A 288,358-nucleotide genomic window follows, 5' to 3' on the forward strand; every position below is an offset into this window, starting at 1 on the left:
TGTGCAGAAGATTTTTATTTTGATGAGGTCCCAGTAGTTCATTTTTGCTTTTGTTTCCCTTGCCTCCGGAGACGTGTTGAGTAAGAAGTTGCTGCGGCCAAGATCAAAGAGCTTTTTGCCTGCTTTCTCCTCGAGGATTTTGATGGCTTCCTGTCTTTCATCCATTTTGAGCTTATTTTTGTGTATGGTGTAAGAAAGTTTTCCAGGTTCATTCTTCTGCATGTCACTGTCCAGTTTTCCCAGCACCACTTGCTGAAGAGACTGTCTTTATTCCATTGGATATTCTTTCCTGCTGTGTCAAAGATTAGTTGGCCATCTGTTTGTGGGTCCATTTCTGGGCTCTCTATTCTGTTCCATTGATCTGAGTGTCTGTTCCTGTGCCAGTACCATACTGTCTTGATGATTACAGCTTTGTAGCATAGGTTGAAGTCCAGGATTGTGATGCCTCCTGCTTTGGTTTTCTTTTTCAAGATTGCATTGGCTATTCAGGGTCTTTTCTGGTTCCATACAAATTTTAGGGTTATTTGTTCAGTTCTGTGAAGAATGCTCGTGTTATTTTGATAGGGATTGCATTGAATATGTAGATTGGTTTGGGTAGTATTGGCATTTTAACAATATTTGTTCTTCCTATCCAGGAGCATGGAATCTTTTTCCATTTTTTTGGTGTCTTCTTCAATTTCTTTCACAAGCTTTCTAGAGTTTTCAATGTATAGATTTTTCACTTCGTTGTTTAGACTTATTCCTAGGTATTTTATGGATTTTGGTGCAATTGTAAATGAGATCAATTCCTTGATTTCTCTTTCTGTTGCTTCATTGTTGGTGAATAGGAATGCAACCGATTTCTGTGCGTTTGTTTTATATCCTGCAACTTTGCTGAATTCATGAATCAGTTCTAGCAGTTTTTTGGTGGAAACTTTGGGTTTTCCATATAGAGTATCATGTCATCTGTGAAGAGTGAAAGTTTGACCTCTTCCTGGCCGATTTGGATGCCTTTTAGTTCTTTGTGTTGTCTGATTGCAGAGGCTAAGACTTCCAATACTATGTTGAATGACAGTGGTGAGAGTGGACATCCCTGTCTTGTTCCTGACCTTAGGGAGAAATCTCTCAGTTTTTCCCCATTGAGGATAATATCAGTGTTGGGTCATTCATAAATGGCTTTTATGATCTTGAGGTATGATCCTTCTATTCCTAGTTTCTTGAGGGTTTTTATCAAGAAACAATGCTGTATTTTGTCAAATTCTTTCTCTGCATCTATTGACAGGGTCACATGGTTCTTGCCCTTTCTTTTATTGATGATATGAATCACGTTAATTTTTTTCCAGATATAGAACCAGCCCTGCATCCCAGGTAGAAATCCCTCTTGGTTGTGGTGAATAATTTTTTAAATGTATTGTTGGATCCGGTTAGCTAATATCTTGTTGAGGATTTTTGCATCCATGTTCGTCAGGGAAATTGGTCTATAGTTCTCCTTTTTAGTGGGGTCTCTGTCTGGTTTTGGAATCAAGGTAATGCTGGCTTCATAGAAAGAGTTTGGAAGTTTTCCTTCCATTTCTATTTTTTTGGAAGAGCTTTAAAAGAATAGGTGTTAACTCTTCTTTAAATGTTTGCTAGAATTCTCCTGGAAAGCCATCTGGCCCTGGACTCTTGTTTTTTGGCAGATTTTTGATTACTAATTCAATTTCTTTACTGGTTATGGGTCTGTTCAAATTTTCTATTTCATCCTGTTTCAGTTTTGGTAGTGTATATGTTTCTAGGAATTTATCCATTTCTTCCAGATTACCCATTTTAATGACATATAATTGCTCATAATATTCTCTTATTATTGTTTTTATTTCTGCTACCTTTGTTGTGATCTCTCCTCTTTCACTCTTGATTTTACTTATTTGGTTCCTTTACTTTTTCTTTTTGATATAACTGGCTAGTGGTTTATCAATTTTGTTAATTCTTTCAAAGAACCAGCTTCTGGTTTCATTGATCTGTTCAACAGTTTTTTTAGTTTTGATGGCATTGATTTCTGCTCTAATCTTTATTATTTCCTGTCTTCTGCTGGTTTTGGGTTGTATTTCCTATTCTTTTTCCAGCTGTTTAAGGTATAAGGGTAAGTTTTGTATCTGAGACCTTTCTTCCTTCTTTAGGAAGGCCTGGATTGCCATATATTTTCATCTTATGACAACCTTTGTTGCATCCCAGAGGTTTTGGGTTGTGGTGTTATCATTTTCATTGGCTTCATATACTTCTTAATTTCCTCTTCAACCTCTTTTTTGGCCCATTCATCCTTTACTAGGATGTTCTTTCGTCTCCAAGTATTTGTTACCTTTCCAAATTTTTTCTTTTGGTTGACATTGAATTTCATAGCATTGTGGTCTGAAAATATGCATAGTATGATCTCGATCTTTTTGTACTTGCTGAGGGCTGATTTGTGTCCCAGTATGTGGTCTATTCTGGAAAATGTTCCATGTGTACTGGAGAAGAATGTATATTTTGGTGCTTTAGGTTGAAATGTTCTGAATATATCTGTTAAGTCCATCTGGTCCAGTGTGCCATTCAAAGCCATTGTTTCCTTGTTGATTTTTTGATTAGATGATCTGTCCATTGTTGTGAGTGGGGTGTTGAAGTGTCCTACTATTATGGTGTTACTATCAATGAGTTTCTTTATGTTTGTGATTAATTGATTTATATATTTGGGTTCTTCCACATTTGGCACATAAATGTTTACAATTATTAGGTCTTCTTGGTAGATAAAGCCCTTAATTATGATATAATGCCCTTCTGCATCTCTTGATAGAGTCTTTATTTTAAGTCTAGATTGTCTGATATAAGTATGGCTACTCTGGCTTTCTTTTGTTGACCGTTAGCATGATAGATGGTTCTCCATCTCCTTACTTCCAGTCTGAAGGTGTTTTTAGGTCTAAAGTCAGTCTCTTGTAAACAGCATATAGATGGATCTTGTTTTCTTATCCATTCTGTTACCCTATGTTTTTTGATTAGAGCATTGAGTCCATTGACATTTAGAGTGAGTCCTGAAAGATGAATTTTTTGCCATTATGTTGCTTGTAGAGTTGGTGTTTCTGGTAGTGTTCTCTGGTCCTTTCTAATCTTTGTTGCTTTGGCCTTTATTTATTTATGTAATTATTTTTTAACCTCCCCCCCCCCCCAGAGAGTCCCCCTTAAAATTTCTTGCAGGGCTGGTTTAGTGGTCACAAACTCCTTTAATTTTTGTTTGGGAAACTTTTTCTCTCTCCTTCTATTTTGAATGACAGCCTTGCTGGATAAAGAATTCTTGGTTTGTCATATTTTTCTGATTCAGCATATTAAATATATCCTGCTACTCCTTTCTGGCCTGCCAAGTTTCTGTGGATAGGTCTGCTGCAAACCTGATCTGTCTTCCCTTGTAGGTTAGGGACTTGTTTTCCCTTGCTGCTTTCATGATTCTCCCCTTGCCTGAGTATTTTGTGAATTTGACTATGATATGCCTTGTTGATGGTCGGTTTTTGTTGAATCTAATGGGAGTCCTCTGTGCTTCCTGGATTTTGATGTCTGTGTCTTTCCCCAGGTTAGGAAAGTTTTCTGCCATGATTTGCTCATATAACCCTTTTACCCCTATTTCTCTCTCTTCCTCTTCTGGGACCCCTATGATTCTGATGTTCTTCCTTTTTAATGAGTCACTGATTTCTCTAATTGTTAAATTGTGCTCTTTGGCCTTTATCTCCCTCTTTTTTTCTGCTTCATTATTCTCCATAAGTTTGTCCTCTATATCGCTGATTCTGTGTTCTGCCTCATCCATCCTTGCTGCCGTGGCAACCATTCAAGATTTCAGCTCAGTTGTAGCATTTATTATTTCATCTTGACTAGCTGTTACTTCTTTTATCTCTGCAGAAAGGGATTCTAATATTTTTTTGACTCCAGCTAGTATTCTTATTATCGTGATTTTAAATTCTGGTTCAGACATCTTGCTTGTATATATGTCGGTTACATCCCTGGCTGTCATTTCTTCTTGCTCTTTCTTTTGGGGTGAATTCCTTCATTTCATCATTTTGAAGGGAGAAAAGGAACTAATGAGGTAGAAAAAATTAAAACAAAAAATTAAAATGAAAAAATATTAAAATTAAAAAATTAAAAACAAACACACTCATAAAAATAATTGAGTAAATGATTCTAGATCCTAGGTGTGTTTGGTCTGGGTGTTGAAAGTGGCTTAATAGATTAGAGAAAAAAGGGAGTTGGAAAAGGAAATGATTTGAGAATTTGAAAAAAAAATACACTCAAATAGGCTAAAATGAAATGACGAAGTAAAATAGAATTTGAAAAAATTTACACAAAAGTAAAAAATATAGTAAAAAAATTAAAGAAAAATATTTTTAATAGAAATGTATTTTTTCTCTTTCTGTATTCAAGAGAAAGAAATGAAAAGGAGACAAAAAAAAAAGGGAAAGAAAGAAAATTGAGTAGATGGACTGGCCAACAGACTGAAACATGACTGAAATTACTTTCCCCTTCCCCAGAAGTCAAACCATGAATTGCTCCATAGTCCACAAACTAAGCAGGTGGTGAGACCTACATTCTTGATGAGCGAGGCTGGCCCAGCTGGCTAGGGCCCAGTGCAATGGGGAAATACCCTTCCTACAGTGGAACCACTTCTCCCCATGTAGCCCGAGAACCTCCCAGACCCCACTCTGCTCCTGGGGACTCACCCTTCCCACCAGAGCACCACCAGGCATCAAGATGCAGAGACTCAGACTCCCTTGTTTACAGTCTTAATGGAATTTAAACCTTCTCCTTTCTCCTCTCTCCCTTTTTAGCTCAGTCCTTATGGCTGTTTCCAGTTTTCCACTTTCTCTCCAGCTGCTTTTGTGCAGAGGTGATCCTCCCACACTCTCCCCCCATCTGTCCTCTCTCTGCACGCAAAAGTGGCTCCCCACTCTCTGCAGCCTCCCCCTCCCCAAGTTCACCTCTCCATGCCACGCACCCACTGAATTCTGTAGTTCAGGTTGTGCAGACTGTGTTAATCCTCAAATCAGTCCTCTAGGTATGCAGGATGGCCTACTGTTGGTCTGACTGTACTCCATGGACTAGAGACACTGAAAAAACCTCCATGCCATTCCACCATCTTGGCTCCTCCCCAATTATACCTTATTTTTAATTGTCCTTAGACAATTCCCTGTCTATAGCAAAAATGGTAGCAATGTATCTTGTTAATAGCATATGTAAAAGTAAAAAATATGACAATAGTACATGGATGGCAGGGTAGATTGGGAATATAATTTTGTGATGCCCTTATGTATCATGTAAAGAAATTAATAATACTGGAAAGTAGACTCTTATTAATTAAAGATGTATATTGTAAACTTGAGTGTATACAAAACGTGGCATAAATAATAAGTTGATAGAATATATATCTGAATCAATTAAATCCAGAGAAGAGCAACCAAGAAAAAAATAAATAACAGAGAGAAATTAGAATACAGCTATCAAAATAATAGATTTAATCCTAATATGTCAATAATCATTTAAATATAAATGATTCAATCACATTAGATAGATAATAGATAGATGATAGATAGAGAATATAGAGAATATAGATACATATACACTTGCAAACATGAATTATTACAGAGACACATTGTTGTGTATGGATGCGTATGGATTAGTAAACATACATATATGCCAGCTTTGTTCACTGAGAGGGGGTTGGAATCAATAATACTCCAGTAGCTGCCAACACATCTAGCACCCAGATCTTGGTTCCCAAATACTATTCTATAATAAAAAAGTCCTTGATTCTCACCCTGGGTCCCAGAAAGTACATCTTGTAGTATCAGAACATAAGGACTTGCACAACTTGGAACATCTTGTAGTATCAGAACATAAGGACATGCACAAAAAGGATGGGAGAATGTGGAAAAGTCACAGAATTTATCCAAGAAGAGCTCCTATTAGCTAAAACTGGAATAATTTCAATGACAAAATAAACAGTAGTATTGGATTCAAATTCATAAAATAAAACCATAGTGATATAAATTTTGAATAAGTAAATTATAAAAGGCAATTCATCCTCACAGAAAAATTCCAGTTGTTAAATTTAGAATATATGAAGTCTAAGAAACTATCATTAGAAAACCATTATATTAACTATTGCAAGCAGGATCCATTTATGAATTGTAAAATTAGTGAGTGGAAATTTGAAGAGAAGTAAGATACCTACAGAATCTCAAAGTATCTCCCCCCATTTTGTTATTAGTTCCAAAGGGAAAACCAGTAGCTCTACAGTAGAGAAACCCAGACATTATCTTAACCAACTGACCAAAGTTAATGTCACCAGTATTATGACATATTACCATCATGTATCCCTGACAAAATACACTGAGAATGATAAGAGATTTCTGTGGTATTCAAGTAAAAAATGCAAAACCTCAATCCAATTATGAGAACACATCGGCCAAATCCACGCAGAGGGACATTCTACAAAATAATTGGTCAGTACTCTTTAGAAGCATGAAAAGCCAGGAAAGACGAGGAACTATCACAGACTGAAGGAAACTTAGGAGACATGACAACAAAAGATTCTGGAACAGAAAACGGACATTGGAGGAAAGGCTGGTGAAATATAAAAAAAAAAAAATGTCTGTAGCTTAGTGTTATTGTGCCAATGTCAATTTTTTGTCAAAAAAAAAAAATATGTTCCCGCGGTCATATAGGATGTTAATGTTGGGGGAAGCTGCGTGGAGGGTGTATGGTAGCCCTGTGTCAAATCTTTGCAATTGTCCTGTAAATCTAAAATTATTTCAATAAAACATTTTTACTGGACCTTAAGAGGGACTTGAAGCCTTTCTTCTAGAAAACAAGGACTTGATTGTCAGGATATATTAGGTTCCGAACCTTAATGCCATGTATTTTTACTTGTTAAGAATGGTTTCGGTGAAAAGCCTATTAGTAATATGAACTTCTGGTCTAGTTGGAAGATTTTTCCATTTGAAAAATGTGCTGTTTGCATGGAACTGTTTGAATCTTTGTTCAGCTTCCCTTCTACCAAATAGAATTAAGGCTATAATTTTCCTTTCTGATAAAGGAATAAAACGTGAACATGTTGTTTATAAAGTTAGGTTTATTAACCAGAGATAAACGTGAACTACTAGAATACATTTTAAGTCTAATCCTAGGTAGTCTTATGAAAGTGTATTTTTTAACTATCTTTTTGAAAATATATTCACGTTGGTTTTCAAAACATTTTGTTATATTTTTCCTCCTTTCTGAGCTCCTTCTTTGGGGCTACTTTTTTTATTGAGGTGTAATTTACAAGGGGTACTTTTTTTTGATAAGGCTTCTTATAACTATGGCTGGACTTCTTGACCTAGTATTCCAAGAAGGGCCATTTTATTTTTTAGAGTCACTTCTAAAGTCATGTGGTCTTGAACTTGGAAGATTATGTGGCATATGAGTGCTAATGCAAATTTAAACCCAAGCAGGTCTCAGTGTGCGTCACCCCGTGAATGTTGGCAACAGAAGGAATACCTTGAGAATAGTATAATAGCAATTCTGATGTGAAAAGCTGGGGAAGTTTTTCAGGTTTCTTTTTTACAAAAATCAGAAAGGCAGCTAATGTGCAGTGCTCTTGTTGACTTCAGCAAATGAACTGAATTGATAGTGTTAATTCAGATTCGAGAAATTATCTGAATCTCAGTTTGTATAGATTTGTGATCTAGACACAGTGTTAACTGAATGGATAGCTTTTACATTTTCACACGTGTACGTAGGCTCTCTCCACCCTTTTCAGCATTCATTGGTTATTGAACTTTGTAAACTGGCATTGACACATTACAACAATGTTGTGTTGGACCAATTTTAGAAATTTTACAGGGGAATATATGTTATTTTTCTGGGGCAAACCAAAGGCTAATTTCTCAAGGTTCTTATTGCCTGCTTTGGTGGCATTTGATGGAGGATCCTTTACATACATTTATAGTAGATGAAACATAAACCAGATTGCAAATTCTTTTTATTTTAATGTTTTTGGTTCAAATTGTATAGGATAAGTTAAAATGAAATTGTGTTCTGTGAACCAATATGAGTGTATTTCTGTAAGCGTAGTTATGTTGAAATAAGGTTTTAAAAAGCAAAAAAAAAAAAAGAAATAAAAGAAATACTTCAATGGGAAACGTTTAAACAAATGACTAAAAAGAAAGTTTATGAAAACTTCCATCGATGCTGAAACGGGTAAGAATATAACATTTAATAAAACAATTCAAATTGAGAATGTAGAAAGCTTCTGAGACTGATCTTCAGAGAATGGAGAATGGACAAAGTTAAACTATCTGTAACACAAGCCTTGTCACCAATATTAACCTTCAATTACTATTGAAGACCACACAGAGTCCAGAACAATCTCAGACCCAGTGAAATATCTCATAATAGGCATGAACTTGGCCGGGAACAATATATTCACCTTCACAAACACCATCTGTCCTTTAAGGTCTCCAAAATCATATCTCATTATTCTCTGCTTGCCATCTCACAATCTTGACTTGCTGTTATTGCTATTTTATGCACACTATCTTTTTCATCTGAGAGTTTTATGCTTCAATTCCCACTCAAAACACATAAGCATTGACTTCAATTTGGTTTCTCACCCCACTTCTCTTCCTCTGCCACAGGTCACCACACAATAAGGGAAACTCGAACTGACAACGGAGCATAGGAATTCCTACCACTACAAGTCAGAGCTCTCACCGTAGTCTATGGAAATTTGGGAAGATTAGAGGAATTGAGATAAACTTCATGTAATAAGCAGGGTTCAGGCAGAAGATAGTTCAGGCTAAGAGAAGAAGAGCAAAAGTTAAATTAAAAAGGAAACAAAATGTGCAGAAAATAAGAATTGAAAACAGCCTCAGAGAATGTCTGATGGAGTCTTCTCATTTTCAAAGGAGTATTTAATGGACTAGAGTTCTACCCCCGCCATGTTTATTTGTTTTGTTTCTTAAATTCCACATACACATGAAAAAAAAAAAAGAGAGAGAAGCAAACCAAGAAATAGACTCTTAACTACAGAGAACAAACTGAGGGTTGAGGTTTGGGGATGGGCTAAATGGGTGATGGGCATTAAGGAGGGCACTAGTGATGAGCACTGGGTGTTGTATGTAAGTGATGAATCACTAAATTCTACACTTGAAACTAATATTACACTGGTATGTTAACTAGCTGGAATTTAAAACTTGGGGGGGGGGGCAGGGTGGGAAAAGAATTGTCCAAGGTCACATGAGAACTAGACTAATTAGTATTCTTATCACCATCTCATACCAGCTCAGTGTGGTGGAGAGACTAATCATAGTGTGAAATATCAAGAAGAAAACTATCAGGGCACCTGGGTGGCTCAGTTGGTTGAGCACCTGACTCTTGATCTTGGCTCAGGTTATGATCTCAGAGTTCATGACTTGGAGCCCCGTATCAGGCTCTGTGCTGGAAGCACGGAACCTGCTTGGGATTCTCTCTCTCCACCTGTCTCTGTGCCCTTCCCCAGCTCTTTCTCTCTAAATAAATAAATATTTTTTTAAAAAAAGAAGAAAACTATCAATAGCTGTAATTCAAAAGGCAAATGCTAAAAGGATTTGAATGTTGGATCAAAGAATTAGAACTTTATATCGAAGGTTAATTATGTGCTGCTTCGTTCATTTTGATCATAGTTTTCAATATTCAAGAGTCCCAAATATACTTCCTTCTGGGTCCCAGATTTCTATTCTGTTAAGTGACAATAGCAATAGCCAGGTTCATTTTATTGTATATACAGTAAATGTATATAAATTGTTAATAGTCAATAAGTGATATTATTATTGTTGTTATTTTATAATTTCTGTAACTTTTTAATGTACCAATACAAAAGTACACTTCAGTTGTTTCCTCCATTCTCTTTTTCAGAGAATGTGGTTTTTGTTTGTTTAGTAAAACATAGGGATAGAAAGTCAAGTTTATGAGGGGCACCTGGGTGGCTCAGTCGGTTAGGCATCCAACTCTTGATTTCAGCTCAGGTCTTGATCTCACTGCAGATCCCACTTGGGATTCTCTCTCCCTCCTTCTCCCTGACCCTCTCCCCTCAAAATAAATAATTAAAACATTTAAAAAAAACTTTCTGAGATTAGAGAAATTGTTTTATTCACAACCCACCATATAGCAGAGTTATAATAAGTTTTCAACAAGTAATTAAAAAATGATAAAACCTCTGTGAAAATATACAAGATAAATGAAATTCAGATTTAAGCCTTTCACTTGAATACTCCAATATATCATGAAAGAAGATGGTACACTCAAGTTGATGTTAAAATAGCACACTCTAACTTACAGATTTTTTTTAAGTCCTTCAGAGGATTTATGCTTGGTACCTCCTTGGCAATTTTGTCACACCTGTTCTAGTCAATAATTTAACCAGAACTTACTGAATGGCTACGATTTGTCAAAACTGGGTTAGATCTGCAGGTTGGAAAGAATAATAAGAAATTGTTTCTTAAACTCAGGAAATTTAACCTGATATAAGTTGTGAGGATAAACAAGATGGATATGCCGCAGCTAAATTAGTATTTGTAAATAGGCCGTTTGTCTTATCTGTCTGTACCTGTAAGTTCAAAGAGGATATTAAAATTTATTTGTAAAGAGATATTGAGCTGCACAGCCATCATCGTGGTAAAGTTTGAAGTCCAAGCAATTTTGCAGATGGAATTACATATCAATCAGGAAAAAGAGGTGACAATAAAAATGAGCTAAAATGCCTTTGTGACTAAATTTAAAATGAATTGCTGATGTGGTCATGATAAACTTCATAATCATTAGTTGACTAATTTCATCCTTCAGTCATTAGCACACCAACATCTTCAAAGTACAAATAGGGAAATACGTGGTAAAATTGTTGATTTAAAGTGTAGCTACAAATCTTTCAATTTATTATGTTTGAATGTCAAAATCTGTGTTTATTAACCCAAGTAGTGACTAAGAGTGGATTCACTTTCAAGTAAATTGTTTTTCAATGAACAGAAAAATCAATCCTTAACAATAGTCATGAATCTTTACTTCCTCATTTATAAATATACTGACAGGAAAAATTGTCTTATCATCAAAGAATTACTAAATTAACAGAAAGTAATTCTAGAAAATCTCAGATAAAAACAAACACACTTGAGAGATTCAGCAAAAGGACAACTATGTCTGTTCATTAACACCAATTTCATTTAAAGAAAATGAAATTCTTCCTATGAGAAAATCAATGCACACAGTCTTTAATCAAGAGAAAAATAATTGATTACTTCATTTTTTTTCTTTGAGATTCATTAAATGGGAAGACTTCCAGATTGAAACTCATTTATATATTAACTCTTTAAACTCTCCAGCAATCAATAAATATTTGTTAGTACACCTTAGAAATTACTTTCCTACAAGGTATTGCACTTAAGCATTTCATTAGAATGAGTTTGTAAGAATAGCTAACTGCAGGCCCATATCTGAGTCAATAACACTCCCAATGGCTTCAAATTTATTAAAGGAGAACAAAGAGTCTATTATGCATGCAGAATAAAACCCTCACATTTGACTCCCTGCTAGCATCTTCTTCTGTTTGATCCTGTCCTTACAAGCCTGTAATCATCAAGTTTCAGGCAGCCAGTTCTTTAATGTGAAAATTGAAATAGGCTGAAAAGATTATTTCCAAAACCAGGTAACACAGGATTGTGCCCTGCAGTGCTGTATGATACAATTCAGAGAGAGTTGTATTGCCACTTAAATTGTGGACATATGGAATGGGATCAAAACAGGCCAGCAGGCGTTGTGGGACGGCTGCCAAAAAGGTCTTACAGAAAAGTGTTTCATTGTCACCTTCACTTCATGGAGATAAAAGCTTAACAAGGAGCAAGTGATTCGTTCTGGTGATGATTACAGAAAGTAAGATGAGCTTCTGGAGGGAAGCTATAAAAAGAGTAGGCTAGAAGTTTTAAGTGACGCATTGCTAATTTGGAGACTTTCATCTCTCCTAAATTTCATTAGTGATGACACCACTGTGAGAAATGTGTTTGTGCAAGAAGTTGTAGGTGGCTGAATACAGAACAGTAGGCATTCAATTACCCTCTGTGTTAATACGGGCTGATCAGCTCATGGCCTTCAACAGGGGTATGCCAGCCCTGGTCATTTTTAGTAACACTTGGATATCAGTTCACAGTCATGAAGACAGTGGAGGGACATATACTGTTAGCAGCAACAAAGTATTTTCAGCAGCAATTATCTGTAAAACAATAGTTTAGATATAAATGTCAGTACCTACACCAGATCTCTGATTTCTTTTGAACAGACTATTCAGTCCTTTGAAAACTCTTTTAAATATGGATGTATGGGACACCTGGGTGGCTCAGTCGGTTAAGCATCCAACTCTTGATATCTGCTCAGGTCATGATCTCACGGTTCATGAGATCAAGCCCCACGTCCAGCTCTGTGCTGACAGTATGAAACCTGCTTGGGATCTCTCTCTCTCTCTCTCTCTCTCTCTCTCTCTGTTCTCTGCTCATGCTCTCTTTCAAAATAAATAAACTTTAAAACTAAATAAATAAATATGGATGTAAGGATTAACTTTTTTTGAGGTGAGGTTATGGATATTAAGTCTGAATACGAAAGACAATTAAAAATGTTAAATGAGTGTATGACATACAAACCGAGAAAAAAACATAAAGTTGGCACTTCTAGGTAACATGACAGAGTGAAGATGGATCATAGAACTTCCCTTCCCCAATGCCAAAAACAAAATGCAAGAAAGAAATAAGAATTTTAAAATAGACAAAGGGTTCATCAACAACAAGCTAGGAATGATGAACAATCTCAAAACAAAGTGTGATATGGCTTCGCCTGACCTCTAATCCTTCCCCCATCTCTCAGAAGCAGAATTGTAGTAGATATTAATCCCACGTTATCTCCTATGCATCATTTGGAGAGACACAAATTGCAGATCGAGTAGTAATAATTATAATATTGGTGATTATTGGGACCTCCTTGAAAACATAATGGTCCTGAGTCTTAGCTTTAACCTTCTGGAATGTAAATTAATCTCTCCAGGGTTTATATAAAGCCAAGCTCTGGTTTTACAGTACAGAGATATTTCTAACTTCATGGAACTCATCATCTTTGGAAATGTAGTCACACACCTCCAGAGTTAACTAAGGAGTCTATCTCTTAAGTAACCATTCATCTGTCAAGAATATAATAAGGTAAAATTTCATTTTGATTTTGCAGTCTTTTGCAGGCTACCTACACACATGTACATTAATGAGTTTATTCAGTAATAAGTCAATTTTCTTTCTTTTTAAAATTTTTTTAAAGTTTATTTATTTTTTGAGAAATAGAACACAAGCAGGGGAGGGGCAGAGAGAGAGAGGGAGAGAGAGAGAATCTCAAGCAGGCTCTGCACTGTCACCACAGAGCCTCATGCAGGGCTCAGTCTCACAAACCATGAGATCATGACCTAAGCTGAAATCAAGAGTCAGACACTTAACTGACCGAGCCACTCAGGTGCCCCAGAGGTCTTTCTTTCTAAATTGTGGAGAGGCTATTGACAGAACTTTTATTTCTCCAAATGAAGAAATAAAAATCCCTCAGTACTTACTATATTGGTACATTCAATTTTATTATGAACAATGAGTAAATACTATTATTATTCCAATTTTACCGATGACAAAACTGAGTTAGGGAAAGGTTAAAACAATTGCCTTCAAATTATACAGCTAAAGAATGTTGGAATAGGAATTAAAAACAAATATACTGACTTCCACTACCATTGCATTTCAGAAGATTTTTAAAAAGAAGAAGAAAGAAAAGAAAAGAAAAGAAAGGAAAGGAAAGGAAAAGAAAAGAAAAAAACCTCATCAACAAGCCACATATCTGACCATACTTCAAAACTACTTCTCCATGGGGAAGGCAGCATGAAACCTGAAGAGGGTATCCCAGAGTAGATTAGCTAACCAAGAAAGTGGAGTGATTTTTTTAAAAACCCTAAAAGAATAGATTTTCCAGCAAAGAATTCTAAAGACTGCTGAGATTTCTCCATCTACTATTTCTGCTATCAGGCTACCAAAATGGAGAGGGAACAAAATATCTCATCCTCAAACCTTAGCTTGGATAGGAAGACAAATAAGGCTCAAAAAAAAAGCAGGAAGAATGACACTGAGACTCCATCATCATTAAATCAGACAAATGGATGGGTGAATGTTTCTCACAAAGTATGAGCAAGATGCAAAGAGATAGCACACACACACAAAAAAATACAAGGAAACTATGTGGACCAAAACAATTTGGAAAGGGAATATAGCATGCAAAAGACTGATCAAGAAGCCAGTCGAGACCTATCCAGAACCTCCCAGAGGGTCCTCCCCTCCTTATTTATTTATTCATTTATTTATTTAGGGGTGTTATGGTCTGAGTATTTGTGACCCTTTCCCAAAATTCATATATTGAAATCCTAATCCCAAAGGTGATGGTAGTAAGAGGTGGGGACTTTGGGAGGTAATTAAGTCATGGAAGTGCAATGCCCTCATGAGACTCCCAAGGACTCCCTTGCCCTTTCTACTATGTGAGGACACAGGGAGAAGAGGGCCATCTGCAAGCTGGAAGAGGGCCTTCACCACAGCCCCACCATGCTGGCATCCTGATCTTCCACATCAATCTCCAGAACTGTGAGAAATAAATTTCTATTGTTTACAAGTTACACAGTCTCTGGTTTTATTATAGCAGCCTGAATGAACTAAGACATGTGGCAGAATACTTAACATAAGATTCAACCTCTCAGAAATTTTTAAGTACATGGGCACCAACCCCTTGCACAGTTGAAAATACACATACAACTTTTGACTCCCCTAAAACTTAACTACCAGTAACCTATTGTTGACCAGAAGCTTTACTAATAAACAGTTGATTAATACATACTTTTTAGGTTGTATGTATTATATACTATATTATTACAATAGGATAAGCTAGAGAAAAGAAAATGCTATTAAGAAAATCATAAGGAGGAAAAAACATTTAGAGTCCTGTACTGTATACTTATTGAAAATATCTTTGTATAAGTGGACTCACACAGTTCAGACCCATGTGGTCCAAGAAGCAACCGTATACTATACAGTATTGTTAGCTACAGGCACTATTCAGTGGTAATGGTCTCACAAATGTATACTTATTCCCAAACTCATTAAGTTATATACATTAAATACATACAGCTTTTTACATGTCAAAGACATGGCATGTCTTTTTTATGTGATAGAAATAAAAAAATAGAAACTGCTGAACTTACTGGTACATTTCTACAAAAATTATAAGTAAATTTGAATTGACAACACATACTGATTATAGACAAAATCAAGTAGAGAATTTCCGGAAGAAAAAACATGAGATAATTAAAATGGATAAAGAAAAAAGAAGTAAAAATGATCCAACATAAGGATATGGTCTCTCTCACTTAGAGAACACAAAAAACAGATAATAAAAAAAATCTAGAATCTCATTTAGATGATGAAATTTTCTCTAAAAAAAGGGGAAGAATTAAAGAAATAAATCAAAAAGGCCCACTACTAATAAAGTGCTAACTGCTAATACAGTTAGCTAATGTTAGCTGCTATAATGCTAATATAGAAATAAAAACCAAGACAGGACCCCAACAAATTACTGAATTTCACTGATTTAAAAACAAACAAACAAACAAAAATCTTCTTCATATATTAAGACAGGAAAAAACAAGTTACATAGAAGATAGAAATTATCAGAGTGGCTTAAGTCTTTGCTATACCAAAATTTAGTAACAAAAGGTGTTAAAACTATATCTACAAAATTCAGACAGAAAACAACTATACTTCAAGTTTTTTTTTTAACCCAAAGTATGGTACCTTGTATACAGACCCACAATTCCTTTTTTAAGACCTTTGGGAACAGATTTGTTTTGCAATTCAGAATTTGTTGGATTTTGGAAAGATTACATATGATTCTTATACTACTTTGTAGGTTAAGACCATCTTATAATCACAAATCACATGCATCAATATTTCTTCAGAAAAACTTATCAATATTTACCCTCAGAAAATATAGATTACATAATCTTTTATTATTCATATCAGAATCTTCTGCCAAATAATATTTGTTTAAAATCACACAAACACGTACACATACTCCTTTTCATTGTCTAAGCTTTTGAATTTCAGAATTGTGGATAAAGGCAACAGATACATCTCTCAACCTGATAATGAAAGTCCCTATAAATTGCTGTTTAAAAAAAAATTATTGATGGCAAAATACAACTAACCAAAGATGAATTAAAGTTAAAAAGTTTATCAAAAAGATAAACACAGCTTGGGTAAAAGAAATGAACATGAAGTATATTTGAATCTAGGACCACAATTATATAAATGAGAACAGTAGCCACAGGAAAAATGATAAATTCCACAAACCTTAATAATATAAAAGTAAGAATTATGTGACTATATAATTATTAACTAGGGAAAACTCTGAGGAGAAAGAAAGAAAGGAGGAAAGAAAGAAAGAAAGAAAGAAAGAAAGAAAGAAAGAAAAGAAAGAAAGAAAAAGAAAGAAAGAGAAAGGGAGGGAGGAACGGAGAAAGGAAGGGAAGAATGGAAACTGGCTTAGTCTATTTGGGCTGCTATATCAGAATACCATAAATAGACTGGATACCTGGGAAGTTCAAGATGAAGGCATTGGTAGATTTGGAGTCTGGTGAGGACTGAGTTGTTAGTTCTTAGTTGATTGTCTTTTTTGCTATGTCTTCCTTTGGTGGAATGGGTGAAAGAACTCTCTGCCTCTTTTATGAGCACACTAACCCATTCATGAAGGCTCCACCCTCATGACCTAATCACCTCCCAGACGTCCCACCTCCAAATACCATGAGTTATGAGATTACTATGAAGGTGCACACACGAGTGGTATCTTTCCACAATACCAGCTTTATTCAGCCTTAAAGCAAGGTTAACGTAATTATAAAGCAGATTCAGAATTCCAACCTCAATGACATTTCACCACGTGATTAACTTGGCTTCTTACAGGGCACACAAAGCAGAACACAAGACAAGTACACAGCAAACAAGGTACACAGGGCATAGAAAGTGAAGGAACCAAACACGAAGTCAGTTTGTGGCACACAGTTGAGATAAGACTTCTGTCCTGTCCGGTTAGTTCTCAGCACTTACCGTTTATTATGTTAATGCAGTGAAAGATCTCGATTCTGTTCAGAGATCAATTAGGCAGAGCCTTGGGTAGCAGCTGCCTTTTCTAAGTGCTCAGACACAGAAAGGTCAGTGTCCGAAGAGTCTGATAGTTTGCTGCAAAAACCCATCCTTTTTAAATGGCTTTAATCAGGCTTGGGACCCTGCAGACCTCCTCTGCTTCTGCTTGTTCTCAGCTCTGGAGTGTCATCAACTGGTGCTCGTCTGGGCAATATCTGGTAGCTGTGGTACCTCTTACTGCTTGTGCTATTGCCTGACAGGCCCCTGCTTGACACAGGCCTTTTCTTGACATGAGTGACTCCATTTTGCTCTCTACACCATGACACTGGGTGCTAGGTTACAACACATGAATTTTGTGGGAATACAAATATGCAGTCTACAGCAGAAACCAAAAGACACCATGGTAAAATAAAATAAAATTATAGAAATAAGTGCAAATGTATTTGCAATCAAAATAATGTGAATAAGCTTATGTACACATGTGAAGTTTTACTATGCAAGAGAAAGATTCTCGTATTGTTTGGAAAAATATCCAGCTATGTGCTCTTCACAAGACAAGATATCTAACAACACCTAACAGCTAACTACATGAGTAGAATACATCAATAGAGCAAGACTAACCACATGGGATTAAAAAATATACCCCAGGCCTCAAAAATTTAAAGCAAAAACTGAAAGAAACAAGAGGAGACATTTTATTTGTTTTTTTGTTTGTCTATTTACTTTTTTAAATGTATTTATTTATTTTGAGAGAGAAAGAAAGAGAGAGTGAGCAGAGGAGGGGCAGACAGAGAGGAGAGAGAGCATCCCAAGCAGGCTCTGCACTGTCAGCACAGGGCTCAATCCTGCCAGTCACGAGATCATGACCTGAGCCGAAATCAAGAGTGGGACCGCTTAACCGACTGAGCCACTGAGTCATCCCTCGAGGAGACATTTTAAAATTGAAAATGATAGTGGAAAATTTTTAAATATTGTTTTAAAAAATCAATAGATTATGAGATAAAAAATAAGTTACAGCACATGTACAGAAATAGACTCAGAGGAATCGGAGATACACAGATACCTATTTCTATATACCATATACCTATATTTCATGAAAGTTAAGCACATATTCCTTTCAAACAGGCATGAAGTGTTCACTAAAAGTAGCCACTTGGTAAGCCTCAAGAAGATTTCTATAAATTTCTAAAATGCAAAACTCACAGAAGTCACTTTCCACAAGTAATAAAATGAGAAACACAATAAGAGGAAATTAAAATGAAAAAACCTCATCATTTGAAAAGTTAAAAACTGTCTTCTAAATAACTTTGGCATTGACTAAATAAAAATGGAAGTTAAAATATTTGAAATAAGTTTTATAACTGCTCAACATGTCAAAACCAATAGACACAGGGGAAAAAAAGGTCCTCAGTAGGAAAGGTAAAGCATCAATACATATGTGAGAATACGAGAAAGATTTAAAATAATTGAACAATTTCTCACTCAATAAACTAGAAGAATATTGATAAAATTAACATAAAGAGAGTAAAGTAAAAGCAGCAGTAAAGAAAAACGAAGGCAGAAATTAATAAAAAAGAATAATTTATTAGAGTTAATGATATACCTGAAAACTGGTCTTAATACGTATAAGTAAATTACCTTGCAACACTGATCAAAAAAACAGAGCAAACACACATATACATCATTAAGAATAAGAAGAACATAAATGATTATAGAGAGAGGATTGTTTTGATTTATTTTTCATTATGACAGCTATGATATGGAACTTTATGTCAGTAAATTTGAGAGTCTAAATGAAAAGGATAATCTCATTAAATTATCCATAAAAATTGACTTGAGAAAAAGTGAAAACCCTGAACAATAACATAGAAGTGAAAATGTTGTTGCTACATTACTTTAAAATAGAAGCATCAGCCTCCAGTGTTTAACAATGAGGGCTATCAATCAACACTGTATATGTAGAAACCTCTTCAGAACAAGAGATGGTGGGAGAGTCCCCAGTTCATTGTTTAAGGGCAGCATAGCTGTAGTTCCAAGACTGACACAAAATCACAAGCTAATGGCTGATCTTACTTGGGAACACAGAATATTATAATTGAAATGTGATAAAATATCAGATATTGGATCTAGTTGTACAATGTATATTTAAGGAAGAATATGCCTTGATCTATGGATTTTGTCCCAGAAAAGCAACAATTGTTGAACATCAAGTGTGTTAATGTAACTAATGACTTACCAATAAGAGGAGAAAACACTTCAAAATTAAATTTAAAATTAAACTTATATTAAAAAAATAAAAACATTCACTAAGCACAAGTTAAGGAAAATTCTCTAACTTGATGAGTGGTATATAACAGAAAACTCAGCAGACATTAAAATTAATGGTAAAACTATAGAAACTTTATCACTGCATCTAGAAACACTTTCATTTTTTATTGTTTAAATTTTATGATGAAGGCATATTAGTTGTGTAATTAAAAATAATTTTTAAAAATTTGATTAAAAATTATTACAGAGTGATAAGAAGATATTTCTTTTTTTTTTTTTGATCTCACTTGCCGCGTTTGCTTTTTATTTTATTTTATTTTATTTTATTTTTTTATTTTTTAATATATGAAATTTACTGTCAAATTGGTTTCCATACAACACCCAGTGCTCATCCCAAAAGGTGCCCTCCTCAATACCCATCACCCACCCTGCCCTCCCTCCGACCCCCCATCAACCCTCAGTTTGTTCTCAGTTTTTAACAGTCTCTTATGCTTTGGCTCTCTCCCACTCTAACCTCTTTTTTTTTTTTTCCCCTTCCCCTCCCCCATGGGTTTCTGTTACGTTTCTCAGGATCCACATAAGAGTGAAACCATATGGTATCTGTCTTTCTCTGTATGGCTTATTTCACTTAGCATCACACTCTCCAGTTCCATCCACGTTGCTACAAAAGGCCATATTTCATTTTTTCTCATTGCCACGTAGTATTCCATTGTGTATATAAACCACAATTTCTTTATCCATTCATCAGTTGATGGACATTTAGGCTCTTTCCATAATTTGGCTATTGTTGAGAGTGCTGCTATAAACATTGGGGTACAAGTGCCCCTATGCATCAGTACTCCTGTATCCCTTGGATAAATTCCTAGCAGTGCTATTGCTGGGTCATAGGGTAGGTCTATTTTTAATTTTCTGAGGAACCTCCACACTGCTTTCCAGAGCGGCTGCACCAATTTGCATTCCCACCAACAGTGCAAGAGGGTTCCCGTCTCTCCACATCTTCTCCAGCATCTATAGTCTCCTGATTTCTTCATTTTGGCCACTCTGACTGGCGTGAGGTGGTATCTGAGTGTGGTTTTGATTTGTATTTCCCTGATGAGGAGCGACGTTGAACATCTTTTCATGTGCCTGTTGGCCATCCGGATGTCTTCTTTAGAGAAGTGTCTATTCATGTTTTCTGCCCATTTCTTCACTGGGTTATTTGTTTATCGGGTGTGGAGTTTGATGAGCTCTTTATAGATTTTGGATACTAGCCCTTTGTCCGATGTGTCATTTGCAAATATCTTTTCCCATTCCGTTGGTTGCCTTTTAGTTTTGTTGGTTGTTTCCTTTGCTGTGCAGAAGCTTTTTATCTTCATAAGGTCCCAGTAATTCACTTTTGCTTTTAATTCCCTTGCCTTTGGGGATGTGCCGAGTAAGAGATTGCTACGGCTGAGGTCAGAGAGGTCTTTTCCTGCTTCTCCTCTAAGGTTTTGATGGTTTCCTGTCTCACATTCAGGTCCTTTATCCATTTTGAGTTTATTTTTGTGAATGGTGTGAGAAAGTGGTCTAGTTTCAACCTTCTGCATGTTGCTGTCCAGTTCTCCCAGCACCACTTGTTAAAGAGACTGTCTTTTTTCCATTGGATGTTCTTTCCTGCTTTGTCAAAAATGAGTTGGCCATACGTTTGTGGGTCTAGTTCTGGGGTTTCTATTCGATTCCATTGGTCTATGTGTCTGTTTTTATGCCAATACCATGCTGTCTTGATGATGACAGCTTTGTAGTAGAGGCTAAAGTCTGGGATTGTGATGCCTCCTGCTTTGGTCTTCTTCTTCAAAATTACTTTGGCTATTCGGGGCCTTTTGTGGTTCCATATGAATTTTAGGATTGCTTGTTCTAGTTTCAAGAAGAATGCTGGTGCAATTTTGATTGGGATTGCATTGAATGTGTAGATAGCTTTGGGTAGTATTGACATTTTGACAATATTTATTCTTCCAATCCATGAGCAGGGAATGTCTTTCCATTTCTTTATATCTTCTTCAATTACCTGCATAAGCTTTCTATAGTTTTCAGCATACAGATCTTTTACATCTTTGGTTAGATTTATTCCTAGGTATTTTATGCTTCTTGGTGCAATTGTGAATGGGATCAGTTTCTTTATTTGTCTTTCTGTTGCTTCATTGTTAGTGTATAAGAATGCAACTGATTTCTGTACATTGATTTTGTATCCTGCAACTTTGCTGAATTCATGTATCAGTTCTAGCAGACTTTTGGTGGAGTCTATCGGATTTTCCATGTATAATATCATGTCATCTGCAAAAAGCGAAAGCTTGACTTCATCTTTGCCAATTTGGATGCCTTTGATTTCCTTTTGTTGTCTGATTGCTGATGCTAGAACTTCCAGCACTATATTAAACAACAGCGGTGAGAGTGGGCATCCCTGTCGTGTTCCTGATCTCAGGGAAAAAGCTCTCAGTTTTTCCCCATTGAGGATGATGTGAGCTGTGGGCTTTTCATAAATGGCTTTGATGATCTTTAAGTATGTTCCTTCTATCCCGACTTTCTCAAGGGTTTTTATTAAGAAAGGGTGCTGGATTTTGTCAAAGGCCTTTTCTGCATCGATTGACAGGATCATATGGTTCTTCTCTTTTTTTTTGTTAATGTGATGTATCACGTTGATCGATTTGCAAATGTTGAACCAGCCCTGCATCCCAGGAATGAATCCCACTTGATCATGGTGAATAATTCTTTTTATATGCTGTTGAATTCGATTTGCTAGTATCTTATTGAGAATTTTTGCATCCATATTCATCAGGGATATTGGCCTGTAGTTCTCTTTTTTTACTGGGTCTCTGTCTGGTTTAGGAATCAAAGTAATACTGGCTTCATAGAATGAGTCTGGAAGTTTTCCTTCCCTTTCTATTTCTTGGAATAGCTTGAGAAGGATAGGTATTATCTCTGCTTTAAACATCTGGTAGAACTCCCCTGGGAAGCCATCTGGTCCTGGACTCTTATTTGTTGGGAGATTTTTGATAACCGATTCAATTTCTTCGCTGGTTATGGGTCTGTTCAAGCTTTCTATTTCCTCCTGATTGAGTTTTGGAAGAGTGTGGGTGTTTAGGAATTTGTCCATTTCTTCCAGGTTGTCCAATTTGTTGGCATATAATTTTTCATAGTATTCCCCGATAATTGTTTGTATCTCTGAGGGATTGGTTGCAATAATTCCATTTTCATTCATGATTTTATCTCTTTGGGTCATCTCCCTTTTCTTTTTGAGAAGCCTGGCTAGAGGTTTGTCAATTTTGTTTATTTTTTCAAAAAACCAACTCTTGGTTTCGTTGATCTGCTCTACAGTTTTTTTAGATTCTATATTGTTTATTTCTGCTCTGATCTTTATGATTTCTCTTCTTCTGCTGGGTTTAGGCTGCCTTTGCTGTTCTGCTTCTATTTCCTTTAGGTGTGCTGTTAGATTTTGTATTTGGGATTTTTCTTGTTTCTTGAGATAGGCCTGGATTGCAATGTATTTTCCTCTCAGGACTGCCTTCGCTGCGTCCCAAAGCGTTTGGATTGTTGTATTTTCATTTTCGTTTGTTTCCATATATTTTTTAATTTCTTCTCTAATTGCCTGGTTGACCCACTCATTCGTTAGTAGGGTGTTCTTTAACCTCCATGCTTTTGGAGGTTTTCCAGACTTTTTCCTGTGGTTGATTTCAAGCTTCATAGCATTGTGGTCTGAAAGTATGCATGGTATAATTTCAATTCTTGTAAACTTATGAAGGGCTGTTTTGTGACCCAGTATATGATCTATCTTGGAGAATGTTCCATGTGCACTCAAGAAGAAAGTATATTCTGTTGCTTTGGGATGCAGAGTTCTAAATATATCTGTCAAGTCCATCTGATCCAATGTATCATTCAGGGCCCTTGTTTCTTTATTGACTGTGTGTCTAGATGATCTATCCATTTCTGTAAGTGGGGTGTTAAAGTCCCCTGCAATGATCACATTCTTATCAATAAGGTTGCTTATGTTTATGAGTAACTGTTTTATATATCTGGGGGCTCCGGTATTTGGCGCATAGACATTTATAATTGTTAGCTCTTCCTGATGGATAGACCCTGTAATTATTATATAATGCCCTTCTTCATCTCTTGTTACAGCCTTTAATTTAAAGTCTAGTTTGTCTGATATAAGTATGGCTACTCCAGCTTTCTTTTGGCTTCCAGTAGCATGATAAATAGTTCTCCATCCCCTCACTCTCAATCTAAAGGTGTCCTCAGATCTCAAATGAGTCTCTTGTGGACAGCAAATAGATGGGTCTTGTTTTTTTATCCATTCTGATACCCTATGTCTTTTGGTTGGCGCATTTAATCCATTTACATTCAGTGTTATTATAGAAAGATACGGGTTTAGAGTCATTGTGATGTCTGTATGTTTTATGCTTGTAGTGATGTCTCTGGTACTTTGTCTCACAGGATCCCCCTTAGGATCTCTTGTAGGGCTGGTTTCGTGGTGACAAATTCCTTCAGTTTTTGTTTGTTTGGGAAGACCTTTATCTCTCCTTCTATTCTAAATGACAGACTTGCTGGATAAAGGATTCTCGGCTGCATATTTTTTCTGTTTAGCACACTGAAGATATCGTGCCAAGCCTTTCTGGCCTGCCAAGTTTCAAAGGAGAGATCAGTCACGAGTCTTATAGGTCTCCCTTTATATGTGAGGGCACGTTTATCCCTTGCTGCTTTCAGAATTTTCTCTTTATCCTTGTATTTTGCCAGTTTCACTATGATATGTCGTGCAGAAGATCGATTCAAGTTACGTCTGAAGGGAGTTCTCTGTGCCTCTTGGATTTCAGTGCCTTTTTCCTTCCCCATTTCAGGGAAGTTCTCAGCTATAATTTCTTCAAGTACCCCTTCAGCACCTTTCCCTCTCTCTTCCTCCTCTGGGATACCAATTATGCGTATATTATTTGTTTTTAGTGTATCACTTAGTTCTCTAATTTTCCCCTCATACTCCTGGATTTTTTTATCTCTCTTTCTTTCAGCTTCCTCTTTCTCCATAACTTTATCTTCTAGTTCACCTATTCTCTCCTCTGCCTCTTCAATCCGAGCCGTCGTGGTTTCCATTTTGTTTTGCATTTCGTTTAAAGCGCTTTTCAGCTCCTCGTGACTGTCCCTTAGTCCCTTGATCTCTGTAGCAAGAGATTCTCTGCTGTCCTGTATACTGTTTTCAAGCCCAGCGATTAATTTTATGACTATTATTCTAAATTCACTTTCTGTTATATTATTTAAATCCTTTTTGATCAGTTCATTAGCTGTTGTTATTTCCTGGAGATTCTTCTGAGGGGAATTCTTCCGTTTGGTCATTTTGGATAGTCCCTGGAGTGGTGAGGACCTGCAGGGCACTTCCCCCGTGCTGTGGTGTATAACTGGAGTTGGTGGGCGGGGCCGCAGTCCGACCTGATGTCTGCCCCCAGCCCACCGCTGGGGCCACAGTCAGACTGGTGTGTGCCTTCTCTTCCCCTCTCCTAGGGGCGGGATTCACTGTGGGGTGGTGTGGCCCGTCTGGTCTACTTGCACACTGCCAGGCTTGTGGTGCTGGGGAGCTGGCGTATTAGCTGGGGTGGGTAGGCAAGGTGCACGGGGGCGGGAGGGGCAGGCTTAGCTCGCTTCTCCTTAGGTGATCCACTTCAGGAGGGGCCCTGTGGCAGCGGGAGGGAGTCAGATCCACTGCCGGAGGTTTGGCTCCGCAGAAGCACAGAGTTGGGTGTTTGCGCGGAGCGAGCAAGTTCCCTGGGAGGAACTGGTTCTCTTTGGGATTTTGGCTGGGGGATGGGCGGGGGAGATGGCGCTGGCGAGCGCCTTTGTTCCCCGCCAAGCTGAGCTCTGCCGTCCGTCCGGGGGCTCAGCAGCTCTCCCTCCCTTTGTCCTCCAGCCTTCCCGCTTTCTGAGCAGAGCTGTTAACTTATGACCTCCCAGACACTAAGTCGCGCTTGCTGTCGGAACACAGTCCGTCCGGCCCCTCCGCTTTTGCCAGCCCGACTCGGGGGCTCTGCTTGGCCGGCGAGCCGCCCCTCCGCCCCGGCTCCCTCCCGCCAGTCCGTGGAGCGCGCACCGCCTCGCCGCCCTTCCTACCCTCTTCCGTGGGCCTCTTGTCTGCGCTTGGCTCTGGAGACTCTGTTCTGCTAATCCTCTGGCGGTTTTCTGGGTTCTTTAGGCAGGTGTAGGTGGAATCTAAGTGATCAGTAGGACGCGCGGTGGGCCCAGCGTCCTCCTACGCCGCCATCCTCACATCACCGATATTTCATGCAAATGGAAACCAAAAGAAAACTGGAGTAGCTATACTCATATCAAACAAAACAGACTTTAAAGCAAAGACTAATAAGAGACAATGATGGGCATTATGTATTGATAAAGAAATCAAACCAACAAAAGAATGTGATAGACTAGAAATAATAGAAATATACTGACATTAATATTGGTTTGTTTTCTTTGTGTTTACATAGCTAGACTCATCTAATTATTCTCTTGCTTATTATAAATGGCTCTAATAACTGTAAGAAGGTACTTTTCACTATTTAAAACAAACAATATCAAATAATTATAAGATGGCCATACTAAATTTCATATTCTAGAAAAGTATTTATTTTGGAAATAAATGGGTCAAATTGTTCAATTAATAATAGATGTTTTCTGTACCCTTATGTAATAATCTCTGAAAGAAAAAAGAAATCAAGAATAAAAATGCAGATTAAAAAAATTGGACATAGATTACAGAGCATGCGTGAAGACACATAGCTAACAAATGCCAACACTACTGTTGGACCCAAAGCTCATGCATTTACAAGGTCTCAAGAATCTTGTGCTTGTTGGGGTGCTTGAGTGGCTCAGTTGGTTAAGTGTCCAACTTCGGTTCAGGTCCTGATCTTCCAGTTCATGAGTTCTAGCCCCGTGTTGGGCTCTGTGCTGACACCTTGGAGACTGGAGCCTGCTTTGGATTCTGTGTCTCCCTCTCTCTCTGCCCCTCCCCTGCTCACACTCTGTTTCTCTGTGTCTCTCAAAAATGAATAAATGTTTAAAAAAATTTTTTTAAAAAAGGTATCTTGTGCTTGTTATCAGTTACTTGTGTCCTTAATGAAGTCATTTAAATATTCCAGGCTAAATTTCATAAATTATGAAAAAAATGTTTAGATTTATGGTAGCTAATTCCTCTAGATACTTTTAAAAGTTAAATTGAAAAAGTTAATTGCACCAGAGAAGACACTCTTACTGGTAGTTCTGTTTCAAATACCGAGGGATAAATGGATTTTTCCCCAACTAAAATGGTAGTTAATTTTTTAGTCCTAGAAGCAGGCCTGAAATGGACATGCACTCACACACACACACACACACACACACACACACAGCCATTTTAGTGATTGTGTGCTCTTGTTGCAAAAGGTATGTGCTAACAAATAGGTATTTTTGTATTTTTCTTTTTAATATCAAGATGACGACGTTCATTTATTTTCTAAATACTAAAAATATCCTTCAACCAAAGAGTGAATTTCTTATACTTTCAGGGAGTTTATATTACTTTTTTCCTTATCCAGTTTGTTTTATCTTGGCTGGTGATTTTCAGTAGTGAAAACCATCATTACTAACATGCAACTTCCTTCTTCTTAGTCTGAAGTAATTTTAGTTTTTATAAAATATTTATCCTGAAGTTTGAAGGTTTCCATTTTCTAGTCTAGAGAATATAACTTTTTAATAAGAACATAGAAACATAATGAGTCTTAGTCTCCTGGGCTCCATGCCTACTCTGAAAACACAATGTTATAATTTAATGTCCCTGCAAACCTTTCATTGTGTGAGTGAGGATTTCTCTTTTCCCTATGTGAGAACCAAAACACTGGGTGAGTGTTCTAGGCCTTAGGAACCCTGGGGAGGAGGGAGAGTGATAGGAATCTTCTAACCGAGAAACACTTGGCTGTGCTGGAGAATGTCCTCTCATCCAAATCACACTAAGAAATTGAGGACATAAGCCAGCTTTAGTCAATGTCCAGGAAGCTGGAGGCTGTGTCCCACCATGTCCATAGCCACGACCTGATTTCACTGACATAAAACAAGCTGGTTGGGGAAAATCAAAACAAATCCCTTTAAAGTGAAGGCTGACTTTCTCCGTTTCTCTGTTCATGGTTTCACTGTCATCAATAATCTGATAGCCTTTGATACAATTGTTACAGAATGTAGTCAACTTCTCTTCACCGGGTGTAGGGACTAAATTGCTGAAATGCTGATGGTTTGGAAACTTCACTACTTTATTACCATTTCTGCTTGAGAACTAACAATAGTTAAAATTCATAATCCACAATTGATGTTTTCTTTCAGACATAATGTTGTTCTGAATGGTTCTAAACAGTTAAAAAGTAATTCCAACCCATTCTTTATTGTTTCTTCCTATCATTATTATGATTTATCAGCCAGGCAAGGCAATTAAAAGCCAGAATGGTTTACAAGCACAGGTTTGCTCTATATCTTCTTTCTATTCCACAAGCAAAAAGAAATTATTTATAATTTTCCATGCAAGAATGGAGAAATCAAGCTACTTTCCTAATTACTCTGTTCTTATGGTCAGAAGAACTTATATATTCTCTTTTCCTCCATTATGGACTGCTATAATAAGAAGACAATGCCCCTAAGATTTCAAATCTGAAATCAGCACTGCTGCTAAGGCACACATTGCATTTGGAGCTTCATCTATTTTTAATTCCCACAAGGGTATTTCCGCATCTCACAGAACACTTTTGAGCTGCCTTTGTACACCATCCAGCATGAAATGTAATTCAGCCTTAATTGGCTTAAGTGAAATATGACTGAGTAGGTCAATCTAGAATATTACATAATTCATTCAAAATTCTTCAAACACTCAGGACCTCTGCATTGTCTATCAAATTCAATGTTTTGTTTAGGATTCAGATGCATGACACAGAAACCTTTTAATCTCACATTGATTTAATGAGAGGAATCAGGGGCTTACAATATGGTCGAACAGCTCAGAGGCAGGGCCTTGAGAGATGACCTCCACAGCAACATTGGCAAACTGAGTTACTAGGGGAGTCTGCCCAGTCAGGATGATGGAAAATGGAGAGCCATCCGTGGAACACACCTCTCTAGCAATGACAGCTGCTACTATCCTTTGCTTGGCAAACCGTCTGCTGCTTGGCATCCATGAAGCCAGAGACTGGAAAGTTGGACGTTGCTGCAGAAAAATTCTGCGGTTCCAAATTTCACACAAACGCATCAAATTGGTAGAACCTAAGCCTCAGTCCGAATCCTAGCTACATGGTAGAACACGAATCATGACATTTAAATTTCTACCCTCTACTGTACAGGAAGGAGGGCACAACAGAAAGAGGTTATTGCAGACGCTAATAGCCAATTCGCCGACTGTACGATACAATCCAAATGCCTCCAAGTCTGGTCTTCCAGGCCTTCTGTGAACTTTTCTTAAGCCACCTTTCCAAATGTATCTGCTGCCCATTATATCTTTATATAACATACGTGTCAAGCAAACTGAATTCCTTTGAAAAGATTTCCTGAATACGCTGCAAAATTTCCTATTTCTGTGCCTTCATCATTTTTCCCTTTCATGTGTCCCAAAGCTACCCTTTCTTTTCTTCCTAATCACTATGCTAAAGTCTTACTTCCCTTAGATCATTAGTCTTTCTGATAATCTTAGTCTTCCTCACTATAATTTTAGCAGAGTATCACGAACACAAGACTCAGCAAACATCTGAAAAAAACCAGTAAAAGCAATTTTATAATTTTATGCCACTATTTTCACTTATACATACTTTATGGATTGAACTTCACAATTAATAAACAAATGCAAATCCTAGGGAATTAATTTTCAAAGTTTCTTCAAAATTCAGAACATTTTATTCAAACCAAAATTTACCCAAATGACTACTAGGCTTAAAGGATTTTCTGACTTGAATCAGGTGAGGTCCATATTATTTCTGTGTACCTATGGCCCCCACCTCAAACACACACACACACACACACACACACACACACACAGCACCTGATGGAGTTCTCCTAGGCCCACTCAAAGTATGGTTTGAAAATTGCTTTGTTAGGTGCACTCTTCTCTTCTCTTCTCCTCTTGTGTGTGTGTGTGTGTCTGTGAGAGAGAGAGAGAGTGTGTGTTCATGTATAAAAATTCTTGAAGGCACACTGAAAACCAGGATCATTTGCGAAATTATTACTGAATTGGATTCTTAAGATGTTAAACAAAAAAATTAAGACTTGGATCTAGTTATTTCACTTTCCTATTTTCTTACCTAAATTGTCACAAAACTTTAGTTGATGGTGGTAAAAAATGAATAATTAGAAATATAAATAGACAAGACAGAGTGAAGAAGGAAAAAATAAATGGATGTGGGGATTACGGAATGAAAGGATGATAAGGATGATACTTTCTACATATAAAAAAGAAAAAAAAAAGAAAGGAAATATGCCAGAACATCATCACCACATCAAGAAGTTTTCAGTCTTCCCAGTGCAATTCCCCTGGGCTGGGTTAATTACTTCTCTTTATTTCTCTGGCAGTGTTTTGAATATTTGTATAATTTAAAACCATTAAATAGTTCATGGAAACTAAATAATTTAATTTTCTTTTATGTATGTGTAAAGAGAGCATTCTGTACTAAGGGTAAACCATTATTTCTATCTCACCGTCATACCCAAAAGGCAGGCTGTTTCAAGTTTGACATCTCTCTTTTCTCATCTGCAACATCAGGTCTTTTAGACTATACTGAAATATTGTATATAACAAAACCCTACTACAGGTAGATGTTTTTGGGATTTAGAAAACGAGATAAAATATAGTGGTTATTGCCTAAAACACTAGACTTCATAGATTCTTTTATCAGGAAAAATTCTGTTAATTTTATGCCCTAGTTATGATAGTCACATTTTATTTTTGATATTTCTATTCCATCCACATAATACATTATGGTTCCATATGGTCACAGTATTCTTCCCAAACTGTCCTAACTTGTGATATATCAGACATTTTGTCATGTATCTTTTTTTCCCTAAGAAACAGATATCTCACCAAATTAAAATTGCTCCTTTCTGAAATTTTATATAGGTTATGATTTGCAGAAAGCCGACTTCAGGATAATCCTTTCTGCAGGGTCTCACAGAAATATAATTGGTATTTATTATTACTTTATTTGGTTGCAAAATGTAGAAAGCCAATAATTGTGGTACTGTTTTCTTTCCAAGGATAGTTGGGTTATCAGGTGTTTACAGTAAAAGACTTACAAATCAAAAGTGTCTTCTTTTCCATTTCCTGACCAACTACTAATTCATCCTTTAACTTTGGAAAATCAATTGGCCTCCTCATATCTAAGTTCAGCGGGTGAATTAGAATTTTTCTGATAGCTACAAATTGTATCTCATCTGAGCTGACTATATGGAAATTACACATAGTCTTCTTTCTTTTGCTATGCAAAAACTTGACAATGACTAAAAAATATTTGTTTCACCCACGTATCCATTGTCTTATTATTAAAACATTGCTCACAACTAAATTAAAAAACAAACCTTTGAATAACTATTGTATTAAATTTAAATAATGAGTGACTATGTTAAACTGGAATATTTATTGTTAACACAAATATGAGTGCATTAAAATAATATTTATGTCAAATATATCTTTACTTATATATACCATATATATATATATACATATATACATTATGAATAGTTGTAAAATAAGTTTGTATATATGCACACATAGAAGAGATGACTGAGCTGCAAATTTTTCTAAGGCTCTAATCTTTGATTCATCTCTGTATTGCTTGAACCTAGCTCATCACCTGTGACCTAGCAGGTACTTAATAAATGTTTGTTGGGTGAATGAAAGGACAAAATGTCTTGACTTATTACATCTGCAATTATGTAAATGATGTCAGACTTGAATATGAAAAAGAAAGCATGTAACAAAAAAGCCTTCGGTCTGTCTTCCTACTGGAGGAGAATAGAAGAATGATACCTGGAGGAGAAAGCAGTGGAGGAAGAGAAAATAGCAACAACTGTTATTATGTCAACATCGTAATCATGAACCCCAATACAACTTCCACTTCTGTCTCAAAACCCCACATATGCCTCCTCTTAAATGTGCTCTTCACTATTTACTTAAAGAATTAACAATGAGTTTTGGGGCGCCTGGGTGGCTTAGTTGGTTGAGCGCCCAACCTGGGCTCAGGTCATGATCTCACAGTTGGTGAGTTCCATCCCCACTTTGGGCTCTGTGCTGACAGCTTGGAGCCTGGAGCCTGCTTTGGATTCTGTGTCTCCCTTTCTCTGCCTTTCCCCTGCTCATGCTCTGTCTCTCTCTGACTCAAAAATAAATAAACATTAAAAAGATTAAAAAAAAAAGAATTAACAATGAGTTTTGTTTAAAATTACTGTAAGGACTAGAGTTCATATTAATGTTTATGGATGGTTCAAGCCAATCAGGTTATGGCGTAATAACTGTGTTTCACTCTTTATGTGAGATGCAGAGTACAAACTTAACAAATTTAGGGAATGACCAAGCATCTTATATAGAATTTATATTTCCCTGAAATCAAACAAGGACTTTCAAAGACAGATAATTAAATATGCACTGAATTAGTTATTAGTGCATGTCAAAATAACTGAAAATATTGATCCATTCACTTGGATACAGTGAGGAAAACAATTCATTCTCACCATTTATTTTACTGAACATTTTAGAAAAATGTGTTCATTCATGTACACACAAACAACACATCATTTTCAAAATATTCTTGAGCATATTAAAGCTGGATCTCAGTGTAAAAATTCCTAGTGCTGAGCTGGAGATATAAAATACTTTTTCCTTACTTCTCCATATTAAGCAACATCTACTAGAGTAACACTACTAGTCTCTTTACTCACTCCTTTATTTATCCTTAGCCCATATGGGAAAAATATTAGCTGTTTGATTATTGATGACATCCATTGAACCATACTTTTTATTTGGGTGGGAGGGCAATCTAGTCAAACTCTACAGAAACAATTTTTTTTTTTTGGCTGCCCACCTCCCCCTTCCCAAGCCTCTGTGAGGCAACAATTCAGGATACATGTGTTTGGTCTGCAAACTCATCTTTAATCTCAGATGTATTATGCCAATAAATAACATAAGAAGGGTAAAGGGATGAATGTGTTGTTGTAGGCTGGACACAATAGAAAGCCAGTTTGACAGTAGATCAAAGCTTTTTTCCCTTAAGTAGATGTATCAATAATAAAGCTCAATCAGTTCCAAACTTAGGAAGTTTAGACAGAGGTATGTCACTTATTAACCTCCTCTCACCTTAACACTGGTCATGTGTAGATACATCTACATGGCAGAATAAAAGGAAAAACCTGAAACAAATTGTAGCTAGTTTATGATATTTGGTAAGACAGTCTGTTCAAAATTTATGAAATTCTTTTTTTAAAAACTCAAGTCAGCACATTCTATTGTACCCATGGATTATAAAAAAGACAATCTAATTCATTTTCCATCAATGGTACCTATAAAATCAAATACTGTTTTTTAAAAAAATGTTAATGTTTATTTATTTTTGAGAAAGAGAGACAGAGTGTAAGTGGAAGAGAGGCAGAGAGAGGGGAGACACAGAACCTGAAGCAGGCTCCAGGCTCTGAGCTGTCAACACAGAGCCCGATGTGGGGCTTAAGCACACGAACCACAAAATCATTACCTGAAGTCGGAGGCTTAACCAACTGAGTCACCCAGGCCCCTAAAATCAAACACTTTTAAAAAAGGAAGTTACTGTAAAGTTTATCTAGTTAAAAGTAAGTAAAGTAAAAAGTATTTATATATTATATTATATTATATTATTATATGGATTGAAGTACCAATCCTAGAATTCAGGTTTAATGCATCTCAGTTGTGTTTTTTGCATTGCTTTAAAAAAACTTCCTATGTTCCAGACAAACAAATAATATAGAAGAGAAATTCAAGATGTACAAGTATTACTGTCCTATTCAGCTTGGGCTGCTATAACAAAATACCATAAATTAAACAATAGACATTTATTTCTCACAGTTAGGGAGGCTGGAGAGTCCAAGATCAAGGGGCTGGCAGAGTGGGTTTATGGTAAAAATCTTCCTCCTCTCTTGCATTGTAGACAGCCACCTTCTAGTTGGCCCTTTTTCAGTGTGAACATGTGGAGATAGACATTTCTTACTTTCTCTCCTTATAAAGGCACTAATTCCATCATGAGGGGGTTCTACTTCGATGACCTCTTCTAAACCTAATTACCTCCTAAAGGCCCCACCTCCTAACAACATTACATCGAGGATTACATTTTCAACATATGAATTTGGGAGAGACAGAAACATTCAGTCTATAACAATTATCCAATTTTATATATTTATATTAAAACACACACACACACGAAATTCCTTTCAAATGCCTTTATTGTTGATGTGTTATGACTAAGGTTCTTATAGACATTGGAGAGTAAACAATAAAAAAAAAATTGCTATGTGTAGAGGTTGGGCAGATAAAAGATTAAATCCTAAACAACTATCTCCTACCCGATCCTTAAATTTTTCTCCCCGTTTTGCTTTTACACCTAACCCTTAGAACTGACCACTTAAATAGGTATTTTCACTCTGCCTTCTGGGCATCACACTTAAATTGGTCAATAAAATGACTTGTATATGAAGACTGCATTGGAATCATGTTCCAAAAATGCTTTTGTCGTTTCTATTTTATTAGTCCTCATACAGCAGCACAACGAAAGATGCTAGTTTACTTTCCTCATGTCTTCTGAAATACTGGCTCTTTTTGCAGTTGTTAAATCTCTCAATCCATATAGTAATTTTACTATAGTTGTGCTGTCTGTTTCAAAGTCTAAATTTCCTCCAAACTTGAATTGCTCGTATTTATATTTCAATACACACTCAGGATTCTTTTTCTATTTAAAAATATGTTTAATCATATATGCTCTGCTCATATTTTAAATTCTAAATTATATCTTACCTGTCAGAAAGATCAAGTGATTGCCTAGGTAAGCTGAGGGAGGTGCAGCATTATTTCCCCTAAGTGGTGCTAATGCATTTCCAGTTGAAATGAATTATTTAGTAGTAACTCACATAGGTGTGATCAGTTCAACAGTTCAACTGTTTTGACCAAAACAAGAACCCATTCCTTTACTTGTCAATCAAATGGTAATGGTAATCAAAGTGCTCATTGAGATGGTCAGACTTTTCAGCCTCTAGGTGCCCATTAATTCCATTAATTAAGACTCATTTAGATCTTATATGTAAACTGAATGTATCAGTCAGTTTTTCTGTAAGAGAGCAAGAGTACAGCTTCTTGAATGTAGGGGAGCTGACCAAATTAATTTAAATCTTTGGCATTCAGTTTGGATGCTCTTTTAAGAAATAGTCAAAAAAATTAAGTTAGGGTATCTTGCTGAGAAGCATCTTTCTTTCTACATGGAAAAGTCTTTTTTTCCCCCAAATTTCTAGTTAATTATACAACCTTCAATACCTCAATTTATTTAATACAAATAGATTTAAATGAAAAAAATGTTTATAAGTAAAACAAGTGATTGTTGTATGATTATTTTAAATATACAGCAAGTAAGGGTGTCTGGGTGGGTCAGTCAGTTGGGCATCCAACTTGGCTCAGGTCATGATCTCATGGTTCATGAGTTCGACTCATGTGGAGCTCTGTGCTGACATCTCAGAGCCTGGAGCCTGTTTTGGATTCTCTCTCTCTCTCTCTCTCTCTGCCCCTCCCTCACTAAAGCTCTGTCTCTCTCCATCTCTCAAAAATGAATAAACGTTAAAAAAAATTTTTTAATATACAGCAAGTAAATAATACACAAAATGTTACTTATATTTGAAACAGGGTGCTGTTGGAAAAAAAACAAAACAACAACAACAACAAAAAAAAAAAACACACACCAGATGCCTAATAGAAGCAAGCAAGATTTTATTCACGGCCAGGCCAAACCTGATCTCCTGATCTTAAGGAGAAAAGTGCAGAGAATGGCCCCGAACAAAGGTAGCAGTGAGCTTATATGGATTTTAGCAAGTCAGAGTATGTCATTGTTTAGTTAACCAATTACAATTTACAAGCATTTCATGGTAGCCAATCATATTATGACGCACAGATGTTAGTCTTGGCAGGAGCCTATCAATTTAAAGTTCTTTGTCCTAAGAGGGTTTAAAATGACCAATCATAGATACCTAAGATACCGTGGGGCAGTGAGTTCCTGACTTTTTACATGTTGGTCTTGCCTAGGCTAGATCTTGGTAGAAGGGGCGGGGAGCGTTTTGCAACCTAAGTTATCTATTTAGCAAGCAGGCGAAGTTACAGAAACGAGATAGGGCGGTTAGTAATTTCTGATAACCCTAATAGGGAACTACATAAGCTTTTATCTCAATTATTCATGAAAGGTGAGTTTAAGCCGAACTTTTATACAATAAGCTTTCTGATATCTTATAAGTTGACCTATTACAATATTGTTCCCAAGACAGGACTAGATAAAGGCATTTCTTCTATTCCACCTTCTTCTTTCTGAATTCTGTAAATGTTGATTTGAATAGTATAGAAGGTGGGGGTCAGCCACAAGGCAGAATGATAATACATTTGGTAGTATTTAAGGAGGGCATGCTCTAAAATACTTCTGTTTCCTTTGTTCAAATTTCTATATAATGTTCTAACATCAACAATTTAAAAATGAGAATGGAAACGATGAAATTCTTTTAAAAGAACAGAGATTGAAGGTAAGCATATTTTTTCCTACTTAAAGTGATCCTGTTGAATGAATCATAAAGTATTTTAAAAATCCCTGTTCTTTCTTCCCAAAGTGAATTATGTGGTTTTTAGATGCATCACCTTCTGAATTGTTCACTTCTTTCCATCACATTCCATGTCTCTTGATGGTAGATTCATTCTTATAAACAATCCATACACTGCTCCACTGTTATAAACTTGATATTTATTACTAACCATTTAGAAGCTGCTGAAAATTAAAAATATTTATCTTAAAGTCTAAAAGTATATTTTTCGTTGTATTTGTAACACACTCAAGATGGAAATCTCTAGACAGTGAAACTAAATGGCAAATTTTTTTAACCTTCTTTATCATAAAATTGATTTTACACTAAGAACAGATCATCACATGACTTTTGCAGGCTTCCTAAAAGTAACGTGCTATTTTACAAGTGAAAAAGCTTTTCTGTTGAAATGTGAGACGTAAACTAGAACTTGAATAGTATTTTAAAGATAGAAAAATCAGTTCCCATGAGAAAGGTCTCAATCTGGGCTACCTTATATTTGAAGGTGATCATAAGGACCCAAGAAAATAATGTTTTTAAATTTGTAGTTGTCTTCAGCATTCCTTTATCTTGCTGTTCTCCCTCTTCCTCTTTACATTTCCTTTTTCCTTCTTGATGTGTACTTACTTATGGCATGTGCCTTTCCCCAATGTATTTACTCTGCCTTACAAGTCCAAGATCGAATTTTCCGAGGTTAATTTTGAATTAACATTCCTCTGTGCTCTAACTTAACTAGGCTGAAGACAATTGCATGAACTTACCATTTAAACTAGCTTTTAAAGTTACACTAAGTCATAATGTTACGGAAACTGATCTGGATCACCTGGCAGAAGAATTAAGCGACACTTGGAGATCTTGGAAGGAAGGAGGTTCATTTTACACCGGTGGGCCCAGAGGAGATCATTCTCCAGAGATCTGAGCCCAGAGCATCAACAGAGGGGACAATGTATAGTCTGTTACTTCCACATCCCTCATTAGTAGTAATTTGGCACCTGTGGTAAGCAGAGTGGGAAGGAAATCCCAGAATTTCCTTATCAGTCCTGTCGGCCATCTTATAACAGATTTTTCCTAACAATATATGCTTCAAAAAAAAACTTTGTAAATGAATGTATTTGGTAGCTCTTGGTCACTTTTGTTATTTAACAATCTCTTTCATCCAATCTTTACATTTCTAGGTTAATATTAGAATTCATTATCCAAATGGAGTCTGCTTGTGTGGTATCTTCGATATATGATTCCTTCTTTGAGGAAAGATGACCAGCAGGTTTGTTACATAAATTTGCTGTCATTGTTACAGCAAATACTCAGCGCTCAGGAAGGACAAGCCACACACACTCAGGGAATCAGAAAAGACTGTTTATTGCACGTGGGTGCCACCCCAGCAGAGTCACCTCCAAAGGCTGAGCCTGAAACCTTGGTATCTGCCTCCTGTTATGGCTGGGATGGTAGAGAGCTGAGAGACAAAAGAAAAAGGGAGGGGGCACTTATCAGTGGTGCTATCCAGGCTGTTGGTGGACGCAGGAGGCAAGCAAGATTACAGAAGCCAAAAGTATGCAAGGGGAGTATCCAGCCTTGGACATTTGGCTGGCCCCTTTTATCTTGTTTTTACTAGTTTTTCTTCTCATCATAAATGATTAGTACTCGTCATTTGCTTTCAAAACTGGTTTTGCTATCTTGTCTTGTTTTACTTCATTCATCTTTCCTCCAATATACCAAATATATGATATTTAACTTTATTTTTTCAGTTCATTTTCTTTCCCCTTAGTGATGCAGGAGCATAAGGCAAGCTGACAGGCTGCAAACACCACCACTCCCACCCCCAGATGGGGTAAGTATGATAGCACTCCTGGCTGCCCAAGAACAAAGGAAAGGGGGAAAACAAATGGTTAACTGATGGGATCCTAATCCTCCTGGATGGAAGTCTCCATCACCCCTCCTTAGTGATGTGGGAAACAAAGCAGAAGGAAATGGCAAATAGAGCTAAATTTCCTTATAGCCTGCAGCCCATTGACAAATACTTGAGGAAGGCAGAGTAAAACATTCCTCTAGGAACTCCTTTTACTGTCTTAATGCTAATGCTTTGGTAGAGGGAAATGCAACCTTAGCTTGACAATAACTAGGCCTCCAGTATCCTGGGAGTCTTCTTTAGCGTGTGAAAATCTCCCTAGAAACTTCCCCTGGATTTTACCTTCCCCAACTCCCTTAGTATATAACTAGTCTCTCCTCATGATCCCTGGGCAGCTCTTCATGCTGGCACTCCTGTCCCCATGCTTCAATAAATCACCTTTTTGCACCAAAGATGTCTTCAAGAATTCTCTCTTGGCCATCGGCTCCGGATCCCACGAACCCCACTATCACCCCCAAAAACCCCATCACTTACCTCATCACTCTTCCTAGGTCTTCTCCAACCGACCAAGAATGCTTTTATTGATTGATATCAGAATGTATTTGACACATCCAAATAGTAGCCACAATATAAAGAGCTTAGTAGCCCAAGTAACAAAATATTATAAGTATTCAGGACACCTTCAGGTTAATTTTCATATTTCCACTTAGTAGCCATTTTTATTTTTCCTTCCTATGATGCTTTATTTAGTCTTATAGTTCTAGGATTAACAACAAAAAAAATACAAATATATCTAATATAAGTTCTGCATGACATGGAAGCCTTCATAAGGAAAGGAAGATCTGAAGAAATAGACCTGAGTATTTTATACTAGGTTTAAGGAAGAGTGGGCAGTCCTATAGACATGATAGGTTAAGGAGTCTGAGGTAATTGTAGTAAACTATGGAAAATTTAGCAAGGCCTATTTAGATTCTTCTTGGCATCCTTGTATCTTTGGAGATAGGTTGTCCCTTTTCTCCAGGTATAAGAAGGGCACCTCTCATATGAGGGAGAGGAGTCAGAGTGACCTTTTTGCTTCTGCCATTTTCTCAACTCCTTCAGCTTAAAATATTCAATATGCCAAGATGCTATATTTTGGGACAGCATGTCCTGAAACCCATCATTGGCACCAGTCCAGAAGTAGAAAGAAACTCCTTTGACCTTCACGGATCCCTTTTTAAAACCTGGGCATCAGGGGTGGCTCAGTCAGTTAAGCATCCGACTTCAGCTCAGATCATGATCTCACAGTTTGTGAGTTTAAGCCCTGTGTTGGGCTCCATGCTGACAGCTCAGAGCCTGGAGTCTGCTTTGAATTCTGAGTCTCCCTCTCTCTCTGCCCCTCCCCTGCTCACAGTCTGTCTCTCTCTGTCTCTGTCTCTGTCTCTGTCTCTCTCAAAAATAAATAAGCATTGAAAAAAAATGTTTTTAACCTGGCATCCTTCCCAGAAGTCCACCCACAGACTTCCCTTCAGGTCTCATGGCCATAGGTGGCTGACATGCCCATTCTTTAGTCACTGGCAGAAAAATGGCATTAACATAATGGGCTATAATAAGTATTCAGCATTCTTGTGATTTGGAAGGAGTGTAGCACAAAGCTGTCCAATGGCTAAAAAAAAAAAGGAAGACTATGACTATTTGCAAAGAATATGAGGACATCGGTATGTGGATAGGCAACAAATGAATCACTTCCGCCATAGACTATAAGCTCCATGAAAGCAAATCTCAGGCATTCCTTATTCATTGCAGTACCTCAAAGGCTTAATGCAGTGCCTGTTATACAGTAGGAGTTTATCAATTATTTGGGAAATGGATTCATGAATAATACAAATACTAATATTGATGAATATACTAATGTATAGTCCCCGAACAGCAAAATAGGAGACAAGTAGCCCAATCTCAAGGTGACTAGAAAAATAGGACACACAGTCTTTGTCACAATGGTATGTGATACCTGGATATTTTGAAACTTTATTTTAAAGTCACCAATGACCTTTAGGTTTTTGAAGGTAATTGTCAGTTCCCAGTTACAGTTACTTGACACTGAGATCATTTCCTCCTCTTTGAATACCTTCTTTTGACTTTCAGGGTATCAAATTCTCTTTGTTTTCCTCCCTTGCTGGCTGTTCATTTCCAAAGTACTTTAACTGTTCTTTCTTTCACTTCTTAATATTGGAGTGTCTCAAGGCTCAGTCCCCATTTCTCTTCTCTTGTCTATTTACTTTCATTCCCTTGATGATCTTTCCTTTCTCTCAACTTTATATATTATTCAGATGCTGAAGAAAACCAAAATACAAAAATTTGCTGATATGTTTCCATAATTTTTCTTTGTTTAATTATTTTTTTCTCCTTTCTACTTCCTATTTTATTTTTTATGGACCAAGGTAGAAACAAACCAGAAAATGAAATAAAGTTGCTGCTGTGATTGAAGAATTACTCACAGCTATCTTTGAAGAAACATGCCCATTGGGAGAAATGACACAATTCACTTCAACAAATATCTGTGTTGCACCTATTATGTGAATGACACAGTGCTAAGAAGCCGAATGGGAATCAGTCCCACTCTCAAGATGCTTATAACACTGCACAGAGAATGTCAGCACACAAATAACTATAACTATAAAAGAAGGCAGAATAGTCCCTAGCTCCTTCTCCATTGCTATAAACTTGTTTCCTGTCTTCTCTGTCCTAAGAAAAAGCAAAACAAAACAAAAACAAACCACAAGAGCAATTTTTTTTTTCTCAGAACTGCATCCATCCTTGCTTTCTAATGCCAAATTCTTGAAGGAATTTCTCATACTTACTCTATTCATTCCTTAATCTCCTAATATCTGTATTATATCACTTCATTTGTACTGAAGTTATCATCTCAAGCTTGAGTGCACTGACCTCCCTGGGTCAAACCTCCTCTGCAGGCCTCATCTTCCTCAGTCTCCTGCTGCATTACACGCTGTGAGCCACTCTTCTTTCTTAAACTCTATCACCTTGTTCTTTGTTCTCTCTTCTTTGTTCGCTTCTCATCTCAACTACAAAATGGAGAATCTGGGCTTACCATAAATTTATGTGAAAGAATTTTATTTGACAAAAAGCATGCTCAGAATCAGCAATATGAAATATTCATGAAAAACCCAATGCAAGTTTATATTGCACAAGTACAAGCACCAAAAAGGGGAAATAATCATTTCTTTGAAATCTGAAGCCATACTCTGCCTAAACCAAGGCATTCAGTTATGTTCCATGTTAAAGAGACATCAACCCATTGAAATATGCTCCAAGGAAGGCAACTAAGTAAGACACCTGAAGAGATATGTAAAGCAAGTCACATGATGGATAGTTTATGATACAGGATTTATTTAGTATGTACAAGAGACATAGAAGAGAACATAATTATTGACTTTAAATATTTAAAGCATATGTATAAAAAAGTGGGATTAGGACAAGCAAGCAGACATTTTAGGAGAGATCTTAAAGAATTCCTAACAATTTGAGATATCCATTATTAGAAAGGCTTGTCTTGTGAGGCAGTTAGTTCAAGCAGAAGCTACATGGCAATATGTATGACATATTCTGGAAAAGACTCTGGCTTTGGACAGGAGCTTGGACTAGATTAAAGCCTCTTCCAATGTGGAGATACTATGATTAATGAAATCATTAGGAGTATATCATTAGTTTAAGCTTACTGTTTCTGACCTGGACATGTTTCAATTTACATTTCTACACCAGTATCTTGATTTGGGGAGGAAGGGATGAAAGCTAGCTATGCTATGAATGATTCATGTGTTCTGAGTCTGATAGAAGTTTTGTATAAGAAATGTTAGCACTCAACATGGAAAATGTTAGAGTTACACAACGAAACTATTTTGGAGAAAATTTAGCAAGAGAGAAAGTACTATGATCATATGAATATCTTTTCTGTATATTTTGGGTTAAAAAACCGTTTCTATGAAATTTCTAATTAAAGCATTTCATTCATGTTTTCAGTAAAGAAATTAAAAATATAAAACTTTGAAGACTCTATGAGCAGTTAACAGTTATGTTGTTATAACCTTGGCATGATACTTCCTTTTAAAATATAGTACACTAAAAATTAAAAAAAACTCCTAGTTTTTACTTTAGAATAAAAACTTTTTCAGTACCTTGAACTGTTGAACATATAGACACATATATGTACAGTGCCTAATACATTACTTAGAGTACGAATATATATATATGCATACACATGTATACATATGTGCTTTGTATGTCTACTCATCATATATAAATTCATATCTGTGTGAACATATATGACATAAATGCTGCATCTCTCCAGTGAAAGAGTAAATTACAACTGGTAATAATTTCTTTTGACACTTTCCTACACTTAGACCCTCCTACTGGATATAGTCCCGAGTTCAAGGCCAATTTTCAATAATAGCTTATTGAGCTTAATTGATTTTTGTTCGAAGAATCTTATAGCATGAAAAATATGATACATGAATTTTGCTTTTAGAATACTTTTAAATCTTTATTGCATTCAGTAAGAAGGAAAGTTGGGGCACTAAGGATAGAAACTGCATTCAAAGCTGTTAATAGAGCAGTCTCCAAGAATCAGATAGAGCATGTAACTCATGAAATAATAGATTATCATGAAATAAATATGAGTCAACTACTAATTAAAAAGTGAGTAACAACAATTTAGGGAAACCTAATTTCATAGTAACAATGATTCCTGCCAGGAAGCCTTCTCATCTCTAAGGAAACAAATGATTGTCATTAACTTAGTGTAGGTGTCTATTAAACGTTGTTACTATCAAATGATGTATTTTAGGAATAGGAAGTTCTCTTCCATATACAGATCCTTGGGTTTATATTCAGATAATGTTCAACTTTGAAAAGACAAATTATCAATATTGTGCAAGCCCTTCAAGGTCATGGTTCAATTTAAACATTCATTAAGTCTTGTTTATTTTTCCAACATATATGTCAATGTTCACTTCCAAGCTGTGGATTAATAAGAACAATTGATGGCTGGTGCTAGACACACACCATTAAAATCAGAATTGGGCTGAGTCATTTTAAGCCAAATAAAGTGCAGCCAGTGGAACTAAGATAAGATTCTAATAATGTAAACAGATAGTAGAATTCACACAGCCGTTCCTGGACTCCAGTTATTATCCCTTGCTGCCCCAGGGCTGAATGCTGGATTACAAGTTTCCTGAAGGCAGAAGTGGAATGATTTGAATATTTAAATTTGACCCAGTGCCTAATACATTACTTACAACAGATCAGAGCACAGAGGAATGTCTAATCTGATTTCCAAAGGTTTAAGTGGAATATGTTTTATATTTTTCCTTGTATTAAAATATTTCCCTTTTTTAGTCGAAAATGTGTGAAAATATGTAAAAATTGACCAAGAAAAATGAAGAAAAAGGTTTTTGTTATTAGCACAGTCTTCCATGAACTTCTTGGGGTTCCATTAAATCCTACAAGGAGATCATGGAACCCTCTTCATTTAAAGAACATCTTCCTCCAGCATTCTCACTCTCTCCAAGCCACTGGAGAGCAGCCCATGGAACTGCAGTGAAATGGGTTAAAATTCATGGTGTCTTTCTTCCCACATTTCACCTAATAATCAAATATTTCAAATTAATGAAACCATTATCAAAAGACTTTTAACTCAGAAAGAGTTTCCCTAAAAATTTTAATGTAATCAGTATCGTGTGTTTTGGGAATAATAACAGATTTCACTTATTATGTCTAAAAGCTGTGAATTTTGCCTTAAAATGAGTTTTTTTTAATTGGATAAATCCTTCCATTATACTTGGTTATTCACTGTTAGTAATAAGTTTCTTGTGAGGATTGAACAAGTTAATGTTTATAAAGTAAATAGCATAGTTCCTGACCCATAATAAGCATTCATGTAGCTATAATGATAGTGAAAATGATGATAATCATCTAGGTCATTATTTTCAGCTTGCCTTTTCCATTCCTATCTGATCCCAACCAAGTCAGTAAAGGGTGAGTCAGTCAGTCATGTTTACAGTACAAACTGATGCACTCCCTTCTTCATTTATCTCTTCCATAAACTGTCCTTTCTCATCTACTTTTGACAAGTGTTTATTTTTAATTGAATGATGCAATAGATTGCATGCCTTAGACTGATATCTTAAATGCAACTGATGTCCTAAAACAGCATTTGACAATCATATATATATATATATTTTTTTTTTCTTTCTTTAGTATGGATATAATTATCTTTGTTGAAAATGCATTGTGTATTTGTTAAACATTCTCAAAGGAAGGGGTTGACATGCTTGGTGTTCTCTCTGTCCAGGAGAATTTCCAGCTTGAGCCCCATTCTTGTCTTTCCTGCCTCATTCTTTGAGAATCAATGCAGTAAGAGAAGTTAGGGATGGAAATGTGTTTGGAAATAATTGATAGTATTCTTCTAAAAATAAGATGTGAAACAATGTTCTAGGCCAAAGTAGAGTAATATGCAAGTTTATGCATAAATACTGGTATTGACACTTCTGGTATGTTATCGTGCTACTTTTACATAATGTGACTCAATTAATGTGACTCAGTTTCATAATAATAATGTGGAAATGACACCTATCTCATAGGAATTTTGTGAGGATTAAATAAGCGAATTGTGTAAAACATCTGTGTAATGCCCAGCATGTAATAGCCTGGTGAATGAATGCTATTTCCCTTTTGTATCCTGATTCCGCCCCAACTTTCCTCCAACAGTTTCCCCTCTAACCTGAGTTTCCTTGCACCACTCAGGTTCTTCCTAACAGTTTCAGAGACCTGTCTATTTGCTTTGTTATAAATATATATGTACCCAGAAACTTTTTTATTTCCTACCTTTCTTGCTTTCTAGTACTCCAATTAAATATTCAGTGCCTTTTGGGGTACCTGGGTGGCTCAGTTGGTTGAGCGTCCAACTCTTGATTTTGGTTCAGGTTATAATCTCGTGGTTCATGGGTTCTAGCCCCACATTGGGCTTTAGGAGCTGACAACATGGAGCCTGCTACCAATTCTCTCTCTCCCTCTCCTTCCGTCCTTCCCTTGCTTAAACGCTCTCTCTCTCAAAATAAACTTTAAATAAATAAATAAATAAATAAATAAATATTTGATGCCTTTTGATTTCTCTACTTGGAATTGTTTCCACTTCTAGAATTGCAACAACAAGCAGAGATGGAGAAGGATGTAAAGACTTGAGATGGAAGAAAGTTTTCAATGATATCTACCAAATTTCATAGTCAAACAGACACAGTTTTTTTGAACTTTTAACTTGTTAAATGAAGTTGGGTCATATCTTTTCATCAACAGCATCCTATAGTTGAAAATGCTTTACTCTCAGGGCACTGGGTGGCTTACTCGGTTTAAAGTCTGACTCCGACTCAGGTCTTGAACTCGCGGATCTTGAGTTCGAGCCCGCATCAGGCTCTGTGCTGACAGCTCAGAGCCTGGAGCCTGCTTAGGATCTGTGTCTCCCTCTCTCTCTGTTGCTCCCCCCCTCCCTTGCTCTCTCTCTCTCTCTCTCAAAAATAAAGATTTAAAAAATTAAAAAAAAAAAAAAAAGAAAATGTTTTACCATCAGTAACAAAAAGGCAAAAATTTCATCAATTTTTCATTATTAATGCATGTTCAAATGTCAGGTAATCCAGAATCAAATCTTGTCTGTTGGGTTTCAATTTATAAAAATATCCAAGGAGGGGCGCCTGGGTGGCTCAGTCGGTTAAGTGTCCGACTTCGGCTCAGGTCACGATCTTACTGTCCGTGAGTTCGAGCCCCACGTCGGGCTCTGTGCTGACTGCTCAGAGCCTGGAGCCTGTTTCGGATTCTGTGTCTCCCTCTCTCTCTGACCCTCCCCCGTTCATGCTCTGTCTCTCTCTGTCTCAAAAATAAATAAACGTTAAAAAAAATTTTAAAAAAAATATCCAAGGAATGATAGTGATGTAATCTATTGACCCTTAGGAGTCAAACTGTGGTGAGGAAGGGATAAGAAATGTGGTGATCAGGGGTGTTTATTAATATGATGTAAGAGGAGTCAAAAGCAGGCTAGCTGTACATAATTACAAATTTTGCTTAGAAACACGCTACTAATAATTTAATTGGCTTATGGAATTTTAAAGGAACTGCTGTGTCACCAATGCATCTGATGACAAATCAGATCAAATGGTGAGAAAAATCATAAACATTGCTGATGACTTGGAAAATGCTTTAGACTCTGGATGTCAGAAATTTAGTCATACTTTAAGCTATTTATTTGCTCATTTTTTTATGGATGAACAAAAGCAGATAGTAAAATTTATGTTAAATTAAGATGAAAAGATCTCTTTCAATAAGTATAAAATTTCTAAATGAAAAGACAGCATGTTTCATAGTTTAACTAAAGGGTGTTTCTTCTTTTAAAATATGATGTTTCTTACAATCTAAGTCTGCACTGAAGTTTAAAATGTACGATATTCAATTTGCTTTTCTCAATATAAATGCAAGTTTTGTTATGGTCTATTAGTTTCCATCACTACCTTTTTTTTAGTACCCTGTATTACATAGTTTTAGCAAGTTCTAAGTCAATTAATGAGCAAATTTACTGGAGTACATTCCAAATAGCTATTCTTAGGTGGGTCTGTTGTCTCTCTCCTAAAATATTAAAAAATGTAGTCAGAGAACAAACTAATGCTTGCCAGAGGGGAGGTGGGTGGTGGGAAATAGAAAAGAAATAGAAAAAAGAGATTAAGAGATACAAACTTCCAGTTATAAGATAAATAATTCATGGAGATGAAAAGTACAGCACAGGGAATAGAGTCAACAATATTATAATAACATTGTATGGTGACAGATGGTGAGTGCACTTATCGTGGCAAACATGGAGTGATGTACAGAATTGTCAAATCAATATGTGGTACACCTGAAACTAATATAACATTGTATGTTAATTATATTTCGATAAAAATAATAATAAAACAGTAGTGAGAGCTAAACAACAACAACGACAAAAATGTAGTTCCAGAGACAGCCCAAGCTTTTTTTTGATTACTCTCATGGCTCCCTTGCAAAAGAACACAGTGTCTATTCTACTCTGTGTCATATTTTATCTCCATTTTTCTCCTCCCAACAACTGGTTCCTATTTTAATAATTAATCTCAATGGAAGTGACTTACTATGAAATGCAATTCAAAAGTACAGAAAAGTTTCAAAGATCAAATATAGATATTTGAGAATTTCTCATGCTGGAAAATTAAAATTCAGGAAATATCACTCTGGTCAATGTCTTAGCTTGCTCAGATTGACATACAAAATACCACAAACTGGGTACATTAAACAACAGAAATTTATTTTCTCACAGTTTTGGAGGCTGAGAAGTCCAAGATCAAGGTGCCAGGGAATTTGGTTCCTGATGAGAGTCCTCTTTTTAGGATGCAAATGGCCAGCTTCTTGCTATGTTTCACATGGCCCTTCTTCAGTGCAAGCACTTGGGGAAGAGGGAGAGAGACATATATTCAAATTTGAGGGGGTAGCAAACATTAAGTTCAGAATTGTCAGGAAAGAATGTTTATGTAATATTTGAAAACATCAGGAATACTCAGTACTTTTTTGCACTTTTTGAGGAGTGTAGTAAAATGATAAAAATGATATTTTAGAAGATTATTTTTAAAATACAATGATTAATAAATCAGTAATCAGACCTGAAAAAATAGATACATTTAGAAAAATACTTTCATAATCTAGGCCAAAGGTAATAAGGAATCCACACGAGGATAACTGATGTCTACAACCCAACAATACCAGGTATCATGTACTGAAGATTTCACTCTGTGCCAGGTACTTTTAATTTTTTTTTTCAACGTTTTTTTATTTATTTTTTGGGACAGAGAGAGACAGAGCATGAACGGGGGAGGGGCAGAGAGAGAGGGAGACACAGAATAGGAAACAGGCTCCAGGCTCTGAGCCATCAGCCCAGAGCCTGACGCGGGGCTCGAACTCACGGACCGCGAGATCGTGACCTGGCTGAAGTCGGACGCTTAACCGACTGCGCCACCCAGGCGCCCTGTGCCAGGTACTTTTAAAAGTGTTATAAGTGCAGTATTTCATTTGATTTTCAAGAATCTTAGGAGGCAGGTACTACTATTCTTTCTATTTTATAAATGAGGAAACAGACTCAGAAAGATTAGTAATATTCTGCTTCTCCATGGAAGGGGAAAGATAAAGAGTAATGCAAAGGTCAATCTGTCCTAATTAAAAATACATGCTTGGGGTAGGCACAAATTATCAGGAGATGCTAAATTATAAACTACTTGCTTATAAATTAAAGTTGAATTTGTGAGTTTATTTAAAAGAATGAAAACAAAAAAGAAAGCTTTGGGGAAGGAATGGGGGAAGAAGTGTCAGGAAAATACCAGTTAGGAAAAAAGAATGGGATTGAAAGCCTTTCAAATTAGGGAGGAATGAACAAGCAATGTGTTATATACTGGAAATTTGTAAATAAGGAGAGTTTTAAGATAGTAGATGTAATTCTCTATATAATAAAGATATCAAGGAAGATAAAAATAAGGAAGATAGTTCAGAAAGGAGCTATCCATAATATAAATGTTTTCTTCTTTTTATTGATAGGTATATTTCAGTTAAGGAAAGTTGCCTTCAGGGTGACTGGACTCTTTTTGTAGAGTTGTTCTAAGTCAAGCCAAAGACATAAAAGAAGAAAAATAGAAATTAAAGGAGAGAAGAGAATGAGGGAATAAGGCAAAGTGATGGAAAGAATGAAGATATTTCCAAAAGCATGGAGGGAAGGAGGGGAAGAAGAGAGGAAAGGTGGAGGGAAGAAGGAAGATTATATAGGAAACAGGGAAGGAGGGAAAGAGGAAGAAAGGATTATTCATTTTTCTGTTTTATATACTTTTTTTAATATTTGTTTATTTTAAAGGAGAGAGAGAGAGAGAGAGGCAGAGAGGGAGAGAAAGAATCCCAAGCAGGCTCCATGCTGCTAGCTCCCAAAGCCTGACCCTGGGCTCAAACCCATGAACCGTGAGATCATGATCTGAGCCTCAATCAAGAGTTGGACGCTTAACCAACCTAGCTACCCAGGTGCCCTACTATATACATTACTGGTGGCTAAAGGATAATACATATTTTATGTATAGAAATAGCATCAAAAGATTAATATCAGCATCACATAATACTTGAACCAACTGACAGTATAATATAATAAAATTATGAGTGACTCTATTCAAGAGAGAAGCTGGCTTAATAATGTTTTATTTCAGCAACAGTTTCATTTTTCTTATTAACCATATCCTTTAATGGAAAAGAGAGAGAACTTAAATATGTAATAGGTCTGTCTTTCTTGCTAAAGTGAATGAAGTAGAGTTGAATTTACATTTTCTTAAACTAAAGCCAAATAGATACCAAGATCAGAATGCTGGTCTAGTAAGTTTTACTCTGGACTGAGCATAAATCTTGTTAGTTGCTCTCAACTGAACACAGCTCAGTAAGCACCGGCATTTAACTACAAAACCTGATTTTGTAAAGAAAATAACCCACAATGTTCAATTAAGAAAAATAGACTAGAAAAAGTATTACAAAAAAGTATGAAGGTTATTTTCGGGTATTCAGACAAGTAAAATTTAAAAAATAATCTCTAAAATGTTTATATAAATACAAAATCAGAAACAAATTATGAAGGAGGACTAAAAATTCTGGTCTATTTTATCATTGCTTAGTTTAATTTTAAGTTAAATTAAAAATTATTTTATCATTACTTATTTTAGGTGTGATAAAATACACACAATGTAAAATCTTCCATCTTAACCATTGCTAAGTGTGCAATAGCATTAAGTACATTCACATTGTTGTAGCACAACCATCACACATCACACAGCTCTTTTTAACCCGCAAAACAGAAATATCGAACAATAACTCCCCATTTTCCCTTCTCCAATCCCTGCAACCACCACTCGACTCTCTGCCTCCTTTACTATGAATTTTCTCATTATTTTTTTTTACTCATTATCTTATGTTTTGTTCTTTTTTTAATTTTTTTTAAAGTTTATTTATTTTTGAGACAGAGAGAGACAGAGCATGAATGGGGGAGGGGCAGAGAGAGAGGGAGACACAGAATCCGAAGCAGGCTCCAGGCTCCGAGCCATCAGCCCAGAGCCCCACGGGGAGCTCGAACTCACGGACCTCGAGATGGTGACCTGAGTCAAAGTCGGATGCTTAACTGACTGAGCCACCCAGGCACCCCTAAAATGTGATTTTTGGAGTACTCCTTTAATAAAGCAGACATTTAAGAGATTGATAGCTTATAATAAATAAAGACAAGAAAGTAAAATTTTGTGCAAGTATACAGGTATCATAGTCTTTTATTTTGCGGGAAGCAAAACTCACAGTGATTAGGATTTGAGCAGCAGGTGTGACTAAAGAAACTGTTTTGTAAACCAACAAGACTTTCCACTTCATACTCTTAGGAAATACTCAGAGCGGAAGATATCCTTGTCGTTGTCTCTAGAGCTTTTGATTCACGCCATGCCACACAACCCTGTCCCCACTGCCTGCCTTCCCAAGGTAGTTCATGCTTGTTTGTTTGTTTTGATGTTTATTTATTTTTGAAAGAAAGAGTGAGAGAGGTAGAGTGAGAGTGGGGGAGAGTGGCAGAGAAAAAGAGAGGGATACACAGAATCCGAAGCAGGCTCCAGGCTCTGAGCTGCCAGTATAGAGTCTGACATGGGGCTGAACTCACAGACCTCGAGATCATGACTTGAGCTAAAGTCTGATGCCCAACCGACTGAGCCACCTAGGCATCTCTTCAAGGTAGTTCATATTTTTTGATGTGCTGTAAGCTATTTTTAAATTCTTCGTCTTTTTTTGTTGTTATCTTGCTGTAGATTCCCACAGAACCAAAAAGCTACATGCATATCTCTTTGCCATAAGTTATGTGCCCCCAACATAACTTCTATGCTTTTGAAAATTTCTGAATGTTCTTCTCAGTGTCCTTCTACTCTGCCACATGTCTGTAAAGTCCTTATTCAAACCAGTGACCCATGTCTGACAGAGATACTTGCATGTTATGAAAATGACCTTATCTTGACCTTGAGAAAGAGAAAGTTGATAGCACTAGATTTGTCATGATTAGGATGTAGAACATGAGGTAGGTATTAAATCCCCCAGATAATGAATATATTCAATGGGACTTCTCCAGTTCCTTTCAAGTGCCAATCTTTACGATAGTCAATGTTTGTTTTTGAAAAAGATGACTGATTTGGACACATTTACGATATTGTGTCCGAGAAATAACTATGCTGGACGTCCTCGAATGCCTATGTGTTGACTTAGCTATTTTGCAAAGCAGTCTATATACTATTTCAATACATTTAAAATTTTTAAGTTTCTCTCTTAGTGGAAGCCTAACTGTCTCTATTGAATGTCCTATTTCTCTATGTATGGAGCAAAATTGAACATTATCTGACAACCATTTAAACATTTTTAAACAGCTCTATTTCCTTGGATTTTCTTTCCTATAGACTAACTTCTTCCATACCTCTCCTTACCTCCTTAAAGCATCCTCTCTATCACTTCCTCATTATCTTTACCATCCTCACCCTCCCTTTCTAGATCAGTGTTTCTCAACCTTGGCTGTACATTACCAGGAAGCCTTTATAAATATCCCAGGCCCCACCCTAAATCAGTTAAATCAAAATCTCCAGGGATGGAATCAAGTCATGAGCCTTTTATTTTATTTTTTTAATGTTCTTTTATTTTTGAGAGAGAGAGAAAGAGAGACAGAGTGTAAGCAGGAGAGGGTCAGAGAGAGATAGGCAGAGAGAGAGGGAGACACAGAATCTGAAGCAGATTCCAGGCTCCGAGCTATCAGCACAGAACCCGATATGGGGCTTGAGCTCAAGACCCATATCATGACCTGAGCTGAAGTCAGATGCTTAACCGAGTGAGCCACCCAGGCACCCCAAGTCATGAGGCTTTTGAAATCTCACATATAATTACAAGGTTGGCAATTGAAAACCACTATCTTTGATGTGCTCTAGTTTACAAATTTAGCTTTAAAATATGGAATTCTAAATTCGTATAACAACGTAAAACCTATATTCCTATATTCCTATAACCTAAATTCCTATAACAACAATAAAAACCTTAATCTGAACTGAAAAATAAAAATTGCATTAATAGAATTTAAATGAAAAAAAAAAGTTTGATATAAGGGAATCCTTCTGAAACCTTGCTTCTTAAATTGTAGCCTTCCTCAAGATTCAGGATTCATCCTTTTCTTCCTTCTATATCCACTTTCCCTGGGAGATGTCATCTGCTCTCATGAATTCAGGTGCCTGCTACCAGGAAACTTCTGAGATCCAAACTCTCCTATCCAATCTAAGTATGTATCAAGTTAAAAGACAATTTTCAAAAATGAGGCAAAACTGTGACTGTCATACAGATAGAAAATGAATCTGTGTTAAAAATTTTATTTCATTCATGAGGATACCAGAGCTGGCAAGCATATATATTATACCAGCTCACAAAAGTTTTAACAAATTATAGAGAGCATAAAGATATGTTGAAATAAATGTACAAACAGAGGCGAAAATGGTTTTGCCGTGGGGATGAGGGTAAGGAAGAATTTGGAAGTACGAAGTCATTTGGACCTCCACCAGATGGGACGTAATCTACATGTCAACTAGTCACCTCCAATTTAGAGTCACAAAATTGCTCAAGACAATGCACAGGGTAGAATCATGTGGCCTGCAGGCTATGCTCGATGTAGACAATGCATAGCATTCCACTGAAACACACATTTATTGTTTGGAATATCCACTTTCAAAGAAGGGAAGTCATCATAGACTCTCCCCTTGAATCTTTTGCTAACACTCTGCTGAGAGACCGGCACATACTGTCTTATTTTCCGTATCTTCAGTGCACGGCATAGTACTTGTCACACAATGAGCTTTCAAAAATGTGGAACATATGAGTAAATAGAAAATGTACTCTGAAACCACTAACCTACACTTACAGTAATTTGTAACCATGTTCCACCTTCTTTCTCCTTCCCTGTTCTTGTCCATGTAAAATATATGAAAAAACATATGTTTATACCCCTTTAAAATAAATTATAACTGCTTGTTTGAATGAACAAGAGAGTTTTTGTATGTGTGTTTTTTTTACATTGTTTAAAAGGAAAGTTGATATTTGATACAAAACAATAATGAGAGAGTAGGGTCTGACTGGGAGGAGTTTAACGTTCAAATTCTATCATAGTGGAATTATCTGGGTGTCTTTCAGATGCTCAATAAGCCGTTGTTTTTTGATTGATTAAGTTTTGAAACTTGTAAGGCCATGTTAATCTTATACCTACAGTTACAGCAGTGTTACCAAGATTAAGAAATCAAAAGGGTTATCAGCCTAGTGATTTACAGAGGACCCTATAACTGATTTGTCATTTAAGTGATAGAGGCTTTTAAGTGTTTAAGAGATTAACACTGTGAGCAATGCTTTCTCTTGATCTAAGCTGTAGACTTCTGCTTTCTTACTTATTATCTTAAGATGGATCTTTCAAGCAATGTAATTATCTGCACTTTAGACAGTGATATCTGCTGTTATTTGTTACTTTTGTAGTGTACCTTGATAATCTTTCAATAAAATTACAAAAATAGCAACCTTTCTTTCCAATTACACTTATAAATAAACTAATGTTTCAGATGCATTGTTTCATGAAAATGTATTTACACATTTTTTCTTATAGGTATAAAAATAGAAAACCAAATGCAACCTGAAAATCAACTCTTTTAAATGTAGGGAATACTTTTAATTATAGGAGCTATAGATACTAACACTATGTATCTTAGGGTAAGAAAGCATTTAATTCCTGTAATCATACAAATAACTTACAATAATATATACCAGAATTTTGACATACTAATGGAACTAACAGAGTGTAAGGCCTCATGAATAGACTACAAAAAATACAGGGTTTTTTTCACATATATTCTATCTCAATAAAATCCCTAAATTCTTTTGATCCATTTGAATTAGGATTTATGGTTTTTACTTTAACAATTACTTAATCCACTAATTTCAATTAAGGAAAATATTTTCTTTGCTATTCAAAGGATAATTAATTAAATCCTTTTGTCACAAGAGTATGAATTTTAGTTGTTGATTAAATAAAGTGAAGCAGTCTAAATGCTGATATCATAAAGGGCATTTTTAAATCAAATGGCCTGCCTAAATTTTAGAGGTAAATATGCTGGAATAAAACACTGTATTTTTGTTCAAAACCTTAACTTTTAGGGGCCCCTGTGTGACTCACCGGTTAAGCGTGGGACTTTAGCTCGTGATCTCAAGGTTCATGAATTCAAGCTCCACATCCGGGTCCTGCTGTCAGGGCAGAGCCCGCTTCGGATCCTCTGTCCACCTCTCTCTCTCTGCCTCTCCTCTGCTCTCTCTCTTTCTCTCTTTCTAAAAAATAAACATTTTTTTTTTAAAAAGGTTAACTTTTAGACTAACAAATTATTATTTGTAGATAAATATTTGTCAGATTGGCACATTTACAACTTAGAAAGGGCTAGTGCCCCCTGGTGGAAATATGCCAAAATAAAAACTTCAATAGTTCATGGTACATAGATTTTTTTAAATCTAAAATCGCAGACTGACGGTTTTGAGTTGAGCATTATTCAAATAATAAACGCTATCTTAATTATTCAAAATAAGTAATTAGTATTTGATATAGGTTTTACAAAGTTTTCCCTAAAATGGTTATGCAAAAGCAACCCACCAGTTTGAATTCATTTGCGTTGTTTTATACACTTTATAATTAAATTTGTAAAATAGCTATCTAATTATTTAACCACCCCTGATCACATCCCAATTCTTTGGACATCCTGTATATTTCAGCATTGTGAAGACAGAGATTTCGAATGCTAAGCCCACTGTTGTACACTCAATGTCTAGCAATGAGTTTGATATATGGCAAGAGCACAGTAGACATTTTTTGTGGTTCATTTCACAGATTTTATCAAAGTATTTGAAGTAGGACTTAATACACTTTGCATGAAGAATCTGCCTTGCAAACTGAAATCTGTTTTTAAATATCACATAAATATTTCTGGAGATTAATGAACTCACTAATGCTGGGTTATTTGTTATTTTCCCCTGTTGAACATAATAGTAGTGAACATTTTGTAGTCTTCAGCAACCTCCAAAAATATTCAATATTCACATGGAGTATATAGAAACTTGCACTATAAGACCTTGTCAAAATCTGAATAAATGGCATGAAACTCAATTTAAAGGATTAAATGTAAAATATTTGACCTTCTGGTTCAAGGGAGTTAAATTATTCTGAAGCTATATCACTATTATTCCTATAACAGGATATTTCATTACTTCAAAGGCTTATTTATACTTGTCAATGACTATGAAAGGCATGCGTGACCAAACACCAAAAATTAAAAATATGTCCTAAAAGTTTGAAATGTCACCACACTGAAGGCGAGAATGAGAATTCATGATTATTAATGTTAATTTACAATTACTGTTTTTGCTTTTAAGTTGTTCAACAACTGAAAACCTTCAGAAGTTAACTGTTTCTCCTTATCTACTATCCCTCCCTTGTATAGAACACTCGATAAAAATTTCTGTTATGGAATATCAGGATTGTTCATTGTTTTTTATAGTGTTGTCTGCTATTCCCCATGGTATACTTGCATCAAAATTTTGAAATATTGTTGGAACAGTTATAGCCATAAACATTTTTGCACATTAAAAAAAAGGCATGTTCTAAGTAAGATCTTGGGACTTTTGACTATAAAATATTTAAGACAGAGGGGCGCCTGGGTGGCGCAGTCGGTTAAGCGTCCGACTTCAGCCAGGTCACGATCTCGCAGTCCGTGAGTTCGAGCCCCGCGTCAGGCTCTGGGCTGATGGCTCGGAGCCTGGAGCCTGTTTCCGATTCTGTGTCTCCCTCTCTCTCTGCCCCTCCCCCGTTCATGCTCTGTCTCTCTCTGTCCCAAAAATAAATAAAAAACGTTGAAAAAAAAATTAAAAAAAAAAATATTTAAGACAGAAACGAATTTTCAGAAGATGTGAAGTATCTATTGTGAAGAATTATTATATGATAGTATCAATTACAGATTATATTCAATAGGAAGTATTTGATAAGTACATTTTTGCTTTTTCATAGGCAAATGTTTGAATATGTATATATAAGAAAATGTTTATACAGTGTGAATTTACCACCTTTATTTTAGTCTTCTATTCTGATTATTCTTATAAACACTTGAAAGTCAATGATAAATTCAGCTACTGTAAGCATTTTCAAGCATTTAATTTCATATTCTGTTTAAACAACCATAAAAATAATACAGTGATTTGAGGGCTAAATTCCCTGGAGTAAGTCAAGAGGCATGGAAAAATGAATATCACATCAAAGTGAATATTCAAAACTGAAGTAAAAATTAAACATGCTCACAAGCCCTCAAATCTTTAAGGCATATTTTAGAATGCATCATTTTCCAAACTGAGGAATAACCTCTTTATAATATTGTAAAAAAGTGTCTCTGTGATGATGAAAAATAGTAGTAGAGAATATTATTATCCATAATATATAGAGAGCTCTTTCTCTCTCAGCAGAATCTTTTAGTGAATTCTTTCTAATAAGGGCAAAATAATTTAATGAAAGATTCTTCTAACATAGAAAGAAATATCTGATATTACCAAACCTCACTCCTAAAATAGTTCCCTTTGAAAGGAATTAAACTATTGTAACATTATGATGATGACACATTTTTGTTTCCATGAGGTCAAATAAAGTTAGAATATATTAAAGATTATTAAAGAAAAGAAAGCTATATATACTTTTACTTTTAAAATGACCTGAAAATTGTTTTGACTGCGTGGATTTTTTTTTTTTTTTGAGAATGATCCGTTTGAAATGGATAGGACTTTAGCAAAACTCAATTTGCTGTCACGAAAGAGCCAAGTTTTGAAGTACTCTAAATGTTTACTTTTCTGCACTGCCAAGCAAAAGAAGTCATGCACAATTGGACTTCTTGGTAAAAACCATGTGCCCTGGACATGTTCTTGCTAAGTTGTGGCTTAAGGCAAAAAAAGTACAATGTAACAATTCCTTTTCGAAATAACATTTACTCTGGGTTCAACAATAACGTTTTCTCATCTTTTGAAGCAAGTTGGTTGGCAACAATAGCACCTTTTTTGGCATGTGAGATGATAAAAATTCTAACTTTCCCAATATAGCCAGCTCCTGGTTTTCATTCATCCTGAGAATTTTTATTCCATTAGGGAAAAATTCTTATTTGACAACATCCTTTTATAACTGTAATGTTGATCAAAAAGTTGAAATTTGACAGGCAAAATTTAGATTAGAAAAAAATATCAGTGCCCGATGCACAGATAAGTGGGACTATGCCTGGAAACACAAGTGATTTTGTTGACTTGATTTGGAAAAAAGCTATACCTAATAGTTTCCCCACTGTATTTGTATCAGGCTCTACTAATAATCTACATGTAGCCTTGGCCATCACCCCCAAAATCATGGAAAACATCAGATCCGGCAATTTGACTTTCTAGTTTTTACATGATTTTCAAAAATTGGCAAATAAATATAATACGGCTTCCACAAGCACAGATATTTTTCTTTTCCTTTTCCTTTTTCTTTTCTTCTAGCTAGTAAAACTGAAAGCTCTTGATCACTATTTGAGCAGAGATTTCACATTTTTGAAAGGCAAAGCAAATCCAACTCCCAAAATGGTACATAAAGAGAAGTTATTCATAACATGCTTGAATTTGTGAGTGCTTTTGGTCATAAACTGAGGAATGGCTTTTGATTTAAGTTTAAGAAATCATTATTATGGTTGATACCAAAAATATTTAAGCTGCCACTCTGGATGACAAAATTGGAAATTATCAGCTGTGACATCATTCCAAATCTGAAAGAAGTACATCTGCAGAGTGGAGAAGAAAAAAAAAAGTAAGTATAACTTACCATTTTATCCCCAAACAGATATTTCAGAGGTATCCAGAAATCTCAAAGAAGTCTGCTGTAAAAAAAAAAAAAAAAAAAAAGCTGAACTAATTCAGACAACTATGAATGTAGAGAAATATAACACACACCACAGATTTACCACCAACCATAGGAAATAAGGCATTATGAGGACAGATAAAAACACCTTAGTGTTTCAACAAGTTTGTTTCTTCTCCCTTCTAAGAGTTCAACCACTGTCTTGAAGTTGAGTTTCTCAATTTCTAGTATTTTATTATGTTTTATTAATAAGTATTTAGCATTACTAAACAATATAGAATACCATCTCTCAAGTTGTTAATCTTTTTTTTTCAACGTTTTTTTTTGTTTTTTTTGTTTTTTTTTTTTTTATTTTTGGGACAGAGAGAGACAGAGCATGAACGGGGGAGGGGCAGAGAGAGAGGGACACACAGAATCGGAAGCAGGCTCCAGGCTCTGAGCCATCAGCCCAGAGCCTGACGCGGGGCTCGAACTCACGGACCGCGAGATCGTGACCTGGCTGAAGTCGGACGCTTAACCGACTGCGCCACCCAGGCGCCCCTCAAGTTGTTAATCTTTAACAACTATATATGTGGATGTGACAATCATCCTCTATATATTCTATTGCAATTGCTTATAATTATTTTGGAGAGATTTGTTCATGTTTGGATGTATAATTCTAGCTTACTAATCTTTCGTAGCTTTGTAATAGCTCACCGTATTAGTGTTCTACAGTTTCTTTCTTTCTTTTTTTTTAAATGTATATCCATTTTTCAGAGACAGAGACAGAGCAAGCAGGGGAGGGTCGGGAGAGAGAAGGAGACACAGAATCTGGAGCAGGCTGCAGGCTCCAGGCTCTGAGCTGTCAGCACAGAGCTGGACGTGGGGCTCTTGAACCCATGAACTGTGAGATTGACCTGACCAAAGTCCAGATGCTCAACCGACTGAGCCACCCAGAACCCCCCATGATTTCTTTATTAATTCTTCTATTGATTATATCTGAGTTGTATGTCAGTTAGGAGAGTGAAGTTCAGGCTGCAATAAGAAGCACCCCAAAAATATCAGAAAAAATTTACTCCTTGCTCACGCAGGCTGCTGTAATTTAAGATGTTCAGCTCTATGGAATTGTCAGGGTTCCAGGTGACAATGGCTTTCATCTAGAAAATGACAGTCATCCAGATGTGGGGAAAGAAACAGAATTATCGTACAATTCACTTTCCTTCCAAATTTGTTGTCCAGAACCAGTCATGTGGCTCAGCTCAGGACAGTAGTTTCCATAAACCTCAAAAGGAAAAGAGAATCAGCCAGAGTCCAGCTCCAACAGGTCCAGGGGTTCCCGAAGGAAGGACAGCGTCGGTGAAAAAGTGAAAATAAAACAAAACTAAAATAAAACAACTCAAATAAAAAGCTAAAACAAAAAATAAAAATGGGCACAGGCAACAGCAGTGTGTTGAACTGGCCTATTTATTGTAGCAAACGTGGCATTATGTTTGCTAGTGATTTCCTTGTAGCATACGTCATCTATGTTTTGCTAACATTGCCTAATTTTGAAAATGTTCCTATGTATAATCAACCTTTAAGAAATAACATGGTGATTTTCTCATAATGTTCCCTCCTGCCCTTTGCTTATTGATTAATTTCATACATTATTTTATTATGCATCTGCCTTTATCTATAATCTATAAAGCATTTGCTTTGCTGTTCACATGAAAGGCCTTCCATCTCTCAACATCTCAAGTGGAACAGTTACAGGGACATGACCTCTTAGTTGTTTCCCTGAACCACTTGAAGCCAGAGGAACAATGTGTTTGCCTCCGTCCAAGGTGCCAGGAAGGGACCGAAACAGCCTTAGAAACCCATGCCTCATACATTCTTAGAGAGACAATGCACCTAGGAACCAATGAACCATTCTGTACCTTAACCAACTAGGTTCAGTCATCATCTGGAATGCCTAGGGGTTGAAGTCACCTGTGCCCAGAGATACACTCCTTAGTTGCCGGAGTGGGGCTTTCAAATCCATATGTCTCTCCTTTGTCAGCCTCCTTTGCTGGCAAATGTATGAGGCTATCTTTCCTGTAAGTAGAGGAGTCTCCATAGGGGATGGCAAGGGCTAAATGTTAGGCCGTACAATTTCTTGCGGAACCTTTTCTTTCCTAATGGTTCTTTTCCCAGGGGGGCCTGTCGAGGGCAATTCCCCAACAGACAATACCCAAGGTACTTTTATTAAGGCCAAATTACCTAAAAGCGGAGTACAAGAAGCTTCACTGTTGATGGGCCGCCTTGCAGTCACCAATCCGTCCACAGCCTGTGCCTTGCCATCAGGCTGGGATAGCTCGGCTTCGAGCAGATCACCGTTTGTTTCTAGTTCTTACTATTGCAAACCCTACTGATGTCCTCTTGTATTCACATGAGAGAAAACTTGGGAGTGAAATTACTTGGCCTAGGGAATACCACCTTTTTGACTTTCTTAAGTAAGAATCAAATCGCATTTTCAGAGTTCTACTACACTCCCACCACAAGAGAATGAGGGTTTCTGTTTCTCATAGTGCTTGCTAATTCTAGGTACAAAAGTTCTCTTGTGATTGGTAAGCATATCATTTTATTGTGATTTTAATTCACATCTGCCTGATTGCTGGTAAGGTTGACTATCCTTTTATTTTATTTTTTGGCCCACCCAGTTTGTCTTCTATGAATTAAATATTCATATCCTTTGCCCACTTCTCTATTGAGTTGCCTTTTTGTATTAATTTGTAGAAGCTCTTTATGTATAATGATTTTATGCATGACAAATATAGTCTCCAAATGTGTGGATTATCTTTGTAATTGTTATCACAATTTTAGATAACACAAATTTTTTTCTGTAATTCTAATGCAAATTAACTCCTTTCCTTTATCATTGGTACTTTTTAAAAACAGTCCTTACCCAAGTATCATAAAGACATTCATTTCTTTTCTAAAAACTGTAAATTTTGCTTTTCAAATTTAGTTCAATTACATGTAATTCTTTCTTATGTGGTTCCTGAAAGAGTGAACTGATTTTTAAAAAATAGACTACCAATTGTTTCATGATTATTTACTGACTAGTACATTCTTTTCTTCTGATCTAAATGTCACTCTTGCCATTTATGAAGTCTTCATGTATAGAAATACTTCTCTTGATTCACTAAGTAGTTGATTAATATGTCTATCCATAGGGTTAATATATGACTGTCTATAGCTTTAGAGTAAATTTCGATATCTAATGGGACAGTTAACCTCACTTTGTTCTTTTAATATAACAAATTTTGGTAGTTTTTAGTCCTTTACTTTTCTATACCAGAGTCAGAGTCATGTCAGAGTCAATGTCAGAGTCATCCTAAAAATGTCAATGAAAACTCTGTTAGCATTTTCAATAGAGTTGCATTAAATATTTAAACATGGAAAAAAATTCATCATTGATATTGAGTCAAAATGATAATTTATTTATGTGTTCATTTATTAAGAATTTTATAAATAACTAGTAACTAATAACATAAAATTCTCCATTAAAGTAATACACATATTTTGTTAGATTTATTTATAGATAGCTTTCATTCTTTGCTTTTGTTGCTTTAATAAATGATACATTTTTAAATTACATTTTTAGTAATTTTGTGGTTGTGTAAGAATGCAATTGGTTGCTATATATTGACATATAAAATTACTTCCAAATGTATGTTTGTATTTTCTCTTATTTTTCTTATATAAAATTATATTACCTGTAAATAATGATACCTTTGCTTCTTTCTTACATATTTTATTAACTTTTATCAACTTATTAATAATATTTAATGTTATCAAGAATAGCAAACATCCTTATCTATTTTCATATTTTAAATAGAATGCTTTCAATATTTTACCATTAATTATAATTTATTTCATAAATGTTTAGTAGCTAGCCTTCAACTGACTTAATAATCTTCCGTATGTTGAAGGTGTTTCTTTTGCTTTTATTTTTTTTTATTTTTTATTTAAAAAAAGGTTTTTTTTACATTTATTTATTTTTGACAGAGACAGAGCACAAGTGGGGGAGGGGCAGAGAAAGCAGGAGACACAGAATCTGAAGCAGACTCCAGGCTGCCAGCTGTCAGCACAGAGCCCGACGCGGGGCTTGAACTCACAAACCACGAGATATGACCTAAGCCAAAGTCAGACGCTTAACCGATTGAGCCACCCAGGTGCCCCTCTTTTGCTTTTATTTTTAAGTAGAAATAGTTTTACCATGAAGAGTTATTGATTTTATCAAATGGTATTTTTTTGTTTCCATTTATGTGACCAGATGGTTTTTCTTTTTATTCTTCTTTTATCTCACTTAATCCTTTTATTTCTAGGATTATCTCCACAATTATTATGCCATTACTCTTATTAGAGCTTTTGCATCTATATTTATAAGTGAAACTAGTCTGTAATTTTTATTCTTCTCTTGTCTTTGTCTGGCTTAGGTTCAATGGTTTTTCCAGCTACATAAAAATAGTTGGGGAATTTTATCTCCTTTTCTATTCTCTGATAGAGATTCTATATGATTGAAATTATCTATACTTTAAATGTTTAAAGAGCACACTTCTAAAATCTAGGCTTTTATTATCTGGCAATTTATTTAACCACTACTTTGTCTACAAAAGCAGGCATTACACTTTTTACAGATGATACCAATATGGCCAAATTGAATCTAATACAGCTCTAAAAACAGTCTTGCAGATTTTTTAATCCTTATATATCTTGACATGATAAATAACATTTTGCAAATATGGCAAAGACATTTTCTAAATAAATAAAAAGATGAAGATGTCTGCTAACATGAGCAAGTAATTCAGAAAATAAATACAAATGAATAAAAGGACATATAACCAAAACCTCTCCAAATTGAGAGTTCTCTCTCTCTCTTAGAAAAGGTTAAATAATGGTAATAGTGCTGATGAATGTTCATTCAATGTCCACTTTTCTATACAACTGGAGGCAATATAAATTGGTACCATCCTATTTATAATAGTTATTGATAAGTTTTGTATATCTAAGCTCTTAGAAGAACAGTGATTATCACTAGAATGAAGATAGAGTGTTTGTATCAGTAAATTGTCTTTGTTATACTCATAATACCTACTCTAGTGTTTTGGAATGGAATAGGATCTCAGATTTGTTATACCCTAATAAGTAAACAATTGTATCTGAATCCCTAAAGTATATTAGTATTTCACATATTTATACTCCAGTGGTTCTAAATAAGACATAAATATTTAGCATCTTAAGTTATTTCACTTAGCATATAATGTAAACCAAAAATTGACTCATGACAATCTCCATGAGTGCTAAGTTATAACATTAACTGTATTCAAATGTGGATTTTATGGATAATTAGTCATTTGTCCAATAATCTATGATAACCTCTATATCTTTCCCTTTTCCTATACAGTTAAAGTCAAAATGACCTGTAGTCCACTAAAATATCTTTCTGGAGAGTTAACATTGTGAATATTCCCCAGCTTGGTAAAAATAGTAATTTTACCCTGCTTCAGGAAGCATGGCACCTGCTCTAAATATCTTGTTATTAAGTATAGAACTTAATGGTTGATTAGCTTAGCTCAATGCAAAATACAGATTTATTTGGAGAAGTTTCAATAAGAAAATTTGAAAAAAAGCTTACCATCAAAATTTTTTCACTTGACCTGATGAGACAAATCAAGCCCATGATAGTGATTTAATGTTGCAATCAGCAGTGTGTCAAACCTGATTGATGTGTCCCTTCAGATTCTGGCAGGCAACTTGATCACCAAAGTCTCAGACAAATTCTCCCCCAAATCTCTCTGACTAACCAGACCCAAAGAGATTCTTTTAGACAATTGTCTTTTGTTTTGTCCTTGAAGCACAATGATTTTTTTTGCTGTTCAGCCCCTCTGCTTTGAATTGAATAGTACACGGTGACCTCAAGATGTTATTTACGATAGAGAGCTACACCTACCTTTCAAAATGTCAAATGTGTAGTCAGGTGGCAAAAAGTGATTTCTCTGTGGAGACTTAAGTAAGAAAGTAATAAATGTAATTTTCACAAAACACCAGTTTTAATAGCTATCAGTGTGTTATAAACACAATGAAATTTACAATTGGTACTGAGTCAGCACTCAACTGTCTTCTTAACTCTCACCTCCATGGGTGTAGACCTGTTGCTGAGAAGGCAGAGCATACATCACCAGTCCACACATCAGCTGAAATCTCACTGCAATTCAGAGGTGAACCAAATGATAGTCTCAAAAATAATGTGTTTTTTTTTCCTATCATCTGTACACTTTGGAAAGTTTTACTAAAAGTTTTATGAAGTTCAAGGACATTTGTGTAATTTATCATTCACTTCCTGTTCTGCCTTTGTAGGAAAGGCCTTCCTACATGGAAGAGTGGCAGAGAGGGAATCTAGATTATGGTGACTGAGAAGTTACAGGAAATGATGTGTGGTTCATCTAATGTCTTGATACTCAAAGTACGGTCTGTGGATCAGCAGCCTGAGCATCACATGGGAGCTTGTTACAAATGCAGATTCTTATGCCCACCTCAAAACCACTCATTCACAATCTTCTTTTAATAAGATTCCCCAAATGAATTGTATGAGCATTTGGATAAACAATAATTTAAAAGATTACTGCATTTGAATATGGGATACAGATGGCTCCATACAGCCAGCGCCATTCCCTTAACTTCTCTGAGCCTTAGGCTCCATATCAATTCAATAATTAATAATAATCTGTGCTGACACTCAAATGGAGTTATTATGAACATTGAGCTATGACATGCAGCAAAGTATCTGACAATCTTAGATTATCAATCACTGTTACTATTAACTTTTCTAATAGGGAGCCCTTATTTCACCAGTTCAGATATATTGACATTTTCCATTACCTTCTAAGTAAGATATGTCTTTTCTATGATACTACAATATTTTTTTTCTTTTTTTTTTTAATTTTTTTTTTTAACGTTTATTTATTTTTGAGACAGAAAGAGACAGAGCATGAACGGGGGAGGAGCAGAGAGAGAGGGAGACACAGAATCGGAAGCAGGCTCCAGGCTCTGGGCCATCAACCCAGAGCCTGACGCGGGGCTCGAACCCACGGACCATGAGATCGTGACCTGAGCTGAAGTCGGACGCTTAACCGACTGAGCCACCCAGGCGCCCCAATATTTTTTTTTTCTAATGCTCTTCCATATCTACTTCTTCTTTGTGGCCAGGCACATGTAGGGATTTTACTTCACTGCTCCTAATCCCTTGTGTTGGGCAGGGCCACATGACCAATCTGGTCAGTGGTCCAGGACTAAAGTGCCACTTTCCAGTAGGAACATTTATTTGCCAAAGTAAGACTTTTCAGTGGTCTCTTCTCTCTTTTGCCTGGTTCTTCTAGATGGTGGAATATCCATCAATCTGAGTCCCTGAGTATAAGTGAGATTCCTTGCTGGCAGGTGGTCAATATATATCATAAATAAAAAATAAACATTTCTTTCATTAAGCCCCTGAGATTTTAGAGTGGGTTGTTAATATAAGCAAGTCTACTGTGACTGATAGGCACATCTCCTTTTCAGTACCAATCTTCAAGATTGCAGGTTGGCTTTAGATACTTCAGTGATGTAAGTCTTCTGGGCATAACTTCACAAAATACATACACTATATATATATATATATATATATATATATATACACACACACACACACACACACATATATATATTTGTAGTGAAGAATCTGCATGATTTTTTGAACACCCCTGATTCAGCTTTGCTTCTTCAATCTGCCCTACAGAGCTTAACCAAACTGATCTTCTTTAAAGACTCTGAAATCTGAGATTCCTCTAGTCCTTATTTTTGACCACATATTCTAGCTCAGTATTGCAGATACAGCTCATGTGTTCTTTCATATTTCAACACTGACATTGGTAATTGATGACCGTAAGTTTTCCTGAGGAGACAAGATATACCCTTATAATCATTTTTAACTCAGAAAATTTGAAAGCCTCTAATAATCCATCAAAGTAGACCTGAAAGATGAAATAAATTTTGTAGCATTGGTCTAATTTTTTAAGCTTAATGTCCTAAATAGATTCCTTAAAATCTGGTCTTGCTTTTTTAATTCCAATTTTCATTTCCTACAACTTCTCAAAAAAATAACCTTTTCTCAAACCAAAACACTCTGCCACACTTTTTCCAACAAGTAAAATGCAATACTGTGAAGTATGATTGAGACCTTTTCTTTTCCTGGAGTTTAAGTAGATTACAGTGCAGATGGTGACCTGTTGAAAACTAATTGACAAAACTGCCCAGCCTTTGTCGTGAGACAAGTGTGTTCCCAGGTATGAGAAACCTCACTGATTTATCCATCTTGACCAATGAGAAATATGAAACAGCATAAAAATAAACAAACACCTTAGTTTCTCAGGGATCGCTAAACTTATCAGGGAACTTAAAATACAAGATCAGCATGACTCTGAGGGTGTGAAATTGTGTTACATTAGTTACATCAAAGACTAAAAGAAACAAATAACATTAATAATAAAGATGGAAATAGTAACTATTATATATTGAGTACTTACTATGTGACAAGAACTGTGAGAAAGTGTTCTCCTTGTGTTTATTTTTCTCACTTCTTTTTTAGATTTCATCATTATTACTATTTTATGCATAGAGAAATCCAAACTCAGAGAGTTTTCCTGAGGTGACATAGGTAATAGATTTTGAAAATAAGACTATCTTCAGAGTTTACACGCCTTACCCCTTTTTCAAGACTGCTTAATGTAATGAGACAGTGGTGGTCACCTCCTTTGGAGTAATAGACATGGGGGAGAAGTGTTATGCCTCAGCTGTAGCTCCAACTCGAGTTTCAAAGGTCTATTTGACCTTGGACAGGACCACGAAAGGATTTCTACAGCCAAGATCTTGTGACTGTTGTATGGTTCACCATTTTTTACAAAACAGATGTTTTTCTGAATAGCAACTTATGAACTGAATTTCTGGGCCTGTAATCATTTTATATGTTTAAAAAATTTGTCATTGACTGAATCTTTGCACACATATATTTTCTAGAACACAGAATTCTTTTTCATGGAAGCATTAACTTGTTATATATTTTATTTATTTTCCATTTATATATATATTAATATTTCTCAATACCCAGACTTTAAAAGAACTGGATTTCTCCAGTGAAGAAATGGACAAAAGACATGAATGGATGCTTTTCCAAAGAAGACATCCAGATGGCTAACAGACACATGAAAAGAAAAAATGCTCAACACCACTCATCATCAGGGAAATATAAATCAAAACCACAATGAAATGCCACATCGCACCTGTCAGAATGACTAAAATTAACAACTCAGGTAACAACAGATGTTGGCAAGGATGTAGAGAAAGAGGGACACTTTTACACTGCTGGTGGGGATGCAAACTGGTGTAGCCATTCTGGAAAACAGTATGGAGTTTCCCCAAAAAACTAAAAATAAAACTACCCTATGACCCAACAATTGCACTACTAGGTATTTATCCAAAGAATACAGGAGTGCTGATTTGAAGGGGCACATGCAACTCAATATTTATAGCAGCTCTATCAATGATAGCCGAAGTATTTAAAGAGCCCAAATGTCCACCAACTGATGAATGGATTAAGAAGATGTGGTGTATATGTACAATGGAATATTACTTGGCGATCAACTAGAGTGAAATCTTTCCATTTGCGAAAACATGGATGGAACTAGAGTGCATTATGCTAAGCCAGTCATAGAAATAAGTATTAAATAAATCAGTCAGAAAGACAAACATAAGATGATTTCACTCATATGGGGAATTTAAGATACAAAACAGATGAACATAAGGGAAGGAAAGCAAAAACAATATAAAAGCAGAGAGGGAGACAAGCTGTAAGAGACTCCTAAATACAGAGAACAAACTGAGGGTTGCTGGCGAGGTGTTGGGTGGGCAGAAGAGCTAAAGGGGCGATAGGCATTGTTGATATGAACACTGGCTGTTACATGTAAGGGATGAATCACTAAATTCTACTCCTGAAATTATTGTTACACTATCTGTTAAATAACTTGGGTTTAAATTTAAAAAAAATAAATAAAAGATCTGTATTTCTCATTTCTCTCCATTGGTCATGTAAAAATCATTTCCAAGTAGTTCGTCAGTTATTCAATATCAAGCTCCAATTACTTACAAAATTTTCCAAGGTCTGACTTTCAATATTTATGCATCTATGAAGCTGAGAACCCTGAAGAAGATACTTAAAATTTTAAAAGTGACACAAAGATTAGAACCAAGAAATTCTGAGCCATTGTTTACTGAAGACATTAGGAGTATATTTTATGTTTGTGAGTGGAAAGAATCTGTTTATTATCATAATGTTTCTTGGTATATTTTCTGGTATGACAACATAAATGCAATAGTAAGTACCACACTGAGAAAGCATTGATTTGATTTATCAAAAGGTTCTAGCTACAATTTACATTTATCAGTATATATGACTTTGAGTTGTTCCTTTAACTTCTCTGAGGTATCTTTTACTCATCTATAAAACTGCCTTGACAAGTGTATGAGATTATAAGGACACAGTGAGATCAGGCATATGAAATAGCTTTATGCACCATAAATTGTTATAAAAAACAACTGGTTTTCTTTTTGAAGAACGGTTGTTTAATCTGAAAAGATTAAAAATGTGTGTAGTAGTTGTTCTATCAATAAACAATAACTAGATTAAGGCCTGTTCATTACTTGCCTATTTTGCCTTTATGAACACATATTTACTGACCTTCTTTTGCCCGTCTCCGCATTTTATTTCAGTCTATGAGATTTTCTAAGATTCAAGAAAGAAACAGGGAGTGTGTACATGTGTATGAGCATGTGTGTGTGTGTGTGTGTGTGTGTGTGTGTATGTGTGTGAAGCGATTAGGAATAAGAAGAGGTGATAAGATTGCTAACTTTTTAAATCTCTGATGTAAATCTCAGTGTTTGCTAGTATGCATTTATCCAAATGGAGCTCATCATTAGAATCAAATGTATAATTATAATTATATTTTTCTATGATAAATGGTTGGTAAACTAACTGTTGTGAAGCTGGCTCAATTCAAAAGTCCTGAGTAATCCTTTGATCCCTTCTTTCTTAGTATGTGGTAATTTTAAGAACTACAGTATCTTGTTGAGAAATGGCTACATGCCTGATAAGGTAGCAATATTTTGAAGTCTCATGATTTGATATACTTGGATCTTCAGCACTCAAACTATGAGACATGGTCCAAAACAGAGAAGTGCTATCACTAATTTAATTCTATAGAGGCAACTTCAATACTTTTGCATTTGTTTTGTCCACAAACTTCCAACCAGAGAGCTATTTCAGAAGGTAATTATTTAAAATGCATTTACATTAATATGGATTTCATTACTGAGAGTATGTGGAAAAGACTAGATAAGAGAAGACTTTTTTCAGGTAATTCATAGTTATAATTAACAATATATGAAGTTGGGGCTGCTAATTTTAAAAAGTGATAGAGTTTTCTAGAAAAATTTATTCAACTTTATTAAAGTGTACTCCATAAGATTCCCAAACCAAAATCAACTCTAGCAGTCTATTTCTGTAATAACATTTACAATTTTAATTATAAAGTTAATTTTCCAGGATAGCAGGCTGAAACTAAATATTATAATATTTATGTTGACTTTTTTTTTTTACTGGATCACTCATCTAAATAATTAACCTTTTTGTCATTTTGTAAGTCCAAATAACATATTATAAATATTCTACCAGCAAAGCAGAGTCCTAGAGGGGTGATTTCTAAAGGCTCTTTTCTAAAATTGCTGTATATTATTAGATTGTCTCATTGTTTTCGAATAACTAAATCACAGTTTAGCATTTGAAAGTTATTTAAAGTTTTTCATTGAATTATAACATAGCTACAGAAGAGTAAACTAACCACAAGTGAACAGTTCAACCAGTTGTCACAAAGTAAAAGCAACAATGTAAGAGACTCACAGATGAAGAAATAGGACATTATGAGTCACTGTATCAGGTTTTGTGTTCCCTCTCAATTCAAATTTAATTTATCTTCAAATTTCCAATACTATAGAAAGGTTTTACTGTTTTTAAACTTTGTAATACTTATGCAATATTACTTTTTTGTTAAACTTCTTTCACTCAGCATAATTTTCATGAGGTTAATCTATGTGGTTACATGTAGCAGTTAATTCTTTTTCATTGTTTTGTATAACATACCATCATTCAAATCATCTCTACTTCATCCATGTACTTTATTTGTGTATTTATCGTATGTATATTGTGATTTTTATAAATAATGCTGCTATTGGAATTCTAGTTCATGTCTTTCAGTTTTGTATACCTAGCAGTTGAGTTACACAAATATATTCAATTATATGGGATGCTGCCTAACGGCTCCCTAAAGGGATTGAACATAATTTATACTCCCAAAAACATCTAGTAAATTCTTCATTATTACAATATTTCCAATATTTGGTATTAACAGAATAGTCCTTGTCATCTTATGTTTTGTGGAAGGTACATAATGATGGCTCATTATGATGTTATTAGCCTTTCTCTAATGATCATTGAAGCTGAAAATCTTTTCATGTTTTTATTGGCTTTCTAATATGTTCACCTTTGAAGTGCCTGTTCAAGATTCTTGCCCATTTTGCTATTGAATTGTCTCTATTTTTCTAGTTATTTGAAAGATTTCTTAATATATTCTGGATAGATGTTTCATTTTCAGGTTTAAATGTTCTAAACATCTCCAACTCTGTGCTTTGCCTTCTTCTGTCCTCTGCAATGATACCTTCTTCATAAATCAAGTGTCCAAATTATTATGGGTCAGCTTACAAATTCTATTCTACATTATATCATATAACTCTACTTTCATGAAAAACATTGACCTATATTTCTTTTTTTCTTTTCATTTTTTTCTTTTTGGATATGTGTAGTATTCTTGTTGAGGTTTGTTATCAAGATTTCTGCTGGCTCATAATATCAACAAAAGTGTTTTGTGTGTGTGTGTATGTGTGTTGTGTTATTTTTGTACTAAAATGCATGGAAGAATTCAACAGACAACTAGAGCAAGAATGTTCTTCATGGAAAGGCTTTAAGTTATAGATTTAATTTCTTCATTAAATATACAAAAGTTATTTAGGTGTTCCATTTGTCTTCTTAATAATTGTATTTTTTAGATATTTCCCTCTAGGATATCTTTATTGCATCTACTATCTCCTATTGCCATAAAATTATTCACTGGTATTAAAAAGTTTGTCAAAACTTATAAACAATGCAACATTTGTAGGATCTGAGCTGAAACCATTTTTTCCTCATTCCTGATATTAATTAATTGTGCTTTCTCATCTTTTAGGAGTTTTGATATGCTGTTTGCATATTATTATGATGTTAAAATATTTTTTATTTCCATTGCATTTCTTCTTCACCCCTTGGGTTTTCAGAAGTATATTACTTAATTTCTATATTTATGAATATTTTCTAGTTACACTCTATCCTCACTATTCATGGATTCTGTATTTGAGAATTTGATGAGTCACTAAAATTTTTTTGCAACCCCAAAATCAGTACTCCTATCACTTTGCTGGGCATTGGTGGACTTGAATAGTGTGGCAAAAAAGTGAGTAACTGATGCATATGTTCCCAGCTAAGTTTGGAGAAGGCAACACACAACCTTCTTGTTTCAGCTTTTATATAGAAATGGATGGGCATGATAAAGGATAGCAGTGTATAGTATGAGAAGTTCTGGTTCTGGTGCCAGCTGGATGGGATTTGAACTCCAACTCCGGCACCTGTTAGTGGGGCAGCTCCAGGAAAGTCACTTAACATTCCTGAACGTTGTTTTTTCTTTTGCCAAAGAAAGAAAATAAAATCCACCAGAATAAGTATTTCTATTATTTAAGAATATAATTTATGTGAGATCTGTAAATATATGTATGTATTTCCCCTAAGAGCAGTGCTGTTCAGTATTAATTTATTCAGAGTTCACTTTATAGAATATAACTAATGGAAATAATGAGAATTGATCTGTTTCTTTTCTTAAAGGAATTGCTAGTTTAATTGACTTCTGATCCCAATTCTTTTGACTTTGTTGAAGCTAGATTTACGACCTAGTATGTGTCAATCTTGGTAGAAATTTCCAGTGCACAGTTGTTGGGTCAGTGATGTGTGCTATGGGTTGAATTATATTCCCTCAACTTCATATGTTGAAGTCCTGTGTATCTTTATTCCCTTGGAAGGTCTCTGATGGTTTCACAATGATTTTGTAATGTTAGTCAGTTTTTCTATTATTCTCAGTAACAAAGTTGATCTTAGATTAGTCCACTATTGCTGAAAGTAGAATTCTCTTTTTCATTTGATTTTCTTATTACTTCATCTAATTGGTCTGCACTGTTATATTTCTGTGTAATTTTGTAAAACAAAACAATGTAATTGTATTTACTTCTGCTTATGATTAAACTGAGTTTATATGGTGAAACTGATTGGACTTAGCTATTATTTTTTTCTTCCAAACTTATTTAAATTCTAGTTCGTTAACATACAGTGCAATATTGGTTTCAGGAGTAGAATTCAGTAATTCATCAATTATGTACAATACCCAATGCTCACCTTAACAAGTGCCCTCCTTATTACCCATCACCCATCTAGCCCATCTCCCACCTACCTCTCTCCATCATTCCTCAGTTTTTTCTCTATCTTTAAGAGTCTGAACTTAGCTATTAATAAGTCCAGAACATGAAAAGAGCTTTTTCCCCCGCTTTTGGTCACTGCATCAGCCAGGATAGACAAAGTTGGTTATACTGTGGAAATAAACAAAATCCAAACTTAGTGACTTAAAACAAACTTTTTTTCCCATTTTTGTTTAATACTCACACTTCATGTGTCTTGGGGTAATAAGGGCTCTGCTTTTGCTTAATCTCATCAAAGATCTGGAGAGATCTGGAACATCTCTAGCCATAGTGGAAGATAGAAAAAGACACTGAACATAAAGTTACGACTCTTAAAATGTTCCACCTTCATATAACACATCTCTTTTGCTCACATTCTGTTAGTCAAGTCAAGTGAAATGGCTAGGCCTTACTTCAAGGACACAGAGACATTAAATCTTACTATGTGTCTAGGAAGAGAGACAGAATATCTCTGAACAGCACTAATGGCTAACACAACCAGTTTTCTAAGTGGCCAATGACCACTATTATCTAGTAACTGAAAATTTGTAATGTTCTCAAAGGTGGAGAATATGTTCTGTTTGTGGTTGATAAATAATCTCTAATAGAGTTGTATTGGTTTTGTGTTGCTGACATAACAAATTTCCACAAACTTTATAGCTTAAGACAGCACAGATAGATAGATTGATTGATTTTTTACTGATTCATAAGGAAGAAATCTGACACAGTTTTCACTGAGCTAAAATCAAAGTGTTACCAGGTTGTGTTCCTTTCTGAAAGCACTGGGAGGGAGGGCAGGAATCCCTTTAGTTTGAGTTGTTGGAAAACTAAGTTCTCTGAAGATATAAGACCTAGGTCTCTGACTTCTTGTTGGCTCTAAACTGAGGGCCACCCACAGCTCCTAGAGACTATTACATTCCTTGGCTCCTGAGCCTCTTATTTTCATGTTCAAGGCCAGCAAAGGTAGGGATTTTCAATCTCTTTCTCTCTTTCTCTCTCTCTGTCTCTACACACACACATACATTAGTATTTATGTCTATTATATATTATATATTATTATATAATACTATATTATAATGTAGTATATAATTATATACATAAATTATTTTAATTTAAAAATACTGAAAGAGAATTTTAAAAATTATATATGTGCTTGATCAATGTCCATCAACTAAGTGAGGACCATGTGGTCCTACATATGGAGAAATACAAGCATAGACAAGGACTTAATTTCTTTTCTTTGTTACTAATTAATCTTGATCCTTTAAGGAATAAATGAAATTAATATCTTATGAAGCATCAAAAAGAATGGCCTATGTTGGTGAATGCAAGAAAGAGCTTCAACAATCTGCTTTTCTACATGATTCAAGGGGTTTTGCTGAATAATCAACTTAAATATTTAGGAATGAGTTCTATATACAGTGAAGATAGTAGCATATACTTCTAATACATAATGTAATTTTCAAATAAGTATCCTCCATATTATTGCATCATATCTTCACAATTGCTCTGTGATATAGGCAGGGCAGGAATAATTAATCCAATTTTACAAATAGTCTGACACTTCTCTCAAAGATTCAGTGTGGTTCAGTCTTTTCTTTCAGAGAATCACCCATCTGTACAGAAACAACAGAAAATTCCTTACACAATTATTTCCCCTACCTCATATGCCAGAGTGGGAGTAGGCTGGTATGTTGGTTGATTGGCTTTTGACCAACAAAAATCTCAGAATCCACGCTGGAGAGGGGTATTATACTTTGCCACATGTTAGCTGTATAATTGTTGGCAAAAATAATCACTCTGAAAAATACATGCTTTGATATCTTATGTGATTTATAGTTTTATAGCTTTTAAAATATCTATGCGGAAGTGACTTTCTACAACCAGAAATAAAATGCAGCACGAAGCCCTTGAATATGCCATTGCTGAAGGTGTTTTGCATTCTCTTTCTGTTAATAAAACTAAATTCTTGATGTGAGGATAAATCATAGACTATATGATATCATCATGGTGGATAACTTTACCATCACTCTGTCAGTTCTAGATATTTCACATTTGATATGGTTGGTTATATTAAGAGATTGAACAAAATACTTGTTTGATTGGAGGAAGTTCTGCATTGTGATGACATACTACATCCTATGGGTCATCAAAACATATTGCCATCTCAGAAAACCTTGCCAACTGTGGAAGAGACTTAAATATTTGTTCTCTTTCTCTATGGTATAGGAGATATGTTTAAATCCAGTCATCACTCTTTGTAGCACGTGTGTATCAGACTCTTTATACTTAGCTTAGTCTTTTAGCATACATTATCTCCCTCTAATCCAACCATCTGCTATGTAGGTTTTGAAGTTTTACTTCTCATGTTATAAACTAGATACTATGAAACTATCATCATTCATTCACGTTGTCAGAATTCAAGATACAAGCAACCATTTTCTTCTCTTGTTTCTGTTTAATTCATCTCCTTTTATTTTTTTTTAGAGTAACTGTAAAATGGAGAAGTCATTCTCATTAAGATCAAGTCACTTTTTTAAACTAGTATTCTCATGCCCAACTATAACTTTTAAAAAATCATCCTTTAAGGTTTCATCTTAATACTTCTCCCTGAATTTTACCACTCACAATTTCTGTTACCTGTACTTTTGCAAGGATATTATTCCCTCCCCCCCACCTTTTTAAATAGGAAACTCTGAGATATAAATAGTCCAAAGTATGATATTAACCCATAAATTCTGCTGATAAGAAAACTGTGCTGATAAACATATAAAATGACATTAGTTTATATTTAGACTTAATATTAATTTATTATTTTGTGTATTCAAAAGCAAATATTGAATGTTTGTTTAGATATGAGCTCTCCTCTTAAGTAAGTCATTGCTCATGGAGGAAAAATAGGTAAAATCAAACTTCAATATGATATGATTTAGTATTCATAAAGATAGGTAGGAAACACTCTGAGAAGACATGAGAAGGCACTAACCAATGGTAGTAAATAAGAAAATGATTCATGGAGGACATGATATTTAGGTTGGTTCTTAAAGGACTATTTTAGTGGGATATAGAACTGAGTAGAGAGCAGAGTGTAAGCATATTGCAGGCAAAGATAATGGCATGATTTATTAGTTATATAATGCTACATTACAAATACTATTGTATTTGTTTGTTTGAAACAACACACATTTATTATCTTATAGCTTCCATGTGTCATCTTAGCTAAAGCATGCTTATCTGAGTTATCTGCTTAGGGTCTCACATGGCTGTGATCAAGGTGTCCTGGTTTGCATTCTCATCTGGATACTCCATTAAGGAAGAATTGGCTTCTAAGCTCTTTAAGGTTGTTGGTAGCATTAATTTCCCTGTGGCTGTATGGCTGATATCCTGACTTGCTACCATCTGAAGGTGGGTAGCTGACATTAGGTTGAGACCATACCCAGGTCCCTTCAATATGGGCGATTCAAACATGGATATTTGTCTCTCTAAGGCCAGCAAGGTAATTTCTCCCTTTTACGGGCTTTCAGCTGTTTAAGTCAGGCCCACCTAAGAGCATCTCTCTTTTCATTAATACAAAATATGAGACCTTAATTACTTTTGAAAAATCCCTTTACTTTTGCTATAGAATGTACATTTATCACAAGACTGATATTCCATCATTTTTGCCATATTCTATTGATTAGAAGCAAATCACAGTTATCACCCACACTTAGGGAAAAGGATTATTCAAAGGTGTGGCCACCAGAGGCTGGGAATGGTTGGGAGTTACTCTAGGGTCTGACTGCCATAATGGGCAAAGACAAGTACTCATGAAATAATACAGTATTGCAAAACCGCAAGTACTGTAATTCCATACAGTAGCAAGATAGAATGTAACATGGGTAGAGGTAAATAAAGATCAGAACCTATTAACTTTGAGTATCGTTTGAAAAAGTTTGGATCCCATGTTCCATCCAGTCAGAAGCTATTGAAGAATATTCAGAGTAGAACTTGGGTACAATCAGTCTGGAACCAGTGAGAAAGATGGATACAATAGACTGATTTGGAAATAGGGGAATTGGTTCGCACACTCTTTCAATAAACCAGAGAAAGGAGGATGGGAATTTTAGCAAGAATTAGGAGGGGGGAAAAAGGGAGAAAAAAAAGGAGAAATAAGATATAAAAATATATTTAAGAAAAATTATTACCATGAACATTGAAGATGAGAAAGAGGGAGAGATGTGAGATGACTTATTTTTGTCTAAACTGGCTATATAATCTCTGGTTCAGGAGCTTCCCAACCTGAGGTTGAATATAAGTTTCTACCACTGTATTAAAAAATATCACTTGAGGGGCGCCTGGGTGGCTCAGTCGGTTGGGCGTCCTACTTCGGCTCAGGTCACGATCTCGCGGTCCGTGAGTTCGAGCCCCGTGTCGGGCTCTGGGCTGATGGCTCAGAGCCTGGAGCTTGCTTCCGATTCTGTGTCTCCCTCTCTCTCTGCCCCTCCCCCGTTCATGCTCTGTCTCTCTCTGTCTCAAAAATAAATAAAACGTTAAAAAAAATTTAATAAAAAAAAATATATCACTTGAGCATCTATTTTATGCTAAGCACTCTGTTAGGCATTACATGGAATTCATATATTTACTCAATTTATTATCTGCCTCAAAGAGTGCCTAAGACACAATCTAAATGACTAGATATGTAAGGTGGTGTATAAAATAATATGTGATGGAATGTAATGATAAGGTATCTAGAGAAGTAATATTATGCAGGATTATAAATCAAATCAAGATTTAGAAATGGATATGGGGCTAATATAGTTTTTTGAGTGAAAGTTAAAGAACTTGAACTTTGCTCTATAATAGGCATGAGACAAATCAATGAAGGTTTTGAAGCCTGAGAGTGATATTATGAAAACAGTGTTTTCTGAAAATTAATTTGCAAATTGATGAGCATGATAGGTTTGGTGGAGAGAGTCTGGTGATGGAGACTATTTTAGAGTAAATATATGTACCCTAGGGTTGAAGAAATATGGATTTGGGCCAGTGAAATTGGAAAATGATACAAGGTGGGAATGATTGTCAAGAACTTTCACCAAAACTGCAATAGGTTTGTGGTTGCAGAAAATTGCCACAATGGGCACTTGCTTATTTGATATTTTTACCTCCAGATTAGCATTTAAAAACCCTCCTTTCCTACATATCAAAGTCACTATTAGTGCACATGCCTTTGGCATGACCCGTGACCATAAGCATAACAATCAATCATTGTCTTGTTAGAAATATGTACTTCTTTTCCACCTAAAGGCTAGAGATTCCTACTCTGATGGATAATTATTTTATTAATAACACTATTGCAAAATGCTATTGAATGTGTATTGAACATAGATAATATTCTGAAAACGCAACAAGATTTATCCCTTAGAATAAACCCTTTGGTTATAAATCCAATGACAGGTAAAGAAGCTGAAGTGAAATAACTTGCTCAGATTCATAACTAGTCAACAGCAGAGTCAGAATCCTAATCAAAAATATGGACATAAGTCTGTGGCATACTCCTCACCATTAAGCAATGCTCCCAGATTTAACACTGTGTAAAGCAAATATGCAAGCAAACGAACACCATTAACACTTTGTAATATTGCAAACTGGTTCTCCAGCGATTTTCTTCTTTTTGGATTCCTTTCCTACTAAACTATTTCTGCTTATGAATGATATGGTTTTTCCACCTTATGTTATTACCCCCAAATGAAGAAAAATTAAATGTTAATGAAGATGGCTCAGTATTTTTTACATAATAAATTGGAAAGGGAAAAGAAGGAATCTGTCATCTGAAAAGAAATCTATTCAAAAATATATTTCTGTGTTGACAAGTTTTGATACATAATAATCTAGTTTTAAGTATTATAGTCGTCACGGGCAAAACTAATGTACAGCCTCTTCAGTTAAATGCTCCCAATGGTATAATCTAAAGTCACTATGAAGTCTTGTGTTCAATAAACTTCTCCATTGTTTGGGGAGCCTTTGTGGAGACTGAATCACTCTTATTTACTTACTCATTTATTCAACCATGTGTTCTTTCAACAGTGGTAGACATGATAAGGATATTGGCAATGCAGAAATGAAGACGAGATTGTCACTTTTTTGTCTTTCTGTGGGCAGCCTTTGAATCACCTTTGGAATTGGAAGAGGAGTATAGAGACAGAAGTGACTCCAATCTCTGGGCAGATTCCTTATCTCATTTTGTCAAAGGAGCTATCAAGAAAGATAGCTAATTTCAGGGGCTGTGGCAGGAAATAAATTTCATGGTAAGGATTCACAAAGTGCAAGGACTCATTAGGAAGTATAAGGCAGAGGATGAGAAGGAAGTGTGAAAGCCCTCCTAAAAGCAGAAGAATTTTGAATATATTGATAATTTTCTGCTGACTCTTCTGTTCATTCAGTGAAGAGTATTCCCTTATCTGAAGCTAGAACAAACTTGTTATGAAAATCAAAACAAGAAATTTAGGCAATAGAAAAATAGGATGAAAAAGATATCTGTGGCCCATATTGACAAAAGTTAATTTATGTAATTAACCAGAGTATTTTGACAAGACTATGCCAAAATAGCTTCATTGAAATGAACTGTTTGACCTGCTTGTAGCTCACAAAGGATCTTTTTAAGGTAGATCAGGTTATAGTACTCTCAACTTTATAAACAGGGAACATGAGTTTATTATCTCACTTTCATGAAGGGATAGTAATGCTTAACTTTCAGTCAGTGATCCATTTAACCTCTCTTGTTTTAAGGAGATAGCTTTATCACTTGCCTAAATAATAAAACTCTTTTTTTTTTAATGTAATATGTAGTCTGAAAGAATGGGGATACAAAAAAATACAAAGAGATTGGCAAATTAATTTTTCAAATACAACTAGTAGTTTTATGGGGTACCTGGGAGGCTCTGTTGGTTGAGTGTCCGACTTCAGCTTAGTTCATGATCTCACAGTCTGTGTGTTCGAGCCCTGCATCGGATTCTGTGCTGACAGCTCAGAGCCTGGAGCCTGCTTTGGATTCTGTGTCTCCCTTTCTCTCTGCTCCTCCCCCGCTAGCACTCTGTTTCTCAAAAATAAAGATTTTTTTAAAATTAAAAAAAAAGAATTACCCATTAAAATGCATTAATTTATTAGAACATATTTATTGAGCTGCCAGACACTTCTAGGCTCAGGGAATAAACAATACATTTGAAGGAAATAAGCAGACTTTGCACACAAAAGTATATGTGATTGTTTGAAGAGGAATTATGAGGTGATTGATAGAATATAAAAGAAAATTTAGGCAGAATAAGAGGATGAGTGGGATTCTTTGTTGTATTGGTGGTCAGGGAAGGGAGGAGAAACACGGAGTAATAACAGGGTAAACCCTGTGGATATCCAGTGACACAGCGTCTGAGGCCAAAGAAACAGCACAGGCAGAAACATTAAGGCTTGGCAGGTTCAAAAAATTGTCAGGAGGGTAATGTGCTTGGAATGAGCCTTCAGCTGTAGGACATAGGATCAATTTAAGATATTAAAGCACAAAATTAGTTGGCTGGGACAGACTAGACCCAATAAACAGAAATGAGTAAGTATCTGCACATAAAAATGTTATTAAAACTCTTGAACTATGTGTAGTCTACTTACACCACTTAATACTACATGAAGCATCTGTAAAGAGCCATTCTTTTCCTTGAATCTATGTTACTATCCTAAACCCTAATGTCTTTTCCTACCATTCAGTGCATTTCTGTTTCCTCTTGTTGATTTTGCAAGAATTTCAGTCCAAACAGCATTTTTCTGATTCCTTTTTACCTCAATCTACTATCTATCATTATCGGAAGACAGACTGATATTTAATTTCATTTGATTCACATCCACTATTTTGTGGTAACAATGCTGTTTTTAACACTAAGTTTAATATTAGGGAGGCTTTCTTGTATGTTATTTAAATGAGTTTACTTAATAAAGTGTTGAAACATTTTTTTTGATGTAAAATGAACAATTAATTCCTTCTCTGTAAACCATATCTCAATGCAAAAGGTTAATAGTCCCAAATGTGGACTTTAACTCCAAACATTAAGATTTGACATCTTGTGTGCTTATATTATTGGAACATTCATCATAATATGCTGCAAACAAGTGAAAGATAGTTTGCTAGTTGTGTGAAAATAAATAAATAAATAAAAGGGATAAAAATAGGAACAACAGAGCGGTCACCTTTTCTCTTTTCAATCTCCTTGGCAGGAACATTAACATCTACAAAACTGGCCTTTAGATGGATACAGTGTATTTATTTAAAATTTAAAAAAAACATTTTAGTCCTTCTAATATTTAAAGAGATGTGAGGGGTGCCTGGGTGGCTCAGTCGGTTAAGCGTCCGACTTCAGCTCAGGTCACGATCTCACAGTTGGTGGGTTAGAGCCCCACATCGGGCTCTGTGCTGACAGCTCGGAGCCTGGACCCTGCTTCTGATTCTGTCTCTCCCTCTCTCTGTCCCTCCCCTGCTCATGCTGTCTCTCTCTGTCTCTCAAACATAAATAAATGTAAAAAAAAAATTAAAAAAAAAATAAAAATAAAGAGATGTGAGTGTTTTATTTTTCCATCTGGGGAAATGTTGCAAGTCAGGTTTTATGCAACCAACCCAAAGTGAGCACAGTGTGTTAAACAACTGAGAGTTTCAACGGTTTTGGTGACTCTGGCTCTGAGGAAGGATTGTGACATTATATTTCAGGCCATTTTCTCTAATAGCAATTTTATTTTCATTACTTTATGCAGCCAACTCAGCACTGGAGCTTGGCTACAGAGTAAAGGGCATTGTGTGTTTGAAACTATTATTGCCATTTTTAGACATCTTTGGTGGCATTTCATCCCCATGCACTAAGCAAGGTTTTTGTTTTGGTTTTTCCTTGCATCCCACACTTAAATAAAGATGATTCTAACTTTTTTCCGGGTCTTGTAGTTGCCTCGATGGCACGGCTCTGCAGTTTAGGGAGATGCTTTGAAAAATAAAGCACTGTAATCATTAAAGATCCACTGACCATCACTACCTTCTGTAGATACGCTATAATACCTCACAGAAACTGAAGTTTCTTACTGACTGTGAGCATTTCTTGTAAAAATTCAGAGTCCCTTTCATGTTTGTATGGAGACTGTTTTCTCAGATTCTGGATATAATTTTCAAGGTAGAATATTATGACCCACTTTCTGTAGCTTCCAACCAACAATTTACTATATGATGTACGGTACATGTCTGAGGACGCACGCACGGTGGGAGGTGATGGTAATGGAAGGCACTCAGGAAGCGGATCCTTAACTGCATTACTTATTACTCTGTGTATCCTGAACTCCAAGAGTAAAAGACCTTTCTTTCCAGCTCCTCATAATGTTCAGATATTCTCTTCTTCACTAAACGCCTCATTAGCTTTATCTTAAGTGGGCTTTGTTTACCCAGAAATTTGTGTTCATTGTTAAATAAGACTATTTTTCAAAGTGACAAAAACACTGTTTTGCCATTGTGTTACTTTGAAATCTGCTGGGAAAAGTGTTCTGCTTAACAATCAAAACACAAATTGTATGCTTACTTCTAAATGCTCTCGGATTAAAATCTTCCCGAGACCTCTCCATGTGACAGCCTACTAGTTCACCTCTGTTTGGATTAGGTCCAAATTCATGTCTATCACACAGTGATTGATGCTCTGCTCACTGGTGCACAGCATGTGCTCATGACCCAGATATCAATGTTTATCTGACCTTATGTGCCTATTCTGTGACAGTCCTCACTTTGGGAGTGTCTGCTATCTAATTCATATGCTAGGTGTTAACCAGATATGCAGTAATAGGAAAGAGGATGGCTGAAATTTTACCTAGAGGTTATATGCCTGTGGTGGCCATTTTTCTAAACCCAAAACTGAGACAAATTGGTTGACAAACATGAATACACTCATGGGCACAGAGGGAGATAATATTTTTAAATAGAACCATCTTGGGAAAATTCACAAGTTTAGATACAAACAAGCCCAAGTACACAGACACACACAGACACACATATCCTTGGTTAAAAGCAGAGCCACCCTATTCCCCTTAACAGAAATTACCAATGGTGACTGGTAATGTTCCAGGTTTATTCAGTATAGAGATATGTATGCATTGTGAGCATCTTCCATTTCAGTCAGTTTAATTTACATAGGTTTTGAGATTCATGTCAAGAATGTTTTTAATAACCCAGTGAATCCAAATTTAATTTTGTGTTTAGATATAGCAGTTTATGAATTTATAGTAAATAAAAATTCAAAGTCCTTAACCATTGGGAATTCACATTATTTTTTGATTTCCAAATTTTCAAACTATGTGTACAGCTCATAGTATTATATTTCGTTCAATAAGAGAACAGAAAATTATTGCTTTGAACATGTAAATGATGTACCTCACACCACTCTAAATATTAAAGCAATAGTCACTCCCTGGCATCATTCTGACATTATATTTTCTGTAAAGACACAAACACACACACATTAAGCACATAGATATGCTTATTTATTTATATTTAAAATTGTAGATCAACTTTTTGAGAGTTTTTAAGCTTCTTTTAAGAAATAAATCTTTCTAAGTGGCCTAAAAAGCAAATGTTACAATCAAGCCAAGGATCTCACAATATAATTGCCAATAAAAAAGTATTTCAAAAAGTTCATGTTCAGCTTAAGGGTCCATGAGAACAGCCACAAGTCATCTTGGAGAATCTACAATGAAGGTAACTCTTATGAGACGTCCTCTCTTCCATATGAAAAAAAAAAAACATAGCTTTGACATTGATGTATGCAATATATTTTTAAGATGACATTTACACAGTACTATTCTTGCTAGGAAAAAGTAACAATTCAAAGAAGAAAGCTTTTTTTATAATATGGTGCAATGTGACTGAAAAGGCCTAATGTTCCAGTTTCTACACCTTTTCCTACTCATTCTTTGAACAAGTCAATACTATCCTAATGGAAATATTTTTTTAAATTATCCAATATGCATAGGGATCTCATTACATATATCATGAAAATATTCACCTAAGGAAATTTAGGTGATCAACAGATGTAATTTTTCAAAAGCCAAAAGGTAAATATCATACAAATGCTTTCAGTTTTGTTCAGTGTAAGAAATGAACACATCTGTGTGTATTTGTATCATATGTCTGAATGATAGAATAAGAGCTATGCTTAAACTGGTTGGCAACAACAAATGGGGTATGGCAGCATGGACTTTAGATAATAAGATGAAATAAAAAAGTACCTGTAAAAGTCAGTGAGGAAAAAATGAAGAGGATTAAGTTCAAGGGCAGGGTGAGTCAACTCCACGAATATAATACAGAAAATAATTAATGAGCATGAAACACATAAAACTCGGTTCACAGATTCAGTTGTTAAAGAAATATAATTTCATCTTCTGAAACTTAATTTTGGATTCTAAGCCTCTGTTCTGTTGGGTAGGTAAAAAAAAATAAATTAAGATCTGTTCCTTATGGGCATAGCCTCTGCCCCAGCCATTGACTTCTGTACCATGATTCTGAAATCTTACAGCATGCTCTGCTGAGGCTGTGTTCCCAGGTTACCTCCACATCGCCCAGTACTGACTTCAACAGCCAGCTTGGCCATTGAAGCAGACAGTCCCTTTGAGACATGAGACTTTGAGTCTTTGAGTCTTTGAGACATGAGGTTCTTTCTATCAACTTAGATTCTTGATATAGGCATTTTTCTCTGGATCATGTTACATTACTGGTGAGCTGCCCTGACTATAAGCATAGAACCCATCAATTCCCTTCTTCTTCTCCTCTCTCCCTCTCATCTCTTCCCCTCCCTGGTAAAATACCTTTTTAATCTCATATGGACAAGACTACTAAGTAAAAATTTCAAGTAGGCCTGATGATGTATGTAGTCAGAAAAGGAACTTGAAATTTATAGCTGCGGCCAAGTAAGAATCCCCTCACATGATAAATTGTGTGGAGACGAGTACCACCATGGCCACTATCATCCTGGACTTGGAATAGAATGGAGGGAGGGAGCCCACAGTTCTGAGTTCCTCTCATCTGGTAGATTCCTCATTTCATGCAGGTTTGTAAGACCCCTGAATTCACAAAACACCTTTATGTAGACACAGGCCCCTGAGTATAGCGATATCCACTCACTCATATCCTAATCTTGTGTTTGTCTTTTGCAATTGGCTTGGTAGTAAGCAAACTGAAAGCAACCTTGCACAGGTCTAAGTCATTCTCCCAGACTTGGAGCCACGCCAGCCTTGGTTGTCGAATCTACCTCACTTTACTGCTTCTGTCTATCATCTCCCACCCTGAGGCTATGGGTTTGGGAAACAGTAGGCAGAAAATCTGCTGTCCTGAGCAGAAAGGGAAATATGATGAGTGCAAGTAAGAAAATGAAACTTAACATCTTCAACCATTACCAAAGTATAAGTCCAAGTATAAGTGAACAAGAAAAACACCTCTATGTCACAGAATATGAGCATAAATAATCAAGAATTTTTATTCTTTAGATTTTATATTTATAAGAAATAGAGGCATACTGTATAGAATTGTGAAAGAATGATATTATATTTAGCAAGAAAAAAAGATGCAAGGGTTCATTTTTTCAAACCACCTCAATTCACCAGTGAATTTCTCTTGTTTCTGAGTGACTTTGTTTTGGTGGTTCACATGCTGCCAATGATTTGGAACACATCTAGTCTGGACCTGGTAGAAATTGTGCAGTAGGTATATTTCTTTTATGAACCTGTGCCATTCCTCTTCTTGTAAGAGTGATTTACCTGATTTCCTTGTGTTCTCTTTCCTTCTTTCTTCTTAAAACCTACTTGGGAAAGGGTGTGACACAACATTCATAGCATACTTAGAAAACAACTCAGTAAGCAGGGAAGTTCTATTTGGAAGTGAACAAATACTTCTAGAATATCAAGACTTTAGGGATCAATGTCCCACTTCTGTGTCCCTTTTCTAGGGACATAAACATACGTCCAATTTGAGACCAGTAATTATTTTAGTTACAAATTGTCTGATAGATTTTTCTCCGTCCACATATTAAATATTTAAGAGTTGTAATTCAGTCCCTCACCTATATATTTTACTTGACATTAAGTGGAGAATTGTACAAGATTAATTTAGTACTTTGCTTCGAGAAAAAATTTCAAGCAAGTAGGGACAGGTGCTTGCAGAGACAGCAACACATGATACAAATATTGGGGCCTCTGGAAATCAGTGCACAATTAGATTCTCTTCTCTCTCCCATTCTTCACTATCTTGCCCATAAATAAAACTTGACTGTAAGTTTATTTTCATGCCATGACTACAAAGATACAGGAAAATATATTTAAGTTAGGTTCTCAGTGAATTTTGAATAATAACACAAATCCATGAAATTCAAGGATCGGAGGGAGAAGAAACCTTCTTTTCTTAAAATATAAAATTGATGAGAGTACTTTTTAACTTAAAGATTATTTTCAACATTTTACTTAAATGGTAATAACTTCATATCTGGATAGAAATATAGTTTTATAGAAAATACAGTGAATTACATATGATCATCTCAACTTTCTATGGTGGTGCTCCTCTATTTGTCCAAGTAAGGCTCAGAAGAAATCCTCTTCATTTAAAAAAAAAAAAAATTAAGATGGGGTGGGGTGCCTGGGTGACTCAATCGATTAAACCTCAGACTCCAGCTCAGGTCATGATCTCACAGTTCCATGGGTTTGAGCCCCACACTGGGCTCTGTGCTGACAGCTCAGAGCCTGGAGCCTGCTTTGGATTCTGTGTCTCCCTCTCTCTCCTCCCTTCCCCCGCACACACTATGTTTTGCCCTCTCAAGAATAAACATTAAAAAAATAAATTAAAAAGGAAGAAGAAGAAATCCTACTGAATCACATGCAAAGTAAGTTTCAGTCATTGAGTTACATAACCCATTGGGGTCATCATTGTTTTGAGAACGTATGTTCTTATTAAGCTTTCACACAATTTTTGTATCAAATGTGCATTTGGAAAGCTCTAACATTTAGAAGACATGGGACCCTAAGCAGTTTGATTTGAAGTGATGATCATGGTTTGCATTCAGCTGAATTGGGACAGAAATTTTATTATGATTACAGTAATTGGCATATTTTTATGGACTCATTTTCTAATTTGGCACCCATTCAACTTCACAGCTCGAGCTACAGTGGTGGCATGATGGATTACTGTGGGTTCTTTTCATTATTATTAAATTTAATTAATTTTTGCTCAGGTACCCAGATGTGAACAGCATCAGGCTTCTAATCTAATAGTACAGACTGTTTGGAAAATATGTGCTGTCAATTAGAGACATTTTGTAATGGAAACAATAAAAAGAATCATTAATGAAAAGTAGTTTGCCTCCCAATGTAGTTGGTGCTAGTTAATCGAAGGTACTTTGAAATTGAAGTCATTAATAAACTTTTCTTGCTTTTATACCAATAAAGTGCTCTGGGATTTATTTTTGAAATTAGAAAGGTATTTTGAAAAAAAATGAATTAATGTATTTTGCTTTTTACAAAAAATGTTTTCTTCACCACCAACATATGGTAAAAATAATAAGAAAAACAACTAAGAAAATAAAGGTTTGAATTTTCAGCTAAAAAAAATTCCCTGTAGGGACCCCTGGATGGCTGAGTTAGTTAAGCTTCTGACTCTTGACTTCGGCTTTCATGATCACACAGTCATGAGATTGAGCCCCATGTCCAGCTCTGCACCAGATGTGAAGCCAGCTTAAGATTCTCTCTCTCTCCCTCTCCCTCTGCCTCTCCCCCACCTATGCACATGTTCACAGGAGCGTGCATGCTCTCTCTCTCTCTCTCTCAATAAATAAATAAATAAATAAATAATAATTTTAAAAAAATGAATTCCCTGTACATGTAATTAGTACTTTTGCAGAGATGGAGGTGATGAACATTTTTTACTTACTCTGCTAGTCAGTCTCCTCATTGCTCCCACATCAATTGTTTTTAAAATGTAGGAAATATTACATGGAGTCCCTTCCCTTCTAACCTGGAGTGATTTGGGACAACAAGAAGCAACAGCAAGAGACTGAAGGCAGGGAGAAATTGGAGTATTTCTTTTTGCTTTCTTCCCTTTGTCGGCACTCTAACTCTGACAGCCACTGCATCTCTTTCTTTGCAGCTCTTCATTGGGCTCCAGTAAAATATTCACCCCTCTCTAGATGTTGTAATCATTTCCTAGTGTTGTTAGTCTCTGAATGCTACCACATCCCTTATTCACTCCTGCCTTTATATCCATACATATACCTCAACTAAAGGCTCTTCATTTAAGTCATCTCAATAGCTTCTGTCTTCTGCTCAGACATAACTCATATGCAGTCACTACATCTAACTAGCTTGTGTTTGGAATAATGGACTAGGATTTCTGTACTATTTTCATATATCATTTCATAAGGATAAGTACAAATATAAGGGTACAATTCAGCATGTGAAGATTTCTATGTGCTATGAAGTTTTTCTTGAGGTAAAATCTATTCTATGTGCCCTTAAGGAAAACATCCTTTCTTCACTAGATGTGTCTCATGACTTGGAAGCAATATTGCATAAGAATTTAAAAACATATTAGTCTCTATTTCATTTTGACGTAATATGACATTAAGAAAATGCCACCCCTGAATCTTTCAATAAGTAAGGTCAATCTTATTACTTATGTACATTATAATCATGAAACTCTTGGTAATTTGCCTCAATGTGTTGGAATGTTCATAATTTCAGAAATAATTATCAGCTATCTAAAAACCCACAAGAGTTCATTGAACTTATTTCAGTGTTCCTATTTTAATATACACTCAAATTTGCATTACTTAGAATGATTTTAATGTTAATACAATATTCCATGTTGATTCTGAAGTTGATTGAAAATCTCTTATCATCTCCCTTTTGAGAGTAACCATTGTCATTAAAGAAATACCTTTTGCTAATGTTTATCATAAATGAAATGAGTCAGTACCACTGAGTACAATAATATTTTCTGATAGATTCATGGGCACCTATCAGGACATCACTCCAAACATGAATATTTAATCGAAGTCCAGAACTATATAATATGTTTCTAATATGCAAAACTACAAGCACTTATTTTAGATATCTAGTATTTATGTAAGTTCAAGAAGAGCAGTGTTTATGTCTGACAAACGCCCATTTCTGACTGATTTGTAGCCTAAAGTTTTCATGTAGTCCCTAGAATGTAGGAGATGCTAATTAAATGCTTAATTGAATGAATGAATTTATGGTTTGAAATATTTTTAAAGAATTGCTTAATCTAGAATAATTAAAAATTATCATTTGTTAAAAAGCAAATCTTTTGGACAATGTTTTAGTGAAATGATTCCATTTTCATTTGATGTATTCTGTTTTTTGTTTTAGCATCCATTAACTCTTCACAAATCTCAATTTAAGTGATTAGCTGTTGCATTACTAGAGTTTATTTACAGGGGTTTTAATATGGTTATGGGAAAAATACTTTGACTTCAAGCTTTTAGAATGTGTTTTCTCTGAAATAGTTTTCTTTGCATGATAAATTTGTTTATTCAGTTTAAATGTTATGATGTCCTCTCATGTAATTACATAGAATAACTTCAGAATCATGAAGCACCAGTGGAAAACACAATGCAATGTTTACAGCTTCATGTTTCATTTCACTTTTATGTCTTTGAGTTATTTGAGGGTATATGCCGAACACTGTGCCTTTGCACTCCGGAAGAATTCTTTGCCCTTCTCCACCTTCCATAGCCCCCAGGAAACTGAATTTTATAGACTGGATCTCCCAGCCTCCTTTGCCCTATGGCTTCTGAGGTGTGCTTGGACACTGTGAGGCCGAGGGAGTGGTTCTAAAGGGGGAGAATAAGGTGGGACACTGATTGCCCCAGTTCCCTGTCTGCAGGGCTGCGTAACTTTATGGAAGACCCTACCTCCTTTGGGTGATTCTCCCCTGGAAGTACAGACCTCTCCATAACCGCTCTCTTCCTTGCTTCTTCAGCCTAGAAACAGACACAACTCCCTGTTGTGCTGGCTTTGAATACACACCAACCCTTATTCATATCCCACGTCCTATCTATGGCTCTGTAAATAGTCCCCACATTAAATTCTCTAGAATTAACTCACTTAAGTGTGCCATTATTCCCCTTCAAAGACCCTGACTGATGCAAGACAGTTTCTTCAATAGGTGCATTTTTAAGCTGTTTTTACTTCTTCCAAATGATTCACTTGGAAATGTGATTTATTTACTCTGTCTTCCAAAAAGATTTATTCCTACTAACATAGATTTGTTAATTGAAAAGTAAACAGTTGGCATGAAGAATTTAATATTATCAAACATCTTAATTCAATAAACTTTTTTTGATTACATTTCTAAGTAGTTGTGGAGAGAGAAGTTCCAAATATATTCAAGAAGATTGCATCATTACTTAAAAATATAAATAAAGTATTTTTATACATAAAGATAAGATGATAATCTACTTCTTCTCAGATTAATTTGCAAACATATATATGGGAAGTAATGTGATATCCCTGATATTCTACAGCATAAAACACGTTAACGTTTATAAAGGTAGTCATTAATCGTAGTTGCCATGACACTATGATCCAGTCATACCATCATTTTTCAGACTTTGCCTATTATTAAAATGCCATGTTGACTTAGATTAAGTCAGTATATAACATTACCAACCTAGCTGATTTTGATAAGTCAAAGCTAAAAGACAGAGCAAGACAGACATGTCTTTTCCAAATAACCTCTTTAAGATTTATTATTATTATTTTTAATATTTATTTCTTTTTTGAGAAAGACACACAGAGCATGAGTGGGGGAGAGAGAGAGAGAGAGAGAGACACAGAATCTGAAGCAGGCTCCAGGCTCTGAGCTGTCAGCACAGAGCCTGATGTGGGGCTTGAACCCACAAGCTGATGAGGTCATGACCTGAGCCAAAGTCAGACGCCCAACTGACTGAGCCACCCAGGCACCCCAAGATTTATTATTTTTAACAGTACTTCCTACATATAAGCAATTGTTTCTATAACACCACATTATTTTTAAAAAGTAAATTTGCAAATAGTTTACAATTATATTTATTATTAAGTGATTCAACAAATATTTATGGAGTACCTACTATTCTGGTTTTGTTGATGTCAGGTGTCACCAGGAATACAATAAATCACTTTCATGGAGCTTACATTCAACAAGTGCTAGAGACAGAGTATATATATAAGCAAGCAACCAATACACATGGATAGGTGCTCGAAAATTCTATGAAGAAAAAATAAGGATGGGAAAGGCATAAGGTGTCTGGGTGAAGCTATCAGAATGCAAGGTGTAGGAACAATTTAACTTTTTTGTTCCACCTCCTGTCTTTTGGGTTATTGTTATCATGTTTTTCATTTTATGTATACAATAAAATCTAGAAAAGACTGTTATTGCTTTTTTGTGCAGTTAATATTTATTTATATATTTTCAGATAATTATAATTTTACTGGTTTTTATTCCCTTCTGCTTCATTGGACTTCCATTTGGGATTTGTTTCTTTCCATTAGAAATCTATCTTTTATTTCCTTTATTTTATTTAGAGTGATAAATTCAGGATTTTTGTTGTTGCTGTTAAAAAATTGTCTTTATCTTTAATCTTATAAGAAAATCCCTTAAGTTTAGTACTCTCACTGGCAGTTATTTAATTTTAGCATTTTAACATCCCACTCCTCTAGCTTCCATCGATTTTGTTGCAGAGTCATATCTCAATTAATTCTCTCTTCAACTGTGTCCAATCTGCTGTTAAACCCAGCCATTGATTTCTCAATTTTAAATATTGTACTTTTTTTTCAGTTGTAGATCTTGCATTTGGTTTTTATAGCTTTCAATTCTCTACTAAAATCTCCAAGCTCATCTGTTATCTTTTTCAACATATTAGCCATAATTATTTTAAAGTCTATGTCTCATAAATCTTTTATCAGGAGCTCCATGGGTTATGTTTCTAATGCCCATTGCCTTTCCTTTATTTTTGTCCTTGTGGTCTTAACTACTTGTATGCCTGTTATTTTTTTTTTTTAATTTTTTTTTTCAACGTTTTTTATTTATTTTTGGGACAGAGAGAGACAGAGCATGAGCGGGGGAGGGGCAGAGAGAGAGGGAGACACAGAATCGGAAACAGGCTCCAGGCTCCGAGCCATCAGCCCAGAGCCCGACGCGGGGCTCGAACTCACAGACCGCAAGATCGTGACCTGGCTGAAGTCGGACGCTTAACCGACTGCGCCACCCAGGCGCCCCATGCCTGTTATTTTTGAGTGAGTATTCAGCATTGCAAATCTGAAGTTGTGGAAATAATATGAGGCTTCAGATGATGATGATATAATTCTCAGAAGAGAATTTACATTTACCTCTGATAGACTGGGAGCATTCTGGAAGCATCTTCATCCAATGTTAAGGCTTAAAATGATTTAAAGCTGGGCTCCAACCTGTATACAAAAGTAACCTATTTTGATTGCACCCTTACTTATCTTAACCAAATACGAGAGATTTAAGGTGCCCTCTCTTGGAGTGCCTAGACTGGAATTTTTGTTCCTCCAGCTTCATAACATTTCAAAGGTCCTTTCAGTTTCCCAGCCACTCAATTACCTCACCTGAAATCAATAGAAACTCTTGAGGCAAAAGCAGCCCCAAATATTGGGTGTACCTCTCTTTCCCCAGACCTTAGCTTTCTCATTCTCCATTGCCTTATTGGTTTTTCATGCCTTCAAGTAAATAGTCCTTAACTTTTCTCATTTTTCTTAGCAAGAGAATTTCTCAATTTGCCATGACTGAAAGCATAAATCTGCCCATAAATTTATTACTGAAGTCATAAGAAAACAAGTTCTAATCAGTAGATCCATAGGGATCAGAGAAACAAAAACATTGGGTAGATAGATGTTTGCCAGTTTCAGAAACTCAGCCTTAAAATTTTACATGAAGATTCTGAACCAAAAAGAGTAGATTCTAATGAAAAAAATTGTTATTGAGTAGACTTGAACTGCTTCATTTTCATCTTATATATACCCTCAAATTGTATATATAAGACAGATTTAAAAAGAAAATGCTGTAAAATTAAGTTTATGCAAAAGCTTTATAACTCAGTGACATAAAAATTAGAGACAAAGGGATTAGTGTAAATTAGAAGGATTTTTTTTTAAGATCTCATACTCAGGTATAAAATTTAATTTTCTTGGGGCACGTGAGTGGCTCAGTTAGTTGAGCATTCGACTTCGTCTCAGGTCATGATCTCACAGAGCCCCACATTAGGCTCTCTGTTGTCATCACAGAGCCTGCTTCAGATCCTCTGTCTCCCTCTCTCTGCCTCTCCCCCACTCACACTCTCTCCCTCAAAAATGAATAAACTAAACATTTAGGATATAAAAATAAAAAATAAAATTTAATTTTTTTGCAGTAAAAATAATTTTACAGATATGTCTTTTTTACTTGATTTAAACTTCATGTCACTTTTAGGTATCAGTCTTTGCTTTCCCCTGTTATCCTAAAAAGTTAAAAAGGTAATATTACCATAACAATGAGTAAAACTTGGATGAAATTAATGTATAATACCACCATTCTACCAAATTACTCATGTTTAATTTTTATCTTCTAAGATTTATCCACAAATATGTTTATTTTTTATATAGTTGCAATCATAGACATAATAATTCAAGTCCTTTTTTTAAGAAAACAATATAATAAAATATCTCACCATTTAATTCATTAAATATTTAAATGTTTGCATTAAAATCCCAATGCTTCATTGGCTCCTAATTATTTTGTTTTTTTAAACCCTATTCCAGGGAAATCAATAATCCACTGTTTTTTAACATTTAACAGCATTAATTTGGAGATAGATTTCGATTTGAACAAGGACTCTTCCACTTCTCACATCATTTATTTCCCTGAGTCTGAGTTCCTGCATCTGTAAAATAGGATAATAAGAAAACACATAAAAAGTGACTGTGAGGATTAGTGCTAATTCAAATAAAGCCCTAATCATGGTCTGGCATGTAGTAAGTATGCAATAAATAAATATCATTTTAGCAATCTCATGTAATCTTAAATAATCAGAACTTTGAACTAAAATATTGCATACATACTAACCAAGAAACAAAAAACGCTAACTTTGATATTAGAATGATGGCTTTAAATCCTGATCCCATCACTGGCTGACTGGCCACTTAGGAAGTTACATAACTTTCCAAATCCTTAGTTGTCCTTTCTCGATTTTAGAAAGAGAAAAGCTGATATATAAAATCTGCGAAAATCACTAACACAGTGCTTAAGACGTTAAATTCAGTATTAAATTCCTTTTCTTTTAGCTTTCTCCTATGAAATTCATAAAGCATGATTTGTCTCCATGAACATTATCCTCTCTCTAATCCTTCTCCAGTGACTCAGCAAACAGGTTAGAATCTGTCTCTTGGCAACTGTAGTTTTTAAAAATAACAATGGTTTTCATGTGCTTTTTGACTTTTCTTGGGTGCAAGAAGTCTCCAGGAAGAAAGGGCTATATATTAATTTCAATAATATTTACGATTCTGTGATGGTCAGAACCTGACATAATAAAAGTCAATTATTCCTTTCCTGAAGCATTGCATTTTTTAAGGAAAAGAGCAGGGGATTTTGTTACAGATAGATTCTTTTTTAAATTTGGAACCCTGACAATTATTACTTCCATAAGTTTAAGAAGGTTATTTAACTGGTCTGAGTACCAGTTTATCTATCTATAAAAGCTGACTGATAATATCCACTCTTAGAATCAGGTAAGTGCTACAATGAAATAATGTACATAAGATAGCCACTCATCTCATAACTGTGAAACAAAGAGTAATCTTGTCTTATTTTAATAATTTATCAGGTACAGCTATCCAGAGAACCAAAATATCTGTGTATGTTGTATGTTTGTTCTTTTTGTTTTTGCATGTATTTTAATTTATTTTTTTTAAATTTACATCCAAGTTAGTTATCATATAGTGCAACAATGATTTCAGGAGTAGATTCCTTAATGCCCCTTACCCCTTTAGCCCATCCCCTCCCATAATCCATCTAGTAACCCTCTGTTTGTTCTCCATATTTAAGAGTCTCTTATGTTTTGTCCCCCTCCATGTTTTTATATTATTTTTGCTTCCCTTCCCTTATGTTCATCTGTTTTGTAACTTTCACAAATAAGAAAGCTGTAACTGGAGACACAGTTTTTGTTTTTTTTAATGTCGCTTTACTCAGTAAGGACTATGGTTAAAGCTGGAAGCACTTACCTGAGAGGCTCTTCGCACCAACATTAACTCCATCTTCAGCAGTTCCATATTATTCGACTCCTCCTCACCTACCAGCACCAATAATCGAACCAAAGTCTAACCCTGTAAGGGTGAGATGTTTGCTTTATTATATGATATTTATTATATCATTTGCACTTAGAAATGCAATGTTGCAATACACAGGAAAAATCTTTTCAATTGACTTCTTTACATGTTCTCCCCACCAACAAAATCTAATATATACATTTGACCTTTCAATCATTATCTCAATAATAAAATGCTCCATAAAAATAAATGAACTGTTCTTTAGTTGCAGTGATATCAAAGGCATTTTAATCATTGGATAAGGAAAAAGGATATTTTTCTTGCAATTAAGTAGGATAATAAAATGGCACCATTACATAGTAAATTGTCATCTTTCAGAAAATTGTGTTTTTTCTCCCTTTGTTCATTTCGGTCATAATCTAGGGATTATCAGTTCCTAAGGATAAAGAAAACATATTTTTTATTATATAGTGAGGAAAATAAGGTATGTATATTTATTCTATATTTTTTTATCTCTTTATGCCTTACTATTTTAAAAGATGGAGCTTATTTTTACAGAATTTTAACCTAAACCTCCTTACTTATAAGTAGGAAATAACCCTCAGCATCTTTGTCATCTCCATGCTACTTCTTAACAATGTCAGTGAAGGGCTTGGAGCTCAAGTGTTTAAAAAAAAATCAAGATTCAGGAGCACCTGGGTGGCTCAGTTGGTTGAGCATCTGACTCTTGATTTCAGCTCAGATACCCTGCAACAGGCTGGGCCCTGGGCATGGATACCACTTGAGATTCTCTCTCTGTCCCCCTCTGCCCCTCTCCCTAGCTTGTGCATGAATGCTCTTGCGCCCTCTCTCTAAAATTAAAAATAAATAAATAAATGATAAAAATTCAGAATGAGAGGAGGCAGTAAGAGAGACAGATAAAAGGAATGGGAAAAGGGAAAAGAAGAATAAGGAAAGACATAACTGGGAGAATTTTCCCAAGAGTGTGGGTTTCTTAGAATGTCTTAATCTATTGAGGCTGCTTTACCAAAATACCATAGTCTAGATGGCTTATAAACAAAAAGAATTTATTACTCGTAGTTCCAGAGTCTTTGATCTGTTTCTAGTAAGGACCTTCTTCAAGGTTGGAGACTGCCAACTTTTCATGGCAGAAGGGGCAAGGTATATCTCTGGGGCCTGTTTAATAAGGTCACTGATCTCGTTCATAAGGGCTCCATCTTCATGACCTAATCAATCACCTTCCAAAGGCTCCATCTTCTTTTTTTTATTGTAATTCTTTTTTTTTTATATGAAATTTATTGTCAAATTGGTTTCCATACAACACCCAGTGCTCATCCCAACAGGTGCTCTCTTCAATGCCCATCACCCACTTTCCCCTCCCTCCCACCCCCCATCAACCAATCTTCAGCTTATTCCCAGTCTTTAAGAGTCTCTTATGATTTGCCTCCCTCCCTCTCTAACTTTTTTTTTCCTTTCCCTCCCCCATGGTCTTCTGTTAAGTTTCTCAGGATCCACATAAGAGTGAAAACATATGGTATCTGTCTTTCTCTGTATGACTTATTTCACTTAGCATAACACTCTCCAGTTCCACCCACGTTGCTACAAAGGGCCATATTTCATTCTTTCTCATTGCCAAGTTGTATTCCATTGTGTATATAAACCACAATTTCTTTATCCATTCATCAGCTGATTGAAATTTAGGCTCTTTCCATAATTTGGCTATGGTTGAAAGTGCTGCTATAAACATTGGGGTACAAGTGCCCCTATGCATCAGCACTCCTGTATCCCTTGGGTAAATTCCTAGCAGTGCTATTGCTGGGTCATAGGGTAGATCTATTTTTAATTTTTTGAGGAACCTCCACACTGGTTTTCAGAGCAGCTGCACCAATTTGCATTCCCACCAACAGTGCAAGAGGGTTCCCGTTTCTCCACATCCTCGCCAGCATCTATAGTCTCCTGATTTGTTCATTTTAGCCACTCCAACCAGTGTGAGGTGGTATCTCAGTGTGGTTTTGATTTGTATTTCCCTGATGAGGAGTGATGTTGAGCATCTTCTCATGTGCCTGTTGGCCATCCAGATGTCTTCTTTAGAGAAGTGTCTATTCATGTTTTCTGCCCATTTCTTCACTGGATTATTTGCTTTCTGGGTGTGGAGTTTGGTGAGCTCTTTATAGATTTTGGATACTAGCCCTTTGTTCACTTTGTCATTTGCAAATATCTTTTCCCATTCCGTTGGTTGCCTTTTAGTTTTGTTGGTTGTTTCCTTTGCTGTGCAGAAGCTTTTTATCTTCATAAGGTCCCAGTAATTCATTTTTGCTTTTAATTCCCTTGCCTTTGGGGATGTGTCAAATAAGAAATTGCTGCGGCTGAGGTCAGAGAAGTCTTTTCCTGCTTTCTCCTCTAGAGTTTTGATGGTTGCAAAGGCTCCACCTTCTAACACCATTACCTTGGGGGTTAGTTTCAATATATGAATTTGAGGGGATACATTCAGACAATAACAAGGAAGAAAACAAAATATATGTGAGTAAGTATGTCTTGACTCCTATAAAAGTGTATTTTTTATTCAATTCACTCATTTAAAGTTAATTTAGTCTTTAATAAAAACTTACATTCAAGAAAATCTTGACCAGTTAGAGCAATGGTCAAAAATGACCAAGATAAAATGTAATAGGGCTTCATAAAACATCCTACACTTAGATTTAAAATAACATGTGAAATTATGAAAGGACAGAATCTTAGATTTTTTTGTATTTATAAGGTTAATGTTGATGTCATAAATATCTATGTTGCAATATTGGGTTAAATTAGTAGAGTTACGATTTCCTTTATAGGTTACATGTGGGTCAGGCCACATTAGCACATTAATGCTACCATCAAAAAACTGAAGTGCATTCTGTTATGGGCATTCAAAATATTGAAATGATCTGCAGTTTAAGTTCACTTTATGTGAGAAAATTATAAAATAACCAAGCTGTTTAGCATTTTAGTTTAAATGGAGAAGTTTAGTCTAAGGGAGAAGACTTAGCATGCTCCAAGTCAGACAGCAGATCAAGAGAAAAGATGCAAGTTAAAGATAAGTGAGATTTTGTTCAAACTAAGGTAAATGTTCTTGTAATTGGAGCTATCAAAAAAGAAAAAGGGAAAGCTTCCTTTGAGAGTTTGTGAATTGGTCATTACTAACATTTTCACAAAAACATGTGAATGACTACTTATCACTTTTTCATCACTTCAGATGTAGTTTGTTTACACTCAGTATAATCCCCATCCTTCAACAATCTCCTTTCAAGCCAGTTTCTGATTAGAGGATGGCACTAGGAATTGTTCATGCTGGATTTGGAAAGCAGAAGAGGAGAATTGATTAGTCTCTGGCAACAGCTGTAAATGAACATGGAATTCTGCCTATGTTTTCATTGCAGGTAGCTGAGATCACTAGTGGACCCCTTCCTGCTGTTACCAGGTTGATCTAGATGTCCTCTAGAGAATCTCTCACTTCTCTGCTACAGATTGCTTCCAGTTATATTTCCTGTATTAAGCCTCTAATACCCTGCATTGAGCTTCTTCCTACTTAAAATGCCTGGAGTAGTCTCCACTTTCCTGACTGATCCATGATTGAATGGGAGTTAGATTACATGAGTTCTCAGGGAGCAGTATATTATATATATATAATATAACATAAATATTAGAAAGAACTAGTTGAAAAAGACATGAATTAATTTTTCTTTACATATTTATTTGACTCAAGAACAAATATGTCATCATACACTGTTTTCCAAAAATTTTACCTTTTGAAATATGTAATAATCTCATGTAACTAATACACTGGTTCACAGAAGCAAATTTTATGTATAATTGCTGATTGTTCTTGAAAAATAAAACACTGATTTCTTTGGAATGCTTAATAACATTAGTAAAGTCATCTGTCACTAGTTTTCTACATTCTTAATTGAAAAATTAAAGCTGTCAGATTATATTCAAAGTACTGTTTTCTCTTAGAAGTTTTATTTCATTTATGAGATTTGCTTTCACTCTGAATTAAGAAAGATGGGTAAGCCAAGTATATAATGGAGATGGTCTTCAAGTTAAATAATCATGGGAGTGGCCTATTCAAATTGTAAGCTATGGGAGGAAGTCACTTTTTTTTTTTTATTAATTTCACCAGGTCATTTGCAGGAAGTTGAACTTAGAATGATCACTGCATCTAAGAAAAAAATTTGTCAATCACAGAGCAGTGTTCCTGGAAAAGCTCCAAAGATCGGAGTTGTGAAGTGAGTGCAGAGAATCTGTGATTGTTGGACTTCAGTCCTACAAAGGGATTGGGCTAGAATATGTAGACAAGCAAGAGAAATGGTTCAGAAACTTGGAGAGGTGAGGAGAATGTAAAGCTAGGTTGTGACTCATGGAAAGATGAAAATCACTGAACATTTTTCTTACAACACAGAAAGACCAGGGACAAAATAAAAGGTGAAGAAGACAACTTTGGGCAAAAGTAGTTAAGATCAATTAGATAAAGTTGCAGCTCAAGGCTGGGAATAAACATCAAAATTTTCCCAACGCCCTGCCTTCCCATCACACACACACACACACACACACACACACACACACTCCGCATGCACGCAAGCAAGCACACACCATACAATAATGTGTTACTGTGTCAAATAGTATAATGTCAAATATAATGTTAAATGATAATACTGCCAAATAAATGTACAGGCTCAGTTTTTAGTACTCAGTCTCTGAATTTCAATAATGCTTTAATTGTTTCCCTTGTATAATCTTAATCAACTCCATCTCTTTACAGGTATTATCCCCTTTTTGGATGATGGGACCCACTCTCTTCCAAACCTAGGAAATTGTTTAAAGAAACACAATCCTTTATTTCTTTCCTCCTCCCTTCATAACGACTAAAACAACTTGCCCTTCACTAATTCTTCATCGGACTAGTTCTTTGAAAAAAAGTTTATTTGTAAGAGATAGAGACAGAGCACAAGTAGGGGAGAGGCAGAGAGAGAGAGAGAGAGAGAGAGAGAGAGAAACAGAATCCAAAGCAGCCTCCAGGCTCTGAGCTGTCAGCACAGAGCTCGATGTGGGGCTCAAACTCATGAATCATGAGACAATGACCTAAGCCGAAGTCGGATACTTAACCGAGTCCCCAGGTGCCCCGAATCCTACTAGTTCCTTCGATTTAATTCACAATATCTGTAAAAGTATTTTCTGTAAAAGTCTTTTTTTTTCCTTGCCCTCATCACACTGAATATTGACAGATTTACTTAACAGTACTTGTGAGGGTTTGTTGTTGTTGTTGTTGTTGTTTGTTTTGTTTTTTTGAGGTGGGGGGGAAGAGAGAGTGAGAAAGCCAGTGGGAGAGAGAGAGTGAGGGACAGAAAATCCAAGTGGCCTCTCTGCTGACAGCATACAGCCCCATGTGGAGCTCGAACCCATAAATGATGAGATCATGACATGAGCCAAAGTCGGATGCTTAACCAACTGAGCCATGCAGATGCCCCTGTGAGGTTTTTTGTTTTTTAAGTATGAAAGGGGTTTTTAAAAAATTTTTTTAATGTTTATTTATTTTTGAGAGAGAGGAGAGACAGAGAGTGAGCAGGGGAGAGGCAAAGAGAGAGGGAGACACAGAATCTGAAGCTCTAAGCTGTCAGCACAGAGCCCAGCCCCAGGCTCAAAACCACAAGCTGTGAGATCATGACCTGAGCAGAAGTCAAACATGCAACCAAATAAGCCACCCTGGCACCCTGGTGTGAAAGTTTTTAATGGATTATAGTAAAAAGCAGAATCTCAGTAGGCTTTGATGCTAAAAAATACATTTAATTTCCAGCTCCACTACTTAACGATTCATGGTACTAAAACTGTTAGGATAATGTCCACTCCTAAGAAGGTTTGGGTAAGATTAATTGAGACATCATGTGTAAAGCTCTTAGCACAATGACTTAACTCCTGCTCAATTAATGTTAATCCTTTCCTCTTTCCCTTGAGACAAGTTTTTAAATTCCTCAGAATACCGAATCTCGAATTCCTCTCACCTGCGTTCACATGTATACAGTTCATGGTTTCCTCAATGTATTGAGAAATCACCTGCATCCGAATGACTATACTAGTACAAAATAGAGATCTATAGATCTATAGATAGATGGATGATAGATTCATGAGCTCCAACTATGGAGTGTATCTTTGAGAATAAGGGATATAAATATGCATTTTAACAAGCTTCCACATGTCATGTATGCCCCTGATATTTTAAAGCAATTAAACTAGACTTTCCATAACAGTTGACTACTGAAATAGTCCATTTCAAATTTTATCTAGGGGCGCTTCGGTGGTTCAGTCAGTTGAGCGTCCAACTTTGGTTCAGGTCATGATCGCACAGTTCAACGTGTTCCAGCCCCGTATAGGGCTCTGCTGACAGCTCAGAGCCTGGAACCTCCTTTGGATTCTATATCCCCCTCTTGCTGCCCCTCCCCCGCTCACACTCTGTCTCTGTCTCTGTCTCTCTCTCTCTCTCAAAAATAAATAAACATTAAAAAGAATCAAATTCTATCTAAAAGAAAAGTAAAAATTTGAAACTAAAATTTAAAAAAAGTTTTAAACATGAACATGAAGATTGATTGTAGAAAATAACACTGGTTTGACAAATAGAGCATGCCAAGTGATAGGGAGGTGAAGCATGAGATCTGAAAAATCATGGGATTTGAGGAAGATGCTAAAATATGTTCTTTAAATTGCATATTAAATAGAAAGGTTTAATGGTTTCTGCACAACTTGAGCAAAGCAAAATCTGAGTTGTATACAGTGAGGTGTCCATTTTCTTTTTCATCATTTTAACAGCATAAGACTGCAGCTATCAGAGCATATTTAATTTCCAGCCTCAATGTTTTCAGTGTCTTTTGTCCCCAAGTGTCCACTTTAAAATGCACCAAACTGCAGAGGTATAGGAAAAGAGAATTTTTATTCTTTTTATTCAAGTTTCCAATTTACAGCCTCTTTCCAGCAAGATTCAGATCTTTCCATAAATGATTCTAAGTGAGAACAATGTCAAGTTTAGCAAATCGGTATATTTTAAGTCCTCTGGGGTGCAAACAGAAAGAATTTGTAGTCTTCATGTAAGTTAGTAGGCATGTTTTTAGATTCTTAAAAATTTTGATAGGATGCATCAACAAAAATACTTTAGGGGGTGCCTTGGTGACTTAGTCATTTGAGCTGCTGACTCTTGATCAGCAGCAGTTCAGGTCTTGATCTCAGGGTCATGAATTAAAGTCCTGCACTGGGCTGTCTCTCTGCTGGGCATGAAACCTACTTAAAAAATAATACTCTAAATTTATTTTTTAATCCACTATATCACCTGTGCCTTCCTACAAGTTTGATAATTAGCTTCCCTACTTTCTCTTCTCTAAATTAATTATTTACTATTTCATTATAATTTTTCAAGAACCAGTTGTATCATAGGGATTTGGCCCCAAGTTTTCTCTTCTCCTCAAATCATCCCCCAAAATGATGATCATTCTCTTTATTCTTCTGGGACACATTAAAATGTCATATTTTCCTGGGGTGTCTGGGTAGCTCAGATGGTTAAGCATCTGACTTTGACTCAGGTCATGATCTCACTGTCTGTGAGTTTGAGCCCCCTGTCAGGCTTGTGCTGACAGAGCCTGGAGCCTGCTTTGCATTCTGTGTCTCTATCTCTCTCTGCCCCTCACCTGCTCATGCTTCTCTCTCTCTCTCTCTCTTTCTTTCTCAAAAATAAACATTTAAAAAAATTAAAAAAATAAAATGTCATAGTTTGCTAATAATAAATTATTACTTTGTTCTCTGAAAGCTATAGTTGCTATATGAGGTACAATTTGGTAAATGTCTGCTTCAAATGTCTAAATTAATTCATAATGGACTAGGCCCATCAGTAAAATATACTGATTAATAATATTCCTTCCACTTAAAAGCATGTTATAAATACATTATTTCATTTATTTTTGCAATGTTGCAAGGCAGACAAAATAATTGTCCCTGTTTTACTACATACTAAAGTTGAAAGGTAAAGAATGGATTAACCCAATGTCACATGACTACTGAGTGGTAGACCCAGAAACTAAGACTCAGGGCTTCTCACTTGGAGTCTACTAGCCTCCCTCATGTACCAGCCTCTGGTTGGTCCGCTACATCATCTCTAGGTGATAAGTGGGAACAGTATGGTCCAATCTGTTTAACTTGTGATCACAATTTTAGTGAACATATCAAGATATGAAGTACATAATACATGGCAGACATATTTGCACTATTCTGGGGGGCAATCAGATATTTGACCCAAAAAGTAAAGTTAATCTGAATTGTCTGAAGCTTTTAGTCAGCTGCTGGTCTTGAACTCTATCTTTTCCCCCCTGATCCAATATTTTATTGGTATAGAAACATAGACCCAGAAGTTTATCTAAATCAATTGTGCATCTAGTCTTGTGATCTAACACAGGTACCTGGATCCTAACCACGGGATGACTTCCCTGAACATGTTGTACTATTAGACCTTGAATAAATCCAGCTTATCATGATTGTCTAACAGTCTATTTAGAATGTAAACTCAGTCAACATTTCTTTTATCTTAGAGATTTAAAATAATACTGCATTGTAAAGAGAATACAGAGTTTGAATACAGATAGTCCAAAACCCTGCTCAGTCACTTTCCATCTGGGTAACCTTGAGCAACTTAAATGTCACCAAGACTCAGATTCCTCAGCGTTACAATGGAGATGACAATAACAAGTTTGTACGCGGGTTTTTAAATAATTATTTAATAAATATAAGATTTGTCATATTTACCATTTTTGAGTATTTATGTTAATCAAATCTTTAATTCTTTATATACATAAACAATACTGCTATAGTATGTGAAGACAAAATTTCTACCCTGGCTTTGTTATGAACTAGCCATTTAACCTTAAATGAGTCACTTGTGCTCTCTGGGTCTCATTATTAATTTTTTTTCTAACTATGCAACTACTCTTATTTAATTATTTACTTTTAAGTTGCTAGAATTGAGTTCCATAATCTTTTATCCCCCTCACATAAAGGTCTTCAAACACTGGCTCTCAGTGTATTCATAAATAAATGCTCTATAAGATTAGATGTATTCCTAGGTACGGGCCCTACATAGATTTTTCCATTTGAATAGCATAATCTCTTATATCAATTCAGCTGGCTACTGACTACACTATATATGGGCTTAACCTATGTGAAAAATCATTTAATCTAAGAATCATTGTACAGAAGAATAGGATATCCTTTCTGTTCACCAGAGTTGCTGCTACCGATCTTTTCTTAAAAGATTCTGTCACAACTGTTATGAATAAGACTTATTAGAAGTGAATGATTATTTCGTTGCATATAGCTCAAAACATCCAAATGAGGATATTTTAACAAAAGACAAAGCTACTATATTATCTGGTAAATGTAAAGTTAATACTGTTTTAAGGGAAATATCTGTTGATCAGAATAGATTACAACTTGGCTTATTTTTTCCCTTCATTTTTGTCCAATAGAAGATCTTCATGAGCTCCCTTGAAATAACAAATAGGATCAGTGCCCACTGCTGTTCAGGAAATTGTCTGGGGGGAGCGGTATGGAACAAGCAAGTTCTGTCCAGGGATGGCCATGTGAATGGGGCAGTGAAAAAGAAAACAGAGCACTTGTGGAAGGGTAGTTGAAGGATAAACAACAATGGAACCTCCTAGAATTGCATTTGGCCCACAGAGGAGTTCGGTAGAATACAGGCAGTTTGGATGCAGGCTCTGGTGCCAGCACTGCTCAAACAATCCCTGCATCCCCCATCTTTGTTTTTGTTTTTGTTTTCGTTTTTTGGGTTTTTTTTTTTCCTGCGCACCTGTGAGTTTTCATCTAGTAATATCAATATTTGGTGAAACCATTAGGTATAATAATGTCATATTTTTTTTAATGTATTTATTTTTGGGAGAGTGCAAGCACAGGAGGAGCAGAGAGAGGGGACAGAGGATCCGAAGTGGGCTCTGCGTGGACAGGCTGACAGCAGGGAGCCTGAAGTGGGGCTGGAACTCAAGAACCCGTGAGATCATGACCTGACCTGAAGTTGGATGCTTAACTGACTGAGCCAGCTAGGTACCCCAATAATGTAATCTTTATTTGTCATATATATTGATGGGAGAGAAAGAAACAAAGGCCAGACTTTGCTGAAGCTCATAGTCTTCAGGCAAGATTCCTGAGGTATACAGATTGTAACACTCCTACAGCTCCCTCAAGGATTTCCTTTAATATTTTACCACTATAGCTTTGTTCTTGTTAGTGTTACTTCCCTCTGATAACTGTAAACACTGCTCCCCCCCACCCCCACCGCAAGATATATGTTAGCAATCATCTTTCAGAGATACAGCCCACTGATATATATCTGAAGGGGCTCATGACTAATGTTTTACAAGACAGTGGTAAATAACTTTATCTTAACAGCAACTAGCCCCTCCAAGGTCCTGGAGACCTTGTTTTTAACATGAACAGATTCTTTAGAGATTTACACTATCCCTAATCCCTACTAACTAAACATATATCATCAGTCACTCCTCACAATCTTAATACGGCTCTTTCTGCCCAAGGGTCCTGACCCTGTGCTTTAATAAGAGTACCTTTTTGCACTGAAAACACCTCAATAATTCTTTCTTGACCATCTGCTTTGTGGTCCCACATCATGTGTCACTTGTGTTTCATATGAATTAAATATTTCCCATAATCTTATTATGTAGGAATCCTAGCAAGAGATTAGACTTTCCATAAAGCAAGGATTGCAAGAAATTCTGGGAAAAGAAAATGTTCTAGAACATGTGCCACTCTTAAACTGATGGTTTAAAATTCATCTCATTAGGAACCCAGGGTCTCTCAGAGTTTCTTTGGAGTCCAGAGGACCTTGGAGAAGCCTGCTTCAACAAGAGCAAATGCCTTTTTATTATTTTACATTTTGGAGTAACATATAAGAGTTCTTTTATGTAAAACATCTAAAAAATACTCACTCCTGGAACCATAGTGTCCAAATCAACTGTATTCCTATACAAAAAGCTACATATTGTTTTGAAATACTATCATTTCAAATATACTGTTTGCTTTTTATTAAGGTTTTAATATCACAGAAAATACCAAACAAGATATTTTATTGTTGTTCCTGAAGGAAACAGGAACTGTTTAAAATGTCATGTTAAGGAAAGAAAGATGAATTTTTATGATAAAAAAAAGAGGAAAAAGAAAAAAAAAATGTTGTAATAAATAGATTAGAAAAAACAAGTTGGAAATCCCTTTTAAAGGGAAATGTTTAAATGTCTGACACATTTGTTCAAATTCAAAGCATGTAAATCAAAAGTTTTCCCGTTAATTTTCAATAAAAATAGGTGAATGACAGGCTCTTGCTATTGTCTTAATTGTAATTTTTCATGAGGGGAGAATCACTGTCAGGGGCATTTCTATGATGGATTTCAATATATCTATAAACAATAAGTTAATCTAATATGCATTACCTTGCAGATCATTCATTAACTGACAGTCATTAATTAACTATAAGCTTTTAATGGAGTCATCTGGCAAACACTGTCCAAGTAATCATTTAGTGGTATGATACAGCTATATTTTTAAGAACTTTATTTTAAAGGTGGGATAAAGCGCCAAGCACTGGAAATGCTTGTTTGCCAAGAACAGAAATAAGTCATTTTATGTCCACCACAAGCACACCTTGCTATATTACTCACAAGTTTCACATTCAGCCAAGGTCAAAGCATACATTCCCATGTCACCTTTGGAAACCTTGTAGCAAGGCTTGGTATAAATTTACCTTTATTTTATGAACAGGTAATTTGTCATTCCTCTTAGAAAAAAAGAAAATGGCTTTTGGAGGTTGATTCTGTGCTATGATACATTTTTAACCTTTCCTGGGACCTTACCAAGCACAGTGTCATTTGTGAAGAAGTAAATGTTCCTGTAGTTTGCACAGCACAAGCATCATCACTGGGCATTAAATTATCAGACCCAACATCTATTTCCACTTATTAAAGGAAGCGTAGAACCTGAAGACAAGGGAGGGAAGGAAGGAATTATAAACAGAACCTAAAATTATAGATTAGGAGATTAAAATTACCTGGTTGTTATGGGACGAATTGTGCACCCCCCACACACACACACACATAATTCATGTATTGATGTTCTAACCCCTAGTACCTTTGAATATAATTTTCTTTGGAGTAGAGTCTTAAAAATAAAGAAGGAATTAAGTTAAATTAAGATCATAAAGGAGGCCCTAGTCCAGCATAATCTGTCTTTATAAAGGAAGAGATTAGACACAGATAGAGGATTAGACACAGGAGAAGGAAGCCTATGCACAAACAAATGGAAAAGACAACAATACACAAGTCAAAATGAAAGACCTCAGAAGACACCAACATTGCCAACACTTGATCTCAGACTTCTAGTATCAAGAATTGTGAGAAAATAAGTTTTTGCAATTTAAACCATGCCTAGTCTGTTACATTGTTATGGCAGCCCCACCAAGCTAATACACTGGGCAATGGAAAGAATACTTAGTATCAATGTAATAGATGTGTTTAATTATAAGACTTCTTAAATGGAAAGCTTTCATTAAATTTATTGGGTGTCCATAATTAGATGAAATGAAAGGGCAAATAATTGGTGTTTCTGGTCGACATTTTAAGTGGACTGCTAGCTGATTATAATAAATTACACTAAAATATTCATCATAATTTTTCATTAATGAAGTGTTAATATCAACTTAGACAAAAAAAACCAGAAAACAAAAAACCAACAACCCATCATTCAAAATCAGCCAATAAAGTGGTATTACTGAACAAATTTATGGATAATATTATCACTCCTAATACCATCCTTAAAGACAGGAAAGCCTGACTTGAGTGGGCTTGATCATAATGAAAAACTGAATGAGGTATTCTCAGTTCCTACTTGCATCTAACGTGAAGGTCTTTTACACTTTGTCTATTTCTAAAACGTAACGAAAAATAACAAAATTAGTAAAATGAAAGGAAATTTTACACAACAGTGAATTAAACTTTTCATGAGATTGAATTCAATGTTTTAAATATTGAGCTCTACCAGAAAATTGCTTTAAATTCATGCATATTTGTGGGTTTATATCATTGAAAAGTCCAAGAAAGGAACTTCAGTGTGGTTTGATCCTGAGGTTTACTGAGTCACAAGATTTCCATCTTGAGCTACAGTAACTCCCTGCCTTGTTTTCCTTCCTGTGCCAAGTATGTCCTCTTTGTAGAGTTCCATCTTGTAACAAGAGTTAGTGCCACTGTTCCAGGCTTTACATTCAGATAACTACTCTAAGTGTAGGCCATGGACGAGCATCATCAGGATCCCCTAGGGGATTGTGAAAAGTTTAAATTCTAGGTAATATGTCAGGTGGTTAGAACAAGCCATTTGTCAATAGGTCAAATCTCTAAATAAGAATTTCCAAGATGGGGCCCCCAGATCTGTCTTAACAAGCCCTCCACATGATTTTTATAAACACTAAATTTTCTAGAAACACTGTTCTAGAGCAGTGTTTTCAAACCTAGGTGTTTATAAGTATCACCTGAGGGAGATTTAAAAATAGTATCATGGCCTGAGTCTCATCTCAGAGATTCTAGTTTTATTGGTCTGAGATAAGGACCAGGCAGTGCTACTGAAGGCAGTCCTTGCTTTGTATGCAGATTTCACAGTTTCATTAACTAACACCAGTCCCCATTAATGCGGTTGAAATTTCAGTTGTAATGTCATATTAACTGCTAGTAGTTGCATAAAGTGTAGACTTCACTGCTACTCCTTCAGTCCACAAGTCTCTACTTAAATAACAAAAAGGCCTTAGATTCAGTGACCAATAACATTTCTTTCTTTAAAGCATGTCTCTGATTGGTCCCTGCATATTTGTTATTCAGTTCACAAAGTGTGTTCCTCAGTAATAAACAGCAAAGTGTGTTACTCAGTCATAAACCCATGTGATGTGTTACAAAAATGGATCATCAAAAAAGGAAATTGGCCAACAAAGACAAAAGGGTAGTAAAGAAAGAAAAAGTGAAAATAGTGGAAGTGAAGTGCAAATCAAATGTAATGGAATTATGAAAAAAATAGCCAACCATAGGAATTTTGACACTAATGCTGTTCAATAGATTCTAAATATGAAGCCAGAGGAACTCAGTAAAGGCAAATCTACCAACATAAACGAGGAAACCTGTTATGAAAAAAAGAATGAAGATGTCACTGAGGAAGTGACATTGACAAAAAAATTCACGTTAAAAAAACTCTCAGAGATAATCTCACAACATGGAAAGGCCAAAGTATACAATGTTGGAAGCGAATCTAAACTCAGAATAGGGTATGAAAATTTGCCAAAGCATAGAGAAATGCACACTTGCTATCATGTTATACAAGAAGGCAAGCGCTGTTCAGATTATATTTAGTAAATTTTCTACAAAAAAAAGAGAAAACATTATTCTCAATATTTATAACATTTTAAATTACCAAGTCATAAATAAATATTAGTTTCACTTTAAAATTTTTACTCGACACAAAAAAGACAGTAAGAGGGCTTTTTCATATTTTGTCAAAACTATTTAAAGATAAAGGAGCAACTATAATTTTCCTAATGATTGTTAAGATCGTTGTCAGGTTGCATGGTCATTTCTACAATCCTGTACTCTCATGCAAAGTGGGCACTTCCTGTATTCATAAACTCTCAGATATCTCCAAAGTGCTGACAGAGTTATGAACTGATCAGAGCTGATCAGAGCAGCAGCTCTCAAAATGTCATACACCAATATCAATAGCTTATAGTTTATTAGAAATGTAATACATTGGGTTCTCCCAAGCTAGGAGAGAGGCCTAGTAATTTGTAGCTTATTTAACAAGCTTTCCAGAGGATTGTGTTTCTAATGCATGCTGAAGAGTAAGAAGCACTGATCTGGAGAATAGAGAACTTGCCTTACTGAGATTTCCATGTGTGAAAACAAGTCTCTCCCGACTCTGGCAGCCATCTTGTGTGGTCTAAACCTCAACTGAGGCACTCAACAGCCACTGTGTTCATTGCCCTGTTGTCATTAAGAAAGTGAAGAGGAAAGTGGCTGTCAGGAAAAATCCAAAATGTCTACTACACCTCTTTTTTAAAATCTTCACAAAACATTAAAAGGGAAAGGTCAAATTTTAAAATTAAAAGGGAAGAAAAATCTAGGAAAGTATGGCTTCTAAGTGGGAATACAAGTTATTGAGATTCTGTTGTAGGATTTTTTACCTCAATACCTGGGGTTCGTTGTCTCGCTGCTTCAAAGAATGAAGAGGTGGACACAAAACAGCAGGCAAAAGTTTATTACAGTATAAGATTAGAAAGTAAGAATAGTATGAAAGCTCTCTTTGAAGAGAGGGGACATTCAAAAATGAATGCCTGTGACTATAGACAAAGGTCTTTGTTTTATACCATTCTGGTTAGCCTTCCTTGCCTTCCCCCTTGGTCCTTCTCCTGTCCTAACCTTATTGACTTGATAGCTATAGGTGCTGGGTTGCCCATTCCTGATTGGCTCGTTTCCATTGTATAAGTGGTGGTCTATGGCCCTATCATTCTTTGGGTGGCATATGTTTCATGGTCTGCTACTTATTTTTAGTTAGGTCTTGTGTCAAATTCCTGAGGGAAACCTGAGGAGGGAGTAGGTGATGTCTATTACATTCTTAACAGGAAGTTTATGCCTGAGGGGGTTTGCTGTAGTCAGAGGCTCCCAGCATTGTTCCAAAACAATGTGTTTTCCCCACCCAGGACCTCAGTCCTAATCTTTCCCTTTCTGCCTACTGAATCCTATCTTTTCCTATCAATTCAACAACTATATTTCATAAAAAAAAATGTCTCCTGATACATTTGAACTAAAAGGTTTATTGTACATACTGTTAAAAGAAAAATTTCCACAGACTATTTACTGATCTAGTAGGCTTGTAGTCAATGATTCATGTATCAAGTAGTATCCAATCTAATTGATAGAAAGGTGCTTTGAAGAGTTGTACAAGGCAAGAAACTTTCAAAGACCAACTTGAACAGGATAAAGGAAATTCTACTGGGTATTTGCAAGATGACTTTTCTTATATGGAGCAAAGGGAAGGCTTGGACTTGGATTAGGAGCTTGGTTGAGCAGGTAAGCACTGATTGGTTCACATAAGCCTTCCTACTTTGGAAAAGCTAAACATAGTTAAATTTTGATTTGCTGACATAGTTGCTTGAGCAACTCCATCTTGGGCCTAATCTAGTTTCTTTAAAAATATACACAAAAGTACACATTTCCTTCTTTTCATAATTTAATTAATTCACATTTGCTATTGATATAATTAGATTTATATCTACCATTTTATGTTTTGTTTTCTATATGTCTCAAGTCAATTTTTGTTCCTCTGTTTATCCTTTACTGTGTCTTTTCTCAAAATTATATAAAGTAAGAATTATAACAATATATTGATGGATTTGTAACATATATAGATAGATATAATAGATATAACAATAATAGCAGAAAAAGGCATAAGAAAGAATAGAATTATACAGGAGTAACATTTCTATATCTCACTGGAATTATGTCAGTATAAATCTGAAGTAGAGTTGGTAAGTTAAAATGTATGTGATAAGCCCTGGAAAAACACACATTTCAAACTAGTGAAATGTAATATTGAAATTTGCTTTCTTAAGCACAAATAAAAGATGTTTCATTGTGATCAAGACACTAATATATAAAAAAAAATTCAAAAGGGTCTGTGTAGGATTCATATTATACTCACTGAAAACAGTGTAATTATAACTATAGCTTTGACCAGAATTTATAAATAGAATTTCATTTAAGAACATCAGTTCAGGCTTTTCAAGGTTGTTCCTTAAGCCACAGTCATAAAATTTGTATAAGCTTAAAGACTGTGTTTGAATATTCAAGTAGGCAATTGCTTATGCAAAGTGAGGAATTTTCCTCTCATGTACACTGACCCTTCAGTTTTTACCATCCCTTATCCCATCTGGATTGTTTAGAAATAATAGAGCACTTTCTAGAGTATCTGGTCCTCTATAATAAGTTGTCCATGTCAAGACCAAGAAGAACTAAAGAATGAGTAATTTACAAGCTAATAACCATCTTTTTCATTGGGAAAACTACTTAAATTATATTAAACTATTCTTAACTCTATTATAGTCACAAAAAAATTGTACCCGGTCAGTATATTTTTCTGCTTTGAAATGAAAGTTTTCTAAAGCCTAAATAGTTTTATTTCCCAATTGTTATGATGCAGGTACAAAGGTTACTTGAATATTGGCACAGAATACTGCTCATTAGCTTCAGTTTTTAAAAACTAGCATAACAAATAGAAGCATTCATTCCATTTAAAGACACAGTGCAGTTATCTTCTTATTCAATATAAACATATAATGAACATTATATGGACTAACACATAAAGACTTAGCCTCCCGTCCAAGATGGAATAACAAGACAGGAGCTATCCCTGATTCCAAAAAACTGAAAAACAGGGCATGATGTAACAAAATGATGGTTTCCTGTTTTGTACATCTAGCAAAAGTACAATGTTCCCTAAGAGTGGGAAAACAAAGTTAGACCTATGGTTACATTTCCCAGGTCACTGCTTGCAGAGGGTTTCCAAGGTACAGCGCATGCACAAGAACTCAGGTGGAATTCAGCAGTCTCAATACTTTGAGAAGGTTAAGCTGGGAGTCCAGGGAATCAAATACAGCTAGAGTTCACAGAACAGAGTATCAGAAAAGAGAGAGCTAGGCATACAAAATGCTAGTGTTGGACACCTGCAGCCCCCCCTCCCCCCCAAGTCATCAGCTTTATCCTGATGAATCAGCACAGGCATGTGGGGAAACTACCCAAACCTGGGAAAAGAGCCACTGAAAAGCTTTCCTGGAAGCTTACACAAGGAAGGGAATAGTTCATGTTCCTACAAGCAAGAGTAGCAAACTTCACAAATCTGGGGCATCAGTTGGAGAGCTCAGAAAGGTATTGTTTCACTTCTGGAGGAAAATTAGCTCTAAGGGCTGTTCTGGTCCCTTCTGAGAAAACTTTAAGAACTAAATGCAGTCAAACTATTTCCAAGCACTTTAACTGTGTCTCAGAACAGAGCTCAAGAATACAATTTTTTTTTCTTCTTCTCCGTCCCCAATATACTTACTATAAATAATTCACCTCTTGAAGTTATCTCATAGTTCACTGCTTACCTTTTGATTATTTATCTGGTCTTTTCTTCCTCTCTGTTTCTTTAGATAGTTTATATTGCTACATATGTCTTCAGGTAAATAAATTTACCTGTGTAAATTTTTCTGCTCTAATATGCTATTTTAAAATTTTTTTAATGTTTATTTTACTTTTGAGAGAGAGAAACAGAGCATGAGCAGGGGAGGGGCAGAGAGAGAGGGAGACACAGAACCTGAATCAGGCTCCAGGCTCTGAGCTGTCAGCACAGAGCCCGACGAGGAGCCGGAACCGATGAACTGTGAGATCATGACCTGAGCCAAAGTCAGAGGCTTAACTGACAGCCACCCAGGCACCCCGGTGTCTAATATGCTATTAATGATATCCTGTATATTTTTAAGAGAATTATACTTTTCATCACAAAAATTCAATTTGGGTTTTTTTAATCTCTTTCATATCTTACCTTAAATTTTTCAGTCTTTTATTACCTTTTAGAACATATATGATTTAATTATAACTCTGGCATATCTTTGACTAGTAATTCTATCATCTATATTATTTCAGAATTCATTTCTATTGATTGGTGTTTTCTCATTTTATGGAAAAATTTGCCTAGTTCTCTGTATGACTGGTAGATTTTAATTAGATGCCAGACACTGTGACAATTATATTGTTATTTGCTGGATATTTTTGAATTCCTGTAAATAAGAAATAGTGGCCAATTTTTTCAAATTTGATGAAAATTATAAGCCCTCAAATCCAAGAAGCTCAATAAATCCCAGCACAAGAAACATGAAGAAAACTACACCAGGGCACATCATAATAAAATTGCTTAAAATCAAAGATAAAGATCTTAAAAGCATCTAAAGAAAAGGGAAATATTACATATAGAGGAACAAGGATCAGAAAGCAGGCTTCTCATATAAAACTCTGCAGACGTTTATTACAAGAAATAGTAAAGGAATAAGTCAGTCAGAGAAAGACAAATCCCATATGATTTTACTTATATGTGGAATTTAAGAAACAAAACAAATGAGAAAGAGGCAAACCAAGAAACAGACTCCTAACTATAGAGAACAGACTGATGGTTACCAAGGGGGAGGCAGTTAGGGGATGTGTTAAATAAGTGATGGGGATTAAGGAGGGCACTTGTAGTGATGATCACTGGGTGATGTATGGAAGTGCTGAGTCACTATATGTACACTTGAAACTAATATTACACTGTATGTGAACTAACTGGAATTTAAATACAAACTTGAAGGAAAAAATAAAAGAAATGGTAAAGGAAGTCTTTTAAGCAGAAGGGAAATGATACCAGATGAAAATCTGCATCTGAATAAAGAAACGAAGAAAACCAGAAATAATAAAAAGGGTAAATTAAAAGATTTCATTTTTATTTTTAATATCCCTTTGTAATAGAAATGATTGTTTAAGGTAGAAGTATTGACAATGCATTATAGTAACAGTTATGTTAGTAAACTAGACGTCAAAATAGTACAAAGGCAGGAAGAAAAGATATCTAAGTATACTGTTGTAGATTTTATATGTAAAATGTTAATAATATTATTTGAAAGTATACTGGCATAAGGTAAAGATTTGTATTATAAACCTTAATGCAACCACTAAGTCACACAGCAAAGATTAATGGCTCATGGCCAACAAAGAAGATAGAGTCTTCAAAAATACTTATTAAAGGGTGGCTTGGGTGGCTCAGTTTGTTAGGTGTCTGTCTCTTGATTTCAGTTCAAGTCATAATCTCGCGGTTCCTGAGATCAAGCTCCTGCAGCGACCTCTGCGCTGACAGTGTGAAACCTGCTTGGGATTCTCTCTCTCTGCCCTTCCCTTGCTTGTCAAAATAAGTAAATATCTCTCTCTCAAAATAAATAAATATTTTAAAAATACTTTATTAATGTAAAATAAAACAGAGAAAGAGGAAAAGGGTAATGAAGAACAAGATGAAACAAATATAAGTATAAAAATGATAGCAGTTTAACCACAACCAAATCAATAACCAAAGTTAATTTAAGTAATTTGCATACCCACATTTAAAAAAAAATAGATATTGGGTAAGAACTATATGCTGCCTATAAGCAAGCCATTTTGAGTATCAAGATATAAATAGCTTAAAACTATGGATAAAAAAGATACTAACTGCAATCAAAATACAGCTGGTGTAGCTATGTTACCATCAATGTCAATTGCAGAGGAACAGATATTTCCATGGATAAAGAGAATCATTACATACTGATAAAGTCAATTATCAAAAGACTAAACAATCTTAAACAATTCTACACTTAATAACAGAACTTCAGAACATGGGAAGGAAAAATTGACAGAATGGGAAGAAGAAATACACAAACCCACAAATTTAGTCAGAAATTTCAACATCTCTCTCTCAGTAATTGATAGAATAATCGATGTTCAATAAGAATATAAAAAACTTGAAAACACTCTAACCCAAATGACCTAACTGACATTTATACAACACTTCACACAATGGCAGAATACATATTGTTTTCAAATGTACATGGAACATTCACCAACATTGGCCATATACTGGGCTACAGTATAGGCAATAATACATTTAACAGGATTAAACTAATAAATGTTATTTTCACTTACCACAGTGGCATTAAATTAGAAAGAAATCAATAAGAGAATATCTGAAAGATCCAAAATATTTGGAAACTAACCTATGTTTCAAAGAAAATGGCTAAAGAAAAATAAGGAACTACATTGAACAGAATAAAACACAACATAGCAAATTTGGCAGGATGAGCTAAAGTGGTATTTAGAAGGAAAGTGTTCTACGAGCCTATTTTAGACAAGAAAATATCTCAATTCAGAAGGCTCAGCTTCCAACATAGGGAACTAGAAAATGAAGAGCAAATCAAACCCAAATAAGCAGAAGAGGGTACATAATAAATATAGGGGCAAGTATCAATGAAATAGAAAGCCAGACAATAATATAATATGTCAATGAAATAAAAAGCTATGTTTCCAAGAAAATCAATAAAAATGATAGTCACTAGGCAAACTGCCCAAGAAAAAGAGAAGAAACAAATTACTAATATTAGAAATGAGAACAGTAACATTACTTCAGATTCTACACATATTAAAAGAGTAGTAAGAAACATCAATAACTCTGTGATAATAACTTCAACAACTTAGATAAAATGGATAAAGGTCTTAAAAGAGACAAACTAAAAAAAAAACCTCCTAAAAATAGATTGTCTGAATAAATCTCTATGTATTAAAGAAAGGGAATTTGAAATTTACCAAAAAGAAAACTTCAGGCACAAATGGCCTCAGTGGCAAAATTTACCAAAAATTTGTGGAAGAAACTATATCAAATCACACCACACCTCTTCACAAACTCTTCCAGAAAAATTGAAGAGGATAGTATACTCCATAGTTCATTTTGTGAGGCCAGTATTAAAACAATACCAACACCACCCTAAAACATCACAAAAAAGAAAATGAAAACTATAGACTAGTATCCTTCATAAACATATACAAAACAATTTTAACAAAATTTTATCAAATCAATCCAACAAATATAAAAGGGTGATACATCATGACCACGTGCGGGATTATCCAAGGAATTCAACATTGGTTCAACATTTGAAAACTTAATCAGGCTTAATGTTAATAGACTAAACAACAACAACAACAACAACAACAACTGAGTATCTTAATAAAGGCAGAAAAAGGATTTGACAAATTTAACAACCATTCCTAATAAACACTCTTAGCAAACTAAGAATAGAACAGAGTATTCTCAAGTTTGTAAAGGACATCTTGAAAAACCTACATTTAATACCTTATTTATTTATTTATTTAATCTTTTAAAGTTTTATTTAAATTCTAGTTAGCTAACCTATAGTGCAATATTGGTTTCAGGACAGAATTTAGTGATTCGTCACTTATATATAACATCCAGTGGTCGACACAAGTGTCCTCCTTAATACCCATAATCCATTTAGCCCATCCCTTGCCAACCTCCGTCCATCAACCCTGTTTGTTCTCTATAGTTAAGAGTCTCTTATGGTTTTTTTTTTTTTTTTTTTTTTTATTTATTTTTGGGACAGAGAGAGACAGAGCATGAACGGGGGAGGGGCAGAGAGAGAGGGAGACACAGAATCGGAAACAGGCTCCAGGCTCCGAGCCATCAGCCCAGAGCCTGACGCGGGGCTCGAACTCACGGACCGCGAGATCGTGACCTGGCTGAAGTTGGACGCTTAACCGACTGCGCCACCCAGGCGCCCCAAGAGTCTCTTATGGTTTGCTTCCCTCTCTCTCTCTCTCTTTTTTTCCCCCCCTTCCCCTATGTTCATCTGTTTGGTTCTTAAATTCCACATATGAGTGAAATCATATGGTGTTTGTCTTTCTCTGACTTATTTTGCTTAGCATAATATTCTAGTTCCACCCATGTCATTGCAAATCACAAGATTTCACTCTTTTTGATGACTGAGTATATATATACATATATATATATATATATATATATATATACGTATATATACGTATATATATATACACACACACATACATATATATATATATATAAACTCTATCCATTTGTCAGTTAATGGACATTTGACTGACATCATATTTAATAATGAAAGACTGACTACTTTCACACTGACATCCTGACATCAGGATCAAGTCTAAGATGCCTGCTCTCAGCACTTTTATTTAACATTATACTGGAAATTCTCACTATGGGATTTTAAAAAAGTAATAGTAAGTAATAAAATGCACACAGATCAGAAAGGAAAAAATAAAATTGCCTCCTTTATTCACACACAGATCTATGGTCATCAATTAAAAAAAAACTATGAAATCTGCAAAAATGTTTCTAGAATTAATAAATGAGGTTAGCCTGGTTGTAATACGCAAACTTAATACCAAAATTAATTGTATTCTATTTACTAATAATGACCACAAATGGAAATTAACAATGATGTTAATAATAGCATTCAAATATATAAAATGAGTAGTTATAAATTTTACAAAAATATATCCAAGTTTTGTAAACTAAAAACTAAAAACAATTGTTGAGAGAAATTAAAGAAATAAATGTAGAGATATACAATGTTCATGGTGTCAACTCTTCCTAGAATGATCAATAAATTCAACACAATGTCTGTTAAAATCCTAGCAGAATTCTTATAGAAATTGACAATCTCTTTCTTTTTCTTTTTTTAAGTTTATTTATTTATTTATTTAGTTAGTTAGTTAGTTATTTATTTTGAGACAGAGAGAGCATGAGCAAGGCAGGAGCAGAGAGAGAGGGAGACCAAGAAAAATCCCAAGCAGGCTCCAAATTGTCTGTGTGGAGCCCAACACTGGGCTCAAACCCACAAACCATGAGATCATGACCTGAGTTGAAATCAAGAGTCAGATGCTTAACCGGCTGAGCCACCCAGGGGCCCCTTAACAATCTCTTTCTAAAATGTGTATGGAAATGTAAAGGACTTAGAATAGTCAAAAGAGTTTGAAAAAATAATAATGACGTTAGAGGACTTAGTCTGCCTCATATCAAGCATTATTATAAACCAATAATATGTATTGTGAAGATACACAATAATATCAATAGACTAGAATAGAGTCCAGAAATAAACCCACACATAAATGAACAATGAATTTACATGGTGCTAACAAAATTGGATAGATATATGAAAAAAAAGGCACAAACCTTGACCAATACTTTATGCCATTTAACAATTTTTAAGTCAAAATATATCTAGTCCTAAATGTAAAATACAGAATTATGAAACTTCTCAAAGAAAACAAAGGAGAAATGCTCAGTATCCTTGGTTTGCCAATGATTTCTTAGCTACAACATGAAAACCACGTTCCATAAAAGAAAAAAAAACCTATAAATTGGATTTTTTCAAAATTAAAAACTAAGCTCTTTGAAAGACAATTTTAAAAGAAAAACTTGCAAACCTTTTCAAATTGTACACTTTAAATATGCGCAGTTTATTGCATGCCAATTATACCTCAATAAAACTGCTTTTAAAAAAAGATAAGCCAGGGACACATGGGTAGCTCGGTTGGGAGTCCAACTTCAGCTCAGGTCATGATCTCACAGTGAGTTCAAGCCCTGTGTCAGGCTTTGTGCTGACAGTTCGAAGCCTGGAGTCTGCTTCAGATTCTGTATCTCCCTTTCTCTCTGCCCTTCCCCGCTCATGCTCTATCTCTCAATGTCTCTCAAAAATCAATATATGTTAAAAAAGAATTTTAAAAAATAAAATAAAAAAGATAAGCCAGAATTTTGAGAACATATTTACTAATCATTTGTCTGACAAAGAATTTGTATCTAGATATACAAACAACTCCAATAATAATATTAACAACATCCAAACACAAAAAAAAAAGAAAGAAAGAAAGAAAGAAAGAAAGAAAGAAAGAAAGAAAATAACGAAGAGATCTGAACAGACACTTCATCAAGAAAGAGTCATATGAAAAAATTAACATCATTAATTACTAAGGAAATGAAGATTAAATCCACCAAGTCTAAAATTGAAAAAGTCTGGGCGCCTGGGTGGCTCAGTTGGTTAAGCATTGGACTTCAGCTCAGGTCATGATCTCACGGTTTGTGAGTTCAAGCCCCGCATTGAGCTCTGTGCTGACAGCTCAGAGCCTGGAGCCTGCTTCAGATTCTGTGTCTCCCCTTCTTTCTGCCCCTCCCATGCTCATGCTCTGTCTCTCTCTGTTTCTCAATAATAAATAAACGTTAAAAATTTTAAAATAAATAAATAAAATTGGAAAAGTCAATCATTGCCAATCAAATATTGGCAAAACTATGTGAACTGGGAACTCCTATGGATGACCAATGAGAATGTAAAATCGTATATCCACTTTGGAAAAAAGTTTGGTTGTTTTTAAAAGTTAACTATACACTCCCCATATACACAGCCATTTCACTACAATGTATTACCCAATAGTAATAAAAGCATATATCAATATAGACTTTTACCTGAATATTCATAGCAGCTTCATTTGTACAGCCCCAAACTGAAAGCATCACAAGTATTTATAAACATGAAAATGGTAAGTAAATCATGATATGGAATAGAATATTATTTAGCAATAAAAAAATAGTAAATTGTTTATACACCAACAACATAGATACATCTCAAAATAAATATGATGACTGAAAGAAACCAAAAACAATATTTCATAATACATTTTTCCATTTATATTAAATTATATGATAGACAACTAATGTAATGCAGACACCTGTGACTGCAGGGGTGGTATGAGAAAAGATTTCAAAGGAACACCAGGGAATTTGGGGGGTAAGGGATATGTTTATCATTTTGATGGCGGTGATGGTCTTATAAATGTACACACATATACAAAGATTATCAAATTGCACACTTTATATGCAGTTTGTTGTATGTCAATTTTACCTGATTTGAAGTGTTACTAACTAGACAGAGAGAGGCATAAAAAGAGCAAGAAAATTAATTTTGACTTATGAATTGACACATATTTTTAATACTATACTAACTCTCAGTTTTTTGTTATTATTTGCTGTACTTTCATAACCAGCAACTGAATTGACATCTTCGCCTGGTTTTTAGGAAGATTATTTACTATATACTCTTAAGTTTTGTGATTTGTTTTCATAAGTTGCTAGCAAACTACTAAGGTATAAAATAGTACTAATGTCAAAAGTAATTTTTAAGTGCTTTAGTGATAAATGTTCATCGTTTATTTCTTGGATCTCCTGACTTAGAATAATTGGCAAATTAAACATATATATCTGAAATAAAGGACTAACATTTTAATATATATTATCGGTCTTCATACAGTTTCAGAAAAATATATGAATAAAATTGATAATTATGTATCTAGGTGAAGATAAGTTAAATAAGGTGGTATTGAACATCTAAATGATCCATAGGTGATTAAAATATTAGTGAAAATGTACTAGTACATTCAATACTTTTTTCTTAAAATGTCACCCAATAGACATGCAATATATCATTATCTTTCAGACAGACAATGACTTAATTTCAAAAAATAAATCTAAAATTTGCAATATTTAATCATTCACAAAATAAGAAATGTAAATAAGAAAAGCAAGGACATAACCAACTGAGCACCCATCTGCCAAGGACCACGCTAGGTTCTATACATACCATGTTTCATGTAATCAATAGAATCAATCCAGAGCTTAACCAAACAGGTTCAAATTTAGTAACAAAGCTTCAGTCTGGAACATTGGTCATGTTCCAAGACCCAATGACAAAAGAACTGTTATTTCTTTTTTCCTCCCATACTTCAGTGCTTAGCATAGTGCCAGATTTATTGTGGATGCTCACGAATTTTTTTCTTGATGAATGCATGCATTGTCCACTTATCCTGACACTTTTATTTCCTAAGAACATCAGAGTGAGAGACAGAAAATGTGTGCCTACAGAATATTACATTTAAGAGAGAAGTCTAAGTGGGATGACTACAAAAGCAAAGACTTCTAAAGCCAGAATCACTATGGAAAGAGTCCATGTTCCAGGTTCACATCAATAAGAATTTGATTTTGTCAGGACACCCACAATGTGTCAGACTCAGTGACAAACTCACATTAATTAAGCTCATGAGAAACTAACCTATAAAACAGGTTGCTGATGTATTAACGCAAGTGAAATAGAACTTCCAAAGGTCAAGAATATTCTTGTCAGCTGGTCAGTACATCCTGATCACAGTAATAAAGTCTTTATGGAGAGCAGGTATAATCAGAACATTGCTTGGTGAGCAAGGGCAATTAGGAAGATGATTGTAACGGTTAGTGTTACCATTTTGTGATGGTCTGAGGCAGCCATCAGAAATATATGTCCCTCTCCTTGGACAGTCCTAAAATTACTCTGATGTATTCTTGCTCTTTTATTATATGAACTCCATACATAACTTCTACGTTCACTTAACATATTCTTATTTCACATTCAAAATGCCAAAATAACACCTATTAGATTATGGTTTTTTTATATCAATTGTATTTCTGAAGTAACTGAGGAACTGCCTTCCTCAGTTACTTCCCTAAATTACTTGACTAAATTTCAGCAATGCCTTTCTCATTTTGATTTCATTTAGGGAAGTATTTTCCCATGGCTATGAACTGTGTCTTAGGAGGGGGTTGTTGTTGGTTATTATTTTTGCAGATAAGTGCTTTCATATATTTATTATAAGTTTAACTTCAATTATCTTAAATTATGAGATTATAAGAAACAATTTACCATAACCAAGTGTGTGCATACATTTTTTAATAAAACAAATGGTTTGACATGTGCAAGAATATAAATGAGGAAAATTGAGTGGAATTGTTTATGTACTTAGCCATATTTTTAAATAAACATAATCTATACATTTATACTTGAGACACATAGTTAAGAAATGAGATACATGTCATGATTTTGAATACTTCTACTAAACACTTTGAAGTATGCAGACCCAGCAAGTTTTATGCAAAGAATAACCAACAAGTTACCATAGCTATTAATTTTGATGTTTAAAATTTTTACTTGCTAACATTAGCCCATGGAAACCTGTGATGAGTAATGTGATTTTTTTCTGCCTTTTATAATTTTCTTTATATAGAAATACCAGGTTTGTTAACAAGATACGCTCCTCTTTCTCTAGCTCTGAAACTAAAACATTAACAAATTTTGAGGTTGTATGAAAAATATCTGTATTATCAATAACTTTCAGATATTAATTTCTAATTGGCAATAATTATTTTATGAGAAAAATAAGTAATGCTAATGCCTAGAATCTCTCCATCACCATGTAATATTATACAGGTTGTTTGAAATATAATTATTCCAAGGGTGTCTGGGTAGCTCAGTTGGTTGAACACCCAACTCGATTTAGGCTCAGGTCATAATCTCATGATTGTGAGACTGAGCCCCACATTTGCCTCCGTGCTGGACATGGAGCCTTTTTAGGATTCTTCTCTTTTCTTCTCCCTTTGCTCCTCCCTGCTTGCACTCTCTCTCTCTCTCTCTCTCAAAACAAAACAAAAACAAAAACAAAAACAAAAACCAGATTATTCTAGTCAACTATGTAGACTGCATTTTCCTTCCAATTACCCTTCCCCAGAAATAAATTGCTTAAGTACCCCTCTCCAAGCTGTGACTGTTTTTCAGTCAGGTTTCATTCCAATTGAATACAACCAGGGCTCTTATTTAGGTTGTGAATGTTGTGTTCTCCATAAGGGTACTCATGTTAAAGGTTGAATGGTGTCTGAAATCCAGCTTAACCTCTTCTCACTAAGACTTGACTGGGGGTTCTGTCTGTCCTAAGGAAGAAACACTGCTTTCCAAAGTATCCTAAGGACTCGTGGAAGCCTTTATATTCATATATTCAAAGTCTACATTTATGATCATATTTGCTTTGCTCATTTCAATATACTTTCTTCTAATATGTCAATATAACCTAAATCAAAATACTGATAGATTATGTAAAGAACTGGCAGGGATGTATATAAACAGAAAATTGTATCTGTTTTTATTTTATTCATTAATTTTACCTACTTATTATTACTGTTACAATTATTATTTATTATTATACAGGGAGAAGTGTGAATTATAATAACTTTTTTAAGAAATGATTTAGCAGTACCTATTAAAATTTTAAATATGTATCTCATTTGACCTAGCAATCCACTTTTAAAAATATGTCCTTCAGGCAGAGTATTAGAATGTATGTACAAAGAAGGCTCCTGAAGCTATAGATTATTTTAAATAAAAACCTGATAGTAATCTAGTATATGATAGTCCTAAGATATAGAATATCACAGAACTATTCTTAAAACATGAAAAAAAATTTACAACTATTTATTTAAAACTTTTATGATTTCAAATCCACTTATTTGTTGTTTTGATATAAGGTGAATTTGTTTACACTGGGGAGGCTGTCTGAGGATGATGTTATCAAAATGGCTGTGCTACTGAGTGCTTATCAATATGAATATGTGGAGGCATATGAACATATAACTATGACATAATGGACATTTAAACTTTAAATAGCAAGAATTTGTAGAATTTACAGAAAGTATTAGTTCTGGCAAGGCTATTCTTTGCTGATCTAAATGCTCTCCAAAGACCTTGGGACCATAACTCATGTCACAAGGCAACTCTTTGTGGCAGTGGTGAAAACCACAGTGGCTCCTGAAGGAGATCATCCCATTCACCAACCCTGGCTCCTTTGTTCCGCTAACACTGTGTTCTGTTGCCAAGGGACTTAACATGACTGGCCAACTCTTCAGAGAACTAACTTGTAGAAAAGTACACTTCAACTAAATGTGGACTTTGTTTTTTTCATCTCCCCTTTGCCTGAAACAATAGTATAATTTATCTATTCTTGGTTTGGAGTATGTTATTTCTCTATTGGCTTATTAAGAGACATTATCCTGTATGCTACTGGCTTATGAAACACTATTATAAATTATAATACTTCTGCAAACCTGCATTAAATAAATTATTGGCAAAGACAGTCTCAGTTCCCAACCACAATTTACGACAAGCAAAACAAATGTGAATAAATGCATACAAATGTATCTGAAGGCATACACGTTTCATGGATTTAGTGAAAGGTGAAATATGATATACATCCAATTGTTAATGTAATAATTCAAAAGACTAGATTGGGGGCCAAGAATGTAAAAATATTAATTGTTTTTATTAACTGTCCTATGTATTGACAAATTTGTTGCAATATGCTAGTATTTCATTTTTTTTAAGTTAAAAAGAACAAAAGACTAGGGAGTTCAAGTGTTGTATCCTTTGGATTTTCATTTTCATTTCAATCCCATTCATTTTCATTTTCCATTCATATGTTCTAAGAATTAGTCTTCTTAAGTACCATGTTTTAATTACAGCTCAAAACCGTTCTTAAACCTCTTTATTGATCATCCTGAATCTACTCCCAATATACACATAGTTCTATAAGGTTTTGTTGTTTTATTGATTTGGGGGGGTGGGGCGCTGGTAAAGGTTGTTTCTGCATATATACAGCAATATTTTTATGATCATATCCCCAAGAAACTTAAAACAATTTTCTTGGTAATTGTGCCCTGGAGATTGGAGAATACTCTGGATTTGTTGAAAGCTATTAGACATGGGGCCTAAACTGATATTAATAACAGAGAACTCAAAGTACCATCTACTGTCTCATGGTTTCAGGGCTCTTAAAGAATAAACATGAAGATACATGTGTTCCAGGGGCCTCTGGGTGGCTCAGTTGGTTAAGGATCCAACTCTTCATCTCAGATCAGGTCTTGATCTCAGGGTCATAAGTTCAAGCCCTGCATTCAGCTCCATGCTGGATGTGATGCCTACTTTAAAAAGAAAAAAAAAGGCTACATGTATTCCAGAAAGTTGTAGATAGATTCTCAACCTAAAAATTCAAAGTAAAGCAACATCTGTGAAAATTGTGGCTGCCCAGTGATCTGAAGAATGCCAGGACATATATTCTAAGGAAAGGACAAATTGCTTCAACTTTCATCACCTTCAATTAATAAAGAATTGTTGTGCTTTGGGGGTCGCTGTGGATACCAGTGATTGCATGCACTATTGTTCTTGGAAATAAATCTCAGAGTCACAGAACAGACTCCAGAGATTCTGGGGTAAGAACTCACCTTCCTGAGAAGAAACCTACTATCTTCTATGATTTGTCTTTCTTGCCCCTACTGTCTCTGCCAATATCTTCATCTGAACTGCTGTCTGATTTATTGTCTGATATCCCCCACCAGATTGCCTCAGATTAGGGGCTCATTTTAAAACAAAGGAGTTGCAGCAATAGGTACATGTCCTTGGGGTCTATTTGTCTTACTACATACTGTTTCATCTAGAAGCATCCTATGTGATAGAACAGTGAATGTTTTGTTAAAGTCTCAGCTAAAGGGGCAGCTCAGAGACAACGCTCAGTCCTGTCCTCCATGATGAGTATATATTGTTGACCAACCACTGATACAGAATGCTTTTCCCCAAGCAGCTAGCATCTATGGTTCAGAAACAAGGGAAAGAGGTATGATTTGGGCCTCTCACCATTACTGTCCAGTGTTCCAAATGCTAAATTTTCCCTTATGTCTTTGCATATATTTCACCTGGTTCTGTAGCTCATTCTCACATTCTGTCTGGATCAACTGGATTCTTGATTGAATCAACAGGCAAAGAGAGGAATCATTAAACTGGATGGCTAATCAGTTCTGAGTTCCATGAGGACCCACAGTTGATGCTAAAAACGGGGGAAGGGAGGAGTATTTATGATATCCAGGGTCTTCATCAGAGTGATTGTTGATGCTTCTATACCCAGAGATAATTTTTAGAAGACAATTAATGAAACTATGGCACAACAAAGGTGAGTCAACTAAGAGCTCAGAACATTGAGGGATGAATGGTGAATATATATGAATTAATATATTAATTAAGTGATTGGCCAAAACCTCACATCTGGTAGAGGTGGAATTAGCACCCATATCTTCTGATTCTAAACTAAGAGTACAGTTCATTCATTCCCCAGTGCTGTTATAAAGTTAAGAATACATTTCTTGATGTCAGGATCCATGTATTTTTCTTCATATATATTTTTTTAATTGCCATGCTAACAGATGTGACATGATATCTCCTTATGGTTTAGATTTGAATTTCCCTGATGATTAGTGATGTTGAACATTTTTTCATGTAACTGTTGGCCATTTGTATATCTTCTTTGGAGAAATGCCTATGCAAGTTCCTTGCCAGTTTTTAAATCAGGTCATTTGGCTTTTTGTTATTGAGTTCTAAGAGTTTCTTATATATTTTGGATATTAACTCCTTATTAGATGTATGATTTGCAAATATTTTCTCCCATTCCAAGGATTGTCTTTTCACTCTGTTGAGTCTTTCCTTTGCTGTGAAGACACTTTTTAGTTTGATGTAGTATTACTTATTTACTTTTGCTTTTGCTACCTGTGCTTTTGGTGTCATATCCAAAAAATCATTGCCAAGACCAATGTCATGAAGATTTCCCCTTGCAGTCCTCTTAGAGTTTTATAATATCAAGTCTAATGCTTAAGACTTTAATGCATTTGAGTTGATTTTTTTTGTATGGTGTAAGATAAGGACTCAAGTTAATTCTTTTGCATAGAGATATCCAATTTTCCCATCACCATTTGTTGAAGGGACTATCCTTTCCCCATTGTATATTCTTGACACACTAGTTCAAGATCAGTTGACTGAATATGTGTGGGCTTATTTCTGGCTTTTTATTTCATTTCATTAGTTTACGTCTGTCTTTCTGAAGAGACATACTGACTTTATTACTGTAATATGGTAATATGTTCAAAATATATTTTACCAGGAAGTGTGAGGTCTCCAGCTTTGTTCTTCTTTCTCAAGATTGTTTTGGTTATTTGTTATCCTCTATGGCACCACATGAATTTTAGATTTTTAAAATTTCTATAAAAAGTACCATTAGAATTTTGATAGGGATTGAGAATAAACTAATATGGAAATATGCTGGGTGGCTCTAAGGTAATTTTCCAATTTTGTATATTGAATCGTGCTATAGAACATTTCACAAAATTCCAGAAACAAACAAACAAACAAACAAATTTCTCAACAAAGATCACACACTCTTCCAGTGGAGAATATTTACCCAAATTAAAGGTAAAAAATGATATCTGCACACTGTAAGAGCACACTATGTTCTAAGACAAATAACGTTTATCATCATGTATCAGAAACATTTTCTCTTTCTGTGGTTGTTTTTCAAGAATAAACAAAAAAAATACTTAGAGAGAAGAAACAAGGCACCTTGAATAGAGAAGCTGTGATAAAAGAACTAGTATCATGCTTGATGGCAGATGATAATGGGATATTATCTTCAAAATCTGAAGGGCAAGTATAAATCAAGACTTTTACAAATAGCTAACTCAGAATGCACTGGTTTTATAGGATAACAAAAAGTAATCCCTCAAGCAAAAATGAACTTGGAAAATACTAAACTTTTGAATGTTTAAAAAAAAAGCAATGTGACTGTATTTAATGGATAATTGTCAATCTGGATATTTAGCTTTTGAATCCACCACCTATTTTGAGGGGAGATCTGTTCTGGGTCTTCTCTACGGATAAAAATATATAAAGAATATTAGTCATTCCCTTTCCCAATGCCCTGACAACTGAAATGTGGCCAAGATACTTCTATTCAATATTGAATGCAGTGTCCAGTGTAAGCATATTTAGATATTTTCATGGACGCTAAGGTCAAATAAAAAGTAGTTTTGTAAGGTGCTAAATGTCTAAAAGCCTGGAAAAAGAATATGTTATGGCAGAAAAGTCCATCATCATTGCAATGTGTATCTAACCATTTCAATGATCAAAGCAGTGTCAGATATCCAACTGCCAAATACATTATGAGAATATTGGTCTTATGGCAGCATCTTGTCCATCTTGACTTCCTTGATCCCTGACTGAGACTAGTTCTCTAACAATCCTGTATATTCTTTGAGATACTCAATACCATTAAAATAAATTCCTTATTTCCATGTTACCCAGTCAGTTTCTATTGTTTGTAACCAGGAACTTTCAAGAATGAAATAATAAAATTCAGTTAACCAAAATATGAATCAAAATTAATAACTTGAATTTTGAGAAGCTAGCTATAATTCAACAATTCCTTTAGTTTCAGATTAGTTGATTTTTCAAGTTAAATTCAAATTAAGTTTACATATATTTAATAATTTAATTTTAAAATATACACTAACTATATTCTAATATATTTCCATAAAACAGTTTCTATGTATCTTACAATTTGGTTTTGTATCTGTATTTATCCTTAGAAAGATATGTGGAAGTATATTCTTCTTCTATTGAAGATTATTATTCTGGAGTGTAGAGTTGAGTTCATTGTAGGAAGTGTTTTGGTACTTTTCCATATTGCTTGATATATTATAAGGCATGTTCATAACTTTTATATAACTAACAAAATTTTTACTTTAAAAAGTTAGAATGTGGGGCGCCTGGGTGGCTCAGTCGGTTAAGCGACCGACTTCGGCTCAGGTCATGATCTCACGGTCTGTGAGTTCGAGCCCCGCGTCGGGCTCTGTGCTGACAGCTCAGAGCCTGGAGCCCGTTTCAGATTCTGTGTCTCCCTCTCTCTCTGCCGCTCCCCTGTTCATGCTCTGGCTCTCTCTGTCTCAAAAATAAATAAATGTTAAAAAAATTAAAAAGAAAAGAAAGTTAGAATGTAAGATTTACATGGCTTAAGACAAATGATATTTACAAATTCTCTATCTCTCTACAGGGACAGCCTGTTTGTCAACAAAAAGGATCTGTGATTGAATGGCAGCATGCTGTAGTGAGATCTGGAATTATTCCAGATTCATGGCTGTGTATCCTTGATATCTTGATTACTTTCATTGAATTTTTGTTTTTGTATCTGAAAAATGAAAGACTCTAAGAACCTCTTGGTGCTTACATTTTTTTTCTTTTTTTCAAGTTTTTATTTAAATTCCAATTAGTTAACATACCTTGTACTATTAGTTGCAGGTGTAGAATTGAGTGATTCATCACTTACATACAACACCCAATGCTCATCACAAGTGCCCCCCTTAATAACGATCACACTTCCCTGAGCCCATCCCCCATTCACTTCCCTTCATCAACCCTCAGTTTGTTCTCCAAAGTTAAGAGTCTGTTCCATGGTTTGACTCTCTTTTTTTCTCCCTACTTTCATCTGTTTTGGTTCTTAAATTCCATATATGTGTGAAATCATATGGTATTTGTCTTTCTCTGACTGACTTCTCTCACTTAGCATAATACTCTCTAGTTCCACTCACATTGTTGCAAATGGTAAGAATTCATTCTTTTTAATGGCTGACTAATATTCCATTGTATATAAATACTACATCTTCTTTATCCATTCATCAGTCAATGGGCACTTGCACTCTTTCCATAATTTGACTATTGTTGATAATGCTGCTATAAACATTGAGGCTAACAGACACATGAAAAGATGTTCAACATCACTCATCATCAGGGAAATACATATCAAAACTACCTCACACCAATCAGAATGGCTAAAATTAACAACATAGGAAACAACAGGTGTTGGTGTGTATGTGGAAAAAGGGGAACCCTCTTACATTGTTGGTGGGAATGAAAACTAGTGCAGCCACTCTTAAAAAAGGTATGGATGTTCCTCTTGGTTCCTATGTTTAAAAAAATCTATTCTTGGTGTGCCTGAGTGTCTCAGTTTAAGTGTCTGACTCTTGATTTTAGCTCAGGTCATGATCTCATGGTACATGAGATTGAGCCCCACATTGGGCCCTGTGCTGACAGCACAGAGCCTGTTTTGGAATCTCTCTTTCCCTCTCTCTCTGCCCCTTTCTGCTTACACACACTCTTTCCCTCTCAAAATAAACAAATAAAAAAAATTCTGTTACTAATGCATATCATTAATTATAAAGTCAAAAAAGTTCTATACATTATACATATTTCTGTATGTAACTTGTATACATATCTGATAAAATTATCTTTAACACAATGGCACATGTCTTTTTGGTCTCTTGTTCAAGAAGTTTGGGGAAGAATTTACCACAGTTTTGTGTGAATTTGGTCCCATATTTGATGACTAAACTCTAAGTCCAATTCCAATCAGCATCAAATCAAATACTCCAAAAAAGAGAAAATAAATCAATTACTCTCTTTGCCAAGTTCCTTAGAGTTTTATAGAAACTTCCCTTAACTTACAAAAAAAGTTGACATTATACTTCATATAGCAAGTAATATACCAGCACAGTTTAAAACATTTTACATATATTCATTCATTTAATCTTGACAATCATTTCTCCTTTTTTTTTTAATGAGAGAATTGTCCGATGTCACATAGTTAGTAAGTGGTTAAGCACAAATATGAACCCATGCAGCCAGGTTCCCAAATCTTTGTCTTTATCCACTATGCACTGCTCTCCTAGGAAGCTCATATCTGACTCAGGTCATCACTATTGAGCATTCACTATGTCAGACACTGATAGGCAAAGAGATTTAACAATGCATAATCCCCTTCCTTCTTCAGGTAACTTACACATTGTTTATTTCTTTTTTGGAAGTTTTTTTCTCTCTCTTGCTGTAGTAAAATAAGTCTTACAATTTTTTAATATTTTATTCTATATTGTTACCTTCACTTCATCAACTCCTTTTACAACACCTCCACAACATAAGTATTTCATTCATGTCAATGTAATTTACTTTTCCTCCCTTATACACAATTTGTTTGCTTCTTTTCTACGATATCCAAGAACCATATCTGAAAGGTCTTCCTTGTTTCTGTATCTGTCTATTCTATCTTCCAAACTTAAGGAGAAGCCAGTGACCAGTATATCCACCTGCATCCTTTCTTTAGGAATGGGATCAGTTGAATGACGTTTTCAAGTTTTTAATTAACTATATGTCTCATTAAGGCATCCTTTAAACTTGTTCAGGTGCAAGAGTTTATGTACTTGAGTTTGAAAGTGTGTTTGTATTGTGGGTGGGTGGGTGGGTGAAGGAGAAAGGGAAGGAGTATTCTAGTGGTCAGAAATATTATAAATTCTTAAACTATTAAGATTTTATTCCACTCAATAAAACCTATTAGAATTGACTACCAATATTAAAATCACCTATTCATTTAGTAAATATTTTATGAAGTGCCTACTAAATTCTATCAATTTCATATTATGAAATAAAATTTGATTAACTATTAAGAACTTTGAGTTCTCAAAATTAAGGATATATCTACATCTATATATCTTCATAATATCTATTTTTAATGGCTCAAGGCTTTTATTCTTGAATATCAGTTTAGTCATAAAATGCTGATTTAATAATTAAACATTTAATAACTAATTAAAAATCTATGGCCCTGCTTTTAACATAAACCATTACTGCATTCATAACTTTATATTGGTTAATATTCACACAACAGAAACATGCCAACCAGAAGTCCTTACTAATATGGTCAGTGAGTGAAATGTCAATGTGCCTTTGTGAAACCCACTCACTAATTACATCAGTTATTAAAATATCACTTCACTTCTATTACATTTTACTCCTCATTTAAAAATAAAATATAAACCTATGATTTTTAGATAAAGTAGTCAATATTCCTCATATCATTTTCTGGATTCTGGAGAGTACCTTTTAGAAGTTGAGGTTTTTTTTAATTAATAGATTAATTAATGGAAATATTTCCAGATACAGTTTTTCTTTAACCATCATCAGTTATGGCATCATTTATCATCCAAAATTATCCTTTGAACTATTCAAAAGCAGTTGATCACTTGCTAGTCAAAAAAGAAGATAATTTGTCTTCCAAATAAATAGATTAAATAGATTTTTTTAAATCATGTACTAGTGGAGAAAATTTACGAGTTTGGAGGAATACAATATTTCCACATGATAACAACTGTCCCACCTTCCTTCCACTAACCTAACATTTTAAACAGCAAGGAGCACCCTTTGGTGAGGCTATCTCTAAAGAAAACTAGTTTGTGTAGAAATGGCAAGTGCCTCAAGTACAATGACTACTTGCTATCCAAGATCATATTTGTCTTATGAATCTGAGACTTAGGAATGTGGATGGAAAAAAAACCCTGTGCCATTGTGTTCCAGAGAATATCATTTTGTGGAGTATTTACAGAAATTCTGAAGAGAATTAATTCAATGCAGGTATTTAGGGGGCACCTGGGTGGCTCAGTCAGTTAAGTGTCTGATGATTGGTTTTGGCTCAGGTCATGATCTTGGCTCAAGGTTCATGAGATGGAGCCCTGTGTTGGGCTCTGCACTGACAGTGTGGCATCTGCTTGGGATTCTCTCTCTCCCTCTCTTTCTCTGCCCCTCCCCCACTCACATTCTCTCTTTCAGAATAAATAAACATTTAAAAATAAAATAAATAAATGCAGATATTTACTTTAGGGAATTAGAGCTTCTCTTTTGAAGATGAAAAGAATCTTTAGACCATAAAAGGGAAATATTAATTTTTAAATGAATGATAAATGGAATTTATAAACCTGTCAGAAGAATAACACTAACCCCAAAGTACTATTTTGTCCACTGACTCTAAGAGTGTGTTCCATGTGGTTTTAGTAAGGATTTAGTGAGAGAAACAAAGCTTTGTGTTTAAATCAGTTAGGCAATACTGAGTTGAGCAAAGTTAAATAGATGCCTTTCTTACTGGCTGCTCAGTAAGAACAGATCCACCTTATGAGTTTCCAGGAGGTGTACATTGGCTACTGTAGATCAGCACACACACAAGAGAAGGCAAGGCAAAATCTCACTGACTTGACTAGGAAAGATATGACAAGAAACTTTTAGACTCAGTTTATTATTTACATAGTGAAAGGAAGATTTGCCAAAGGTACCAGCCCCTGCAGTCTGTATCCCACACACCAGAAAGGATTTGAAATAAAAGGGGCCAGATAACTACAGTGAGTTTTGATGGATTCCATTGCTGAAGAGCAAAGTCTAGACTGTAGCTAAGTGGTTTTACATTCTGCAGCTGTATGGCAAGAAGGCCCAAACTCCATCAGAACTTAGGGAGGTGATAAGAAACTATCTCTTGATAGCCCCTCAAGGGACATATGTAAGCAAATGGGAGATTTTCTTGTAGTAGCTCTTTATTAAGTCTCCCATCCCTTATGAAGAATCCACAAGGCATTCTTCCAAGACTCAGATTAACTGTGTGGTTCAAGCCCCTGCCTGTGTGGTTTATGTGGATATGTGCAAGTTCAGCAGGGCCCATGGAAGAACTGTCCCCTTCACAGCATTGTCCTGACATGTTTGAACATGGAACACTTCTTTTTCATAAGAATTGATATTCTTCAGAACAGATAAGGAACGACTACTGTAGTCTAAATCTGACTGATAACTGACTATGTCCAAGATGGTCTTGAGAGGGTAAATTAATGACCAGAAAGGACCAGGAGAGGCAATGCTAGAAAGCATTAGGAAATAGCATCCAGCTATAATGGTTAATTTTATATGTCAACTTAATTGAGCTAAAGGATGCCCAGATTGCTGGAAAAAATTATTTCTGGGTGTGCCTGTGAGGGTATTTCTGGAAGATGAGCATTTGTATCAGGACTTTGACCTGGACTAGAGCTTACATCATTGGCTTCCTGGGTTTCAGGCCTTTAGGTTAGAACTAGAACTACACCACTGGCTTTTCTGGCCTCCAGCTTGCAGACAGCAAATCACAGAACATCTCAGCCTCCATAATTACATAAGCCAATCCCTCATAATAAATTTCTTTTATATATATCTTATGGGTTCTGGTTTCTCTGGAGTACCCTAATACACCAACCAAGTTTAGAGAGATATGAAAACCAGGGGAGAGGTCCATAAAAGAGAGGGGTGGGGGGCAAGCCACATAGAAGTGAGGAAAATCTTCTGTCCCAGAGGAGAAGAGTAGAAACGAGGAGGGTTGCAGAAAGCTTCAAAGCTTAGCTTTGAGCAGGCAGCAGAACTCTTCCAAGCTCCACTTACTAAGATGAATGAAGAAGTTCCAACTATACTGCTATGTAATAGTCTGGCTTGAAAATATACTTAAACAGGCGTCTGCTTATTTACAAAGCCTATCTTTCTACCCACCACTCTATGCCTCTCTCCATACACTATCTTTCAACATTTCCGAAATATGCATCAATTAGAGACCAAGATCTCTAATGGTAATAGGAATTAGTTTAGGTTATTACTTCCCCTTGAGATAATCTTCCAAAGCACTGCTTCTCTCTTACCTGCTTTGTTTCAGCTTTTGACTTAGGCATATATTGGGGAAAGCCTTTCAGAATTCACCCCCTTCCTACTTGAGAATCTTACCCAGTTGGGAAGAGGAAGAGGGAGTCCAAAGAAGGCTCCCAATGAACCCTGTGTTTGCTTTATTTAGTACTTATTATATTCACTAGTTGGTTTGTATATTTGCCAACTCTTTCACTAGATTATATAATTGTTCCTTATTCATATTTCTGGCATGGTACATAGTCTCTGATACATACAAGGTACTAAAGAAGCATTTATTAAGTAAAGGAATTGGGTAGGGCTAACTCTATACTCAGGCAACCTTTATTGCCCACCATCGCACAGGATAGCAGTGACTTTCAGTCTTTGTCCAGAGATCGTTCAGTATGAAAGGTCTGTGCAAATCAGGTTTTAGTACCCATAGAAGAGAATAATCCACACAGGAAAAAAAAAATTGAAAACGTTTTAAAAGAATTGGTGATTTTCAAATCCAACTTAAATAGTAAAACTCTTCAAGTGATTCTGAGTTGGATTAAGACATTCAATATTTCTAACTTCTTATTAAACTAAATCATAGGGGCACCTGGGTGGTTCATTCGGTTGAGCGTCTGACTTTGGCTCAGGTCATGATCTCGCGGTTTGTGAGTGTGAGCCCCACGTCAGGCTCTGTGCTGACAGCTTGGAACCTGGAGCCTGCTTCGGATTCTGGGTCGCCCTCTCTCTCTGCCCATCCCCCACTTGTGCTCTGTCTCTGTCTTTCAAAAATAAATAAATAAATGTAAAAAAAAATTTAAACTAAATCATAAATGCTTCAGGCACTTATTTAGCTTGGTCAAATATTATGCTTAAGCAATAAAAAAGCTCAAGGTGATACAGTAAATATTTATTTGTGTTGTTATGATATTCTGGGAACATCAGAATTTCTCATTTTCAAGCTGTATTTGAAGCTACTATAAGTGGATTTAAAATTTGCTGAAGTTTTTAATATGAATGAAGAATATCAGGTGTCAAGTCTCCTTCCTCTAACTCTTATATTTGTAGGACCACCCTAACCAAAGTTTGAGCTGGTTCTGACCAAGTCTGTACTATGTTATGAATTACTAAGTGGATTCTAGAATAAAATTTACTCCTTTAGAGCCATCCAACAGCCGTTGAGCACTTGGCCACTCTCTCTTCCTAACTCCACAGTCATGTGCCCTGGTGATACAGGTGGGTTTGGTTTCCTGACTTCAGTTCAGTTTCCTAATGTAAGAGATTAACCCCGGTTCTCAATCTCATTTGCTTGGACTGGGTTTAGATATACCATCTGAATCTTATCAATCATTTCCCATCTTAATTCTCTAACCCAAAAGAAATACAACGATTTCTCCATAGGTGCTCAGAGATTCTTATCTGAAGATCTGATTAAATGAGTGTTAATACCATTAATCTCGTCCCCTTCCCCACTGGTCCACTGATGAAGGGCTAACATTCTTTGTTACTACAGTTAATGGAAACTGAATTTTAAATTATTTCCAAGATTAATTCTAACTGTCAAATATATAAATCACTTTTCTGTATCTACCATCATTTATATTTTCCTCCCCTGACTGAGGATAAACCTAAATCAGAACCTCTTCAAGCATTGAACTTTTGCTTGGGATGTGTCAGCCAATAATAGAAGACAAACAAGTAAGCTACCTGTTTCCCACCCACAACTGTCAGTCATAGAGATAGAGACTTTCTTAATAATAGAACCACACAGGTTTCTGAAGGTAACTTCCTGAGGTGTTGTGGAATGAGTTATTCCTGGACTCATCTGGCCACTGCTGGCCTCCTTCCAGAGGACAAATCAAGTAGCAGAGTTAAATTGAGATGCCCTGAAAGTGTACACCACAGAGATATTTCCTGTCTGGCATGACACAGTTTTGGTCTTTTTTTTTTTTGCTTTCAATCACAGATTACTCAATTGGTATATCCTTTGCTGTGTGCCTTTGGAATTCTATTTGTTCCTCATATTTTTCTATCAAGTCTCCATCTATTTTCATCATTGCCAAAGACCTCTGAACTGCCTTTGATCATACTCACATACACAAATCATTCTCTCTGAGACTTCATCAAATGGCCTTTATGTATCTATGTTTCTACCAACATTTTAGTCATTATTATTTATGTATTGTCTAAAAAGATTGAAGCTTTCTCTACAGCTCTTCTCTTTTCTTTCAGAGTCCACACCAGAATCCCCCTTAGCATTCATATTTCTAGCATGTACCTCAAAACTCTGCCCATTACCCCATTCCAAAGCTACTTCCATGTTTTTAGGTATTTGTTACAGAAGCACTTCACTCTTGCTGCCAGTTTCTGTCTAGTTAGGACTGCTGTAGCAAAATACCATAGACTGGGTGGCTTACAAACAATATAAATTTACTTCTTTCCGTTCGGAGGCTGGATGTTCGAGATCAGGGTGCCAGCATGTCAGATTCTGGTGAGGGCTCTCTTCTGGATTACAGGCTTCTTTTTTTGAAGTTTATTTATTTATTTATTGAGAGAGAGAGAGAGAGAAAGAAAGAGAGAGAACGTGCTCACATGTGTGCACACAAGTTGAGGAGGGGCAGAGATAGAGGGAGAGAGAGCAAATCCCTAGCACACTCCGCTTAGTGCAGAGCCCAACATGGGGTTCTAAACTGCAAGATCATGACCTGAGCTGAATGAAGTCAGATGCTTAATCACTGAGCCACCCAGGTGCCCCTGGATTGCAGACTTATTTTATCCTTGCATGGTGGAGAGCAGAGAAAAGAAGCAAGCTCGCTTGTGAGTCTTATAAAAAGCACTAATCCTATCCATGAGGTCTCAACCTTCATAACCTTATCTAATCCTATTTCTTTCCCAAAGGCCTCACTTCTTAATATTATCATCCTGGGAGGTGGTGTTTTAACATTACAATTTTGAGAGAACACAACATTCAGCTTATAACAAGACCATAGATCAGACTGAGAAAAGTTACCATCAGAGACAACTGAGAACAAACCAGGAGTTCCACCAGCCTTGGGCTTCAGTGTCAAATACCTTCTGGGAAATAAGAGGATTCACATCCTAGATCTGAAATGAGAAACAGACAAGTAGGAGAAGAGGTCTACCACCTACGTGCTTTTTATCATGGAGGATATAATTAATGCTTCCCCTCAATCAGCTGCTGGAATTATAAAAGTTTTCTTTCACTTCAGCTAAATCAGAATTTTAGGAGTTGCCAACTAGCTTTGTTATATTAAAATTTTAAAATACAATGATTCAGTACATTTGGTTCTGCAGAAGCAGAGTAATATGGGATCAGAGCAAGAGGGAAGATTTGGTAGGGAAAAAAGAAATACAGTCCAGGCAGAAAATATGTATTTCTTTGTGCTGCTTATGAAGTTTTTTGTATCGACTTTTTAGGTACACTGCCAATAAGCAAGCAGTATATATTTCATTTTATTGTTTTTTCTTTGAATAACTACAATCTCAATTTCCACAGTTTGCATCTAAGTTAAATCTACTCTGATTTCATTATATTTTTATACAAAGAATAGACAGATGTCTTAATAAAATATGACCAGATGGCTTATAGACAAAGAAGTACCGTCAATTTTTGTATGCAGTTTAAAAATTGCACAAAACATCTGTAAACTAGTAATGAGTTCTACTCTTTTTCCATTTTGTGTACAATATTGCTCAAAATACATAATTAAATGTGCATTTTGTTAATGAAATCTTCTGACTCAGTCATCAAAATAAACTTTTCACTTTCAAAACTGTCGCACTAACATTTGTTAATCTGTTGTTTTATTTATTTCAGTTTTCAAATTATAATTAATCTGTATTGATCTGCTTGACATAAAAAATGACCTCTTCAGGGAATTGTCATAATCTAGCTGACATCTGCCTTCCACTGAAACTCTACTTTGAACTTAATTTAAAAAATATATATATATGGACAAAAAGGAAACATATCTTTTGAGTAATAAAAATGAAGAGTAGGAATTCCAAATAGGAAAGAATACTCAAAAACATTCCATCCAAAAAATATATAAAAATATGTAAAATATGCATTATAAAATTTTTATATAAATAACATATAATAGAGTAGAAAAGAACAATATATTTATATCTAATATTTTAAAATATATAAAATATACAACTTTATAGTGATAATTCTAAATTTTGACATTTATAATTGATTACAAGCAAAACTAATACATTTTAAAATATGTGCAATTTGCTTTTTTTGTTTATTCTCCATTTATGAAAATTTGAAATTAAGCATTTAGAGATGTTGAATCATTGTTAAAGGTGCCTACTATGTAGTGAAAAGAGTATAGGTCATTTAAACTACTTACCAATTTGTAAGAGAGTGTTTACAAATTAAGGGCACAAAAGATTTTAATCTGAAAAATGGTATGGATGAACTTAGTACAAAAGAATATTAGCAAATATCCCATCAATTAAAACTCAATATTTTTTAAAAGACTTTAAGCTACAATATAAATGTTAAAGTAGTAGGGGCACCTGGGTGGCTCAGTCAGTTAAGTGTCCAATTTCAGCTTGGGTCATGATCTCACTGTTTGTGGGTTCAAGCCCCACATTGGGCTCTCTGCACTGACAGCTCAGAGCCTGGAGCCTGCTTGAGATTCTTTGTCTTCCCCTCTCTGCCCCTCCTCTGCTCATGCTCTGCCTGTCTCTGTCTTTCAAAAATAAACCTTACAAAAACTAAACATAAATAAAATAAATAAATGTAAAATTAGCAAACACATAAAATATACAATTTATAAGTTAAACCCGTATTAGAAATTTTGTGGAATTTGATATAGATAGTGGAACTGGAAAAACTCGAAACAGAACTCAAATGAAAAGTATTGACTGATTTTCTGGATGGATGATTGGTTGTATTCTTGTTCTGTCTGACATAAACTTAATAATATAAAGCAGCGCACTTTTGAATTTCTGGCAATTGACAATTTTAAAAACAAATTTATGACACTTGAGGTTTTAATTTGTCTGGTTTGATTTATCACGTGGCATCATGATAGCTAAATATTTTCGCCATTTTATAAGCTGTATTTTTTCTTTACATTTCCATAAAAGTGCTTTATAATTTATTTACACAGATTATCATAATTTCACATAGCATTTATACATTGTGTATAGTGGATTATATTTAGAGATTTGCTATTTTTATCAACAATATACTTACTTGAATTATAATAAGAAATTGTTTTTTCTGATGAACGGGCAGATTGAGACTAAATAATTTTAACGTAGCACTTTATTCTACTTTTCTTGCAAAGAAAATCCACTTGAGATTTTTTTTAAGTATTTAAATATTTGAAATAGTGTGGCTTTTCTATTTTATTTATGTATTTACGTATGCATGTATGTATGCATGTATGTATTTATTTATTTATTTATGTTTCGAGAGAGAGAGAGAGAGAGAGAGAGTGCACAAGCGAGGGAGGGGCTGAAAGGGAGGGAGAGAGAGGAAGAAGGAGAAAAAGATAGGAAGGAAGAGAGAGAGGGAAGGCAAGAGAATCTCAAGCAAGCTCTGCACCATCATTACATGGAGCCTGATGTGGGGCTCAAACTCACTAACCATGAGATCATGACCTGAGCAGAAACCAAGAATCAGAAGCTTAACCAACTGAGCCACCCAGGTACCCCATGGCTTTTTTATTATAAATAGCATCTGTTTATATTTCTTTTTCTAGCCTCCCTCTTAAAAAATCGCATTGGGAATCTGAATAAATATTTTAACCAAAAAGTACAAATTATCAATGATACTTAACAACACAAAATTTCCTTCCAGAGCAGATTTATTTTTTAATTTTAATTTTTAAAAATTTTTTGAAGTTGGGGTGCCTGGGGCGCCTGGGTGGCGCAGTCGGTTAAGCGTCCGACTTCAGCCAGGTCACGATCTCGCGGTCCCTGAGTTCGAGCCCCGCGTCAGGCTCTGGGCTGATGGCTCGGAGCCTGGAGCCTGTTTCCGATTCTGTGTCTCCCTCTCTCTCTGCCCCTCCCCAGTTCATGCTCTGTCTCTCTCTGTCCCAAAAATAAAATAAAAAACGTTGAAAAAAAAATTAAGAAAAAAAAAAGTTGGGGTGCCTGGGTAGCTCAGTTGGTTAAGCGTCGGACTTTGGCTCAGGTCATGATCTCATGGTTTGTGGGTTTGAGCCCCGTGTTGGGCTTTGTGCTGACAGCTCAGAGCCAGGAGCCTGCTTCGGATTCTGTGTCTGCCTCTCTCTCTGTCCCTAACCCACTGGCATTCTGTCTCTGTCTCTCTCAAAAATAATAGACATTTAAAAAAAATTTTTTTAATTTTTAAAGGTTAAATATTTGTTTAATATTTATTTATTTTTGAGAGAGAGAGAGAGAGAGCAGGGGAAGGGGAGAGAGAGAGGGAGACTCAGAATCCAAAGCAGACTCCAGGCTCTGAGCCGTCAGCACAGAGCCTGATGTGGGGATCAAACTCACAACCCTGAGATCATGACCTGAGCTGAAGTCAGACACCCAAACGACTAAGCCATCCAGGTGCCCCAAGGTTAAATAGTTTTTAAGCTCGAAATTTCTTATTTAAATTACATCTTGACAGGTGAAATAAGTAATTTAAAAATATATCAGACATTTATACATATTTATATTAATTAATTAATTTAATGTTTATCATCATTAATGTTAAATATTAATTTTATTTATAATTTAGTTTGTATATGTAACTTTATATACATGTAAAATTCTAGAGAAGATTGGAGTCATGAAATAAGTTCCTAAAAGGCAATTATTTCTATACAACTCAACATAAAGAATCATTGAAATGTGGTTGTAGCTTTTCCTAAAAAAAAATTACTTGTTATAGTTGATGTTATTTAATCCATTCTAAATATGTTGCTTATACTTCAAAAGAACCATCTATTGGATAGAAGATACGTTCTAGGAAAATTAGGCAGGAAAGGCCCACTGGTTTTATTACTTCATTTCAAAACCGCCAATTCTGGTGACAACCAAGGCTCCCCAAATCTTGGCTCACTATGACACTACAGAAGCTAGAACATTAGGCCTGAAACTCTATTATTTGTTTTGTTTTTTCTTAAAGTTTACTTATTTATTTGGAGAGAGAGTGAGAGGGAGCACATGGGAGGGGCAGAAAGAGATGAAGAGACAGAGAGAATCCCAAGCAGGCTCTGAACAATCAGCACAGAGTCCAATGTGGGGCTTGAACCCATGAACCATGAGATCATGACCTGAGCTGATATCAAGAGGCAGATGCTTCACCAACTGAACCACTGGGCACTGCTAAAGTCTATTATTTGAAAACAGACTAAATTCTATGATAAAAATTATTTAAAAATATTTCTGCCATACAGAGAAAGACAGATACCATATGGTTTCACTCTTATGTGGATCCTGAGAAACATAACAGAAACCCATGGGGGAGGGGAAGGAAAAAAAAAAAAAAAAGAGGTTAGAGTGGGAGAGAGCCAAAGCATAAGAGACTGTTAAAAACTGAGAACAAACTGAGGGTTGATGGGGGGTGAGAGGGAGGGGAGGGTGGGTGATGGGTATTGAGGAGGGCACCTTTTGGGATGAGCACTGGGTGTTGTATGGAAACCAATTTGACAGTAAATTTCATATATTAAAAAAAAAAAATATTTCCATCCAGTAACCACTCCCAGAAATAACTTTTTCCCAAACTTTCAATCAGTTATATCATTTGTTCACATTTCAGATATGACTTATCTATATTAACTTAATTCACATTAAGAATGAAATACCAGTACAATGCTTAGAATCTCATGTTATATGACATGCATACATAGCCAATTAAGTCATGACAAAGAAACAATAAATGTACAATGGAGAAAGGATTCTCTTCAATACATTGTGTTTGCAAAACTGGACAGCCACATGCAAAAGAATGAAACTGGTCCCCTGTCTTACACCATACACAAAAGTTAACTCAAAATAGATTAAACATTTGAACCTAAGACTTGAAACCATAAAACTAGAAGAAAACAGTGGATAAGCTCCTTGAAATCAGTCTCAAGCAATGGCTTTATGGATTTGATATCAAAAGCTAAGGAAACCAAAGCAAAAATAAACAAGTGGTTTACATCAAACTAAAAAGCTTCTTCAGAACAAGGAAACCATCATTAATGAAAAGGCAACCCATGGAATGGGAGAAAACATTTGCAAACCACATTTTCAATAAGGCATTAGTATACAAAATATACAAGGAACAAGGAACCCATACAACATAATAGCAAGAACAACAAAAAAATTTAGAAATGAGCAAAGTACCTGAATAGACATTTTTTTTTTCCAAAGAAGACATTCAGATGGCCAACAGGTACATGAAAAGATGCTCGATATTACTAATCATCAGATAAATGCAAATCAAAACTACAATGAGATTTCACCTTATAGTTGTTAGTATGACTATTATCAAAAAAACAATAGATCAGTGCTGGCAATGTTGTAGACAAAAAGGAACTCTTCATACACTGTTGGTGGGAATATAAACTGCTGTAGCCACTATGGAAAACAGTTATGCAAATTCCTCAAGAAATTGAAAATAGAACTACCATATGATCCAGCAATCACACTTTTGTGTATGTATCTAGAGAAAACGAAATAATTTTCTCAAAGAGTTATCTATACTCCCATGTTCATTGTAGTATTATTCACAATAACCAAGGTCTGAAAACAACCTAAGTGCCCATCAATGGATGAATGGATAAGAAAGATGTGGCATATACATAGAATGAAAGATCATTCAGCCATGAGAAGGGAGGAAATCCCACCATTTGCAGCAGTATGGATGAATCTAAAGGGCATTATGTTAAGTGAAATAAGGTAGACAAAGAAATACTGGATGGTATCATTTGTATGTGGAATCTAAAAACAAAACATAGATAAAAAATTTAAAAAAATAAAAGCAAACAAAAACTAAAATTCACAGACAGTAGAAAAGTGGTTGCCAGGAGCTGAGGGTATAGGTAATAGAGAGACGCCAGTAAAAGGGTACAAGCTTTCAATTATAAGATGAATATGATCTGAGGAGCTTATTGTATAATGTATAACATAGTGATAATGGCTGATAATACTATATTGTATAACTAAAATTTGCAGAGAGTGAAATTTTAATGCTCTCACCTTCCCCCAAAAGATAAATATGTGAGAGATAGATATGTAATTAACTCAGTAGGGAAATCTTTTCACAATGTATACATACATTAAAGTATCACACTGTACACCTTAAATATCTACAATTATATTTGTCGGTTATACACCAAAAAATCTCATATTAAGTGCAAATTATTATATTTGAGAATTTGTGAAAAAAGTAAGAAATCAAATTGAATCATTACTGAACTTTAGTATTTTGTGGTAGAATGGTAAATCTGTTCTTTTAAGTAGTATTTTCCTGATATGCATTAGTATGTCTTTGTGTACTTTCTCACTCTCCCTATTATATTTATGTGTTAGAATTATCCAAAAGAAATATCTACAAGTATTGATATTTTTACTGTTTGTTTTTATAGAAAGAACAATCTATGTGGTTATTCTCTTCTTAATTATCAGGAAAAATTACTTGATTTTAATATTATAATTATGCAGATATCAACATTTTATAAGCCAATAATTTATTAGCTTATTTCATGTATTTTAACAGTTATCAAATATTTCAATATTATAAAAAGGTGAGAAGCTTATGAAAAACAACGATCATATACCATCATATAATGTAGAGTTTAATCTCAGTTTTCACAAATAATATAAATACTTAAATATATTTAAAAGACTTTACAAACTCAAATCACTTTGGACAATTAAAGAAATTTCAAATTCAAATCCACCAAGATGTAATTCTCCACTGAAAATTCTCAAATGAAAGACCCATTTGGTCTATTTAAAATAAAATCCTAACATCATAGCATAAAAAGCAAACAAACAAACAAAAAACACAGCTGTAACCAGAATAGTGCCAGTGAAATTCCATGGTGGCAATTATCATTATAAAGATACTGAGAAATCCCAAAATGCATTTTAAACAAGCAAAGAAAAATAAAGTATAATTCTTGACCCAAATTCATGGAATGAGTAGGAATACATTTTTCTCTCTTCAATTTTTCAGAAGCATTTGCACAGATTTGGCAGTTCTTCTTCCTTAAATTTTTGTAGAATTCACCAGTCAAGCCATATGGGACTGGAGTTTTTATTACAGCATATTTTTAAACTATAAATTAAATGCCTTTAATAGATACAAGGCCAATCAGATTATCTGTGCTTCAGTGAGGATTGTGGCTAATCTTTCAAGGAATTTGCCTATCTAGGTTTACTAACTTGTTTACTTAAATTTATTAATTTTTTTAAAATATGAAATTTATTGTCAAATTGGTTTCCATACAACACCCAGTGCTCATCCCAAAAGGTGCCCTCCTCGATACCCATCACCCACCCTCCCCTCTCTCCCACCCCCCATCAACCCTCAGTTTGTTCTCAGTTTTTAACAGTCTCATGTTTTGGCTCCCTCCCTCTCTAACCTCTTTTTTTAAATTTATTAATTTTTTTAAATTTTATTTTATTGAAGTTTAATTACCATACAGTATTATGATTGGTTTCAGATGTACAACATAGTGATTCAACATTTATATACATTATGAAGTGATCACCATGAGATATCTAGCTGCCACCTGCACCAGACAGTTGTTAATATTATTAGTTATACTCCCTGTGATGTACACTGCATCCCATGTCTTATTGACTTTAGAGCTGTAAGTTTGTACCTTTTAATTTTATTGACGAAGAGATATCCTGAGGTGCCTGGGTGTCTCAGTCGGTTGAGCGTCTGACTTTGGCTCAGGTCATGATCTCACAGCTCATGAGTTCCAACGCGGCGTCGGGCTCTGTTCTGACAGCTCAGAGCCTGGAGCCTGCTTCAGATTCTGTGTCTCCCTCTCTCTCTGCCCCTAACCCAATCGCATTCTGTCTCTGTCCCTCTCAAGAATAAATAAACATTAAAAAAAATTTGTAAATGAAAAATAAAAAAAAAAAGAAAGAGATATCCCTACCTACACAAACTGCTCTATAACTTAAGAAACAGATATTCCAATTCATATAAATTATTCTGGAGTGTGTGGGTGGTAGGGGAGAGGAAGTCAGCTAAATAATTCTACAAAGCAAATAAAATGTTTATTCCAAAAAATATATAAGAAAAACTAAATAATAGGTTCACCACACCTATCAATTAAGGTGAAATATACTAAATGAAATATTTCAAAACCAAATTCAAAAATATGTTAAGTAAATGATGTCCAAGCAGGATTTACCCAGAAAAATTAGAACTTCCCATACCAGAAATCAGTGAACTTCTAATTGATAAGGAAAAGGAAACATATCATACCAATGCTGTGTGAAATATTACCAAATATTTTTAAATACATAGCAGATTTCTGAAAGGAAATGCCATAAAATTTACATGTGCCAAAAATATGAAGGGTAGTCAAAGCTGAAGCTGTAAATAGGTCAAATCCTTGGAAAGTACAAGTAAATTGCAACTGTGTATATATTTAAGCATCTGGGACTTTCAGTTCTTAGGGGTGACTACAGAGCTACATGCCTAAAGCCAGTAATGGAAGATATTTCCCTGTAACCATTGCTATTCAATAAAGTATTATCAATGATTAGGAGCAAACAAAAATTTTTACTTTGAATCATAGTTAGAAATTCCCAGAGAAGACTATCTCCCAGAAGAGGCACCTTGTTTTGATACGCACAGACTTGCTACATTGGCTAGAAGTGATTTTATGTGTAGAGGCTAGATCATGCATAACCTCATAAGCCATTTTAGGGAGCATTCGTGTCATTCTAAGGACAAGAGCAAGACATTAACATTTTCAAGGAAGGAGGGTGACATGATAAAGTTTTTAATTTGAAAAATAACACCCAAAATAAGTTGAATTCTGAGGAGGTCATTGTAGCATTGCAAGTGAAAAAGGAAGGCAGCATGGATAATTGTAATTGTGGTTGAATGAAGAAAAGGGACAATTCATTTTAAAGAAATAAAGGAATTTGTTTTCCCTAACGATTTGAATACAATGAGACAAAGAGAGAGAAAAAGAGACATCCAAAATTGCTCTAAGGATTCTGAAATGTGTTGATATTCACTGAGGTGTACAAACTGAAAAGTCAACTTTGAAGGAGAAAGCCCTGAGTTCAGCTTTGTACTTGACGATTTTAAGATGGATTTAGGCTATCCAATAGAAAGTATTCAGTGAAAGTTGGCTATCTATCTAGAAAAGATGTCTGGACCTGAGCATGAGTTACAATGTGAGTCATCTATATCTGATGGTAATTAAATCTACAGATGTGGATTTTAATCCTAAGGGAAGATAGAAATACTAAGAGCAAGCCTTTAGGACTTCTTACCTCCTCCAAATAGAAAGGATGTGCATGCCAAGAATCAACACTGATTTTTATTGAGAGATCTGGACAAAATAGTTTTTGAATATCTATTGGAGTTAGTGACTCAGTGACTTAAATGAGATATTTTTTCCATGAAATGATGGGTCCAGAAAGCAGATTAAATTAGGCTGACTTGATAGGAAAAAGAGAAGAAAGAGACACAAGACTCTGGTAATGGTGGTTGTGCTTGAAGAAAAAACATATGAGTGGGAAATGAAGAAGGTGAGAGTGTTTTTCACTGTATACCGTTTGCACCTTTTGAAATCCGTACCTTGTATCTTCCACCTACTCAAAAATCATATAAGTACAGTGAGTTGTAATACATGGTAAAACATAAAAAATATAAGCCTCAATAAATGTTTGCTTTTGGTAAATTGCAAACCTCTCCAGACAATGGATAATACAAGTGGCAAGTGGTTCTTTAACATGAAATACTCTGCTGAAGATCACTCTTTCCTTATGTACAACCTTGTAAAGAAATCGTGTGTATGGGATTGTTAACAGCTCTCAGTGTCCTTCTTTTGTTCTTTGACACTGTGGACAGAAATCAGTTATGACCTAACCTCCATGAGCTCACCGTAGATCTGTGGCTACCAATGATCCTACTGAAACCACAATAAAATTACAAGTCAATGTCAGAAGGAGTAGGTCCACACGGATCAGATAATTTCTCATAGCATATAATTGATATGATGCTTTATAGTGACAGTGATATCTGTCCTCATACCAGCTACTATTTAGTTATTGTGATTTGTATAAGATATGTATGGTCTGTCCCCTCAGAGCAATCAATGCACAGTGATGGCACCCTTGCTGCTCTATCTCCCCCCCGCCATTTCTGGCCTAACCCAAGCCTTCAAACCCACATATCTTCCAGCTCTGTCCTCCTTAAGCTGCGGTGACATTTTTAACTTGTGACACAAAGCCATATCCCCCAGCCAAACTCTGCTTTAGGCGTCCTCTCCTACAGAATTCTCTTGGCAGTGGCTGAGGCCCCCAGCCCCTAGCACTCAGGCCAGCAGCTAATTCTCTAGTGTGTAGGGCCCCCCTTTCAGGGGTTCTGGGAAAAGGAAAAGTCTAATTTGCAGTCCCAGGATGCAGTGGGTTCTGGCCATCTCTGGCCATAACTTCTAAATCTATTTGTCTTTCTGTTTTTTCTCTCCCACTTCATCTGCAGCCTGAAAAGGAAACATTATCTTCCCTGCATGCCAGGAAACTTCCTTTATGTGATTTTCTGCATTCTTTTTTACTCTGGCTCAGAGGACCACAAATCTTTATTCTTTCAAAATCCTCGCTTCTGCAAAAGAAATCCACACTTTTAAAACTTTATTTTTTTCTTCTTTGGATATTAAAATCATTTTTTGAAAATCAGAGCTGCCTATAACTTTCTTTGTTCCTTTTCTCTGGCCATTTCTCCCTTTCTCAAAACAAAGAATGCCTTAATTTCCATGGGCAGAAAGCTGAAGAGCCATATGAATTTATGGGATTTTTTAAACCAGAATTTCAAAAGTATTATCTAACTATTGTACTTAAAAAGGGATGAGAACTGAACCTTGTTTTTAAATTTGTTTCTTAATGATTTCACACCAGGTTGGATGGTCTGATGCAAGTTCTTTGCCTGTTGTTTGTATTATATGTGTTTCCATGGTTTTTAAAAATCAAGTGGGGTTGTTATCATGAATTAGGAATATTTGTTGTAGACAGATGTTTCTGCTATCAATTTTTATTATAAACTAGTATTGTATATATATTCCTGACGAAATAATTGAACCATTATTAACAAAGCCATTTACATAAACATTTCTAAATTTGAATTAGGAAATAAAACTGAAAAAAAGTATTCCACTATATTACTTAAGTCACTTCAATTAATCACCCATATGTACATTTTGTCATTTAGTTTATCTTAGAAGGTACATAAGAAGCTTACATAGCTCCACGATCAATATTTTCTAATACTGTGTTGTTGCATGCATTTATCTTGGCTTTTATCACAACTAAAATAACTGTCTTTTCAAATACTGCATGATATCACTTATTTGTGGAATCTTAAGATGTTGAACTTATAGGAGCACAGAGTAGAATAGTGGTTACCAGGAGCTAAAGGATGGAAGGATTGGGGAGATGTTGTGTAAGGGAACAAATTTCCAACTAGTAGATAAGTAAGTCCTGGACATCTAATGCACAACACAGAGGTTATAGTCAACAATATTGTATTGTAAACTTCAAAGCTGTTAAAAGACTAGATCTTAGTTGTGCTCACTACAAAGAAGAAATGACAATTATACAATGTGATGGAGGCATTAGCTAACACTACAGTGGTAATCATATTGCACTGTATAGGTATATTGAATCAACACATTGCACAACCTAAATTTATACAATGTTATCTGCAAATTATGTTTAAGTAAAAATAAAATAAGATAAAACTTTATTTTTATCTTTATTTTTATCTGCTTTGAAAATCCATTAGGCCAAAAATCCAGCAGAAATGTGAATCCAGTTAGTTCTCTTTTTGCTTACTTCCATGAACTTGGAATGGCATTATATTTAGACTCACTCCCCCTTTCTTTGCTGGATCCTTCAATTTTTACCCTATCTCCAGCTCTGCTATTAAAAACACACAGCTGTGCACTTATTTGATAAAGAATACAAGTACCCCAGCCCTTGTCAAGGAGTATAGCTTCAAAAGCTCTGTCACTAAATAGAAAGCTTTTAAAAGCTCAGTAGAGAAATGGAGTTAATGGATATTCAATTCCTTATTTCAGCAATAGAGCAGGAAGGATGTGCAATTCATTCATTCTTTAGATCATTTAAAATCTATCCCTGGAATAAACTAGATCATCAGAGAGCCACACACCTTAGTCCAATTACTTTTGCTTTTTTTTGTACTTATGCTTTCCTACGAAGCATGCTTTTTATTTTTATGCTTTGGTATTATGCCACTAATTTATATTAACAAAAGTGCCTTATGAAATATGTCACTAGGTTTATAGAAATAACTTGAATTTCAGTATCAAGAATAATCATGTGTCTGTTTAGAAAACAGTGTTATCTTATAAACTCAATGTTAGGACTTGCAGTGTCTCTTTCTGCACCTGTCTCTTTGACACACACACACACACACACACACACACGCACACTAAAAAGTTCATTGTCACATTTGTGCCCTGCTCCTGGGAAGTATACTATATACTATTCTAAGTAACTTAAATTAAAAGCTGTTTGCAACATACTTTTGCGCTCTATTTTCCCTTTACCTTTCATTTCTATGTTTAATTTGCTTTATCTTCTTAAATTGCCTTAAATCTTTTTTGGGGGGGTAGAAGGGAACAAGAAAAAAATGTAAGTATATTCTGTTTTTATTTTTTTAATCTACACTATCAAAATTATAATTTAGCATTTCTTCTTTTCTTCTTGCTCAATTACATGTACTTGCTCTCAGGCACTAGAATCAAAATATAGGAGAAAAAACCTTCAGAGAAACTTCAGACCACATGATATTTTCAATAAACCTCGATTTTTCTTCAATAAATTATATGGGATTCTTATATATAGACATTTGTGTTTCTACTGATGTTGGGAAATTTTGATTTATTTTATAGAAAATGATAGCAGTCTGCGTGCACTAAATTACAATTATGCAATGCCAGTGGTATGTACCAGATTTTATTCTAGTATTTTCATTCTGTTTACTTCATTATATATGTTGGAGGTGTTGTAAATGTTCAGGATCATTTTGATTTTCTATTTGTCATTGCTATGATTTTAGGTGGAACTAGTCCAGAGTAATTTTGCAGCTGTGAAAAGCTGGCTTAGGGAATCCTTGTTCATTATTCATCTATTAAAGGACCTCTTAAAAGTTATTGTAATGAATAATGAATTGTTTATATGCCTGTTTCCTTCATTAGATTCTAAGATTCTAGAAAGAATATTGTCTTATTCATTTTGACATCAGTGCCAGTATACGGATATCGAATACAGAAGGTATTTCATGAATACTGTTGAATAAATTTTTAATGAATAAAATAAATCCTAGTTTTTACTAGTATCCAACCAAGAACTTGTAAAATGAAATGAAGTATGGTACTTCTTTTATTCGCTGCTTTAAATTTTCAACTTTTTTTTTATCTTGTGGGTATTCTGTTCTCCCATAAGGTTTCCCTACCAATATTATCTAAAATTTTAACCAAAAAACAGCATAATTTCCCTCCAAATTACCACCTTTAGAGATTATAAATATATACAAAATCCAAAGCATTTTTGAAACTCTATTATTGGAAATACCTTGGTAACTAAAATATGTTCATATATATTTGTGTGTGTGTGTGTATATATATATATATATATATATATTTGTATTTGTCCACTAATTATAAAGTCTAAGCATACAAGGATTGCACAACGATGTCAGAAAAAGTCTTGTCCAAATATTCACAATCCAATGGAAGAGACAAGTACACATATAATTCTAACATAACACAATTATCAGTAAATATTTGTTATTTCATTGTCTTGAATGCTCCCTCTTTCAAAGCCAGTATCAAGTTCAAACCATTTTGGTAAATTTATTTTTCCTGTGCACAAACTATGTGCCTTCTCAGAATCTTTCCCTTAATTCCTCCCACTCAAAGAAGCCTCCCTCTGACAAGCTCACCTAACTGGTTGGTGTCCAAGTTTCAGTCCCACACCCATCTTTTCAAATTCCCCATGCCTCTCCCTACAAGCTCTGATGTACTCACCTCCCTGCCATTTTCTTACTCAGATGGAATGCCATTCTGTTGAGCATGGGCTAGCTTCTTGAGTGGCTTCCAAGCGGAAGGATGATAAAACCCAGAACTTAAAGAAATCCCATTCCATGAAATGATGCACAAACAGATGAATTCCTTTCCTTACTCCTTTCCTACTCTTCTCTACAGTCTGCTTTCTCCTTATAATTCTTACAAAAAAAAAAAATCTCAAGAACATGCCTTCTTGCTGAAACAAGGCCTTATTTTGCTTTGCTAATTGTGATCAATGGCCAGTTTCATATCTTTGTCTGGCTTCCTTTTTCCTTTGTCCTGGGCACTGTGGGCTTGCACCTCCCAAAGCAAGTGGAAATACTTTAATCTTTGCCTCAGGATTTGATTTCTAAAGAACCAAGTCTAATAAAGTGCCTAAAAATGCAACACAACAGTGTTTTGTATTTCTTCTCTATTACACAGACTTTTCACCTTCACGAGGCAATGAACCTGGATAAAATTACAACAGAATTTTGAACTGTTTTATTATATTTTTAGGACATGGTCTCAATTGCATAAATCCCTATGTTAAGACCTCGAATGAAAGCAACATTTCTTTCTATAGAAAAGGTAAAGATGCTAAGTGGTGAAATTAGTTTCCTATTAAGAAAATACTTAGAAATCAGTTTTTCTGATTTTCTCTATATAAATATGCATATCCATCAAGTTTAATTATCTGAAATAGTTAAGCATGAAAATATATTTGTCTGGAAACTATTTTGAAGGATACAATGAAAACCGGTTAAGCTCTCAACTTAAAGTTTTCATAATACAAAATTGTAAAACGTGTAAAATTTTTAATAAAATTAAAATAGGCAAATTTTAAGCCAATAAAAAGAAGTAGTTTTTTCAATAATATATATAAAATAGTCAAGCAGAGCAATATCTTCTCCCTGGAGGTCAGCAGCATACAGGCTGCGAGTTGAATATTTGAAAAGGGATAGCTAATTTTATGACCACTCATAAATATTTTCAAGCTAGGACAATGATATGGGTAATAAAACATTATATTCAGGATGCGAACCATTCACCTACATGGGTCAGGAATGATTTTCCTTTTGCCTATGTATTCAGCATTTGATTTTTGTGTGTGTGATGTGGCCGAGTTACTTTCTCAAGCATAAAAATATTTTAAGAGGAAAGAAAACACTTACAGATAGCACAAGCATTACACAATATGTAAACAAGTCCCTCACATTTAGAATTACTTTTAAACACAATAGTAAAGGAACTCAGTTTCATAATCGGCATGGTGAGGTATGACTTTTAATTCTCTACTTCACTGACGTCACTCTATCTCAAATTACTTGTAACATCTTTGTCTTATGCCATTTAAACTAGGTAGGAGTGGTGGGCAAAACACTGGTTAATCTGGTTTTCTAAAGGAAAATGTATTTGTTTGCTCCGTATCTTAAAAAATTATATAAGTGTGGGTTACCCAGGTGGCTCAGCTGGTTAAGCAGCAGACTTGATTTCAGCTCAGGGCGTGAGTTTGAGCCCTGAGTTGGGCTCTGGTTACACTGCACAGACCCTGCTTCAGATCCTCTGTCTCCCTCTTTCTGGCCTCCTCTCTCTGTCTCTGTCTCTCTCTCTCTCAAAACTAAATAAATGTTTAAAAAAAATTTTTTTTAATTATAAAAGTGAAAAAGAGAATAGAGATCACAATATAAAGTGTTTTTAATTAGTACAATAAAAACTTAAAGGGAAAAGAAAACTTGCCATGCTGGCTGTCTCTATTTCCCCTCCAGATTTATTCTCCACCCTTATCCACCTGTCTGTCTCTCACCTATATATACCCTATATCATCCTACAGGAATAGGAGTTCCTTGCCCTCTGGCTTCTGGTTATAGTTGATCAGTGGGGAGCCCCACAACAAATCAGAGAAGGAAAAGACTATGATCAGTTTATTATTTATTCCCCTGGATTCTCCATCTGAGGCTAGATGCTTCCCTGGAAAGGGAAAGAAAGGAACCTGGCTTTATGTGTGACATAGACACATATCTGTGTTTCCCTGCCTCCATCAGTCAGCCAATCAGGGCATCAACCTGAGGAAGATGCCTAAACTGGTGGAGCTCTGCAACTGCAACCAGAACCAAAATTCTAGGAAATACTTATTTTCTTCTATAAATCATTCACTTTAAAAAAAATTGTTTTAACATTTATTTATATTTGAGAGACAGAGAGAGGCAGAGCATGAGCAAGGGAGGGGGAGAGAGAGAGAGAGACACACAGAATCTGAAACAGGCTCCAGGCTCTGAGCTGTCAGCACAGAGCCTGATGCGGGGCTCGAACTCACAAACGTGAGATATGACCTGAGCCGAAGTTGGACACTTGACTGACTGAGCCACCCAGGTGCCCTATAAATCATTCACTTTAATATATTTTATTACTATTTTCTTTGACTTATGCCCACACTTGAATATTATTCCAAAGCCTTCTTCAGCTCCATATCCTCCATGTGTTGCTCATAATTAGAAACATTTGAAGCAATTTTTTAAAGAGGTAGTGAGGAGCAATGTAAGATTGCTAGTAATGAAATTCAGAAGTATAATAAAACCTTGGTTTTTGAGTGTAACGCATTCCAGAAACATGCTTGTAATCCAAAGTACTTGTATATCAAAGCAAATTTGCCCATGAGAAATAATGGAAACTCAGATGATTCATTCCACAACCCAAAAAATATTCATATAAAAATGATTAAAATACTGTAATATAATACAAAATAATAAAAAATACAAAATATAGAGAAAAATAAACAAATTACCTGCACTTACCTTTGAAAACCTTTGGGCCTGGTGTGAGGGAGACAAGAGAGAGGAGGGTTATTGGATAGGACAACTTTCACTATCACTAACGGAATCACTGCTACCTATTTGCTCAATGGATTGTTTTTCTTTTCATGCAACTTTAACAAGGAACTTATCCAATGACACCTATTTTTGCCTCTTTTGAAGGATTTCATGGAAATGTGACATTGCAATGACAATGACACATAATTCCACAGTGAGAGAGAGAGAGAGAGAGAGAGAAGAACCACTGGCTCAGTCATGATCTGTGACAGTCGGCATCACGTACTACTCATTTTGAAAGACATTGCTCTTTTATCAAGTTAAAATTTATTAGAAATGTTTGCTCATCTTGCAGAACACTCGCAGAAAAAGTTACTCGCGATCCAAGGTTTTACTGTATTCCCTCCAACTACTCAATGACTACTCACTTGCTCTCCTTTTAAAGTTTCTCCTCAATAAGCCACATAAAGATAAGCCCACAGAGATTCAGAGTTTTGAAATAGCATGATTTATCTATTTTAGTCAGAATTTCGAGAAAGTAGTGATTGTTTTTTATAAAATGGGATAACATTTAAATATTTTAATCTCGAATCCCACTTTTCCATTTTCAGTTTTCTTACTGGCTCTTCCTCATTTTTTGACCCTAGCAATAGCATAATATCACACTAGAATATTGAAAGGGTGAATGAATTTCTTTAATCAGAGTGTACTCAAGAGTCTGAGGCCAAACCATTTTATATTTCCAATATATTAAAGTTGGAAAAAAATGTTTTTGTTATGGTTTTTGAGTTCCAAAAGAACTTAGCTTTAGGATCTGAGGCCAAATGAAGAGGACAAGGATAAGGGTTTAGAAAAGTTAATCAGAGAGTTTAGCAGAACGTAGCATATAACATAAACTGAATTTCATTGCACATGCAAAGATGATCAAGACCCTTTCTAAGTAAGGAAGGAACAGACTTTGAGAGAAGATTAAGGGGAATCTGAGCAGAGTTTAGATGTTTTCTAGGTCCTTGACAAGGTGCCTACTGTCTTCACCTGCAAGCCACAGGGTCCCTGAAGAAATGAAAGCCACTAGATCTACCAGTAAAGAAAATCTTGAATCCACTAGAAAGCTTTTATAGAAGAAAATTTCTGTTTAGTAATTCCAAGTATTATTCCCATCGATCACAATTTTAGATTTAGCTGTGTATGAATGATTTCCCCATTACATTATAAGCTCTTTGCACAAGGCAGGCACTCTGTATATATGACCCATAAATGCTTATTGAGTGAAAAACTAAACCTAATAGTGTAAATTTTCTTCACTTTTTGTAGTGATGCAATTGGTAGAATTAAAACACAGCATGGTTTTCAGAGAGTTACAAAAGTCTAGGTTTGTCAATAATATAATACTTTAAGTTCAGTTTACATTTAAGAAGACCATGCATATAAGGTTTTTAAATATACCCTTTAACATGATCATCACATTATTTATATCGTGTAATTTTACCAATAAAAGCCAAAAAACAGTTTTCAAGTTAGATCAGATTTTGCATTCTGATGTACTCTTTAAGTAAGTTAAAAGGAATTGACAGAAAGCCAATCCTGGGAAATATGTGAATCATGCAATTCAGTTTGGTTAGAAGTCAATTCCTTTATGTCCTCTTAGAGTTAAGTTGTATTCTCTACTATCTTGTATACCCTCAAGTTGTTGAGGGCTCTATCTATGGTTTCTGCATTGGTATGGAAGTAGAGAAACACTTATAAGAATGTCTTAGTAGTTGTAGAGGTTGGTGCTTCCATGTTTATCCTTATTTTAACCCAGTGTGGATTCTAGCTAAGAATGAAAGAATTGACTGTTTGGGTCTTTTTAGCTCCACAATTGTGTATAGATTCACCATGAGTTATTGATTCACTCACTCAGCTCCCACCATTCCCTTCACAGAGGCATTACTAATGCTGTCCAGGACTGGCATTGAAGAACTCCAAAGGTCAGCTGAGAACACACAGCATTCTTTTTGCTGAATGTCTGCTGAAATGGATATGTTTTGCACTCTTTTTACTTGCTCTTTTTGTAATTAGTCATGACCTTTTTTTCCCTTTTTTTAGTATAAATTCATCAATACTCCCAGAAGCCATGAATAAATTCTTATTCATTTAGGTGCATTAAATACTCCATACCTAATACAGTGAAACAGGTTAGCATTGCACTTAGCTTTGGGGGAAAGAGAAAGTTGAAGAAACCTTATTTAAGAAAACATATATGGTTATTTTCAACCAGAAGCAATATTGGATACAAATCTGCTTTGAAAGCATACTTGTAAATATTTATATTTGTTTTTATATCACAGGAAATAGCAATTACACATTTAGAAACAGAGTCTTAGTTTTCCAAATTAGTACTTTGAAAAATATTTGTGTTCAATGCTGTTTCTTGTGTAAATTACCACTGGATTATCATTCATTTATTTGCTTACTTGATAAGCTAGTTGCAAATCTCTGAGACATCAAAAGGAATATCATAAGTGTTCACTTTGAATAGCAGTTTTTAAATCTATATCAAGTATACATTTAATATATTGCTAAAACTCTACATTAATATATTACTTATATTAAATTGGTTATGTATTAAGTACACATGTATACTCATTCTCACTTAAAATAGTAACATGAAAAACCTATTGATTATGCCACTTTCTTTTTAATACATTTCATGAGGGGCGCCTGGGTGGCGCAGTCGGTTAAGCGTCCGACTTCAGCCAGGTCACGATCTCGCGGTCCGTGAGTTCGAGCCCCGCGTCAGGCTCTGGGCTGATGGCTCGGAGCCTGGAGCCTGTTTCCGATTCTGTGTCTCCCTCTCTCTCTGCCCCTCCCCCGTTCATGCTCTGTCTCTCTCTGTCCCAAAAATAAATAAAAAACGTTGAAAAAAAAAATTTTTTTTAAAAAATACGTTTCATGAGAGAGACTTGAAAATTATTCTAGAAGGATCTTTGTTTACTGTGGGTTTGGCTTAGCTTTTTAACTTGCTATTATAGTTAAAAGAATGAGAGTCTTTGTCTTACTAATTTATAAGCCCAAAAGATAAACCTTAATAGGAGATTTGATAAAATCTTCCTTGAAAAAATAAAGAAGACTAATACAGTAGTTAATGGCTATATATTGGAGAATGTTTTTCCCTAAAGAATGAAAATTTTTACCATTTTATCTCTAGTGATCCAAACCATATTTAATTTTGTTGTATTTGTTTAATAAATGCTATGTCTATATAAGCTGGAAGAGCCACTCATTTGGTTAAAATTGATTAAATTGGTGTAAAGGTTCTGGCTATGTCTCTTGATAGTTGACAGAACTTATTTTTACTACTATAAAATACCATAAATATCAATGAGAATAATACATTTTATTGAAATTAAGTCAGATAAATTTAGCTGGATTCTTTGTTATTCATCTTCCACACATTCCATGTTCATCAGATATTTTCTATGGAGCTCCCAGTAAAAAATAAAGTGTTGCCAACTTTAATTCCCTAATGATTTAAGTTCCTATAGAAGAAACAATAGCCATTGATTTAATTTTCACTACTATAGTGCAGTTTCAAAGTTCCTTGATATTCAAGTTAAATAATTATTTTCTGACATGTTTATGCATAAACTTTATCAGCATCTTTCTAAAAAGCTTATGTGATCCTGAAAAGAGAGATCTTTTCAGGTCACCTATTTTTTGTTATCTATTTCTATTCAATTCATTTTTCTTTGACTAGTAGGAGTTACAGTAGTTTTAGAGGCAGATTAAGAAGTTACAGTAATGGAATCATTTCGACAGACTTGGTGCGTATTAAATTTCTAGGCAGAAATCAGACCTATGATTGGTAGATGATAAAACAAGGTATCCCTTCCCTTTCATGATTCAGTTTCTGCCTCGAGCTTCCTAATGACTATAAGTCATTACCATAGACTGTGGTTTCGAATTTAGAGAGAGAGCCAAATTCCTAGTCTATGAAAGAATTAAGCACCAAATCAAGTCACTTTTACTTTAAAGGAAATTTCTTTCTACCTACACTTTTTCTAAGGTAGGTTTTACTCATTTCCCCTGAGCTAGCAGGCAGATTTGTGTCGTGGGAGAAATGCAGCAGCCACAGGTTGGGGGCAATAGACTAGGCTGTTGATAGATTTAGGCAAATCAGTAATAACTTCTAAAAGAACACTAAGACTGCTTAAATATATTGCATCAGATTTATACCTAATGGTTCAAGGTGCAAATTGTGACCTGTAATATGCAAAATATTTTGGACAGAGGAGCCAATTTAGGTGAAGCATTTTATACTGTTTTAGTCATAGTCATTCAGAGTCTCCAACTGTCTGCTAATTATGAAAATTTTCAAGACACATTTTTTTTTCATCCCAGAGGAAGCTCTATTGTGATTTGAGTCCCCAAACAAAGTAAGCCACTTATCAAAGCCCCATTTAAAAAGTCATTTGAAATATTTCAACCTCCTTACATAAATTATACATCTGACCTATTATATCTTTTCTTATTGTAAGTTGTATAAATCTTGAGGATATGTTATAAGTTTTAAAAGATAACCACAGGAAAATTTTTAGAATAAGGATTGTCAAACTTTTTGGCTTTCTTGAAGGCAGCAAGATTATCTTGCCGTGTTTTCAGGTGTTCTCTCGCATATTCTAAAAAGCAAAGTGATTAATTCCCATGGTATTTTAAAATGGCATTTGTTCTTTAAACATATTTTTGTTCATTTACATAACTGAATGTCTTGATGGGAAAAGGCAGTTAGTAACATGAAATTAAGTGGTATTTCAATGCAGAAAAATACACAATGATTCATTTTGTTTTTTTGTCTTTTACTTCTCTGCTTTTACACTTATTATGTTACCAATAGCAGGGTCCTTTTTCCATTAATCCAGAGGTGGTCTAACCAACACCATTCCTTCCTTCCTCTCTTTTAAAAATATTTATCTATATTTTTATTATCCTAAGTCAATCATATGAAACTTTGGCAACGTTTCTTCAGAAAGCCAGAATTAAGCCAATGTTACAAAGCATTCTCTTAGCGATTGTTATTGGTCTGGAGAGCATATAAGGATCAATCAGACTGAAGATGAGGACTTGAATTCCATAGTTAGAAGAGAGTTTCTATTTATTATTTAGACAAACAAGATATATGCCACTCAGAAGGTGCTGGCAGCCATCTTCTGACCATGAGCAAAGCCCAAATCAAGACCAAAAGGAAAGAAATACTGAGTGGCAGAGAAATGGAATCAGAACCTGGGATGTTATCAAGCCAGGATCTTGTCCTACCTCTAGACTTCCTTCTCTGTGAGTTAAGAAACACTAATATATTCAAGATTTCTTTTACTTGTAACCAAAATCATCCTAAGTCACACAACTCCTTAATTTTTAAGTAAATCGTAGCATATTTATAATGTTGAAAATTACCTTTATTGGTTCATCTATTTATTTTAATACTACAGATGGCTTCTCCATTAACCAGATAAAACAAAAACAACCTATTTTATTTCTCCAGTGACCTCAGTAGTCTGAGAATTTAAGATTGGTCACTTAGAAAAAAAAAGTACAAATGGCATCAAATTCCTACTGCCTCTATTATAACTCAGGATACTGTAACAGTAGGCCATTACTCACTGAAGATGGATGTCTGTGGCATGGTAATGGCTCCTTCTCGACGTGCTAGTTTACTCCCATATCATCTCTTAAGTTTCTTAAGAAGGCCTAAGAAAGTAGGCCGGTGGTGCCATGGATAACACATCTGACTACGGATCAGAAGAAGCCCGTAGAAGATGCATCAGATCTCAAGAGAGCATTCACAGATCTCCCCTTAACCTTGAGACTTCCTAGTGCCCCACTTCTCCCTTCTTGTTCATCTTTCAATCAAACACACACCTAACTCTCACTGATTCACAATCCAATTTTATTACATCAGAAATATGAGTATACTTTTCATTATTTTATTTCCTTGTAAGACCTGTTACTATTAGCAAGAGTTTAAAAGCTCAACTACTTTGATAACAAGTTAATAGGGGAACCTGGATGGCTCAATTAAGTGCCAGACTCTTGATTTCGAGATCAGGTCATGATCTCACGGTTATTGGGTTCGAGTCTAGTATTGGGCTCTGTGCTGACAGCACAGAGCTTGCTTGGGAGTCTCTCTCTCCCTCACTCTCTGCCCCTACAGTGTTTATGTGTATTTTCTCTCTCTCAAAATAAATAAATATTTTTTAAAAAGTGAATAATGCATTAAAATTAGAATATCTTTATGACCAAATCTCGCTAAATTGCACTAAATGGGTTCTAATTCACTTTTTCACAAATACACACTTATGCCCAAACACACATACTATCAAAATTTAAACACTTTCAACATGAATATTACTTTCCTTTTACCAAGAAAAAAAATCATATCTTTCAGTAATTCCTCAGTAAAAACAGGCTGTTTTTACTGTAAAAAACAACTTCTTCTTTCCTTAGCAGAAAAAAAATCATAAAAGGAGTTTTAAGCAATCTCTTTGCACATAAAAAAAAATATATTTACTGAATACTCTATATTCACAGCAACTTTAAGTGCTCAAGCAGATACATGGAGGTACAGAGGACCCAGACACGAATCTTGCATTCAAGTGATGCAAACAGACTAAATAAAAAGAAAGTTAAGAAAATGAAGAAATGACCTGATTTTCTGTGAAAATTACCAACACCAAAAAAAAAAAAAAAAAAGTGTATGACAAGTGAGAAGGCAAAAGGCATTTGCAGGTTGGAAAAACATGAAATTTATTAGGTGATACTTTGATTTTATTTTATCTTTTACAAAAAGGTGAAGTTATTCTTCATGTATAAGGCAAAAAAAAAAGATTGAGGACTATTTTTTCTTTAATTTTGTTTTTAATGTTTATATTTACTTCTGAGACAGAGACAGAGCATGAGTGGGGGAGGGGCAGAGAAAGAGGGAGACACAGAATCCAAAGCAGGCTCCAGGCTCTCAGGTGTCAGCACAGAGCCTGAAGCAGGGCTCCAACTCATAAACCATGAGATCATGACCTGAGCCAAAGTCAGACACTCAACCAACTAGGCCACCCAGGTGCCCCAAGGACTAGTTTTTTTTTTTTTTTAAGGGTGGAAGTTATACAAGCATTTTCTTTCTTTCTTTCTTTCTTTCTTTCTTTCTTTCTTTCTTTCTTTCTTTCTTTCTTCTTCTTTTAAGGTTCCCTTTATTTGCTTAAGCCATTTTCTAAGTAACCCCTACCCTCAATGTAGGGCTCCAAATCATGACCCTGAGATCAAGAGTCAGATGCTCTACTGACCTGAGTCAACCAGGCGCCCGAGGGCCACTTATTTTAAAAGATAGGTAAATACTAATTGCTAAAGAGATGTGTCAGAAATTAACTTTTGAATTACTGTTTAAATTAAGGACATCTAAAAGTATTATTTCTAATTCTGTGCCCTAAGAATGTCTTACATTCCAAAAATTCTGTTAAAAATAGTTAATTTCTAATTAAATAGTCTACCCTAGAATGTTAGCCATTATCTAACCTGGATCTCTTAAAAACACCTTCGAGTACATTCTAGTTTATAAAAATTGAATTCAGAAGACATCTTTATTTTCTAAAAACTGTAATAAAATTCTTATTTCAACTTAAAAATGTACAAGAAAGTACATGATTTTTCGACATAAGTATGTTGAAGGTATATATGAGCAAAACAATTCGAATATTACTAATTCTAATATAAACAGAGGTTAGAATCACAGTAACATTGATTAATACAAAGAAATCAAAACTACACAAACTATAAACTACTACTTAGAATCAACTTATGGAACTAAACAGACATGGAATGCAGACACAGATGCTGGAGATCACACCATCCTGAGGTTCAAGGGTTTCTTTCTTTGTTTGCTTAACTGTAGGTGAAGATAACATTAAACAGCTAACAAAAAATTGTCAACCAGAATTCTATATCCCATGAAACCAAACTTCAAAAATGAAGAAAAGTAAGCATTTTCAGAAAGCATCTTAAAAAACTATACAATTTTCACCAGGAGACATGTACTATAAGAAAGACTAAGTAGACTGAAAGAATATGTTCCCAGATAGAAACTCAAATCTTCAGGAAAATCTGAAGAACACTAAAAATGATATATGTGTGGGTAAATTTAAAAGTCTGTTATTCTTTTTAATTTTATTAAAATAAATATAACTGTTTAAAAAATTATAATATTGTTTTGTGAGGTGTATCAATAACTCTAATATGATAGCTCTTATGTAACTCTATATAGGATAAGAGGTGGGTTAAATGGACCTATACTGAGTAAGATCTATACATTTATTTTTATTTATTTATTTATTTTTATTGTCACTTGTTTTATTTTTTTTTTTAATTTACATCCAAATTAGTTAGCATATAGTGCAACAATGATTTCAGGAGAAGATTCCTTAGTGCCCCTTACCCATTTATCCCATCCCCCCTCCCACAACCCCTCCCATAACCCTCAGTTTGTTCTCCATATTTATGAGTCTCTGTAAGATCTCTACATTTAATGTGAAGTGATACAATATGAACTCTATGTATACTGTGTGATTTTAAAGATACGTATGGTAATTCCTATAACTACCACTAAAAAAAAATGCAAAGTGATGTAGGTGAAAACAATAGATAAATGGAAACTAAGTTTGATTACATATTTAACAATTCTAAACAAGGCAGGAAAAAATGAAAAAAAAAAGCAAAATACCATCAATAGCAACAGAAAGAAAAATAAAGACAAAAAACATAGTAAAATTGTAGACCTAAATATAACCATATCAATAATTAAGTGCTAATTGGCTAAGGGCTCTGATTAAAACCCATAGATTACCAAAATGGATTTAACCAACCAAACAAACAAATGAAACCCAACTCTGCTATCTATAAAACTTACATTAAGTAAAGGCACGTTTCATTTTATTGGGCTTCACTTTATTGCACTTTACAGGAATTGCAAGTTTGCGGCAACCCTGCAATGAGCAAGTCTGCCAGCGCCATTTTTCCAACAGCATTTGTTCACTTCATGCCTCTGTGTCACATTTTGGTAATTCTCACAATATTTCAAACTATTTCATTATTGTTATATTTGTCACAGTGACCTGTAATCAGTGATCTTTGATGTTTACTATTACATAATTGTTTTGGACACCATGAACTGCTCCCATGTAAGATGGTGAACTTTATAAATGTTATGTGTGTTCTGATTCCTCTGCCAAACTGGCCGTTACCCCATTTCTCTCCCTCTCCTCAGGATTCCCTATTTCCTGAGTCACAACAGTTTTGAAATTAAGCCCATAAGGACCCTACAATGGCCTCTAACTGTCCAAGTGAAAGAAAGAGCTGCACATCTTTCACTTTAAATCAAAAGCTAGAAATGATTACGCTTAGTGAGGAAGGTGTGTTAAAAGCCAAGACAGGCCAAAAGCTAGGCCTCTGATGTCAGTTAGTCAAGTTGTGAATGCAAAGGAAAAGTTTTGAAGGAAATGAAAACTGCCACTCCAGTGAACACACAAATGATAAGAAAGTGAAACAAATGTAGTGCTGTGTGGAGAAGGTTTTAGTGGTCTGGATAGGGGATCAAACCAGCCACAACATTCCCTTCGGCCAAAACCTAATCCAGAGCAAAGCCCTAACTCTTTTCAATTCTATGAAGGATGAAAGAGGTGAGGAAGTTTCAGAAGAAAAGTTTGAAGCCAGCAGAGGTTGTTTGATGAGGTTTAAGGAAAGAGGACATCTCATAACATCAAAGCACAAGGTGAAGCAGTAGGTGCTGATGTAGAAGCTGCAGAAGGTTATCCAGAAGATCTAGCTAAGAGAGTTCACAAAGGTGGCTACACTAAATAAGAAATTTTCAATTTCTTATTGAAATTGTAGATTTCAATGTAGATTCAAATGTAGATGAAAGCATTCTATCTAAAGAAGATGTCCTTCACGACCTTCATAGCTAGACAGAAATCAATGCCTGGCTTCAAAGCTTCTAAGGACAAGCTGACTCTCTTATTAGGGGGTAATGCAGCTGAAAACTTCAAAGTTAAAGCCAATGTTTATTTACTATTCTGAAAGTCCTAGGGCCCTTAGGAAATATGCTAAATCTACTCTGCCTGTGCTCTATAAATGGAACAATAAAGCCTAGATGACAGCGTGTCTGTTTGCAACATGGTTTACTGAATAAGCCCACTGTTGAGACCTACTGCTCAGAAAAAATATATTTTAAAATATTACTGCTCATTGACAATGCACCTGCTCACCCAAGAGCTCTGATGGAGATGCCCAGCGAGATTAATGTTGTTTTCATGCCTGCTAACACAACATCCATTTTGCAGCCATTAGATCAGGGAGTAATTTCAACTTTCAAGTCTTATTATTTACGAAATACACTTTATAAAGCCCTCACTGCCTTGGATAGTGATTACTCGTGGATCTGGGCAAAGTAAATTGAAAATCTTCTGGAGGGGATTCACCATTCTAGATGCCATTGAGAACATCCATGACTCATGTGAAGAAGTCAAACTATCAACATCAAAAGGACTTGGGAAGAAGTTGATTCCAACTCTCATGGATGACTTTGAGGGATTTAAGATTTCACCAGAGAGAGAGTAAGTGCAGATGTGTGGAAACAGCAAGAGGAGAAGAATTAGAAATGAAGCCTGAAGATGTGACTGAATTGCTGCAATCTTATGAAAAAGCTTGAACAGATGAGGAGTTGCTTCTCATGGATGAGCAAAGAAAGTAGATTCTTGAGACAGAAACTAGTCCTGGTGAAGATGCTGTGAAGACTGTTGAAATTAAAACAAAGGATATAGACCATTACATAAGCTTAATTGAGACAGCCGCTGCAGGGCTTGAGAGGGCTGACTCCAATTTTGAAAGAAGTTCTACTGTGGGTAAAATGCTGTCAAACAGCATGGCATGCTACAGAAAAACCGCCTGGGAAAGGCAGAGTCAATTGATGCAGCAAACTTCATTGTGATCTCATATTAAGAAGTTGCCACGGCCGCCCTCACCTTTAGCAACCACCACCCTGATCAGTGAGTTGGCCATCAGCATCCAGGCAACACCCTCCACCAGCAAAAAAATTATGATTTGCTAAAAGTTCAGATGATGATTAGCATTTTTTAGCAATAAAATGTTTTTCAATTAAGGTTTATAAACTGCTTTTTAGACATAATGCAGTTGCACACTTAATAGACTACAGTATAGCATAAATATAAATTTTTATATACTGAGAAACCAAAAAGTTATTTTGATTTGCGGTATTGCAATATTCGCTTCATTTAAAATTTTTTTTTTAATATTTATTATTGAGAAGGGAAGAGAGTGTCAGTGTGGGAAGGGGAGAGAGAGAGCGGGAGACACAGATTCTGAAGCAGACTCCAGGCTCTGAGCTGTCAGCACAGACCCAGATGCAGGAATCAAACTCACAAACTGTGAGATCATGACCTGAGCCAAAGTTAGACGCTTAACCAACTGAGCCACCCAGATGCCCTTGATATATTCACTTTATTGTGGTGGTCTGGAACAGAACCTGCAATATCTTGGAGTTAGTCGTGTATTAAGGAATCAGTTGAAAGTAAGTAAATGGAAAATAGATGTCCCATGAAAACAGTCAATATAGAAAAGTTGTAGTGGCTGTATATATATTAACTTCAAGCCACAGAGTATAACCAGAAAGTAAAAGCTGTGTTTCATGATAAAATTTCAATAAATTAGGAGAATCTAACAATCATAAATCCATACACTTCCAATAAGAGAGCCTCAACTATATGAAGAATCAAATCAAGCACTTTTGATGTTTTTCAGAATTAAAACTGCTTTATCCTTTTCTATACATATTTTGCTTTCATTAAGATAAAGCTTTGAGATGTTTGTCTATACTAGAATCATGTGGGTGAAATATAGAATTCCTTCGTATTAAAAATCAGCCAGGTAAGTTACATAATGTTGACAATAATCTAACCACAAAGACATTTTAAAGGAAGCCACAAAGACATTTTAAAGGAAGATTTAGTTTCTCCATTTTTCATTTTGAAAGGTTTCTAAGATTTTTTAAAATTTATTTTTATTGTTTTAGTATTTCAAATTCTCTGCCTATTTGGGAAAGAGTTAGAGTCGTAGAGCCTACACTTACTTTCAAATCTTCCCTTTCTACACCATTCTCAGGCTTTTGAATAGTTAGTAACTTATGGCACAACCAAGCCTAAGATACTGCCCTCCTTATGTATAGTAAGAACCTTAGGACAGAAAATAGACCACTATAGAAGACTTTATCAAAAACAATATTTGGAATTCAACAGTATGACAGCATTGGGATGAGGGAAAGAACTCTTGATTTGCAGTACTGTGAACTTTCCTGGATCATCTATCTATACAATATGCAACTCTGGGGCACCTGGGTGGCTCAGTCAGTTAAGTATGACTTCGGCTCAGGTCATGATCTCATAGTTCATGTGTTTGAGCCCCGGGTAGGGTTCTGTGCTGACAGCTCAGAGGGTGGAACCTGCTTCTGATTCTGTGTCTCCCTCTCTCTCTGCTTCGGCCCTGCTCATGCTCTGTCTCTCAAAAATAAATAAACATTAAAAAAAACGAATAATTATAAAATAAGTAACTTTGATCAAGGCACTGAAGACTTTCTGAGACTCATTTTCCTCACGCAAATGCAATTAAGATATATGTGGTCCAAGGTTTTCCCCACCTCCCACCTTAAAGATTTTCTCTTATCTTTATGGTGGAGAATGACCACAAAATAGTACACTTTACCCACTTATGTAGCAGAGTATATGTAAAATGTTACAAAAGCAAAAGGTATTTTATAAGTTATATAGCTTTCTCATTTTTAGGTTTTCTTAACAGAGAAATCATGAGTAAATCATTGACAGAGTTTTTGTGGGTTTTCCCCCTTTTCTGGTAGGAAAAACATCTGTTCCTATTTTTAAGAATCATTTATTTCAGTGTCACCATATCTTCAATAATGTGGGTGTGCGACAAACCAGATTTAGATTCACACTCTGAGCATTTATTTATATTGACATTTATACCTGCATAACGGAGCAACACAAAGCATTTATGCATAGAATGTATGCAAGATAGTATTGTAAAATACAAAGCAAGTTAAGTTTAACTCAAAATTTACGTATTTTTCCACTTACCCCCTGAGATTTTTAGTACTGAAATAAATTACTGGAATTTGGAATTGCTTTATAATGATGGCAAATGTCAAAAATACAAATACCTGAGATCATCTAACTTTATACATAAGTAGATTTTTCTGTCCAACATGATATGCGTTCTGTAAGATATACTGGATAAAAATTAAATCTGTAGGAAGGATAATTAATAAGTGATTTGAGAAAATTCAAATGGCAATGAATATAAGATATTAATATTCATTTCCTTTAAAATTTTAATTGACACATTTATAAAAATTTACTGAATATTACTACACACAGCATTTGACTTTGGATTCAACATTTAATATTTATGAAATATAGAATATATACAATTTTACATTCATGCAGAGCATGGTTTCTTTAAAATTTATATATCTTACAAAGAACAGGAAGTACATTTTACTACATAATAGATATTCATTCATTTCTTCTAATGAAAAAATTACACATTTTCTTATTTTGTACATAGTAATTTGTATTTTGTGTTATAATATGTAAACCTGACTTTAAATTATCTTTATATAAAAATTCATCTAAATAATAACCATAACTTTTAAGATGACTGTAAAAATTTTACATTAAGCGTCTTAGATTTTGCACAAATGTTATTTTGCAGCTTCTTTTTTAGCCTCCTGATTACTTTGATCAGATCTCATATCTCATCTTTCTTGCTTGATCAATAAATTCTGTTTAAAATAAGTTGGTCCATTTTAATCTCTGTTGGAGTATCGAGGACAAATTCCCTCAAGAACTTATAAATAAAGGAAATTACATTGCTCTCTGAGACATAAACTTTAAAATCAATATATAAGAAAAGAGTTATGAAGCATTTCGGGAAAACACATTCGCCCCTAGCCCTGTAAGACTTGGGATGTAGAACAAAGGCTATGAAGGCCTAAACCTGACAAGTCTACAGTCGCCCCTGTGAAGGAAGCTGTACAAAGCAGGAACTTGTTCACAAGTATCCATGTCTTTCATATTGAGACCACAGACCAGCATTCTAACAAAGGCAGCTATCAACAAATTGAACGTTGAGAAGACAAGTAGCTTATGGAGAGAGATGACCTAGGAACCCCACCCAATGTGAGTGTTTTCTCTTAGGAATGAGATAAAATCATAACATCCCTCAGGATGCTGACTGTGAGATACTCACAGAGGACAGGAGACAATGGAAAAGAAATATAAAAAACAGCTTGGTTAATACAAGGTCACTGGGATCATTGTTGTATCATGAAATACATTCAATTCCTCCACAGTTGATTGGTATCAGCTACAAAATTATTCCTTCCTTGAAATCATATAGTAAACCTTCATTCATTATCTCTTGTAGAAATCTGAGAGTGTCTGTTCTTTGCAACTTCAAGGAGCTAGTGCTAACACAAGACTAAAGCCCAATTCAATGCATTCTTATATCTAGAGAAAGAATGTACCTACAAAAGAGTGATTTATTTAGCCATGAAAGCATAATGGAAGGAAAGTCACAGAAGGAAATGTTGGCAAATTCCATCCTCACACTGTCCAGGAGAGAGGAAATCCAGCTATAGGATAGCAGGTGTTCTGGACCATTATTAGACCATGTCTGCTGTGATATGGATGTTTCCGTCTCCTTATAGTCTGGAGGCATGATACATCAATTAATATACTCTCTTTCTTTTTATTTCATGGCTAGTAAACAATCCTAGATTATGTTTTCATGACTTATGTACATGATCTATAGGAATAAAATGCATTAATCAATGAAACATAAGTATTCCACTTTGTGTACCAATATTTCTCATTGTGAATTGATAAATTGGCATTCTTATCTGTTTTTGTTTTTTTTTTAATTTTTTTTTCAACGTTTTTTATTTATTTTTGGGACAGAGAGAGACAGAGCATGAACGGGGGAGGGCAGAGAGAGAGGGAGACACAGAATCGGAAACAGGCTCCAGGCTCCGAGCCATCAGCCCAGAGCCTGACGCGGGGCTCGAACTCACGGACCGCGAGATCGTGACCTGGCTGAAGTCGGACGCTTAACCGACTGCGCCACCCAGGCGCCCCGCATTCTTATCTGTTTACATCAATTGAGTTACTTTGGTTAACAAACATAGCCTCCAATGGTTGTATATACTTTCAGACAAAATAAGGTGTCTAAGTCTGCAAAGACTAGAGACCAGAACCAGGCCAATTTCAATTTACATGGCACCCTAGTAGACCTTTCAAGATACAACAAGAAGCCAAATCAAAAACTTATTGTTATGGACTATATACTAAAGCCTTCCCTTCCTGACTAACTTTCTACAGCCACAGATGGAAAAGGGATGATGTCACCATCCATCATTACTAGGAGGCAGATAGATGAGTCCACTGTCTCCCTCCAGACCATATTCAATTAAGTGTGCTGTCTCTGCTATCACCATCCTACCTGCCCTGTCACCATCATCTCATCTAACACTGCATTCATTTCTAATCCATTTCCTAGAATCTAACAAATACAAAAAATCCCAAGTCTAACAAATATGAGACTTCATATGAATATAACATTTTATAGTAGTCAAAGTTCTTTCTCTTACTTATTTCATATTTCATCCCAAGTCTAATGAGATGGTATAAACTCTGTGTTCGCTAAAGCAGTATTTCTCAACATGTAATCCAAGCTCTTTCTGCATCAGAATCACTGGTGTGCCTGTCACAATGAAACTCCTAAGGGAATTCTTTGCATACTGAAATTTGATAAATACGGCTCTGAAATGAGAATAACAACACATGGCACTAATGCCTGGGATGCTGTGAGAATTAATGGCAAGTTATTCTTCCCCAAAGGTTTTAGCCAGTGGGTCTCACCCTGACTGCCTGTTTGAATCACCTGGAAACATACCAGTGCATAGCCTCACTCTAGACCAACTGAATCAGAATCTTTGGGAAAAGGATTCAAAGAGTGAGGATTTTTAAAAAACCTCCCAGGTGATTCTAATATGCACCCAGGATGGAAAACCCTCTATTCTAGCCCATATTTTTCATTTTTAACATATGTTTATTCTTCCTCTGGGTTTTGTAAGACAACTTCAGTATGATCACCACATATTAAGAAATCTTAAATATGTAAATTAAAACCACAAACACATACTTTAATAGGAAAAGTGGCTACTCATCATTAAAATATGCAAATATAAGGGACAAATAAATTAACATGTATGTAAGTGAAAAGAAGTAAGCTATCTCAGGCCAATAATAGCACCTCAAATGTTCCCTGAAGACAGACTGCTTCTGGAAATTAATGAATATTATGGACCAACAAAATATTTTTTCCAGTTACATTGTTATTTTGTCGATGAATATGGGTAAATTTAGAATCCTAGAATGCTACAAATCTGCACTGTCATGATCTTTTGGTTCATGGGTTCAAGCCCCCCTTGGGGTTCCAGGCTGACAGCATGGGGCTTGCTTGGGATTGTCTCTCTCTGCCCGCCCCCCCACTCACGCACACTCTCTCTCTATTTTTCTCTCTCAAAATAAAATACAGAAACTCTTAAAATTAATTAATTAGTTAATTAATTAATTGAAATTAAGTAGAAAATTCAGGTCCTTGGGGTACCTGGGTGGCTTAGTCAGTTAAGCCTCCCACTCTTGATCTGGGCTCAAGTTTTGATCTCAGGGTTGTGACTCCACACCGAGGGTGGAGCCTACTTTAAAAAAAAAAAAAGAAAGTTCAGTTCCTCATGTGGCTAGTGGATGTATGTAGGTCAGAGCAGTTATAGAACTGCATCATTTGCAGAAAGCTCTATTGGACAGCTATTAGATCCTTACAGCTAGTTGCACCTTCTAGACAAGGAAAATAGACCACAGAAACTTAAGTGACTTGCCCCATGTTGTATATCAGGTTAGCAGGGAACCAAAATAGGAACCAGACCCAAGTACAGTGTTCTATATACTATTGTGAGTTAATGAATGGGTCAATAGTTGTGATGATGATGATCATTATATTAATAATTAGCATGATAGGGGCGCCTGGGTGGCGCAGTCGGTTAAGCGTCCGACTTCAGCCAGGTCACGATCTTGCGGTCCGTGAGTTCGAGCCCCGCGTCAGGCTCTGGGCTGATGGCTCGGAGCCTGGAGCCTGTTTCCGATTCTGTGTCTCCCTCTCTCTCTGCCCCTCCCCCGTTCATGCTCTGTCTCTCTCTGTCCCAAAAATAAATAAAAAACGTTGAAAAAAAATAAATAATTAGCATGATAGAAGAAAATTACTATTTACTATATGCCAGACATCCTTCTGAAGGTGGTTCTTTGTGTTAATTTATCTAATTATAGCAAGAAACTTAAAAGCTAGGTATAATACTTACTTTAGAAACATGGTAGCAATATGACAGCGGTTCCCTGAGGATGCACAGCTATTAAGTGACAAAAATGAATGTGTGTGTGTGTGTGTGTGTGTGTGTGTGTGTGTATGTGTGTTTGCGTGTTTGGGGGGAGGTATATCATAAGTTATATAAAGCTAATATAAGAGATTCATTATATCAACAAACAAATTTTAATCATAAGATTAAAAAAATAATTGTGCTTTTATAACATGTACCTGGTGCTACCAGATAGTAAAATTTTTGACATAAATGTACCAGGCAATTTTTTAAATAAGCCACTTAGAAACATTATGGTAAGTTCATTTACTTAATCAATATAAGGGATATGATACTCTTAAGTTAGCCCCCGTATCACTGAGAATAAAATGTTTTGGTGTACTGCTTCTATTTGAGGATATACTTAGGATAGGGTCAGTTTCAACAAAACTTCATCTAATTTAGATTAATTGTGTTTGTGAAAGTCTACTGAGAATTTGAACTCTGTGTACATTTATAACAATGTACTGTAACAAAATGTGAAAATGGTCTCTTTCTCAAAATATCTTCTTGAACTGTATTTCTTCTTATTGTGATGATGTGATATGATAAAATGCCTAAGTGTTGAGATGAAATGAAGTGAATGATGTAGGCATTGCAATGTAATATTAGGCCACTATTGACCTTTTTTTTTTCAAATTAATATTTTAATATACTGTTATTCAATATACTGTGCAATACTGGGGCACCTGGGTGGCTCAGTCAAACATTTGACTTTTTTTTTTTTTTTTTCAACTTTTTTTTTTTTTATTATATATATATATATATATATATATATATATATATATATGCACACACACACTGTGAAGTATTGGTTTCAGAAGTAGGATTCAGTGATTCATCATTTACATACAATACCTAGAGCTCATCACAAGTGACCTTCTGACCACAAATCAGAAGAATTATCTGCTTCCAGCAGTGGTTGACCACAGGTAACTGAAACTGCAGAAAGAAAAACCACAGATAAGGAGGGACTATTGTAAGATCATTTTAGTGTTCAAACTACAATTGCCACTCTAATTTCACTGGAATGTTCTAGCAGTGCTTAGCAGAATAAAATTTTTTAATGACTCTTGGACAAGCTTAATTTCATTTTTTATAGCTGAAAAAACAGAATAAATTATTTTGAGTATTTTTCCCAGCGGATTTTCCCATAACTTGGATTTTATAACAAGCTAACACAAAATTTCTCCATATTTAGTGTGACAGATACTGAGAATTGCCTGTTGAATTGCCATCTTCCCTTTCTTCTTCACTAACAGAACTTAAGCAACGTGTCCTACTGAAAAACCATTTCCTAGCTGCCTTTGCAAATAGGAATAGTCAATTACATGTAAAGGAAATGTACTGAATGGGGAATCCCTTTTTGCCTTCCCTCTTATTTCTGCTTCTGCCTTGAACTCAGTTGTGAAGTCTGGATTTCCAGAAACCACTTGGGTTATAAGGAACCCTTGGGTTGAAAATTATGTGCTTACTAAAGAAAACAGAAATCTTGGGGCACCTGGGTGGTTCAGTCCGTTAAGCGTCTGACTTCGCCTCGGGTCATGACCTCGCGGTCTGTGAGTTCAAGCCCCCCCCCCCCCCCCCCCCCCCCCCCCCCCCGTCAGCTCTGTGCTGACAGCTCAGAGCCTGGAGCCTGCTTCGGATTCTGTGTCTCCCTCTCTCTCTGCCCCTCCCCCCGCTTATGCTCTGTCTCTCTCTCTCTCTCTGTCAAAAATAAAATAAAACATTAAAAAAAGTTAAAAAAAAAAAAGAAAACAGAAATCTTGAAAGAGGTAGAGCCTCTGATAATAGTGAACATATCTCATAAAATTTGGACTGTGTCTGTTTTATGTTAGAGTTTTGAAAACTTTGTTTAAGCCAGTGTCATCTTGTGTATCTACCTCTAAGAGCCAAATGAAATTTCTAACACACTCAGTTTTACAAAGTCTTGACAACCAAGTCACAAAAATCAAATACAATGATGGAAAGCAATGTGAAAATTATATTAATTGTGCACATTTATCATTTTTTACAAATGATGAACCTGAAGTATGTTTATTAAATTATAAATTTTAAAAATAAAAATAAAATTTAAATTGTTTTATTTCAGAGACACACAGCACCCGTGTGCATGTGCTTGAGTGGGGAGGGGCAAAGGGCAAGAGAGAGAACTCCAAGCAGGCTCCATGATCAACCCAGAGCCCAATGCAGGGCTCTACCTCATGACTGTGAGAACATGACCTGAGCCAAAAGCAAGGGTTGGATGCTTAACCAACTGAGCTACCCAAGTGCCCCTAAAATAAAATTTTAAATAAAATCTAAAATATCTAAATTACCTCAAGAAAAAGCTGAAATGTAAAGAGACCAAAAAATTAAAAAGATGAGAAAAGTTATCAAAGAATTCACTCCAAATAATGTAGGGCTCAGAAATATTTATAGAGAAGTTTCTTCAGGTTTTCAATAAACAGACTATCCCCATTCTATATGAATGATTCACAAAATATAGAAATAAATGAAATGCCATCAAATTCATTCTATAAAGCTAGTGTTGTGCTGTGCCAAACCATATATATATATATATATATATATATATATATATATATTTACTGTTATTTTTTAAGAGAGAGAGCATGAGGGGGGGAAGGTCAGAGAGAGAGGGAGGCACAGAATCTGAAACAGGCTCTAGGTTCTGAGCTGTCAGCACAGACCGCGATGCGGGGCTCAAACCCATGAACAGCAAGATCATGACCTGAGGGGAAGTTGGACTCTCAACCGACTGAGCCACCCAGGCTCTTCTAAAAAAATATTTTTTAAAACATATATGAATATATTTTGAATAAACCAATGAATCTGTCACTACACAAGGGCTCAGAGCTTTAGCCACTGAACATAGACTGAGGGTCCAGTGGTCAGGTTGAGCTTACCCATCAAAGGTTATCAAAGCAGGAGAATAAGTGGAATTGACCTTTCCTAAAACAAGGCCGTCTTCAAATTCACTCACTACTGGTACCCCATAGTATGTATCTCTTAGCAAACAAAATGTTTTAATGGCCGGTCAAAGAAGGTATTTTGAAAATAGTAACCCAGACACTATTATAAATTGAGTCTAGTTGTATTAGGGGGAAAAATTCTACCTCAGACAACAAAGAACCTAACAAGGCTTAAGTCTATTAAGACTTTTATTTGCTTTTTGTTGCTGCTGTTGTTGTTGTTGTTGTAGTTGTTGTTCTGTTTTTCTCTTTTAGGAAATTCAGAAGGCAAACAGTCCAGAACTGGTACCATGAGGGTAATTCACTTCACTCTGTTTTTGGTATGGATTTTGTCCTTATGGCTACAAACATTCTGCCTCTAGGCATCTTGTTACATATTATATGCAGACAAAAGAAAAAAAGACAAAGCCCAAATCTCATGCCACCTGAATTTGTGCAGTTCCTAGGAACTCTATGAAGTGAGTTCTGCCTATTTCAACTTATATTCTATGCCCATGCCCTTACAGCAAGCAGATGGGAAAGTGCGAGTCGAACGTCTTACAGTTTCTATGATTGGAATTTTCTTCTACCAGCCAGGAATTAGGAGTTTGAAGAATGGTTAGGCAGCCATTAATGTATGCCACATTTGCCAATCATTCTATGTTGAACTAATAATGGAAAATCTTTCTTTCAATTTGTGGCCACATTTTTAGATTTTTCCCCTCGTTCACTTTTCGTTGGCATTGCCACTTCTTTTTGTTCATATAACTAGCAGCCTTGTCAAAGGGAAAAGAGAAGTCCTTTTAAATAAACACACTTTCATTCATGAACCTTACTATTCTCATTTTCCTAGGATGGGAAAAAGGTGGGCATGTGAAATGGGGCAACATTAATCTGTGAAGCTGAATGCAGCTTCATTGATGGGTCTTTGCAAGAGATAAGAGAAAAAACAATCCTCCCTACTATATCTATAAATAGATCTTATTTGAGTAAATAGTAATGCTTTAAAAAAATAGAATTTATGGTTATTCTCCAATAACTGCCAATACTGTCTCCTTAGAAAAGTTCTGTTAAAACGGCTTTTAAGCTAGTCACATAGCCCTTCTGACAGTACCTCTGTAAACTGCTCATGAAAAAGAAGGATCCTGGGATCAGACAAGGCAAACAGAACCCTCCTCTGCCCTGTACCTTAGAAAGGGTATTCTTGGCACTGTGTTAGTCTAGAGGAAGCAAATGAAACATTTAAATATCTTTGACATTTAAAAGCTACTAAAAATGAATTAAATTATACTGGTAATAACTTATGTTTATGTAGCACTTTATGTGTTTCAAAATCTTTTTAACTACATAATCTCCCATTTGATAGAGCAGTCATCGATACTTAAAGTTACTTGCCTAAAGGCACACAGAAATTTAGTAAAGATCTCTTATAACAGAACCCCAAGATTCACATTTACCTTCCTTCTCGCTAAATCTGATCTCACCAGAGGAAACCATTGCCACTAGCAGACAAATCCTGTATTATCCTTGAGGGCCAGAGACTCCCGTGGTAGGGCCTCACTGTCATTTTGCCAGCTAGGTTAGCCTATAACCAGAACTCTGACATTTGCAGGCCCCCTCAACTGCCATAAGACTCCTCCTGTCCCCGAGATCACAGAAGAGAGGACAGCATCCTCTCTACTGACAGCTGCTGCTTTGCCATAAACTTTTCGGCACTGTAATATCACTTTAAGATTGGCAAATAAAGCCATCACAATATAAGCACATAAATTATAAAGTAATTTTTTCTTCTTTGGGAACCATTACAAATGTGATCCATGTCATATGAAAAATTCTCATTTATGATTACTAGCAAGTCATTTACTTTCCATGCCACACGCAATCACAGCAGAGTTTTAAAGTATTAGAAGATAAAGACACATAAATCTGTGTTTCTCAAAACTAATGCATTTGTTATACATTACAAGATGGTCCCTTTGTCATGAAGCCATATCTAAGTCTTTAGTTCAGATCTGACTCCAGTGTTTTTATCAAAGTGCATCAAGGTCTGCCCCTAAATTACATTTTCTAGAAACAGCATTGTAAGAAATATTTCAAAACTCCCAAATGGTGTAGACCCATAAAAAGAAACCTATTTTTTTTTCATCTGGAACCTTGGAAATAAGCTGAGCCCCATTCTTGATCTATGCCAAAGCATTTGGCCTGGCTCTAACTTAGGTATATTCAAGATAGCTTTTCTATAAGTTGTGAACATTTAAAAAGATAGTATTAGTCACTAAGAAAGGTCAGGAAAAAAATATGAACTACATTTCTCTAAAAGCTTTATTTAAGTAGAAGATATGCTCAATAATTTTTTCTATTTCACTTTTGCTAAGTTTAACTACTCAATATATAGATACAGCCATAGCTCCACTTCTCTGTAACCAGACTACAATATTTCTTTTAGAGCAATTTACTTTCCTTATAAATGGCTAAAAATTTCAATGCTCATACTATTGTAGCTTGAAGCAGACTTATAATTTTAACAATAGAACAAATGTTTTGTAGTTCAACAAGCATCCTAGTGCTTATGTGATTAATAACGTTTTATTTAAGAGATGTGCTCATTAACAACCATAAAAAGCTGATTTCTATCATATGTTTTGCAATTTAAAATGCATATATATGTGTATATATGTATGTGTATACACACATCAACTCATCTAATCCTCCAAAATTTGAATTCGTTGGTCTAGATGAGAGTTTTCTCTTATATGGCCTCTCAGATTAAATGCTCACTTTAGGAAATCATGAATTCCCATGTATTAGTGATGCATAAATTGTATAGTGAGGTTTGCCAAATGATGAGCATCTTGTATGAACAGAGGTACTATAGTAATAACAGTAATTACTATTATTAATTGAGTTCTTTTTTAAGTGACAGGGTGCTTTTTACATGTATTGACTCATTTAATTATCTTAAAATTTCTATGGCATAGATATTAGTATCCTCATTTAACTTACAAGGAAGTCTAGGCTCAAAGAGTATGATGATTTCCCCAAGGTCACAGTCATAAAGTGGCAAAGAAATTCAGTCCAAATCCTTTTACACTAAAACCTATGCTCTTTTTCATTTCACCCTGCTGCCTCTAATTTTAGAGCATAAACCAGTCTCCATTTAGAAAAACATGCTTTCAAATTAAATGAAATAGGAGAAAAGATGCAATGAACAGCTTGAGAATAAAATCATACATAACTTGAGAATAACCTCATAATTCACAAAACAAGTTTGCATCTGTTATTCTAATGTACCGCCTGTGTTATAATGGCATATTTTCATAATTTATTCATGCTGCTACATTATTTTTCTCAACATAAATCCAATGTATACCTCTTTTACTTAGTGAATGTTTTCTAGTAAATCTGACAGAAAGTTTCCTGCTAGCTGACACTGACTGGTAACAATCAGAAAATCTCACTGCTGCCAACAGGTTAGACTGTTTTGCTCTTTTTTAAGAGCAGTGCCTCATTCCAGCTAGAAAAGACGCATTTCAGAAAACTCTGAAAAAGACACACAGTACTTGACATGTAGCAGGTCCTCAATGAATAGAAAGTAGGTGTGAATGCATGAGTGATTCACATTAGTATTTGACATTTCAGGTAGGTCAGTGGGGAGAGATTTCAGCATTCTGCAAATCACACTGTCCTGGGTTAGGTGCTCTGGACAGAGACTTGGAGACAGATTTCCTTAAAGGAAGTTTATTGGGAACCACTCTTAGAAGCAGAGCACCGATGAGAGAGTGAACAAAGCAGGAAGGAGCAGAGGGAGAAGGGCAATGCAGTTGCAACAGAGGCAGCAATCAACCGCCCTGTGGGAGCTCTGGAGCCAGGACGGTCTTTAAAGATGTCCCCACTGAAGCAATGGGTCCAGGCCTTTGGACTCCTCATAAAGTAGTCATTGAGCCTAGTTGTGATCAGTCAACAATCAAAGGTCCCAGCAACAGGCAGAATGAACACTTCAGCCACCAAGAAAGAATCTGTACAGTACATCACAGCATCTCCTACATACAGTCACTTCTTTTATGGGTAGGAGACAAGTGATCTTTTCACCACATTCCATAAAATAATAATTGCTGGTTTTTAAATCTGCTATGTACTTTGCAACATACATAAATTGTTGTTTTATATAATCATCACAACAATACCACGTGGTGTACTCTTCTCAATCTCATTTTATAGATGACGAAAGAGAGATTCAGAAATGTTAGATAACGTGTCTGCAATCCGACAATTAATACACTTTTTCCCTTTAAGGATAACAGGCTGCTATCCTTTTGTGTTTGCCAAAGTGATAGGGTTTTGTGGGAAGTCAATTCTTTATTTTGATGAAAGTATGATTGTTAAAATGGGGGAAATTCCAGGTGTATTTTCTTAAATTTCCTGTCTTGTGTTGTAATAACCATCCCTGATGTATTCCTTAAGGGACATGCAGGCTATATGATTCAGGTTAAATTCTTGATATTTTTATTTACAATTAAAAAGAAAAAGATGAGATTTTTCTTTCTAGGGTTAATTCTCTTTTGCATCTTAAATAAATTGCTAAGGAATAGCATATCATTATGTATTTTCTGAAATTTCTTTGTTTCCATTAATTCAGGTCAGAAATGCAATATTTTTCAGATACAGTATTGAAATCAAAACAACAGAAATGTCACCAGCAGGGGTACTTTTGATTTGCTCCAGGAGGAAAGTGTAGATATTAAAAGTTAGTTTATTATAAATTATATAAAAGTAATCAAGAAAAAAATATTTTGTATTGGAAGAAAACGTTTTGTGAATAAAAGCAGAAATTAACAGAGCTCTTAAATGTAACTGTTTCAAAGGCATAATCATTTCTCCATCACTGAGAAAATAGCTAGGAAAATATGCTAATTCTAAGACATGTTTTTGAACAAATTGAACAGAAAGTTTTTTGAGATGAACAATTTGAGATGAACATGTTGACCACTTGCATCAGAATCTCCTCCTTCTGTTCCTGGAAAGCATACAAAGTCACATAGAAAATAAAGAAACCACACACACGAATTCCACATTCAGTGAAATTAGGAGAAAGAAATATCCACCAAATCCAAAACATACGTTAGTCTCCCAGAAAGATCTGAGAACTGACAAAAGCCATGTGCACAATGCCATGGGGAAGGTCAAGGGCCTGAGCAATAGCAGATTTCTCCAATGGCACCCTCATCCTGAAGGTGAGGCACAATGCTGATGTCCTTTAGATTTTGTAATTAAAAGGTAAAATACTCCGGTGAATGAACCAGAGTTAACTGGTTATTCTTCTGGTTTGTAAGTGAGAGACTGACTCACAAATAATGCCTGCAAGGGTGGGATCAGAAGTTCTCCTACTAAGTAGCTATGAAATGCTGCTATAGCATATTGACTTTCCTGTGCTTTGGACTTTCTTTTTTCTCTTTTTTTTAATTTTATTTCAATTCAAGTTAGTTAACATATAGCATAATAATGGTTTTAGGAGTAGAATTTAGTGGTCCATCACTTACATATAATACCTAGTGCTCACCCCAACAAGTGCCCTCCTTAATGCCCATCACAGATTTAGCCCATCCCCCCACCAATACCCCCCCAGCGGCCCTCAGTTTGTTCTTTGTATTTAAGAGCCTCTTATGTTTTGTCCCCCTCCCTGTTTTTATATTGTTTTTTCTTCCCTTCCTTTATGTTCATTTGGTTTTTTTTTAATTTTTTAAATTTACATCCAAATTAGTTAGCACATAGTGCAACAATGATTTCAGGAGTGGATTCCTTAGTGCCCCTTACCCATTTAGCCCATCCCCCCTCCCACACCCCCTCCAGTAACCCTCAGTTTGTTCTCCATATTTATGAGTCTCTTCTGTTTTGTCCCCCTCCCTGTTTTTATATTATTTTTGTTTCCCTTCCCTTATGTTCATCTGTTTTGTTTCTTAAAGTTCTCATATAGGTGAAGTCATATGATATTTGTCTTTCTCTGACTGAATAATTTCACTTAGCATAATACCATCTAGTTCCATCCACGTATTTGCAAATGGCAAGATTTCATTCTTTTTGATTGACAAGTAATACTGCATTGTATATATATACCACATCTTCTTTATCCATTCATCCATCACCGGACATTTGGGCTCTTTCCATACTTTGGCTATTGTTGATAGTGCTGCTATAAACAATGGGGTGCATGTGTCCCTTTGAAACAGCACACCTGTATCCCTTGGATAAATGCCTAGTAGTGCAATTCCTGGGTCATAGGGTAGTTCTATTTTTAGTTTTTTGAGGAACCTCCATACCGTTTTCCAGGGTGGCTGCACCAACTTGCATTGCCACCAACAGTGCAAAAGAGATCCTCTTTCTCCTCATCCTCGCCAACATCTGTTGTTGCCTGAGTTGTTAATGTTAGCCATTGTGACAGGTGTAAGGTGGTATCTCATTGTGGTTTTGATTTGTATTTCCCTGATGACGAGTGATGTTGAAGCATTTTTTCATGTGTCAGTTGGCCATCTGGATGTCTTCTTTGGAGAAGTGTCTCTTCATGTCTTTTCCCCATTTCTTCACTGGATTATTTGGTTTTTGAGTGTTGAGTTTAATAAGTTCTTTATAGACTTTGGGTACTAACCCTTTATCTGATATGTCATTTGCAAATATCTTCTCCCATTCTGTCGGTTGCCTTTTAGTTTTGCTGATTGTTTCCTTCGCTGTGCAGAAGCTTTTTATTTTGATGAGGTCCCAGTAGTTCATTTTTGCTTTTGTTTCCCTTGCCTCCGGAGACGTGTTGAGTAAGAAGTTGCTGCGGCCAAGGTCAAAGAGGTTTTTGCCTGTTTTCTCCTCGAGGATTTTGATGGCTTCCTGTCTTATGTTTAGGTCTTTCATCCATTTTGAGCTTATTTTTGTGTATGGTGTAAGAAAGTTTTCCAAGTTCATTCTTCTGCATGTCGCTGTCTAGTTTTCCCAGCACCACTTGCTGAAGAGACTGTCTTTATTCCATTGGATATTCTTTCCTGCTTTGTCAAAGATTAGTTGGCTATACGTTTGTGGGTCCATTTCTGGGTTCTCTATTCTGTTCCATTGACCTGAGTGTCTGTTCTTGTGCCAGTACCATACTGTCTTGATGATTACAGCTTTGTAGGATAGCTTGAAGTCTGGGATTGTGATGCCTCCTGCTTTGGCTTTCTTTTTCAAGATTGCTTTAGATATTCAGGGTCTTTTCTGGTTTCATAAAAATTTTAGGATTATTTGTTCTAGCTCTTTGAAGAATGCTGGTGTCCAAATCGGCCAGGAGGTGGTCAAACTTTCACTCTTCACAGATGACATGATACTCTATATTGAAAACCCAAAAGATTCCACCAAAAAACTGCTAGAATCGATTCATGAATTCGGCAAAGATGCAGGATATAAAATCAATGCACAGAAATCGGTTGCATTCCTATACACCAACAATGAAGCAACAGAAAGAGAAATCAAGGAATCGATCCCATTTACAGTTGCACAACAAAATATAAAATACCTGGGAATAAATCTAACCAAAGAGGCGAAAAATCTATACACTTGAAACTATAGAAAGTTTATGAAAGAAATGGAAGAAGACACAAAAAAATGGAAAAAAAAATTCCATGCTCCTGGATAGGAAGAACAAATATTGTTAAAATGTCAATACTACCCAAAGCAATCTACATATTCAATGCAATCCCTATCAAAGTAACACCAGAATGCTTTGGACTTTTTATCCTTTCATGTGAACAAATTTGGAATCTGATGTGCCAGTGAGATGGAAATTAAAGATCAGTTGCTTAGATTGGGGATGAGAAAGCCATATGTGCAATGAAAAAACAAATGTATCGGGAACCTAGAGACTGTAACTCTCTCCCATCTCTGCAACTCTGAAATGTTTAAAGAAATTATTTTAATTTCTTGTTTCTGTGCTCTCTTTGTAAATTGTGAAGGAATAAATGATAAAATGTTTTTTATCCTTTTCTTTACATTTTATTTTATTTTATTTTATTTTTATTGCTGCTGTGAAGGATGGGTTACGTTGTTTATTCAGCATATTTATTTAGCACCTACTATATGCCATGAACTGTTCCAGTGAATAACCAGACAAAATCCCTATTCTCATGGACCTTACATTTTAGTCAGGGCTAGGGAAGATAAACAACATTATAAACAAATTCTATGGTATGCTACAAGGTAAGAAGTATTTAATTTTTGTTCAAATATAATTAACATATAGTGTTATATTTCAGGTGTAAAATACAATGATTCAACAATTGTATACATTTCTCAGTGCTCATTGAGATAAGTGTATTCTTAACCCCACTCACCTATTTCATCCATTCCCCCACCATCTCCCCTCTGCTATTAGTTTGTTCTCTGTATTTAAGAGTCTATGTTTCTGTTTGTTTGTTTGTCTCTTTTTTTCTGTATTTGTTTGTTTTGTTTCTTAAATTCCACATATGAGTGAAATCGCATGATATTTGTCTTTCTCAGAGTGACTTATTTCACTTAGATTTACACCCTCTAAGTTCATCCACACAGTTGTGAATAGAAAGAACTCACTCTTTTTTATGACTGAGTAATAGTCCATTATAGATGATAGATAGATAGATAGATAGATAGATAGATGATAGACAGAGACAGAGATCCATTCATCTATGAATTGGCACTTGGGTTCCTTCTCTATCTTGGTCATTGTAAATAATGCTGCAGTAAAGATAAAGGTGCATATATCTTTTCAAATTAGTGTTTTCATTTTCTTTGAGTAAATACCCACTATGGAATTACTGGATCATATAGTAATTATATTTTTAATTTTTTGAGGAATTTCCATACGGTTTTCCACAGTGGCTGCACCAGTTTACATTCCCATCAATAGTGTGAAAAAGGGTTCCTTTTTCTCCACATCCTCACCAACAAGATGAGAAGTACCAAGGAAAAACTAGAACAGAGTAAGGGAGTATAAGAAGTGCTGAGGGAATTATTCTGTTTGTAAAGGCAATTCAGGATAAACCTCATTATTAGACATAATTAGACAAAAATTAATCATGTTTTTAAAAACAGAACACTTTTACCTTTTGAGATTGTCTAAAATAATTTTTTAAGTTATTCATTAATTTTGAAACAGTGAGAAAGTGTGTGCAAGCTGGGGAGAGGCAGAGAGAGAGGGAGGGAGACAGAATCCCAAGCAGTCTCTGCACTGAAAGCACAGGGCCCCCTGTGGGGCTCAAACTCATGAACCGTGAAATCATGACCTGAGCCAAAGTGTGTTGCTGAACCGACTAGGCCACCAAGGCGCCCTCTAAAATAATTTTCAAAGCCTACAAATTAACTTTCCTTTTTAAAAAATTGAACTATGTGTTGATTTTATAAGTTATTTTGCTCTCCAAAGAATCAACCCATCATTTTTACCATCTCTTATTTTACTACACCAATATATTGATTCTGATTTTAGGTATCTTTGATCTTTTTATTTTCTCTCCTCGGATAAGATTCTTTTTTTTTTTCTAGACTCTTGTGCTAAAAGTTTTGTTGCTTTATTTTTATTATTTCTCATTTAACAATACAAGTTTTAAGACTGAATTTTTATCTGGGTAATTTGGGTTACATCTAATAAATTTTGATAAAGAATGTACTAATTATTCTTATTCTTTATTTTGTAATTGCAATTTTAATTTTTTATTATACCCAAGAGTCATTTAGATAGAGTTTCTTTAATTGTGTTTATCTGTTAGTTATTAATTTCTTGTTTATTGTATTAGGGTCAGCAAAAGAGGTCTGGATAATTTTCTGTTTTGTTCTTATTGAACTTTTGTTCATTATTTAATACATAGCAAACTTTAATAACTGATACCTGGAAACTTGAAAATAAAACATATTCTAAAGACAAAACTGAAAGAAGTAAAAAGCGACTAAACACTAGGAAATACAGTAAGGGACATTGAGAAAGAATAAAATACAATAGAAAATGTTTAAATGTTTAAAGTACTGGCAATAAGATAATGGAAATATATACAGTCAAAAAAGAGCCAAAATTCACACATGGAATTTGACCTCTCCAAGGAAAACAAAATCAGTTGCATGTAAATGAAAGCACTCTAATAAGTTGGAGGCTCATACATACCAAAATTGATGAAGACAGTCCTGGATTATGTCTATTTACCCTGTGTCTTCTGTGGTTATTGTTCTCTTTTCTGTCCAAAATGTATTGCTCCTGAAGTTATATTGCTAAATCACTCTATGTATAAAAGGAAAAGATAGGATGACTTCAGTCTTCTCTGTAGCAACATTCAGTATCAGAATGTAATTCAGCAATATTTATAAAATATTCAAGTTAAAAGGTTTGAGCCTAGAAATTGATATCCTGCCATACTCTACCTCTGTTATAAACACTACAGATAAATAATTTTGAACATGGAAAAACTCTGGTAATACTGTTCTCATGAGCTCTTCTTGAAGAAATTAGTAAATATCTAACTTTAGTTAACTAGAATACGACTATAGAAATTCAGCATAAAGACCAAAAATGGGGGCGCCTGGGTGGCTCAGTGGTTAAGCTCCAACTTCAGCTCAGGTCACGATCTCGCGGTCGGTGAGTTCCAGCCCTACGACGGGCTCTGGGCTGATGGCTCAGAGCCTGGAGCCTGCTTCCGACTCTGTGTTTCCCTCTCTCTCTGCCCTTCCCCAGTTCATGCTCTGTCTCTCTCTGTCTCAAAAATAAACAAAAAAAAAAAACGTTAAAAAATTTTTTTAAAAAGACCAAAAATGAACATTTAATATATTTAACTGAATAAGACAAAAAATTTTGGGAAAGAGGGAGTTAAAAATACAGCATATTTTTTATGATTTCTACATAAAATGTGAATTTTAAAATTCTGAAAGCAGAAGGGAGAAGAATTGGGACATAGGATAAGATTGCTGTTTAACACAGTTTAAGAACTAAAAGGCAAGAAAAATGTCATTTAAAATAAATTAAGTAATAAGAGTAGTAGCATATTTAAGAGCAAGAAAGGTAAACACTAAGAATAAGCTATTATACCATTAACTAAAATTGAATGATGGAAGGAAAGCAGGGAAGAGAGAGGGAAAATTAGAAAACTTCCTAACCATATAAGAATTACAAAAACAAACAATGAATGAAACAGCCTATAAAGTAAAAGATCTTTAAGAAAAAAAAAACATAAAAAGAGAAACTATCACATGATGGAATTAAAACGCAATATATATGCTATAGGCTTGGATGTAAATGAGCCTAACTCACTTATTAAAGAAAAACTTCAGATTCAATCCTAATCCAAACGCCAACTCTAGGATGTTTATAAGAGACACACATAAGATAAAATGATTCTTTAAGGTTAAGAATAAAAGGATAGGCAACTGTAGACAAACAAAAATTAATATTACTATCTTAATATTAAACTATACGTATTTTAACACAAAAATATTAAATGTGGCAAAAAGAATAATATAATCTATAAGATCAATATAAATGATGTACATCAATTACTAGAGAATACACCTTCCTTTTCAAATGCTCATAGCATATTGACAATCATTGACAATTGAGAAGGGTATAGACTATGATCACTAAGGTAGGTCTGACTATTATATACAAACTCTGGCCAATGGGACAAAATATTAATCAATGTTTTTACAATTTTACATACATAAGATCTAGAATTGAATTTAAAAAGTAGACATGCCAATGGGGCACCTGGTGCCTGAATCCGTTAAGTGTCCAACTTCGGCTCAGGTCATGATCTCACAATTTACAAGTTCAAGCCCGTGTCAGGCTCTGGGCTGACAGGTCAGAGCCTAGAGCCTGCTTCAAATTCTTTATCTCCCTCTCTCTCTGCTCCTCCCCCACTCATGCTGTGTGTCTTTCTCTCTTTCTACCTCTCTTTCTCTGTCTCAAAAATAAATAAAAATATATTTAAAAAAATATAAAACAGACATGCCAAGATACAGAAGCCAATAACTTAAAAACAAAACAATCAAATAGTAACAGATCCAAAGATGATTGAAATATTGGAGTTTTTAGACATGGGCTATAAATAACTATAGTTAATGTATTTGAGTATGGGTGAAAAATGGAGAATTCTACCATAGAATTTTTATCAATATATAAAATCCAATAAATATTGTGGAAATTAAAAATACTATCACTGAAATTAAGAATTAATTGATGGATTTAAAACTAGATTAGACATGGCATAAATTAGGATGATTATAGTTTTAAGATGGAAAATACTTACATATAACAAATGGAGAAAGTCTTTGGAGTCCCAGAAGTAGAATTATGAGGCAGAAGCAATAAAGAATGCTAGCCAAGAATTTTCCAAAATTGATGAAAGACAACAAGCCAAACTTTTCTAGAATTTTTTTCTTCAAGCAGAAAAAAAAAAAGGAAGAAGAAGAAGGAAGTAAGAAAGATAGAAATAAAAGAGAAAAATAACACAGCTAGCCACAAATTTTGAGAGATGGATTGGCGATATCTGGGAGGAAGCATAAGGAAAATGTCTGAGATACCATTAATATTCTACATCTTGATCCAGATGGTGGTTATACAGGTATTTTCACTGTGTCAAAAAAAAATCATAAATTTAAGATTTGTGCATTTTACAGTATGTATACTACACTGCAATTTAAAAGTTTTAAAAAATCTAAAAAGATGAGTTTCTTTTTCTTGTTTGGCAAGCTACTCCCCTCCCTACACCATATCCTGGTTGCCACTGAACCTCATAGAAGGAGGCAGAGTGAGTAACACTTTAGAAGAAAAGTAATGTATGTAACATATAGGATCGAAAATTAAATTCTGTCCCTTAAATCCTCTACGAGGAGGATTAATCACGTGATTAATATTAATATGGCAGGGGATAATTGTACTGCCAGGCTTCCTGTGCAAGAGACCCATAAGTTGTCACGAGCACCAGTGGTGGGTTATGGGAGAGGGGAAGGTGGCAGGGGATGTGTTCCAGCAAAGCAAGTAGAGGTCTCACGTTGGAACAAAGTGGCTGCCGTGTGGGATTTACTGTTCAGGGCATGAGCTTCTGTAGGAGATGCCAGTAGTCACTCCCCAAAGTCAGAAGGCATCAGTGGCATCCATCATACCTCAATACTTAGTAGTACGAAAAATACTAGTAAGCACTAGTACTTACTAGTACAAAATCAGTTACTCTCCAACAGAAATTTTTGAGTATCTAGGGAACAGACAAAGATCTGAGGCCTCCTCTTGTCCTTTCCCTGTAAGGCCAAATAATTCCCCTAGATTTCCAGATTCCAAAATGAAAAGGGGGAAGAAGTTGGGTGCAACTATAAAAGACTAAGCATTTACCTAAAGACCCGTTTTAGACTTTACCTAGGACTGAGCATTTCCTAAGACTTAGCATTTACCTAAGATAGAATAGTCTTAAAAAGCTAAATTAGTGCTAGTAAAGAATTTAACTTCAAATAGACTAAATATTTAGAAAGAGACACTGTATGAACTAGAATATGAAAAAGATCAGATAATCATAGGAAATAAAGATAAGTACGTATTTTTTGTCACATTAAAGCTTAGGTCATCAATTTATGACCCTACTACATCAAAGAAACCACTTAAATAGTATATACTATTTCATACCTTCTAAAGTAACAAAAATATAAAATAATGATGATTCCAAATGCTGGTTAAGTCATGGTAACATCATTGTATTTATATACTGAAGACAGAATAATTAGAACATAATTTGACAATAAAATGCATGAATTACAACCTGGCTCATTATTTATAAGTAAATCTATGATAATATTCCTAAAGGAATATTTCATGAAAATCCAGTGCAGCATTACTTACAAGAAAAATAATTAAGAGTAACTGAAATGGCCAATGACAGAAAATAATTTAATAAGTTTTGTTATATCAACTCTGGAATATTAGCCATTGTGATGTAAAATTATTAAAAGCTACACTGGTATATGGAATTACTTAAGAGGAAAATAAAATACATGGAGTATAAAATGATATATTAAGCTTCCAAATATATAAAAATTCTGTATGCATTTGAATATAGTGTAGAATAACAATGGAGAGTGTGAACTAAAAGATGTATTTTTTCCTTTTTTAAAAAAATATTTTTGCAATTCTATATTTATTTTGCAATTTTAAATTCAAAATAAGAGCCAATCACCTTTATTAAAAATCAGATTCTTACTTTATTTCTGGGTTCCTCTAATTTGTTGCCCTCTTTCCAAGAACAACAAAGTAGAAAAGTTATGAGCCATGGAACCCTATTATTTGGGTTTGATTCTGGATTTCTCTACTCACTAGCCGTGAGACCCCAGGCAAGTTCTTTAACCTCTCTTTGCCCCAATTTTTCATCTATAAAGAGGATTATAGTAATATCAACCTAACAGCATGGTGGAGAGGATTAGATAACTTTTACATTAAAGCACTCTATATTTTTGTATTAAAACACTTCAGAAAAAGTCTCAGTAATTAGTAAGCATTCTGAGAGAGTTAATTGTTGTTTTCTTATTGTTGTTGTGCTTTGATGTGAACAATACATCATGGTTCCTGAAAAAAGCATGTGGCAAATACTAAATGATTCTTGAATTGGCTTCTCAATCTAATAGAAGAGTCTCAGTACATCTGTCTTTTCATTTTGGTTCTTTTTGTTTGTTTGAAGCATAGTTAATGTGTATGATCTCTTCTGTTGGTATTGAACGGGTAATTTTAGTAGCAAACAAATTGAGTTATTTAGAATTAGAATGTTCTTTCTTAGTAGCGTCTTAAAAGCAAAACAAATACTGAGTCCATGTAGCTGACTGATGATGTTCAGACAAAATGTTCAAGTATCTGAATTTTCCACTTCTCAACATATGTTTTAGTTGTTGTCAGGATGCAAACAGACTTGGTATGCTTTGCCTTCATTTACATTAGCTACATTTGCCAAACTGTCACAATCAGTGGTCTCTGAGTTTCCCCCAGAGGCATTAAGACCATAATCAATCATTTCATGCTAAAACATGAGATTTTATAGGCTCTTTCACTCTCCAATCATCCTACAAGTGTGCAGAAATAGAATAATATGGAATTTTACCTAAAATAAGCTTTTGTTCCTTTCTTTCTAAGTTCTTCTCTTTTTGTATATATATCTTGACAGTATGGGTATATATATATATATATATATATATAGAGAGAGAGAGAGAGAGAGGAGAGAGGAGAGAGAGAGAGAGGGAGTCTGAGTATATGGATGGGTGAATTGTTTGTGTTGGTTTTTGCCACAGACAGTGGATGAAATGGGACTGCCTCAGTGAAGATTCAGTAACACAAACACCCCAATGTCAGTGACTTCAAATAGCAAGGCATATTTCTCATTCATGCTCATAGTCCATCCTCATCTAGCTGAGGCTCTGCCTCATGTAATCCTCAGTCTGGAAAACAGGCTAAGAGCAGCCATTGTCTGGAGTCACCACATCAGGGAGAAAGATGGAGGGACAATTACATATCGGCTTTTAAAACTGTCTTCCAGAAATTATCAATACCACTTCTTACATTTCACTGGTAAGGCAAGTCGTGTGACCACAGCTAACTTCAAATGGCAAAAAATTGCCATTCCACAGATTTTGAGGACAATCACAAATATTTGTGTGATAATACTAAGGACTACTACAAAGACCAACCGAAAATTGGAGCTAGTGTGATTCCTTATAGCTGCTTACATAAGTAACAAAAGATGTGATCTCTTCTTGTATTTACCAAACATTTTAAGCTAATATTCATTCTGTCATTCATAATTAATTCTTATATAATTTTTCTTTCTTTTACATTCTTTCTTATTCAAGAAAAATCATTTTATGAGATGACAAATCTGTAGCTCCTTCAGACATCTTTAAAAAAACCTATTTTTGGTTCTTCATGGCAAAAGACTTTAGCACCAGATTATGTTTGCATGGTGGTTGGTTTGTTAGTGTGGTGGATTGGTTTAAATACTTTTTTAATGTTTATTTATGAGAGAGAGAGAGAGAGAGAGAGAGAGCATGATCGGGGGGAGGGGAAAGAGACAGATGGAGACAGAATTTGAAGCAGGCTCCAGGCTCTGTGCTGTCAGCACAGAACCCAACGTGGGGCTCAAACCCACGAGCCATGAGATATGACCTGAGCCAATGTCGGACGCTTAAGCTAAGCAGGTGCCCCATGTGGTAGGTTGGTTTAAAGGTTGATTATATTTGATTTAAGTAATGCTCCAAACTTAGGAAACCATAAAATAATGAAAGATGTTGTAAGAGATTTTTCTCTGGGAAGTCACAGGTATTTACTTAAGAGAGCTAAGTCAAGTCTAAAGGAAAATTTAGAGCTTTTATTCAATTACATGACCATTGGGAATAAAGTAATAAAATCTGTCCATTTGTTTGTTCTGATTTATCTGCATTAGAATTTTTCAGTAAGTGATGACACTGTTGTGTTCAGCATTGAAAACTACTGAAATAGATTTTGCATTCAGGTAGTTTCCTCCGATAGTCCGATTTTGAGCATTCCCATGTTTGTTTTGTTTCTGAGATGAAAAGAGAGTTTGACTCTACACATAAATAAAGAAAACAGTTATTATCTAACTGAAAAACTATTAATTATTGGTTTATATTATCTCTTGGAGCATTCTAAACGGAGGGAATATTGTTTAAGCACTACCATTTATTTATTTCTACTTTCACCTCACTTTTACAACTTTTTACGTGCCTGTGAGAACACTCTTCCCCAAAGATCTCAAATAAGTACTTGAATAAAACTACAATATAAGCATAGCTATAAAGAATGCATTTAATTTCAAGGGCTGCTATAAAGAATTTTACAAATGGCATGACAGGGTCCTTTTATTGTCCCTGATTTCATTACACAGCCTTCGTAACAACCCTCCTGAGAGCCAAGGTAGGATAGTGTCAATCCTTTTTATCAATTCGCTTGGTTACAAAGGAAGAACATTATCCTGACATTATGGGTATTGTTCCAGCTATTTGCAGTGTCCCCATTGTAACTTCCCTTGAAATATAGTGCTGAACACAGAAGCAGTTTGGGAAGAACCTGCAAGTACTGTCGACATTAATGGGATAAACTCAAATTTTGCCTAAGTAAGCTGAAAACCAAACACCTTGTTAGAGGGGCACCTGGGTGGTTCAGTCAGTTGAGCATCCAACTTCGCTCAGGTCATGATCTTACAGCGCATGAGCTCGAGGCCCATGTCAGGCTCTGTGCTGACAGCTCAGAGCCTGGAGCCTGCTCTGGATTCTGTTTCCCTCTCTCTGCCCCTTCCCCAGCTTACATGCTGTCTCCCTCTGTCTGTCTCTCTCTCTCTCAAAAATAAATAAACATTAAAAAAAAATTTAAAAACAAACAACTCATTAGCTAAAAAACAAACGTCTTCCAGAATCAGCACCAGAGCCCAAACAAGTTAAGTGGTAAAAGAGAGGTTCCGCTTCTCCTCTTCTGAAAGTTTCACAATGAAAGCACGTCTGAACCAGCTATTACTCAGATATCTGTCAAGGCTTATACGATTAGGTACTAGAGAATTCCTCCTTTTAAATCAGGATATACCAAATTGGAGTCCACAGATTTTGGAGTTCCACAAACGATCTGTCAAAATTTTTAATTTTGTACTTTCATGATGGTTATAGCCTAAGGCAAAACGGAACAAAAAGGTTAGGAAAATTGCACAATCAGACAGCACATGCTAGTCTGGGAATGCCAAATGCGATAAAGCAATAGCACTGGTCATCAGTCTGTACTCGTGTTTTCAGTGGCAATCGCATCTTAACAAAAAGTGTTCATAACTATATTAAGGAGAGTTTTGAAGAGTCTCACAGATGATATACTAAGGAAAGAAGGAAGATATAAAAGAATATACATTGTATGATTCCATTAATGTAAATTTCAGGAAGAAGAAAGCTAGATTCAAAATAGTGCCTGCATCTGTGGCCGAGGGGTGGATGGTGGACAGTGGTATTGATTGAAAAAGGATGTGTGGGAGTCTTTTGGGGAATTATGAATATTTTATATCTTGACTTATGAGGGCATAGTCAAGTGAATATACAAATAAATAATGTGTATAAATTTCATACAACTTGGGATTTGATTCATATACTTTCTTGTATGGATGTCTGTTGCACTTCAATAATACATTTTTAAATATCTATATTATTAGTTTGAAATTGTTTTATTTTGTTATATTGTTTTTGTATCTTTGTAAGTATTTTTGTTTCAAAACTGTATAAGAACTAAAACATAAAAAATTAGGGGGCACCTGGGTGGCTCAGTCAGTTAAGTCACTGACTTTGGCTCAGGTCATGATCTCATGGTTTGTGAGTTTGAGCCCCGCATTGGGCTCTCTGCTGTCAGCACAGGGAACATTTTCCCTTGAAGAGGGTTTGTACAAGGACAGGTTTGGGATATACTTCTGCCTTGAGCTATGACATTTGTCACAAAATAATTCTTCTAAAACAAGAGGAAGCTAGAGATACAAGCCTACTGTCTCTGGGACATTGCTCCTGAGCCATAAATGTATCTCATTTGGGTCTAAGAAATGATTCATATTTTCTGCTGTGACCTAACAGGGCCTTCAGGATAGAGCCAGGGTCTTAGAGATTCAAGCATACAACATTTCTCTTCCCACTTTTGTGCCAGCATCAGACCACCTTCCAGTTCTCCATCTAATTCTGTGCTTCTGACTAGCTGGAAAACCGGATAAAGTGTTTCAAGTGATGGGAAGACCAAGGAGTGAGGCCTTGGGATTTAGGTCCAATGGCAGCTGGCTGACAAATGGCTTGACATTGAGCAAATAATTTGATCTGTCTGAGCTTCAGTTTTCCTTCTTTCTACTTTGGAAAAACTAAGTGATTTTTGAGGCTTTTATGTAAAAATATGTAAAGCACTCAGTACAGTAACCGGCATAGTAGGTGCTCAAAAAGTAACTGTTAAATTAGAGACACTAAAACTGATTATAAAGGCCTAAAGCATAAAATGCATGGCTTTACCAAAGGCATTTTAAGGCTGCTTTTTAAAGTGCTCAGAAGGTCAGTTCCATCTTAACCTAAATTCTAGGCTGTTTCCATGACTGAGATATCAGAAGGCTTCAACGTGGGTGGCTTGTACTGTATTATATTCCTTATAGTTTGGGGGATACTCACTCTAATAAAACTGATCAGTGCACCTGGGTGCACCTGGTTAAGCATCCGACTTCGGCTCAGGTCATGATCTCACAGTTTGTGAGTTTGAGCCCCGCGACAGGCTCTGTGCTGACAGCTCAGAGCCTGCAGTCTGCTTCAGATTCTGTGTTTCCCTCTCTCTGGGCACTCTGCTCATGCTCTTTCTCTCTCAAAAATAAACAAACATAAAAAAAGAACTGTTCGCTATGTAAGGGAGACAGCCTACTTAATGTGATTTCCAACTATTTAAATAATAAAACATAAAAATGTATTTTGAAATTTTATTTAAAAAATTGAACTCCTCTATGTTGATGAGTAGGAAGACCTTACCAATTAATGGTTATCCTGATTTTATAACTTGAATAATGATATTTTGCATGATTTTTATTTCCTTATATCCATTTTTATTTAGAAGTTAATTATAGAAAACCAGAATTATGCTGGAAGAAGCCAAAGGTGATTGTACAAATCCTAGGGAACAAAAAAAAGCTAATGAATAGTGAATAGGTTCTTTAAGCATCTTAAGTTCCAGATATCTTCACAAATATTTGACAGGACCTGTATCATAGGCCATTGGATATGATACAGAGGAGAGGATTTATTCGTTATCAAAATCCAAAAAGGATATCAGTCATATTTATTAATGCTTTGTGGAAGTCCAACAAGGAGGCATTACGTGCCAAACCTCCTGAAGAACTGAGTGAATTGACCTGTGGGATATATTTCAGAATGATCATTTTGTAGCTAAAACGTTATTTCTCATGCAGTTAAAATAGACCTGATTTTCAAGGTAATAACCAGACAGCATATCCTACTGTTCATTGTTTGACAAAAATTGGGCAAAGGCAATATGGCCTCCTTTAAGTTATGGCCCATGCAGCACAGTGCTAAAATATGATAAAAGTTTTCAGTGAGTTCTAGGTGTTTTATTTTCAAAGTACCATCTGTCTAGATATGTAGAAAAATATAGATAATTTTTATGTTTTAATTCAGTTTTACTCAAATGTTTGTGAACAAATCTTACTCATCAGAGATATATAATCACACTATTATTGATATAACTTTGTCAATGCTTTCAATATGTTTAATTTAGTAGCTGTAACTTGCTTCAGACTATTTCTCCAGGGATGTTAAAATTATAGAACTTTAGAATGCATAAATAACCAAATATACCTCCAGAACAGAAATTTACTATAAAAACTCATAAGCACATGTAAATGTTTGACTACATTTCAAACATTTAACACAACCACCTTAAACTTAACCACGGATGGAAGTTCATGAAGTTCAAGTCAAAAATCCTTGTTCTTTATTATTGTTGATTATAATGAATTCCAAGCCAATAAATAATTCAACAATTTCATTGTTTACCTACTATATGTCAGAGCGGGGTCAAGCCCTGGTGATATTATACTACCAAGATCCAGTCCTTGATGTTTAAGAGGTCAAGTATTTTCAATTAACCAAAAAATGAAGTTCATCTGCAAACTTGCACCTTTGATTCATAATCCATAACTCTTAAAAATGGGAAAATTATAGCTGCAGAACACCAAACATCCAGGCAAGTTGTTTGGTTTTTCTTTCCTTTAATGCCTTTTCAAATGCAGACCCATATAAGAAACTTCCAGTATGTTGCCTTTTGAATCTTTATTTCACCAGTCTTTAATTTGAATGTCTTCCATTGATTTTTAAAGTAGATATATAGATACACAGAAGTTTCTTATGAGTTAACCCAATTTGTAAAGATCAGCACTTTCTCTTCATATATCAATCTTAGCATTTATCTCCACCAATACTCTAAACCCAAATAGACTGCGATTCTTGGCAACAAATATCATGGGTTTTGCAAGTTTGATATCAATTATTTTTACACAATAAATATTGAAGGAATGAATAAGTGAATGAATATAAGAATGAAAAATGCAGTGTAATTAAAATTTTGTGCATGTAGATCAAAATGGCATTAAAACAACCTAAGTGGAACAACAACAACAAAAAGAAATACTAAAATTAAAAAATTTTATTATTAAATTTGTGTTGCAATATAGAGAGAAAAAAACCTACTCCTGACAATAAAATAAAGGCAATTATCAATTTGTGAGTTAAAGATGAATAGAAGTGCAGATGTAGTATTCTATTACTGGAGGGGGTTGGTAAGGGATACCAATTAAGAAAGGTTTCTAAGTTGAATAGAAGGAATTTAAAAAAGTCTTGGTGCTTGTCTTCTCATTATTAATTTATTCTTCCTTTATAGGGGACAATTTATCATAGGAAGAATTTTTTTAATTCATATGGTTTTCTTATGAAATGTTTTCAGAACAATTTTATTCATTACTATAATTCATATTTTAGAACCTATTATAAATCTTCTGCAAAATATTCACATATACCTAGCAAACATTAGTATTTTTATTTTGTATTTAAAAAGAACTAACATTACACAGAGCTCTAGCAATCAAATAATCAGATGTATCTTGGTAGATAGCACACTGAATAGCATTGAATCTAAAGGCTGGATAGCATAACCTTTGTTTATGATGAATTTTGCCCTGAATTTAGAATTTTACAGAGGATAGAAAAGACAATGTCAAGAATCTAGCCTATGACCCAACAATTCCACTTCTGGGTATTTATCCAAAGGCAGTGAAATAACTATCTTGAAATATTCATTGAAATGTTCATTGCAACATTATTTGTGGTAGCCAAGTCATGGAAGCAACTTAAATATTCACTAACAGATTAATGGATAAAGAAAATATAGGTATGGGTAAATATAACTATAGAATATTATTCAGCCATTAAAAAGAAGAAACAACATGGATGGACCTTTAGGGCATCATGCTAAGTGAAATAAGACAGAGAAAGGCAAATACTGTATGATCTCCCTTATCTGTGGAATCTTAAAAAAAAAACAAGCAAACCACGAGATAAATATATGGATTGGTGGTTGCCAGAAGTGGGGTGGAGGGGACAAAATGGGTGAAGATGATCAAAAAGTAGAAATTTCCAGTAATACAATAAATAAGTCCTAGGATGCAATATATAGCATGGAAAATATGGATATCAGTAATGGATTGTACATTTGCAAGTTGATAAGAGACTAGATCTTAAAAGTTTTCACCTAAAAAAAAAAAAATTTTGGTAACTCCGTCATGGTTGATAAGACCTAAACTTACCATGGTTATCATCTTGCAATACATCCATATATCAAATCAAGAGGTTGTACACCTAAAGCTAATACAATGTTATATGTCAATTATGTTTCAATAAAAATAAAAGAATCTAGTCTAAAACAAACAAACAATCAAACAAACAAACAGGAACCAGAATATGAGAAGTTTGAGTAAGATTTAGGGCAAGTATTATGAACTTGTCATCTCCCTTTGAGTTACATTTTGTTTTTACGTATGAAATAAAATTGTTATGCCAAATTTCTTTACCATCATATTGTGAAAATTGTTAAGAAATAGTAACATATATGACATTTAGATTTCTTGATAGGGCAAGTGGAAATATATGAGACAAAGGAGATTTCCATTAGAAGTCTGATATTTCTGCTTTGATTAATTATTTTATTCAGCATGTATTTATTGACATCAGTCATGGTGTTAGATCACCAAATTATAATCTCCACAACAACCTAATGAAGTAGGTATTATCCTTTAAAATATACACTAAACTTTTAGGAATATGGTAGACACACAATGCATGTTTACCAAATGAATGTACAAATGGAAAAATGTCTTCATAAAGAATACTAGGGTAACTGACCCCAAAACACTCATGACTTAATCCAGTTTGTTCTAGCTCCAGAATCTGTATCACTAATCAAGTGAGAGTCAAGAGAAATAAATATAGATAAGGGGATATATAGATAAGGGGAGCCTGGGTGGCTCAATCGGTTAAAAGTCCCACTTTTGCTCAGATTATGATCTCTGGGTTCATGAGTCCAAGCCCTGCTTTGGACTCTGTGCTGTCAGCGCAGCACCCATTTCAGATCCTTTGTCTCCTTCCCTCTCTGCCCTTCACCCATTCATTCTCTCCTCTCTCTCTCTCTCTCTTTCTCTCTCTCTCTCTCTCAAAACTAAATAAACACTTAAAAAAAATTTTTTTTTAATTTTTTTAAACGTTTTTATTTATTTTTGAGACAGAGAGAGACAGAGCATGAACAGGGGAGGGGCAGAGAGAGAGGGAGACACAGAATCGGAAGCAGGCTCCAGGCTCTGAGCCATCGGCCCAGAGCCTGACGCGGGGCTCGAACTCACGGACCGTGTGATCATGGCCTGAGCCGAAGTCGGACGCTTAATCGACTGAGACACCCAGGCACCCCTAAAAAATGTTTAAATAGATATACAGGTACATATATTCATCACAGGAACTCCAATTTCCACACTCCCATCACGATCTCTAATACTGCTGAGAATTCTTCTCAGAGGCTCAGCCTCTCAGTCATCAATGAAAGGAAAACCAATGCCAAATATCAGTTTCATCTTTTGATTCCCTTTTCTTGAAATCTTAACTTCTCTAATCCTTACTGCCTTGGTAGCTCTCCAGAGTTCAAACTGATATTTTACGTTTTATTCAGGTTTCTAGTTGTCTTCAAGTTACTTCATGATTACCTGAGTCAAAAATCAGGGCTGGGATTTTAACAGTAAAAAAGATTAGAATACTAAACACAAATCTTTAAAGTTATATAACAAATGTCCTGGTTGGTCTTTTCCCCATTAGTAAAAGTATTAAATCTAAAAACTCTGGTATAAATCTTTTGATTCATATATCACCAATTATGATCTCCAGAGTTCCTGCATGAGATATACTCAGGTATTTATAAAACATATGGTTTCTGAGCCCCGTTCCAAATGTACTGAATTAGAATAGTAGGGATGGAATAAGGAATTGTTATTTTTTATTTTTATTTATTTTAATTTCTTTTTATTTTAGAGAGAGAAAGAGTGCACACGAGAGGTGGAGAGGGGCTGAAGGAGAGAGAGAATCTTAAGCAGGCTCCACACTCAGTGCAGAGCCTGACACAGAGCTTGATCCCATGACCTTGGGATCATGACCTGAGCCAAAATCAACAGTCAGATGCTCAACCAACTAAGCCACCCACGCACCCTGGGAATTTTTATTTTTAATTAACTTTCTAAAATATTCTTATTTTCATTGAAATTTAAGATTTACTATTGATCCTGTTGTGTGCAAAGAGATAACTTGACTACATAGTCATTTCTTTATCATTTGATGGATAAAAACCACAGGATTTTAAAATATATTTTCATAATATGAATTTCTTATAATCCGATATGTGCAACAGTATAATAGAGTTAAATAAAAACTCAAGTTTGTCAACTTTGTTTTAGACAGCTATTCTGAAAAACACACTTTCATTTTTATGTTCAAATAAAGATTTTAATCCTTAAAAAAGTAAGGAAACCTATGCATTTATGATATTCCAGAGTTTGCATAGTCTCATATTGCTATCATAATGATTATCATCGTTGCTTTTCACTAAAGAGGAAGAGGAATTAAAACAAAATTTTAGAGATTGGAATTATTAATAAAAGTTTCAGAAAACAGGGGCACCTGGGAGGCTCAGTCAGTTAGGCGTCAGACTCTTGATTTCAGCTCAGGTCATAATCTCACGTTTGGTGAGATTGAGCTCCTTGTTTGTCTCTGTGCTGACAGTGTAAAGCCTGCTTGGGATTCTCTCTCTCCCTCTCTCTCTGACCCTCCCCACTAGTGCTCACTCTCTCTCTCTTTCAAAATCAATAAATAAACATTAAAGCCAGTCTCGGAAAATAAAGCCCATGAGGCATATTGTGTGGTTTTAGACATTCCCATTGCCAAACTGCCATTTATTTTTTCCTCAAAGTAAAAAGCTGCTGGGCTTAAACATTTTAGTGACAGATTTTAATTATAACTTTGGCTTCTAGATATTTTCTTTTTTTTTTAAGTTTATAAGTTTATTTATTTTCAGAGAGGGAGAGCATGAGCAGGGAAGGGGCAGAGAGAGAAAGAGAGAGAGAGTGAGAGAATCCCAAGCAAGCTCCATGCTGTCACTACAGAGCCCAGTTTGAGGCTTGATCCCATGAACTGTGAGATCATGACCTAAGCCAAAACCAAAGCCAGACACATAACCGACTGAGCCATCCAGGCACCTCAGCTTCCAGATATTTTCTTTTTTTTTAATAACTTTTTTTCTTTTTTTAAAGTAGGCTCCACACACAGCACAGAGCCCAAGGTAGGGCTTGAACTCACAACCCTGAGATCAAGACCTGAACTGAGATTAAGAGTCCTACACTCCACCGAATGAGCCACCCACATGCCCTCCCAACCAGTTATTTTCTAAATAGAAAATTTCAGAAGACATTTTACACCTTTTCAGAACCTCATAGCTACAGATTTATTAATAGTTCTTCAAGATGTAGAAAAGGCTGCTTTATCATTTATGCCTTTAGTAAATAGGTTTTGTTTTGAGGGAAGAGAGTTTGGTTGTTTGTTGTTTGCTTATTTTTTGTGAAGGCCAGACTAGTTCCAGCCACCAAGGACATTGAGAGCCATAATAAATTTAAATCGAAAATCAGAAGGATTTAAGTGTGAAATACAAACTTAATTCAGACGAGTGATATTAGCCTTGTAGGTAAAATACTGGAGCGTCCAATCGTGAAATAAGCTATGATAAAGTTTTAAAAATTAATTTAGAATGAAACTAGAACCTTGTAGCAAAGTATGCCATAAAACAGACGAATTATATTACCTGTAGAGTGTTCTCACTTACAAAGCCCGGAACAGTCTATCATCTCAACTTCTGTGAGTATATTATTCATCTGCAGCAGTATTATAAGGTAGTGATGTATCCAAACTTTAGAGTTAAAGCCCAAGAGCAGCCGCTAACCAACTGAGATCTTGAGAAAGTTACTCTTTTAACTTCATATTCTTTATTTGTAAAATGGGAATAATAAAAGATCTAACTCACAGACACCACTGAGTGACTTAAGGAAGATAATATAAAATATTTGACATAATGCCTGGCACATAGAAAATGCTCCATAAATGTTAAGTTCACATTTTTCCTTGTTTGTCTTATTTTCTTGAGTTTTTAATGGCATATTATACATTTTTTGAGTAATTCCATAAATAGTTAAAGTAGAAAAAATTGTCAATAGCTTAAAATCTCTTTTTAACAATTCATTATGGTTTTGGGGCATTTCTCTTTATTTTTATTCTTCCCATAAAATATCTACTTTCACTGTCTGATGCTCTCCACCCAATATATCTTCCACCCAAATTTACCTCCTTTTCTAAGCATAGAAAAATGTTCTTTTTTTCAGTGTCTTTCCAATGTGTCATTCCCTCATCAACTTCATCATAAAATATTGAAAGGTGATAAAGTTAACATATGTGACATTTGTACAAGTACATGTTCAAAATGCTTCCTTAGATAAAATGTCACCCTTAACTAGCTTCTTAACTGCCACCCAAATATCTCTCTCTCACCTTATTTTATCCCTGAATCTTCACTCTCTTGATGCTGTGTCTCCTTCCTCTCTGCCTATCAAAGCCCTCCCTATCTTTCTTTCTTTTTAAAAAACATTTATTTATTTATTTTGAAAGAGAGAGAGCATGCACACGCAAGGGCAAGCGGGGGAGGGGCAGCGAGAGAGAGAGAGAGAGAGAGAGAGAGAGAGAATCCCAAGAAGCTTCCATGCTGTCAGCACAGAGCCTGACATGGGGCAGGATCTCACAAATCAAGAGTCAGATGCTTACCTGACTGAGCCATCCAGGCGCTCCAGCCCTCTCTTTATTTCAATACGCATTTCCAAACCTACTATCATGAAATTTTCCCTGACCATCCTCTTCAAAAGCTCCTATTTAGTCTTTGGATTGTTATCTGAACTTTTCAAATATGCATCTCGTCTTTAAATTGTTACCTAATTGTCATCAATTTATTTGCTTACATCTTATTTTTCTTGATACAGTTTCCTGGATATAGGAAAATTGACTTTTGGCTAAAATATCTAAATATCAGTATCTCTTCAGTGTTAAGTGTTCAGTGTAGTAGGAGGGCATCAGTTTGAATCTTAATTTTTGGGCTTTCTATTTTATTTCAGACAAGTGAAAATACTCTGTATAAAATTAACAAGCTTATTTTGTAGTGTGTATGGAAATGCAAAGGACCAAGAATAATAAAAAAAAAAACAAAAAACTACTGAAAAAAAAGTAATTGAAAAATTTATATGACCAAACAGCAAGACTTATAAAGGAACTGTAGTTAAGACAGAATTCCATAGAACATGAATAGAAAAATAGAATAATGTAATAGAATAGCACATCCAGAAATAGATCTACACGTTTGTGAAAAACTGATTTGTGAAAAAAATTGTCACTGCATCAACAGCAAAGAGAAGTTAGTCCTTTCAGTAGAAAGGCAATGAAACAATTACACATCCAAATGTTAGAAATATCTATATCTTCATTCTACCTCGTACCATTGCAATAATTAATTTCATGCAGATTATAATCTAAATGTGAAAGATAAAACAATAAAACCTTGTGTTTTTCAGTCAATATGTTTCAGAGATGCTGCAACAATACTTCCCAACCTCCATGCTCTCTTACAATCAAAGGAGGATAAATTGTATTGGGTATTACTATCTAAAATACTCATCATTCAAACATCTGGTTAGAGGGTGCAGAAAGGGCTCGCAAAGGAATTGACAGTTTGAGATTTGCTTTTGTATGTAAGATGTTGACAGGTGGAGAATAACATGTGAAAAATACATTGATGGGAACCTGCAAGGTATATTTGGGAATAGTCCACAGGCCTGCTTAGTTGTAGCAGAGTACAGCTAGATTCAACACAACGATTCAGAAAATGGATTAGAATAAAAGGAAACTGGAATTGCTTATTCATAATCCATATGAGGATATTAAGTTCCTGCAAAATAATTTAGCAATGGAAATGGAAGGTTAGAGCCAAATTTAAGAGACATTATAAAAAGAAAATTACAGAAATTGGCAGCCAATTAGATATAGGCATGAATAGCAAACAGTCTAAGATGATGCCATGGTTTTAAATTTCAGTGATTAGTGAAATAATGTGGTCATTAACAAAAATGGAAAATCCCACAATTTTGAAAGTTAAGGAAAAATTAAACATCAGTTGTTTGAGGACTTTCTCTCCATCTGTGTATTATTATATGGTCCTACAAGAGGTTAAGATGAAGAGACTAGAGATAGAGTATTCAAATTTTAATCCTGGTTCTACTATTTAATAGCTGTGTCACCTTGGGCAAATTACATAAACTCTCTGTTTCAACACCCTCATTTATGAAATGAATAAAAATAACATGCCTTACTTCAAAAGACTATAAAGTGCACGGTCTGGCACGCCTGCATAAGTGCTCACTAAGTGTAAGCTAGTATATTTATTACTATTTCAATGAACATTTGCAATACATTGATAGATATTTGAGATATACATTCTGTAGACATGCACTGTAAAGGACTGCACTGCTGTTCCCCAAGGTAAATGTCCCACCTTTCATAAGAGACTGCCCTCACAAGGAAGAAATTGGCAACTTACTACCAGGAAATTGTGGCCCACACAGATCTATCAGCCAAAATGTTTAAAATGGCATGTGGAGAAGCAGGAATTGAATAGAAGCGTATTTTAATAGAAGAAATGTCAAGAGTAGAAGAAAGCAGTTTAAGAGGTATAGAGAAAAGACTTTCATCTCAATCAACCCATGTATTGGTCCTTCAAATCCTTTTGCTGAAAGTTGCTTCCAATTAAATATACAGATCCGTGATGTTTTGGATTTGCATCAGAAGATTAACTTTTCCATTATGAACACTTACATCTTTTTTACACTTCTTGTTGATGGTCTATTTTATACTATACACTGAAGTGCTTTTCTGTCAATTGATTGTCCTCTAAGAATATCATCCATATTTTTTGTAGTTAAATATTATGTTAGTATGCTACTGAAGGAGGAATGGTGCTGTTCCATACCATCAAGAATTTTGTATTATTGAGAAAGAATTCATTGATTTTTGTTGTTGTTGTTCATAATCAATTTCTTGTTGAATGGTCACATTTTCAAAGGCTATGGAATTGAAAATCCTTCCCTTTCCTGCTAAATGTACTATGCATCTCATAGAAGATCATAGCTGCATGCTTTGTACTGTCAGACTATGAAGATACGGACACAATGAACACAATAACTCAGGATTAACTTTGCACCAACAGAATTCTGTCACTCAGCTGAAAACTTCATCAGTTTCTACTGACTTGTATGTATATTTCTCCTTGGAGTCCAAATAAACACTTCTCCTTGTTGACCAATATGAACATCTGAAAAATTATGTGAGTGATGCATTTAATCTCTTCTAAAAACAAACAAAAGCCTTCAAATACACAAATATTATTATAATTTTATACATATGAAAATATAAATAAAAGCGTCATGCTCAGTGCAAGCATCCAGCTAGATGCCACATTAACAACTTGTGATTTGGGGAGTGAGTTCCAATGGATAGTTAGATTTCGGGAAAGATAATAAACACCATATTCTCAACTCATTAGGCAGGTAAAAAGCAGTTTAGTCAAAGTCACTTGTCATCTTTTTCTGCAACTCGACTTTGAGCTAAGCAAATAAAAAAAGGTTGAAATCTGAGCTGTTTGTTTTTCTGTGAACTTGAACCATATAGGCAGTCAAAATGGATAACTGAGTGAAATAATTTCATTTTTCCCCACTATGGCCACACCTATTACCCTGAGCCCTCACTCCCTCCCGCAAACTATTCTGATTTATAATTATTCCCTCAATAATGCATGCATTTTTGCAAGCCGAATATGTACAAACACCCTTATTATCAGAAAGTTGAATAAGAAATAAATATTTTGGCAAGGAATTATGCACCTCTTTAGGTACATATTATGTTAAAGACAGAACAGAATTAGAGAAATATTTTATCGAAATAATTCTTTCACTTTGATTTAAGTTTCAGAGACCATAAATCCTTCATTAGACTAGACAGATATATCTAAATCATATACAGGTAAATTCAAATTACATTATGAAAACTTATCTACAACTCTGTATAAATTAAATAAATGAAAAAGTTAAAAACTGCTAAAACCATAAGTTGACTCTCTGTTACCACTAAAGTGAACACTTTATTTGAAGGTCATACAGTTACCTTGTAAACCATAGGTGATTTCACTGGCTTGAAAGCTAAGAGGTCCTGTGTATGTGTACTATCTTGCTAGGCATGATAATGTTTAAACCAATTTCCACTGAATTGTCATCTACTCTAGCAGGGATGATTCTTTTTCTGTAGGAAAGAGAGTATCCATTTATACTGTGCTTTTAGTTCGAAAAGAGGAGAAGAGGTCAATAACCCACCGTGTGTTATTGTGCCTGAGTACATGGGTGGTGTAACAGAGCTGCCAACACACATTACTGCAGGAATGTAATGTATGTTCCTTCATTCTCAAGCCTTGTATTAGAGGTATAAATGCATGTAGGCTCAGAAGAAGAAAAAAATTCATCAAGATTTTATAAATCCAATCACTGCATGATGGAATGTCTTATCTTATTGGAATATAGTATCTACAAACATTTGTTTAATATTCATCTATTTGTAAGAAGATGAACTGTATGGACATTAAATACACTTAAGCAATGATGAACTTTTGTACATATAAAAAATATTTTTAGGTAATACATAACACATAATGCTATTCCAGGCATTTAATATGTGAAATTCACATATCTGTATGTCAGGAACTCTGTAAATTAGATTAAATAATTCCATTTGCCCTGATTATTTCTATACAAGTTTTTTTTTAATTAAAACTAAGGCTTGCTCTTGACTTTTAATGACACACTGGGTAATTAAGGATCTATTTAGAGTACATATAAATATAATATATTTCTTCTTAATACTAATGGTGACTTGGACAATCCAATGGAATTTAAGACTCTGGTTGGAAAGCCCTAAAATGTATCCACGTGTGTAGGGTGCTATTAAATGTAATATTCTGCTCTCCCAAGACAGAAAGCAAGAAATATAAGAAATTTGCAGAACACTTCATACATCTTTCTTTCCTTATTGCCTTGCAGTATCATATTCTAGGCACACTGGTGACACTTCCTGAAGCTCATATTCCTCCAGATGAAAAAAGATTGCTAAGTGACAAATGGTGATGAGCCACCCCCACCACCACCAACCTACAATATTGGATTTTCCAAAGATTCCTTCACACACATGGGCTCATGATGATCAAGAGAAATGAATCATTAGTAAAACTAAGTAATATGTCTAAAACGTCAAACCCAGGTCTGCTTACTGGAAATCTGGAACTTTTGACCCCTTATGTAATTGAGAAAGTTGCACTGGGGCCTCTATTGGCCACACTATAGTCATTTTGGAATTTGATTTAAAGTTCTTGGTTTAAAACTGATTCTTATATCACCAAATCTTAGCTATTTATCCTTTCTAGCAAAGTATTAAGGCTGTCCACTTTTTATATAAATGATTTTATAGATTTTAGCTTCCCCAAAAAAGGTTTTATTGCCACTAAGTGTTTTTCTCTCCTGAAATCATTTAATTTGTTATGGAAACTTCCTCTACAAAATAAGAGTCATGACAGTAAACAGCCTGTGCTCCCATAGATTGGTGCTTTATATACTAAAACTGTAATTTTTTTAGTCCATTATTTAACAATATTTATTTTCTTTTTTATTTCTTATTTTAAAATCTTTATAATATAAAGTACCAGGAATACAATAAATAATCTGACAAGTGGCAAAGAGCATTTCTGGTGTATGTCTTAGAGTTTATTCAGATTGAGACTCATTTCTAAGGAAACTGATAAAAATAAATGATGACTCAGATATATGACAGAATCTTGCATTATCAACTAAGATTCTTATGCTCAGGAACTACGAAGTCAGGAATTTGAAATTTTAAAACTTAGTGAAATGAAAAAGGAGAGCAAGGGAGCTCTCTGGGGTCTCTTTTACAAGGACATTAATCCCAATCATAAGGGTTCCATCCTTGTGACCTAATCACTTCCCAAAGCTCCCAATTCGAAATCACATTGGAGACTAGGTTTCAATATATGTATCAGGGGGAGGGATGGCACATGTTTAGTCTATAACATTCTGTCCCTAGTCCCTTTCCAAATTCATGCCTTTCTCATATGCAAAATGCATTCATTCCACCCCAATAGCCCTTTAAGTCTTAATTCCTTTCAGCATCAACTTTGAAGGCTAAAGTCTCATCTAAATATCATCTTAATCAGATAAGAGTGAGACTCAAGGTATGATTCATTCTAAGGCAAAGTCTTCTCCCACTGTGAACTTGTGAAACCAACATATCAAGTGCTTCCAAACTACAATGCATAAGATAAACAGGCATATAATAGACACTCTCATTCCAAAAGGGAGAAACAGGAAAGAAGAAAGGGCTAACAGGTTCCAAATAAGTCCAAATAACTCCATGAGATCGTAAGGCTTAAGAGTAATCCTCTTTGGCTTGATGCTTTGCTTTCCAGACCCACTGGGGCTGTGGCCCCACCTCTGAAGCTCATCAGAGCTGGAATCTTGAGCAGGGTGCTCTATTGTTTTGGAGTCTAGGGTGTAGCCTCACCCATACAGCTTATACAGTCTGCACACTAGAAGCTGTGGTGTCTTTGCCTTCTAGAGGAGTGACCACCACAGCCTGTACCACACACGGCCACTGGAGCCACTGGAGCCACACCTAAGCTGGCCAAGGAGTAAGGGAGCAGAGCCTGTGATGGGAACAGCACTAAAACTTGTCCCTAGATCTCACAGGCACCAGCTTCTTTGAAACCACTCCCAGCCTATGATGGGAGGTACACCATGATGATTTCTGAATTGTCTCCAGAGTTATTTTTCCACTGTCTTGAACTGTCAATCCTGGCTTCTGTTAAGATAGCTAGCTAATCTCCTTATTAAATAGTTGTTTGGGCACACCCTTAGTGTTCTCTTTCAGTCATGCTTTCTCATTTTTTAAAATGGATAGGCTAAGAATATTCCAATTATTTAACTTCTTTTTCCTTTTTAATTAACAATTTAACCTTTATATCATTTACATCTTCTCAAATTTTACTCTAAGCAGTCAGGAGGAACGAGCCTACTCCTTCAACACTTTGCTTAGGAATAGATTCAGCTAAATACCCAATTCCATCCCTGAAAAACTCTACTTTCCACAAAACACTAAGACATAAACTCAGTTCAGCCAAGGTCTTTGCCACTTTATAACAGGATCGTCTTTCCTCCAGTTTCTAAAATGTTCCTCATTTCCATCTAAGAACTCATCAGATGGCCATCAGTGTCCGTATTTACCAATATTCTGTTGAGGATTACTTAGGCATTCTCTGCAAAGACTGAGGCTTTCTCAATTCAGTTCTCTTTTTCAGAACTTTCTCTTTTCATCTCTCTTCCTTTCTTCCCAAAATCTTATCAGAATCACCCAGAATGGTCCATTCACAGCAATATAAGCTTTGCCAGAAAGAACTTCAAAACTAGCCTCTACCCATTATCTATTTCCAAAGCTACTAATGTATTTATAGGTATTTGTTATAGCAGTACCTCACTGCAGGGTTTTAGCTCAAACCCATTCACAGTGGGGCCGGTGGATCCCCAGATCTATCCTGTGGTCATTTACCCAGTTCCAGAATGCGTAATTGACATAGACATACTTGGCAGCTGGCAGACTCCCCACAATGGGCTATAATGTGGGAGAGGCCAACAAGAAGCCAGTAATGCCTTAGGAATTTTAACATTAGGAAAATAGCAATACAGCGTTCTGAGAGGTCTTGCAGAGATCAGTGCCATCATGAAAGACTTGAAATATGCAAGGGTGGTGATTCCATCACATCCCCATTCAGCTCTCATATTTGTCCTGTGCAGAAGACAGATGGATGATGGAGAAAGACAATTGATTATTGTAATCTCGGCCAGGTGGTGATTCCAGTTGCCACTACTATACCAGATGTGGTTTTATTCCTTGAGCAAATTAATACATCCCATGGTACCTGGTATGCAGCTATTGATCTGCAAGTATCTTTTTCTCTATACTTGTCCATCAGGTCCACCAGAAGCAATTTGCTTTCAGCTGGCAAGGCCAGCAATGCATCTTTACTTCTTTACCTCAGGGGTATATCAACTCTCCAATCCTATGTCATAATTTAATTTAAAGGGATCTTGATCATTTTTCCTTCCAGAGGATAACACGCTGGTGCATTACATTGATGACATTATGCTGATTAAACCTAGTGAACAAGAGGTAGCAATGGCTCTAGACTTATTGGTAAGACAACTGTGTGTCAGAAGGTGGGAAATAAATATGATTACATTAAGGCGTCTTCTCTCTCAGTGAAATTTCTAGGGGTCTAGTTGTGTGGGAATGTCAGGATATCCATTCTAAGGTAAAGGACAAGTTGTTATATCTGGCTACCTACAGCCAAGAAAGAGACACAAAACCAAATTGACCTCTTTGGGTTTTGGAGACAATATAATCTTCATTTGGGGCTGTTACTCTGGCCCACTCACTGAGGGACCTGAAAAACTGCTAGTTTTGGGTAGAGCCCAGAGAAAGAGATCTGCAGCAGATCCAGCTACTGTGCAAGCTGCTCTGTTACTTGGGCCATATGATTCAGCAGACCCAATGGTGCCTGAAGTGTCAATGGCATATAGGGTGCAGTCTAGAGTCTTTGACAAGCTCCTATAGGTGGATCAAAACACAAGCCCTTAGGATTTTCGAGTAAGGTTCTGTCATCATCTACAGATAACTAATCTCCCTCTGAGAAATAGCTTTTGGTCTGCTACTGGGCCCCACTAGTGACAGAATACTTGACCATAAGCCATCAAGTTACCATGTGACCTAAGCTTCCCATCATAAAATGGGTGTTATCTGACTCACCAGGCCATAAAGTTGCTGAGCACTCCATTATCAAAAAGAAGTGGAATATACATGGTTGGGCCTAAATAGGCCCTGGGAAAGTGGCTTGCCCAAATGCATGAGGTCTCTGACTTTGGTTGCAAACACAACAATCCAAAAAGATCTGTTGCTAAGTTTATATTATATTTGTCTCAAGCTACAGGATTATTCACAAAGACTACTGATGAGATCGTGGCTATTTCCCATTTGTCCATAAGCAAAGGGCTCACATTTATCAAGGTCATAGGATAATGTCACCAATGGAGAGTAGATGGCCACAGCACAGTGTCAGAGGTGAGTGCACATGCACAAGGGTTATGATAAACATCATTCATAATTAGTCTTTTTGTCATATGGCAAAAGAATACAAGCTGTACAGGAAAGTTGATGCATAGAAAAATTTTCCTTACATCTCGGTTAGCTGGACAAATTTGCCTTACCTTTATGGTGGGAAATAATGAAAACTGATGAACAAAATAATGTCTCCAGATACAGAGGATGTTCCTGTTAAATAGCACTAAGTGAGCAAATGTCTACATTTATCATGCAATCCCAAAAGGATAAGGGGTTGAGGAGCAATTATTATTTTTTTAATTTAAGGCAAGCAGTGATAGGAAAGACCATCTCAGAGGGTGTGTCTAAATTAAATCAAATATTCACTGGCTCTGCTCAACCAACACATATCCCTTCCTGCCTAATATCGTGCACTGTAGTGAACTACTCATGAAATAAAGAATTTAAAAACAAATTTAAAAACAAAACAGTATGGCTGTGTCTATCAGTGTACATCAAACATCAGTGTAATCCTCTGTATTGTGGAATCCCCCATCCAATTAGATTTGGGTGATTTGACCATGGGTTGCTAACCAAATGTGAACAGAAATGTCTATGTCACTTCCAGGTCAAAGAAGCTAAAAGCCAATATGCGTCCAGCAGAATACCTTGCCCTGGTTATCGGTCTCAAGGTAACAGAACATCATGCACCAGTATGAATCCCAGAGGAAGACTCCAACTACATTGAGCATAGCAAAGATCATCACTGTGCCAACCTCCAAAAATAAAAGTTCAAACATTTCTTTCTTATTACATATTGGTTTCAGAGTCACCATGGAAAACACAATACAGTCAAGCACTAGAAAGACACTTGACTAACATAGAGAAGAGGCAGAGAAGGATCAGCTTCAATAGGGGCACTGAAACCCATGGCCAGCAAGTGTCTCCCAGCAACTGATGTAGGACACACACCTCTCTTGTGCTTCAATGGAAGGATCTTGTCCCCTCCCCACAGAACACGGATAAAGCAGTGAGGCTGCCCAAGTGTCATATGAGGCACATGCTTAAGCAGAATGAAATAACACTCACTGAATGTAAAACAGGGAAAGATATTCCCACACAAGATGATAAATCACCACAGGCTATGTGGGCTCTTTATCTCAAAAAGTGTTCAAGGCTCAAGGCCCATTCTTATGTAGCCACCTGGGACTGCCTGACTCACATCAGAACTTGTGTGGGGAAAATACACATTTTTATTCTGTTAATTTTCTGAGATGCCAAGATCAATTTGTTAATGCAACACAGTCTGGTCTATGCTGACTAACCCAGTGGGTAAATAGTTTTATAACCTGCCCAAGGGAAAAGACCTCACAACCCTGAACGTAAAGACAGAAGCTATGAAGAGAGAGGGGTTTGACTGCTTAAAATCTATTACTGTTGTATGTCAAAGTACTAAAACAAAATTAAAAGATGAAAAAAAACTGAGAAGAATATTTCCAATATATGTAACAAAAAGTATTACTATCTTTAATACATGAAGGATTCTCAAAAGCCAATAAAGTTACTAATAGGACAAGAAGCAATGAAAATTAGTAGATATATCATTTAGAAATTGCATCTCACTGCTAATAACAGAGGCCAAAATTAAGCAAGTTAGAATTTATATTTTATGTAAAAGAAATCTGGAGACAAGAGGTCAAGTGCTATTAAGTCAGATCTAGGATATTATCATGGATCCAATCTCCTTCTTTCCTTCTGTTCTGCATCCTTGGCATGTGGCTTCCATTCTGAAGGTTGATGTTAATCCATTTCAGTTACTGAAGCTCAAATCATCTTGCCTATTTTCCAAGTAACTGCAGCAAGGATTTTCTGAGTGTCATATGACAAAATTTACATTTACATCTCATTGGCCACCTCTATCTTTAGGACACATTGAGAAATGTGAGTACTGTGTTAGTAATGAAAAGAAGAATGAACATTGTATAGACACAATTACCCTTTATCCAACCAACAATCATACTCTCACTCTCGCTTCTCTACAAGAACATACACTTTTTCCTTCTCTACTGAAACAACCTAAAAGTCAGGTCAGGTTATAGCATCCATCCCAATGTCCAGAACCTCTGGTCAAAGTGCAGTCCCCTCCATTGGGTTCTGAGGAGGCACCTCATGGTCTGATAACCTGTAGACTAAAAGGCATGTTATCTACACCCAGCACTCAGTCATTGGTTACAATGAAAGAGGATACCCTGGGGGGTGCCTGAGTGGCTCAGTTGGTTGAACTTCTGACTCTTAATTTCAGCTCAGGTCATGATCCCAGGGTCATGGTATCTAGCCCTGTGTTGCGCTCTGCACTGAGTATGGAGCCTGCTTAAGATTCTCTCTATCTCTATCTCTCTCTCTGCCCCTCTCCTTTGCATTCTCTCTCTCTCAAATAAAATTAAAAAAAAGAGAATGATATGAAGGAAAAAAATAACATCCCATCCCCCAGACAGAAAAAAAATGAGAGGGGAACACAGTAATACCTGGTCCTGCTGGGCCAGAGTAAGAAAAGGCCCCAGTTCTGGAATGGAGTGAGTGCTTGGTGAGCCAGTTGGGAAACTCCTGATTCACTCTTCTGAGAGGGTCTCCTTGGTCCACTGTTCTCTGTGGCCTCTGGCTCAGCCCTCAAAAGTGGGCACCTGGAGCACTTCTTTCCTGGTAGCTACACAGCTCTAGCACATGCTGGTGCCCATTCCAGGGGCCATGGGTTGTTGTAGAAAGTAAGGCATTGGCCAGTGCAGGCCAAATTTGTGTGTGTGTGTGTGTGTGTGTGTGTGTGTGGCGGGGCAGGGGGGTGGGGGTGGGGGTTGGGCAAGACAGTTCTCTCAAAAACATATTAGCCTTCTGATCTCTTCATCTACAGTTGTGAGTATCAACAGGCAAAAGCTTCATCTGGGCATAGATTTTAATCTGAGGCTCTGTCTTTTACTTTTCAGACTGTGCTTTGCTTCAGTGGAAGACATCGTCATTACTGCTTAATTTTAAAGGAGGTTTGCGATGGGTCCTTGTGACAATTCAGACTGCAAAGAAAGCGGGAGAAAAGATAGATGAACAATTTGATAACATGGTAGAAATGGTTGCAGCCAGGTATTGGGTTCATGAAGGTTTATTATACTATTGTTTCTACAATTGTGTATAGTTGGCATTTTCCAAAATAAAAGTTAAAAAAAAAAAACTAAAATAAAGAACAGAGAATATTCAGTCTTTCCTCCTGGGGGTGGGAGGAGAATGGATGGATTAAGACTCCCAAGGCTTATATAAGACCAACTGAATAAGAATCTTTGGGTAGGCATTTTTAATAAGTGTTCCAGGGGAGTCGTAAGCACCCTAAAAATTTGAGAAGCACTACATAAAAATTTAAGGGAAACCATCTACTATTTATCTTCCTTATTTAACAACCTGTCACACATATTTATTAAAATTTAGAGTCTTCATAATTATCATGTTAAAGAGCTGTAAAACATTTCACTGTTTATACACCATAAATTGCAAGACCCTTTTGGAAGGGAAGCCACAGGTGAGGCACAGGTGGGATTAGTTAGATTAATCTAAAAAGAACATTTCAGCATAGCGATTGGAAGCACGGCAGAATTTGGATATATTTGTCTATAGGGAAAAGGAAAAATGGAGAGCACAGTTCTAAAGCAGAAGGCAACACAAACACAATCCAAGAGGCACAAATAAGCACACAAATCCCGCGGCAGCATGTTGGGAGCTTCGAGTAAAGAAGTGAGGCAAGAGTGGAAGGGCGAGATGATGACCTGTCTTGAAAACCTAATCAAGGTCTTAACAAGAGATAAGTCTTTGAGCAGAGAAATGGTGAGACACGATTTGTTTAGAAAGGCAGACGTGGGCATGTGATGTGAACAGATACTAGAAGCAAAGACATCTGTTAAGAGGCATTTCCAACAACGAGAAAGGATAAAGTTCAGGAAAGACTGCCAGCATCAAAGAAGGAAGGAAACAAAGGCAGACGTGATACCAGTTGCTCTGAGACAGTATCTTGTTTATTCATCCCTTGCAGTCGGTCAGTGTTTGATTGGGCAGTGTCGCCTTTGATCTCTCAGTGCTCTGTGCCCTTCTGAAGAAAGGACTGAATATAATAGACACAGTGTCAGAAAAATGATCAGAATTAATTAAAATCAGAAGAGTGAGAAAAAGGGTGATCCTAAAACCAAAATGCCAAATGTCAAACCACCATGGACATTTCTCTTCTTAATCTGAAATTCAATCCCAAGTGATCTTTTTTTTGCTTTTTCATAGATTTTGAATCAAATAAAGTTAAAATTTAATTTCTTTCAAAATGGAAACAGAAACAATAAGAAAGAAATTTATTGAAATATCAAAATGGGTCAGATCGTAAAACAAGTTGATTTGCCCCATTTCAACTTTAAATAAAGAAACGATGTTTTAAATATTCTATTTGTCAAAAGCCTAATTCATTCTATGAGGTTAATAGAAAATTCTGTGATGGACCACACCTTTATTCTTGATTTAATTTGTTTTAGTTTTGCAAACAAATTTCTTCATGCTCCCAATAAGTATTAAAATTATATTACTTTCATTTCTATAGAACTATGCATGGGAACAAATTATTTCAATTTTGCCGTGAGCCTCTTGTTTATCTTACACGAGGCGAAAGTTACGTAATTCTAAAATTAGTAGTCTTTACCGAAAACATCAACCCAATTAGGTATAAAGATTTATAATTTTTTGAAGAAACAACTATTAAAGCTGATGGAAGAAAGAAATAGCAGAAACACTTGTTTGGAAGGTCGAGCTTTCTTAAGATATCACTATTACACTCCAAAAAGAAAAGTATCAATTCTCATTATCTCTATTTTTTTCTTTTTCCAATGAAATTTGAAAATAACCACTTCAAATTAGCTGTATCTAAGCAACCATCTCTTTCCTACTCTCATAACTGTGGACATTACCAAATACAACTACATTTTTAATTAACAGTGGTATTGAAACACGGTATTAACAATGTGGTTAACAAAACCATGTTTTGAATTTCTTCATAACCATTTATTTAGGCATGCCAATTTTTATACTCTCAGTAAAATACACAGTACAATACATTTCTATTAAATAGTAAGACTTCCTTTCCAAAATGTGCGTCTTCAGAAAAAAAAGTAACTTAAAATTATAAAAACCATTATTTGAAGCAATTTGTTTTTAAATGATCAGCTTTTACTTCACAGACTGTATCAATATGATACTAAATCCATGACATTTACTCAAATCGTTATTTTTTTCAGCAGAATCGGCCAAATTGAACTATTGTTTTGGTATTGCCTGGAAAGAATATATGCACACAAAAGTTTGAGAAGCACTGCATAACACTGCTTTTAACTTAGTAGGAAAAAATGAAAAGTAATAAACCAGACAAACTTAGTTTATATAAGCTATATGAACATGTGCTATATTATTTTGCTAGGGCTGACATAACAAAGTGCCACAAACTAGGTGCTTCAACAACAGAAATGTGTTGTCTCACAGTTCTGGAGGTTGGAAGTCCAAGATCAAGATATATCAGGAGGGTTGATTCCTTCTAGGGTCTGTGAGAGAGAATCTGTCCTATGCCTCCCTCCCAAGCTTCCGGTGGTTTTCTGGCCATCTTCGGTATTCCTTGGCTTGTAGATGCATCACCCTGATCTCTGCCTCCATGTTCACATAGCATTGTCCCTGTGTACATGTCTATCTGTCCAAATCTCCTTTTATATATGGCACAATTCATATTGGATTAGTACCTATTCTAATGACCTCATTTTAACTTGATTACTTCTATAAAGACCTTATTTCTAATAAGGTCACATTCTGGGCTAATAGGGGCTAGGATTTCAACATATTATTTTTAGGGGACATGATTAAAGTCACAATATATGCAAATTTATATAAAACATTAAGTGTATGCACACTATGGTAGCATATAAAGTGAATCCCATAGAATAATTTCTCAAGAACATATTTCCTGCAGCCCCAGTTCTGCTGATTGGGGTACAGGAGAAAGAACCATCACCAAGGACTCTGGATTCAGCTCCATCACTTACTGATTATATGATTATGACAAAATCACAACCTCCCTGAACCTTAGATTTTTATCTTTAAAAATAAAGGGATTTGCATGGATGATTTCTATGGTGTTTTAAAATATATATATATATATATATATATATATATATATATATATATATATTAGATATAATATGTATTTGAAAGATTTTTTTCAATTAAAAGTTAATACCTCAATGTGGTTAGAAAAAACAAATCAAACGTTATGAAAGGAATTGTCATGAAATATGTTTTCCTCTCATTCAAAACTCTTAGCACCTCATAGTCAACTATCATGAACAGATTCTATGGATCATTTCAAAAACAGTCTGTGTATATAGAGGTACATACAGATGTACATTCCCTTTTCACACAATATGGCATAGTTTTTCTTAGCCCCTTGAATTGTTCTGAACCTTACTCTTTTGTCATTGATCTTTTTTTGTGTGTGTGGCAGCAGCACTTATCCGTTGTTTCTTAACTATCTTTAGACAAAAACATCCTTCGAATATTCTAGAATAAATGGGCAAGGTAAGGTAAACTTTAAGGAGAGTAAGCTTCTAAGATTTCTTTAAAAACCTAAAATATTATCATTATCTTAGATGGGCACTATTATTAATCAGAAGTGATCAAAATATAATTTTATTCCAAATATATGATACTTTTTATTTTAAATTGTTTAATGTTTATTTTCGAGACAGAGGGAAGGAGACACAGAGCATGAGCAGGAGAGGGGCAGAGAGGGAAGGTGACACAGAATACAAAGCAGGCTTTAGGCTCCAAGCTGTCAGCACAGAGCCCCATGTGGGGCCGTAGGCCACAAACTGCGAGATCATGACCTGAGCCAAAGTCAGATGCTTAACCGACTGAGCCACCCAGGGGCCTCTTATAATACTTTCAATACAAGTAGTTTGAAAAAGCTATGATAATGGAGGAGAAAGGACTTTTCATTGCTATTATATAGGCCAAAACTAATTGTCTTGTCATCATAAAGGCAAAGATGTCTAAGCCAATAGACACTGAAGCAAGAGGCAGTCAAGCATGAAGTTTAGAGGGACATGGAACCGAAAAATTTTGAGAATGAAGATTTAGCCTCCTGAGCTAATATGATAAACTTAGAAGATTCAGGCTGAAGTGAATCAGTAAGCAATATAAGCTGGTTTAGTGATTAGGGGAGTCGGATCCCCATAAGACTTATTGTTCAAAAGGATGTTTCAGGTCTTCAAACTCATCTGTATCAATTTTTCCTCTAGTGTATTCACTCTGCCAATGGCACAAAACCATGAGCTCTGGGACAGGGCACCTACTGTGTAAACATCTGATAAATAGACATTGACCAAATGAATTAACAAAAGAAAAATGCTGATATCTAGACACTTGACAGCAACCTTAACAAAGATGAACACTGTTCTCACTGTTAATGTTTAATACAATCTCATGAACTTGATTTTCATGTGCCTCCTGGGAGAAATAGACTTAATATGTTGTTAATTCAGATGAATGGCTGCTTAAAGAAGGCTATTAGGCCCATAATCAAGAATTTTCTGTGCCGTTTGAAGCTAGGAAACAGAGACTATAACTTGGGATTTTCCACCAAATATTCCTACTTTGAACAGTTAAGATATATTTACTTATTACAGCATAGAATTTGGGGACAATCTAATAACAAAAAAGCAGTAGTTGATAACCCCTGTTTTTAGGGTTAGTGTTAGACCATATGTGCAGCAAATACTAACTTTAAGTGATTAGCCAATTATTTTGTAACCTGGTTTTTAAAGCTAGTTTCTAAATATACTAATATCCAAAGTGTTATAATTAGTTACATGAAAAAAAATTATCAGACCGATATGTTGCTGCATTGAACTTAAATGTCAGAAACAAATTTAAAACTGGGTTTTTAAGGTTGCTAGCATGGAAAGATTCAACCACTTAATTGCATGTTTTTGCAAAAAAAAAATTGGCTTGTTTTCTTTAATCACTCTTGAGTAAACGTTAGTTAAAATTATTTTAAGAAATACCCACTAAAGGGGCACCTGGGTGGCTCAGTGAGTTGAATGTCAGTCTTCTGCTCAGGTCATCATCTAGTGGTTCCTGAATTTGAGCCCCGTGTCGGGCTGTATGCTGACAGCTCAGAGCCTGGTGCCTGCTTCAGATTCTGTGTCTCCCTCTTTCTCTCCCCCTCCCCTACTCATGCTCTGTCTCTCTCTCTCTCTCTCTCTCAAAAATAAGTGAACATTAGAAAAAAATTAAGAAATACCCACTAAACATAAACAAAGTAGTCCATGAGAGTGCCATGCAGTAAGGCATCCACTTGCATACGTGTTACTTACAAAGATCCCTTAAATGCTAGAGTTCCCAAAAAAGAAGTCTCTGTTTAGCCATTCTGCTGCTCTGAGCTTGCCCTGTTGCTGTGGGTTTCCACCATCCTTTCTCCTAAATTCCTGAACTCTTAGTTCCTCTCAGGGGTAAGACAAAACAAAGCCTATGGCGTGAAAATGACAATGTAAAAAGGAAATAGGCCGACTGACTTCTAGCTTGACAAGTGATACTCCCAACTATGACTGGAGCTCCACTTCAGCTCAGAGTCTCAGAAATACGCAAGAGTTCTCATCCCTCTCTTGTAAAAAGAGCTATGGTTTTCCTCTGGGCATATCTTTGACTTTCTCCATGGACAAATTAATAGAAGATGAGATAATCTTTAAACCCCTGGGTATTTTTTTATTGTTATAACACTGAATGCCCATAGAAATTTCCAAATGGATGAATTTTTGCTTTAGGGTTAGACAAAACCACTGGCAGTGTTCTGTTCCTTACCAATGCAGGGGACATAGAGACTCTTGTTCCAAATTAGTAAGTGGAGAAAGGGGCGCCTGGGTGGCTCAGTTGGTTAAGCGTCCAACTTCGGCTCAGGTCAGGAACTCGCGGTTCATGAGCTGGAGCCCTGAATCGGGCTCTGTGCAGACAGCTCAGAGCCTGGAGCTTGCTTTGCATTCTGTGTCTCCCTCTCTCTCCGCCCATCTCCCACTCATGCTCTGTCTCTCTCTGTCTCAGAAATAAACATTAAAAAAAAAGTGGGGAAAAAGACTGAAAATCAGGTGTTCTGTTGGAATAAGGAGAAAGTGGAATGTAAAGACAACTTGAACGCCTTTTTTATTTTAAATAAACAATATTTCTACTTCCATATGTATATCACACAAGTTCTCATATTTTTTTTTCCATTTTAAAGGCAGAATCTACACTTTCAAATAATAATACAGTTTTATTAAAGGACCACAATTATTTCCTGAGATTTAAAGAATATCACAATTTATAAATAAATCCAATTCTGATATTAAAAATCCTAATTATTTCCTGAGATTTAAAGAATATCAATCTGAAAAGTTTTTTTAGATAGCTCTCTTTACTTTATTTATTAATTTTTAAAAGACACCATATGTTTCCCTGATGTCTTGTATTTTGATCCTTCAGACTACTCTGAAAAATAATAAAGTATAATAATCAATAATTGTGATTTATTCATTCATAAAGCTAACCAACTTTTACTACATTTGTATTATGTGTAAAATGCTGTGGAAATGCTATTAAAAACACAAAGAAGAGAAAAAAAAACAGCTTCCTATTCAAAAATTATTTTCACTTTCAAATGGAGGCAATGCCTAGTAAATAAAGTACTAACACTAAGATGGGAAAAGATAAAAAAAAATATACAGAAGAGATTTTTTTAAACAGCAAACCAGAATTAGAAAATCAAAGGACATAATAGAGGGAGATGTTTGTAAGCAGGGTAATAACTTTACAGCTATCAAGTAAAAGAACAGATGGCTGGTAACTAGTCAAATGAGTATATTTTAATAAGAGATTTGGTATGCTATGTGGAGAATTGTGGACTGAAGGAATCTGTAAATTAGAACAATCCCAAGTATCCACTTACGTTCTATATAAAGCATATTGACTCTCATTTTAAAACAAAAGCCTTTAAAAAACAGAACATTTGTGGACACACAAACTCTGAGCACACTGACTTAAAGGACTCACATACATCAGTAATCAGCAAATTGGCAGATTAAGTTCATGTTTTGTTACTTTTGAAGTCAAGGACCAACACTGAGTTTCTCCCATCCCTAAAAGCACATTGTCAGGATGTAGTAGCTGATTTACTGACTGATTCCTAATATCAAGAAAGTAAACTTGTTATGAGTGAGGATGTTTTCGTATTTTCTTGTTTGGTTCACTGATAAATCTCTAGTGCCTTGATGAGTACTTGACACCTAGTAACATTCAATAAATATTAGCCAAATAAACGTTCCAACTGATCTGTTAACTTTACTCTCCAGATAAGGAACTTTTTGGACAACAGTAAGATATTTGGAAATAGATTAATAATTTAGAAATAAACACAAAATACAAATTTAGATTCATCTAATACAAATTAGTTTTAACATATTCACATTCCCAAAGAAAGACTAGCCATAAATTTTTATGATTTTTTCAGATTGCCTTCCCATCACTAGTCACTCATCAACATAACCCTAATTGATAGAAATAATATAAAATACATGTATTCATTTAACATTTACTGAGTATATGCTTTGTAGGTCTGCTTTTCAACCAGAGAGGCAGGACTAGTTGAAGATAAATAGGGAGAAAGGGATTTATTATAAAGAATTGACCTGTACAATTGTAGATGCTGGCTAAGCAAACCTGAAGTCCACAGGGCAGGCAATCAGGAACAAAAGCTCACAAACAAACTGGAAACCCACCAGCACTAACTGAAGCTAGTAGTCTCTGAATTCATGGAAGATTGATGTCCCATTTTAAAGGCTTTCACACTAATTAGGTCAGGTCCACCCAGTAATCTGCCTTGTGATTAACCTAAAATCAACTGGTTAGGAACTATAATAATACCTGCAAAATCCCTTCCCAACAACACCTACATTAGTGTTTGATTGAATTACCAAAAGAAGGTGTTTTTTGCTGCAAAATGGCTGTTGCCTCCCTCTGTCCTCTAACTCTTACTAAAGAATATCTCTTGTAGTTCACTGACCTGGAAACATACTAGCAAAGAATTATGGGGAATATAGTTTAGGCTAGCTAAGGTGATACATCACAAAGCAATTCAAATGGGTAGACTTTGGAAACATAATAATGACTATGACATGGACCCTGCCTTCAAGAGGTTTACAGTTATTAAAAAAAGATTGGCATGCATTCATGTAGTCGTTAAGTCTTACAAGTGCTCTATAGTAATATACATACATTAAAAATACTGTAGTAGAAAAGAGTAAGAAGCAATAAATTCTATTTTCTTATTACTTTAACAGACAAAATTCAAATTTATTTACATCATAAATCATCTCATGGCCTGTTCTCTACTTTCAGGATCTTCTCTTACTAGTTTTGCCTATCCACCCTGATTTTCTGTCCTTGGATGAGCCAGATTCTTGTGTGCTACCGTATGCTAAACTATGCTTTCTCTTTACTATGCTCAATGGATGCTTCTCCTCCTTCTCTATTATCCCTAGGCTGCCTATCACCTACTCATTCTTCAAGAACTATCACATGTATCTCTATTCCAGGGCAAAATCAAAATTTTGGTTATATATACATCAAAAGTAAGAACATTTATACATTTCTAATAATCTGAGAACTTTTTGCTTTTTTGACCTAAGTCAAAAAGAAATGTAATATTTCATTGTAATTAAACCATAACTGATGCATATTTCAAGGAAACATTGGGACAACTGCAAATAATGGGTTTAGCATAATATAAACAATACCTTGGGGAAGACTTCAAGGGAGACAGGAATGAGCTAACAAGGTAGAAAAAGAGAGAGAGAGAGAGAGAGAGAGAATTAGTACATTTGTCCAAGCAGAGTAAGAGAAAGATTCTTATAACCAGAGAATCCTATAGCTTGAAGGTCCATCAAATCATTATTATCAAATTTTCCTTTTATTTATATAGAAACCCAAATCAGAGTGAAGAATCAGTTCACTTCACTTTTAGAATAAGCATGCTAAGAGGTTGCTTCAGCTGAGGTCACAGAAGTTGTTATCTGTGTTTTCCTCTAGGATTTTGATGGTTTCCTGTCTCACATTCAGGCATTTCATCCACTTTTAACTTATTTTTGTGTATGATGTGGGAAAGAAGTCCAGTTTCATTCTTCTGCATGTTGCCATCTAATTTTCCCAACACCATTTGTTGAAAAGACAGTCTTTTTTTCCATTGGATATTATTTAGATATTCTTTCCTGCTTCGTTGAAGATTAGTTGACCATATAGTTATGGGTCCATTTCTGGGTATTCTATTCTGTTCCATTGATCTATGTGCCTGTTTTTGTGCCAGTACCATACAGTTTTGATGACTACAGCTTTGTCATATAGCTTAAAATCCCGAATTGTGATGCCTCCACTTTTGTTTTTCTTTTTCAGGATTGCTTTGGCTATTCGGGGTCTTTTGTGGTTTCATGCAAATTTTAAGATTGTTAGTTCTAGCTCTGTGAAACATGCTGACGGTATTTTGATAGGGATTCCATTAAATGTGTAGATTGCTCTGGGTAGTACAGACATTTTAACAATGTTTGCTCTTCCAATCCATGAGCCTAGAATGCTTTCTATTTCTTTGTGTCCTCTTCAGTTTTTTTTTTTCATAAGTGTTCTATAATTTTCAGAATTCAGATCTTTTACCTCTTTAGTTAGGTCCATTCCTACGTATCTTATGGTTTTTGGTGCAGTTGCAAATGGGGATGGTTCCTTAATTTCTTTTTTCTGCTGCTTCATTATTGGTGTACAGACATGCAAGATTTTTGCACATCGATTTTATATCCTGATGCTTTGCTGGATTCATGTATTAGCTCTAGCAATTTTTGGGCAGAGTCTTTCAGGTTTTCTGCGTAGAGTATCATGTCATCTGCAAATAGTTTGCCCTCTTCCTTGCCAATTTGTATGCCCCTTTTTCCCTTTTGTTGTCTGATTGCTGAGTCTTAGACTTCCAGCACTATGTTAAATAGAGGTATATTCTCTCTATGCCTACTTCTTACAAGTCACGTTGCCAAAGGCAAAGGAAACAAAAGCAAACACAAACTATTGGGATTTCATTGAGATCAAAACCTTCCTCACAGCAAAGGAAACAATCAACAAAACTAAAAGTCAGCCTACAGAATGGGAGAAGATATTTGCAAATGACATATCTCATAAAGGGTTAGTATCCAAAATCTATAAATAACTTATCAAACTCAATACCCAAAAAACAAATAATCCAGTTAAGAAATGAGCAGAATACATTAATAGATACTTTTCCAAAGAAGACATCCAGATAGCTAATAGACACATGAAAAGATGCTCAATATCACTCATCATCAGGGAAATACAAATCAAAACCACAATGAGATACCACCTCACACCTGTCAGAATGGCTAAAATTAACAACGCAAGAAACAACAGGTGTTGGTGAGTAGGCAGAGAAAGGAGAATCCTTTTGCACTGCTGGTGGAATGCAAACTGGTGCAGCCACTCTGGAGAAGAGTATGGAGGTTCCTCAAAAAAATAAAAATAGAACTATGCAACAATCCATCAATTGCATTATTAGGTATTTATCCAAAGGATACAAAAATACAGATTCAAAGGTGTACATACACCCCAATGTTTATATCAGCATTATCAACAATAGCCAAACTATGGGGAGAGCCCAAATGACTATCAACTAATGAATGGATAAAGAAAAGGAGGTATATTTATATAACTGAATATTACTCAGCCATCAAATAGAATGAAATCTTGCCATTTGCAACGACATGGATGGACCTAGAATGTTTATGCTAAGCGAAATAAATCAGTCAGAGAAAGACAAATACCATATAATTTCACTCATATGTGGAATTTAAGAAACAAAACAGATGAAAATATGTAGATGGGGTGGGAGAGAAGAGAGGGGAACAAACCACAAGAAACTCTTAACAATGGAGAACAAACTGAAAGGTTGATGGAGGGAGGCAGGTGAGAGATGGGCTGGATGGGTGAAGGGTATTAAGGAGGACACTTGTGATGAGAACTGGGTGTCATATGTAAATGATGAATCACTAAATTCTACTCCTGAAACCAATATTGCACTCTATGTTAACTAACTAAAATTTAAATTAAAAAAAGAAGAAGCATACTGAGGTATGCCAAACATTTCTCTCTTAACTTAATATACCTTTTCTCTATAAGTCTTGATTGAAGGTATGCCTAGTACAGGGATATTTTATCATTCTTTGATGATATTAAAAAATTAAGCCCATTAGTTTTTATGTAGGTTCTCCTTTCCTAAACAAGAAGTGTAATTATAAAACTTGGGGGAAGATTCAAATGATTGTGCATCCTCAAAAAATAAAAGAAACTCAAATTTAATTTCTTCAAAATAGGATTTTTAATAAAATTGATATAAAATTCTGGTTAAATTGAGAAAACAAGATATCTATTCCAAAGGAATCTATTTCAAAGATATCTATTCCATTAAAAAACTACTATAACAATAACAAATCTTGGATTCTCTATAATTGAAAGGATTAAACATATGTTTATGTTCAGCAGCAACAGAATGAAATTCACTTTTAACTAAAATAGTACTAAGTTTGCAGAATTTCAACATGGTATTCCAATTTATATACTGATTTTTCTCATGCCAATTATAATGTTTCTGTTACATCACCTAACTCGTGATTGCCAAAAACAATAAAATATTCTACTAAGTCTGTTTTAAGCACTGCATTTAGTCTTTCAGTTAAAAATCTAGAAGTTGGAAGGTCCTGTGATACTCAGCTGTTTAATGACATTGTGATTCTGGTTCCACATGTCTGAGATTCTCTTGGCCTTCTTATGATTGAGTTCCTAGCATCAAGTTCTAAGGCATTAGTGAAAACAAGAAGGAAGAGACCAAGAGGAAGACAGGGTTTTCACTCAAGTGACTGTTTTAATTAAGAGAGAAAAATCTTTTCAGAAGCCCCTTGTGGCTAATGTAAAAACGACCACAATTTTTTGCAGCTCCTCCTACTGAGTCTATTTCTTCAAACTTCAAATCTGTGCTAGCTGTGACTTGCTTGATTAATAGAGTGCACATAAGTAATGTTGCAAGAGTTTCAATGCCAGGACCCAAAGAGCTTTGCAAATTTCTATTCTTGTTTTATTTATATATACATGTATATATACATACATACATATATATGTATATATACGTATATATACATATATATATATATATACGTATATATACATATATATATATATATATATATATATATATATATAAAATAATTGCCATGTGAAAAAGACTTCCTCAGTCTGGCTGATGACAGACATGGAACCTAGTCAATTATTCCTTTTGCTCTGGCTAACATATTGCCAAACACTAGGCATGTGAGTATGGCCATCCAATATCATACAACTTCCTGCCCACCTGCTGGATGAACGCAGACTCATGAGCCAGTCCAGAACAGATCAGTTGAGCCTGCCTGAGCCAGAAAAACCATCCAGCCAAACCACAGAATTGTGAAATAAATCACTGATATTTTTAAGCTACTAGTTTTAAGGGAGACAAACCATAAGAGACTCTTAAATACAGAGAACAAACTGAGGGTTGATGGCAGGAGGGTGAGGAGTGGAAAATGGGTGATGGGCATTGAGGAGGGTACTTGTTCGAATTAACACTGGGTGTTGTATGTAAGTGATGAATCACAGTAATCTACCCCCAAAACCAAGAGCACACTGTATACACTGTATGTTAGCCAACTTGACAATAAATTATATTAAAACGAATAAATAAATAATAAACTACTAGGTTTAGGGGAGAATTGTTATGCAGCAAAAGTTATCTAATACCTTTTTTATGACCTTTTTTTAAAATCTCTTTCATCAGAAATCAAGTTGTATTTCCATATCTAGACCAAGTTTTATTACAATGATTGACATAGAAATCCTTAGACACTGTATACACTGCCACTTAAATAAAAAGAGGCTTCTATTAACAAGAAAATAAAAATATTGGCTTTCAACAAAGCAAACAACATTATCAGCTACTGACATATTGTAGTCTTTAGAGCAAATGAGAGGGGAAAACCATTTAAGGAGTCACGAACTTGTCTTGACATAATCCCATATATGAGCCTACTATAGAATAAACAGCTTCAACATATGTTACAACTTTAAACCCAAAAATAGTAATTTCTCTTAGTCTCTAAAAGCAATTACTATTTGCTATTTCTTGATAATCAAAATTTAATTTAGATTCAATTTCTTTCAAGAGCTAAAATAATGGCCATAGTACCCAATGTGATCTATACAGTCAATGCAATTCTTACCAAAACCCCAAAGATATTTTTTTTACAGAATTCGAAAAAATAATCCTAAACTTCATATGGAACCACACAAGTGCCTGAATAGCAAAAGCAATTCTGAGAAAGAAGAACAAAGCTGGAGGCATCACACTTCTTAATTTAAAAATATATTGCAAAGCTATAGTAATGAAAACAATATGGTACTGGCATAAAAACAGACATGCAAACCAATGGAACAAAATAAAGAGCCCAGAAATAAAGCCATGCATTTTTGGCTAATTGATCTTCAACAAACATGCCAAGAATACACAATAAGGAAAGGGCAGTCTCTTTAATAAACGGTGTTGGGAAAACTAGATAAAATTGGACCTCTCTCTTACAGTATACACAAAAATCAACTCAAAATGGATCAGACTTAAACATGAGACCTGAAACCATAAAACTCCCAGAAGACAACATAGGCAGTAAGCTCCTTGTCTGGTCTTGGCAATGATTTTTTTTTCCTTTGGGGAGGTTGAAGGGAGCAGGGAATATGACAACAAAACCCAGGGCAACAAAAGCAAAAATAAACAAGTGGGACTAACTCAAACTAAAAAGTTCTGCACAGCAAAGGAAAACATTAACAAAATGAAAAAGCAACCTGCAGAATGCAATAAAATGTTTGCAGACCTATACATCTGATAGAGGGTTAATATCCAAAATATATAGGGAATTCCTACAACTCAATACAAAAAATAATAATAATAATAATAATAATAAACAAATAAATAGATTTTTTAAATCGGCAAAGAACCTAAATAAACATTTATCCAAAAAAAAGACATATAGATGACCAACATGTATGTGAAAAGATGCTCAATATAACCAATTATCCAGGGAAATGGAAACTTAAACCAAAATGAGATGTCACCTCACATCAATTAGAATGGCTATTATATATTATCAAAAAAAAAAAAGGTAAATGTTGATGAAGATGTGAAGAAAAGGAAACTCTTGAACACTGTTGGTGGGAATATAAATTGATTCAGCCACTATGGAAAATGGTATGGAGGTTCTACAAAAATTAAAAATGGGGGCACCTGGGTGGCTCAGTCAGTTAAGCATCCGAGTCTTGATTTTGGCTCAGGTCATGATCTCATGGTTCGTGAGATCAAGCCCTGCATTGGGTTCTGTGCTGACAGCACGGAGCCTGCTTGGGATTCTCTCTCTCTCCCCCTGTCTCTGCCTCTACCCCACTCATTCTCTCTCTCTCTCTCTCTCTCTCTCTCTTTCTCTCTTTCTCTCAAAATAGATAAATAAACTTTAAAAAAATTAAAAATAAAATTACCTAAATGATCCAGCCATCCCACTTCAGAGTATATATCCAAAGGAATTGCATTCAGGATCTGCATTCCCATGGTCATTGCAGCAATTCACTATAGTCAAGACATGGAAGCAAACTAAATGTCAGTTGACAGATTACTGGATTTTAAAAAAATGTAGTATATACATACAATGGAATGTTACTTAACTTTAAAAATTAAGCAAATCTTGCTATTTGCAACAACGTGGATGAACCTCGAGGACACTCTGCTAAGTGAAATAAGCCAGGCACAGAAGGACAGATACAATATGACACAAGTAATATGAGGAAACTGAAATAGTCGTAGTAGCAGGGAGTAGAATGGCACTTTCCATGGTGTGAGGGGAGGGGGAAATGATGAAGTATTAGTCAAAGCGTACAAAAGTTTCAATTATGCAAAATGAATGAGACTTAAGGAACTACTGTACTACATAATACCTGTAGATAACAATATTGTGTACTTAAATATTTGTCAAAAAAGTATATATTATATTAAGTATTCTTATCCCATACACTAATAATAATAAATAAATAAAGAAGCTGGAAGGAAACTTTTAGAGGTGATAGGTATATTTATGGCATAGATTACGGTGACGTTTCACAAATAACACCTCCAAATTTAGCAAGTTGTATACATTAAATATGTACAGCTTTTTATATGTCAATCATACCTCAATAAAGTAGTTCCTTTTTTAAAAAAGAAATTGGTAGAAAGTACATTTTTAAAGTAAGGGCATAGTAAAAATGTAGGAGGTAAAGATTTCACAACTGCAGTTTGAAGAAATAGAAGAAATAACCTCCATTTTACTGCATTAAAAATGACATGAAGCCACTACTGCATTGTGAGAACAAGAAAATGTACTGTCATATGCACTTTTCTACTATCTGAAAATTCCCGAATTGTGTATATGTGGTTTTAGAAAAGACAAAAAGTAGTGTACTTGTTACCATTAGAAGGACTGGATGCACTGAAATTGCACTGAATGTTAGTTTTACAGTATAGCTAGCTGTAAGTTGATTATCCAAATCAAATACATCATGGCCTTCCTAGATGGACAGAAGTTTTCATTAAGGCTCATATATTAAGAAATGTTTGGAGTTGAGTCTAGGAATAAAACTCATTCTATTATAATTGGTTGCACCTGAAATGCTCTTCAATTAGGTAGTCTAGATTAGTCAAGGGCTAATGTCCAGGGTACTGGAGTATTCAAAGTAATAAATGGCCCCTGCATTTGATTAAATGCAAAATGAGGCTGATGTGTTTAATCAACCACAAATGCCTCTTTACAGAAAATGAGTACACTTTAACACATGGGCCATTATAATTTCTCTGTAGCAAGGGAAAACTTTCAGTGTGTTTATCCAGCAGATAATGAAAACACCATCATACTGTAAGGGAGACTATTCTGCTTTTTGATGCTCACAGCAGGATTTACACAAGGCTACCAAATTGATCATTTTACTGATTGAACAAAATAACCAATTGTCTTTCCTATAAAATTACAGACAATTTTACTCTTAGGTTTGTGAAGCTCAGTGAAACAACAGTCCGTAAGTAGTGAAACATTATCTAACAATAAAGATAATGGAATCAAGCAAATGATTTGAAGTGGTTAAACCTTGAAAAAGTACAAGAACCACATGTAGAGTGATGAGTTGTCCTCTCCCTTTCCAAGAGGGAAAGATAAATATTGCCACAGGCTAGAGCATTCTACTTTTCCACCCCTTCCTGCCACTCATTACAAAGCTGAGACTGCTCAGAGAGAAGGTGCCCTCTTCATTCTGGACCATCTCTGTTTGACTCAGGACACCTGCTAATGAAATCACCGTGACACTGTTCAGCTTCATGCTTGCCCACTGCCTCTGGACATATAGATTAGAAAATTCTCTTTCTCCAGTATAATTTTTCTCTCTGCAAATTCTTCATTCCTTTAGGGAACATAGAAAAATTCAGAACATTCATATGGATAGCTCATGTTCTTAAGACCTACAGAATTCTCCATCCTCTTTTCAGTGGTATAGAAGTCCAAATTCTCTGTGCAAAACCCTTATTTGAGATTGTCCTATAATGGGGAAATGACTCCAGCCCTCTGAAAAAAAAAAAGGGATAATTCTTAGACACTGGCCAAAATGGCATATTTGTTACATCCACTTTCACGTTAAATAATCTATTTTCACCTAAGAAGACATTTTTTATTTATACAGTGTGTTTGTTTCCTGAAGCTGCAGTGACAAAGTACCAGAAACTGAATAGCTTAAAATAGCATAAATTTATTTTCACAGTTTGGAAGGCCAGAATTCTGAAGTCAAGATGTCACCAGAGAAGCACTCCCTCTGAAGGCTCAAGGGAGAAATTCTTTGCCTCTTCTAGTTATGATTGTCTGCATTCTTTGACTTGTAGCCACATCACTATAAACTCTTAATCTGTGACTCTTTGGTCATATTGACATCTCTTCTGCCTGTCAAATCTCCCTCTGCCTCACTATTACAAGGACACTTATTATTAGATTTAGTGTCCAACCAGATAATTCAGGATAAACGTCTCTCAAGACACTTACATTAATTGTATCTTTTGTCTTATAAGGTAATATTCACTTTTACCGTATCAAGTCATATTCACATGTTCCAAAGATTAGAATGTGGGCATATCTTTTGAGAAGGCCACCTGTCAGACCACTTTATACAGAGATATATGTTCATTCAAACATCAACAATTTCTTCCAAATGGAACTATTCAGCTATCACTTCCAAACCCCCCTTCATTAACCCTTTTTCTTTTGAATACTTCTTTTTTAATTTTTTTTTATATATTTTTTTGAATCTCTTGATTTTTGATGCTCTACTAATTTGGTTTTATTAGCTCCATGAGACATTTCAACATATGGAGGAAAAGTCAGTGATGAAAATAAAAATATAATTGTCACAGATTTCATCCTTTGATCTCTATTGCCCTATGTGCTTTATCAAGCTACTCCAAGAACTAATTCATCCATGAGGTTCAAATTTTCAGATTATTCAACCTATAGCTCCAGTCCTGACCTTTCTTCTTTATTTTTCACTGAATGCTTTTACTTTCACATCCCCCATCCTTTTAAACTCAACCTATTTAAAATATAACATGTGTTTGCTCCAAGATCAGTTCTCCCTCAAGTTTTCCTATTTTGTCAGAGGTTATTTTTCTCCACAGTAAACTGCCTCTAATTCTAGAAAGAAACTCTGAACCCTCTCTCTTTGCCTTTTGTTTATAATAATGTAATGTTAATTCATCCTTTTTTTTTTTTTCAGATTCTTGTCTCTTTTCTATCCCAGACTTTACCACTTGAGAGAAAGTAGCTAATACAGCTAACCTGTGATCTAATTACATCATTTTCCTGGAGGAAATGACCCAGTGAGTTGGGATTAAACAAACAAACAAACAAACCCAGAGTCCCCCGTCTGATCTCCTTAACAACTGGACCTCTGAGTAAGTACACCGATGATATTTGCTAGAAAAAAGAAGTTTATCTCTGAAATACCACTGGCAAGATGTCCCTGGCAAAGGGTTATCAATAGTAAATAGAACATTGTATCTATGAGGCATTGCTCCCTGGAAAATGTCAGGTGGGCTACACAACTCTCCAGAGTGTAAGATGGAAATGTTTTATAATTGAATGCTCCTTCTGTGTAAAGCTATCACGTGGACCTCACAAAGACCTCTATTGTAGAACTGAAAGGACTTGAAAAGCTGCCCTTGACATTCCAGATCTCTTCCTATTTCCTTTGAGCCTTTGATTACTTGCATTCCCGAGATTTACTCAAGTTTGATATGAGTAAGAACTCTGATTCGTGGGAGTCTGACTCTGTGTGTTAAGTCATCACCTATCTATTACTTGGATAAACCAATACTGCTTCCTAACCTCTCCAATCTCTTATAAAGACTATCATAGATAAATTTTTCTCGGATGTCATTTTTAATCACATCTTTTCCTTGTTCAAATATCATTAGTGAGACACCTACTGCATAAATATTAAGTCCAAAGTCCTTATCCTAGAAATTAAGGGTAACTGTGTAGTACAAATAGTGGGCCATTTTGGCTTTATCTGGGTACATCTTAGCAGTTAAAAATTATTAAAAAAAAATAATTCCAGATGGATTGAAGATTTAAATATAAAATAAAACTGTAAAATTTATAGAAAATAATATTGGTATCAACTTGAGATCCAATTACTTTCTTCATTGGGGAAACATCTATTCCCAATGGGAAGGGAAGGATTATTTGGTTATATATGGTTATATCATTACATATGGGGTGTGTGTGTGTGTGTGTGTGTGTGTATGTATGGTTCCTATGAATTACTAAGAAGGATATGAAAAAAATAGAAAAATTGGGTAATAAATGCATGAAAAATACTTATTAATAAGGAATTATAAATTAAAAGATGGTTAGGTACCATTTTATATCTGTTGGATTGATCAAAGTTTCAAATTCCGACAATATCATCATTTGGAGAAGATGCACATTAAAAAAAATGTTTAAAATTTTCTGGTAGGAGTATAAGTTGGTACAAGCACCTTTTAAAATAATTTTGCATCATGTCATGAAACTGAAGATGGGCATCACTTACCACTCTGTAATTCTCTACCTGGTTATATGCTCTGAGGAGGTACTTTCTCTTAGGAGATGTGAGCAAAATTATTCGTTGCAGCAAATAAAAGACAAAAGAGAGAGAGAGAGAGAGAGAGAAGTAACCCAATATACATTTGTGTTAAAATGTATACATATAATGTAGCGTGTTGATACAATGGACTACTATAGAGAAAGAACATCAATGAGGTTCAACATCACTGAATCTCAAAAACATGATATTGATGGAAGAAAGCCAAGACTCACAGAACTAGAGTACAATTTCATTAAATGAAGCTCAAAAACAATTTAAAATAATATATACATTCACAGATAATGAAACTACAGGGAAATCAAGGAAATAATAAAATTGATCATACTGGTTATTTCTGGGCATAGGGAAAGTTGGGGAAAGGGGATTAAGGTGGGCACATAGATCTGAAAGGTAATAGTAAAGTTTCATTTATTAAGTAGGTGAGAAGTATACAGAATTCATATTATTGTTATTAATATTGATATCCCATATAAACATTAGAAATATTATTTTATATATTTAGTTTTAATATAATTGATTATAATAATAATTAGAGCCCTGCCCAGTGACTCAATAATACAAAATAACTAATAATTCACACATGAAAATTTATAGAAAGTAAGTATATTTTTAAACTTTTTTTAATGTTTTTATTTTTGAGAGAGAGGCAGAGCATGAACAGGGGAGGGACAGAGAAAGAGGGAAACACAAAACTTGAAGCAGGCTCCGGGCTCCAAGTTGTCAGCACAGAGCCCAATGCAGGGCTCAAACCCACTAACTGTGAGATCATGACCTGAGCTGAAGTCAGACACTTAACCGAGTCACCCAGGTGCTCCAGAAGTAAATATACTTTTAAAAAATTAATCTGTGATGGGTTCTTCTTTGCGTCATCCTTTAGAACTGATGGCCTAAAAGTTGATACTCTATGATTCTGACTTTGGCACAATTCTCTCCTAACTCTTCATGCTCTTCATTTGCAACCTCATCTACTATCATGGTTTTAACCACCACCCCAAAACCTATTTTTGCCCTGTGTTTCAGATTCATTTATTTGAATGTATCTGAGTTCACTTCTCTTGTTGTTAATGAACACTTCTATGCCACATGAGTAAATCTAATTTTAATTTCCTCTACGCTAGACATATTGTCTCATCTTTCACAGTTCACAGCCTCTCATTGGGTACTCCAGTCAGAAACTTGAGCGTCATCTAAGATTCATCTTCCTCCCTCCCCTTAGCAATCAATACTAAACCTTACTAATTTTACATCCTTGCTATTTGTGAAATTTGCCTCTTTCCTCCATTCACTGCACCAGGACTTGTTAGTGAGGGTCTCAATTATGTCAGTGGGAGTATGACTGCACTTGGATATATATGAATGCAATACTATATGATCATTTTCTCTTCAGTCTTGCCCATCTAAAATCCATCTTCTATCCCTCTTTGAATATGATCTATTCAAAGTCATATTTCCCTCCTTAAAACCTTCATTAGCTTTTACCATCTAGACAATGAAAACCATTATATGCATTTCCCTTCCTAACTCAACCTTTCCTGTTGCTGTAAATTCATTCGCCATGACCTAGTTTCTGTTTATGCTCTAATTACATCACATCATGAGCCTTTGCCATAAGTTTTCTTATGCCTGGAATAGGCTTCTCCGTACTTTTTTACCTACTTACCCTTCAAGTTTATCTTCTCTGGAAACTTTTTTTCCACCTCTTTCTGCTGCTAAAGATCGCTATGCATATTTCTATCAAAAAATTTTCCATATTTCTTTTTTTTTTTTTTTTTTTTTTTTTAATATATGAAATTTACTGTCAAATTGGTTTCCATACAACACCCAGTGCTCATCCCAAAAGGTGCCCTCCTCAATACCCATCACCCACCCTGCCCTCCCTCCCACCCCCCATCAACCCTCAGTTTGTTCTCAGTTTAACATGTTTACATCTGTGTCTTCTCCTCTAAACTATAATATCCTAAAGTACACAGATTGTAATTCATCTTTGTACCCCTCTCTTTGTACATAGCACAGGTTGGCTCATGGTATGTACTCCACAAATATTAGCTTAAATGGACTGTGGAGATGTTGAATAATTAGACTTATTACCTGAGGAATTGCCTTACTCTGTTTGCACAGCCCTTTTGAGCCGGCAACTTAGAATTAATTTTGTGAAATATTTTTGTGTCCTGGACAGTTGAGAGAGAAGTACTCCTCTGTGTTCCAAATCAGGTATTTTAACCCCATTTGAATGGAAGATTAACTTCTTAATTGGGGGGGCTACTTTAGAAAACAGAGGTCCTCATTGGTAGCATAAGCATACTATGACACGTTCTGTATATAAGCATTAAATTTTTCCTTGGCTGCAAAATTCGGGGATATTAAAGTTTAATTACTTCTTGCTAACTGTTGAGAAACAGCTCACCCTAAATTTAAATTTCAAGTTATGTTTTTAAGATTGTGGGAGCGATCAAAATTAGAATAAACTCATAGTGGAAATGAACATTTAAATTGGTGAAGATTATGGGTTTTGGAATCAAATAGAACAGAACTCAAATCTTACATATGATTATCACTAATAATATGACTTTGGGTTAGTTACTTCACTTCCTGAGCCTCAGTTTTTTTATCTGCAAAATGAAATACATAATACATAACTCTGTATGTTGTACCAAATTGTTTTATAGACAAGTTTTATAAATCATTCACTAACAGGTCATTCTAGTCTTACATCAACTCTTTCATATAATAAAAAAAAAAAGAGAAGACATTCCCTGTGCCAGGGGTCCCCATGATTATGCCCAGGGCCTATTTATTCACCAAGAGGACTCACAAGACTCAGGATAGAATTATATTTATGGCTGTTATGATTTATTATAGGGAATGGATACTAATCAAAATCATCAAAAGGAAAAGGTGCACAGGGTATCACCTAGGGAAAACTGGGTACAAGCTTCCAAGAATTGTTTCCCATGGAATCACACAGGCATGCTTAATTCTTTCAGCAACTGAAAGTTGTGACAAAACACATGAATTTTTCCACCAGGGAAGCTCACTAGAGACTGTCCAAATTGTATTGGAGGCTTGAAATACAGGCACTATCTGCCTGGAACATGCCAAAATTCCAGGCTCCCAAAAGGAAAGCAGGTGCTCAGAATAAGTCACATCAGGTACAGTGTGCAGCTCTTATCACTTAGGGACAGTTTTATATCAGTGTAGATAGTAGTTCACCATTCAAGTTCCCAGATGCCAACCAATAGCCAACCTTGCATGCAGGCCTTTCCAAGGACAGCAGTCTCAGGCATGCTATCTTAATTTTTTTCTGCACAATGGCCAAATCATTTCGTGAAATTAATACACCATCATGGCTAAGTGCACTACTATGGAACAAAAATGACTGACTTTGAATCCTAGCTTTGTCACTTACTGGTCTCTCCAGGCCCTGCTTCCCCCACAAGTGAAATGGAGACCCTGGCAGTGTTTATCTCATATAGTTGTTGTGAGGACTCAATGAGTCATCACATGTGAAGTGCCCCTGGCAAACAGAGGTCTAGTTGCAATAGCAGAAACACCAGCAGCAGTAGTAGTAATGTGACTTTGATTCCAGTATGTGACAAGGATAGAATTACAGGCCAATTGCAATCATAAACTTAGATATAAAATCCACTCACAAAACTATTAGCAAACTAAAGTTAACAGCGTATAAAAAGCATAATATATGCCAAGTTTACCCAAGTAATACACAATGACTCCAAATTAGAAAATTTATTACTGTATCTCAATAGATAGTTTTTTGATAAAATTTAACATCTATTTCTGAATTTTAAAAAACTCTAGGGGCGCCTGGGTGGCCCAGTTGGTTAAGCATCTGAGTTCGGCTCAGGTATGACTCACAGTTCTTGAGTTCAAACCCCGCGTCAGGCTCTGTGCTGACAGCTCAGAGCCTGGAGCCTGCTTCTGATTCTGTGTCTCTTTCTCTCTCTGCCCCTCCCCCCGCTCACTCTCTCTGTCTCTCAAAAACAAATAGATGTTAAAAAAAATAAAAATTAAAAAAAAAAAAACTCTAAGCAAACTAAAAATAGGAAACCTATTTCTTAACTTGATGAGTCACCTGCCAAAAAATGCAGAAAATAGCATACAAAAGTAGTAAAAATTTTTAAAAAGAAACAAAACATATTTGCCTTCTACGAGCACTTTTATTCAACATTATACTGGAGTTCTCAGCCAGCACAATAAAAGAGGAAAAAAGAAAAAGTATAAGGATTAGGAAGGGAAAACCCAAATTGTCACTATTGTTTACATCTACAAAATAATCTAGAAATTATAAGAATTGGTGAGAGGTTAACAAATTTTGTGGATATAAAATCAAATAGAAAGATCACTTATATTTTTATACTCCAATAACAAAATGTTGAAAGATTAGAAACAAAAAATATATAAGCTACATAGCAATTTAACAATAACAAAAAGAACAAAATTCTTCATACAAAAACTTAAGACTTCTGAAAGACACCAAAGAAAAAAAATTGAAACACATGAAAAAGCATAGAGATTCATGAAACAGAAGATAATATCACTTGAAAAACAGAATAAGTGCGATTTCAATTAAAAATCCCAACATAGCATTCCATGGAACTTGAGAAGCTGATTTTAAATATTTTTATGGAAGAGGCAAGATATTTCTGAAAGAGAATAATAAAGTAAAAGGATTTGGCATATGAAAAATGAATTATAAACTATTGTAACTAAAATGGTGTGGTATTGGCCTAGGAAACAAATAGATTAATGTAATAGAATAGCGAACACTAAAACAGATTCATACATAAAGGGGAATTTGCTATATGGTCATAGCAGCATTACAGATCAAGTAAAAAAAGGGTTGTATTCAATAAGTTGGTTCTTTGAATCAGAGAAAAATACAACTGAATCCCCCCATTCATATCCCACACAAAAATCAAGAAAGTTTAAGAACTTTAATATAAGTGGCAAAATCTTAAAATTTTTGTTAAAATATTTCAGTAATATCTTTGCTGCCTTGGCAAAAGAAGTAGATATCTAGATGGATGGATGGATGGATAATGATAGATGCATAGATGATAGATAGATAGATAGATAGATAGAGGCAAGAAATGGCACTGTACTCAGGATAGTGTATTCTCTGAGTAAGAAAGGGTGGAGAGATCAGGGAGAGGTACTTTGGAGACATCAGTGATACTTCAAGGCTAATAATGCGTTTTCTAAGATGATAGTGAAAACATAACAGTTCATTTAATTATTATTTATTATTATATTATTAATTATTATTATTTCACAGAAAAACACACTTTCTATTCTCAGGTATGTCTAAGTCATTTCCAAAGTGTTTTCATATTGATTACCAGAGTTTCTAAAAGAATTGGGCCAAAAATCTCTATTCAGCGTCAGTTATAGAAGAAAATATTAACATTTCCCCGTCATGCTTTTCTAATCTGATGCTTCAAAGAAAAAGTATAGAAGAATTTTCTATGGGTGTAATATAAGAACCTTAAGTTCTGCTTCTGGAAATTTATTTTAACCAATATATAAGAGATAAAAAATTGCAGGTTTTCTAATTTTAGATTTACACATAGTTCCATTTCATCTGCATTGCCACAATCACCAGAGACAGCATATATTATTTTTCCTGAAAGCAAATGAGCTATTATATGCAAATTCTGATTAAAAAAATTTTTCCATAAAGTTTAAAACTCAATGTGCCACAATTTTAAGTTTTCCTGTTGGATATTTCAGATGAACTTTTTTAGTGTCTGCAAGTGTTAGTGCTTAAAAATTCCCATCCCAAACCAAGAACAAAAATTAAAACACCTCAAAGAAACACTTTATAAATGCTTTCAGTGAGAAAATAGAAATTTAATCAAAACAGCATTTATCTAATAAGCACCTTCTGTTTCATTTAGCATGGGTAATCAGGGTGAGCATGATTTTTCTGGCAGCTGTGTTCTCCACATTAAGTTGATGCAGTTCAGGAGCTGTGCTGGTACTGTGACTCCATTAGAATTCACTTCACTAAAAATATACTGTTAGCATTTAACAGAGACTTTCTAAATAACCTACAAGTCTATAAACTGTCCCTTTTTTCAAAAATGGATGAAACTGGTCTACCATATTGTCCTGAAAGACTGTCTGTTTCTTTCAAACAGAAGAGACACAACTAAATTGCAACCTGTATCAGATTATATCCCCAGGGCCTGCCATTTTGAATACTCTGAGGTGTATGCATAGACAAGAGGGGTGTCCATCAATGTTGAGTTAGATATATTTCATTCAATTCCTAGCTAATAGTCAGAAGGAATCCTTAAACAGAAAACACTATTCTAGACCTCTAATATGGCCAGCCCAAAGTCTTCCAGTGCAAGTACAACGTACCTTGATGCTGCTTTATTGCCCAATAAACTATAAGGTTATAGATTAGTCAATCTGATAAATCCACTGATGGTTTTGTGGTTCTATGATCAGTGTGCAAGGATTTTTATAGCTCAGTAAAACACAGGACAGCTTTACAACCCAAGACTAAACCTGTGATAAAGAGGAGGGGGAGAGAAAGGCATCCACATATTAAAGGAATATCTTCAAAAGTCACAGAAAGATGTATTTACATATTAAAATTACACATATCTAGAATCTAAACCACTAGATTCAGAGAGTGAGACTTTTTTCTAAAGTATAAAATGCAATCTGTATTTATTATAATGACCCTAAGGGACTGTTTAGTACTAAATCCCTTCAGAAAACAAAACATAAATTAACTCCTGTATAGTGTGATTATGGTGTGAATTGTATCTGATTATATCCTAATTCCTTTAAAACTGTAAATTAAAAACCCAAATTTTCCTTCCTATGTAGGGAAAAACCCAGTTCTTTCTCACTGTGGGTCTCCTTTACTATTCACACAAACACTTCGCTTCTAACCCTCTGGTCACCAAATATGTGGAGGTCCCCCCCCCACCACCAAACAAGCAATTCTCTGCAACACCAGCTCATGTCTTACAATTTAACTCAACTATGACACTATTTACCTGGAGGTAGTGTTAGATTCTGCAGGTAAAGGCTCAGTCCCACAAGATTGTCCTCTACTCCCAAACACACACACACACACACACACACACACACACACACACTCCAGATGCCAGTCACAAGTCCAGGTTAAGATAAGATAAGATAAAATAAGATAAGATAAGATAAGATAAGATGAGATGAGATGAGATAATAAGATAGATGAATAGCCAGAAGCAGAGATACATAGGGTGAGGTCTGAGAACTTCTGTCCCTGTGGAGCTGGGGTAAGTCAACCCTCCCAGTGTTGATGTGTTGATGTCTCCAAACCCTGTGTTATTGGGATTTTATGAGGTTTCTTCACAATGGCATGATTAATTACTAACTCCATTTCTAGCCCCTCTGCCCTGTCTGGAGGATGACAGATGGTCTAAAAATTCTAAGCTTCTAACTATGGGTTGGTCTTTCTGGTGACCAGTCCTTATTCAGGAGCTACTCAGGAGCCCACCCAGAGTCCCATGGTTAGAAAGTAGATGCTCCAAGTGTTCCTATCACTTATGAATGTACAAGCCAGACCCATGCCAGGAATCCGGAGCTGATATATATTTTTTCTATTATCTCACCCTGGCCGTCTATATCTTCTAATGGTGAAATACAGTTAAATAATACACTTATTTTTTTTTTAACATTTAGGAGTGACAAGAATGTATTTAATTAAAAACTTTGAAAAGCAATTTTAAAAGAACCCTTTAAAAAAACAAGAAAAGGAAAAAGGAAAAGAAGGGGAAGGAGGAGAAGAGGCAAGGGAGAAGCAATAAGAGGAGGAGAAAGAGGAGTGGCCATAACCTGCTATTTCCTGTCCTTTAAAAGGTGTCCAGAGTCTTTTAGGGCAATAGTTTTAGTGCTCACGTCCATTAATTTTCAAATACATTGTGCAAATTTTAAAACTGCTCTGAAGTGTTGATTTATTTTTGGATCTTTGCTTGTTTCGTCAATTTGCTATATGAAATACAAAACCATTTAAAATATTATGAATACATTGGTATTTTTGCCTTTTCAAAGAGTAATGGCATTTTTAAATGTTATTCTTTTAACTAATCAATGTTTCAAGTATTTTAAGGAAAGGTAAGTTTAAGGATTTATACACCAGTACTTCAGCAATTCAAGTAAAAACTCTGCCTCATAGTGAGATTTTTTTCAGTATCGCTTAAGATAAACCTGAAATGAGACAGCATTCTGTTTGCATATGTTATTTGAATTATAAATTTTATCTTAACTCTCTAATAAAAGTAAGTGATTTTGATCAGGGAATGCCTTGAGGAAAGCTATCATATTGAATGATAGAAGTTCCCAGAAATCCTTTGAATAAAATGTCCATTATTCTTTGGATTATTAATGATAACTCTATACTACTGAAAAATAATGCCCCAGTGTGCTTTGTGTTCTCTCTAGAGATAAACTGATTACTCAGAACCTGAAGACATCTATTTTACTGAATAGAAATGAATCACCTAAGGGAACCAAGAACTCACTACTTGAAGGAAGTATTGTTCATACATTTTCATTCCTGTTAGAAAATTCAACATGCCTGCCTTATAAAATTGCCATCATGTAGATTAAATCAAAGGGGACTGCTTTCTTTATTATACTGCTTTCACTTTGCTTATTTATACATTATATAACTCACACTTTTACTTTAAATTCCACTTTAGAAGATTTCATAAATTAGCTTGTCAGAAACAATTCAAACCAGAAAACTTTGATACTGCATTTAGAATGAAGCTAGTACACTTAAATTTGGCTTAGAAAGGTCCATTAGACGAAACATATAGCATAAGGCATCCAACATTATGGGGCTGTATCACAGATCTATCTGCTGTTTTTCCTCATTGGATATCACATTAACATTTTCTTGAGCCCCTTGAGATTGAATCACTATAAAATTTGATAAAGGGAGGGTGTATTTAATATTTGTGAAAATAACATCATACATATATGATTAAAAATGTGATAATTCTCAGAAAATTCAAGTAAATAAAATAACTTGGGCTCTCATGCCTCGATTGAGTTTAGTTGCACAACCTAAACTGCTGACCATTTGTTAGTGTTCTCTCAGTTGGCTAAATTCTCTCTGGAAAAAGAGGAAAAAATCCCAATTTTAACTCTGATACCTTGTTAACAAACATCTTCTAGTATTGCAACTGATTGGTTCACAAAACATGAACTGATAAACCCTTTCTTTCATTTTGTGCCATATTTCTAGATTATAAACCTACACTGATGAATTTCTAGAAATAAAAGTGAAAATTGTGATTCATCTATTCTCTGCCAAATTTCTGTTAAATCACCCACACTGTATTTATATGTGCTTTTCATTACATCATTTTCCATCTCAAAGTAATTTTTTAAATTTCAGTGCAGAACAGTTAACATCACTCTTTATAATATCCAGGAAATGCAGAAATGCAATACTAATCTTCAGTAATAATTTCCATGGTCTTGAAAGGTTTTGGATTTTAAAACTGAATTAAATAAAAGTATATAAATGACTGAAAGCAAATATATCAACTCTACTGGAAAAAAATTGAAAATATATATCTTGCTATCAGTAATTAGTTTAAATGTAAATGAATTAAATTTCCTAATCAAAATATAGAGATTGGGGTGCCTGCATGGCTCAATCAGGTTAGCATCCAACTTCAGCTCAGGTCATGATCTCGTGTTTCATGAGTTCGAGCCCCACATTGGACTCTGTGATGACAGCTCAGAGCCTGGAATCTGCTTTGGATTCTGTGTCTCCCTCTCTTTCTGCACCTCCCTCATTCATACTCTGTCTCTCTCTCTCAAAAACAAATAAACACTTAAAAATTAAAAAATAGAAGTACAATCCAACAATACACATCTGTAGAGACTCACTTAGATCCAAAGATACAAATAAGTTGAAAGTGAAAAGATGGAAAGTGATATTCCATGCAAATAATAACCAAGAGGTCAGGAGAAGCTATCCTATTATCAGATGAAATAGATTTTAAGTCAAAAAAGTTACAGAATACAAAGAAGGATATTATATATTAATAAAAGTTTTGATGAAGCAAGAATATAACAATTATAAATATGTATGCACCTAATAACAGATCATCAAAATATGGAGCAAACTGACAGACTTGAATGAGAAAGAACTGAAGTGAGAAAGAGTTCTACGGTAATAGTTGGAGACGTCAATACTCCACTCTCAATAATGAATAGAACAATCAGACAGAAGGTAAGTAAGGAAATAGAATAGTCAAACAATCAAACAATACAATACACAAATCAGATGTAACAGACACATACAGAACACTCTACCCAACAACAGCAAAATACACATTCTTCTCAAGTACACGTGGGACATTTTCTAAGACACACCATACGTTAGGCCACAAATTAAGCCTGAATAGATTTTAAAAGATAGATATCATACAAAATAACTTTTCTGACCACAGTGGGATGATGTGCATAAAGTTGGAAATCAATAACAAAAGGAAAGCTAGAAATTTCACAAATTTGTGGGGGAAAAAAACAATACATTCTTAAATAATCAACAGATCAAAAAATAAAACACAAGAGAAATTAGAAAATGCTTAGAGATGAATGAAGACAAAAACACAGTATACTAAAAATTAAGGGACACAGCTAAAGAAATGCTAAGAAGGAAGTTTATATTATAAATGCTTATATTAAAAAACAAGGAAGATCTAAAATCAACAACCTAACCTGCAGTTTAAGGAACTAGAGAAAGAGGGACAAACTCAATTCAAAGATAACAGAAAGAAATAATAAAGATTAGAGAGGAAATAAATGAACTTGAGAATAGAAAAATAATAAAGAAAAATCATTAAACCAAAATTTGTTCATTGAAAAGATCAACAAATTCACAAACCTTTAGCAAGATGGACTAAGAAAAAAAGAAGACTCAATTACTAAAATCTGAATGTGGGGGCATTACTACCGATTTTACAGAAATAAAATGAATTATAAGAGAGTACTACCAATAATTTTACACCAACAAATTGGATAACTTAGAATCAGTAAACATGTTCATAAACACACAAAACCTACAAAACCAAATCATGAAGAAATAGAAAACCTAAATAGATGTATAACTAGAAAAGAGATTGAATCAATAATCAAAAGTCTCCCAAGAAAGAAAAGCCCTGGAACTGATTGCTTCACTAGTGAATTTTACCAAGCATTTAAAGTACTAACAATAATTCTTCTCAAATTATTCCAAGAAATTAAAAATGAGGAAATGCTTCCTAACTCATTCTTTGGGGGCAGCATTACCTTGATACCAAAGCCAGACAATGGCACTAAAAGAAAAGAAAACTACAAACCAATATTCCTTATGAACATTGAGTTTAAAAACCCTTAACAAAATACAAGCAAACCAAATTTGCCAGTATATTAAAGGAATATATATCATGACCAAGTAGTATTTATTCCTGGAATGCAAGAATGTTTCAATATAAAAAAAAAAAAAAAAAAAAATCGATAGAAATAAACCACATTGACAGAATGAAGAGGGAAAAAATCACGTGATCATCTCAATCGCTGCAGAAAGAGACTTCATGACATTTTTTAAAGCTTATTAATTTTTATTTACTTTGGGGGGGGGCGGTTCAGGGACAAAGAGGAAGAGAGGGAGAAAGAATCCCAAGCAGGCTCTTCATGTGAGCCCAGTGCATCGCTTGAACTCATGAACCATGAGATCACGACCTGAGCCAAAATCAAAAGTCAGATGCTTAACTGAGGGAGCCACCCAGCCGCCCCCTCTTCATGAAAATTTTTAAATTTTGTGCATCAAAGACCTACAGAATAAGATAAAATATCTTCAAATTATCTATACAATAAGGCATTAATATCCAAATTATATTGAGAATTCCTAAAATTCAACAATTAGAAAACAAACAATTCAATTAAAAATGGTCAAAGGACTTGAATAAACATTTCTCTAAAGAATATGTACAAATGACCCCTAAGTACATGAAAAGATGCTCAACATCACTAATCATTAAGAAGATGCAAATTAAAACTACAGTGAGATAGTATCTCACACCCATTAGGATGGCTACTATCAAGAAAGAAGGAAAGAAAGAAAGAAGGAAAGAATGAAAGAAAGAAAGAAAGAAAGAAAGAAAGAAAGAAAGAAAGAAAGAAAGAAAGAGAAAGAAAGGAAGGAAGAAAGGAAGGAAACAAGTATTGGTAAGGATATGGAGAAAATGTTCACTGTTGGTGGAACATAAAATGATACAGCTGCTATGGAAGTCTGTACGGTGGTTCTTCAAAAAAATGAAAATGTAATTTCCATATGATCCAGAAATTCCCTTTCTGGGTATATACCTAAAAGAATTGAAAGCAGGGTCTTTCTTATGTACCCATGTTCATAGCAGCATTATTCACTGTTATGGATGGAATGTTTGTTCCCCTGCAAAATTCACATATTGAAATCCTAATCTCCAATACGACGGTATTAGGAAATACCACCTTTGGGAGGTGATAGAACATCAAGGTGGAATGCTTGTGAATGGGATTAATAATGTCCTTATAAAAAAAGACCCCAGATAGCTCTCTTGCCTTGTCTACCACAGGAGGACACAGCTAGAAGATGGCTATGTGTGAACCAAAAAGCCATTCATCACTGAATCTGCCAGCCTGTTAATCTTGGGCTTTCATTACTCCAGAACTGTAATAAATAAGTTTCTGATGTTTATAAGCCACCCTGTGTATGGTATTTTTGTTATAAAAGACGAAACAGACTAAGACATTGACAAAAACTAAAATCTGGAAGAAACCCAAGAGTACATCAACAGATAAAGTATAAGCAGATTGTTATACACACATACAGTGGATTATTCACCCTTAAAAAGAAAGGAAATTCTGACACATGCTACAACATAGTTGAACCTTGAGGACATTATGGCAAGTGAAATAAGCCAGCTGCAAAAAAAATAAACAAATACTGTATGATTTCACATATATGAGATACTGGGAGTAGTCAAAGTTAGAGAGACCGAGAGTGTAATGGTAGTTGCCAGCAGCTAAATGGAAGGGGGGATGGGTTATCAGTTATTTTCTAACTGATAAAGAATTTCAATTTTACAAAATGAAAAGAGTTTTGGAGATGGATGATAGTGACTGTAGCATATTATGAATGCATTTAATGCCACCAAACTGTACCCTTAAAATGATTAAGGTGGTAAATTTATGTTAGTATATTTTACCACAATGAAAAATAATTGGAAAAATATATTAGTCTTGCTCATGTCATCTTTGCATATAATGATCAACATTATCTAAATGGACAATATTATATTGAAATTTAATTAGCAGAATCTATAATACCTTTCCAAATTTTTTAAAATATTACAATTCTAAATTTGTCAGAATTCTTTTTTAACTTGCATTTCATAATGGCATAATGGCAAGGAAAAACAGCAAACATTAATGTCTCAAAGTTTTCATTCTTATGACTCAGTCACATAATATTTGCCCTGGTTTCCGTGGTCTTAGACTTACTTGGATTTCAGTTCTGGTTTAGTTGTATGATCTCAATCATGTTAGGTACCTTTGCTCAATCTGTTTCCTTATTAATAAAATACAGTGTGTGATTGTTTATTTTTATGGGTTAAATAAGAATGGGGGTGCAATAAGGCAGCTTTTGTTGGCTTAATTGAGGCACAAACGTTATCAGAAGAAACATGCCTCACCTTTCACCCAATTTTCTTCAACCTTACTTTTTCCTTAAAGGAGAGGAACAGAGCCTATTCTCCTGCAAGCTCCTGGACCAGGTAAACTCTTGACATTAAATGACACAGGACAAGAAGCTGACAGACTGTCTGGTATAATTGGTAAGATTATGGAAACATGGGGCCTGGATGGCTCAGTTGGTTAAGCATCTGAATCTTGATTTCGGCTCAGGTCATGATCTCATGGTTTGTGAAATTAAGCTCTGCATCGGGTTCTGCCACTGACAGCACAGAGCCTGCTTAGGATCCTCTCTCCCTCTCTCTCTGCCCCTCCCCCCACCCACATGCATGCACACACTCTCTCTTCCTCTTAAAATAAATAAATAAACATCTAAGATTGTGAGAAAAAACATAGTATTTTAGGGTTGAGGAAACAAAGTGTGGTAAGTAACTATAGAGGAGTCTATTCTTCCTATTCACCCTAATTCTTCATAGAAACCAGCCATTATCTGGAACCTTCAAGATTGGAAGCCTTGGAGGCGCCTAGGTGCTTGGTCAGTTAAGTGCCTGACTTCAGCTCAGGTCATGATCTCACCGTTTGTGAGTTTGACCTCTGCGTCAGGCTCTATGCTGACAGCTCAGAGCCTGGAGCCTGCTTTGGATTCTTTCTTCCTTTCTCTCTGCCGCTCCCCCACTTGCACTCTGTCTCTCTCTCTCTCTCAAAAATAAATCAACATTAAAAAAATTTAAAAAAAAGAAAAAAAGATTGAAGGCTTGGGAGACAGCACTCAGTGTCAGGTTGCTTAACATTGACACTAGATGTCCCAATACAGGCAGTGACTAAGTGGCTTCATAGGCAGTTGATATAAACAGATGGGAACCAAAAGAAGATGAAGGAAGTAATACCCTCAGTATTTGTAGCTAAACTGGCTGGATTATGAGACTATTGGGAGTCTCATTTTATTATTTCTGAAAATAATAGGAAATACATTGAGAGCTATTTACATTTAGCAATCCAGAAATGAAGGTTCATGGAGTTCTAATTTGGATATAAACAATTTCACTGTATTTTGTGCACAGACTGGTGAAGCCTAAGCCATTGATATTACATGTGACTGGCCCTTTATTGCCTTTATCTTATAAATAGCTTGTAAATAATCATCATACTTTCTCCATCTTTTTCCACTTAATATTCTGAAATATAGAAGGAATTGAGACTTTTAGGAATTATCTGGACTGGTGTTTTGCCTCCAGATTGAACTGTATTTTAAGATGGGTAAGTGTGGGGGCGCCTGGGTGGCTCAGTTGGTTGAGCATCCGACTTTGGTTCAGGTCATGATCTCACTGTTCGTGGGTTCGAGCCCTGTGTCGGGCTCTGTGCTGACAGCTCAGAGCCTGGAGCCTGCTTCGGATTCTGTGTCTCCCTCTCTCTCTGCTCCTCCCCCACTCAGGTTCTGTTTCTCTGTCTCTCAAACCTAAACAAACATTTAAAAATTTTTTTTTTTTTTTAAATAAATAAAATGGGTAAGTGTGGGGCACCTGGGTGACTCAGTCGGTTGAGCATCCAACTTCAGCTCAGGTCATGATCTCGCGGTCTGTGAGTTCTAGCCCCGCTTGGAGCTCTGTGCTGACAGCGGGGAGCCTGGAGCCTGCTTCTGATTCTGTGTCTCCCTCTCTCTCTGTCCTCGCCCCTGCTCATGCTCTGTCTCTCTCTGTGTGTCAAAAATAAATAAACATTAAAAAATTTTTTAAATAAAATAAAATGGATAAGTGTATCTTACAACTAAAAAGTATGAGTTTAGTACATAATTGCTAAGATGGCACCATCCCATAGTAGCTGGGTGAGAAAAAAAAAAGCCTCACAATGTTCATCTTCCTTACTGTGAGTTATGAATTTTGTGATTATCTTTCATGGAGGAATTGTCAATACATTTTTGTTACCCACAAAGTGTTCAAAACTGAAAAGGGAATTTTTCAAACATGTATTCCAGTGCAGAATATGAGAATGCCACATTTTCAAAGCCAGATTAAATCTCCAACTTAAAATATATTTCCAAATAGCATAGCACACTCAGGGATATATTTAAAGAAATGAACATTGTCATCATTATATCATCAAGAAATTTAGAACAATTTAGCAACAACTCTGGAATCTACCTAGGGTGTATCTAATCTTTAACAATTTTTCCATGCAGACATAAGTGCAAATCCATTGCTATTTTAATCATTTAATCCATTATACTTATGGCTTTCCTCTCTTGCTAACAACTGGAGTTCTCTGATCTCATGCATATATGAGCTAGGAATACATCATGAAGAGTCCTTGGGGATTATACAGATATATGTAATTTTTTCAGGGCACAGGCACTCATATAACAAGAATAAATTTCAAAAGCAGCCTTTCTGTCTCATGGTAATTGCCAGTCTTCTCAATTTCCCATCATCTACATCCTGTAATTCTTAATATTCATGAAATATGAGTCACTGTCATTCTATTAAAACTGGCTTCTTTCCCACTTTCTTAACACAGTTATACATATGCCAAATCCTGAAAAATAATTTTGGTGCTACTTATGCTTTTCTTCTCCTTGATGTACTCAGGAATTGCACTATGACATACACTTGACTTCTTGCAGTCTAGCCACATGACAGTGTTATGATTAGGTTATGCTGTCTCTGCCAATGAATTTTTAAGTGCTTGAAAAATATCCCATATAAATTTGTCATTTGCTAAATTCTACTATGCAAAGAAAAATATGTACAGTCACATAGGGTTTTTTTAATGTTTATTTATTTTGAGAGAGAGAGAGCACGCACAAGTACATGCCAGGAAGGAGCTGAGAGAAAGGGAGAGAGAGAGAATCCCAAGCAGTCATTGTGCTGTCAGCATAGAGCCCAATGTGGGGCTTGATCCCTAGAACCGTGAGATGATGGCCTGAGCCAAAATCAAGAGTCAGACGCTTAACCAACTGAGGCACCCAGGCACCCTTGGGTGTTTGTTTGTTTGTTGGTTAGTTGGTTGCTTTTGAGAGAGAGAGAGAGAGTGAAAGAATGATCAAGGGAGGGGCAGAGAGATAGGGAGAGGAAGAATCTCAAGCAGGCTCTGTGACGTAGCGCAGAGCCCATGGCTGGACTCAATCTCACGAGTCGCAAGATCATAACCTGAGCTGAGATCAGGAGTCTGATGCTTAAAGAGCAGAGCCACCCAGGCACCCCTGTACAGCCACATTACAACAAATGCTTTTCACAACAGTCCAATGAGATAACATTGAAATAATAGTCAAGGGAAATGAGTATACATCTCCTAAATGCTACGTAATAATTACAAACACAATGTGAAAATGAAGAAACCAGGATTTGAACTTAAGTATGTTTTATTTGACATCTCGTTGCTCTGCAAAATTTCATCCCAGAAACATGGGTTAGTTAATGCTGTAGGCAGAAACTGTCAAACAATGGATATGAGCTGGACAGTAAATACCTCTCATTTTTCTGTATGGTTAATTCTAGGAATGCTCTTGTATGTTTCTCAGAATATTTATTGGAATATGTTACTCATTTCTCAGAGCAGTGGCCTTGGAAATATACCATAATACTCCTTTTCCTTCTGTCTTCATTTTCCCCCAACTCTCATTCCTGTTTCCTTAGATAATCTCCCCAATAAGCTATCTGCACCCAAGCCCTTGTCTCCAGCTCTGCTTTTGGGGAAATAGAAACTGACATAGGCCTGTGTGTATCACCATAGCCTGCTGCTTCCTATAGAGGTTGACCCCAACAGGATTGTGTTCATTTACTTTGGCAGACCTCTCTTTTTTATGATTTTTTTAAATCTTTATTTATTTTTGAAAGAGAGAGAGAGACAGAGTGCGGATGGGGGAGGAACAGAGAGAGGGAGACACAGAATCCGAAGCAGGCTTCAGGCTCCGAGCTGTCAGCACAGAGCCCGATGAGGGGCCTGAACTCACAAACTGTGAGATCATGACCTGAGCTGAAGTCGGACGCTTAACCAACTGGGCCACCCAGGCACCCCAACTTTGGCAGACTTCTGAAAGTTATATGTTGAAAGAACACAAGATGCTATAAAGGATGCAGATACAATGGAAAGAGTGTTGGGTTGGCAGAGTGAACACTTTATAAATAACTAAAATGGCTTTGGACCAATCAATTATACTTTTTGGCACCTGTTTCCTCATCTAGAAGAATAGAGCTACATAGTCTATAAATTACTTCTTTCCCAGACCTAAATTCAATATTTCAAAGTCTTATGTAAGAAAGAAATGTTTGATTAAGTAATAGGTATAACCTAAATTAGTCCAAACTGGAATGCTGAAATGATAAAGTGAGTCCTTCTTTATGGTTAGTCAATGACCATATGATATGACATGAGGCATTTTTATAATTACTAGACACTTTTTCTGAAAGCATTTACACTTTTCTCTGTCAGCCACAGTGGAATTTAGTGGACTCTATTCTCACTAACATTACCTAGGATAGTTACTCTCTACAGCTATAAAGAAAGAGAAATACTACACAATGAGATGATATACTGAAGTCAAGAATGAGAAAAAGCTCAATTTAGCAGATTATGTATTTTGCCTATATAGGAAAATTTTGCTGATTATTGAGATGGCAAAAGAAAAAAGAGGAAACATTCCTTCTGCAATTTTTGCATAGTAAGCACTCTTACCTTTGGGAGTCCTAAACCAGTTCAAATTTGGAATAAAGAGAAAGTGGTGGGGGAACCATTAACCTCATTGTTTCCTAGGTTCTCTCCAATGTGTTATAAGTGACTAGGATGCTCTGTCTGACCAGAATGAGTCTTGCTCCCTGGAGACAAGATGATGATAGACTAAACAAAGTGTAATGGTCTCTTTCAGTCCACTATTTCAATGATAAACCTAAATTATTTTAGAGGCACTGTATATTCATCTTTTCCATTTTGAAATTTGTTCCTCTCATGAAGTTATTTTCTCATACTATTTATGATGTTCCCATTATAACATAAATTTTTTAAATTTATATGTCAGTTTCGAATAGCTTTCCCCTGTTCCAGACCCATATACCCAACTATATGCCAAACATCTTCACTTAAAGACTTCGACTCCACAAACACCTGCACTCCAATATGTTCCAAATGAATAATCACGATTCCTCTTAAAACCTCTTTTCTTTTTCTTTTCACATCCTTCTTTATTCTGAAAATCCCTCTACTAGGAGATGACATCATCATCCTTATTTTTTTTAAAAAACCTCAAGGTAATCATTGCATCTTCCCTCTCATTATCTGATTTAGTCTTCTCAGGCTGCTATTAAAAACATACCATGAGCTGGGTGGCTTAGCAAATAGGTATTTATTTATTTCTCAGAGTTCTGGAAGCTGAAAAGTCTTTAAGATCAAAGTGTCAGTCAACTTGGTTATATGGGAGGGCCATCTTCCCGGCTTGCAGTTAGCTACCTTTTTTGTGTCCTCACATGGCAGAGACATTTCTGGTCTCTTCCTTTTCTTATAAGGACATTAATCCACTATCTTATGACCTTTAAACCTAATTACTTCCCAAAAGCACCACGTTCAAATACCATCACACTGAAGGTTAGGGCTTCAACATATGTATTTGGAGACGACACAAATATTCACTCCAAATATTCCACCCATGGCCCCCCAAAGCTCATGTCTTTCTTGGATCAAAATGCATTCATTCTATCCCAACTATCCCAAAAGTTTTCATTTACTCCAACATCAACTCTACAATCTTGCATTTACATATTATCTCAATGAAATATGAGTAAGACTTGAGATGTGATTTATCCTGAAGCATATTTTTCTCCAGTTATAAATCTGTAAAACCAGACAGGTTATGTGCTTCCAAAATACAATGGCGGACCAGCCATCAGATAGACATTCTTGTTTCAAAAGGGAGAAATCAAAAGGGAAAAGGGGTGACAGGTCCCAAGCAAGTCCAAAACCTAGTAAGGTAAACACCAGTAGATCTGAAGGCTCAAGAATAACTCTCTTTGAGTTGATACTCTGTCTTCAAGACATTGTGGGGATGCTGTCCTGCCTCTGAAGTTCTACCGGGAGTGGGTCTCCAGGCAGCTGCTGTCTGTTCTGTTGAAACTGAGGTAATGTCCCTCCCCACCCCACTTTGGAACTGGGAAGGCAGCCCTGGTGATCTTTGAATCACTTTCAAGGTCATTCTTTTCTTGTCTTGAAGAACAGCTCATGCTTGCTGCCAAATAGCTCTGTGGTCCTGTCTCGTAGGACTTTAAAAGTCTTACAGTCTTCCTTCATTTCATCCTGCTTCTGTTCCCTTCAGTTCAAACTTGCAATGTTTCTGCTCAGGTAGCTGCTCACAATCACCTTTAACAGTCCCTATATGGCAATCTTGGCTTTTTCCAGCATGCACTTAAAAACTCTGTGGCTCACACTGATAATCTCCTTAGCAAATGATTCTTCAGCCATACTCTTATGGTTCTTTTCAGAACAAGCCTTCTCATTTTTGCACTATAGATGGGCTGAAAATTTTCCAAATCTTTAGATTCTGGCTCCTTTTTTGCTTAACAGTTCCTTTTTCCTTTCATTTTTCTCTTCTCACATTTTTCTATAAACAGTCAAAAGGAACCAAGCCACTTTTTGAATTATAAATCTCCTCAGCTAAATATCCAGTTTCATCACTTGCAAATTCTACCTTCGCAAAACACTAGAACACAGTTCAGCAAGGTTTTTTGATGTTATACAACAAGGATCACCTTTTTTCCATTGTCCAATAACATTTCCATCTGAAACCTCACCAGAATGGCCTTTACTATGCATATTTCTACTGACATTCTGTTCATGTTTATTTTGTGTATTCTCCACGAAGATGGAAGCTTTCTCTACAGCTTTCTTCTTTCTAAGTCATTACCAGAATCACCTTTAACAGTCCCTTTATGGTAATCTTGTCTTTTTTATCATGCACTTCAAAACACTTCCAGCCTCTACTCATTACCCAGTTACAAAGCCACTTCCATATTTTTAGATACTTGTTACACAGCACCCCATTTCTCAGTACCAAAATCTGTATTCACCAGGATTTTCTAGAGAAACAGAACCAAAGGAATATAGATAGATAGATGATATAGATAGATATAGATATAGATACAGATACAGATATAGATATAGATATAGATATAGATGATATAAATATAGATATATAGATATAGATATAGATGATATAAATATAGATATATAGATATAGATATAGATATAGATATAGATATAGATAAACTGAGAGGGAAAGAAAGAGAGATTATCAGATCCATGTGATTATGGAGGCTGAAAAGTCCAGACCCAGGAGAGTCAATGGTATAGTTTCAAAGTCCAAAGTCCTGAGAAACATGCTGTACGTTCCATTCCCACTCTGAGTCCAAAGGCAGGAAAACACTAATGTCCCAGCCTGAAAACAATCAGGCAGATAGAGGGGATTCTTTCTTACTAAGCCTTTTATTCTATTCGGACCTTCAAGAGATTGGACAAGGCTCATCCATGTTGGGGAGGGCAATCTTCTTCACTTAGTCTACCGAATGTTAATCTCATCCAGGAACACCCTCACAGACACAGCCAGACAAAAGGTTAAATCACATATTTGAATACCCCATGGCCAAGTCAAGTGGACACATAAAATTAACCATCAAATTATCCATCCAAACTTGTGGAATCAAGCTTACTTTTTCATCATTTACTACCTGGGAAAATGTAATGTCCTTCCTAGCTCTCTCTGTGTCTAGCTTCTAGCTTCCAGAAATATATGCCTAAAATACAAATTGATCCCTACCATCTTCAGGATATGGCATCTGCTTACATTTCCTGTTTGATGTAATCTATCATCCTTCCTCACTCCTTCTGTTTGGTTAACTGAATTATTTCCTTTTCTTCAACTGCACTATATATTCTCTTATCCCTTTTGCCTTTGCGGTGACTCATTCAAAATTCAACCCCTCATGTATTCCTTCATCTGAGTAAATCCCAAAATTGTTCTAAGTTCTGTCCACATAGAGAATGTTCCACATTAAGTAGAAACATCAATAAAAATAGAGAATTATGAGGAAGAAAAAGATGCATAATCATAAAATTCTTATTCTTCTGTATTTCTTATGCTTTGGGTGGTAAGCTTCATGTGACCTACCTAAAGGTGGAGGAAAAAGAAGCATCTCATTGTCATTTATCCCAGCAGATGGCAATGGATACTTTACAGTTTCTAATCCCTTTGGTTAAATATGTTTTTTTTTTTTTTTAACAACTCACAGCACAGATAAACATCTAGCAGGTCTTCTAGCCTCATGTAATATATCAACCCCTAAACATAGACTTTCCTTGGCCCATTTATTCTTTCCTTACTATCTCAAAAGGCAACTAAGGCATTTCTGCTCTGCTCAGAATGGACCATAATCCTTTTCTCAAGGCTTCTAAGAGCTCCCTTGGTTCTCATCCCAGCGAATCTTCCTTATCCCCTGGAGTTCTTGCCAGAGTGTTAAACCCAGTGTCCTGAGAAAGTGTCCCCAAATTAACAAATTCTTCCTTACCTAGCCAAAGTTCTGGCTCCCTTGATCACCCTAAAATTCCAGTAATGGTGTCATTCCCTGGCTCGTGCTGGTACATACTAGCTAACACAGCTTGCTCAGAATACAATCTTTCTTCCATTATGAGGCCCAACATGATCCAGCAGGTTTATTTGGTGATTTAAAACTACCTGCCAGCTTGACAACCAGGAGAGGAGTTGAGGCAGCCTGAGTAGAACACCTGTTGCTTTGTGGGGGAGAGGCCTCTGCAGTAGAAGGAGAAATGCTCACTCTGGGTAGGGAGGCATGGAGTACTTCTCTAAACTCTGAGAGTTTGGAAGGGTCTGCAAAACCAGATTCCTCAGGGGCATCTACCCAGATTTTCTTAGACTATATTCCAGGGCCCCAGGTTTTCCTTACCAAGGACCTGACTTCAACATAAAAGATCTGTCCTCGCTACGCTTCTAAATATCTTTGAAGCTCTGTGACACTAAACATCAAGCCCATCTATGCCTCATTATGTTCATTCTTCCTCTGAAGCTAAATAAGGACCTATTGTAATTCACCACATCTGTCCCCTGGCTCTCACACTTAGCCTATAGGAGTGTGTTAACCACACTCAGTTTCTCAATATCCCTCTGCAGGGCTACAATACAGCTTGATAAAAACCGGCCAATTCTACTGTTTTATAATCATTGTCCAACTCCACCCTCAACCTTTATCATTTAATTACTGACATGATCACAGCAGCAAGACATTCCTGTCCACTGAGATATTATCCCAGCTCCTGACTGGTTAAATCTTTAGCAGTTGGGCTGCCACAATGTTCCAGAGACTCCATGCCACACACTCCACTCAGAATGGGGTCCTCCTTGATAGCCTTCTTGCCGCTCCATAAGTACTGCTGCCCAGAAACTGTCTCAGTCAGACAGATGGAGTCTCTAAGCCAACGTTGCTTGTTAGAAGAGTCCCACACTGAGTAGAAATGGTGTACCTCTGGTATTTGTGCGGTCTGTGTTCTGTCACTGGCTGGAAGCAGCCCGGAAAAAACAGGGTCTAACACATGAGTGCCACAGTGAATCTGAAAGTACAGTAAATGGAGACTGGCAGGCAACTATGTTCTCTACAGCAGGTTCTCTTGGGAAATTTCAAGGGAGATCTTGAAGGGGGCACAACTCTATGCCACGGTCCACCATAAGGGTCTAACTCTACCCATTACATTTGCATGTTTGTCACTAAGGCAGATATTTATAGGGGCCAGGATGGAATAAAGTGAGGACAATAGGGAAGTAGAGAGCACATGACTCTTGTAAAAAAGAAGAGACTGCCCAGCTCTAGATAATGATTGACACTTAGAAAAGCCAAACCAGGGGCGCCTGGGTGGCTCAGTCGGTTAAGCGTCGGACTTCAGCTCAGGTCACGATCTCGCGGTCTGTGAGTTCGAGCCCCGCGTCGGGCTCTGGGCTGATGGTTCAGAGCCTGGAGCCTGCTTCAGATTCTGTGTCTCCCTCTTTCTGACCCTCCCCCGTTCATGCTCTGTCTCTCCCTGTCTCAAAAATAAATAAACGGTAAAAAAAAAAAAAGAAAAAAAAAGAAAAGCCAAACCAGTGCTACAAGAGTTTCCAATCTCTCCAGAGAAGCTAGATTTTTTAATTCAACCATATATTTTAATAAGAACAGTTCAAAAAAATTTAAACACAAATAGAAAAACAAGTAATAAAAGCTGCATAAAAATTTTCAAATCTCTCAAGTCACAATTAATTCTGACATCTGTCACAAATTACTTGTTTTTAATAACAGAGAACCAAAATTTGTCAAACTTGTCAAGAACAAATTTTTGTCCTTTAAAAATAGTGATTTCCAGGGGCTCCTGGGTGGCTCAGTCAGTTAGGTGTCCAACTTAGATTCAGGTCATGATCTCATGGTTCATGGGCTAGGCCTACCATCAGGCTCTGTCCTGACAGCTCAGAGACTGGAGCCTGCTTCGGATTCTGTATCTCCCTTTGTCTCTGCCCCTCCCCCACTCACTCTCTCTCTCTCTCTCTCTCTCTCTCTCTCTCTCCCAAAAATAAATAAATATTTTTAAAAATTATAAAAAATAGTGATTTGCACTTCTGGATAGGATGTAGTTTACTGCCATTGTAAAACCAGGGGAGGAAATAGATAACTATGAAATCATATTTTATATTTACTTAAAGACTTGCAAAGAAGTTTAGAGAAAATAAATTCCAGTGACAAATAATGCATTGTTAGGCTAGAATGACTGGTTTTCTTACTTTGGAGTACTTTCCTGAATCTGAGCATGGGCTGGCAGAGGCATTACACAATGTGAAGGACCCTACTGGGGTAAAGAAAAATTGGAATAGCTTTTAATGACCACATAGTTCAGCATAATGGATCTTAATCTGGAAAAGAGCCACACTACAGAGTGAGTTTTGTCCATCTTCTGCGATTCCCCTTGGGACTGTGGCTGGTTTCATGGCTACATGGCTAGGAGCTGGGCTGAAAAGACAGATAGATATCACACTTCGATAATAAAATCTTGATGAAAAAGAAAGACTTGTAATTAGAGTGAAGTCCAGGAAAAGATTTTCTCTCAAGACATTTGAAACCAAACAGTGACTAAAACTAACTAAAGTTGCTACCCAGTCCTAATCCAGCTCGACATCCAAGTGATGAGCCCTTTCCCCTAACTTCCTGACAAAAGAAAGAAAGGGCTGTCTTTGAGGAAAAGAATATCTACTTCAATCTCTGTAGTTCTTTTATATGCAATGTCCAGCAAATAGTAAGAAATTAGGAAATAAGACCTACAATAAAGAAAAAAGATAGTCAATAGGAATAGATCCGTGTATGATCTAGATGTTAGAATTCCCAGAAAATATCTATTGCAAAAATATTTTTAAAGTAGAAAAAATGAAGCATGAAATGGAAAAAAGATGAGAATTTCATCAGAAAGATGGAATCTTTAAAATGGACCAAATTGTGAAAACTACAAAATCTGAAAAAAGAATTCTTGGGATTGAAGAGGAAATGATAGACACAGAGGAAGTGATCAGTGAACCCCAAGACAGATCATATAAACACAGAGAAAAACTATGATTTAATTAATTATATAGAGCAGATTAAGCATGCATCTCACTCACTCCTCTTTCAGTATGCTTTATTGATTGGGGAAAAAGGAAGTAGAACTGCACTTAATTGTCTTACATTAGTCATTATTAGGCAAGTCAAATTAATTTATGCCACAAAGTAGCGACTATATCCACCATAAATCTAACCACACACAAAAAAGTTGAGAACTTTTAGTATAGACCAGCTCACGTGCAGACATATTTCCGCTGCTAATTCTGCCACTACCTTTTTTACCTCTGTTCCTCAGTTTCTAAGCCTATAAAACATGCAACTTGTGTGGTTCACAATGATTTCGAGAAGGTAACATCTTCAAAAATTGTTCCATAGGTGTTCTTTATTAAGACAGATCTACTTAAGAGTTTGGTTTGTTGTTGTTGTTGTTTCACTTAAGGGTTTTCATTACAATTTTTTTTCATCCCATCAGCAACATTTTTTAAAATTTTTTTTAACGTTTATTCATTTTTTGAGAGACAGAGAGAGACAGAGCTTGAGTGGGGGAGGGGCAGAGAAAGAGGGAGACACAGAATCAGAAGCAGGCTCCAGGCTCTGAGTTGTCAGCACAGAGCCTGACATGGGGCTTGGGCTCAAGGACCATGAGATCATGACCTGAGCCGAAGTCAGATACTTAACCAACTGAGCCACCCAGGTGCCCCTCAGCAACATTTTTTTAAGTTTATTTATTTATGTTGAGAGAGACAGAGCACATGAGCCAGGGAGGGACAGAGAGAGGGAGAGAGAGAGAGAGAGAATCCCAAGGAAGCTCTGCAATGTCAGCACAGAGCCTGACATGGGGCTTGAACTAAGAACATTGAGATCCTGACCTGAGTTGAAACCAAAAGTCGGGTGCTTAACTGAGCTACCCAGGTGTCCCTATCCTATCAGCAGTATTCTGGTGGGATTCACACAGGTTGCAGCTGTTTCTAATAGCCATTCCCTCCCTTTACCTAAGGAAAGTTATATATCTTACCCATCCTCTATCTTATTATAGTATATTTCATGGGCTGAAGCTGAAGATGTTAAAACTTCCAGAACAATTAAAATAAGAAAAGTAATAAAATATTCTTGTGTAATTGAACTCTAATCACTGGGTAACAAATCTCTATGCCAGTCAGATGATACCCAATCCTTGGTGGTCAACAAAATTGAAGAACCTGATAGAACTATCTGCTGATTGAAATTTAAACATGATTTTTAATAATACATCATAATATAATATTATGCATGTATCTCAGAAGGGCACAAAGAATTGAATGGCATTTCTCATTTACATCCATTCTTTATATAAACAAGTTTGTTCCATACTTACATCTGTCATAATGAAAAACAGGAGTAGAATTAAAGCTGAACATTATTCTAACAAAAAGTAATATTTATTATCCACAGATATAGAAATTAGCTTTTAATTGCAACCATATCATTATGAGATACCATTTACTTATAAAATTTTGAACTTTATGTTATTTTGTCAACTGTCTCCTAATGAATATTAAGATAATTCAGGAGAAAATTTTTAACACCTAGAATCATTGACCATGGAAAATTAAGTTTTAATTTTTTTTTTTTTACATTTATTTTTTTTGAGAGACAGAGAGAGACAGAGCACAAGTGGGGGAGCGCAGAGAGAGAAGGAGACAGAATCCAAAGCAGGCTCCAGGCTCCAGCTGTCAGCACAGAGCCCAATGCGGGGCTTGAACCCACAAGCCACAAGATCATGACCTGAGCCGCAGTCAGACGCTCAACCAACTGAGCCACCCAGGCACCTCAGGAAAATTTAGTTTTAAATTTTAGTTTACCTCATATTTTTGTTGCAAAAGTTGATAGAATGATCTAAAAAGGAACACTGTGCATTAAAGATATATTACATTTATTTAAAATTTTATGGATAAAGTGGATTGGGCACACAAGCCCAAAAAGAAAGAGAAATTAGAAAATATATGGCTGTTAAGTAAGAGTTTGTTCATGTATTCTCAAATTAATAATGGTAACTATAAAGTCTCTATGGATTTTATACTCAATTTATTATATGTGGCAGTTTTACTTTTAAAAGCCAATATTTACAAAATACCATAAACTACACCCTTGCATCCATTTAAAATTATGTTAAAAAATGTCAACTTGAAAATGTGTGAGAAGGGGCATTGTTTTTCGATCATTTTAAGGTAAAAATAAGCAAAAATTTGGAAATTCATTAAACTCAAGTTGCCTGTGATGTTTCTTAGGCTCCATAAAATAGGATTCCATAAAATATGAGACTTGTCCTTAATGATATTTGCACCTATTTATCTATAATTTTTTATTTAAAGAAATATTATGCTTTAATGATAAGCTACTAGCAAAAAAACAAACTACCGTAGAAATAGATGTTTCCTGAAGGTGATATATCACATTCAATAAATTTCCACGGTATAGGGTTGGAAGACCCCTAATGCTCAGAATTAAGAGAAAAAAAAGAAAAAGAAAAGGCCTAACCTGAGCCCTCCTAAGTAGCCTTCAGAAATTTTAGAGAAAATGTAAGTGACTTTCTAGCATTTAGTTGTTTGAAATCATGCTAAGAGCTTTATACTTCCTCTTCTCTCTCTCCCAACCCAGCAGCCAGAAAAAACTAGAAATAAGCATTTCAAACAATTGTCATTCCACTGAATCAGTAAATTCTGCCAGTTGTTTTTTAATTGCCAGAGTTGTTTTTTGTTTGTTTGTTTGTTTGTTTGTTTGTTTGTTTAATGTTTAGCTGAATATAACAAGCGAATATTTTTCTACTCCAAACTCTTGAACAAGCTGGAACTGAAGACTTTAGTTGAAAAGAAAAATCTTTCCCCTTCCTAAGTAAATGCCATTTTCATTATACTGCTTGATGAACTATATTGCAATATAATATCAAAGTGTTTGCTTACAAAAATAAAACATTCATGAACATTAAATCTGTGCAAAGCAAAGTTTCCCAAATAATAGAAGCAATGAACGTTTATGGGTTCGACCTAAATTACAATTTACTTTCTTTGGGCTCTTAAGTGGTTAACTTGAAGCCAATAATTTAAATGGTTTAATTACGTTTGTTGTATTTTTCCTCAGATTTTTATTGTTTGTCATTTAGAACTTGGTTTTTAGTCCACTGTGTTCTGTCAATAAGGGAGTTTAAATTACAATGAAAACTCACTAGCAAGGTAGCCCAGTGGAACGTTAGTGACATCCAATCATATGTGTCCAGAGTTCTCAATCATAAAACATGTGACATCTACAATTTCAGCACTGATGCATGACTATAAACTTCAAGATTAAAAAGCCTCCAGGTACTAATGAGTTCATTACAGAAAGGTGACAGTGTTTCTTTCAGCATATAAAAGAAATATAATCATTAAGGTCTCCAGGAGACAGCTAGTGTCTACTTTAAATGTTAGAGGTGTGATATTTAGTTTCCAATTTTTTTACAGCCTATCTTCTTAGTGTCTCTACAGTAACAGAGTGCTCTAAATTTATCTGGTGTTTCAGCCAATGTTTTCAAAAACCAATCGCCTTAGCAAAATGTCTCTCTTTTTTATTTCTTTATCACATAATAAATATGAACTACCCTTTCAAAGGGTACTCAATACGATGGCAAAATTTCAAAGAGTTTTTATTCTTTTTTGTTTTTTCATCAAAGGTGTAACTATGGTGCTCATTGGCTTTTGTGTAGAATGCTGACAAGGACAGAATCGAAATCTCTGAGAAATGGTGACTTTTATTTCTAGTGTTTTTAGGGATTCTCCCTTAGAAATATGATCATGTGAGTTTTAAATGAATGCTTTCAATTTTTCTTTGGAGGAAACAGCCTCATAGAATCAAGAACTGAATGCCTAATAAGAAACTCTAATCTGATAAATATACCCTTCCCCAAGGAAATTAGACTGTTTTGATGATATATACTTTTAACTTCATTATGCACTCTCTGGCTTGTAAATACAATTAATGAAAGTATTCGTTAATTCCTATCATCAAGGAGAATCAAGAAGAATGTTCTTTCAAAAACAAACTACTTATAGTCCCTCCCACAAATCATTAAAAGCAATAACACATTACCCCATTAAAAACCATAAAAATAGATGTTATGTTTTTCTTTCCTGTATTTCCAAAATTTTCTCAAAATTAAAATAAACACAAAATATACGAGCAGTATTTGGGTGATGATTTAGATTTGCGTTCATCAACAGCAATAAAATGAAAGGAATGAAAGGAAAACCTTATATTGAGGATTATACAAGAAGGGCATACCCACACTGGTAGATCCCTGTTCTTTCTGTGGATTAGGAAGGTTTACTGTAAGTCATAACACAAACTTTCTTCTTGAGAAATCACTTCTACTTTATAGTCACAACTTAAAATTAGGTTAGACCAGCTCTCTGGCCAAAGCAAACAGTGCAATGAATTAACACTACCTTGGGAGTAGAATGTGAATAAATTCCTAATTGCTTTTAGGTAAAATCTCAAACAAATATGTTGTGAGTATCTAGATGTCATGTATACTCTCCAAATCCAAATGCTAGGTTCACATTCACCAGGAAGGGGCACAAAACTGAACCAACTTGTAATATTTCCTAGATGACATTCTAAGCAAGACATTACAGAACTATCTTTTCCACTTGCACTAACTCAACCCACAAATTTCTAGAATTCCCACTATGGAGTAATAACTAAACCAGTATAAAGGACTTTGAAAATATTGTCAATCTTGTCAAATAAAATGAGTCCTCTTTGGCAGATACTAATTAAGGCATGACATTCATGAAAAGATCGATTTAGGGAGAAAGAAGGTTCTTGGTGTACTGAAAAGAACATAAAAGTGGGCAATGAGACAAGGAGGGTGACATCATAGATCTGTCACCAACTCAGCATGTAATCTTTTTTTTTAGGTCTCTGCTCTTCCATCATCAGAGGAAGACTAACAAATGAGGAGGCTGATGATGTGCCATCTAAGCCACTCAGCAGAAGCCTTCAAATTGGTAAGTCATCATAAGCATTCCCCTATTCCTTTAGCAGGTACTATCCCAGCAATTTAACACACATCTTTCTCCTGGAACTAGTGTCAGCTTCTTTCCCTCTCCCCTGACCAAATGTAGATTTCTAGAGGCTAGGAATAAGAAACCACTTGGAATCCTGGGGAGAGAGGTTGATATAAAGGTTCCTAGGAAGTACTCACTGGATTGAATCAAGGTACTGGGAAATCAAGGGAATTAAGTAAATTAAGGTATGTAAAGCATGCATAATACACTGTGAACGCAATAAGAATATCCAGTCCTGGCCCCCAGGACAACCCCAGGCACAACCTATGTCAATGAACAGGGCCCTGAACTTAATCGGGCCTTGCACTTGTCTTAATGCTCTGCCATTGCTGTCTTTAAATTTTGTTTTAAGTTTATTTATTAATTTTGAGAAAGAGAGAGTGAGGGTGAGGGTGAGGGGAGGGACAGAGAGAGTGGGAAAGAGAATCCCAAGCAGGCTCCACACTGTCAGCACAGATCCCAACATGCAGCTCAGCCCCACAAACCATGAGATTATGACCTCAGCCAAAATCAAGAGTCAGATGCTTAACCCACTGAGCCACATAGGCACCCCTGTCTTTGAATTCTTAACAGGTTTTTAACAAAGGGTCTTGCATTGTCATTTTACACTGTGCCCCACAAATTATGTAACCAGCCCAAGTATTATTTATAATGGTACAACATTTTTTCAACTCTATTAGAATTATGTTTGCAGTCATCCCCACCATACTGTTAATGCATAAAAGTAGAAAGTAAGTTTTGTTCATTTTACACTATTACAAAACAAATCCTCCTTGAAGAGTGAACAGAGTGTGTAACATGTATTTTCTAAGTTCCAAGAACTTACAGAGCAAAACACCATGATAACTTGAAGAAATGTCTCAGTTGTGATTGGACCCCATCTTTCACCTAACCTCCATTCTCAAATGGGATCAAACTAAGTTCCAATCTTCTTTGGGCAGAAGGGAATAAAATAAACCCAGGGAAATGAAAGGTGACCTATCTCAGGATATGAGAAGGGATGTAGAGAGGTAGAAGGGAGTTTGTCTTTCCCAGTCTTTTCCTGCACCAAGGAAGCTGAAGATTTCTGGAATTACCACCACTGCACTGGAAGTCCCAATCAATACGAGACTCAATCCTTTCCACTGACACTTCAGCTAGGTTACATAACTGCCACCAGATGGCGCCAAAAGACAGCAAAGGTTGTACCTACTTGTCTCACTTCCAACCCTGTACTGAGGTTTTCCAGAATTCAAGGTCACCCAGCTGTGAATCTTGCCATTCAATTCACAAATCTATTTTTGGACCCAGTTTCTGGCTGAAAAAAAAAGTAAAACCAATACATAAGAATTGATTAAAAATAATGCTTTGGTGGCTCAGTCGATTGGGGAACTGACTTGATCTCATCTCAGGTTTGTGAGTTCAAGCCCTGCTCTGGGTCCTGCACTGGGCTCTGCACTGGGCATGAAACCTAGTTTTAAAAAAAAGTTACTGGGCACCTGGGTGACTCAGTTGGTTAAGTGCCTGACTCTTGGTTTTGGCTCAGGACGTGATCTCTTTCATGAGTTCAAGCCCGGCATTGGGCTTTCCTCTGATGGTGAGGAGCCTGCTTGGGATTCTCTCTCCCTCTCTGCCCCTCCCACAGCCCTCCCTCTCTCAAAATAAATAAACTTTAAAAAATCATTTAGAAAACAAGTTACAGGGGCACCTGGGTGGCTCAGTCGGTTGAGCGTCCGACTTCGGCTCAGGTCATGATCTCGTGGTCTGTGAGTTCGAGCCCCAAGTGGGGCTCTGTGCTGACAGCTCAGAGCCTGGAACCTGTTTCAGATTCTGTGTCTCCCTCTCTCTCTGCCCCTCCCCCACTCATGCTGTGTATGTGTGTCTCTCTCTCTCTGTCAAAAATAAATAAACATTAAAAAAAAATTAAAAACAAAGAAAGAAAACAAGTTACAATTGAATGGCTTCTTCAGGTGTGTGCCATGAATCCTATGAGATACACATATTTTTTAATTTTAAAAAGTGCATGTTATATTCCCTTGCTTGAAGATTCATGTTGCCAAACAATATAGTAAAAACCTGGAGAATTCTTACAGGAAAAGAAGCTATTTAATTGTTTGACCCATATATTTTCAAGTTACACTTGCCAACACTTTCGTACTGGTTTCTGCAGAAAATATAGAGGATAATGTTAAAATATCTATCAAGAAATACAAGTGTTCAGAAACAGGAAAATCTATGTGGCCACAGAAAGTAGGAAAAATATTCAAGTTCTAACATCTCGTATCTCTGATGTCACTTCAAATTCTCTGTGGAACAAGAGATATATTGTCATATTTATTGAAATATCCAATTCAACAACACATTCAAAAGATAGCAATTTTACTATTTTGCAGAGAGACTGGGGAAAAACATTGTTGTCACATATTGCATAGCAAAAATGTAATAAAATTCCCCATTAAATATTTCTAATTTTTATTCTCTCCCAACTAAGCAACTTAATCTCTTCTCTTCCTCCCTCCTACATCTAACTCCCAAGAAACATCCAAAATTGTGTGGAACAGCTCATCTTCCCCCTCAGCTTGCTTACCCCATTCTACAAAATAATACTTTACTAGTCACCAAGACAATGGACAGAGACCATTTTTCTTTCAAGGAGGCCTCTTCAAGCTTTCACTCCCTCTGAAAGTGGCTTATCAAAGCATTTGCTTAAAAAGTTTCTTAACTGGGGCACCTGGCTGACTCAGTCAGTATAGAATGTGACTCTTGATCTCTGGATTGTGAGTTCAAGCCCCACATTGAACATAGAGATTACTTTAAAAAAAAAGTCTCTTGGGGCACCCAGGTGGCTCAGTCAGCTGGTCTTCCGATTGTTGATCTCAGCGGGTCTTGATCTCAGGGTCATGAGTTCAAGCCCTGCATTGGGCTTGCACTGGGTGGGAAATCTACTGAAGAAAAAAAAAAGAAAATAAAAGGTCTTAACTGCAGAATACCTGTTACTAATAAATTAAGATTTCCTCCATATTAAAAATAGTTAAAGGACATTTCTTGGGTATTTCTATCTGAGGATAAAAGTCTGACTCTAAGCCATTTTTTATGGAGATGTAGGCAAGAGGATTCAAGAGTTAGGGAGACTGATGACTATTTAGTGAATGTATCTATTTAACAAACACTAGTATAACATGCTATATCAGGCACTGTTTCTAAATGCTTTACAAACATTAACTCATTTTAAAATGCAAGCTTACAAATTTCAACTGCAATCCTAAAAGGGAGTAACCTGGCCTTCTCATGCCTACCTTCTACCATCATGCAAAGTCTAAATGGGAAAGATTTCTCTGCTGCAAAGTCAGTCACAACTCCCTTCACTCATGTTCCATTCTGTATCTTCCTAAACTCTACGTCATTGATGGATGACAACCTCCCTGGGTTGTTAGTCATCCAAAAGTCTCTCATAGCTTAGCATTGGAGTGCTTGAACCGTGTGTCTTCTCTGTTTATATTCAGCCACTTGGTAATCTCATTTGTTCACTTTGCTTTAAATATCTGTGTGTGTAGGACTTCCAATTATATCTCAAAAATCAACCTCTCCTCTGAATCTCCTCCTCTTTCAACTTCCTCCTCAACATCTCAATTAGATGAATAATAGAACTTTGTAATTTAATGGATACAAAGCTGAACCCATGATCTTCCCCTAGACTTATGCCTCCCACAGCCCTCCCCCATCTCAGGATTGGCGATTCCATCCCTCCAGTTCTTCAGGCCAAAACTCTTGGATTAATCCTTGATTCCTCTCTTTCTCTCACTCTTCTCATCTGTTCCATCAGGAAATCCTCTAGCTCTACCTTCCAAATTCCATACTTCATTTGCTTTACCCAAACTCTAACCAATGATCTTGGTCCATATTACCACCACATCTCACCTGGATTATTGCCATAACATCTGATTGCTCTTCATCAGCCTTGCCCCCTTTCAGTCTATTCTCAAAAAACTTCCAAAGAGGTATTTTTAAAACGTAAGTTATGTGTTATTCCTTACTCAAAGCAAAAACCAAAGCCATTATCTCCCTAACCTTATCTCCTATGACTCTTGTTCACACCACACTGGCCTCCTTCTAGTCCCTCAAATACACACGGCAAATTTCTTCCTCAGGACCTTGGCACTGACTTTCCTTCTGCCTGGGATACTCTGCCTTCAGATACCTGCATGTTCATTCTCTGTCCTTCTTCCAGTCTTTTCTCAAATGTCAGTTTCTCATTGAGACTTGACCACTCCAAGGGCCCCATCTCTCTTACCTGCTCCATTTTCCCATAACAGTTAACCTTTTAACTCAAGATTTGGTTTACTAATTCATTATGCTTATTGTCTATCACTCTTTATCAGAACAGAAACTCTTTAAGGTCAATGATTTTTGTTCACTGAGAGACTTTTGAATTTGTGTCAACAAATCCAAGAATAGTGGTTCTCCCTTCTCTATTATATTGTTACCATTTTAATGGACTCTTTAGAAGGAGAAGAGATGGACACTTGTGCCAATCACTTTAAACCGGTCATGGATTAGTCATTTACATGGGTAATTTGATTTTTATTACAGAAACAAAAATTCTCAAAGAAACTGCCTTTTCAAAAGTCAAGTTTGCAAACTGCCTTTCTTCCTATCTTTCTGTCTTCTGAACAAATTAGTCAATCAGAGACAAGAAAGAAAGTATCTTCCATGTCTTCTACATAATCCAGAACTAAAATTTTGGTTGGTTTCATCACTGCTGCATTGTTTAATTTAGTACCATTAAATGTGTTATTATTTACTACATTTACAATATTATGACAGTTTAAGTCATGTGAGATTTCAGTCTCTAAGTTCCTTAAGGTTGAAAAAGAATAGGGCTTGTTTCTGAAATTTTCAAGGACTAGAAGTTGACTTCTGAATCAATATGCTAGAGTCATTTAGGAACACTATCCTTGTTGGAATCTGAAATGCAAAAGTCAACCAGTAGTAATGAGAATGGATGATAAAACACACAATTTGCTCTATGATAGATCCACGGAGCACGCGTGTGCACTTAAGCCCAATCATGCAAGCATTCAATGCATTGCAGACAGCAAAGTGTCCAAATTAAAACTATTTCAATCAAAATGATAAAATAGTTTTGTATATTCAAAAGTCAATTTCTCTGAAGGACCATTAAGCTTAATGGAAACAGTAATTTGACATTAAAGAACAATATGTGTGAGCTTTTTTGAATAGGTCTTTCAACTAAGCTGTGCCCCAAAAGCCTTATGAAATAAAATGAGAAAAATAATTAAATAATGTAATGGGTAATCATATAAATTATGTAAAGTAGTGCAATGCCATTACACAATGAATACATTTAAGTCATTCATTCACCAAACCAATTATGAGAGAAAACAATTAAGGGAATAGAATGGAGGAAAGCATATTTTCAGATTAGGTTTGGAAAGCAAAATAACAAATTGACAAGATGTGCTTAGAGCCTTTCTGGTGTCAGTACAGAAATCCAGCATTTGCAGATGGACACCTGAATGACGGAGTTCTTACATGATAAGAAATAAATGTAGGAATACTCAGATCTTTGCAGGTTAAAGAAAACGTTTGCCAGAATATCTAACCTAAAGAATTTAGTAAACCTCAACTTTGTTTCAAACTCCCTATTTTTTTTCCTTTTTCTCAATATTTTTTCCTCATAGATTTTTCCCTCTGTTTCCTTATTGTGTTTTTCTAATATCTCAATCTCTTTCTAATTTCTGCTATCTCAATCTCTTGCTTTCCAAGACCCTCTCGTCTTTTTTTTCCTCTATTGCTTTGCTTCTCCCATTTCAAATCCTTTCTTCAAGTATCAGATGAAATGATAGTATCAGATGAAAATTTCTAAAAGTCCTTCTACATTTTAATGCCGGTTTTTAAATATGCATTTCTTAGTTACATTAAATATCAGTTTTGTATCAATGTATTTATTTTCAATCGGGTCTTTGTTAAGATCACCCTAGCTTCAGATGAAATAACTCTCCACATCATCGATTTCCTTTGCACTGTCTGCCTATCAGTGGTCAGCAGTCAGAAAAACAGTATAACTTAAGAATCACATTGTTTAAAATCTCAAGGTTTCAGATAGGTAATGTTATTGGTAAAGAACTCACATGAATTTTTCAGCTGCCTTTCTCCTGATTCCATTTTGGAAAGCCACTAATTCTTCAAAGAGAGAACATTAATAAGATCATGTGTGTATATCAGAAGTAAAGTTTACACTTACCAAAAAAAAAAAAGAAAAAGAAAAATCAATAACAGTAATGGAAAATCAAGATTCAATGTTTCTAAAGTCCATGGTATGAAAACTTCTATGTTGCTTCTAAAAGGTTTATACATGCTAAAAAAAAAAAAAAAAGAAAAAAAAAGAAAGAAAGAAAGGCCTTGGATCTTAGAAAATTTAACCAGATAAATTTTCACATTACAAGTCTTAAAACTAGAAACCATATTATTAACTGTGAAACTATGTAATTAGTTTCTTTATGGGCCTTCAATTTTTTGCTAGATAAAATTAAAACTGCCACCCAAAATTGAGGCCATTATGAACATGACAGGTCATTTGTTGAGAAAAAGGTTATGTAGAAATAGCATCTAATAATTTGTTGGAAATATTAGCATATAGATGGCTATGGAATGTGTGAAGTATTATCAGAAGAATTCTAATCGAAAAATTTTGCAATGTAAGTCAAATATGGTTCTATTCCAAGTGTAGTTAGGTTCTTAGCCCTAATGGCAAGCATAATCTACATGAAATGTATTTAACCTGAAGTCAAGTTAATGAGAAATTCACAATTCTGCTGTTATTTTTAAAAATCAGAAAAATGAAAGGTACACAGCCATAACATCGACAGCAACAAAGAATGAAAAATATTATTTTTCCACATAAAAAGAATTAAGTGAACATGTTTTCAAGAATGCTCACAAGCTTCTTAAACTTTCTTGATTAATCTAGTTCTTTGCATCACAGTAAAAGGACTGTGAATTGTCAGTCCGGCCCACTGTGTCTATATCTGTCCTAATAAACCAAATCCCAAGAACCTTTTAGCCTTCCAAGTAACAGAGTACATGGCAGCACACATAGAAAAAATAATATAACTGAGTCCACTCTGAAATGTATATAACCCGCCATTTTTCTTTAAAATGTCCAGTTTTGGAAGCCTGGGTGGTTCAGTTGGTCAGGCAGCCGACTTCAGCTCAGCTCATGATCTCACAGTTTGTGGGTTCGAACCCCACATCGGGCCCTGTGCTGACAGCTCGGAGCCTGGCGCCTGCTTTGGATTCTGTATCTTGCTCTCTCTCTACCCCTCCCCTGCTCACGCTCTGTCTCTCCTCTCAAAAATAAAGAAACATTTAAAAAAATAATAACTTGTAAAATGTCCAGTTTCATCTATCTCTACTGATCCTTCTGGCACAGTAACTTGACAATACGTTATACTAATCATGGCACCTGTTTAGATGGATGATAGCCGAATTGCTTAACAAAATTCAAGCTCGATAATTCAAGCCGAATTAATGGCTTGAACAAAAGTTTTAGAGGTCTGTGTTGGTTCTCAAACCGGCCCCCGTAGGGAAGGTAAGGAGACCAAAGAAAGAGGTAGACTGCTCCAGATTGGAAATAAAGCAAGCGTACTTGCATACAAGGCTTGTCTTGGGCAGCTGCAAGACCAGTAAATCTCTGCGCCTGCCTGCCAGAATCTTAAAAGTTTATGTAGAGACCTTTACTGGGTTCAGCCACGCACATCATCCAGATAGTCTGAACAACACATCACTATCTCCAGACTCTGTCCTTGAGGCAGCTTCCATTGCAAGGGAGAAAGCAGAGCACTTATCACAAGGACAGGAGAAGGTGAGGAACCTCCCACTGCCCAGGTCAGCTGGTGAAGCAACTGGTGGTCACATCCTCTCAATGACCAACAGTGCGCAGCAGATCTAACTCCAAGGATATAGACAAGTTAACAATGAAATAGAAACATTTTCAAAAGTATTGGAAAAATTAAATCTATCTAGAAATTCTTGAATGACTAAGTGAAAAATCTTGCTCAGAAGGTAACAGAATTTTTATTAATTTTTTTAAATTTAAATTCAAGTTAGTTAACACATAGTGTAATAATGATTTCAGGAATAGAGTTTAGTGATTCGTCATTTACATACAACATCCAGTGCTCATCTCAACAAGTGCCCTCCTTAATGCCCATCACCCATTTAGCCCATCCCCTCATCCAACACCCATCAACAACCCTGTTCCCTGTATTTCAAGAGTCTCCTGGTTTGTCTCCCTCTCTGTTTTTATCTTATTTTTGCTTCTTCCCTACCCCTATGTTCATCTGTTCTGTTTCTTAAATTCCACAGATGACTGAAATCATATTTGTCTTTCTGTGACTTATTTCACTTAGCATAATACACTCTAGTTACACCCACATTGTTGCAAGTGGCAAGATATGATTCTTTTTGATTGCCAAGTAATATTCCATTGTACATATATACCACATCTTCTTTATCCATTCATCCATCGATGGACATTTGGGCTCTTTCCATATTTTGGCTATGGTTGATAGTGCTGCCATAAACAGTGGGGTGCATGTGCCCCCTTGAATTAGCATTTTTGAACCTTTGGGTAAATACCTAGTAGTGCGATTGCTGGGTCGTAGGGTAGTTCTATATTCAACTTTTTGAGGAACCTCCATACTGGTTTCCAGAGGGGCTGCACCAGTTTGCATTCCCACCAGCAGTGCAAAAGTGTTCCCCTTTCTCCTCATCCTCGCCAACATCTGTTGTTGCCTGAGTTGTTAATGTTAGCCATTCTGACAGGTGCGAGGTGGTATCTCGTTGTGGTTTTGATTTGTATTTCCCTGGTTGAGTGAGGTAACAGAATTTTTAAAGTTTAAAAACATGGAATGAATTTTCAGTTGTGGAATTTTTACAGTGAAGGAGGTAATATAGCTTGTCTTACAGGCCCTCCTGTAAGTGACTTGGATTAAACTATTGACTCCTGACATTTTAATTTTAATTACTCAACACCCTAAGTAAAAGTACATTTAAATTAAATGCTTAGAGCTAAAATGCATCTTACTTCATAGTGTAGCAGTTTCAAGTTATGCTTTATTGATCTCCACCTCTTTAGAATTTATATGCAATTATAGAAAGAATTTTAAATTTATAAAATAATTAAAGGCACGTGTGGCAGACCATTGCTCCCCACCCCTATCTGTCCTCCTCTTTTCTGTGTGTGATAAAACATTTCAGTTAGGCACATAACTACCCAGATGAAAACCACATTTTCCAGTCTCCCTCAGAGGTATGACTGGCCATGGTTTTAAGTTCTTACCAATGGACTCTGCAAGGAAGAGAAATGTTCATTGCCTTTAGAGAAAGATTGTTTCCCCTCCACTTCCTTTCTTTCCTTTTTTTTTTTTTTTTTTTTTCCAACTAGAAAGAGCTGCAATGGTTTTGAGGACTGAATTTTTGTGATGGAAGACTAGCCCATCAGCCTGAGGCCACCTACCCACCCTGGATCACAAACGCAAAAAGGGCTATAGCGTTGTCCAGTTGGAGCCCCTCCACCTTACGGTGTCTTTGTTCTCACAGCTCAGCCCATACCCTAACTTGTCTAGGTCATCCATTTACAGGATTCATTTTTTCAGTTTTGTAAAAGTTTAATTTAGGAGTGTCATAAAAATACATTATTCTCTACTCCTAGTTGCAAATTCGTTTGTAAGGCTACACCTTTATATTCCATTTTTATTCACCATTATTGGACTACTCTCTTAACAAAGGTATTTCAGATTTTCAAAATTATGAGGCTTTCAATTCAGGGAGCAAAATAAGTTGATTATGTTTAAAAGCAAAAGATTATTTCTGAATCTATGACTGAAAGAGTTTTATTTTCTCGTTTCTAATCTTCAGTTAGATCATAGAGTAGCATGATAAACATAGACAACTAATTTTGCATGAATTATGCATAAGGGAAAAAGAAGAAAGAAAAGGCAAGAAACAATTGCCCTTTCGGGTTTAAGAAGTGTTAGTAAGTGCTGCTGAGCTGATGAAGCACTTTGGTGAAAAGCCCTTGAGCCTTACTTGATGCCCTACATCAAATGCATCATTTCAAGATGAGAAAAACAAGACATCTGGTGTCAAAGGTAAGAAACCCACGTAGCTCAGCAAGAGACCACTGTTTTGCCTTGTGAGTGACAGCCCAGTCTCCCCTGCCCCCAAGCACCTTGCTCTATATGACAGTTAGAAGAACTTAAACTAATTTTAAACAGCTAAGTTCAAAGAATGGACTGTTATGTTTTTAAAGAAAAGAGGTACAAATGTGTGTGATTTAAAAAAAGAAAAGAAACTACCATAGATATGCAAATAAGATGTGGTAGAAAATGTAGAATGAACTCTCATTTTTATACGAAATTCTCTGTGGAGGTTGTACCCATGTTCTTTCTGTAACTGCATTTTATTAAATTTCAGGAACATTCCTAAACAGTTGACCCCAACAACCTTAACAATTACATACTGAGACTGGAACTTAATTCAAGTGATTGGCTTTGGCCACTTGCATAAGTTCAGGAAAATTATACTTTCTAATCCTCTGTATGGGGAGATAAGGGCTGTTTTGATGTTGAAACTTGTAAAGCAATTAGTGTAAACCTTGGCATATAGCATGCACTCAGGAAATCTTGGTTATTATTTTGTTTACACAAATGGGAGAATAATATATACCATTGTGTCATGTACTGTATCCTGAAACTTGTTCTTTCTCCTCTCCAAAATAAATCAGCATGTACGGATTTCTTTCATCCTTGTGTACAGAAGCCATGAAACTCCATTCATATAGATCACTAATATTCATGTCATCAGCATTGATAACCAGGTAGGTTCCAATATTTTGATATTATAATGTGTGTGTTGTGCATGAGTGTGTTTTGACGACATATGGTTGCAAATATATTAATAGGGATAAATTCCTAACAGTGTAGTTGCTGGTTCAGAACTATGTGCCTTTTCTACTGCAGAAATTGGGAAATTACCCTTCAAAAAATTAACAGAAATATATAGTTAGCAGACATACTTGTCTCATCTATTCCCTTATACTGTGGTCAAATTTGGGTTTTATCAAGCTCATTTTTTTCCAAAGGACATGATAAATGGGTTTTGTTACTTTAGTTTGTGTAGGTTTAATTATGAGTGAGCCTTACTTAGCTTCTTTTTCTGTGAAAAGACTATGAAAATCTCCTGCCTTTTTTAGTTAAAGATAAGAGCTTCTTATACACTAAAGAAAAATGAACCTTTCTCATTCATCTTTAGCTTTTATTTTTATTTTGCTTTGTAACTTTTTAAAATTTTGTGAAGACATTTATCGATCTTTTTCTAATGTACGGGTTTTGTGTCTTTCTCCATTTTTGCGATTTGTTTTCCACTCCAAGATTACTTTATAAAATTGTTCTACTACTTTCTTTTTTTTCATATTTTTAAAAGTTTTTATTTAAATTCCAGTTTGTTAGCATAGTTTCATGTGTACAATATAGTGATTCAACACTTCCATACAACACCCAGTGTTCATCACAGCAAGTGCCGTCCTTAATCCCCATCACCTATTTAACCTCCCCCCTGGTAACTATCAGTTTGTTCTTTTTGGTTAAGAGTCTGTTTCTTGGTTTGTATTTGTCTCTTTTTTTCCCTATGAACTTTTGTTTTGTTTCTTAAAATCTATGTATGCGTGAAATCACATGGTATTTGTCTTTCTCTGTCTGACTTATTTCTCTTAGCATAATACACTCTAGCTCTATGCACATCATTGCAAATGGCAAGATTTCATTTTTTATGGCTGAGTAATATTCCATTATATATTCTATATACCATTTTATACACACACACACTCTCTCTCTCTCTCTCTCTCTCTCTCTCTCTATATATATATATATATATATATGTCAGTTGATGGACATTTGGGCTCTTTCCATAATTTGCCTATTGTTGGTAATGCTGCTATAAACAGTGGGGTGCATGTGTCTCTTTGAATTAGTATTTTTATATTCTTTGGGTAAATACCCAGTAGTGCAATTGCTGCATTGTAGGGTAATTCTTTTTTTAACTTTTAAAAAAAAATTTTTTTTAACGTTTTATTTATTTTTGAGACAGGGAGAGGCAGAGCATGAACAGGGGAGGGTCAGAGAGAGGGAGACACAAAATCCGAAACAGGCTCCAAGCTGTCAGCACAGAGCCCGACGCAGGGCTCGAACTCACGGACCGCAAGATCATGACCTGAGTTGAAGTCGGCTGCTCAACCGACTGAGCCACCCAGGCGCCCCTCTTTTTTTAACTTTTTGAGGAGCCTCCATACTGTTTTCCAGAGTGGCTGCAGCAGTTAGCATTCCCACCAACAGTGCAGGAGGGTTCCCCTTTCTCCACATCCTCACCAACACCTGTTGTTTCTGTTCCTACTACTTTCTAATTCATAGTCTTAATATTTACTATCTTGGAGGATGTCCATTGAGTATCTAGATGTTTGGGTTATACCTTCATATCTAGAAAATTCAGAAATATGATTCCCATGTTACATCATGGATACACTTGTCTAAATGTGCAAGTAGATATAGAGCAATACACAAATATGTGCAGTCATAGAAAAAGATTTTACTAATCAGCCAAGTGTTATTAAGTTTGTCTTCTGAGCCTTGTTCGGATATCGTATATCTTTTAAAGCTACAATTTGCTACATATAAATAATTTGAATTACAGATATTATTAAACAAATAAAAATTTAATTTTTTGCATTTTTCCCCAAAAAGCTTCTGTAAAACTGGCCTTAATTATCTAAAATATCACACACGAAGTTGCCCAAATCAAATAGGAATAAATAGTGCTTAAGCTTTCCTACAAGCCTTTATTTTTCATTCTTAAGTAAATGATGATCAGTACAAACACAGGCTATATAACTTAGTTCACAACAGGAAACAGATATTCAAGCCCACAGAAATTAAAATCAAATGCTTCAAACAGCTAAAATTTTATGGCCACCCTTATTATTTATATTTCTTCAAAGTAACAATAAAGCTGCTATGTTTTAGAAATCTGTGGAAAGATGTAAATAGTTTATTCATATAAATTACCGTAACATCCATTAATGCAGTACAAATACAATATAAAATATCCATTAACTCACAGAAAAAAGGATAGGGCAAATTTTTATATCACTTGTTCCATATAATGCAGGAATGTATAAAACCATATTCAGATTCATATGCAGATTTATACATGAAAGTAAATTTATACAACTATCGAAAGGTGATTGTTTTTTTAATCGATATGGGGGTCTGCTATTCACAGAGACCTATCAGTAATGAGAGCTTTCAGCTAAATATGTTCTCTAGAGAATTTACCTGAACTTGAAAACTCTAAAAACAACCATATTCATGTCATTTTCATGCTGTTTCAAAAAGATTCTCTGTCCAGTAACGTGAAATGAACAGACTGTTAAGCTCTCATTTATTTTCCATATTCTTTCCCTGCTTTCTCTCCCAGTTTCCCTGGTGAACAGATACTCATTTTTTCAGATGTACATAACAATCTAAGCCCCAACTCTGTGTAAATTACAAAGACCCAGAGGCTTGCAGTTGTGATTGTGAATTTCTCACTGTAGTTGTGTCTCAAGCAGATGCTGGCCTAACAGCTATCTATAGCCATTAAGAACACAAAGAGAATCACGGTGGCCAATGGCTATGGGGAAAAAAATAAACCTCCTGATGGGCCAGCTGCTGTGTTTTGAATGCTGCTGAAATATGAGGACAGGAAGGGCAACATGAGAATCTCAAAACATTCAACCACAGCATCGGTGTTAGTAATGCAAAGATTTTCTGCTTGAACCCATTGAGGGAAGGGCTTATGTGAATAGGGTAGGAGCAATTACCCTGAAAATTGTAAGAACTTACATTTCTAGGGCCTTATAGATTGATTGAGATGTACCAAATTGGCCAAATCTTTTTTTTTTCAAATATATGAAATTTATTGCCAAATTGGTTTCGATACAACACCCAGTGCTCATCCCAACAGGTGCCCTGCTCAATACCCATCACCTACCCTCCCCTCCCCCCACCCCCCATCAACCCTCAGTTTGTTCTCAGTTTTTAACAGTCTCTTATGCTTTGGCTCTCTCCCACTCTAACCTCTCTTTTTTTTTTCCTTCCCCTCCCCCATGGGTTCCTGTTAAGTTTCTCAGGATCCACATAAGAGTGAAAACATATGGTATCTGTCTTTCTCTGTATGACTTATTTCACTTAGCATCACACTCTCCAGTTCCATCCATGTTGCTACAAAATATTTCATTCTTTCTCATTGCCATGTAGTACTCCATTGTGTGTATAAACCACAATTTCTTTATCCATTCATCAGTTGATGGACATTTAGGCTCTTTCCACAATTTGGCTATTGTTGAGAGTGCTGCTATAAACTTTGGGGTACAAGTGCCCCTATGCATCAGTACTCCTGTATCCCTTGGGTAAATTCCTAGCAGTGCTACTGCTGGGTCATAGGGTAGGTCTATTTTTAATTTTTTGAGGAACCTCCACACTTTTCCAGAGCAGCTGCACCAGTTTGCATTCCCACCAACAGTGCAAGAGGGTTCCTGTTTCTCCACATCCTCTCCAGCATCTATAGTCTCCTGATTTGTTCATTTTGGCCAAATTGGCCAAATCTTAAATTGTACTCTAACTTGCTGCATTTGTAGGAAGCTAGCCAAAACATTAAAATAGAAAATGTTAAATATATCATGCATTGTATGTAATTCATTTTATGAGCACTGTATTTCTTATTGTTTTTAAGACAGAAAAACTGAAGGGACTCCATGAATTTTTTTTTCTTTACTACTTTTGCTTCCGCTCTTGCTAGAACCTGCACACCCTCCCTTACACATGCCTTAATATACATCCCCCTTGTAAAGGTCAAGGAATTGAAGATTTCTTTGGAGTCTTCCAGCACAACAGATAACATCTAAAGAGTGACCAGGTAGGTTGTCATGAACGTTTTCCAAGACCACTGACTCCAATCACCGTGATGTCAAGACCCCTGGCTCCAGGGCATTAGTGACTTATAGAGGACACTTGAGCACTCGTCCTTGTTGGACAAGTTCCTGGATGCCTGAGAGGTCACATACGCCAGACCATTGACCTCAATAAAAACTCCAGACCCCCAAGTAAAGATGAGACTCATGTTCCTTTTCCTTTCTGAGCCTCCTAGACGTTCTTGTCTGTGTCTGCTCTCTTTCTGTCTTCAATATACTCTGCTCTTGCTCCCTTTCGACTTGTGTTTCATTTCCACCCTTTGAGAAGCTGAGGACCCTCTTGGCTGATCCTGCGGAGCCCCCTCTGGTTCCTCAGACCTGGCCAGCCTGCCTCATTCTAACTGGTGGTTTTTGTTTTTTTTAATTACATTAATGTTTTTTATTGCTACTGATTAACATTTTCTGATAATTGAATTGCTAAAGAAGGGGAATATTTCATTGTCCAGTTTTTGTTTTAACTGTAAGAAATAATGCAATGTGTCCAAATTTAAAGTGTATCAGTTTTTCCAAAATAAAAGCTCAGGTTAAACAGATTAAACAGCTCAGAAAAAGAACAGATTAAGGATAAGAAAGAACAGATTAAACAGTGCTCTGGTTTAGGCAATATCTACAGTAGCCCCAAATTTCAATTCAATTCAAAATGTAGCCAAGTGTTTCACTGAATTTTCGGGATTTTTTTGTGAATTTGTACAAACTAGTGAGTTTTTTAAAAGTGCAGTTGACACACAGTTACATTAGTTTCGGGTGTACAACATAGTGATTCGACAAGTGTATACATTATGCTGTGCTCACCACAGTGTAGCTACCATCTGTCAGCATACAAGATTATTACAGTACCATTGACTGTATTCCTTCTGCTGCCTTTTTCCCTGGGACTTATTGTTGTACAAACTGTTCTGAGGAATATGACAGATACGAACTGCCAATAATTTATGGTGTTATAAAAAGCTGATATATCTTTTGTTTTTTAATCTACATAAATAAATTACTTATCTCATAGTGTCTTTTTAAAAAAATATATTAAACCTGCCCAGGGAACCTGTCGATTCGGCACCGATTACCAAAATAAGTATTGATTTGATTAAATAACTGGTCATGTAAAGAACACCTGATTTGACTGAATGACTAAAATGTGGCTACACTAGCATGTTGAATGAATCAAAGTAGCAAAACTAATTGAGAAGTAAAGGACAAGGTCTAAAGTCATGGATAATTTGTAGTAACATCATATAGCAATTCAGCCACATTTTAAGAATCATTCATTTTCATAACAGGGCTGGGATTTTCTTTATATTGGTATTTTGATAAAATTATTTTCCCATGAAATTACTTTTCTTTTTTTTACATTTTTTAATGTTTTTTTGTTTTGTTTTTGTTTTTTTGAGTGAGAGACAGAGGCAGAGTGTGAGCAGGGGAGGGGTAGAGAGAGAGGGAGACACAGAATCCAAAGCAGGCTCCAGGCTCTGAGCTGTCAGCACAGAGCCTGACGTGGGGCTCAAACTTACAAACCATGAGATCATGACCTGAGCCAAAGTTGGTCACGTAAGTGACTGAGCTACCCAAGAGCCCCTGCAATTATGTTTCTATAACATTTTAGTTAATCTTTGAATTCCTCATCTGAGTGTATCATATTGCCCAACTGGCAGCATCATTTTTCATCAATCATTTAATCTCGATGAGCCAACATTTTCTCATTTACTCCTTGGAATTTAAAGAGGTTAAACTCAATTTTCTGTAAAATTGCTTTTGGCCCTAAAATTGTGGCATTCTCCTCCTTTATTGGATCTATAAATTTTGGTCTATAATCTATATTTATGAAAATTTTGGTTTGTTTTCCATTTATATCATGTTTGTTTTTTAAGATTATGTAGATTTTATAAAGCAAATTGAGAAAATAGAATCTTTTTCCATGACCTGTAATAATTTAAATACTGTAATGTGTTCTAACAATATAGAATTATACTACATGATTTCCTCCAAAACTTTACCTCTACCCTTTGGAACATCAAAGTCGATATACTGCAAAAACAACAAAAGTAATAGCTTTATCCCAGGACCATGTACAAAGCCTAAAATAAGCAATAAGCAGGTAATAAATTCTTTTATTTAGAAAATATCCTTTCAGAATACAATTGCGCATATGCTTATATTCCATTGGAAAGATTTGCCATCATTTTAAACGTACCCAGTAGGAACCAAAAATAAGAATATAATTGTGCTTCAAAGAAAACTTAATCCAAAAACAGCAAATACAAGTAGAATCTTGAAAATAGATCCTAGATGAAAAGATCCTGTGATAGATCCTATGTTCTCAAGGTATTAAAAATTCTTGAGTCTCTAATATTACTAAAGAAATTGGCTTGGTTATACTATAACCCCAGCTATTTTGCATGCCAACTACTGAGCTGAAACGTCAACTCTTGGACCGTTGGACATTGAATGTATACTTTATCCCAAATCCACCAAAAATATAGAAACCAAAAATTCAGCTTACAGAATTCATTCTATTTTTTGATGGACTATATCAACCTATTTACCAAATAAAAGAAGATGATTTTCTTAATTATTTGGTAGAAAAAGTTCAAATACATTTTTAAAATTTTTTTTTTAAATGTTCATTTATTTTTGAGAAAGAGAGAGAGAGAGAGCAGTGGAGGGACAGAGAGAGAGGGAGAGACAGAATCTGGAACAGGCTCCAGGCTCCGAGCTGTCAGCACAGCCTCACATGGGACTCAATCTCACAAACGGTGAGATCATGACCTGAACTGAAGCCTGACACTTAACCAACTGAGCCACCCAGGCGCCCCTAAAGTAAATTTTATGATATGAAAAAATTTCTAAATATAAATGTTTTATGTCCTTGTCACTGTGTCTTTACTGTGTCCTGTCACATGATTGGTAACAGATAGGTAGGCTCTACATTACTACAGTTCACAGCTTATTGTACCTTTGCTGAATTACTTCCCCTGTCCCATTTCAAGAGTTGCTGTGATTTGGGGGCACCTGACCGGTCCAGTGGTTAAGCGTCAGACTCTTGATTTCGGCTCAGGTCATGATATTACCATTGTGAGATCAAGCCCCTTGTGGGACCCTGTGCTGACAGCGTGGAGTTGGCTTGGGATTCTCTCTCTCCCTCTCTCTCTGCCCCTCCAGCACTCACTGCCAGACATGTGCACTCATGCTCTGTATCTCTCTCAAAATAAACATTTTTTAAAAATGTGATTTTTAGAATCACATTTAAAAATTTTAAAAATAAAATAAAGTCACCCACATTCATTTCTGCAGTTTGCATCCTATTAGCAACACTTTATATATATATATATATATATATATATATATATATATATATATATTTGCTTCTAGTTAATTAGATTGGCACTTACTAAAGAGGGTAAACTGATCTTACTATTTATAATTGGTCTTCTGTTCACTGCCATTTCCTTGACATCTCAACCCTTATTTATTCTGTAAAAGGAAGTCTTCTAAAATCCCATTCTTTTATTTATCCAGGGAGAGTGTGGAAAGAACAAAGCCTACATATGCCACAGACAATCTACTCCAGGCTGAGAATGAGTTGCAAGAAGGAAGTATAATCTCCTGGAGGAAACAGGGTGTTCTCCTCATCTGGAAATGGACATTACTGAGTGTGATTCTCAGCACAAGACAGCTCTGCAACAATGACCCCGTGCTGTTGGAGCCAGCCGGCATGTTTTTAAATCCCACCTCCAACACTGCGCCTCCATTTGCTCAGCTGTAAAATGGTATAGTACCAACTCCAACGGGCCATCTTAAGGATTAAACGAGTTAATATATAAATACGTGGATGGTACTCAGAACCAAGTAAGCAGTATATAACATTATTATCTTAAAGAGGATTTCTAAAATACCTGACACAGATATAGTCAAATAATTTCAAGAGTGTATTTAAAAGCAAACCTTAGAGTGTGTAAAGTATCTAGCAATCTCTTTTTATAAATTTTTTTTTCAACGTTTTTTATTTATTTTGGGACAGAGAGAGACAGAGCATGAACGGGGGAGGGGCAGAGAGAGAGGGAGACACAGAATCGGAAGCAGGCTCCAGGCTCTGAGCCATCAGCCCAGAGCCTGACGCGGGGCTCGAACTCACAGACCGCGAGATCGTGACCTGGCTGAAGTCGGACGCTTAACCGACTGCGCCACCCAGGCGCCCCTCTAGCAATCTTTTTTTAATGTTTATTTATTTTTAGAAAGAGTGTGAGTGTGAGTGGGGGAGTGGCAGAGAGAGAGAGAAGGAGAGAGAGAATCCCAAGCAGAGAATCCCAATCTGTGTTATCAGCGCAGAGCCCAACGTGGGGCTCCATCTCATGAACGGTGAGATTGTGACCTGAGCCAAAACCAAGAGTCGGATGCTTAACCACCTGAGCCACCCAGGTGCCCCTAAGGAATCTGGTATGCTTAATTAGGAGTGTTGTTGCCCAGCCCTTTCTACATCCACAGATAATGAAGAGCTCACCAAACATGAGGACAGTAGTTCACAAGGCAACATCTACCTTGTGAGTATTTGGGGGCTTATTTGCTTAGTTTTACTGACTTGACTGTTCAAAGAGTTCACAGACCTAGCCTCTGCTAAGAACACCCTGGTGAGCTCAGCCTCATATACCAACATGTCACAGCCTACCCTGCTGCGAACTTTCCCGGGCTCAGGCTGCTCCCAGGTGGAGTGTTTAATGGTTAAGAGCTCAGAACCTGGATTTCAGGTTGCTGGATCAGAATGCTGGATTTAAACCCTTGTCTGACATTAACCCCTGTGTGGTCTTCCACATGTTACTTAACCTCTCTTCAGTATGAGGCCAGTAATGGTGCAATCTCAAATAAAAGTGAAACAAAACTACACCGTAAAGGGCCTGGTCAGTGGTGGCTTCTCTAAAAGTGATAGTTACTGTTCTGATTACTGTTACTTTTGTCACGGTCACCTCTATTATCTTTCTTCATGCTCCCACCTCCTTGCAGAATCTTCCATTTTCTCTCAGTCTAAGGGAAATGAGTTTAAACTGGCAGAAGACACCAGGAGATTAAGTAAAGATGCTGGAAAGATGAAATGCAAGAATTATCTACTAATCTTCCCAATTCTCCAATGCTTTCTCACACTTAAGTTTTAAAAGTTACTCGAATTTTTACTTTTAAGTTACTAATTAACTGACCTTTCTTGTTGTAGCTGGTTTCAGCAAACAGAAGAGGGAAATGAGAGAGGAATTACTCAGCCCAGAGAAGAGTTTAGGGTCAAGTCCCTTTCCTAAGGCTTATGGTGAGGAGATGGGGGGGGGGGAGGGTGCAATATGAAAATAATTTCAAAAAAGTGAAAATTTAGTAATAGGTTGTTATAACTGTTGGAAAAAATGTGAATGACTTCCATACGGGCAAAAGGATGGTTGAGTGTCCTTTTGGTAGAATTTTGGGGGTTATCTGATTCTGTAAGAATCTCTATTTTTCACTAGAGTATTCTGCATCTCTGTCGAGATGGAAGTTAGCCTGCAGAAAAGTAATGGTGATGCAGGTAGGTGTTCCTTGTCCACAGTCACGTAGACGGCTCCTGTTGGGAGCAAGTCAAATGGATTTGTCAACTAAACATATAAATCTCCATAAATCCAATTCTCATTAGAAGTAGTTAGAACATCTTATTAGTTCACTCATTAATTGATGAGCGAAATAAAATACATCACATATATTTCATTTTATATTTGTAAAGATACATAATTTTATCATTTTGCAAATTACTCTTTAGTGAAAAGTACAAAATTAAGACACAGAATCATATGATTAAATCTGTAGCAACAAGAGAAAAGGTCAAGAAAGATTTGGAAGAGCAACTTAACATGAAGAATGTTAAAAGAAATAAGAAGAAATTTCCCAAGAAGACAAGAAGAAAAGGAATTCTATGCAAGGGAAGTAGCAGGCATAAATACTCATGAATGTGAGATAGCATTTATTCATTCAACATGAAGTGAGGTGAAAAAAAAGTTAAGATACAGTTCTTACTGTCAGAAACTTTATAGATAAGTAGAGGATGATTAAAATAAGACAAGTATGACTCAATGTAATTTTAAAAAGTGGAAAATAACAAGGGTACTGTAAGACACAGAGGAAGGGCATAAGTTTAGAAAAGAGAAGGTAGGGGGAGTGCCTGGGTGGCTCAGTCGGTTAAACATGTGACTCAGTTTCAGCTCAGGTCATGATCTCCCGGTTCCCTGCCTTGGGCTCTGTGCTGACAATATGGAGCCAACCTGGGATTCTCTCTCTCCCTCTCTCTGTCCCTCCTCCAGCCCTGCTCTCTCTCTCTCTCTCTCTTTCTCTCTGAAAATAAAAAAAAGAAGGTAGGAAAGCTTTTTGGAGGAGTTACTATTTGCAATGAATCATGAAAAATTAGTAGAATTATCTAGATGGAAGAGCTACTGTGTGGCTCAGTCGGTTAAGTATTAGACTCTTGATTTCAGCTCCAGTCATGATCTCATGGTTTGTGAGATCCAGTCCCACACAGACAGTGCAGAGCCTGCATAGGATTCTCTTTCTCTCTCTCTCTGGATCCTCCCCCTCTTACGCTCTCTTCTCTCTCTCTCTCTAAAAATAAATAAACATTTCTTTAAAAAAGAAATTATTTGGGGGCACCTGGGTGGCTCAGTCCGTCTGACTTTGGCTCAGATCATGATCTCACGGTTCGTGAGTTGGAGCCCCATGTCAGGCTCTGTGCTGACAACCTCGAGCTTGCTTCGGATTATTCTGTGTCTCTGTCTTTCTCTGCCCCTCCACCGCTCACACTCTGTCTCTGTCTCTCTGTCTCTCTGTCTCTGTCTCTGTCTCTCTCTCTCAAAAATAAATAAATATTTAAAAAAATTAAAAAGGAAAGAAATTATCTCAGTGGAGAAGGAACAATGGACATCTGAAGCAGAGGAAAAAGAACGTGGAAGCCTGAAACTCTGAGTTTCTGGGAAATTAAAAATGTTTTGAATCAATGGATCTCAAATGCTGGTCCTTGACAAAGTTTTCAACAACTAAGAGAAAAGTGTTAAAAACAAGTAATGTGACTCAATCTATAACACCATAGAAATGGGTCATGAACAATTCACTGCCAGAAGTATATTTTCTATGAAATAAATGTCATACACATAGTCCAAATGATTTCTCTACTTACTCCCCCAAGTTAATATTCAGTCAATCCAGTGCCTGCCTCAGTGTCCACAAATTCTCTCTCCCTCTGTATACTTCCCTTTGTTTCCTTCTCCCTTCATTCACCATCCTGCCCTTAATAATCTCCTTGATCTTTCCTTCCCTTCTGTTCTTCCAGTTTTCCAGATTCTTGAGAAAGACTTTATGTTAGGTACCTAGCGTATGTCTCTGGAGCAAAGTTAAGACTTTTGAATTAAGGTATCTACAAGACAAACAAATCTTTTTCCTGCTAATATTGATCGCCCCTCCTAGATTAAATCAATGTGCTATTATGTTCATAAAGTCTCTGTCTTAAAAAAAAAAAAAATCTGGGGCATGTGAGTAGCTCAGTCGGTTAAGCATCCGACTTCAGTTCAGTTCAGTTCAGGTCACGGCTCATGGGTTCAAGCCCCATGTCGGGCTCTGTGCTGACAGTTCAGAACCTGAAGCCTGCTTCATATTCTGGGTCTCCCTCTCTCTCTGCCCCTCCCCTCTCACTCACGCATGCGCTTTCTCTCTCTCTCTCAAAAATAAATGAACATTTCAAAAAAAAATCCCCTTCTTTTCTCTCCAGGATGAGAAGGAAAAGGAAAAAAAAAGAAGAAAAGGAAATGTCTTGTCTTCCACTGCACTCTCTAGGGTGTTTTTCCCCCATAGAGCTATATTTATCCAGTCTAAAGTATCATGGTTAATTCTGTACCAGTGGATTTATTGTTTTGAGTGTGTGTGTGTATGAGTGTGTGTGTGTGTGTGTGTGTGTGTGTGTGTGTGTGTTAAAATGCTCTTTATTTGGGAGCACCTGGGTGGCTCAGTCATTAAGCATCTGACTTCAGCTTAGGTCATGATCTTATGGTTCATGAGTTCAAATCCCACATCAGGTGAGCATCCGCCCTGCCTCAGGTTGCATAGATTGGCATGGATGTGGTATGGAAGAGGAGCTTCTCTCTTTCTCCCCATCTCTCTCTCTGTCCCTCCCTCACTTGCACCTTCTCTCTCAAAAAAAAAATGCTGTTTATTTTATGAAACATTAGTTACAGTTCATAGTAATGAAATTTAATATTCCTTTTTGGAAAAAATGAAAATTGCCAACCCCAAGTCAGTATCCAAAGTTTTTAAACTGTCTTGGTAAAATCCACAAATCAGAGAACTAGACTAGATAACGTTCAAAAGATCTTCTGACAAGATCAGATAGTCAAATCCTTCAAAACCAGGACTATGATTTAAACTATTAGGGCTCTGGTCCAGTGCCTTTTTACCATTACATGCTAGAAAACCTCAGAATCTGTTGGGACACCTGGGTGGCTCAGTTGGTTGAGCATCCAACTTCTACTCAAGTCACAATCTCATGGTTCATGGGTTCAAGCCCTGCCTGCTTCGGATTCTGTGTCTCCCTCTCTCTCTGCCCCTCCCTTGCTCATGCTCTGTCTCTATTTCTCTCAAAAATAAATGAACATTAAAAAAAATTTTTTTAAAGAACCTGCAACACATAGCCTACAAATTAGAAAGTGTTAGCAATACACACAATCTCAGTGGTGGCCCTGAGAAGTAATAGTTTAAGATGCATTTTGGTATTGTACTAAATTAGCATTCAAGTTTTTAATCACAACATTCATATTAAACCTATATAGCATTACATTCTTTGGGCTTGAGGAAGATAATTTAGGTAATTATGCGATCTCATTTCAAGAACTCAAAGTTAACATGTCTAAATTATTCATCTGCACTGAATCCTAATAAAACAAGTAAAACAGATTATCTGTAAAGGAGCGTTTTTTATTACCTTTTAATAATAAAAAAAAAACTTTCCAAACCTGAGCAACATGTTTCATGAGAGCAAAAATATACTCATTCTTCACAGGTGAAATACCATGTATTTGTAATGACTCACAAGCCACAGTTAAGCAATTTGAAACGACAAAAGCAGAATCTTTTAACCCAGTGCATTTAAGTGAAAAACAAAGATGAACCCAGAAAGCATGAATTCTATAATAATTTAA

The 288,358-nt window shown here is 35.6% G+C and overlaps 1 pseudogene; it reads left to right on the top strand.

The window, feature by feature from the left end:
* The first annotated feature begins 52,808 nt into the window (after window positions 1-52,808).
* LOC131515416 (uncharacterized) lies at window positions 52,809-215,039 on the top strand (annotated as a pseudogene).
* Window positions 215,040-288,358: the final 73,319 nt, after the last annotated feature.

This window comes from Neofelis nebulosa, chromosome 6, assembly GCF_028018385.1.
Source record: "Neofelis nebulosa isolate mNeoNeb1 chromosome 6, mNeoNeb1.pri, whole genome shotgun sequence".
Taxonomy (NCBI): domain Eukaryota; kingdom Metazoa; phylum Chordata; class Mammalia; order Carnivora; family Felidae; genus Neofelis; species Neofelis nebulosa.